The sequence below is a fragment of the Sturnus vulgaris genome, chromosome 2, assembly GCF_052056855.1.
Source record: "Sturnus vulgaris isolate bStuVul1 chromosome 2, bStuVul1.hap1, whole genome shotgun sequence".
NCBI classification, from domain to species: domain Eukaryota; kingdom Metazoa; phylum Chordata; class Aves; order Passeriformes; family Sturnidae; genus Sturnus; species Sturnus vulgaris.
Window position 1 is genome coordinate 117,622,615 of NC_142244.1, and position 286,329 is coordinate 117,908,943.

The 286,329-nt window shown below is 45.7% G+C and overlaps 2 protein-coding genes and 1 long non-coding RNA gene across 3 annotated transcripts; 1 reads left to right on the forward strand and 2 right to left on the reverse strand.

The window, feature by feature from the left end:
- Positions 1–16,308: 16,308 nt before the first annotated feature.
- Positions 16,309–24,154, reverse strand: LOC148224991 (uncharacterized). Its single transcript, XR_015802013.1, has 3 exons — positions 24,082–24,154; positions 17,041–17,100; positions 16,309–16,549 (listed from the first exon to the last, which is right to left on the reverse strand). It is a non-coding gene; the product is annotated as an uncharacterized LOC148224991 (long non-coding RNA).
- A 2,509-nt stretch (positions 24,155–26,663) lies between these two features.
- Positions 26,664–199,461, forward strand: RUNX1 (RUNX family transcription factor 1). Its single transcript, XM_088160505.1, has 8 exons — positions 26,664–26,820; positions 27,030–27,143; positions 114,526–114,779; positions 120,426–120,582; positions 140,373–140,477; positions 159,440–159,631; positions 192,919–193,080; positions 198,581–199,461. The coding sequence occupies exons 2-8, from the start codon at positions 27,089–27,091 to the stop codon at positions 199,072–199,074; spliced, it is 1,419 nt and encodes a 472-aa protein (XP_088016631.1). The 5' UTR covers positions 26,664–26,820; positions 27,030–27,088; the 3' UTR covers positions 199,075–199,461.
- Positions 199,462–227,907: 28,446 nt separating this feature from the next.
- ATP5PO (ATP synthase peripheral stalk subunit OSCP) lies at positions 227,908–230,532 on the reverse strand. Its single transcript, XM_014893007.2, has 7 exons — positions 230,453–230,532; positions 230,253–230,303; positions 229,862–229,972; positions 229,207–229,336; positions 228,975–229,087; positions 228,395–228,481; positions 227,908–228,089 (listed from the first exon to the last, which is right to left on the reverse strand). Exons 1-7 carry the CDS (start codon positions 230,480–230,482, stop codon positions 227,976–227,978), a joined length of 636 nt encoding a protein of 211 aa, XP_014748493.1. The 5' UTR covers positions 230,483–230,532; the 3' UTR covers positions 227,908–227,975.
- Positions 230,533–286,329: the final 55,797 nt, after the last annotated feature.

Sequence of the window (286,329 nt, forward strand, 5' to 3'; positions counted from 1 at the left end):
TTCCAAATTTAGCTCCCTGCACATTTTTTGGAGGGGAGGAACAAAGGTGTAGTTGTTTCTGAGTAAAATTCTGATTCCAAGCTTCCTCTCAGTGTAAGGCAGAGCAATCCCTGTGGAGCAGCTGTTCCCACAGCTCCCAGCAAGGTTTGTGATGTTCCTTACTCAGGCAGCTGCTCCTCTTGAAAGGATTTTATTTTTACAGAATTCCAGGATCATCAAGGTGAGAAGAGCCTTTCAGGATCATCCAGTGCCACTCCAGCACCAACACTTGATTTTTTTTTCCTAACAGCTTGAACTCCTTGGCAGCCAGCCCTGCTCCAGAGTGGATTATTCCTCTCTTATTTAATGGGATGGTTCATTAGCACATCCAGTCTTGGAGTTGGGGAGGAGAGCAGGAAAAACTGAAGAATTTCTGAGCTGCTCCATGCTCAGTTTACAGCTCTAAGAACCCAGACCCAGCCTTGAGACACTCAGTTAATTATTCTCTGTCTCAGACTGATTATTCCTGACCTGGCTTCCTCCTCGTGGAGGAAAGAATCACCAGCATCCCCCAAACCCTGTCCCCAAGGGCCACACCCACACTGTCACCCTAAAGCTCACCTGAACTTCATCTGATGCCTTTGATTTGTAGGAACCTGACCTTTGGCTGGGAGGGACCATCCTGGAGACTCCTCACAGCCCTCAAGGGGTTGGGGCTGGGAGCAGATGAATTGTGAGTTGGAGCAGCCTGAATATTTGCTGGATGTGCAGGTGCCTTTGGCTTTGATTTCATGGAATCCCCAGGCTGGGAAGAGCCCCTCGGGATCATCCAGTGTCACCCCAGTGCCAGCAGCATCCCCCAAACCCTGTCCCCAAGGGCCACATCCAGCCTGCTCCTGAACACTCCCACAGACAGTGACTGCAAACCTCCCTGGGCAGCTCATCCCAAGGCCTGACCACTCTGCCAGGGAAATTTTCTTTGCCAATCTCCACCCTGAGCCTGCCCTGCTGCAATTTGAGGCCATTTCCTCTCCTCCTTTGCCTGCCCCTCCTGGCAGGGACTTGTGCAGAGCCACAAGGTCCCCCCTGAGCCTCCTTTTCTCCAGATTTTCCAGGGATTCAGCTTCCAGTTTGATGGGCAGCTCAGAGATCCTGATTCTCCACAAAACTCACAGATCCAGCAGCTGAAAAGTTGAAGATGGAGCCTCCTCTTCCCTGCAGCATTTTCTGCTTTAATGCATTCTGAATAAAACCTTCTCAGATGTCTGAAACAGCAAATTCCTGCTTTAACTGATTCTGGGGGAAGTTAAAGATGTCCATGGTAACAAAATAAATAATGGATTAAAAATGGGTCATGCTTTGTTACAGTATCTCATGATAGCTCAGATTTTTTTATTTTTTTTTTTGAAGTGCTAAACTGTGGTTTTTACTTAATGGAACTCCCCAGCCAAGGCTGGCATTCGTCAATCTGCAATTTATTAGCCCTGATCCTCTTTCTGCAGTTGTTTTAAATAAAATTGAAGCTGGTTTTTATTTACTACAACTCCTGGCCTTCACTGGCAGGTGAAAGTGAGCAGCAGGAAAAGCTGTCAGGGAGTTTTCAGACAGGGAATTGCACTGGGAATGTCCCAGGATGATGTGAACACATTGGAAAGGCAGTGGGGGTATTTACTGGGGGTTCCACATTTTCCCAACATGGGCAGCAGGGAGTGAAATTTCCTTCCAGCACTGAAATTCCCAGTCCTCAAAGACCTGGAGAACCTTCCAGAGGACAACAGGGAATTCAACATTTATTTTCCTGTGACAGGTGCATGAGGGGGATCAAGATGAAGGCAAAAATTCCTGCAGGATTTTCCTGAGAAGCTGAATTCTCCTCCTGAGATGTAAAAGCTGCTGCTGGAAAAAAAAATAAATAAAAAATCAGAGGCTTAACCTTTCTGAATAAATTTTTAATTAACATCTCAACTCCTGGGAATTCAATCCCTGGGATACACCTCACCGTGAGGGCAGAAACAAGCACTCGAGGGAACAACTTAATTTTAAAAATCTTGGAAAAAAACCCTCTTTGAAAATCTTGAACTTTGAAAATCTTTATTTTTCCAGCTTTTCTGAGGCCCGTGGAAGGGGAAAATCATCCCCAGCTTGGAGCTGATCTCTCCCCACACTGATCCCAGCCTGCCAAGGATCCTCCTGAGCTTGTTACTCCTACTTTCTGATTTTTAAGTCCTCACCCTTCCTGTGTCTCTTGCAGCCCCCTCAGTGGAGCTGCAGGAAGGGTCTGAGCTCCTTTTCCAATCCCTCCCTGGGTGAATGTCACCCAAACCAAGGTGACATCACTCTGCCCCTCTCCAGCCTCCACTTATCCTCATTTTTTTATCTGGAAATGTGCTCAGCATCCCCAAAAAGTGGGAGATTTAACCCCTCCTCCAACAAGCTTTTATCTCAGTGATACAATCTGAACATGCAGCAAAGGGCTCAGGTGTTCCATGAGGGCAGGTGGGGTTTGGGTAAAGCCATGGCAGGGATTTCCAGGGATTTTTCCCCTTTTGGATTATGCCTTTTGCAGCCAGACACAGTTTTGCCCGTGCTCTGAGCTCTGCTTAGAAACCACGTGGCTGGGATTGATGGATCCCTGTGCCAAGCCAAAAAAAAAACGGGATTCAAGGCAGGATATATTCAAATATCTCCTCAAATATCTCCCTGGCATTCCTGGTACAAGATCCCAGCAAGGAATAAATTCTCTTTTCCACCAAAAAGCCTCAGAACTGCATCCTCAGATGTCTCCAAAAGCTGGGATTGGCTCTGGAGGAAGGACCTGAGGTTGATGTCCCTCAGGATGAAATTGAGAAAAGAAGGAGAAAACTCCACGGATTGTGGTCAGTTTGAAAGGAGTTGGAGGAGTTAGAAGAAGGCCCAGCAGGAGCAGCCACAGAACAGAGAAATAAGGATTTCATTTGTCCAGCTGGGGCACATTTAATGGTGGGACAGGCCCTGAACACATCCACAAGAATCCATCAGTGCCTCGGCCAGCTGGGAATGTCCTGAGCTATGGTGACTCTCCCATCATCATCCTCTTTGGTTATTATTACACAAAACCCTTTTTTTAAAAAATTATCATGACACCAAAAAGAATTTTCAGGATTTTTTTTTAATCCTCTGTTCTCCATGATCCCACCCAGAGTGGCCCCCTTTGATCACATCCCTCAGTCCTCTCAGCTCTGGTTCTGTGGTCAGAAGTGCCCCTGAGTTTTCAACCAAATCCAGCTGGAGCCTGGACAGGGAATTCTCCCCTCAATTCCCTCCAGCAAGATCTGGTGTGAAAAACCTGCCAAATGAAAAGTCAGCCCTGTTGTGTCAGATAACTCTGGAAGTGTAGGAAAAGGAAATTTGTCTGCACCACAAACCCTGTGGAAATGGAAACCACAAAGATTTTGGCCTTCCCTTCCATTCCCTCTCCCATCCTCACACTTTTATCCCATCTTGTACAAATGTTTCCCATTTTTTTTCCCCCTCCTGGTTCTCCTGAGGACCTGTCCATGACTGTGGTGTTTTATGGAGAAGGTTTGGATCCTTTCCAGGTCTGGCTGCCCTGGTGATCCAAGGAATTGCAGAGGTCGAGTATTCCCCATGCATGGCTGGAAAGCCAAGAAACCCAAGATTCTTTAGGACAAAAAAATCCTCATTTTGGGATTTAGGGAGTCCTATTAAAGCCTGTATCAAGTCGGGGATGAGGGGAAATTCAAGTTTTAGTCTCCTGTAGACAGAGGGGTCTCCTGAAATTCTGGAGCTGGGGCTCCACAGGATGGGAGGGGAAGAGGGAGCAGAAGGCAAGGGGCTCCTCTGAGAGCTGGAAGAGATTCCTGCACATCCAATTAGTGGCATGGAGAGCAGATTAAAACCAGATTATTGTCACTGTAGCCGAGCAGGAGCTCCCTTGTGCTCAAGATGTTGCTCAGATGTGAGTCAGGGTGGCCTTCACCTCCCCAAAAGTAATTCAGGGAAGCACCTGTCCCATCAGCAGGTTCAGCCTGCAAATATCCACATCGTTTTTGAAAGGAAAATTCAATTAATAAATACAATTCTATTTCTCCATTATTCTTCCTTTTCTTTCCTTTTTTCCCTTTGAATCCATACTGGAAATTTGGAATTTCCTTAAACAAAATGCTCAGGGTCATTTGCATGGTCACCATGCAAATACCTGGGCAAACATCCTGCTTTTCAACAAGGCTTTTCTTCTCTGCTTGTGAAATTCTGACCTTCGTTGGATTTGTGGTTGCAACTGGACTCGTTGGGCAGAGAAAGAGGCTGGAAAAAATCCTTTTCATACACAAAGCACAGCAGCAGGAGCAGCAACAACAAAAGGCAAGATAAGAACACATCCCATGGGAAGCTTTTCCAAAGGTGATGGAGCCAAGGGATGGATGGAGTCAAAGCTTTAGGAACAGGGAGCCAAGCAGGGAGGGTTGGAACCCTGGGCACTGAGAATTGGAGATTTTCTGTGCTGCCAGGCACTGACCCCCAGCAGAACTCTGCATTTGACCTGAGGCCGTGGAGAAGCTTCCAGAATGGAATGATAGAACTGGGATCATGGGGGTGTGGTTTGAATAGAAGTGTGTGATATCACACGGTGGGAAATTTAGAATTTAAGAGTTTAGAATATAGTAATATATAGAAAGAAAGATGGAGGTTTTAGGGTGGAGGGTTTGTCTTTCTTCTTCACCTTCTTCTTCATGGGTTTGGGTGATATTTTGTGATTGGATAAAAAAATTCTGCATTGCAGGTCATGGGTGGTTGGTTATTGGGTTAAAAGTAAAAATAATTTAGGTGTCATTTCTTAATTGGACAGTTTGGGCTTAAAAGGCCTTGTAGAGAGAGATAAATCTCCATTTTTAGTTTGTTAGCTTGAAGTGCTGTAGCACTCACTGTAATGTAGATAAGAATTAATAAACATCTGAGTCCAAACAAGAAATATCACCTCGAGCATTTCATCCTGACCCTGGCAAAAAGAAAATAAAATGTGACAGGATGGGTTCAGCCACTGCAAGAAGTCCCAGCCTTGGGAAAGCAATTTCCTCTCTTTATGCCTCCATTCCCTCTGGAAAGCGTTGGTGGGTGTTTCCTTCTTTCAATCCTGTCATTTATTCCTCATCCTGGAGATGCTGGGATGGCACCAGGTGGCACCTGAGGGTTCTGGCTCCTGTGGTTGCCCGAGCAAAGGAGATTGAAGAAAAGCTGGAGCAGGACATGAATCCTGAAAATGAACCTGGAAAAAGTCAGGACCAATAGATTTGTGCTGTAAATTGCTCCAGTTCTTTCCATGGAATCTTGGAATGGTTTGGGTTGGGAGTGACTTCAAAATCACCCAGTCCTGCCCCCCTCCATGGGCAGGGACACCTTCCACTATCCCAGGGTGCTCCAAGCCCCATCCAGCCTGGCCTTGGACACTCCCAGGGATGAAGCAGTCACAACCCTGGGGAGCTTCAGATCATCTTTGAGGTCCTTTTCAACCCAAACACAATTCTCTGTACAAATGGTATGATCCCAGACATTTGGATCAATTAACACGGATCAATTAGAACACCACAATAACATTTTCTCCTTCTCATTCACTTTTTTGGAGAAGCTGGACTAGGAGCAGGACAGGATATCCACATAGGAATGTGTATTTATTCACACACAGGAATATTCCTGGTTGCATCTTTTTGATGCACAGAACAGACCATTTCTGGGCATTTCTCCATATTTAAAAATAAAAATAATACCCAGACACTTCCACTTTGGCCCGACAGCCTCCTTTCTTCCCTCATTTTGGATGGCTCCCTGTAACAATGTGCTAAGCTGAGCCTGGGGCTTGCCAAAGCCAAGCTTCTCACCAGGGTGCCCTGCAGCCCCACAAAGGCTGGCTCTGCTGAACTCTTGGAGGAAGCAAATTCCAGAGGCAAGAGTTCACCCTTGGAGCAGGCACAGAGATGGGAATATTCCTCTGCTGCAGGGATTGCAGATTTGGGGCATCTGGCTGCTGTTTAGAAGTGATAAAATTGTGTTTGGGGTAAGATTAGCTTCCTTTTTAAATGTAAATATCTTTCAGGTTGGAAAACAGATCTTCCAAAGGCAAAATATGGAATGAGGAGGTTGCCCAGAGTTTGTGGATCATGGGAACCAAAGCCTCATGAAAGGAATAAGTTGCCCATCCTGTAATCCCTCTGCAGAGACTTTATATTTGAGGGAATACCCTCACTCACAGGGTTCTATTTGAGGGAACCCACAGAGAGAGAAATCTAAAAGTAGGACAGAGAGCAGGGGGGAAGAAGAAATGCAAACATGGTCAGAAAAGCCAAGAACAATAAGATTATTTTAACAGAAGTGACACTGAAGGAAAAATGTACACATTTGTCCTTTAATTGGGGCAGAGCCATCTCTGCCCCATCACATTGTGACACTTGGGCAGGGACACCATTGACTGTCCCAGGTGGCTCCAAGCCCCAATGTCCAACCTGGCCTGGGACACTTCCAGGGATCCAGGGGCAGCCACAGCTGCTCTGGGAATTCCATCCCAGCCCCTCATTACCATCCCAGGGAACAATTCCTAATTCCCAAGATCCCATTTAACCCTGCTCTCCTCCAGCTTAAGGCTTAAGTTGTGGAAGAGAACAATAGAGAGGGCTTTCCCTTTTGGAAAAAAAGATTTCCAAAAACATCTAAATATCCATATTGATGGTTCATTTTCATTTAGCTGGGCAATATCATGGAATCATGGAATCAAGGTTCCTTAAAGATTATCCATTCCCATCCCCTGCCATGGCAGGGACATCTTCCACTGTCCCAGGCTGCTCCAAGCCCAGTGTCCAACCTGGCCGTTCTTCTGCTTTCCAAAACCAAATAACGATCACGGAAGGATGACAAATCCCACATGAGTGTTTGGGATGGGATGTTCACCCATTTCTTCTGTCCACAGGGACAACCAAGTGTCTCCCCCTCCCTTGCCCAATGCCCAACAGCAGAGAGTCCCTAGGGCAGCGTTCCTGTCTGTGGGAGCAGCAGGAGGGAAGTTTGAGCACTTCTGCAGCCTTGAGAGAGGGGAACACAGGAATTTTCCGTCCTTTCTTTCTTTTCCACACCAAAGGAGACTCGTGCAATGGGAAAAGGAATTGTTCTTGGTGGAGCTGCCCTGCAGGGCTCCAGCCCAGAGCAGAGGCTTAGGAGATGTCAGGTGTGGTCCCACCTACAGGTTGGCACTTCAAAGCAGCGCCGGGAGTGAGAAAATCTGAGAGAAAACAGATGATCCAGAAGCACCCTTGATCTGTCTCCTCTCACTGCCCGGCCTTGGAGGAGGCTGTGGATAAATGATGCCCAGCAAGCCCATGGCATGAGCAGTAACTGTGATTTCCTCGCTGTGTGCTCCGTGCAGCCTCGGAAAGGAGCGGGGCTTCTGTGCCCGTCTGGAGCGAGCGAGCGCTCCGGGAGCTCCACACCGAGGCTGGAGCCTTGGAGCAGCCGGGCATTGCTGCCCTGATGCTGCTCGCTTTTGCTTCAGGGTTTCCAAAATACAGCAGAGCACAGCAAACACTTTCAAAAGTTGAAAAAGACAAGAGCAAAAAAATGACAAAACTGTGTAAGTTTTTTGTTGCATAGCTTTTATTTTATTAGATCGCTTGTCAGTAGAGATGCTGCTACCTGTTTATGACTTTTGACCCACATGGATTTCTAATTATACCATTTTATTATTTATTATGCCTTTTAAGACCAGTGTATAACAGAGTAATGCAATCAGGAGTGGTTTTCTATCCCGAGTAGACAAATGCACTCGTTTCTTTGTCCCAAAGAGACTAAACCCTATGAGTTTAGTGTCAGATCTCACACAGCTGGGCCCTGGGGCGATGGTGCCTCAGCCGAGCGCAGCCCTTGGGGCCGCTGTGCGAGTGCATTGGGAAGGGCACGGGCACCATTTCAGCGCCGTGTGTCTTTGTGCTTCATGTTTGTGCTGCCCGTGCGGGCGGAGCGGGGCTGGCGGGAGCCGCGCTCCCCTCAGAGCCCCTGAGGGCGGCAGCAATGGCGGCGCCGCTCCCTCAGCGCCCGGGCCCGGCCCCGGCGGGCGGGGAGCCCTCGGCAGCGCCCTGGGGGCAGCAGGGACCGAGCCCCGGCCCCGGGCTCTGTGCCCGTGGCGCCGCAGGGACACAGAGGGGACACCTGCAAGAGCGGCTGCGATGCTCGGCCATTGCCCCGAGCCGGCTGCAGCAGCCGCCCCTGGCCTGGTGGAAGCGCACGAGGCTCTCGTGGTGCCCCTGGTGCAGCTTGGCCAGGTGCCCGTGCATGGCCCCGGCCTCGCGTGGTGCCCCTGGCCCGCTCAGCTTCCCGTGCCCTGCAAAGGCGCCCAGGCTGCGCTCGCTGGCCCTGGCTGGCACTGCTAAAGGCAGGGACGAGCCCCGGTGCCCGGGCACAGCCCTGAGGGACAGCCCTGCTCCCCGGCCTCCCGCGGCACTGCAGCCGCTGCCCACAAGTCCCTGGCACGTCCCTGTGCCAATTGCTCGTGCCCTGGGCAGCGCAGCCTGCAAACGCAGGGCTCTGCAGTGTGGGGCTGGGGCTGTCGTGTGGCAGCGTGGCCAAAGCCTCTCAGGGCTCTGGGCACAGCAGGGGCCACAAGGCCACAAAGTCCGGGGGCTGCTCCGTGCCAGTTCCTGTCTGCTCCACTCTTGTTGGGGTGCCGGGGTGGCCCTTGGTAACGGTGGAGCTTCGTGTCAGGGCCGTTGGTGTTGGGGGCCGTGGTGGTGGCCGGAGACCCTTGTGACATCAGGGAGTTCCACCGTGGCCCTGGGTGTGTAAGGGGGCGCAGAGCCCTGGATCGCTCAGTTCCAGGAGAGCCACTCTCAGAGGTGGAAGCCGCTCCCTGGTTCTGTCGGCTCCGGTCACTGAGAGCAGCAGGTGACAGTGATAAGGGCCAGGGCAACTCCAACTCCCGGTCCCCCAGGCCTTGCCCAGCTGGCTGGAAGCCCCCAGCGGGCAGTGGTGCGGGCAGTGGGCAGCTCAGCCCTGTCACTGTCACTGACTGAGGAGGAGGAGGGAGCCGTTGCCAAAATGGACGGAGAGCTGTCCCAGTGGGAGAATCACAGTGACCTGGAGGACTCCCAGTGGGATGACACCAGTGAGGATTCCCAGTGGGATGATGCTGATGATGAGGATTCCCAGTGGGATGACAGCGATGAGAAGGATTCCCAGCAGGAAGATGATGGTGATGAGGAGATTTTCCAGTGGGAAGGTGACAATGATGAAGAGCTTTCCCAGTGGGAAGATGAGATCCTGAGAGAGATCTACCAGACAGGAGGAGAACTGAAAGTCCAGGTACGTGTGAGAGTTCAGGAAGTTTCCCAGTACAGGGGTGAGCACACCAAGAGCTCTGTGAATGGGAATAAACTGTCACAGTCCAGGGGCTGTACCCATGGGAAGAGAAGGGTGAGATAAGGCAAGAGGTGCTCAAATGGGAACAATGTGTCACAGCACAAGGGGTGTCCCAGTGGGAAACAGAGGTGCGAGGGTAGCAGGAGCTGGGGTGGGAAGAACACAAGGGATCCCATGAGGTGTCCTTGCAGAGATAGGAGTGTCCCAGAGGATTCCCAATGGGACGATGTGCAAGAGCTGTCCCAGAGGGAAGGTGAGAGGTACCAAGAATTCTGAGTGTGGGATGAAGATGTGCACTCCCACATGTCCCCATGGGACAGACAGCAGAGCTGGAATTGTCCCCGGTGACAGAGAGCAGGGACAAGGAAGTGTCCCAAGGACCAGGTGCCCCCAAGAGCGGCCCTGATGGGACGATGGGAGTGAGTGAGAGCTGTCCCAATGGGAGGAACGTGTGAGCAGGCAGGAGCTGTCCCAAGGGAGAAATGCCATCAGCAGCTCCAAGATCTGGGACAGACCCTTGTGAGTGACAAGGAGCCCCAGCCTTGTCCCCCTGTGGGGCCCAGCTCTGGCAGCCGTGTGGGCACAGAGGTGGCAGCAGAGGCAGCCCGTGCCCCAAGCAGTGCCTCTCCTTCCCCACAGAATTCCATGGAGGCCGAGCCGGCAGCTGCTGCCCCATCCGGAGCTGCTGAGGAGGCAGCAGCGGGGTCAGGGCAGGCAGGGCAGCAGACCACGGACGACTCCAAGGAGGAAATGAAATTCCTGCAATTCTTGGATGACCTGGAGCCTTCCCTGGTGAGTGACCCAGAGCTGTCCCAGGAAGTTTCTGACAGGGAAGAATGCACGGGGAAAGATCTGTCCCAGGGAGAAGCCAGCAGCTCCCAAGACCCCTCCAAATGGGAAGAATACATTGAACAAGGGCTGGCTGATGGAGATGTCATCAGTTGTGAGGACATTTCCGGCTGGGAATGTTATAAATGAGAGACAAAAGTCTCGATATTCAGCAAAATTTAGATTGTTTATTTGATATAGAAAGAGCAAGCAGTGCTGGGGAATGTGAGGGGTCACTGCCCACTCCAGGCTCCACCCAACCTTGGTTTGCAGCCTCTTCTTATACTGGGGTTCCTTGTTGTCCACAAATTCACAAAGCCTTTGGGTGATAATCAGTCACAGATTGCCACCCGGTCCTTGGAGATAACCACCAGAGAAGTTCTGGGAGTCTGGTTTTTGGGATAGGCAGTATTGATTAGACAAAGGCAGGAAGGGCTTTTTGGGAAATCTGATTTTGCAAGCTGGTAGCTGATACAACTTATTTGAAAAAAATAACATATTATAATGTAACATAATACAACATAATATAACATAACAAGGTGATTTTAAACAGAATTATTTAATCATATAATTTCCTTTATTTAGCGTCCATGCTTCACTTCAGAGCTTAGTATTCTGGTTTATACAAACCCCAATGCTTTTGTGATTAACACCAATCTTTTATCAATTATCACAGGAAGAACCCGTTGGCCAAATTGTAACAGGAGGGGATGGCAGCAGAACCTCAGCACGCTCCAGCTTGGAAGACAAGAACGACCAGGAGCCCCTGCAGGAGAACTGGGAAAACAAGATCAAGCCCAGCATCGAGACCAAGATCTTCTGTCCAGAGGACGACAAATTGGATGATGTGAGTGTCCTGGAGCTGCCACCAGAGGACAAAGACCAAAAATTCAAAGCTTTTGCTGCAGATGGGCTCCCAGTGCCCGTCCCTCGCGAGGCGTGGGTTGAGGAACCGGCCCTGGAGCCGTGTGTCCCCAGCAAACGGCGCTCACGCTTCAGGCGGGCGCTGCGGGCGCTGCGGGGGCTGCTCCGCTGCCCCTGCCTGAGGCCACGGGCAGAGCCCTGAAAAGGGAAGGCGGAGACCACGAAAAATACAGAGAAGACAAGACAACATCGCAGATGGAGGAGATGAAGATAAAGAAGAACAGGAAGAAGACAGACTAAGACGACAAAGAAGATGGAGAAGACTTATTTAAGAATACATAGAAGAATAGGAATAAGAATTTAGGAACACTTAGAATAAGAAGAATAGGAATTAGTATAAGAATTTAAAAGTATATTTAAGAAGAAGAAGAGTAATAAGGATTTAAAAAAATATATAAGAAGAATAAGAATAGGGATAAGAATAGGAATAAGAATAGGAATAGGAATTTAAAAATACATAGAAGAAGCAAAGAAGAAGAGTAGTAAGAAAAAGTAGGAAGAAGAAGAAGAATAACAACCAGAAGAATAATTTAAGAGTACAAGAATGAAAATAAAATTTAAGGAATAAGCAAAATTAGCAGGTTTTTTTTATTAAGTATTGTATATTTGCATTACAGTATGTTGTAGTTAAGATACATGATAAGGTCCCAACTCCCTTCCAGTTAGTGTAGAATTAGTGTATGTTCTAATAAAGTTTGTAAGACACAAGAAAAGAGTGTCCGGATTTCATTTGCTGTGTCTCAGAGGTGCTGCTGCATTTTCACTCTCAGTGCCACGGAGTCCCCTGTGAGCAGTGACTGCTCAGCCCCAGCGGCAGCGGGAGAGTTCCCGGCTGGGCCGGCAGGGCAGGGCTGTCCCTGCTCTCTGCAGGCAAACGAAAGGCGCCCGCGGAGCCCGGCTGAGAGAGAACCGTGCTGGGAACCCCTTTGCAGCAGGGCTGTGCAGCCGCCACAGCGAAGCCACCACAGCCCCGCTCTGGCGCTGCCCGTGGCCAGCGGGCCAGGCTGCCTTAGAAAGGCAGCGCCGCTCGGGCCAGGGCGAGGAGCGACGGCTGCTCCTTGCCAGCCTTGCTGTGGCTGCAGAGGAGCTGCAAAGGCTCTTCTCACCATTCCCACTTCTGCTCTGCACACAAAACATCCACCAGGAGGAACCTGCAGCTGCCCCTGTGGCTGAAGCCTTGCCCCCTCTACTCGCCTGTCCTTGCCCGGGGCCTGCTCAGCAGAAAGCAGCTGTGGAATCTTCTGGAGTCTGTCAAACTTCTACAGCGACAGAATGGCTGGGGTTGGCAGGGCCCTTCCAGCTCCTGGAGTTCCAGCTGATTGTCCCCTGCTCTGTGTCTCCCTGTCTCTGACTGGAGTTCCTCGTTCTTTGTCTGTCCCTTCCTCACACTTCTTGTGCACTCCAATCCGTGTTGTGGAGTAAAACCCCTCTGTAGCTGTCCTGTGGTCTCATTTGTCCTTTAATCAGGGCACAGCCATCTCTGCCTCATGGCATGGTGACCCGTGGGCAGGGACACCTTCCACTCTGGCAGGTGGCTCCAAGCCCCGTCCCTGTTTCTCGTTGTTTCAGGATAATTGTCACAGGATCCCAGGGCAGGGCTGGGGGCTCCTGCTGAGCTCCTGCAGCAGCTCTGTGTGTGTGACAGGAGGGCCGGCTCCTGCCCAGCCCCGTGTGTCCCCTTGGGCTCCGGGGCCGTGTCCCTGCAGCCCCCGGGCACTGGGCACACACGGGCACTCCCTGCTGGTGGCCGTGGTGGTGGCAGGAGCCACCCAGGGTGCTGCCAGCAGCTTGGGGACACCTGGCCTTGGTGGCCGTCCTGTGCCACCCTGAGTGGGGCAATGCCACCCTCGCAGATTGACCACAAGAAAGAGAGCTGGTCTGGGAAACAAAGGCCTCGTGTTGGCATAAGGTGTTTGTTGGGCTTTTAATAACTTTGAGTTATTTGTTGTGATTTTTGTTGTTCAGGGAAACAGCAGGCCCAGATAATCTGCTCTTCATTTGGATACATTGAGTACAGAGAGTGTAACTGAATACAAACCTGGAGAGGGACTTTGGACAAGGACATGGAGTGACAGGACAAGGGGGAATGGCCTTAAGCTGGAGGAGGGCAGGGCTGGATGGGATATTGGGAATTAGGAATTCTTCCCTGGGAGGGTGGGGAGGGATGGAATTCCCAGAGCAGCTGTGGCTGCCCCTGGATCCCTGGAATGTTCAGTTCCAGGTTGGACATTGGGACAGTGGGAGGTGTCCCTGCCATGGCAGGGGTGGCTCTGGGTGGGATTTAAGGTCCCTCCCAATCCAAACTGCTCTGGGATTTATGTCCCTAGTACTAACAGATTATATTCAAGTTGCAGTTTTAATTAGATACCTATAAGTGTCTGTTTTAATTAACTACTTACACTCTTCAGGATAATCATTGGACTTCCAAGTTGCAGTTAGCTCTGCCTCCAGAGCATTAAACATCCCATAGATAACATTTAAAAGGAATTATTTGACAAGTAGCACTTTCCAGGTGAATTTAAATGGATTTCCTGTCCAAAGCAGGAGCATTTTGCTGTGGAGGAACCAGGGCAGAGCAATAAAAAGATTTTCAAGTCAGCCCAGCCAGCACTGTTCTCTATCTGTGTAGTAAAAAAATGCAGAGAAGACAAAACTCCCCAGATTTAAACCATTTTTTTTTGTGGCCAAAAATCCTTTTGATTCCCCCCAAAATTTGCTGAGGGCTCCAGGGGATGGCAGCTGGTGGAGAGGAGGCCTGTGAGGAAATGCAGAACAGATCAAGCAGCAGAACCACAGCGTGCAGGGTTCTGTGATATTCAAAACAAGTCTCAGGCAGAGTTTGTGGTGGGGTTTCTGCCCCCACTCTGCTCCTGGAGTCTTCAGAACTCTGTGATGAAGTTTTTCAGCTTTCTCTTCCTTGAGTACTCACAAATAAATGTCATTTACCTCGACAGATCTCAAACTCCCAGCAGATGAGGCAATTTTTGAGCAGCACAAAACTTTGGAGCTGGGCTCTGCCTTAGCCAGGTAAGGGAATTCTTCCCAAAAATTCCTCCAGCTGAGCACGGGGAACATGGATCCAGATGTCCCTGTGCTTGAACATGTCCTGGGGAACCCTGAAATCCTGCAGGTTTGAATGCCTGACCCTGCAGAGGAGCCGTCTTTCCGCTGTCTTAATTTTTACTGCTGTGGTTTTTTTGCAACCCCTCTGTATTCAGTAAGAAAGTGGATTAAGAGGAATGTAAATAAACTGAATTTAGGTCTGTAAACATCTGAAAGAACTTGGCAATCCACTGTCAAGTGGCCTGGAAAAGGTGTTGAATGATCCTACAGGTTTAGGAGCCTGCCTAGTTTCCCACTCTTTTTTTTTTTTTTTCCTTTGTCACACGAAAAAAAAAGCTTCATCCACATTTTAAAACCTTATTAGCCAACCAAATTAAAGCTTCTTTTCTATTCTGGGCACCTTAACACAGATTATTTACCCAGATTTGCCAGTTTTTCTGTTATCTGCAGACAGCTCTGCCTTGGAAGCTGACAAGATGAAGTTCTCTGTCTCCCACAGCTTTGTCACCTTCAGGAGTTTTGGAAAGCTGTGGGAACAGTTTGGTGTCCCCCAAAATCCAGGTCTGCCAAAAGGAGTCCATCAAAAGGAAAAAAATCCCAGTCTGGAGCCTCTGGAGTGCATATTGTGCCTAATTTGTCCTTGGAGAGGACATGAAGTCAATTCTCTGTGAATGGACATCAATCCTAGAGCCAATAGTGCTGGAAAAGTCCTTCCATAGAAATGATCCTGGATTATCCATCCAGGTTTTAGGCTGGGGTGTAAATCAACAGGAGGTTTGCCACTTCCTTCAAACTTTCCCTGAGCAGCTCCCACGGAATTCCAGAATGGTTTGGTTGGAAGGGATTTTAAAGATTCCATGGGCAGGGACATCTTTCACTGTCCCAATGTCCAACCTGGCTTTGGGCACAGCTGCTCTGGGAATTCCATCCCAGCCCCTCCTCATCCTCCCAGGGAGGAATTCCTGCCCATCCATCCCATCCAGCCCTGCCCTCCTTGGTTTAAAACCACTGCCCTCAATGGTTTCCAATTTTTTGACCTCAGTGGTTGAGTTCTGGTTTGGTTTTTAATTTAGGAGAACGCTGAAATTCCAGCTCTTCCCAGCTAATCCCAAGTGCTTCAAGTGCTGCAGTCCTTGGGTTCTGCCTTTTCCTGGAGGAAGCAGGGAATGCCCTGGGAAGCTGCACATCTGCAGCCCTCTGTTGCCATGCACCAACTGGGAAAAATTGAGGGAAATTAGGAGGGAAAATGCAAAAAAAACCCAAACCCAGCATCCTTGAAATCCATCCGGCTTTGAGGAGCTGAACATAAAATGTTGGGGTGTGAGTGGTGATATCTGCACCACTGAATTGTCTTCATTTTCTTCACTCACAGTCAGGATTAAAAACACAAAGGAGATGAATTTTCTCGTGTTTGGGCTCAGTTGTTTATTAAATCTTATTTAAAATACAGAGAGTTCTGCAACACTTCTGGCCACCAGCTAAAAATGAGCAAAATGGAGCTGGATCGAGCTGGTTACAAGGTGTTTTAAAACTAAACAGTCCAATAAAGAGCTAACACTCATATTATTTATATTTTTGACCCAATAACCAAACTCCTGTGACTCACAGTGTGACACTGACTGCCCAACCAAAAACTGCTGCCTGAAATCATGGGGAAGGAGAAGACAGAGACAACTTCCAAATCCTCCATCTTGTCCCATACCTGTCACTATATTCTAAAAATCCCAATTCAAAACCCTTCACCGTGTGAAATCACACACTTCTAACTACAAAACCATGATTTTAACTTTATTACTTAAATTCTGAAGCTTTCTCCAAGGCCTCAGGTCCAAAGCAGTGTTCTCCTGAGGGTGAGTGCCAGAAAGCACAGAAAGCTCAAAAACTCCCAGGTTTGTGGCATCCAACATTGGGGTTTTAAGTGAAAAGCAGAGAAACTTGGAGGATTTCTTGTTGTTTACGAGAGGCTTTTTTATCTAAACTCCCTTGTCCAACCTCATCCTCCTCCCCTGTGCCTGCCAAAGGCTTAGAATGGAAATATTTTGCTATGGATGCAGTGGAAAAAAAAAAAAACCAAAAAAATACAACCCTCTGCAAACGGATGCTGGAGATCAGGAGGCCTGACCCAAAATCTTCACCGGGGCAGACATGAAAGCAGGGAAATCTCATTCATTGATTTTTTTTTTTTTTTCTGGGAGCAGCTCCCTCCTGCCCCGGCGGAGTCACGCACACGCCGGCTGCGACGCTCCCGCTGCAATTCCAGAGCTTTTCAAACTTCATCCTGGATGGACAGAGGCCACGAGGACTGGGAATAATTACCAGCTGGAGGAGATGTTCGTCTGCAAGGGAGAAGTTTTGGCAGCTCCTAGGAGGAGAAGCACAATCAATCCCACGCCTCCTTGTTTTCCTTGTTTTCCTTCCCTTCATCGCCGCGGTTCCGACTGATTTTGATTACTCTGGCGCCAAATAAATGAAAACATTTCATGGCCGTTTAATCATTGGGAAGGAAGGGAAAAAAAAAAAAAAAAAAAGCCTGGCTGCTGGATGTTTATAAATGTGCTGTGTGGAAAAAAAAAAAAAATGGGGATGGCTCTTCCCTGCCTGGAGATGCAGTTGGAAAAGTCAACTTCCAGCAGGACAAACCTGACTCAGCTCCCGCTGGAGCAGGGGGATTCAGCATCAGGAAAAATGAAATAGCAGTGCTGTCCTCATCTTGTCCCAGTGCTCATCCCGAGGTTTTTCTGCTTATGGGGCAATGGAATCGTGGAGGGATTTGGGTTGGGAGCAATCGTTTCTTAAAGGGTTCAAAAAGCAGCCAAAGAAATTCCCTGCACTGACATGGAAGTGAGCACAAACCTGGAAAATCCAAACCTGCATTCCCAGGAAAGCTGTTCCCACCTGTGCTCCATGTTCAGCCTAAGGATGGAAATTGAGCAGATAAAACTGATTAAAAATAAATAATAATAATTATAAATCAAGATTAAATTTTTAATTTTTTTTTTAAGAATACTGGGGTTTCTCACATATTCCTCAACTTAGACAATTCCAGGGCTGTTGTCCAGGCCCTGCTATCAAGACATAACTGGATAACTCCTACCCTCTGGAATTGCAATTTGAGGTTTTTTTTCCTCTGCTATGATGTCATTGTCCGTGGGATGATATTTCAATCCCACAGAAATTGTGTGCATTATGCATTATTACCCAACGACCCAGAAATGCACCAAGTTTTAAGTAACACAGAAGGAAATCTGGTGTTGATCACTTCTATGCAGCTTTGATGGAGGTAATTTGAATATTTGATTGAATTAGCCTTTAATGTACCTCCTGTAGCACAGCTGGATTTCTGCTGAAGGCCACAGAAATGTCTGGACAAAAGGGAAATGGAGCTAAAGGGATGGAATATCTTTTATTTTGCGTGTCTGCATAAGCTGCAGTTGTGTTCTGCGAGGGCTTTTTTCAAAAAAATGTTCAACTTCTCTGGCTTGAAAGATAATCAAGGAATTCCCTACTTTGTGCAAAGAAATCGAAGCAAATTAACAGACACAATTCCAACATTTTACAGCAATTCCTTCCTACCTGCTCAGCCACATTTGGGGAGAACCTCTGTAGTTTTTATTCTCTCTGCTGAGTGGACACCAAGGTAGATTTTTATGGAATCCCAGAATGGGTTGGGTTGGAAGAGACCTTAAAGCTCCTCCAGTTCCACCTCCTGCCAAGGGGCAGGGAACCTTCCACCAGCCCAGGTTTTACAGAGGGAACTTGAACAACAACCCCACAAATCCAGAGACTTCCCTCTCCTCCTCCTGCCTGGCTAAGAGGAAAATTTCCAATATTCCAGTGAGATTTTTCAGATTTCATTCATCAGTGGGGTTTCATTAACTGCCCAGAAGTGGCACAGGAGGAAGGAGTGGAGAAGAGCTGGTGAGCTCCTGATTTTCTGCACCTTAACCCTTGTCAGACCCTTGGCTTCAAAAAAAAAAAAAAAAAAAAGTGCCAAAGAGTTGGATTAGATGGGATTTGGGGAAGGAATTCCTCCCTGGGAGGGTGGGGAGGCCCTGGAATGGAATTTTGTCACACCTTGGGCTCAGGCTGCTGCAAGATCACAAAATCCAGATCCTTAAAAATCCAAACAAATCCCTTTGGATTCAAGAGAGGGATTGAGTTTGGGATGGGATTTTCCCTCGGTCCTGCCAGGGCCCATCATGGGGTTTGTAGCAGATGGAATCATGGATGGGATTTTGGGAATTAGGATTTGTTCCCTGGGATGGAATTCCCAGAGCAGCTGTGGCTGCCCCTGGATCCCTGGAATTGTCCAAGGCCAGCCTGGATTTGGGATTTGGGATTTGGGATTTGGGATTTGGGATTTGGGATTTGGAGCAGCCTGGCACAGTGGGAGGTGTCCCTGCCCATGGTTTGTGTTGGAATGGGATGATCCTTAAAATCCCTTCCAACCCAAACCATCCCATAATTCCACAATCCCAATATTTATAACTCAATTCCCTGCATTATTCCTCTTTCCAAAGTAAGCTTCTCACTAAAAAAAATGGATTTCAATTCTCCTTTTTCAAATTAATAGGGAAAGAATTCATTCCTTTCTAAAATATCCCAGAATACACCCTAAAAAATAAAGAAAGAATTAATTCCTTTCTAAAATATCCCAGAATATACCCTAAAAATAAAGAAAGAATTAATTCCTTTCCAAAATATCCCAGAATATACCCTAAAAAATAAACAGTGGGGTAAGAGCTCATTATAAAATCAGGATAATCCCATTGGGGTGCCTAAATCCAGGGAAAAAAAAAGAGGGAAAATCCTGTTTAATTTTATCCCACGTGTGAGCAATCCCACTGAGCCCAGTGCAGAAATGAAAAGTGGAGGCGTTGCCAATGGAAAAGCTGGAGTGGGAGAGAAATAAAAAGGGGGAAAAGGTGACAAAGGTGAGAAAATTTTGGTTTTTCCCAGCGGGAATCACCTGTGATTGTGTCTGATTCCAGGAATAATCCATCCCTGCCAGGCACTGATTTTAAATTTAAAATATTCAGAAAATTTAAAATATTCAGAAGTTTTATGAGAGCTACTACATCCAAACATATTTAGGTGTTTATCTGGATTTTTGAGGCCTTTCCTTTCCCCACAAGTTTCCTGTTATTTCTTTTTACTCCATCATTTTTCTGCCTTTTTCTCTGCTGGCCATAAAAAAAAAGAGCAGGAACCCCCCTGAAAATTTTATTACTGAAAAAAAAAAAAAAAAAACCAGTGGAAATAAAAAAATTAAATGAAAATAAATAAATAAAGAATTAAATAAAGTGGAAATAAAGAAATAAAAGGGAAATAAATGAATGAAATGGGAATAAAGAAACAAAATGGAAATGGATAAATGAAATGGGAATAAAGAAATAAAATGAAAATAAATAAATAAACAACAGAAATAAATAGAGTGGAAATAAAGAAATAAAATTGAAATAAATGAATGAAATGGGAATAAAGGAATAAAATGTAAATAAATAAATGCAATGGAAATAAAGAAATAAATAAATTTAAATGAATAAATGAAATGTAAATAAATAAGGAAATAAAATGGAAATTAATAAATACAATGGAAAAAATAAATAAATATTTTAAAAATAAATTAAGGAAATGGGAATAAAAAAATAAATAAAATGGAAATAAATAATAGAGCTTTTATATCCAGGGAGGAAAAGGACCAAATGTGGTGGAATGTTTTATCAGAACTTTCTCCTGCAGCCACTGATGCAGAATTTTTGGGATGGAGGCAAACCAGAAAGACCAGAAGGAAAAGTTCACTTAGCTCAGGCCTTTTTTTAGCTGAGTTATTTAAGCTGAGTCAATTTTTGAAACGAAAAGTCAAAACATTTTCTTTTAAAACTGCCAGAGTCAAACGCTGGGCTGTTTTTTTTTTAAATATTTCCTGTTCTTCTGTGCAGTGTTGAGTGACAGCCTCAATTCCCAGGCAGATCCAGTTCCTCTGCAATGTCATCTCTGGGTGCATTTCCTCCTCCTCATTTATTTTAATTATTATTTTTATCACCCTTCCACCTCGTTCACGAGGTTCTGAGAAGGCACCAACGGTGCAGGATGGAGGGAGACTCACACAGGTGATGAAAACCTGGAAATTTTCCTTTGGCTTCCAGAAAAGCAGCAAGAAAAGGAGAGTGGGGATGGAAAAATCCAAATTTTGTCTGGAGCAGGACACGCACTCAGCTCTGACTTTGTTGGCTCCCACAAACCTGGGGGGATTTTTGAGCTTTCTGTGCTTTTTGACAGCACAGGAGAACTCTGCTTTGGACCTGAGGCCTTGGAGAAAATTTCAGAATTTAAGTGATAAAGTTAAAATCACGGTTTTGTAGTTAGAAGTGTGTGATTTCACACGGTGAAGGGTTTTAAATGTCAGGTTTTTATAACACAGTGACAGGTGTGGGACAAGATGGAGGTTCTGGGGTGTTGCCCCATTTTCCTTTTCTTGTTCCTTCTTCTTCCTTTTTCTTCATGACTTCAAGGAGTAATTTTTGGTTGGACACTTGGTGCTGCACTGCAGGTCACAGGAGTTTGGTTATTGGGTTAAAAATATAAATAATATCAATATTAATTCTCTGTTGGACTGTTCAGCTTTAAGAGACCTTGTACAGCTGGATCTGGCTCCATTTTTTGCTCATTTTTAGCTGGTGGCCAGAAGTGTTGCAGAACTCTCTGTATTTTAAATAAGATTTAATAAAAAACTGAGCCCAAACACGAAAAAATTCATCTCCTTTGTGTTTTTAATCCTGGCTGTTTGGACCTGAAGACTTGGAGAAAACTTCTAAATTTAAGTAGTAAAGTTAAAATCAGGGGTGTGGAGTTCAATAGAAGTTTGTGATTTCACATGAAGGGTTTAAAATGTGAAGTTTTTATAATACAGTGATAGGGATGGGACAAGATGGGGGATTTGGGGTGGGGTCTCTGTGGGTGCTCATCTTCCTTCTCCTCCCTGGTTTCAGGTTGTAGTTTCTGGTTGATCACTCAGTGTCACACTGAGGGCCAGGGGAATTTGATTATTGGGTTAAAAGTATAAAAAATATCGGTGTTAATTCTCTGTTGGACTGTTCAGCTTTAAGAGACCTTGTTCAGCTGGATCTGTCTCCATTTTTTGCTCACTTTTAAATGGTAGCTGGAAGTGCTGCTGAACTCTCTGTACTTTAGATAAAATTTAATAAACAACCAAGCCCAAACACGAGAAAATTCGTTTCCTTCGTGTTTTTAATCCTGGCTCTGGGTGAAGGCAGAAGAGACCGAGACAAAGCACGAATTAAATGGTGCCAAAACTCTCAGGTTTCTCTCTCTGTGCCAAAACTCTCAGCACAGAAAACTGGGACAGGGACAACCTGTGTCGTGCTGGTTTGGTTTTGAGAATCCCCAAATCCCTGAGGTTGGAAAAGATTTCCAAAATCATTTCCAAAATCACAGAGTCCCAGCTGTGCCCCATGGCCACCTTGTCACCCTGAGTGCCACCTCCAGGTGCCACCTCCAGGGATGGGCACTCCAAAGCTCCCTGGGCAGCCCCTGCCAAAGCCTGGCTGTTGCATTTTTATTTTCTTTTTGTCATGGGTTGGGATTAATTGTGTGAGAGATATTATTTTTTTTTGTCCAGACTTAGATGCTTATTAATTTTAATCCATATTACAGCGAGTTTTACAGTACTTTAAGCTAACAAGTTAAAAATGGAGATCTAGCTCTCTCTCTATGAGGTTTTTTTTAAGGGTAAACTGTCCAATTAAGAAATGACACTTAAATTATTTTTACTTTTAATTTAATAACTAATTACTCGTGGCCTGTAATGCAAATTTTTAATTTAATTACAAAATATGACCCAAACTTATGAAGAAGAAGACAAAGAAGAAGGACAAAACTTCTGCCCTAAAACTTTCATTTTGCTTTATATATTTTACTATATCCTAAAACCCTAAATTCTAAGTTCTTTACTATGTGATATTACACACTCCTCTTTAAACTATACACCCATAATCTTAGTTTTATTACCTAATTTTGGAAGCCATCTCCACAGCCTTAGTAGTGTTTTTTAGGGGGTTTAGTGCCTGTCAGTAGAGAAATTTTCAGTGATCAGGGTTCCAAGGCCTGAGCTCCCTTTCCATGGGGAAATTCCTGCTGCAATTTGAGGCCATTTCCTCTCCTCCTTTGCCTGCCCCTCCTGGCAGGGACTTGTGCAGAGCCACAAGGTCCCCCCTGAGCCTCCTTTTCTCCAGCCTGAGTGTTGGATCCCAGCAACTTATTAATTTAATAAAGTGTTACACTGAAAATCCACACAAAAACCTCACATTAAATCAATTAACAAAAAATCCTCCCAACAATAACCCAGTAAATCAAACAACAATCCTACCTCAAAATATACTCATTAAAAAAAAAACACAAAGAAAAACCCTCAAAAATCCATCATACATCTCCAACCTACTAAAATTAAAAAAAAAATAAATTTACAGCTGAGCCCCTTTCCCAGCTCCCTCAGCCCCTCCTGGGGCTCCAGCCCCTTCCCAGCTCCCTTCCCTGCCCTGGACACCTCCAGCCCCTCCAGGGCTCTCCTGCAGGAGCCACAACTGGACACAGCCCTCGAGGGTCTCTCAGTGCCAGCACAGAGGGGACAAATCTCACTCATTACAAATCAAACACTGCCCAAATCCCAGTGAGGTGACTTTCCTAAGGACCTGTTTTGACACTGATTACGGGGGCAGCTTGTGGAAAAAAAAAAAAAAAAAATCAGATTGGCATGAACAGTGGCACAGCAAGACTTGGATGCCCTCCCTGAGGCCGGAATTGAGAACAATTCCATTTATCCCTCTCCCCCGAGCTATGCCAGCCACGCTGAGGGCACATTTTGACACAGATTTATTGGGAGGCTGCAGGAACAGCTGAGGTGAACCCAGCACTGCACAGCCCTGCGGTGGATGGAGAGTTTCCAACAACATTTCCTCGCTTTTTTGGGGATTCGTGGTGGATATTGAAGTGGCCTGGGGGAAGAGCAGCTCACGATCTTGCTTAAGAGCAGCAGAGACCCACATGGCTCAGTCCTTCCCTTGAAAATTCAGGGTGGTTCGACCTTAATCGAGCATTCCTTGGGAATTCAAGGTGCTCAGACCTTAATAAATCCCATCCCATGTGCTATTTCCAGCTGCCTGCTGGCAGATCAGAGTTCTGCAGTGACAGGAGCCACTCGAGCTTTTCCCTTGCATCATCTGCAGCCGGGAGGTGACAAAAGCTGCCCAACTGTTCCTTGTCCCTCAGCTGTGCCCTAGCCCTGGGTGTCCATCCCAACCCATCCCAATCCTGCCCCAACCTGCTGAATGCCAGGAAAAGAGAAATAAATGCAACAACACCAAGCAGAGAATCGGGGAATTGTTGAATCATGGAATGGTTTGGGTTGGAAGGGAACCTAAACATCATCTCATTCCATGGGCAGGGATGGATCAGCTTGATATTTCAGATATTTCAGGCTCTGATTTTTGTCTTCTGTGCATCCAGGGATTAGAGATCCTTCAGGAAGAGTCTCTGTCCCAAATGGCAGGTAAGAAATGAAGGAATCTGATGTCCTGTCCCAGAACACATCCCTGCAGCAGCCTTGGATACCCTGAACATTTCCTATCGGCTTCATCTCCAACCCGATGGCGTTTAAAATACTCATTAAAAAATCCTTCACCCTGAGGGCCAGCTCCAATCTCTGCCCCCTGTGACAGGGACAGGAGCCAGGGAGCAGCTGGAGCTGTATGGGGATATTCCAAGGTTCCACAATCCTTTGTCCAGCCTGTCGGGACATAGCCGGTATTTCCTCACAGGTAACTCACACATCTCCTCTGTATCCCGATTTAAAAACCCTTTCCCGTGGTGACAAACCTGAATTTTGGGTTTATCTTCCCCGAGGTGAATGTGAATTCTGCTCCCTGAATCCAACTCGCATCACCGTCGCATTTTTGGCGCGGGGACCCTGCGAAAGTGAAGCCAAAATTCGGTGCCGCCGGCCCGAGCTCCCTCTGCCGGTGCCGGTCCCGCAGCGCCCGCCCGGATCCCGCCTAAATCCTGCCCGGATCCCGCCTAAATCCTGCCTGGATCCCGCCTAAATCCTGCCTGGATCCTGCCTAAATCCTGCCTGGATCCCGCCTAAATCCTGCCTGAATCCCGCCTGGATCCCGCCTAAATCCTGCCTGGATCCCGCCTAAATCCTGCCTGGATCCTGCCTGGATCCCACCTAAATCCTGCCTGAATCCTGCCTGGATCCTGCCTGGATCCTGCCTGGATCCCGCCTAAATCCTGCCTAAATCCTGCCTGGATCCCGCCTGGATCCCGCCTAAATTCTGTCTGGATCCCGCCTAAATTCTGCCTAAATCCTGCCTGGATCCCGCGTAAATCCTGCCTGGATCCCGCCTAAATCCTGCCTGGATCCCGCCTAAATCCTGCCTAAATCCTGCCTGGATCCCGCCTGGATCCCTCCCAGATCCTGCTTGAATCCCTCCTGGATCCCACGTGGATTCTGCCTGGATCCTGCCTGGATCCCTCCCAGATCCCCCCAGATCCCTCCCGGATCCCTCCCGGAGCTGAGCCGGGACCAGGTCGCTCTTCCCGGAGCGATCCCGCGGCTCCATCCCAGCTCCAGAGCGGCCTCCCGGGCCAGGTGGGCTCCTGTGGGGTTGTTTCTGTGCCGGTGGAACACATCCAGCTCCGGAGCTGGAACAGCTTTATCCCAATCCAGACAAAAAAAAAAAAAAAAGTTGGCAGCAGGATCTGGAAGAGCCGGGAAGCAAAAAAAAAAAAAAAAAAAACAACAACAACAACAACAAAAAAAAGAAACCCAAAAAACTTGATTCAGGATTGAGCCAAGCTCAAAGCATGGGAGTGAAGAGTGAAGTGTCCTCAGTTCTCTGTTCTCACTGTTCAGAATTGCTCTGGGTTTTTTTTTTAATTTCAGGAAGCTCATTTGGGAAAATATCCCAATTTCCTAGGTAATGTGTGTTGCTGGAATTGCCAAATCCTTTTGCATCACGAGAGGCTTTTTGGGCCTGTTCAGGCTGGACAGGAGAAGGATCCAGGGAGAGCTCAGAGCCTTTTCCAGGACCTAAAGGGACTCCAGGAGAGCTGGAGAGGGACTGGGGACAAGGGACAGCACACAGGGAATGGCTCCCAAGTAGGATTTGATGGGATTTTGGGAATTAGGAATTGTTCCCTGGGAGGGGCTGGGATGGAATTCCCAGATTTGCTGTGGCTGCCCCTGGATCTCTGGAATGTTCAGTTCCAGGTTGGACACTGGGACAGTGGGAGGTGTCCCTGCCATGGGTGATCTCCAAGGTCCCTCCCAACCCAAACCATTCCAGGATTCTTTAAACCTCTGGCTGAGCAAATTGACTTTTTAAAAAGGAGAATCAAATGCACACAGCCCCAGAACTGCCACTAATCCCAGGGATGCCCTGGCAGAGTTTCCACAAGAAATTCAGGCAGTGACAGGACTCTCCTTCCATAGCTGCAATAAACAGAAAAATCCAAGTGGATTAAGCACCTATTTTTTTTCCAGGAGTTCCCATTTCATGGAGTAGTAATTGAATTTTCTCTTCTCTTCTTCATTGTCACAGCCAGAAACAACATTTTCAATTGATTATTGGTTTAGGCTTTTAATTTTTAATTTTATCTTCTTCTTTTGGGGATGGAGAAGACAAAGGAAGAAGAGGAACTGTGCTAAGGAAGGAGTGTAGGACTGGAGCTTATGGAACACCAAGATTTCCTGTGATCTTCCAGATCTTAGAGGGTGCTATCATAGAGATTCCAAATAAAATTGGGACTTTTTTAATCTCCCCATTTTTACCTATTAAAATAAAAAAAAAATGTTGAGGCTTTTAAATCTTTCCTTCTTTTTTTCCATTTTCTTAAAAAAAAAAAATAAAAATAAAGTTGAGACTTTTTAATCTCCTCTTTCCACCACCCCCTCCCCATTTTCTTGAAAAAAATAAATCTCATTAGAGTGTTCTTTCCCCAGACAGGGCTTCTTCTCTCCAGCTGACTCCCAATGTTTTACAGGATGAGTTCCACATCCTGCTGCCTTCACAGCAGCCTCAAACCCAGGTTTGAATTCCTATGGAATAAGCAGCAATGAAGTCGCTATCAAAATAAGCAGGAGCTCCAAAAAAACCTCAAACAACCAAACAAGAGGAGCTGAACTAACTCATCAAAGACTTTTTTTGGAGCATCAGGGCTGGTGAATCACCAGTTTTTCCCTCCCTCAGCAGCTCCATCCTTGCCTGGAGCCCCAGGGAGGGCAGGTGGATGGAGTGGGAAGGGCATGACTTCAGAAAGTTATAAAAAAAAAAAAAAAACCCTTCCAAAAAAAAAAAAAAAAAAAAAAAAAAAAAAGCAGAAAGTCGACATCACCCCAGTCATGTGATCCAAAAGAACCAATGGAGGCAGGTCCTGGAAAGGGGAACAGTTAAATTTGTAATTTGGGTTGTGTGAAACACTTCTTTGGGCCTCATAAACAACCACAGAACCACAAGTTGGGTACGGAGGCAGTCACCCAAGAGCGGGTCCGGGATATTGGTCAGCAGGGAGGGCGAATCGTTGTGCCTGCAAACCACAGGGTTTCGGAGGGTGGTAAGCATCATCAACCACAACCGAGCCGCTAGATATATATTTTTTTTTTTTTTTCCCCCCTCCTCTCTCCTTCTTTTTAAGAAACTATTTCAGAGTTCTTTGAGCAAAAGTAGCTCAGGATCAGCTCGCGAGGAGCCGGGATGGAGCGGAGAGGGATGGCTGGGAGGAGGGTGGTGGCAATGACCAATCTTCATTTTTCACTCCCCAAGGTGGAAGAAACCTTAAATTCCCTCCCAGTGAAGAGAGAGTGAGCTTTAAAGAGGAAACAATGGCTTCAAACAGCATATTTGAGTCACTTCCTTCTTACCAGCACTTCTTGAGAGGTAAGTGCCATTCAGGATTTCTAAATAGATGTTTTGCTTTGCCATGTTTCAGAAAAATGCATGTTTGGAGAGGATCTGGGCACTTCCTTGTAGTACATGGGGGTTTTTCCACTTCACTTTTCTTTGAGTTGATGTGTGAGCTCGCAGAAATTATCATCTCCTTGCTTATCAGTTAAAGAGATTACAACAAGGACTCATTTAAGCTGTTCAAACAACCTTTGCATGCTCGTGAATTTGCTCTTCCTAAACCCTCGTGGGCTCGGATAACTCCCGGGAATTACTGCAGGTACAAGAGTGGCAGCACAGGCTCCTTTTGGGTTCTTTTTTTTTTTTTTTTTTTTTTGAGGGGACTTTTTGAGCAGCTGCCACCACAAGTGACAGTGCAGGGAGGGAGCAGCGAGCCCAGCCAGCAGAGCAAGATTTAGGCTGGGTTTAAGGCTTAGGAAGAAAAAAAAAAAAAAAAAAAAAAAGGTTTAGGAACCCGCTTAAAGTTTTCTGCGACTCACGTGGCTCGGGGAGAGGAGTGGTGGGGATGGACTCTGAGGATGCTCCGATGGCCGAGGAGCAGCTGCAGCCCTGGAGGGGCTCTGGGGGGAACCGAAGGGTTTCACCCAGCCATCCGTGTTGTGTCACCAGTGACCAAGAGGTCTTAACGTTCTTGTCATGTTCTCACCACCCCCCTGTGGGGCTGATGCTTTAGTCACGGCTTATTCATCCAGCTCAGCCAGGCACAGGCACGGGAAACTTCTCGTCTCTCTCTCTCTCTCTCTGGGAATTACCTTCCTAAATAACTGGAGTTGAACTTTTCCCCTGGCCACTCCAGCGTGCCGGGCTGTGCCCACGTGGGTGACAAGGACACGGGGACAATGTCCCAGCCCAGGCTGGGCCAGAGAGCAGCACTTGAGAGCTGTCCCAGCCCCAGCCCGGCCGGCGTGTGCCTGTGAGTCAGGAGTTTATTCCCATTAAGAACGGGGAATGCGGAAAGCTGCTCCAGCTGCTGTGTCACCACCTCAGGGTCACAGCCTGCCCAAAAATCCTACCCAGCTCTGCTGGTCGAATCTTTTATTCCCCCTCTCCTCCTCCTCCTCCTCCTCGTTGTCGTATCCAAAGTTTTTCTCCATCTTTTTCCTGGCACTGCGGTCTGTGAGTCACCAGCACCTTCTTGCCTGGGTGGGGGAGATGCTGAAGGGTGAGCAAGAGGTGTCCAAGTGCTGACATTGCTCAGCACCACCCCAAGCAGGGAAAGGAAGCAATACTGCTAAAATAACAAGCAGGATCTTCCTGCAATTCGTCAGCTTTTTTTTTTTTTTTTTTTTTTTTTAATTTAATTATTTTTTTTATTTTTTTTTTTAAGCTCGGCAACTGCTCGGTGTTTAATCTGTAGCACGGGAAGGGTTCTTGGGGAAATTTTGTGCGTGTGATAAAGAACAGAGGGAGCCTCGTGGGGCTGTGCTTGTGCAGTGCCAGAGCACAGCCAGGCCACGGGATTGGATGGAGAGCAAGGGTCGTGTGGTTGGCAGGAACCCAAAAAATTGGGGAGCAGCTGGTTGGAAACCAAGGGCTGGCTTGTCCAGAAAAGGAGGAGTTTCATTAAAGCTGCTTAATCCAGCAAGAGATTTAGCTCAACATCCCAGAATGGGGTTTATTTTTGTCCTTACTACTCGTTTTTGGCATTGATGTTGCTCCAGCGCCGATATTTCATTTTCTGTGGGGAATGGGCTACGAGCAGTGCTAGGCTGGAAGTCAGCTGGCTCTTAGGGACACCTGGAATGTTCTGGACCAGGCTTGGAGTAACCTGGGATAGTGGGAGGTGTCCCTGCCCACAGCTGGAGGTGCAATGGGATGATCTCTAATGTCCCTTCCACCTCAAACCATCCTTTGTTTTTATATTTATAAAAAATTTTCTATTCAGTTTTGGCAGCCCGGGTGCAGATCCTGCAGAACCTTGGGCCCAGAGGTTTTCCCTGCAGAAAACCTCGGCTCAAAGCACTTGGGTTGAGTTGTAAAACAAAACTTTGATGGTTGCAAAAGAGCCCTGTGTGTGTGAACGTGGTTTTCCAGCAGTTCCTTTTTTGTTCCTTTCTCCACTCAAACGAACTCTGGGCGGTTTCAAAATCCTGGGCACAGCAAAAGGAACGTTTGGGACCAGGCTTGGAGTAACCTGGGATAGTGGGAGGTGTCCCTGCCCACAGCTGGAGGTGGAATGGGATGATCTCTAATGTCCCTTCCACCTCAAACCATCCTTTGTTTTTATATTTAAATAAAATTTTCTATTCAGTTTTGGCAGCCCGGGTGCAGATCCTGCAGAACCTTGGGCCCAGAGGTTTTCTGCAGGCTCAAACCACTTGGGTTGAGTTGTAAAACAAAACTTTGATGGTTGCAAAAGAGCCCAGTGTGTGTGAACGTGGTTTTCCAGCAGTTCCCGTTTTTGTTCCTTTCTCCACTCAAACGAACTCCGGGCTGTTTCAAAATCCTGGGCACAGCAAAAGGAACGTTTGGGCTCGGGAGTAAAAAAAAAAAAAAAAAAAAATCATCCCTAGGGTGGCTGGTTCTCATCCTATTTCTCAACAGGTTTTGCAAAGAAACGTCCCCAAAATGTCTCTTTCCTGCTTTTCCCGCCAAAATTTATTGCGCTTTCTTCCTCAACCGAAATCGCGAGGGAGAAGGAGGGGGGAGGGAAAAAAAAAAAAAAAAAAAATTTGTTTTCTCCGTGGATTTCTCTTTATCAGACCAAGCAGCTCTGTGAGAAGGAAATCCATCATCCTTGAGGAGAAAATTGGGGAAAAGAGCGGGGGAAGCAGCGGGGCTGAAGGGCGGGGTCACCGCACAGGACGTGGAGCGAGCGCCTCGCAATTCCCAACACATCCCAAGGAAATTTTCTTTTCTTTTTTTTTTTTTTTTTTTTTGGGATGGGCCGTTAAAATGAACCCTCTTGGAGTGGGGGGGTCTTGTGGTAAAAGGTCACCCCAGGGATCTTAAAGGAGGACAAAAGAATTTTGAATTTTGTCATTTCTAATTTTACAATTTCCAAATTCCAATTTTACATTTGGCTTCCGATTTCACGGTTCCTGATTTTACAATTTCTAATTTCTTAAGGTTGGCACTTTGTAACAATTTTTTGAAGTTTCCTGATCATTTTGCCCATGAAAGAAAACAGAAGTCATGTTTTGATGCAGCTCAAAATAGCACCAATATTTTCCAGGAGGGCACTTTTCCCTCATTTTTGCTGCAAGGTCTGATTCTTTCAAGATGCAAAGAAGTTTACTCCTGGTTTTGCCTTTGTGGTATTTTTTTTTTTAAATTAATTAATCACGTGGTGCAACATTTTGATGGTTTGTTATCAGTTGGGAATGAGCATCAGCACAGTGATTTTATAACGTGGAAAAACAGAAAAATACATTGTGGGTAATTTCTTCTGAGTCTTACAGTGCTAAGGAGCAGTCAGGAATTGAGGGATTCTTGCCTTTTAAATACAAAATAAAACTGTGGTGACTCCAAGGAAGGGCAACAAAGCTGGGAAGGGTCTGGAAAACAAATCCTGGGAGGAGAAGGTGGGATGGGAAAGGGGAGCAAAGGAGGCTCAGGGGGGACCTTGTGGCTCTGCACAAGTCCCTGCCAGGAGGGGCAGGCAAAGGAGGAGAGGAAATGGCCTCAAATTGCAGCAGGGCAGGCTCAGGGTGGAGATTGGCAAAGAAAATTTCCCTGGCAGAGTGGTCAGGCCTTGGGATGAGCTGCCCAGGGAGGTTTGCAGTCACTGTCTGTGGGAGTGTTCAGGAGCAGGCTGGATGTGGCCCTTGGGGACAGGGTTTGGGGGATGCTGCTGGCACTGGGGTGGCACTGGAGGATCCTGAAATGATTTGATGGGGAAGCTCTGAAGGTCCTCCCTGCCTGGATTCAGGGACACCTGGCCCTGAGCATTCTGCTAATCTTGGGAAATTTGTGCCTCTGACTTTTCCTTGTGCTGGGATTCCCATTGGAAATGTCCTCAGGTCTCTGGTGCTGGGTGGGAGTGGAGGCTGAAGTGATCAGAGGGTTCTTCCCATCAGCTCCAGAATTGTGGATTCCTCATCCCTGGAATGTTCAGTTCCAGGTTGGACATTGGGACATTGGGACAGTGGGACAGTGGGAGGTGTCCCTGCCATGGCAGGGCTGGGATGGGATGAGCTTTAAAATCCCTCCCAACCCAAACCAGTCTGGAATTCTCTTTTTGCAGCAGCATAAATTCCCTGGGCACTGTGGAGAGAGGATTTTTCAGGCTGTAGCAAAGAGTTAATTCGTGTCAGCATTTTAAACCCCTGACTGCAGCTTGTGAATAGGAAATTGAACTAAAGCTCATAAAAACCTTGGCTTACAAGTAGAAAAAAAACCTTGCACAATGTCTGATTTACACAGCCTGAGCTCTTTTTTTTTTTTTATTATTATTTTTTTTTTTAATTTTTTTTTTTTTTTATTTCACTTAAAAGCCTTGAGAAACATTGCAAGGCTTGAACACAGGAAGTAAAAAAGTCTGACAGAGCTGAACATGCTGCTCTGGTGAGATCAAGAGATTTTTATCCTGCGCCAAAATATTTCAGTGAGCGTTTGAGCAGCCACGGGATAAATTGTGCTGAGGTTAAAAAGGATTTAGGTTCTGTCTGGCCAGCACATCCCTCTGATTGTTTTGCTTTTGCTCTTTATCATTTGGCCATTAATTAGAAATTGTTGGGTGTTTAACCATGAGGGACAAACTGAGGTGGTGGAAAGTGAAATTATCTCCTCCACAAGGTAAAAATAGAAAATAAATTGCTTTTTTTTTTTTTTTTTGGTGACCAGAACATAATCAATAGTTTGACTGCTGATCCCAAAATAACAAAATGCATGAAAATGAAATGCATGTGAAAGCCTGGTGGTAGTGGCAAGTTTATGAAAGGAATTTTTTTTGAAATTTGACTCCAGAATAAAGAATGAGTGTCTCAGTCATGCTGTGGTTTGAGACCTAAACCAAGATTTCCTAGGACATCACTGCTGCTGGATTTAGAAACTCTGAGTTTGAAAAGCCAAGGAGAAATAATCCTAAAGAAATACAGAATTATTCTCTGTAGGTTATCCCCAAAACCAGGAGAAATATCTTGATTTTGACATCCTGGATTTGTCCATCCACAGAGTGCCATGGGATATTGGAAAAGCCCTTTAAGATCATCAACTATTTCATGATAAATACCAGCCAGGTTGAGCTTTAAAGTCCCTAAAAAGTTGTTTTTTGGTTTTTTTTTTTTAAAGGTAAAAAAATGTTTTTAAAGGGTTTTTTTGAGGTTAATAAAAAAAGAAAAAAATAAGAAAAAATTTTTAAAAAAAAGAAAAATAAGAAAAAATAAGAAAAAAGGAAAATAAGAAAAAATAAAGAAAAAGAAAAAATAAGAAAAAATAAGAAAAAAAAGAAAAAAATAAGAAAAAAATAAGAAAAAAGGAAAAAATAAGAAAAAAATAAGAAAAAAATAAGGAAAAATAAGAAAAAAATAAGAAAAAATAAGAAAAAAATAAGAAGAAATAAGAAAAAATAAGAAAAAATAAGGAAAAAAGGAAAAAATACGAAAAAAGAAAAAAATAAGAAAAAAATAAGAAAAAAATAAGAAAAAATAAGAAAAAAAAGGAAAAATAAGAAAAAATAAGAAAAAAATAAGAAAAAATAAGAAAAAATAAGAAAAAAAAAAGGAAAAAAAAAAAGAAAATAAAGAAGTTTTTGGAGGGATTAAATTCTCCTTTTGCCTCTCCCTGCCCTATTTCAGAGCACAAACCAAAGGCTTTTAAAGAAAGATCCCCTGGAATCAGCTCTGAAAATCTGCCAGAGCATTCGTACCTGCCCAAATTGTGCTGTGCCACCGAGATTTGTGGAGGTGACAGCACAGGTGGTGATGCCAAAAGGGAGCTGGAACAGAGGCTGAACACGGATTTAAGGAGAATAAAATGGATTTTTTTTTTTTAATTAATTTATTTTTTTTTATTGAGAGGCCTCCAAAAGGTCGCACAGCCCAGCAGTTTGAGTGTCAAGATGGAAGCAAAGGGGAGTTTGGTCACAAAAATTTCATATTTTTATAGGTTTGGGTTTGTTTGGATGAACTCACCCTCTTCTTTTCACGTTTTTTGTGCTCAGGGCATGAAATTTGAAGGAATTATTCTCAACTGGAATAGGAGTGGTTTGTCTTCATCAGCTCAGCACATCAGAAAAAAAAAAAAAAAAAACAGAATAGAAAAAAAAAAAAAAACTTAAAACCTGAAGGCATCAGGGATGGTTGGAGCAGCCAGCCAGGGTGGAGGGAGAACAAAAAACCATTTCTGAAAATATTATATATGTTATATTTGATTCAAAATTGACAGAAAATACAACATTACCTCCAGCTGCTTGTTAGAAAGAGAAAAAAAAAAATGGCCCCAGCTGAGGCTGCTCCAAGGCTTTTTAAAGCCAAACAAACCAATAAAAATTTTACACTTCTATTATTTATAATTTTAACTCAATAATAGATTCCTGTGCCCCTCAGAGCGATTTTTAACTGATCAATCTAAAAGGGAATTACCTGAGTTCTGTGAAGGAGCAGGAAGAGAAGAAAATGAACAAGAAGAAAAAGACACCACCCCCCAAATTTTCTATCTTGTAAAAAAGAACTGGGAATAAATGTAAAAAAAAAAAAAAAAAAACTTCAAATTTCAAACCCATCACTCGGTGAAAACACACATTTAACCCACTGCACATTGGGGATTTCTATCTCATTATTCATATTTTTATTTCTATTCCTATTTTTATTTCTATTTCTATTATTTCTATTTCTATTATTTCTATTTCTATTTCTATATAGATGTTTATATTTAAATTTTCATATTTCCAAGCTTGCTCCCTTGTTTTCCAGGGGGGGATCTGTGCCTGGAAGCACAGAAAATTCCAAAAAAACTCCACATTCCTGTGATCCAACAGAAAAGAATTAATTTTATTGACATTTTCTATTTATTTCTAGAGTTCCACCATTGACCATGGGTTGGGCAGTAAGGATAATCACACTTTTTAACCCCATAAATCTCACGTAGAGTCCATTAATTCTCTCTTTCCTCTAAGGAGAAATGGAAAATATTTATTATTTACATAAACAAAATATTAAAAAAAAATAAAAAATCAACTGTCAAGAATTAAAAAACGAAACACAAAAAACCAACAGGGCCCCATGGAAAACGATTCCTTAGATAAGAAATTCTTTATTTAGAGTGACCAATCCTCACCCCCCTGCAGGCCCCTGTGTGATCTTTCTGTAATTTTAATTTTTCTTAGATTATTGCTCCCTTTTTTCCCCCCCCCTAAAGTCCTTTGTGGATTGGTTAATTACAGAATTCTGTAGGGAATCGGTTCAAAATACAAAACTGTGAGGTTTGAAACTTTGGGGCACCCACACTGTTGGGTTATTAAAAAAAAAAAAAATTAAAAATTCTAAAAAAAATTAAAAAAAAAATTTAAAATTATTTAAAATTATTTTTTAAAAAGGTTAAGTGAGTTAATAGTCGTTATAAAGTTATTTCTTGTAGAAGTACATTAGGTTTTAAAGGTAAAAATAAAGTAATGGTTAAAAGTATATGGTGTAAAGTTATGGTATAGAGCACCAGCTCTCCCAAATTGATATAAATTATATCTTTATTTAAATTATTTCTATAATTTATATCAATTTTTTAATTAGTTAAGACATAACCTCGGACTATTATTTTGTAACTTAGTAGAATTTTAGTTTTTTAGTATATTTATATATTATTATTTCGTTTTTTAGCATATTATTATTTCTTGTATCTGGTTTGTTTTGTTTTAAGTGAAAAATGGGAGCAATATTTTTAATTTAACTTTATTGTGTTTGAAGCTGGCTCCTACAGAAACACGGATATGTTTTTCAGTTTTTACTAGAAAATATACTGCTTTTTAGGAATTTCAGACTTTTCACTTATTTAAAACTTATTTATTTATTTACTTATTCCTTTAACTTACTTTATTTACTCACTCCTTTAATTTAATTTAATTTAATCTTTGCACTTGAATTTTTCTCTGGAGGATTCTGAGAGATTCTTGACTTACTGACTCTTAACACGAAACCCTTTAACCCTACTTGAAGCTTTAAAGAATTTAAAATTGGAGGGAGGAAGTTAAAATGATGGGGGTGTAGTAAAATAGGAGTGGGTGCTTTTACACGGTGAAGGGTTTTAAATTTGAGGTTTTTATTATATGGTAATAGGTACAGGATAAGATAGAAGATTTTGGATTTTTTAAATTTTTTTTTAATGGGTTAAATAGTTTTTGGTTGGTTAGTGTCACACTGAGGGTTATGGGAATGATTATGTTAAAAAGATAAATAATATCAGTGTTAATTATTTATTAATCTGCTTAGCTTTGAGAGCCTTTGCAACAGCTGGATTTGGTTTTCTTTACCAATTTTCTCTAAAGATTTATTCAAAATATTGCAGTGGTTGAGAGGAGAGGGCCCAGGTGACAGCAGGGATGGAGGGAGGGCAGCTCCACCTGGGACATTCCCAATCCATGCCTGGAATTTTCTGGAACATTCCCCACTTCTGCTGGGAGGGAAACTCTGTCAAACGGGGCACTCTCACTTCGTCAAGATTTCTGAGAACACTTTCTCTGGTTTTGATCAATCTGGGAATTTCTCTTTCCAACCTGCAAGTTTTTTTGTTTTTTGTTTTTTGTTTTTTTTGGTTTTCACTTTCTGATTCCAGCGAACCCCAAATCAGTCTGAGACGAGAGCTGGAGTTTTTTTGGTTTTTTTTCTCTTTTGCCTCGTGAATATTTTGTCTCTCAGGATGTTTTCTGCCATCTTTCTTTCCTACTAACTAAAACTGTGATTTTTTTAAAAGCCCAGGAGCTGCAATTTAGGTCGGGTTGAAAGGTTTATGTGTTACAAATCTTTTCTGAGAAAGCTCTGGAAGGAAAGCTGAAAACCATCAGGTTTTTTATGAGGTTGGTTATAAACATTTCAAGCTGCTGCACTTGGGGCAAGCCCTGGCACCTTCATCAAATCAGCAGCTCAAAAAGTCTGAGCCAGCCTTTCCAGCGGTTTTTTTTTGTGGTGTTTGAAAGGGAAAGGAGAGTTTGGGAAATCCCTGGATGGCTCAGGGTGAAGCACAGCGTGGGGCTGAGTGTGCTTTGTGTCATTTATTTGTGCCATTTCTTTGTGTCATTTATTTGTGCCATTTATTTGTGTCATTTCTTTGTGTCATTTCTTTGTGTCATTTGTGTCCTTGGTGACAAACGTCTGGGACCTTCAAAGTCCCAGCACCACCTGCAGCTCTCAGAAGTTGGTTTTTTTTTTGGTTTTTTTGTTTTTATGAACGTGGTTTTCTAGAATTCACCTGTGCTCTGTGACAGCCGGACCTGAGCTCAGAGATCCACGGGATCCTGGGATAATCTGGGTGGGAGGAGATCTTCAGCATCATCCCCTGCCCCCATCAGCATCACCAACATCATCCCAAACCATCCAGAGCCCTCCTGATCATTCCCAGAGAATTCCCAGCCCCCCCATCACACATCCTGAGCCCTCCCAGAGGATTCCCAGTCCCCTCATCACACATCCAAACCCCTCCTGATCATTCCCAGGGAATTCCCAGCCCGTCCTGAGCACATCCAGACCCTTCCTGATCATTCCCAGGGAATTCCCAGCACCCCCATCACACATCCTGACCCCTCCTGAACCCTCCCAGGGAATTCCCAGCCTCTCCATCACACATCCTGATCACTCCCAGGGAATTCCCAGCCCCCCCATCACACATCCAGACCCCTCCTGAGCCCTCCCAGGGAATTCCCAGCCTCTCCATCACACATCCTGATCACTCCCAGGGAATTCCCAGCCCCCCCATCACACATCCTGACCCCTCCTGAGCCCTCCCAGGGAATTCCCAGCCCCTCCTGAGCACATCCAGACCCCTCCTGATCATTCCCAGGGAATTCCCAGCCTCTCCATCCCTCCCCTCTCCTGTCAGGGAGGTGTCCAGGGCAGTGAGATCCCCCCCAATCCTCCTTTAGTGGCCACTTTGTGCCTGTCTGGGGGTGGATCCAGGATTTTATCCCAGGAATTGGCTCTAGGTCACACTTTGTTTCCCCAGAGAAAGGGGAAGTGTGGTTGTAGGAACGTGTTTAAAGCAGAGCTGCCTTAAATCTGCCCTGGCTGTATAAAATCAGTAGTGAAAGCCCCGGGGTTCAACTCCTGCCATCACTCAGCACCACAGCTCATGCTGACATCTGCAGGGGTGCCTGCATGGGGCTCCCCTGTTCAAAAGGACATGGAGGGGCTGGAGAGTGCCCAGGGATGGGAAAAGGAGCTGGAAAACAAATCCTGGGAGGAGAAGGTGGGATGGGAAAGGGGAGAAAAGGAGGCTCAGGGGGGACCTTGTGGCTCTGCACAAGTCCCTGCCAGGAGGGGCAGGCAAAGGAGGAGAGGAAATGGCCTCAAATTGCAGCAGGGCAGGCTCAGGGTGGAGATTGGCAAAGAAAATTTCCCTGGCAGAGTGGTCAGGCCTTGGGATGAGCTGCCCAGGGAGGTTTGCAGTCACTGTCTGTGGGAGTGTTCAGGAGCAGGCTGGATGTGGCCCTTGGGGACAGGGTTTGGGGGATGCTGCTGGCACTGGGCTGGCACTGGAGGATCCTGGAGGGCTCCCCCAGCCTTGGTGATTCAGGAATTCTGTGAAATTCCAGTGCACATCACCCAGAGAGGCCCCAGATGTGAGAGCAGGGCTGCACACACTTTGTGTTTCAGAATTCAGTTACCAGATAATATCAGACTTCTGTAAAACACTTCTGGTTTTCAGGACCTCCATGTAAATGAGCTCTGGGGTTTGTGTGAGTCAGATGGAAATCGAATTCATAGCTGGAAGATTCACTCAAGGTCTGACTTCACGAAGAAAATTTTAAATTAAAAGAGAGAGGTTTGGATGAAATATTAGGGAGAAATTCTTAGAATTAAATTCTCAAGGAATTCCTGGATCCCTGGCAGTGTCCAAGGACAGCTTGGACAGGGCTTGGAGTCACCTGGGACAGTGGGAGGTGTCCCTGCCATGGCAGGGCTGGAACAAAGTGATCTTTAAGGTCCTTCCAAACCAAATCTTTCTGAGTCTGTATTTCAAATGATCAAAAAAAACCCAAAAAATTGGACTATTTGTCTGTATTCAAATGTGTTGGTGAATCATTTGCTGCAATGTGTGGTGGTTTCATTGTTCCAAACCTTTTGCAAGAAATTTTGTTGCAACTTTTTTCCATCCTTTCAGCCTCACCTGAGAGGAAAGGGACCCCTCAGTCTGCACTTTTCTCTTTATCAAACCTGTAAAAGTGATAATGGCTGGGGTCTGAACACCCACACGTTTTTTCACACCAAGCATAAAAAAAAAAAACCAACAAAACTTTGCACTTTGAAACCAAGAGAGTCAGGTCTCTTATAGGAACATGAACGACTTCTGGCTGTCCTTAAGTGGAGGAAATGATTTAATTTTCTAAATGAAGCAGGGTTTCACAGGCAGCATGCCTGAAAACTGAATGTGAATGACTTGCCAAGGTTAAAAACCAGAGACAGGATAAATTTCTGGGGTTTAGAAGTGATTTTGGAATAACAATCAGAAATTTTAATGCTGGGGTGGTTTTCTTTTCCTCTGATAGGGATTGCAATGCAAAAAGTCATTTTTGTCAGCAGTTCCCCAGGGAATGGGCACAGAGCTCCAGGAGCTGCCAGGGATGCCCAGGTTGGGATTTTGGGGGGGGTCTGGGCAGGGCAGGGTGGGACTGGGTGATCCCTGGGGGTTTATTCCCACTCAGGATATTCCATGGTTCAATAAATCCCATTTGAGACATTACCAACATGGAGAGGGATTGTTTTGGTGCCCCTGTGGGGTGAATTTGTGTCGTTAAACTGATTTCTAGGAAAAGAAGCTTTAGAGTCACATTTTCCCGGGGTAATTAAGGCAACCCAGGATTTTGTGTACATGGAATCTGATCCAAGAGTCAGGGAAACCACTGGAAATTCCTGGCTGGTGGCTTTGGCCTTTGGGTGAGACCTGGGATGACTCCTGTGCTGCAAAAAAAAAAAAAAAAAAAAAAAAAGGTGTGGCACTGCTGGCCCAGGCCAGCAATTCCTCTTCAAACATTTGGTTTTTGCTTTGGGGGAATATCATGGAATCCTGGAATGGTTGAGGTTGGGAGGGAGTTTAAAGCTCACCCAGAGCCAGCCCTGCCATGGCAGGGACCCCTCCCACTGTCCCAATGTCCAACCTGGAACTGAACATTCCAGGGATCCAGGGGCAGCCACAGCAAATCTGGGAATTCCATCTCAACCCCTCTTTACCATCCCAGGGATGAATTTCTTCCCAATATCCAAACTAAATCGATTTATGTCAGTTCAAAGCCATTCCCTGGGTGCTGTCCCTCCATTCCCTGGGTGCTGTCCCTCCATTCCCTGGGTGCTGTCCCTCCATCCCTTGGCAATTGTCTCTCTCCATGGTTCCTGCAGCTCCTTCAGGCCCTGCAAGGCCACCCTGAGCTCAGCCCAAAGCTTCTCCTCTCCAGGCTGAACAATCCCAGCTGTGCCAGCCTTTCCTCCCAGCAGAGCTGCTCCATCCCTCTGCTCATCCTGCTGCCTCCTCTGCTTTGCTCCAGCAGCTCAATCCTTGCCCTCCCTGCTCTTTTTTTTCCCCCATTCTCAGGATGTGCTGAATAAAAAACATTTCTGTGCGAGCCACAGCTCCCAATTCCAGCTGCCCACTGAGGGCTTGGCTCATTTTTCCAGGATTTTAGGGCAGCTCCCTCCCAATCCTTCCCTCCTGTGACAGCTCCAAGTTCTGGGCACATCCCTGACCCACGTGGAGAGGGACAAAGCAGCTCTTGAGGTTTTTTGGGGTGTTCCTGCTTTGATAAAACCACCCCAGCTGGAGATCAAAAGCACTTTTTAACCAGAAGCAGTTGGAGGTTTTTCATCTGTCTGAGCTCCTTTTGGTAAAGCTCATTCCAGATGTTCCAGATCCCAGAGTCTGAGGGGATCAAGTGTGGGACCAGGCTGGACACGAGGTCAACCCCTGAAGCTTCAGGTTTATAGAAATTCCTACAGAAGTTTTGTAAAAAAAAAAAAAAAAAAAAAAACAAAAACCCAAAAAAACCCAACCCCAAACATGATTTAACAGAAATTTGTGAGCAAATTTCAACTCATTTCCAAGGAAAAACCTTTCCCCTGTTCCTTGTTTTCTGGCTCAAATCCCTCACTACTTAAGGTGAAGAACTTGAATATTTTAAAGCGTTGCTGGATATTTTTAAATATTTTTTGGAGGGTTTGTTTGGTGGTTGTTTTTTTTTTTTCCTGCAGAAAATTAAGGCCTCTCTTATTTGAAACAGCAGTTCAAAGAAGAATGAGAAATTAAATAAATAACCGAGAGAAAAAAAAAAACCCCACGAGCTGTCCTATTTTAGGATGTCATTACCTGCAGTAAAATTCCCCTCACTTCTTTTTCTTCGGTGAGAAAACAAAGAACCTCGTGATTGAGGTTTGCAGGAAATGCTGCTCTTTGCAACATTTGCCACCAACCAATTCTTCACCCAAACATTTCTAGCACATGACTTAGGTTGCAAATTTTGCTGCTGCTTTGCATTTCTGCAGCTGGAGACCGACCTGTTTTGAGTTATCATAAAGTGAAGGCAAAAAAAAAAAAAAAAGAAAAAAAAAAAAAGAAAATAACCGAGTGGATTAAAGATTTGCCTGAAAAAAAAAATAAAATTAAATATTTTTTTTTTTACTAGAATTCAGTGCAGAGAAGAGGGTGAAAAAGTCAGGAAAGGGGAAGAAGTTTTTCATGGTGTGAAATAAATTATTTCAAGGGCTAAATGAATTCTGATTTAACCCAAGGATAGCAAAGCCACTTTTCCTCTGCTGACCTCTGTTTGCACTGGGGGCTGCATTTTCCAGCTGGAATGGGGAATATTCCCGAGCAGCTGGAGCTGCCAGGATTTCAGGGAATGGTTGGGTGCTGGAAATCTGAGGCCCAGCTGCTGATATTTGAGACACAGGTGTTTGGAGCTGCCTTAAAAAAAAAAAAAAAAAAGGGAATAGAGAAAACTCCCCCAGGTTGTGCTCCCAGAATAATCCACTGGCGTTTTTCCAGGGTTTTATTTTATTTTATTTTATTTTATTTTATTTTATTTTATTTTATTTTATTTTATTTTATTTTATTTTATTTTATTTTATTTTTGGAAGCTCGGTGTTTGAAGTGAATCCCCCATTTTTCACCCTACTGGGTTATTGAATTATTGTCCTTTGCTTCACTGGTGTCTTCCCTCTTTGGTTGGGATGAGAAAAATCCTGGTTCTGTGCCTGGCACCTGGAATTCCTCTCTCTGATCCTCATTCCTGGAGTTTTTGGACAAAGTCAGGAAGGGATCCACGGAATCATGGACTGGTTTGGGTTGGGAGAGACCTGAACAATTCTCTCCTTTCCCCTTGGAGCTTCCCACTGTCCCTGGCCTTGGACACTGGCAGGGATGGGGAATGGAGCTGCTGTGCAATTCTCCTCTTTAATTTCTGAGTTTACAAGTGCTGAACACACCTCCAGAGTTCCTGATTTTTTTTATTTTTTTTTTCCCAAAAATCTCAAGTTCAAGGACTCTGTGCACAGATCCCACTGGACCAACAGGTTCCTTTGGGATCTTCATTTCCTTTTTCCTCTCCTAGAAAGTTCCTGCATGAGCCTGGCCCTGTTAATTTTGGTAACACAAAACTCAAAAGTGGCGTGTGCTGGGCGTGGGAGGGAGAAAACGGCAGGGAAAAAAAAAAAAAAAAAAGAGAGAGAATTATTTCTAGACTGGTTTTCTTGGTTGTTAACTTTTTTTTTTTTTTTTCACTTGAATAGATGTGAAACTCGGCAGGCAGCTCGGGGCCAGACCCTGATGGGAGGTGTGATGTGGTGAATTAAAAGTGAGCAGGGTGTTGAGCCAATGGCTGGTTCAGGGCGAGATCAGGGCAGGAATTGTGGGGAATTGCTGAGCTCAGCCCCGGCCCGGGGCTCTGGGGACACGGCTGGGCCCTGGGACAGAGCCTGGGACTGCTCTGAGCCTGCCTGCACACAGGGACACACAGACAGGGACACACAGACAGGGACACACAGACAGGGACAGACAGACAGGGACACACAGACAGGGACACACAGACACACAGGGACACACAGACAGGGACAGACAGACAGGGACACACAGACAGGGACACACAGACACACAGGGACACACAGACAGGGACACACAGACAGGGACAGACAGACAGGGACACACAGACAGGGACACACAGACACACAGGGACACACAGACAGGGACAGACAGACAGGGACACACAGACAGGGACACACAGACACACAGGGACACACAGACAGACAGGGACACACAGACAGACAGGGACACACAGACAGGGACAGACAGGGACACACAGACAGGGACACACAGACAGACAGGGACACACAGACAGGGACAGACAGACAGGGACACACAGACAGGGACACACAGACAGGGACACACAGACAGACAGGGACAGGGACACACAGACAGGGACACACAGACAGGGACACACAGACAGACAGGGACACACAGACAGGGACAGACAGACAGGGACAGACAGACAGGGACAGGGACACACAGACAGACAGGGACACACAGACAGGGACAGACAGGGACACACAGACAGACAGGGACACACAGACAGGGACACACAGACAGACAGGGACACACAGACAGGGACAGACAGGGACACACAGACAGACAGGGACACACAGACAGGGACACACAGACAGACAGGGACACACAGACAGGGACATACAGACAGGGACACACAGACAGGGACACACAGACAGGGACAGACAGGGATACACAGGGACACATGGAGACACCCAGAGACACCCAAGGACACCCAAGGGGACACAGGGACAGACAAGGACACTCAGGGACACCCATGGACACACAGGGACAGACAGACACACTCAGGGATACCCAGGGACAGACAGACAGGGACTGACAGACAGGGGGACACCCAGGGATGCCCAGGGACAGACAGGGGTACTTAGGGACACATGGAGACACCCAGGGACATGCAGGGACACTCAGGGATGTCCAGGGATGACCTGGGACACCCAAGGACAACACCCAGGGACAGACAGACACACCCAGGGACACCCAGGACTGAGGCCCCTCTCAGCTGGGGCTCCTCTCCAGGCTGAGCATCCCCAGCTCCCTCAGCCTTTCCTGAGCCCCTGCTCAGCTCCAGGAGCTCCTGGCCCTGCTGTGCTGAGGAGCCAGAGCTGGACACAGCACCCAGGGGTGTCCCCAGAGCTGGGCACAGCACCCAGGGGTGCCCCCAGGGCTGGGCACAGCACCCAAAGGTATCCCCAGGGCTGGGCACAGCACCCAGAGGTGCCCCCAGGGCTGGGCACAGCACCCAGGGGTGTCCCCAGGGCTGGGCACAGCACCCAGAGGTGCCCCCAGGGCTGGGCACAGCACCCAGAGGTGTCCCCAGGGCTGGGCACAGCACCCAGAGGTGCCCCCAGGGCTGGGCACAGCACCCAGAGGTGTCCCCAGGGCTGGCTCACCCCTGACCTGCTCATGTTTTGAGGGAAATGTTGGAGAAGCCTTTGGGATGGGGATGGGTTGATTGCTCCAGGCAATTACTCCACGGATATTAATTCCATTAAATAAATCCAAATGTTGTCAATGGGGGCCTTGCCCACAGCCTATGGTGAAAAACCTCTCCTGCTTCTCATCCATCCTTTTCCTAGCTGAGCCTTGCTTTGGTTGGAAATTCCAAAAAAGCTTTCATTGAAAACGTGCAAAGCCACTGCAAGCCTTCTCCTTGGAGGGTCAAATTTCAGCTTGAAGCATCAGCTGAATTTAAAAAAATTCAAAAAGTCAGGGGATGCTGTCCTAGGCAGACCCAGGGAAGTTGATTTCCTACAGACCTGGATGTGCTTTGTGCCTGAGGTGTCTCAAATCCAAGAGGGATTTCATCTGATGGAAGCTTTTCCCTTTCTCCAGGAATTTATAAACCTCCCTCAGGCTGGGAGGGAGCTCTGACAGAGCCTCTCAGCCACTTTTCACCACAGCCAAAGGAACTTCAGCCCACTTCTGCTCCATCAACTTTAGTAAAGTTGGCCCACAAACCACAAAAGCTGGGGGAGGGCCAAGAGAGAGAGAGGAGAGATCACACAAACTCAGCCTCTGAGCACAGGAGCAGCCCCAGAGAGGAGTTTGCACTCGAGTTTGTGGCACCCAGAAATTGTCAGATCCACCCTGAAATGCCGCTCAGAGGAGGATATTCCTCCTCTTCATGGATGAAGAATTAGGGGAGGATGACCAGACCATGAGTGCAGCAGTTCTGACAGCATCGATTTTTCTGTTCTGAGCCCAACTATCTCCCCAAAGATCTCGTGTTTACCTCGAAATTCAGATTGAATCAAGCTGATGTTTTAATCAGAAATTTCCGGAGTGCCACACATTATTTCAGGCCTCTACCATTGTACCTCTCCAGTTGCAATCCAGTTCAAATCATAACCACAAAGAAAATCCAGGGTGGGGGGAAAAAAGTGCTCAAAAGTAACTTTTGAGCAGCAGGAGAACTTGAAAATACCAAGAGCTCTTCCTGGACATCAAACTGGGTCCCTTCCAACTCAGAATATTCTTGATAGACTCCCCAAAATCCTCCAGCAGAGCAGGAGCTTGGTGTATCACATGGAGACTTCATTCATGCATTTTAAATTATTTATTTATTTATTTTTTTCCTTGCAGAAAATAATTGGAAAGTAAAACTTAAAAAAAAAAAAAAAAATTAATTCCAGAGCTACTTTTTTTTTTTTTTTTTCCCCCTACTCTCTCTGGTGTTGATGTGGCACTGGGATGTTCCAGAAATGTTTGCAGGGTGCAGAGCTCTGCTGCAAAGCCAAAGCTGCTGGTGGAAAAGGCTCCACCTGTGGCACAGGGAATAACCTTTGCCCAGGGAATTACCAGAGCAGGGGCAGGGCTGGGTTTGTTTTTCCTGTATCTCCCTTTCCGGGTGGAATTCCAAGCTGGTGCCTGCCTTGTGTGCAGGGCAGGTTTCTCTGTAGGGACCTTGGAGAGCAGAATGTGCTCCCTGAGGAGCCTGAGCTGCAGAATTTGGGGGGGCAGAGGGGTGGAAATGGTGTTGGGATCCAGAGGTTGTGAGGATAGAATCTCAGAATATCAGAATCCCAGAATCTCAGAATCCCAGAATCCCAGAATATCAGAATATCAGAATCCCAGAATCCCTGAATTCCAGGATCCCAGAATCCCAGAATCTCAGAATTCCAGGATCCCAGATTCCCAGGATCTCAGAATATCAGAATCTCAGAATTCCAGGATCCCAGAGTCTCAGAATCCCAGAATTCCAGAATCACAGAATCCCAGAATCTCAGAATCCCAGAATCTCAGAATTCCAGAATCTCAGAATCCCAGAATATCACAATCCCAGCATCTCAGGATCCCAGAATCCCAGAGTCTCAGAATCCCAGAATTCCAGAATCCCAGAATCCCAGAATATCACAATCCCAGAGTCTCAGGATCCCAGAATTCCACAATCTTGGAATCCCCGGGGCTGGCAAAGCCCTCCCAGCCCCTGCAGTCCCAGCTGTGCCCCGTGGCCACCTTGTCACCCTGAGTGCCACCTCCAGCCCTTCCCTGGACACCTCCAGTTGCTCTTTTCACTTTTTAGTGGCATTTCCATCAATCCAGCCTTCACTCCAGTGAAGTGAGGCTGCACAGCAAAGAAATCCTGGAAATCTGCATGGAATTCTGGAATGGTTTGGGTTGGAAGGGATTTTTTTTTTAATCTCATTTCATCCCTACCCCCAGCCACTCACTCTGCCAGGAGCATCCTCAATTTTTTTCTGGGCTCACCAGAGATGATTCCTTTGCTGTTTGTAGCACAACCCTTTCCTCAACAACAAATTGGAGGCAGAATCATAAAAAAAAGGCAGCAAAAAGAGACCTTCAACCCTTCCCTTGCTGCAGCACCCAAAAAAAAAAAAAAAACAAACCAAAAAAACAAAACCACACCAATTAATTTTTTTGTTTTGTTTTGTTTTATATTGCTCAGCAGCAGAGCTGCAGGAAAGAGCTGGGAGGACACACCTGCCCCATTTTTCCTCCGGGAAAAAAAAAAAAATTCAACAAAAAAAAAAAAAAAAAAAAAAAAATTCAACAAAAAACCCCCAAACTGACACAAAACACCCCAAAAAAAAAAACAAAAAACCCTCTTTGTCCCCTCTAGTCCCGAGCCAGCTGCCGGCCTCTTTTGGGGCATCCTGTTTGTAGGAAAACAAGTGGCAGTTGCAGGAGGGGTTGCGAGAGCGAGCAAACCGCAGCCCCTGCGTGGGGCTGATAAGGCTCCAAATTTTGCAGCAGTTCCGTCCCCGCTCCCCGCGGTGCCTTCCTGTCCCCCCGAGCCTTTTCTCCCCGAGCTCTTTGCAGTTTTTTGGGGTTTTCTCACAAGGGACGGCAGCTCACGGGGTTTTTTTTCCCCCCCCCCTCCCCGCTCGATTTTTTTTTCTCGTGGGATGGGGTGTTGGGAATTGGGGAGGTGGTGAAGGAGTGGAAGTGTGGACATGGGGAGTGTTGGGTTGGCTGCTTTGAATGAGGGTGGTTTGAGGATTTGGGGTTGGGAAATGAGGATTTGGGGCTCGGAATTGAGGATTTGGGGTTGGGAAATGAGGATTTAGGGTTCGGAATTGAGGATTTGGGGTTTGGAAATGAGGATTTGGGGTTTGGAACTGAGGATTTGGGGTTTGGAGCTAAGGATTTAGGGTTTGGAAATGAGGATTTAGGGTTTGGAACTGAGAATTTAGGGTTTGGAGCTGAGGATTTGGGGTTTGGAAATGAGGATTTGGGGTTTGGAGCTGAGGATTTAGGGTTTGGAACTGAAGATTCGGGGTTTGGAAATGAGGATTTGGGGTTTGGAGCTGAGGATTTGGGGGTTTGGAGATCAGGATTTGGATTTTGGAACTAAGGATTTAGGGTTTGGAGCTGAGGATTTGGGGGTTTGGAACTGGGGATTTAGGGTTTGGAAATGAGGATTTGGGGTTTAGAACTGAGGATTTAGGGTTTGGAGCTGAGGATTTGGGGTTTGGAGCTGAGGATTTGGGGTTTGGAAATGAGGATTTAGGGTTTGGAAATGAGGATTTAGGGTTCGGAGTTGAGGATTTAGGGATTGGAAATGAGGATTTGGAGTTTCGAACTAAGGATTTGGAGTTTGGAATTGATAATTTAGGGTTTGGAAAAGAGGATTTGGGTTTTGGAGCTGAGGATTTAGGATTTGGAACTGAGGATTTGGGGTTTGGAGCTGAGGATTTGGAGTTTGGAGCTGAGGATTTGGAGTTTGGAATTGAAGATTTAGGGTTTGGAAATGAGGATTTGGAGTTTGGAACTGATAATTTAAGGTTTGGAACTGAGGATTTGGGGTTTGGAACTGAGGATTTGGGGTTCGGAATTGAGGATTTGGAGTTTGGAAATGAGGATTTGGAACTGAAGATTCGGGGTTTGGAGCTGAGGATTCTGGGTTTGGAAATGAGGATTTGGATTTTGGAACTAAGGATTTAGGGTTTGGAAATGAGGATTTGGGGTTTAGAACTGGGGATTTGGGGTTTGGAGCTGAGGATTTGGGGTTTGGAACTGAGGATTTAGGAATTGGAACTGAGGATTTGGAGTTTGGAGCAGGTCCATGGAATCTTTGGGTTTTCTAAAAGGGAAAATGGAGCAGGTCCCTGGAACTTTTGGGTTTTCCAAGGAAAAAAGGGAACAGGGCCCTGGAATCGTTGGGTTTCCCAAAAGGGAGCAGGTCTTTGGAATCTTTGGGTTTTCCAAAGGAAAAATTGAGCAGGTCCTTGGGATTTTTGGGTTTTCCAAGGAAAAGGGAGCAAGGCCCTGGAATTTTTGGGTTTTCCAAGGAAAAGGGGAGCAGGTCACTGGAATTTTATATAGTTATAGTGTTTGTTTGTTTTTTTTTTAAATTTATATTTATACTTATTTTTATTTTCATTTTTATTTCTATTTTATGGTGGTGTTATCATTACCATTATTATCATCATGATCATTATTGTAACTGTTACTCTTATTTATTTATTTCTAAATAAATAAATAAATAAATAAATAATTTATTAAAAAAAAAATCAAAATCTTCAAAATATGGAATCAAAACCACAACTGCCCCAGCCAAAATTCCATCCTCTCCCTGAAACCTGCAGTTATTTAAAGAAAACCCAGCAAGGATTTTTTTTTATTTTTATTTTTATTTTGGAAAAGGGATTTTTCTGTCCATAAAGTCGGGAAATTTTGGGGCATTCCCGGCTGATTTTTAACTTAAATTTTTCATTTTTTGGGGGGTGGAAATACGGGCTGAGGATTTTCATGGCGAGTTTGAATAAATTGGAATTTAAAGCCTGACCTGTTCAAACTCATTAATTCAGGTCCTTAATCACGGCAGGAATTAATTTGTTTAATTAATTAATGATGGAATGACTCTGTCAAGAGCTGGGACTGGGGTGGATGGAGCTGGGCTGGGCTGAGAATCCTCAGAAATTCAGGAAAATCCAGAAAGGAGGAGGAGCAGGATTGGGGGATGGGAGCTCCAGGGCTGGATTTGGGATTTGGGTGCATTTGGGATTTGGGATTTGGGTGCATTTGGGATTTGGGATTTGGGTGGATTTGGGATTTTGGTGCATTTGGGATTTGGGATTTGGGTGGATTTGGGATTTGGGATTTGGGTGGATTTGGGATTTTGGTGCATTTGGGATTTGGGATTTGGGTGCATTTGGGATTTGGGATTTGGGATTTGGGTGGATTTGGGATTTTGGTGCATTTGGGATTTGGGATTTGGGTGGATTTGGGATTTTGGTGCATTTGGGATTTGGGATTTGGGTGCATTTGGGATTTTGAATTTTGGTGCATTTGGGATTTTGGATTTTCGTGGATTTGGGTGGATTTGGGATTTGGGATTTTGGATTTTCGTGGATTTGGGATTTTTTGGTAGATTTGGGATTATGGATTTTAGTGGATTTTGGTGGATTTGGGATTTTAGATTTTAGTGGATTTGAGATTTTTGGTGGATTTTGGATTTAGCATTTTGGTGGATTTGGGTGGATTTGGGATTTTTGTGTATTTGGAATTATGGATTTTGGTGTATTTTGGATTTTGGTGCATTTGGGACTTTGGTGGATTTTGGATTTTGGACTTTGGTGGATTATGGATTTTGGTGGATTTTGGATTTGTGATTCTGGTGGATTTGGGTGGATTTTGGTAGATTTGGGATTATGGATTTTGATGGATTTTGGATTTAGGGATTTTGGTGGATTTTGGTGAATTTGGATGTTCATGGATTGTGGATTTTGGATTTTTGTGGATTTGAGATTTTTGGTGGATTTAGGATTTGGGATTCTGGTGGATTTTGGATTTAGCATTTTGGTGGATTTGGGATTTTGGATTTTGGTGGATTTTGGTGGATTTGGGATTTTGGGCACTGCCCAGGCTCCCCAGGGAATGGGCCCAGAGCTCCAGGAGCTGCCAGGGATGCCCAGGCTGGGATTTTTGGGGTTTCCATGCAGAACCAGAATTCCCTGATCCTTTTCCATCCCTTCCCACTCAGGATTTTCCATGATTCCCTGATTTCCAGTCCAAACAAGAATTTACCACGAATTCAGCTGAATTTCCTCCCCCTGGGTTGGATCCTGGCCTTAAAAAAAAAAAAAAAAAAAAAAAAAAGTAAAAAAATAAAAATAAAAATAAAAATAAAAATAAAAATAAAAATAAGGAGCAAAGCCAAGCTTTCCCTACCACAGCCTCATCCAACATCATCCTAAAAAAATAAAATAAAAAAAAAAAATTAAAAAAAAATAAAATTATGGAGCAAAGCCAAGCTTTCCCTAGCACAGCCTCCTCCAACATCAAAGGAAGGAATTTCTCTTCTTATTTTTCTGGATTGGGCAGATTTGTGCAGGAAATAAAATTAAAAAGAAAGAGAAAGTGCCACTGAGAGGTGAAAGGGAACAAATCTTGCTTAGAGCTGGTTCTAAACCTGGTTTTAGGAAAAGTTAACTGGCTAAAGTGAAAGGAAGGAGAGGAATTTTTGCTTAGAACTGGTTCTAAACCTGATTTTAGGAAAAGTTCACTGCCTGAAGTGAAAGGAAGGAGAGGAATTTTTGCTTAGAGCTGGTTCTAAACCAGGGTTTAGGAAAAGTTAACTGGCTAAAGTGAAAGGGGGGAGAGAAAATCTTGCTTAGAACTGGTTTTAAACCTGGCTTTAGGACAAGGTAACTGCCTGAAGTGAAAGGAAGGAGAGGAATTTTTGCTTAGAGCTGGTTCTAAACTTAATTTTTGGGGAAATTAACTGCCTGAAGTGAAAAGGGGGAAAGGAAATCTTGCTTAGAACTGGTTCTAAACCAGGGTTTAGGACAAGGTAACTGCCTGAAGTGGAAGGAAGGAGAGGAATTTTTGCTTAGAGCTGGTTCTAAACCTGGTTTTAGGGGGAAGTTTCCTGCAAATGGGGTGGAGGGCACTGGGATCAGGTGGAGATGACCTCAGCCAGTGGCTTTGCCACTCCAGGTTTTTAATAAGCCAGAAATAATTTGATTTTGCAGGTAACAGATGAGGGTTTGGGAGTGTGAGCTGAATTGAGATGTTGCTGTGCTGTGCTGTGGAAAACACGAAAATTAAACTCCCAGGCCTGGTTTTCACCTCTGCAAGAGCTGGGAAGGATCAGGGAGACCTCAGAACATTTCCAGTGCCTAAAGGGGCTCCAAGAGAGTGAAATCCTGGAATTGATGGGGATTTCTGGAATCTTCTTCAATCCCTGGCTGGAGAAACTGGGGTTTTTTTATATCCCTTTTTCTTTCTTTTTTTTTATTATTATTATTATTTTTGCAAGAACATGGGATTGGCCAAGGAGGGCACAGAGCATGAGAAACCACTGTGCCCTGGTGGGATAAAAAAAACCTCATTCTGGTGCCTGGGGAGAGCCTGAGGGCAGGAAAATCAGGATTTCACTCTGGACATCTCCAGTTTGAGAGCAAAGTTCTGTGTCAAGAGCTTGTGGAACTGAAAAAAAAAATAGAAAAAAAACCCAGAAAAAATTAAAGCTGCTGAGTTGTGTTCAGGGGAGGAACTTGTGAAAAGAAACCTAAAACTAATCCTAAAAAAAAGAAAAAAAACCACAAATTTTTTTCATTTTTGTGAAGTGCAGGCTGAGGAATGGCACAGTTCTGGTGGCTGAGGGAGTTTTGTGTTGTCTGGGCAAGGATTCACAGCTGAGGAGATACAGGAGCCCCATTCCAAAGGGACTTGCCTCTCACCTCGCATTTGTGGGCAGGTGAAATAAAATATTAAATAATAATTTCTCCAAATGCCCGTTGTAGGCAAGCAGTGTGAAGAGAAACCGAGACATGGGATAAACAACTCCGTGATCTCAATGTCCAGTGAGGATTTATTTCATTTTCTTCCCTTTTTTTTTTTTTGTTATTTTTGGGTTTTCTTTCGGATGTGCAGACAAATTAAATAGCTCAGAGAAGGGGAGGAATAATTCAGTTTGATTTGCCTTCGGTCTGGATCTCAGGATGTGCTGCTTTGAGGGACAGGAGCAGCAGTTTCCTGAGTCATAAATTGAATCACACAGACCCCTAATGGTGTTTCCAGCACTGCAGACAAAGCTCCCGAGTCAAAAAGTTGAAACTTTTCAAAATAAACCCGGAACTTTTGGCAGATTTTCCACATTTCCTCGTGTCCTGTAAGAGTCACTTCAAAGGCACAGCCCCTGCCCCTGGCTCTGTGCAGGAATGGGAATTACAGGATAATAATTGCATCCAGGGAATTCCAAAAGCAAATTGTTGCACCTTAAAGCTGGAAAAAATGTCATTCCCTGAGAGGGTGATGGGACTGAGCTGCCACTGCAAGGCTGCACCCATTTGTTTGTAATTTCACAGTAAATTCAAATTGTAATTTCAGTTCAACATCCCTGGGTGTTACCCTGGCTTGATCTCCTGAGGATTTCCAACAGCAGGAAGGGATTAATCCCAAATAAATAAACGGACATGGGACAAGGAGGAAAATCCCTGCCTGGACCCTGGAATTGTCCAAGGCCAGGATGGAGCAGCTGTGCTGGGAGGAAAGGCTGGCACAGCTGGGATTGTTCAGCCTGGAGAGGAGAAGCTTTGGGCTGAGCTCAGGGTGGCCTTGCAGGGCCTGAAGGAGCTGCAGGAACCATGGAGAGAGACAATTGCCAAGGGATGGAGGGACAGCACCCAGGGAATGGAGGGACAGCACCCAGGGAATGGAGGGACAGCACCCAGGGAATGGAGGGACAGCACCCAGGGAATGGAGGGACAGCACCCAGGGAATGCAGGGACAGCACCCAGGGAATGGAGGGACAGCACCCAGGGAATGGCCTCAAAGCAGGATTTGATGGGATTTTGGGAATTAGGAATTGTTCCCTGGGATGGAATTCCCAGATTTGCTGTGGCTGCCCCTGGATCCCTGGAATGTTCAGTTCCAGGTTGGACATTGGGACAGTGGGAGGTGTCCCTGCCATGGCAGGGGTGGCTCTGGGTGGGATTTCCATCCCTTCCATCCCAAATTATTCCGTGTAGGGAGAAGCTGAGGAGTTGTTGGTGTGAATGGTTTGAAGCACTTGAATCCAATCCTGCCAAAGTTTTAGGGATGATCCCAGAATATCCCGAGCTGGAATAAACCCCCAGGGATCATTGATCCCACCCTGCCCTGCCCAGACCCCCCCAAAATCCCAGCCTGGGCACCCCTGGCAGCTCCTGGAGCTCTGTGCCCATTCCCTGGGGAGCCTCTGGGGGAAGGCACAAACTGCTCCAGCAGGGACATGAGGAATGATTTGGCTCCTTCCCATCCCAGCTGTGGATTTGTGGATTTGTTTCCCGTCAAATCCCAGCAGGGTTTGGGTTCCCTGCGTGTCCTGCAGGGTCCCCTCATCCCCCTGGAGCAGCTCCTCGGGAATTCTGGGCAGTGGGAGAATCGTTTGCTCTCCTTTTTTTTTTTTTTTTTTTTTTTTTTTTTTTTTTTTTTTTTTTTTTCCGTGGATCTCAGTCTTCAGAGCTCTCCCATCTTTCAGAAGCCATAAATTCACCCAGCCACAAAAATGCTGCTTTACAGGAAAGCCCTGGTGCCATGGTTGATGTCTCCCTGTGCCAACACCACAAACATCCACAGCAGCACTGCAGCTGATGGAAAATATTTCAGATAAGAAGAAGGAAAAAAAAAATTTAAAAAATCCCAGAATGAACCCAGAGGCTCCATCTTTAATTTAGAAAAATAAATCAACCCACACCCAAACCTAAAGTAAATTTCCTGTACCTTTGGTTTATTCGTATTTTTTTGGAGCAGATTTGGCTGGAAGTTGCTGGTCATCCAAATGACAATGAAAATGAAATTCCAAAGGGAAAGGAGGGTATGGAAGTACCCCACACTTGATTGGGATTCCAGGAATGTCCCACACACTCTCCTGGAGCTGATAGCAAGAATTAAGATGATAATCCAAAGCATTTTCCTTTGTGCTCTGGGGAGGGAATCTTTAAATCCTGGAGCTGTTTTCCAAACCTGGATGGTTCCAGAGCTCCACACCAAGGTGGAACTTGCTGGGTTTTTTGTGGTTTTTTTTTCTGAGCTTTCTCTTCCATTCTCTCCTCCCTCTCAGCCCCACATCTCTCAGAGAAAAGTCAGAATATCAATTATCCACTGCAGCTTTCCTTGGTTTTGTGCCTGGAATTAGAAATCCCAACCACCCTGGAAGGTTTTTATCTTCCTTCCTTCCTCCCCTGAACACTGATTTTTTGGCAGGGGAGAACCCATTTCGAGAAAAAATGGATCCTAAAAGGGATGTGGAGCTGTCACCAAATGCGTTCGAGTTTCCAGTTGGAATTTTCCCTGCTAAAAATCTCATTTCCATGGGGGCTGACAGCAAAAAATTCCCGTAAAAAAGGCCCCCAGTGTGAGGTTTGGGGGGGTGACAAAGGATTGGAGATCAAGCACAACCTGAGGTTGCTCTGTTTTCACCAAAATCCTCCCAACAATGCTGAAAAAAAATCCCATTTAATGTCTGGAAAGCCAGCATGGAGATTTGGGACATCCCGTGGCCTTGCCCAGGGTGTTGTTGTCTCTCCAGAAGGTTTCACTCCAGTTTAGAAAAGATTTTGGGGAGAAAAAAGGACAGGAACGAGTTCCTGGGCCTGGATTTTGGGAGCTGGATTTCAGGAGGCAGAAGTGGAGGGAGAGCAGGAAAAGCAGAGCAGGGCTGAGCACTCGGGGTCACCTCCTGCCCTCTGGTGAGCCCAGCAATGGGATGGGATCCCCCACAAATTCTGCCAAAACCTGGGAATTTTCCCCCTTAGGCCACAGTGGTTGGTGGTGGCTGTGGAGAAGATCCCAGTGCACAAAGTCCCAAATTGGGAATTGGAGGCAGGGGATGAGCTGGGCTTTGCTCTGACAGCTTTGGGGCTGGCCCAGGGAGGCTGTGGAGTTCTCATCCCTGGAATGTTCAGTTCCAGGTTGGACATTGGGACAGTGGGAGGTGTCCCTGCCATGGCAGGGCTGGGATGGGTTGGGTTGGGCTTTGTGTCCCTTCCATCCCAAATTATTCCACGTGGGAAGTTGAGAAGCTGTTGGTGTGAATGGGATTGATGAACTTTAAGGTCTCTTCCAACCCAAACCATTCCATGATTCCATGATTCCATAAATCCATGATTCCATGATTCCATGACTCCATGAATCCATTATTCCATGACTCCATGATTCCATGATTCCATGAATCCATGAGTCCATGATTCCATGACTCCATGACTCCATGATTCCATGATTCCATGAATCCATGAGTCCATGAATCCAGGATTCCATGATTCCATGATTCCATGAATCCATGAATCCATGAATCCATTATTCCATGATTCCATGACTCCATGACTCCATGATTCCATGATTCCATGATTCCATGACTCCATTATTCCATGAATCCATGATCCCATGATTCCATGAATCCATGACTCCATGACTCCATGAATCCATGATTCCATAAATCCATGATTCCATGACTCCATGATTCCAACTTGGTGGCATTTAGGAAACCTAAAAATCCCTGAGGATTCTTTCTGGCTTCCAGCTCTGTTTATGAGTCTGTCCCTAAATCCTTGCTGAAGTGGGTGAGAATTGGGAGCCCAGGCTGGGAATTCTCTGGTTTGGGCAGGACAGCTCCCCTGCCCTGGCAGTTTTGAAACTCTGCTCATCTTCTCAGGAAAAACCTGGAATTTTTTTCCTTTGCAATCCTTTTCCCAAAGCACTCAGATTATTCAGAAATGTTTTCCTAAAGCTGAGGAGGGGATTCTCTGAAAAATTTAGGACATTATTGCTGAACATATCAAAAAAGACACAAAAAATAAAAAGGAAAAATTATTCTTCATCTTCTCCTTCTTCTTCTTCTTCTTCTCCTTCTTCTTCTTCTTCTTCTCCTTCTTCTTTTTCTCTTTTGTGCTAAGATCAAACCAGGCCCTGTGTAATTCCCACATCTCCCTAGATCCCATAACCAGGATATTCCCAGATTTCAGCACCCCCCATTTCCCCCCTTGGGAATTCCCAAGGAACTTTTCCATGTCTGTTCCTACCCGAGGTGATGTCATAGAGCAGAATTCTTTCACGGGGTAGGATTTTTTAATTTTAATTTTAATTTTTATTTTAATTTTTATTTTCATTTTTATTTTAATTTTAATTTTTATTTTTATTTTTTATTTTTATTTTTATTCTTATTTTTTATTTTTATGTTTTATTTTTATTTTTATATTTTTAATTTTTTTTATTTTTAATTTTTTTATTTTTAATTTTTAAATTTTTAAATTTTTTAATTTTTTAAATTCTATTTTCCTTGCATTTTCCAAGGAAAAGAATGGATGAGTGACATCTTCCAGGCAACTCCTTCCCTCGATGTTGCCTCAACATCAAAAACGCAGCTCAGGGCTCAGCTCTGTGCACTTGGGCCTGGCTTTGGCACATCTGGATCCCCAAATTTTCCCTTTGTGGGAATCTCCTGCTCCCTTTTCTCCTGCCTGACTCCCTCCCATGTGCCCCAACGATTTCACTTCCAGCTGTTTCCCTGCCATGGATGGATAAAATTCCCTAAATTAGATTTTTATCTCACTGCACTGCCTGCAAAACCCAGCAGCCACAAAAAAAAAAAAAAAATTCCCAAAGATTTGTGTGAATCCGTGCATTTCCTCTAATTGGAAATTCATATCCAAAACCTTGAGTGATTCTTTTGGAAGTTTTAAGGGAATTTATTCCTGGTGGAGAGGTTTTATTCTTGTTTTATTGGTGCTGTAATCACTGTCGTGAAGCTTTAGAAAAAAAAATGTTTTTACTCATGGCATTAATGCTGTTGGATCAGCTTGTGCAGCTCTTGGAAAGAAAAAATTCCATATAGGAAAAATAATAAATATTTTAAATTTATATCAGCCCTGCTCATCTGCAAGTTGTGCTCAGGGTCTGATTTCCAGAAAGTTCAAATTCCCAAAAAATACCCAGGAAAAGGAGACTTGTAAAGGGAGAAATATTCAGGATGAGGCTGATTTTATGGAAAAATCCAATTCCATCAATTTATTTATTTTTAATGTGGAGAAGTCATGACATTAATGTCGTTGGATTAATTTGTGTAACTCTCAGGGTGGGAAAAAAAAATCCACATAGGATAAATAATAAATATTTTAAATTTACACCAGCCCTGCTTATCTGCAAGTTGTGCTCAGGGTCTGATTGCCAGAAAGTTCAAATTCCCAAAAAATCACCCTCTGGCAGTGCCCACCCTCGAGTTTAGGCTGGCTTAGACAAGACAGGGTTAAAATTAATTCAGGTTTATCCCATCCTAAACTTTGCAGCTCGTGCAGCAGCGGGATTGGGGAATTTGAAGCCAGGATTGAGTTTTTTTGAGATTTTTTTCCAAATTCAGCCATCCTTGGGATGCCACATTCCTTCCTCATGGGGGTCTCTCCAAAAATTTAAATCCAGTATCAAAGTGGTCCTGGATTAAAAAAAAAATAAATAAAATTTTGAAAATAGAAAATATAAATAATAATTAAAATATATATATATATAAATAAAATGCAGGAAAACAGGATTGGAGAGGGATGATCCTAAGGATTTTTAGCCTGGCTGTTAAAATAAAATAAAATGAAATGAAATACAATAAAATAAAATAAAATAAAATAAAATAAAATAAAATAAAATAAAATAAAATAAAATAAAATAAAATAGAATAAATAAAATTCTTTAAAAAAAATAAAAAAAAAAAAAGGGAATTTTGGCAAGGGCACAAAGTCCTGGCAGATCTTCCAATCTTCTTTATCTCCACTCTTATTTTCCACCTCTCCCGCCCTGCAGGCGAAATTCCAGGAATTCCAGAGGCTGATGATTTGATGATTTCTCCGCAGTTCTAGGAGAGCATTTAATTATCTCAATCACCTCCTAATTGCCTCTCCCACTATTCCAAACGGGGCAGCTAATCCCGAGTTTAGCACAGCGATTTTGGAGCTGGTTTTTCCCTATTTTTTTTTGTAATTTTAAAATTTTTTTAAATTTTTTTTTAAATTATTTTTTATTTTTTTAATTTTTTTTTTTTTTTGGAGCAGCTGTCAGCACCAGGAGCATCCCGGCGGGATGAGCTGTCAGCACGTTGTCATCGAGTTTTCCAAAATTATTTTTCTCGCAAAATTTCAAACGATTTTAGGGCATTTAGGATTAGGCTGAAATTATTTAAAACTGGGATTAGCCAAGAATATTTTCAGGTGGGAAGGGATCCTTGTCCCAAAGGATTTTGGCAACTCTGCTTTCAATCCTGGCCAGAACTCCCCATCCCAATTGTGCCAAAAATAAAAATCAGCTTTATAGGATCAGGAGGAATGGCTTTAAAGGATTAATTAGGATTGGGATTGAAGGATTAATTGGAATATTGGGAAGAAATTCCTCCCCGGAATGGATTTCCCAGAGAAATTTTGGTTCCTTCATCCCCCACCCTAAAAAAAAAGCTGAATTTTGGCCGTTCCCCCTTTTCCTATCACTCCTGTGGAAAATCCCTTTCGATCCCCCTAGAGATATTAATTACCTCGCTAATTAACTCTGGGAATTAACCACCACCCCCACTGTGGAAAATCCGTGTTTTTCCCTTTTATTATTTCAATTATTCTCTTCATATTTGGCTCGTGGCTGTTCTTGGTGCTTTGGCGTTGTAATATTTTAGAGACGTGGTGGAAATCCAAATTGATTTTCGTGGTCATTTAAATTCGAATTGATTTTCGTGTTCTTTTAAACCCAAATTTATTTTCGCGGTTATTTCAGGAGCCATTTGTTCCAAACTTGAAAATATGAAATTTTCTCCTCCAATGAGCAATGCTGACCTGGAAATTCCTTATTTTTATGTTCATCCTTTTATCTTTCAGTTTTAGCCCCTTTTCATGCCAGGTCTTGTGTGCAGAGGAAAAAAAAAAAAAAAAAAAAAAAATCAGAATTAAGGGATGAATTTACAGCAAGTTTGGGAAACCATGCAAAGATCAGCGGTGCCCTGCTGTTCACTGAAGAAATTAAAATTTAAATCCAAAAAAATTTGTGCACTGTAAGCTCGTGATTGGGCTTCTCACATAAAACCTGAGCCATCTTTAAAACAGGAAGATTGTCGAGATAATTCCAAAGTTATCAATTAATTTTTTTTTTTTTGGTGCTTTCCAGTTGATATCTTGGTGCTGTGACCTCACAAACCACCCCAAAAATCTCTTTTTTTTTTTTTTTTTTGGCTTTATTAAAAACCAGGGAGTGTGGGCCACCAGCTCTGCCTGTCCATAGGAAAAAAAAAAAAGATTTTTTTGTGGCAGAAATCTGAATTATCTGCAGCTCCTCCATCCCAGTGAGTAGCACAGGGCAGATTTTACAGAGCTGATGGATTAAATCCCCCAAATTTTCTGAGAAATGATTTTAGGCTCCAGCTGATCTCAATTTTCCTCCTGTTTCTTTCTGTATTTCTTTGTTTTCTATCAAAACTCCTCAAAAATCCTTCCCTGATTAATGAAAGCAGATAAAATTTCATTAATGAAAAGCTTTGGGATGAAGATTTTTCTTCAGGAAATTCGGGTCATTTATTTAGGTTTTACCCAGATACATCAGCACGAGATTCTGGTTGGAGTTTCAGGTCAAAATTAAGATTTTTTTTTTTGTTTTTTATTTTTACTTTGGCTTCACAAAAGAAATAATTCTTTATTTACTTCTGTCATTCTGTGATATCCAAGCTGCTGGAGAGAGAGGGAAAATTCAGATTTAACCTGATTTATTTTCCTGCTTCTTTGACCAGTTTTTTCCAGGGTTTTTTTTGTTTTGTTTTTGGGGTTTTTTTTGTTGGTTTTGTTTTGTTTTGTTTTGGGGTTTTTTTGGGGGGGGTTTGGTGTTGGGGTTTTTTTTGTTGTTGTTTAGGTTTTTTAAATTTTTTTTTGTATTTGGTTGGTTGGTTGGTTTTGGGTTTTTTGGGGTTTTTTTGGGTTTTTTGGGTTTTTTTTGTTTAGTTTTTTTTTAATTTTTTTGTATTTGGTTGGTTGGTTGGTTTTGGGTTTTTGGGGGGTTTTTTTGTTTTTTTTTTTTGTTTTTTTGGTTCTTTTTGTTTAGTTTTTTTAATTTTTTTTTTATTTCTTTGGTTTTTTGGGGTTTTTTTTTGTTTTGTTTTGTATTTGTTTTTTATTTTTTGGTTTTTTTGGAGGGACAGAGGCTTGGAGGGATTGAATTTCCTCCCTGTCCCTCTTGCTCAGGGTTTGAATGTTGCTTTTAGGGACTGGGAGAAAATTCCAGAAGGTTTTTGGTGCTGGAGAATTGGGAATGAGATGTTGGCATCTGAGCCTTTGTCCTCACACACCAAGGGTCACTCAGTCCAAAATGTGAATTTTCCTTCTTCACATCCCATGGGATTGAGGAGATTTTTCCTGGAAATAAATGGGGATTTTAGGTGACTTTTCCTGGGAATAAATGGGGGATTTGAGGAGGTTTTTACTGGGAATAAATGGGGATTTGAGGAGGATTTTCATGGAAAAAAAATGGGGATTTTAGGAGGTTTTTCTTGGAAAAAGATGGGGGATTTGAAGAGGTTTTTCCTGGGAATATTTGGGGGTTTTGAGGAGGATTTTTCTGGAAATAAATGGGGATTTTAGGACGATTTTCCTGGGCATAAATGGGGATTTGAGAAGGATTTTCCTGGAAATAAATGGGGATTTTAGGACGATTTTCCTGGGCATAAATGGGGATTTGAGAAGGATTTTCCTGGAAATAAATGGGGATTTGAGGAGATTTTTCTTGGAAATAAATGGGGATTTGAGAAGGATTTTCCTGGAAATAAATGGGGATTTGAGAAGGTTTAATTGCTGCTGGAGAAGTCAGAGTTTTGTTTTTTGTGATCCTGTTTGGTTCCAAATTTTTCCCTGGAGCAGAGTGAGAATCAAACACCCAACAATTCCTTTGGTGGAAGCTCCCGTGGGATTTTCTTTCCTCTCCATCCTTCCCCTGCTCTCTCTGGGTTCCTTTGATTTCTTGGAATTTTCTCATTTATCCCTCCAAAAAAAAAAAAAAAAAGTTTATTCCCAAATAATACATTTCCCAAAAAAAAAGTTTATTCCCAAATAATACATTTCCCAAAAAACTTTATTCCCAAATAATACATTTCCCAAAAAAAACTTTATTCCCAAATAATACATTTCCCAAAAATTATTTCCAAATCCTTTGGGGGGAAAAGAAAAAAAATCCTCTTTTGGTGTGAACATTCCTGGAAGTGTCCAAGCTCAGGCTGGATGGGACCTGGAGCAACCTGGGCTGGTGGAACAGATCCTGGCCAGGGGCAGGAGGTGAAATCTGGGGGTGTTTATGGGATTTGTGGGATCAGGGGGTGTTTATGGGATTTGTGGAATCAGGTGATGTTTAGGGGATTTGTGGGATCAGGAGGTGTTTATGGGATTTGTGGGATCAGGGGGTGTTTAAGGGATTTGTGGGATCAGGGGGTGTTTAGGGGATTTGTGGGATCAGGAGGTGTTTATGGGATTTGTGGGATCAGGTGATGTTTAGGGGATTTGTGGGATCAGGGGGTGTTTAAGGGATTTGTGGGATCAGGAGGTGTTCAGGGGATTTGTGGGATCTGGGGGTGTTTATGGGATTTGTGGGATCAGGGGGTGTTTAAGGGATTTGTGGGATCAGGAGGTGTTTATGGGATTTGTGGGATCAGGGGGTGTTTATGGGATTTGTGGGATCAGGTTCTGTTAAGGTAATTTCTGGAATCAGGTGATGTTGATTTCTGGAATCAGGTGATGTTTAGGGAATTTCTGTAATCAGGAGGTGTTTAGGGGATTTGTGGAATCAGGGAGTATTTAGGGAATTTCTGTAATCAGGAGGTGTTTATGGGATTGTGGAATCAAGTTCTGTTAAGGTAATTTCTGGAATCAGGGGGTGTTTGTTTAGGGGATTTCTGGAATCAAGTGATATTTAGGTGATTTCTGGAATCAGGTGGTATTCTGGTAATTTCTGGAATCAGGGGGTGTTTATGGGATTTCTGGAATCAGGGGGTGTTTATGGGATTTCTGGAATCAGGGGGTGTTTAGGGAATTTCTGGAATTGGGGTGTTTAGGTGATTTCTGGAATCAGGGGGTGTTTGTTTAGGTAATTTCTGGAATCAGGTGATATTCTGGTAATTTGTGGAATCAGATGATGTTTAGGGGATTTCTGGAATCAGGAGGTGTTCTGGTAATTTCTGGAATCAGGGGATGTTTAGGGGATTTATGGAATCAGGAAGTATTTAGGTGATTGTGGAATCAGAGGGTGTTTAGGGAATTTCTGGAATCGGGGTATTTAGGGGATTTCTGGAATCAGATGATGTTTAGGGGATTTCTGGAATCAGGAGGTGTTTATGGGATTTCTGGAATCAGGTTCTGTCAAGGTAATTTATGGAATCAGGTGACGTTGAGGTGATTTCTGGAATCATGGGTTGTTTAGGTGATTTATGGAATCAGGTGGTGTTTAAGGGATTTGTGGAATCCGGGGATGTTTAGGGGATTTCTGGAATCAGGGTCTGTTAAGTTGATTTCTGGAATCAAGAGGTGTTTAGGGAATTTCTGTAATCGGGGTATTTAGGGGATTTATGGAATCAGGTGATGTTTAGGGGATTTGTGGAATCAGGGGGTGTTTATGGGATTTATGGACTCAGGTGGTGTTCTGGTAATTTCTGGAATCAGGGGGTGTTTAGGGAATTTCTGTAATCAGGAGGTGTTTATGGGATTATGGAATCATGTTCTGTTAAGGTAATTTCTGGAATCAGGAGGTGTTTAGGTGATTTATGGAATCAGGGGGTGTTTATGGGATTGTGGAATCAGGTTCTGTTAAGGTGATTTCTGGAATCAGGGTGTGTTTAGGTCTCTTCTTTCCCAAACCATTCCATGATTCCCTGATTTTTAACTGCTGACAGTTCAATCCCAGCTGAGCTTTTCCCTTCTCCCATCTCCGTGCAGGGCAGGGCAGCAATCCTGGGATTTAGGATCACCCCAAAGGCTTCAGGATCCTCCCCCAACCCTCCAGGGCTGCCCTGAGCAGGGAGGGACAATCGGGCTCCGTGTCCCGACCTTCCCCTCACTTATTCCAAACTAAAATAAAAATAAAATGAGTTTGGAAACAATTGAAGAGAATTTCTCCAGCAGCAGCATCTTCATCTTTTTTTTTTTTTTTTTTTTTTTTTTTTGGTTTTTTTTTTTTTGTTTTTTTTTTTTGTTTTTTTGTTTTTTTTTTGTGTTTTCCCTGACTGGAATGATTTTTCTGGCAATTCTTTGGGGGCCGGAAAAGCTGGAGACTGGAGAGTTGGATTTGCATTTTTGTTCGAGTGCCTGCACATGTCCTGCACACTGTGTTCCCTGTCAGCCTCTCCGTTCTTGTCCAAAAAAACTTTCCTTGCTCCATCCAAGCACTGGATAAAGCTGGAAACTTCGTAGGTTTGGAGAGAGCAGAAAATGAATGGTTGTGCTGCTGTAGAGAATTTATTCTTAAAATTTAATAATAATAACCTCAGAACGTCATTATTATTCAGTTATATTGCACAGACAAGCATGAAAGTTTCTGTAAAGAGTTTGGGTTTTCCTTCTTTTCTTTTGTTGGTTTTTTTTTTCTTTTTTTTTCTGTTGTTTTTCTCTGAGGGTTTTGTGTCACTCACAGGGAAATGTGGTTCTGCCCCGCTGATCCCTGAAGGAATTTTGTCCCCCCCCCTGGTACATCTGAAAGTGGAGCAAAAAGTCTGGAAAAGGAGATTTGATCAAATCAAATGCAATTGAAAAATTTAAAAAAAAAAAAAATTAAAAAATAATTCTGCAAACGGAGTGACTAGGACCAAACGGACTGAGATGAAATGAGGTGATGTGAAAAGGACTGAAAAGTGCCAAAATTATTCCCACTGAAATCCCAAAATCAGGCAAGAAAGAAAAATCTTGAGATTTCAAAAAAATCCCCTCAGGCAGCAGGGAATGATCCAATGAAATTTGGGATTAAAGCTCATCCAGTGCCGTGGACTGGGGACACCTCCCACTGTCCCAGGCTGCTCTGCAAAGAATTTTTGGTGAGAAATGACCCAGAAAAAAACCTGCAGGAAGGGCTGGAGATCCTTCCCCGGACTCTGAGAGTGATTTCAGACAAGGAAAAAATAATAAAAAAAATAAAAAGCTGGAAAATAAAAATACACAGAGTGGTGGGAAAATTCCAAAATGTAATTGGAGAGAAGTGTGGAGAGGGATTTAGGGAAAAGGGAATGGAGTGAAAAAGAAAAAAGAAAAGAGAGAGGAAAAAGGGGAAATAAATTTAAGATGGAAGAGGGCAGGGCTGGATGGGATTTTGGGAATTAGGAATTGTTCCCTGGGAGGGGCTGGGATGGAATTCCCAGAGAAGCTGAAAATCCCTGGAATGTCCAAGGTCAGGTTGGACATTGGGGCTTGGAGCAGCTTGGGACAGTGGGAATTGGATTATCTTTAAATCTTTTTTATCTTTTCTATCATAAATTTATATATTTTTTACATATTATTTTACATATTATCTTTTTTATTTTCAAATCTTTCATCTTTTATCTTCGATTTAGATTATCATGAAGGATTTTTCCACCCCAAACCATTCCACGATTTTATGATTAAATCAAGAGTAACATTCTAGGGAAAAAATAAAAAAAAATCCTGAGTTTCCATCCAACAGCAGCAGTGGTTGGGTTTGCTTTGCATTTGAGGGCAGCAGAAAATCGGATTTTTTTTTCCAATTTCATTCTGAGCCCATCAGGGCCCCCAAATCTGGTTTGGATTCCCTTGTTTCTAAAAAAAAAAAGGGCTGGGAATTCCCTGCTCCAGCCTGGGATTTTCCCAAAAGCAATCCCAGCCCAAGACTCAGGGATATTTTTATTTTTGGAAGGAGTCAGATCCCAAAGCTGAGGTGCCACATCCCAAAAGAAACATTTCTATTCTCCCCATCCAGAGCACATTCCTACAACATCCAACCCGTGCCCTGGGCCTGACAAAATTCAGAATTTCCAGCTCCTGACTGGAACATGGAGATGGGAATTGGAGTAATTGGAATTTTCTGAGCAGCCTCATCCTGCTGCAGAGAAGCTGGATGTGCTCATTTCCCAGAAAAATAACCTCAAAACCCTAAAAAAAAAAAAAAAAAAGCAGTTTTTCCTCCTTTCCTGTCTTTACAACTCCTCTATTCCCAAAAATGTAAGAGTAGTTTTAGGTGAGGGTTGGTTTTAGTGCTGCTGGTTTGGTTTTTTTGGGGTTTTTTTAATTTCCCTCTTTCCTTTGGGATATCCCAGCAGGGGCTGCTGTCCCACCCTGCCCTCTGAGAGCAGAATAAAATTATTTAATTCAGGATTTAATTTAATTTAATGGAAATCCTGGATTAAACAAATCCTGCCAGGGATGGAATTTCTGGATTAAACAAATTCTGCCAGGGATGGAATTTCTGGATTAAACAAATTCTGCCAGGGATGGAATTCCAAAATTAAACAAATCCTACCAGGGATGGAAATTCTGAATTACACAAATCCTGCCAGGGATGGAAATCCTGAATTAAACCAATCCTGCCAGGGATGGAATTCCAGGATTAAACAAATCCTGGCAGGGATGGAAATTCTGAATTTAAAAAATCCTACCAGGGATGGAATTCCAGAACTAAACAAATCCTGGCAGGGGTGGAATTTGTGCTGGGAATATCCAAAATTTAAGACTCTGCCATTCCACAATCTCCAAATTTGTTCAGGGAATATCCAAAATTTATGACTCTGCCGTTTCACAGCATCTAAATTTGTGCTGGGAATATCCAAAATTGAAAACTCTGCCATTCCACAACATCCAGACTGAATCGTGACTCCTCCCTGTCCCAGCTGCAGCCCATGTGAGCCACTTTAGGAGCAGGCAGGAGGGAAAATTCCAATGAAATCGGTGGCAGCTGATGGTGTCAGCAAAGTGCCCCATCACAGGGGAATTCCAGCCCAGCTCAGGATCCCAACCGGCTCCAAAATCAGGGAATTATGGATTGGAAGGGATGTTAATTAAAGGTGATTTTTTTTTCCCACCGAACAAACACCTTCCACTATCCCAGGTGGGTTTGATTTCTGTTGGATCTCAGGAATGGGGAGGTTTTTTGGAGCTTTTTGTGCTTCCAGGCACAGATTCCCCCCCCCCTGGAAAACACTGCTCTGGAGCTGGAACCTTGGAGAAGGCTGGGAAATAGGAATATAGGAATAGAAATATTTAAATATAGATGTGTATAGGAATAGAAATAGAAATACTAATGCAAATATAAATACAAATGCAAATACTAATGCAAATATAAATACAATTATAAATATACATACAAATATAAATATGAACATAAATACACATATACATATGAATACAAATATACATATAAATACAAATATAAATATAAATACAAATACAAATATAAATACTACTATAAATAGAAATATAGATAGAAATATAAATATAGATATAAATATAAATACAAATACAAATATAGAGATAAATATAAATCTAAATATGAATATGAATATAAATATAAATATAAATACAAATATAAATATAAATAATGATTTAGAAATCCCCAATGTGCAGTGGGTCAGGTGTGTGTGTTTTCAGTGGGTGTTGGGGTTTAAATTTGAGGTTTTTACAGTACAGGGGTGGGTATGGGACAGGATGGAGAATTTGGGGTGGTGTCTTTTTCTTTGTTCTTCTTCTTCCTCCTCACAGAACTGGGGCAGTGACCTTTGGCTGCTCAGTCAATGTCACTCTGAGGGTGCTGGGAATCCATGATTGGGTCCAAAGGATCAATAATGGAGGGGTTCAACTTTTATTGCTTTGTTTGGCTTTCAAAGGCCTCGGGGCAGCCTCAGCTGGGGCCATTTCCCCCCTTGGAGCCAGGAGCTGGAGGTGCTGTCACACTTTGTGTCACTGCTGAGCAAAGAAAGAAATAAATCAACATCCAAGCCCAGCACGGGAATCCTGTCCCAAGGGAAGGGCCCAGGATTTGGGATTGGGGTGGATTCCCATCCAGGATTTGGGGTTGGGGTGGATTCCCATCCAGGATTTGGGATATTGGGGTGGATTCCCATCCAGGATTTGGGTTTGGGGTGGATTCCCATCCAATCTTTGGGGTATTGGGGTGGATTCCCATCCAATCTTTGGGATATTGGGGTGGGTTCCCATCCAATCTCTGGGATATTGGGGTGGATTCCCATCCAATCTTTGGGATATTGAGGTGGGTTCCCATCCAATCTTTGGGGTATTGGGGTGGATTCCCATCCAATCTTTGGGGTTGGGGTGGATTCCCATCCAATCTTTGGGGTTGGGGTGGGTTCCCATCCAATCTTTGGAATATTGGGGTGGGTTCCCATCCAATCTTTGGGATATTGGGGTGGGTTCCCATCCAATCTTTGGGATATTGGGGTGGGTTCCCATCCAATCTTTGGGGTGCTCTGAGGAGCTGGAGGTGCTGTCACACTTTGTGTCATTTCTGATCAGATCCAATGAACATCCAACCCAAACACGAAATCCCCTCAGTCGTGTTCCCATTAATCCTGGCCCTGAGGGAAAACAAACAAGACCAAAACCAAAGCAGGGATGAGTGGGGCAAAGCCCAGCACTCACCCCCCACACTGTCCTGGGACATTCCCAGGGATGGAGAATTCCTGAAATGTGGATCCTGCCCTGCAGGAGCTGCTCCCTCTCCAATCCCTTCCCCACATTGGGATAAATGCCAGGGTTGGGGAGATTTCATTTGAATTTCAGATTTAACACATCCCACCATCCCAGCTGGGTGTCCTGCCGTGCTCAGGAGGGAATTTACAATTCCCAAAGGTGTGTCCCCAAGGTGCTGGTGGCACTGAGGGATTGTCCTCCCCAAAGCAGAGGGTGGATGGTGTCTGCACTAAATCAAGAAGTTGGAAAAGCTGAGTTTCCTGCCTCCTTCTCCCCCTCCCAGCACATCTGGGCCGGAAGAAATTTAATTTAAGCCCTGTGTGTCTGGCACAAACAACCAGGAGCTCCAAACCCTCTCTTCATTCCTCCATCATTCCTGATTTTCCTGCTGCTTCCAGGCCTGCATTTGAGGGAGGGCAGCACTTCTGTTAGGATATAATTTGGATTTTTTAAAATTTATTTATTTTTGTAGCCTCTGAGTGGGTTGGTTTATTCCTTTGGGGATCACAGGGATCCCTCCAGGATTGGTTTTTATTCTGTTATGAAATTATTTGGATTTTTTAATTTATTTTTGTAGTCTCTGAGTTGGGGTGGTTCCACTTGGGGTTGGTTTATTCCTTTGGGGATCACAGGGATCCCTCCAGGATTGGTTTTTATTCTGTTATGAAATAATTTGTATTTTTATTTATTTATTTTTGTAGCCTCTGAGTGGGTTGGTTTATTCCTTCGGGGATCACATGGATCCCTCCAGGATTGGCTTTTTTTCTGTTATGAAATTATTTGGATTTTTTAATTTATTTTTGTCGTCTCTGGGTAGGGCTGGTGCCACTTGGGGTTGGTTTATTCCTTCAGGGATCCCTCCAGGATTTGGTTTTATCTTGATTTAAAGTGGATTTATCTCCATTTGTGGGGTTTTGGTGACTCAAAGGGCTAAAAAATCATTAATTCAAGCACTGGTTTAACTTTCAGCACATTCTTCTGTCCCACAGTTTCAGAAAGAACTCTCTTAATTCCTCCATCATTCCTGATTTTCCTGCTGCTTCCAGGCCTGCATTTCAGGGAGGGCAGCACTTCTGTTATGAAATAATTTGGATTTTTAACGTTTTTTTTAAATTCTTGTAGTCTCTGGGTGGGGCTGGTTCCACTTGGGGTTGGTTTATTCCTTTGGGGATCTCAGGGATCCCTCCAGGATTGGTTTTTATTCTATTATGAAATAATTTGGATTTTTTATTTCTTTATTTTTGTAGTCTCTGAATGGGGCTGGTTCCACTTGGGGTTGGTTTATTCCTTCGGGGATCCCTCCAGGATTTGGTTTTATCTTGATTTAAAGTGGATTTATCTCCATTTGTGGGGTTTTGGTGACTCAATGGGGTTACAAAATCATTAATTCAAGCACTGCTTTAACTTTCAGCACATTCTTCTGGCCCACAGAGCTCAGCTTAAGAAAGTCAGGCTTGCTCTTAAGCAGGACAGTCAGAGAAGCTCAGCCTTGCAGGATAAACCCAGAATTCTTTTTTTTTTTTTTTTTCTCTCTTGCCTGCCCAAGTCACATCCCTAAAAAATCCATTCCAGAGGGGTCGTGCTGCCCTTGGGCTCACAGATAGGCTGGGTTTAATCAGGCAGGGCTTAAGTCTGAGCTGATAAGATTTCCCCTTTCCTCTAACCCCAAGCCCCATGTGCCAGCAGAGATAATGACAGCAGGCTTTGTGTGCAGAATGCTCCAAGGGAATTCACATCAGGAGAGAAAAAACTCTGAAAAACTCAGAAAATAAATCCATTTTTTACCCATTCTCCCATCAGTTAATAAGAGCTGGGAAGAAATTTTTTTGGGGGGTTTATGCAGCTCTCAGGTGAGGGAAGTCCCTGCATGAGGAGTCTGGACAGAGACAAAATAAAATTTCCTCAAATTTTTAGTCCAAGAGCAGAAATCCAAGGGAAAAATGTTTCCATTTCCCTCCAGGGAAGTTGATCTCAAGGTGCCAAGGCAGCAAAATTTAGGCTTGGTTTAAAAAAATCATCTCAGAATTGTTTAGGATGGACCTTAAAGCTCATCCCATTCCAACCCCTGCTATGGGCAGGGACATTTCCACCAAAATTAAGAAGAGAAATTATTGATGTTTCCCACTAAAACTCAATTTTCACCTCTCTAATGGCCCCCACATTTAACTTTTAGTCTCTGTTTAATCCTGAAATTTCTGCTCCTTCCCTTATTCCTGGTTTATTTTTGTGATTTCACCTATCAGCCCGTGGCTAATCCTGCATTTCCAACCCTGCACATAAAATTGACTCTTAAAAACAAATCCAGCTTCTGCATTTTCCACATCTTGGTGTTTTCTTCTCAGCACAGATTTTGCCATGTAAAACAAAGTGACTCTTCCAGCCAAATCTTTGGAAAATTCTGTTCTTTGGCACAGCTTTGTGTTGTCTGATACTTTTTTTTTTTTTTTTTTTTTTTAAAAGTTTTCATTTTCTGGAAGGGAAACCCTTCCTATGAGGAGATTTAAATTTCCATCAATCAGGAGAAAAACTCTTCCCTCTGGCACGTTAGAGGTGAGCTTGGAAGACAACATGAAGCAGAAATAAAATCCCAGATTGCTTCGTTTTCTATTTCAGCCCCGCGTTTTTTGGAAGGTTTTTTTTTTTATTTCTTTTTCAGAAAACTCCTTGTTTTTTAAATTTTCTTCGCCTTTTCAAGTTTAGGGCGTTGCCTAGAGGAACCAAAACTTTGGGATAACGCAGCAGGTGAGGGAAAATAAATAAATAAATGTCCAGGTGATGTTTTCCAGCACATAAAAGGTTGTGTGGCACCACTGGGAAGGCAAAACCGTCTGGAAATGCTTTGGTTTGGTTTGGCCAAGGCAGGATTTGGGATTCTTGTAGAAAATTGCTTTGCAGGCAGCATGGGGATAGATAGATAGATGGAGAAAAGTGAAATGGAAATTCTCTGCCGTTTTCATGGGCTGGGCCAGCCCCAGGGTGAGGGTTGTGGTGACACTGCTGAAGGATGGGGACACGCAGAGGGACAGGGACAAGGTTTCACAAGGGAAGTGGGGATCTCAGGAGGTTTAACAAGGCCAAGTGCAGCTCCTGAGTCAGGGCAAGCCCTGGGATGAATCCAGGCTGGGATGAGCAGATGGAGCAGCCCTGGGAGAGCTGGACCTGCCCCAGCCCAGAGCCCCCCGTGCCCAGTGTGGGATCAGCAAAGGGATTGGGATTGTGTCCCTGTGCCCCCTCAGGTGTGACCCCACCTGCAGAGCTGCCCCAAACCTGGATCCCAGCTTGGGGAGGAGCTGGAGCTGCTGCAGAGAGCCCAGAGGAGGCAGCAGGATGAGCAGAGGGATGGAGCAGCTCTGCTGGGAGGAAAGGCTGGCACAGCTGGGATTGTTCAGCCTGGAGAGGAGAAGCTTTGGGCTGAGCTCAGGGTGGCCTTGCAGGGCCTGAAGGAGCTGCAGGAACCATGGAGAGAGACAATTGCCAAGGGATGGAGGGACAGCACCCAGGGAATGGAGGGACAGCACCCAGGGAATGGAGGGACAGCACCCAGGGAATGGCTTCAAAGCAGGATTTGATGGGATTTTGGGAATTGGGAATTGTCCTCTGGGATGGAATTCCCAGATTTGCTGTGGCTGCCCCTGGATCCCTGGAATGTTCAGTTCCAGGTTGGACATTGGCACAGTGGGAGGTGTCCCTGCCATGGCAGGGCTGGCTCTGGGTGATTTTTAAGGTCCCTTCCAACCCAAACCATTCCATGATTCCATGAAAGAACATTCCTGTGGTCAATCACCCCAGAACAGGGGGTGTTCCAGCAAAGTTCCAGCTCTCCTCATCTCTCCAGACACCACAGGACATTTCCCTCTGGTGCACAAGAGCTTTGCTCTCTGGAAATCGCTGTGAAATCTCCACCAGCACAGAAAGGGCAGGCTCGGGCTTCCCTCATGCAACCAATTCCTAAACATTTGCTTTGGAAGAAAACAGCCTTGTTTAGTAGGAATGAAAATAGAATTTGCTTCTCCTTTGACCCAACGGCAGCAGCCACGTGGCAGGAGTGATGCACAGATCTGCCTTTGTCTGTTCCCACTCTGGATTTGTTCCCACTCTGGATTTTTCTTTGTTCCCACTCTGGACCTGCCTCTGTCTGTTCCCACTCTGGATCTTCTTTCTTGTGTTCCCATTCTGGATTTGCTTTTGTGTGTTCCCACTCTAGATCTGTGTCTTGTCTGTTCCCACTCTGGATCTTTGTCTTTTCCCATTCTGGATCTGTCTTTACTCCCACTCTGAATCTGCCTCTGTTCCCATTTGGGATCTGTCTTTGTTCCCATTCTGGGTCTCCCTTTGTCTGTTCCCACTCTGGATTTGTCTTTTCTCCCACTCTGAATCTGCCTTTGTTCCCACTTGGGATCTGCCTTATTTCCCATTCTGGACCTGTCTTTGTTCCCACTCTGGATCTGCCTCTGTTCCCATTCTGGATTTGTCTTTGTTCCCATTTGGAATCTGCCTTTGCTCCCACTCTGGATCTTCGTGTGCTCCCACTCTGGATTTGTCTTTTCTCTCACTCTGGATCTGTCTCTTGTCTGTTCCCCCTCTGGATCCTCCTTTTTGTGCTCCCAGTCCATGCTCAGGAATTGCTCCCAGTAGCTGCATCCCAGCTCTGGGATGTGTCCAGAGGAGGTTTCAGGCTCTCCTTTCCCTCAGCAGGGCCTGGCACGAGGCCCCGTCTGTTCTTTAATTACATTTCAACAGCTGCTTTTTATATATTTGTGTTTCCTTATTCCAACGTGGCTTAGGGGGGAAAAAAAAATGAGAGGAAAAGGGGAAAAAAAAAAGAGAGCAAACAATGAGCAGGATTTAACCAAGAAACACAAAACTCTGCAACACAAGGAGCTGTCATGGATGAGCCCAAACATTATTTGAATGTTTGAATAATTTGATTATTATATCCAAGAAAAATTATTTCCTTCCCAGCCCCACGTTGGTGTTGATGCTGTTATGGATGAGGTGGAAAGAAAATGGAGCAGATTGGGAGTGGATTAAGAGCAAAGGTTTTTAATTCAGAGTGTCTTGCAAAGAATCAAAATTACGAATTATTAATGATCAGCCACTCATCCTGACAGAGGAGGAACAGCCCTGTGGGGTGGGATCATGACTGGAGCTTTCCAGGCCATTCCAGGGAAGATTTTGTAGAGCTGTTCTTGATTTTAGGGGATTGATTTGTTGTACTCAGGTGCCACAGCTTCCCCCAGCAGGTGGGAAGAAAAATCCCAAAATTTCCCCTCCAGAAATATCCATCCTCCCTTCCAGATGGATCCTTGGCAGAACAAATTTCTGCCACTTGTTCAGCTCAGGGGAAGTTTTCCCTGATGATGTCTTTGTTCCAACAAAGGAAAAATCTACAGAATCCACAGAAAAGGCAGAATTTGGGATTTTCCTGAAAGGAAAACCAAGGTTTTCCCTCCCTGGCCAAGCTAAACCATATTTAATTAAAAACGGTGTGAAAAAGTCATTTCAAAAAACTTACCTGACAGGTTTTTTTTTTGCTCTTGAGTGAATAATATTCACCCTCACTTTCATCCCTGTATTTATGATTTCATAGACTTCTCTCTTTCATATTTTTCTACACATGCTGAGGCTTTTCTGGTCTCGGAGAGGAGGAGAAAATGGGATGTAAAAACATCTGGATCACAAGTGGGGCTACCTCACATCTGGAGAAAGCAGGATGGTTCATCCCTAAATATTTGTGTAAAGGGAAATTATAAAAGCAAGAAGGGTCTGTTTGTGTTTGCTGCTGAATGACGACAGAGAAAAGCAAAAATATCTTGAAGCTGCGGGGAAAATAGGTAGGAAAACAGGAGGATAAAAAAAAAAAACAAACCAAAAAAAAATCCCGGCCTCTTTATCCAAAAAAGCTCCCTGTGGAACAAGTTTAGGGCTGAGGCAGCCAAGTGTGGGCTGGATGTTTCCTCCTGAGGAATGTGGTGGATAATAATAAAGTCCATTAGAAGTGGCTTCAGCCCAAAGGGGATAATAAAGGCAGGATTGCAGTTGTCTCCTGAAAACAAGGCTGGAACTGCACTCAGGAGCACTCAGGTTGTGATGAAATGCATCAAAACCCTGAAATACTTCAGGAATAAACCCTGAAATGCTTCAGGAATAAACCCTGAAATACTTCAGGAATAAACCCTAAAATGCTTCAGGAATAAACCCTGAAATACTTCAGGAATAAACCCTAAAATACTTCAGGAATAAACCCTAAAATGCTTCAGGAATAAACCCTGAAATGCTTCAGGAATAAACCCTGAAATACTTCAGGAATAAACCCTAAAATACTTCAGGAATAAACCCTAAAATACTTCAGGAATAAACCCTAAAATACTTCAGGAATAAATGTGCCAAAAGGTCCCAACCAGCTGGGAAAATGAGTGCAGGTATTAAAATTTCTTACAGGAGGTGAGGGAGGAAGCTCTGCTTTGGAAAAGCTGGGTTTAAACTGTCCCAGGGCAAAGCTGGGTTTAAACTGTCCCAGAGTAAAGCTGGGTTTAAACTGTCCCAGGGCAAAGCTGGGTTTAAACTGTCCCAGAGTAAAGCTGGGTTTAAACTGTCCCAGAAAAGCTGGGTTTAAACTGTCCCAGAAAAGCTGGGTTTAAAGTGTCCCAGAGTAAAGCTGAGTTTAAACTGTCCCAGGGCAAAGCTGGGTTTAAACTGTCCCAGAAAAGCTGGGTTTAAAGTGTCCCAGAGTAAAGCTGGGTTTAAAGTGTCCCAGAAAGTTGGTCTCAGGTTTTGTTTAAAGGGATGTGCTCAGCTCCCGGATCTTTGCTGTTCTTTGCTTTTATTTGCTCGAGTGAAAGCAGCACCATTTCTTTTTATGGCATCGTGGCCCCCGTGGGGAAAGGCAGGGGGGGCTCCAGCGCTCCCAGTGCTGTCCAAAGATCTTGGAAGGGAAGGAAAATCCTTTCAAGGCATCTCGTTCAATCCCAAATCCCACCTCAGCCTTAAAATCCCCCCCAAGCTGGAATGCTGAGACCCAGAGAGACAAAACCTCCTGCAGAAATTCTTCTTTCCTGCCTGATTTTTTGGGGGGATTTCAGCAGGAATAATTCTGGAAAGTTTCAGTCCTGTTCACTTGGTTGTGGTCACTCCGTTTGCAGAATTTTTTTTTAATTTTTTTTTTAATTTTATTTTTCAATTGCGTTTGATTTGATCATCATTTCCAGAGTGTTTGCTCCACTTTGTTCCCTGATTTCAAGATCCAAACACTCCCAGCCTTGGGGGGGGGGGGGGTTTAGATCTCAGAAGCTGCTTTGTCTCACCTTGGAGATGTTGGTGGTGAATTTCTATCCCCAAAAAAATCCCCAAAATATCCCGAGAAAATTTGGGCTTTTTTTTTGGGCATTCTTTCCTTTTGCTGCCTTAGCACGACACCAACCTTTGGACTCTCCTGCGATTCTTTTTAACTTATTTGGGGAAACTTATAATTAAATTTTTCTCTTCCTCCTGCTTCCTCCCTTTCCCAACCCAGCTGATAAAATGCCATAAATCCTACCCTTCATCCAGCCATGAATTTGGGCTATTTTTTGCACTTTGCACCATATGTAGACAGGGAAAAAAAACCAAAAAACCAAAAAAAAAAAAAAAAAAACTTGGGGAGAGGCAGAGTTTCTTATTGCTGGCATGCAGGAGAGTCCCTGAGAGATCTCATCTGGGCTCCTGGCACGAGTACAAAGTGGCTCTCGTTGTTTGATCTGCTGTCTTAAACTTAAATGCAAAATCTGATAATTGGGTCAGGCAGGAGAAGAACCTCGCTAATAAAGCTCTTTTCATTTCCTTTCCCGAGATTTCCTCTTTTCATCTTCTCTTTTTCTCCTCCTGCCCGGGGAAGGAGCTGGAATCAGCTGTTTGCACTGGGGTTGACTTGGTGGAATTTCTATTTTTTTTATTTTTTTTTCCTCTCCTCCTCTCCTCTCAAAAAAAAAAAAAAAAATCCTGCCTTTTCTGTCATCCTGCTGTGCTTCCCTACCTGTGAATTCCTTTGCTCTCCTGGAATATTTTCCTCAGAAATGTCTCATCTCTTCCAAAACTTGGAATGTGGGGTGAACGTTTCCTCTTTCCAAATAAAAATCATCCAGGATTTTTTTTTTTTTTTTTTTTTTTTTTTTTTTTAACTCTAGGAATTCCTTTTCATGCTATTTCTAACAACACCAGAGGTTTGGAATACACAAATTATTGGAGTTTCTTTGCAAACTAAATATCTCAGTAATATAAAAAACCTGAGCACTCTCCCATCTGAGGGATTTTTTTTGGGGGGGTGGGGAGCATTTTGGTTTTCTTCTAGGAATATTCAGGAATATTCATTCCATGCTGAATGGAATGACATCCTTGATGGCTCAGTGGTCTTGCCTAAATTCCATCCCAAAAAATTCCAATTTTCCAAAAGCAGATGATGCAGTTTTAAAAAAGTCCAGAAAAATTGAAATCATCAGTTTTCCAACAAAAATCCTCTCTTGCTTTTCCTCTTCATCTCCTCTCTGGAAATTTGGGAATTTTTCTTCCCAAAAAAGAAAATGTTTGGTGAAGAATTTGAGGTTTCTCCTCACAACCACAGCTATAACCAGGAAATCCCAGTTTTTCCTATTTTCCAGGAGGGATTTTGGGGCTGGAGCTGTTCCTGCTCTCCAAATTGCATTTTAATTGTATTTATGGGAAGAGTTGCCCAACTGGAAACCATATAAACAAAACTGACTGGTTGATTAGGAATTCCTAAATAATCCCATGCTCAGAACTGAAATTTAGCTGCTAAAAAGGAAATAAATCCCACAAATCAAAGGGAAACTCTGTGGAAATCCCATCCTAAATGAAAGGTATTGGAAGGGGATATTTTTAGCAGTTGCATTTTTCTCCCTTGCATTCCAAGTTCAGCTTTAAATACTTTAATTCTGCATTTTGGGTTGGAGAAGGGACATTCCAGCAGCTGGGCAATTTCAGAGGAGAAAACATCAGAGCAGGGAACACGAGAGCAAAGAAATGAAATGAAATGAAATGAAATGAAATGAAATGAAATGAAATGAAATGAAATGAAATGAAATGAAAGAGCTGCCAGACACCCTCAAAACACTGAAAAAAAGGAACTCAGGAAGAAAGTTCAGCTTTGCAGCTGTTAAATAGGAGAGAAAAAATGAGGAGAAAAGGGCTCAGAATAATTTTTAGTCGTCAACAAAATAATTTTTTTAATGTTTTTTTGTTTGGGGAAGATTAAACAAACTCTCAGAGCGAGGTGAGAACACGAGTGAGGATTCTCAGCGGGGTTATTTGGATTTTTGGCAGGCAGGACTGGGACTTTTTTTGTGGTGATTTGGATTTTTTTTTTTTTTTTTTTGTTAGGTTTAAATATTGAGTTTAAATATTGTCATTGTCCTGCTGTGACAGCTGCGTGGCTCCACTGGCAAACCTCGGGACATGGATGGGATTTTCCTGTGTCCTGGACATTCCCTGTCCTTGCTGGAGCCTGTTTTACACCCAAAGCTGTTCCTAATCCTGCTTTTATTGTCATGATGGAAGGGAAGGAAAAAGGGAAAAGGGAAAAGGGAAAAAGGGAAGGAAAAAGGAAAGGAAAAAGGAAAAAGGAAAAAGGAAAAAGGAAAAAGGAAAGGAAAGGAAAGGAAAGGAAAGGAAAGGAAAGGAAAGGAAAGGAAAGGAAAGGAAAGGAAAGGAAAGGAAAGGAAAGGAAAGGAAAGGAAAGGAAAGGAAAGGAAAGGAGAAAAGGGAGGGGGGAAAAGGAAAAGGAAGAGGAAAAGGAAAAGGAAGAGGAAAAGGGAAAGGAAAAGGAAAAGGAAAAGGAATTCCCTCGCTGTCCAGAATCTCCCAGGAATTACATGCCTTCATTTGTAACCACTTGGTGTTGTTGGGGTTGCTTTCACAATATTTTTTTTTATACTATTATTATTATTATTATTATTATTATTATTATTATTATTATTATTATTTCTGTTATTACTCCAGATTCACTGGCTAGGGTTCAGTTCTCCCCAGAACTCTCTGCTCACTTTTCTCCTGGATTCTCTGGTTCAGAGCTCCCTTCCCTTGCCCTCCTCTCACAGATGCTCTGAGCATTTCCCACTTTTTTCCCTGCCCTACATTCACCAAAGTGACTCCAAACCCCAAACTTTTACTTGCAAGCGCAACAACAGCAACAACAACAACATCAACATCATCGTTTTACTCCAAAAAGAAAAGTGACCAAAACGATTCCTGACAGGTGACAAACCTAAAACCCACCGGGCTCCCACTCCGTGGAACGAGAGCAGCCAAATGTTCCCAGCAGTTGCTTAATGCAATTACTTGATTAGGGGAAAAGGGGTTTTGGGGTTTTTTTTTGTTTTTTTTCATTTCCTAAGCACGACAAGAAGAAGCAATAAAGCCGTCAATAATTCTCCGGGCAGGGCTGGGGCTTGGTGCTCAATCTTTGCATGGTCATTGCCATTTCTCCATCAATGAACTCAGAGAAGCTTTGAGGTTCTTCAGGGATTTCTCTCGGATGGGATTGACCTTTTCCTGCAGCAGCTGCCAGGGGTGGTTTGAATTCTTGAATTTGCAGCACATTTTAATGTTTGCCGTCCATTTAAGTCACGTCGTGTTATTTCGAGGTGCCCAACGAGCTTTGGAGTTAAAGATGGGTCAGTGGCGGGGAGTTCCTGCTCACAAAAGGGTTGGGTCTCAGGAATGGGGAGGTTTTTTGGAGCTTTTTGTGCTTCCAGGCACAGATTCCCCCCCTGGAAAACACTGCTCTGGAGCTGGAACCTTGGAGGAGGCTGGGAAATAGGAATATAGGAATAGAAATATCTGTATAGAAATAATAGAAATGGAAATGGAAATGGAAATGGAAGTGGAAGTGGAAATGGAAATGGAAGTGGAAGTGGAAATGGAAATGGAAGTGGAAGTGGAAATAGAAATGGAAATGGAAGTGGAAGTGGAAGTGGAAATGGAAGTGGAAATGGAAATAGAAATAGAAATAGAAATAGAAATAGAAATAGAAATAGAAATAGAAATAGAAATGGAAGTGGAAATGGAAATGGAAATGGAAATGGAAATAGAAATAGAAATAGAAATATATAGATATAGATAGATATAGATGATATAGATATAGATATAGATAGATATAGATATATAGATATAGATAGAAATGGAAACGGAAATAGAAATGGAAATGGAAATGGAAATGGAAGTGGAAGTGGAAATGGAAATGGAAATAGAAATAGAAATAGAAATGGAAGTGGAAGTGGAAATGGAAATGGAAATGGAAATAGAAATAGAAATAGAAATGGAAGTGGAAGTGGAAGTGGAAATGGAAATGGAAATGGAAATGGAAATAGAAATAGAAATATATAGATATAGATAGATATAGATGATATAGATATAGATATAGATAGATATAGATATAGATATAGATAGAAATGGAAATGGAAATAGAAATATATAGCTAGATGTAGATTAGAGAAATAGAAATGGAAATAGAAATATGAAAATATAGATCTAGATATATAGATATAGATAAAAATGGAAATGGAAATAGAAATATGAAGATCTAGATATAGATATATAGATAGAAATGGAAATGGAAATATATAGATAGATACAGTTGTAGATTAGATAAATAGAAATAGAAATATGGATATAGATATAGAAATATGAAGATATCGATATATAGATATAGATAGAAATGGAAATGGAAATATATAGATAGATGTAGATTATATAAATATAAATACAAATATAAATATAAATATAAATATAAATATAAATATAAATATAAATATATAGAAATGGAAATAGATATATAGATATAGATAGAAATGAAAATGGAAATGTTAAAAAGCTGCAAGGGCTGGGAATGCAGAAATTTTTAAATTTTTATAATCTTGGCTCCAAATTCCTCCTGTAAATTCCTGCAGATTTTGTTCAGTTTTGCTTCTTCCCGCATGCAAATTTGATGCAAATTTGATGCAAATTTGGTGTTGCTTGATGTCCTCCCAAAATGCAATTCGAGGAAAAATTCAGCCCCCCCCAAAAAAATGAGGTTTCCAAACCTCTTTGTGCAAAGGGAAAAATCCCTTCAGCCCCATTTTAGGAGCAATTAATTAATTCCCTAATTAATTTTTTGGAACGCCGTTCTGTTCATCCCGAGGGATTTTGTTGAGAGTTTCTGATCCTGGAGATTTTGGAGGCACCAAAAGAGGAGCAGCCACACGTGGGGGAGAATTTGGGATTTTTTTTTTTTTTTTTTTTAGGGTGAAAAAAAATTCCCTGGCAGTCAGGGGCACTGTGGGGTGTCCCAACCCTAAAATTTATTATTATTCCCAACTATAGGCTTTAATATTATTATTATTATTATTATTATTATTATTATTATTATTATTATTACTAATATTATTATTATTACTAATATTATTACTATTATTACTATTTTTATTTTTATTTCTATTTCTATTTTTATTTTTATTTTTATTTTTATTTTTATTTTTATTTTTATTTTTATTTCTATTTCTATTTTTATTTTTATTTCTATTTCTATTTTTATTTTTATTTTCATTTTCATTTTTATTTTTATTTTTTTATTATTAACATCATCATCATTATCACCATTATCATCATTATTAATATTATCATTGCTCTTATCATTATTATCATTAATATTTTAATTATTATCATTATTATCATTATCATTATCGGGTGCAGATAATTGGCAAAGGCAATCACAAGCCCTAAAATGCTTAAATTTACAAAAATATAATATAATACAAATATATAATATATAATATATAATATATAATATATAATATATAATATTTTATATGTTAGATTTTATATTTTATATTTTTTATATTTTATATTTTATATTTTATATTAGATATATGGAAATAAATGGAAAATAAATGAAATTAAAGTGCAATTGCTCCATGTGTGGTAAAACCATTTATGGAGAAATGTTAGAAATGTGATTTTCGTGCTCATTAATTCACATTTTTTCACCTTTTAAAAAGGAAATTTTCCAAACCTTCCTCACAATAATCAAACAGCAAAGGTTGGGGCAGAAATAGAAAAAAATTGAAATAGAAATATTTGAATTTCTTTGATGTAGGGACTCCAAAATTTTGATTTTTTTTTTTTCTTCTCTCTTTTTTTGGGGGGATAAAATTGAGGGTTTTACAGGTTGACATTTCAGAGAATTCTGAATTTTTACTGAAATCAACAATAAAATCACCCAGGGATTTAAAAAAGATAAAAAGTTTGGAAATATTTAGGGAAATATCCGGATTTTAATGGGAAACGTAAAGGATCATCTTAATGCAAGGGAATAAATAAAATATTTATTATAAAATTGTGCTGTGGACAGGGTAGAGGTAAGAGCAAAGGAAATAAAAATTAAAAAAAAAAAAATCAAAATTCTGTTTCAAGTCATCTGCAAGAAGCAAACTCAGAGGATTTTCCCAAACGAAATAAAAATAAAAAATTTTTAAAAATTTAAAAAGAAATAAAAATAATAACAACAATAATAATCAATAATAGCAGCAATAAGAAGAAGAAATCACAAAAACAAGAATAAGAATAGTAGTTAATAGTAATATATTTGATTATTAAAATTAAAATAAAATAAAAACGGTAAAAATAAAATAAAATAAAATAAAGTAAAATAAAATAAAATAAAGTAAAATAAAATAAAATAAATAAAATTAAAAAATAAATAAAATAAAATGAAATAAAGTAAAATAAAATAAATAAAATAAATAAAATGAAACAAAGTAAAATAAAATGAAATGAAATAAAGTAAAATAAAATAAAATAAACCAATATTTTTGCATAAAATGTGGCCCAAAAAACCCTGGAAATTGAGATTTTTAAATTTTCTGTGCTGTCAAACCCCCAGAAAAAAATGACTTTTAACCTAAGGCTTTGGAAAAAAACTTCCACCATTAAATAATAAAATTCAAATCACCAGTGTGCAATCGAAATAAAATCGTGTGATATCACACAGCAACACATTTAAAATTGGAAGTTTTCAAATGGAGCAATGTCTAAAAAGGAAAAGTTTTAAAGGAAAAGTTTCTTTTTTTTTTTTTTTTCATTTTTTTTTCTTCCGAAGTCTAAGTAATCATTTTTTTAATTGGATTTAAAAAAAATGCGGCACTGCGGGGGCGTGAGTGTGAAAATTCAAAATAATCGAAGTGTTAGTTCTTAATTGAACAATTAAGCCTTAAAAAACCTCGTAATAAAATTTTTAAAAATTAAAAAAAAAAAAAATTAAAAATTCACTTTTTTGGGGCTAAGTTCTTCCTTTTTTTGGAGGGCATCAAGCGATGCCAAATTTGCATCAAATTTGCATCACATTTGCATACGGGAAAGAAGCAAAAACGGAATAAAATCTGCGGGAATTTACAGGAGGAATTTGGAGCCGAGGTTATTATGGGATGCACTTCCAGCACTGCCAGCTAAATTAAAAAAAAATAATAATAATTAAATTTATTAATTAATTTAGGGGAGATGATGGACACGCCCACATTCATTCCAGGACGAGGAAATTCCTCAGATTAGGAAGAAATCAAGAAATTTAATTTTTTTAAATTTTTTTTTTTTTTTTTCCCCCCCCTTCCAGTCAACAAAAATCTGCTGTGGAATAGAAATGCAAAAGATGATTATTAGAATATTCTTGGAATTATTAATATTCTTGGAATTATTAATATTCTTGGAATTATTGGAATTTTTGGAATATCCTGAATGGGAAGGGTCACCCAGTCCAGCTGTACTGACACCCCAAAATCCCACCCTGGCTCTGAGAAAGTGCTAAAAATTCAATTAATTCAGCAAAATTTCTCCACTGAGGTGAAATGAAACTCATTAAAACCAAATTTTTAAATTTTACCAGATTTTAATTCAGGAGAAAAGCTGAGAACGAAGCAACAACAACAAAAAAATAAATAAAAATTAAAAAAAAAAATTAAAAATTCTTCAAGTCTGGAATCAGCTCTGAGAGATTTCCAGGTTTTTTTTGTTTTCCAGAAACAATTCCTGCTTCTTTTCCTTCACTAAAAAAAACCAAATTTCCTTCCAAAAATTCGGCAATTTTTTATTAAATTCCTGCTTTCTGGCACTATAAAATATAATAAAATAAGGAAAAAACCTCGTGGAAAATGGGCCGGGTTTGTCGTTCACAGAAAATTTTCAGGGATTTTTTTTTTTTTTTTTTTTTTTTTTTTTTTGGGAATTGTCTTTGTGGCTGATTTTATTGCAGATAAAGATATTATTAATGTGATGATTAAAATATTTTTTTTTTTGAATGTGTGTGATGGCACCGTGAAAGCTCCCTGGTCGTGGCAATAATTCAACTCAAAATCCATCCTCCATTCTAGCCAGGGAAAAATTGCTTCTCAAGGAATGTGGGAAGGATTTCTTCCTAAAATCTTATTTTAGTTCTGTCCTAGGTCAATTTAAAACCATTCCTCTCATCTTTCCCCTCTTTATCCCTATAAAAAAATCATTTTTAAAAATCATTTTCATCCTAAAATCTTATTTAGTCCCGTCCTGGGTCAATTTAAAACCATTCCTCTTGTCCTGTCCCTCTCTATCCCTATAAAAAACCATTTTTAAAAATAATTTTCATCCTAAAATCTCATCTAACCCTGTCCTGGGTCAGTTTAAAACCATTCCTCTCATCTTTCCCCTCTTTATCCCTATAAAAAAATCATTTTTAAAAATCATTTTCATCCTAAAATCTCATTTACCCCTATCCTGGCCCAGTTTAAAACCATTCCCTTTTTCCTGTCCCTCTCTATCCTTATTAAAAAATCATTTTTAAAAATAATTTTCATCCTAAAATCTCATCTACTCCTGCCCTGGCCCAGTTTAAAACCATTCCTCTCATCTTTCCCCTCTTTATCCCTATAAAAAATAATTTTCAAAAATAATTTTCTTCCTAGAATCTCATCTAGTCCTACCCTGGGTCAATTTAAAACCATTCCTCTCATCTTTCCCCTCTCTATCCCTATGAAAAAAATAATTTTTAAAAATCATTTTCATCCTAAAAATCTTATTTAGTTCTGTCCTAGGTCAATTTAAAACCATTCCTCTCATTTTACCCCTCTCTATCCCTATAAAAATAATTTTTAAAAATCACTTTCTTCCTAAAATCTCATCTACCCCTGTCCTGGGTGAGTTTTAAACCATTCCCCTCATCTTTCCCCTCTCTATCCTTATAAAAAATCATTTAAAAAAAATAATTTTCTTCCTAAAATCTCATTTACCCCAGTCCTGGCCCAGTTTAAAACCATTCCTCTCATCTTTCCCCTCTCTATCCCTATAAAAAAAATTCATTTTTAAAGTTCCTTAAAATTCTGGAAGGTTTTTGATCTTCCCTTCACAATTTCACTCTTCTTTTTGGCTTTCCCATTTTCCCGTTTTCCCGACATTTAAATCCAATTTATTGGGGTTTTGGCGGTTGGAAATAACGAAGCAGATGTGAAAAAAAAAAAAAAAATTTAAAAAAATCAGAATTGGAGTGAAAGTTGTTGTGTGCACACCCGGAGGAGGCTGGGTGGGATAAATTTGGATTTTTGGGATATTTTGGGGAGATGGGGATTGCTGGCTCAGCTCAGTGTGGGGCAGGGAGGGACGGGATCCTCTGGGGCAGCTGCAGGAAAACCCTGGGGAATTTTTATTCCATCCACATGGAAAATTCATGGAAAAGATTCCAGAGGAGTTAATTTATTTATTTATTCTGGTGGGTTTCATTCTATGGTGATTTTTTATTCCGTCGAATTGGAAAATTCATGGAGAATTCTGTCAGGGGAGTTAATTTCTTTATTTTGGTGGGTTTAATTCTGTGGTGATATTTTATTCCATCTAATTGGAAAATTCATGGAGAATTTTGTCAGAGGATTCATCTCTCTTTATTCTGGTGGATTTTGTTCTGTGGTGATTTTTTATTCCATCCACTTGGAAAATTCATGGAGAAGCTTCCAGGGGGGTGAATTTCTTTATTCTGGTGGATTTAATTCTATGGTGATATTTTATTCCATCTAATTTTAAAATTTAATGGAGAATTCTGTCAGAGGGTGCATCTCTCTTTATTCTGGTGGGTTTAGTTCTGTGGTGATTTTTTATTCCATCTAATTGGAAAATTCATGGAGAATTCTGTCAGGGGTTTGATCTCCTTGATTCTGTTGGGTTTAATTCTGTGGTGATTTCTGGTCTTGGAAAATTAAAGGAGAATTTTGTCAGAGGGAGTTAATCTCTCTTTATTCTGGTGGGTTTAATTCTATGGTGATTTTTTATTCCATCTAATTGGAAAATTCATGGAGAAAATTCCAGGGGCGTTAATTTCTTTATTCTGGTGGATTTAATTCTATGGTGATGTCTTTATTCCATAGCCTAGGAAAATTCATGGAGAATTTTGTCTGGGGAATTAATCTCTCTTTATTCTGGTGGGTTTAAATCTGTGGTGATTTTTTTATTTCATAACCTTGGAAAATTAATGGAGAAGATTCCAGGGGTGTTAATTTCTTTATTCTGGTGGATTTAATTCTGTGGTGAGTTTTTGTTCCGTCTAATTAGAAAATTAATGGAGAATTTTGTCAGAGGGTTCGTCTATCATTATTTTGGGATTAATTTTGTGGTGATGTCTTTATTCCATAACCTTGGAAAATTCATGGAGAATTCTGTCAGGGGTTTGATCTCCTTGATTCTGGTAGTTTTAAATATGTGGTGATTTTGAATTTCATCCACTTGGAAAATTCATGGAGAAGATTCCAGGGGGGTTAATTTATTTATTCTGGTGGGTTTAATTCTATGGTGATTTTTTATTCTGTTGAATTGGAAAATTCATGGAGAATTCTGTCAGGGGTTTGATCTCCTTGATTCTGGTGGGTTTCATCCTGTGGTGATTTCTGGTCTTGGAAAATTAAAGGAGAATTTTGTCAGAGGGAGTTAATCTCTCTTTATTCTGGTGGGTTTAATTCTATGGTGATTTTTTATTCCATCTAATTGGAAAATTCATGGAGAAGATTCCAGGGGCGTTAATTTCTTTATTCTGGTGGATTTAATTCTATGGTGATGTCTTTATTCCATAGCCTAGGAAAATTCATGGAGAATTTTGTCTGGGGAATTAATCTCTCTTTATTCTGGTGGGTTTAAATCTGTGGTGATTTTTTATTTCATAACCTTGGAAAATTAATGGAGAAGATTCCAGGGGAGTTAATTTCTTTATTCTGGTGGATTTAATTCTGTGGTGAGTTTTTGTTCCGTCTAATTAGAAAATTAATGGAGAATTTTGTCAGAGGGTTCGTCTATCATTATTTTGGGATTAATTTTGTGGTGATGTCTTTATTCCATAACCTTGGAAAATTCATGGAGAATTCTGTCAGGGGTTTGATCTCCTTGATTCTGGTGGGTTTCATCCTGTGGTGATTTTTTATTCCATCTAATTGGAAAATTCATGGAGAAGCTTCCAGAGGGGTTAATTTCTTTATTTTGGTGGGTTTAGTTCCGTGGTGATTTTTTTATTCCATCTACTTGGAAAATTCATGGAAATTTTTGTCAGGGGAATTAATCTCTCTTTATTCTGGTGGGTTTAATTCTATGGTGATTTTTTATTCCATCCACTTGGAAAATTCATGGAGAAGCTTCCAGGGGGGTGAATTTCTTTATTCTGGTGGATTTAATTCTATGGTGATATTTTATTCCATCTAATTTTAAAATTTAATGGAGAATTTTGTCTGGGGGTTCATCTCTCTTTATTCTGGTGGGTTTCATTCTATGGTGATTTTTTATTCCCTCTAATTGGAAAATTCATGGAGAATTCTGTCAGGGGTTTGATCTCCTTGATTCTGGTAGTTTTAAATATGTGGTGATTTTGAATTTCATCCACTTTGAAAATTCATGGGGAAGATTCCAGGGGAGTTAATTTATTTATTCTGGTGGGTTTGATTCTGTGGTGATTTTTTATTTCGTCGAATTGGAAAATTCATGGGGAATTTTGTCAGGGGAATTAATCTCTCTCTATTCTGGTGGGTTCAGTTCTGTGGTGATTTTTTATTCCATAACCTTGGAAAATTCATAGAGAATTTTGTCAGAGGGTTCATCTCTCTTTATCCTGGTGCGTTCAATTCTGTGGTGATTTTTTTATTCCATCCATTTGGAAAATTCAGGTAGAGTCTGACAGGTCTCTCTTTATTCTGTTTAATTCTGTGGTGATTTCTGATCTTGGAAAATTCATGGAGAATTTTGTCAGAGGGTTCATCTCTGTTTATTCTGGTGGGTTCAGTTCTGTGGTGATTTTTTATTCAATCTAATTGGAAAACTCGTGGAGAATTTTTTCAGGGGGGGTTAATTTCTTTATTCTGGTGGGTTTAGTTCTGGGGTGATTTTTTTATTCCATCCATTTAGAAAATTAATGGAGAATTTTGTCAGGGGTTTGATCTCCTTAAGTCTGGTGGGTTTAAATATGTGGTGATTTCTGATCTTGGAAAATTCATGGAGAATTTTGTCAGAGGGTTCATCTCTCTTTATCCTGGTGGGTTTCGTTCTGGGACAAAAAAAAATAAAACAAAAAAAGGTTTTGTCAGGGTCAGGAGTGTGTAGGAGAGCTCTCCAGTGGTGATGGTTTGGGAACCCAAAAGTGCCACATCCAGGCCTTCCTTGGGCACCTCCAGGCCAGCCCATTCCAATATTTACCCCCTTTTCCATGGAAAAATTCCTGCTCCATATCCATCCTGACCCTGCCCTCTGGTCCTGGTGACAAGAATTCAAAAATTCCCTTTTTTCAGGAGCCCACCCGTGCAGGCTGTGCACAAATATTGCTCCAGCAACCAAAGGATGCTGCTCCAGTTCAAATCCCTTTTTTTTTTTTTTCCCAGTTTGCTGTTCCCCCTGAAATCCAGGATGTGCAGACCTGGCAGAGGCTTTGCCAATTTGGAAATCAGGCCACTGAATTTCCCTTCTCCTCATAAAAAAAATGAACCCAAACCACCCCAGAGGGGTCGATTTTGGGGGTTTTTTTTGTTGTTTTTTTTTTCCTAATTTCTCCACCTTAACATCCCCAACAAACCAAGAGGGGGCAGGAGGGTAAACAAGTTTATTTGAGCAGAATTTATAGAAAGTTGTGCCCAGCTCTGCTGCAACACAGAGCTTGATGCTTCCAGGGGAATCGAGTGGCTCCAGAGCAGCTTTTTCAGCACTGCTGGCAATAATTTACCATTCAGACTGCACTAAAAACTGCCTGGAGGCGGAGAGACAGCTCTAGGTTGGGGATTTGCTTGAAAAAAAAAAAAATTAATTTAAAAATCAGTCAATAACAACTTGGCCGCTGTTTGGCTTTAATTCCATCCCGTTTTTTCACGGCTAACCTGGAAATTGGTGGTGCCCACCCAAGGTTTGTCAGGTTTTTTGTTTTTTGTTTTTTTTTTTTTTCAGGCAGCAAAGCCTTTGAGTTTTGGGTTTTGGTGTGAAAAAATCCCCAACATCTGGTGCCCAGGAGATGGGGTTGCTACCAAGCCCTGCTGGCAGATTCCTCTCCAACAAGTTCCCTGCCTTCATGTGGTTTGGGTTTTGCTCTTGAAACAGTTAAATTCTGCTTTATTCCTTGCTCCCATTAAAAAAAAAAAGCTAAATTTAGCCAGGTTCTCATCTAATCTGAACCATTTTATGGAAGTGACAGGGTTGTTAAAAAAAAAAATAAAAATAAATGACTCAAGGAAGGGAGTACAAATGTGTCAAATAAGTGAGCATGGAGTTTGTTTGTTTTTTTTTTTACATGGAATCTGTGTTCACCACTCGCTCTTGGAGGAGCAGGGGGAGAAGTTGTTGTTAAAAAAAAAAAAAAAAAAAAAAAAGATCAAGTAGGCAACTGCAGAGACACGTGTAGTGGATGGAAACACAGAGAGCCTCAAATCAGGGCTCAGACAGAGGGATCCCAGCCCAGCTCGGGGAATTTCGAGGAATATTTGGTTGAGATTTTAGGGAAATGGAGCTGCAGGGATCACTCCACCCATTCCCTGGAGCAGGCAGAGCAATCCCAAACTCCAGAGCTCGTTCCTGATGCCAGGGAAGGTGGATTTCAATGGATTTCACCAGGAAAGGAATTGAGACAAATATAAAATATTGGTTCTGTCTTCTCTGCCCCTCAGCTTTTATCAAAGCAGAAAAGAGAATTCTGTCAGGAACCCGCTGGGGAATCAGTGCTTAAAGAATCATTTTCCAAACATTCACGGAATGCTGGAATGGTTTGGGTTGGGAGGGACCCCAAAGCTCATCCCAATCCAATATAAACCATGGCAGGGACACCTCCCACTGTCCCAGTGTCCCAAACTGGAACTGAACATTCCAGGGATCCAGGGGCAGCCACAGCAAATCTGGGAATTCCATCCCAGGGAACAATTCCTAATTCCCCAAAATCCCATCAAATCCTGCTCTGAAGCCATTCCCTGGGTGCTGTCCCTCCATTCCCTGGGTGCTGTCCCTCCATTCCCTGGGTGCTGTCCCTCCATTCCCTGTTCCTGTCCCTCCTTTCCTCCCAGCAGAGCTCCTCCATCCTCCTAAAGGGTTGAAGATTTTATTTTCAAGATCTGTTCTGGCTCTACTTGGGTCAAGCAAACAGCTCCATGTTCACTTTTGCACCTTAAAAATCAAGAGATTAAATTCCCCCAAAGCTCTGGTTAAAACAAAATAACGTTGAATCCTAAAAGATCCCAGAATCCTGGAATGGTTTGGGTTGGGAGGGACCCCAAATCCCCCCCAGAGCCACCCCTGCCATGGCAGGGACACCTCCCACTGTGCCAATGTCCAACCTGGAACTGAACATTCCAGGGATCCAGGGGCAGCCACAGCAAATCTGGGAATTCACTCCAGGGCTTCCCCATCCTCCCAGGGAGGAATTTCTTCCTGGAAATCTTGAAGAGTTCAGTCGCTGGAGGCAGGAGGTGATGGAGTCACTGGACAAACCCTGGGGACAGGGTTTGGGGGATGCTGGTGGCACTGGCTGGTCCTGAAGGATCACCTTTAATAATTCTGGGATTCTGTGAAAACAGGGAAAGGTTTGTCCAACCCAAAAATCCAGCATGGATTCGTTGTCCTGTCATGCCTGGCTACCTGCTCTGGTGGCCACACATTCCTGGGCTGCTCCACCTCCCACTGATCCCAAGGGTTCCCACCAGGGAAAATAAATTAATTAATAAATAAATTCTCCCGCTGGATTTGCCTCGCTGATGTTCCAGCAGCTCCTGGCAGGGAAAGAGGTCGGGAAATTTGAATGGAATTTGCATGGAGTGGCAGGGAGGGAACAGCCCTTGGGCATGGAGAGGTGAGCATGGGCTGGAAAAAGTAAAATTGAGGAGAGGAAGGGAGAGAGAAAGGGAGAAAAAAAGAGGAAAAGAAAGAGAGAGAGAAAGATGGAAAGAAGGAAAGGAAAGGAAGAAAAAGAGAGAAAGAGAGAAAGAAAGAAAAGAAAGAAAGAGAGAGAAAGAAAGAAAGAAAGAAAGAAAGAAAGAAAGAAAGAAAGAAAGAAAGAAAGAAAGAAAGAAAGAAAGAAAGAAAGAAAGAAAGAAAGAAAGAAAGAAAGAAAGAAAGAAAGAAAGAAAGAAAGAAAGAAAGAAAGAAAGAAAGAAAGAAAGAAAGAAAGAAAGAAAGAAAGAAAGAAAGAAAGAAAGAAAGAAAGAAAGAAAGAAAGAAAGAAAGAAAGAAAGAAAGAAAGAAAGAAAGAAAAAGGAGGGAAGAGGGACTTTTATAGAGGAGAAGGGGCATGGTTTGAGCAGACAGGAGGCAGTTTTGGATTAAATTTTGGGCAGGAATTGTTCCCTGGCAGGGGCTGGGATGGAATTCCCAGATTTGCTGTGGCTGCCCCTGGATCCCTGGAATGTTCAGTTCCAGGTTGGACATTGGGACAGTGGGAGGTGTCCCTGCCATGGCAGGGGTGGCTCTGGGTGGGATTTGGGGTCCCTCCCATCCCAAACCATTCCAGGATTCCATGGAAAAGGCTCCTCATGCCTGGTTTTTAACACCATTTTTGTGACACCTTTGATACCATTATTGCTGTTCAGACAAGAAAGGATCACGTGTTGTGGGCACTGCTGGCAGCTTTTCCTTTTCCAATTCCACGGATTCCTCAGGGATCCAGCAGCTTTTACCACCTGCCCTCAACTTTGTGACCTTCACTCCAACTTTGCTCCCTGCCCAACCTCCCAGGGAACAATTCCTAATTCCCAAAATCCCATCAAATCCTACTCTGAAGCCATTCCCTGTGTGCTGTCCCTCCATTCCCTGGGTGCTGTCCCTCCATTCCCTGGGTGCTGTCCCTCCATTCCCTGGGTGCTGTCCCTCCATCCCTTGGCAATTGTCTCTCTCCATGGTTCCTGCAGCTCCTTCAGGCCCTGCAAGGCCACCCTGAGCTCAGCCCAAAGCTTCTCCTCTCCAGGCTGAACAATCCCAGCTGTGCCAGCCTTTCCTCCCAGCAGAGCTGCTCCATCCCTCTGCTCATCCTGCTGCCTCCTCTGGGCTCTCTGCAGCAGCTCCAGCTCTTTTTTTTTATTCCAAATTCTGAGGTTTCACTGCCTGTCTCCAGTGCAATTCACACTTTGATTGGGAATACTCTGGGAATGCACCCTGGATGTTCCCCAGAGTCACAAAATTACCCTCTCCTCTTCCTTCCAATCCTTTCCAGGCATTTATAAACTTCCAAACCTCCATCTTCCAAAAAATTCTGGGACACATCCTCCTGATTTTTCAGCTCAGTGCTGTTCATGCTGTAGCCTCAGAAATACCTGTCCCTTCCTGGATCTAATTATTCTGAGCTATAAAAGAGACCACCCAACTGGAGAAGGAAATCCTGTTATCTCCATCCTAATTGCTAAAGGATTTTTTTTTTTCTCTCTCTCTGGAAAGGATCCAGATGTGTGGTGGGATCCAAACCACTGAGAACTGAACAAAGACCACCAAAAACTCTCCTCCACAGGCAGCTCAAAAACAAGGAGCAGGCTGCTCTTCCCACCACGGGAAACTGGAATTCAGCCTCCCAGTTTGACACATTTTGCACCAAGCCCCTCATGTTTTGCTCAGTGCTGAGGGACCTGTCATTCCTTTGCTTTTAAACATCAGATTTCCTGGTAAAATTGGGATTAATCAATCCTCTCAATGTGGTTTAAATTTTTTTTTCCTGGCTGTTTTTTCATGTCACCTTTTAAGGCCAGGCTCTGCCTGGCTTTTATTTGGTTTCTGTGTTATAGAAAAGCAATTTTGGTGAATTTTGTGAAACCGTTCTTTTACATCTTTGTTTGTCACCCCTTCCCTGATTCCCAGCTCTGCAAATCCTTTTTGGCACAGATTCCATCACCATCCCTGCCTGAGGTTTTCCAGAAGTGATTCCCAGGGCTTGGCTGGGCTGGAAAATGCTCCCATCTCCAGCTGCCACTTGGGTTTTATCTCCCTGGTGCTGTCCAGGGCAGGGAATGGAGCTGGGAATGGGCTGGAGAATTCCAGAGGGAGCTGGGAGAGGGGAGAAAAGGAGGCTCAGGGGGGACCTTGTGGCTCTGCACAAGTCCCTGCCAGGAGGGGCAGGCAAAGGAGGAGAGGAAATGGCCTCAAATTGCAGCAGGGCAGGCTCAGGGTGGAGATTGGCAAAGAAAATTTCCCTGGCAGAGTGGTCAGGCCTTGGGATGAGCTGCCCAGGGAGGTTTGCAGTCACTGTCTGTGGGAGTGTTCAGGAGCAGGCTGGATGTGGCCCTTGGGGACAGGGTTTGGGGGATGCTGCTGGCACTGGGGTGGCACTGGAGGATCCTGGAGGTCCCTTCCCACCTGGATAAATCTGGGATTCTGTCATTTCCTCCTTTCCACCCTTTGGATGGAAGGAAAGCAGCAATCAGACCTCAGCAGAAGCAAAGTGGGGCCATTCCTGATGTAATTCAGGCCAGATCACATCCCAGTGCTCTGCACTTTTCCAGGAGTCTGAAGGCAGCCCAGATGTTTAGGGAGCAGCTGGATGAAAAAAATTCTCCCTTTCCACACTGATTTGCCTTCACAGAAACAAAATTCATGAAACAAAATTCAATGAAACATAAATAATAAAAAAAAAAAAGTGCCCAGAGCAGCTGTGGCTGCCCCTGGATCCCTGGAATGTTCAGTTCCAGGTTGGACATTGGGACAGTGGGAGGTGTCCCTGCCATGGCAGGGGTGACACTGGGTGGGATTTGGGGTCCCTCCCAACCCAAACCATTCCAGGATTCCAAATTTTTTTGATTCTAATTTGAAAACAGCCATAAATCCATGACATGTCTACTGAGCCAAAATCTCCATTATCCCAGTGAGGAAAAAAAAAATATTTTGATCCTAAAATTTTACCCAACTCTATCAAAAAAGGATTTCTTTAATTTTCAATCGTCCACCCTACAAATTGTTGCCTCTTTTCCTCACTTTTCCTGCCCTGTTTTATTGGGGGAGAGCTGAATTCCCATTTCCACCTTGGATATCTGAGCCTGCCGTGCAAGTGGCTGCTCCCACATCTTCCCCAAAGGTTGTGTCAGAAAATCAATCCGTGACTTCAGCAAATTCCTGACACTTTCTGCCCTGCACAAAGGGGGTTTTTAATAATTCATGGCCTCTCTTCCTCTTCAAAATTCTCTTTTTTTTTTTTTTTTTTCCTGAAGATAAACACCCCCCCAAAACGCTCTGTGCTGATGCTGCTGAGGATTTTTGAAGCATTTAAGTTTTTATTTAAGTTAAAAGGATGGGGTTTGAAAGGTGTTTTTCAGGAGGAAATCTCAGCGATTGGGGATAAATAAGTTGGAGGGTGGAGGTGGTTTCGCAGTGTGAGAGACTCTGCAGGCAGAAGTGAAGCCAAACTAATTCTGTAATTGCATAAACAGGATGGTCTGGGGCAAATTAATTTCCTGTAGCAGCTTCTCAGTCTGGTGACAAGGCTGAGGGTGGGGAAGAAATGTTCTGATATTGGTGACAAACAGGAGATTAAAAATGGCAGGATTTTTAGGGGTGAGGAGGGAGAAAAACGAGTGGGAAAAAGCAGCAGAAAACACAACAAAAATACAGAAAATACACCTGCAGCTTGCTACAGAGAATTTCACATAAAAATATCGATTAAAAACCACTTTTATAGGGGAGAGTCGCTCTGTTGCTCCATAATTTTTCTGTGGTGGTTCATAGAGAGGGGAGGAAGGAGGAAAAAAATCTCTTTGAGAACAGGAGCCAAGCAGTGTTGAACACATGAAGCATCCTGGAATACATAAAAGTAGGGATGTGACCCCCCCCTAAGTTATCCATGATGGGATTTCCTCTATCAAAGCAGAGATCACAGGCGAGTAAATTCATATCCTCTATAAAAAAAAAAAAAAAAAAAGGGAATTTTTCCAGGAGTTTCACTCATCTATCCCAGGGCACAGCTTTTCAAGCCTGAGCTATAAACAGGAGATTTGTGAATTTGGGATTGTGGAGTTTATAAAAGCTCCTAAATGTCATGAAAGCCAGGGAAATCTTTTCTAGTTGTGGCTATAACAGAATATTCCTGGTTGGAACTTGCAGAGCACGATAATTAATTTAATTTTAATTTTATTTATCGATTTGGGTGCTGGTCCCACCTAAGGAAGTGGTGACCTCCTGTAAAGATAAAAAGCTGTTTTTAAAAAAAAAAAAATTCTGCTTCTTTGTCCTCCTGCTTCATCCACCCAAGATCTCTGAATTTCCAACACCTTGGAGAAAAGAGATGCCCCAAACTTCTCCCATTTTCTAAACTCACAAAAATCCTCCTGCATCCTCCCCTGGCCTTTCAGCTGCACACGTGCTGCTGACAGAAATCGTGTTTTCGTTCCTCCCAGATGTTCTAAATTTAAATCCTCTCAGCCTCCTGTAAATAACAAAGAAATCCTTGCCCCTGACAGGGCATGGAGACAGCAGAGAGTGGAAAAACGTTTTTCCTTTTTTTAACGGGATAAATGGAGAGCGTTCGCAGCTCAGCCCAGCCCCAACTTCACGTCAGTGCAAGACGTCGTTAAGTGATATGTCAGAAAATCAATTAATTCCTCCTAAGTAGCAGTCCAGAGTATCCACACAATCCTGCGCTGTGAATTATTAAAGGAAAGCCAGGCTGAGTTTGCTCCACTGCAGAAAGCCCAGCTTGGCACAAAGTGCAAAATGCCCTGGAGCCTAATCAACCTTGTTGGGCAGGGAAGAGGAGCCAAAAGAGAGGAAGGGGGGGAAAAAAAAAAAAAAAAATGAGAATTTTGCATCCCAAAGCGGATCTGGGATGGATCCGTCAATTCTCCCTTTCTCTGGAGGTGTAATTTTCCACGTGGGAATAACGGAAAGAAATTTGGGAGGGGGGAAAAAAGAACCTTCCCTGCCCTTCCACGGCTTTCCCGAGGGATTCTGTGCCCAGGACAGTGGTGGCATCCCCGTCCCTGGAGGGCTTGGAAAGATGTGTGAGTGTGGAATTTTGGGACGGGGATCAGTGTGGAATTTTGGGACAGGGATCAGTGTGGAATTTTGGGACAGGGTTCAGTGTGGAATTTTGGGACAGGGATCAGTGTGGAATTTTGGGAAGAGGTTCAGTGTGGAATTTTGGGAAGGGGATCAGTGTGGAATTTTGGGACGGGGATCAGTGTGGAATTTTGGGACGGGGTTCAGTGTGGAATTTTGGGATGAGGTTCAGTGTGGAATTTTGGGACAGGGATCAGTGTGGAATTTTGGGACGGGGATCAGTGTGGAATTTTGGGACGAGGTTCAGTGTGGAATTTTGGGAAGAGGTTCAGTGTGGAATTTTGGGAAGAGGTTCAGTGTGGAATTTTGGGACGGGGATCAGTGTGGAATTTTGGGACGGGGATCAGTGTGGAATTTTGGGACAGGGATCAGTGTGGAATTTTGGGACGGGGATCAGTGTGGAATTTTGGGACGGGGTTCAGTGTGGAATTTTGGGACAGGGTTCAGTGTGGAATTTTGGGACAGGGATCAGTGTGGAATTTTGGGACAGGGATCAGTGTGGAATTTTGGGACGGGGATCAGTGTGGAATTTTGGGACAGGGATCAGTGTGGAATTTTGGGACAGGGTTCAGTGTGGAATTTTGGGACGGGGTTCAGTGTGGAATTTTGGGACGGGGTTCAGTGTGGAATTTTGGGATGAGGATCAGTGTGGAATTTTGGGACGGGGATCAGTGTGGAATTTTGGGACAGGGTTCAGTGTGGAATTTTGGGACGGGGATCAGTGTGGAATTTTGGGAAGAGGTTCAGTGTGGAATTTTGGGAAGAGGTTCAGTGTGGAATTTTGGGAAGAGGTTCAGTGGTGGCCTCGGCAGTTTTGGACCCGGTGATCTCAGAGGGCTTTTCCAACCTTGGCAATTCCATGGCTCTATGGAAATGTTTCCTTCAGATTATATTGAATTTCCGTGTCACCTACACAACAATTTCTGGAGCAGAGGCGGCAACGTGGGATTTTATTTTTATTTTTATTTTTTTTTTTCATTTCCTAATTAACATCCACCCAATTTTCCAGAGCTATCCCACCAAAATCCCCCTTGCACTGCTGCTCTCTCCTCCTTCTCCTCCTCTTTTTGGGTTTATAAAGAGAAATATCGCTGCAGTCATAGTTTTGATGCCCCAGTGTTACCAGGAGAAAAGCAGAGTTGATTTAAAGAGTTTGATTTAAATAATCTGCTGAAATCCATCCTGCAGCTTCACACCCGCCCGGGAATGCTGATGGCAATTTTGTCATCCACAAGGAAAAACAAAAAAATTCACCCCCAGGCTGTAATTATCCAAGGCACGATGACTTGAAAAGTTCCTTGGATGGGGAAAATTATTTCGTTACCATCAGGCAAAACTGCAGGGCAGCGCGAAGGGAAAGAAAACTCATTTTTGTTGCCAAATTTATGTGTAATTAGCCCTCAATTATCAATATAATCGATATTATTCATTAACTCTGGTACCTGTTGGGGGACTGATGCACCTCTGAGTTTTCATGGACAAGTTTTTTCATGGACTGAGTTTTTCTGGACAAAGTCAGGAATTATTTTATTCCCAAGATTTATTTGAGATTTTTATTTTTATTTTTTTTTCCACTTTGGATTGTTGAGGGGAGCCAGCCTGGGTGGGCATCACGTCCTGCTGCCCCCAGAGCTGATTTATTCCCCCAGTCTGTTGGAGCTGCTCCATGGGGGAATAAATCAGGGAAAGTGGCTCTGAGATGGGATTTGGGGTTTGGGGTTTGGGATTTGGGGTTTGGGATTTGGAGTTTGGGATTTGGGGTTTGGGATTTGGCGTTTGGGGGATTTGGGGTTTGGGGTTTGGGGTTTGGGGTTTGGGATTTGGGATTTGGGGTTTGGGGTTTGGGGTTTGGGGTTTGGGGGATTTGGGGTTTGGGGTTTGGGGTTTGGGGTTTGGGATTTGGGATTTGGGGTTTGGGGTTTGGGGTTTGGGGTTTGGGGGATTTGGGGTTTGGGGTTTGGGATTTGGGGTTTGGGGTTTGGGGGATTTGGGATTTGGGGTTTGGGATTTGGGGTTTGGGGTTTGGGGTTTGGGATTTGGGGTTTGGGGTTTGGGGTTTGGGATTTGGGATTTGGGGGATTTGGGGTTTGGGGTTTGGGGTTTGGGGGATTTGGGGTTTGGGGTTTGGGATTCGGGGTTTGGGATTTGGGGTTTGGGGTTTGGGATTTGGGGTTTGGGATTTGGGGTTTGGGGTTTGGGGTTTGGGGTTTGGGGTTTGGGATTTGGGATTTGGGATTTGGGATTTGGGATTTGGCATTTGCTCTCTTCTTGTGTTGGAAAACTTCTGGAGGGCACCAGGATGAGCTTGTCCCATCAGTGTCACCGAGGGGTGCGCTGGGAGAATTCAGGATTTGCTGTGGAATTCCTGTCACAGCTGGAAAATTCCATCCAAACCTTTGATGGCCAACCCTCAACCTTCTCCTTCCCCTCTTCTCCCTCTTCCCCCACCCCTGCCAGGACCTTGGGAAGGGCTGGGATGGGATTTGAGCACCCCAAAAAAAAAAAAAAAATCCCAACCCAGGGTGGGTTTAGGCTCCAGCTCCAGCACAGACACCAAATTTTGATCCTTGGCTTTGATCCTTTAAATCCTTCACCGAAATTCCAGCAGCGTTTGAGATCTGGGAAATTCCTACGTGGGGTTTTGGGAATCCAAAAATTCCTACGTGGGGTTTTGGGAATCCAAAAATTCCTACGTGGGGCTTTAGGAATCCAAAAATTCCTACGTGGGGTTTTAGGAATCCAAAAATTGATGAGTTGTGGTGGAGCTGGGATTTTTTTTTTTCCTCTTTGTGGTCAGTGGAAATTGTGGCTCTGCAGGGTTCAGAATTCCCAGAATTCCCAGAAAAATTCCCAGGTTTGGTGCTTTCCAGGCACCTCCGTGGCATTGCAGAAATCAAATTATTGGAATTCCTGATGAATATTTGTCAGGGGCTTTCTCTGATGGTGTTTTTTTTGAACCTCTCGGGTCACATGTGAGATGATAAACGGATTAATTGAGAGATCTTTGAAAATATCCAATCCTAACGTGGATCCTTCCAGAAAAAAAAACAAAAAAAACCCCAAAAAACCCCCCAAAAAACCAAAAAAAAAACCAAAAAAAAACAAACAAAAAAACCCCTCTGGATTTCAAATCTTTATCCCCTTCCAAGCGAGCAGAGAAAAATCACCTGAGGAGCTAAAAGGGAAAAAAAAATAAAAATTTTCCTACCCCGAGAATGCCCCAGGCAAGGAGAAAATTGAATCTTTTCACGAGAAAAACGAGGATTGGTTTTGACTGGAAATGTTTTTATCTCGTGGGGGTTTTTTTTTTTGGGGGGGGGGTGGAAAAAATTCGAGAATATGCGGGCTGGGGTTTGATTGGAATATTTTTATTTTTTGGGATTTTTTTTTGTTGTTGTTGGTTTTTTTGGGGTTTTTTTTTTGTTTTTTTTTCAGCTCTGTTGTGGCACAGCACCTAAAGGGAGATGAGGGAAAAAAAAAAAAAAAAAAAAGAGGGAGAGGGATTTTATTTTATTTTATTTTATTTTTAATAGGGTGACAGGAGGAGGGGAATGGATTTTAAGTGGAGGAAAGATTTTTGGGGAAGGAATTTCACGCCGGGAGGGGCTGGGATGGAAATGCCAGAGAATTCCTGAATTTTTGGCAGTGCCCGAGGCCAGGTTGGACATTGGGAGCGGCCTGGGACAGTGGGAGGTGACCCTGACATGGAATTAAATTATTATTATTATTATTATTATTATTATTATTATTATTATTATTATTATTATTATTATTATTATTATTATTATTATTATTATTATTATTAAATTAATTATTAAATTAATTATTAAATTAATTATTATTAGGATTTTTCCACCCCTAAACCATTCTGTGATTGTAAGATGAAATCAAGAGGGAAATTCCAACAACAACAACAACAACAAAACAAACCAAAAAAAACCCCAAAAATAAAACAAAACAAAAAAAACCCCAAAACAAAACCAAAAACAAACAAACAAAAAAACCAAAAAACAAAAAAACAAAACAAAACAAAACAAACAAAACCAAAAAAAAAAAAAAAAGAAAAGAAAAAAAGAAAATCTCCCAAAAATAAATTGAATTTTGAATTTGGCAGATCCTGCTCAGAAAATTTCCCAAAAATAAATTGAAATTTTGATTCTGGCAGAGCCTGATCAGAAAATCTCACCAAAAAAAAAATTGAAATTTTGATCAGAAAATCTCCCAAAAATAAATTGAAATTTTGATTCTGGCAGATCCTGCTCAGAAAAATCTCCCAATTGAAATCTCCCATCAATTGAAATTTTTTTCTAAAGCTTTCCAAGTTTTCACATTCGTTCCCAGCTTGCAAAGCTCCCACGTTTCCTAAATTTCACATCCTAAAAACATTTCCCAACCTCTCGGGCTTGATGGAAGGAGATGGTGATGGGAGGAACTGGATATGACAAAAAAACAAAAAAAAATATTAAAAAAAAATTTTAAAAAAAATTTAAAAAAAGGAAAAAAAAGGAATTGAACAAATTTTGGATCCTTTTCAAACCAATGAAATCGCAGCTGTTGTTCCCAAGTTCATTTTCAGTGTGAAAACGCACAGAAATATTAATTTTATCAAGAAAAAAAAATTAAAAAAAAAATTCTATTTCCATTTCTCTGATAGCTGCGTGGGAAATTCACCCTCATCCCTAAATTTAACAATTCCCTCAATCCCCGGCAGTGAAATTTTGCTTTCTAGAGGAAAAAAAAATTAAAAAAAAATTAAAAAAAAAATTTAAAAAAAAATTCAGAGAGGATGGGAGGCTCCAAAAATCTGCCTTGGGTCACGCACAGGGCGTGTGCTCATCCTGTTTCATTCTCACTCGCCCTTTTTGGGGTTTTTTTTTGGGTTTTTTTTTGGGGTTGAGTTCTGGTTTTTTGACAAATACGCGAGAAATTTTGGCTCAGAGAAGCCTGAGAAGGTTTGGGTGGAGGGGTGAGAGGAGATATCAGAGAAAATTCCATTTTTTTGGGAAAGCAGAGCCCCCCCCAAAAAAAAAAATCAGAATTTTATTAAAGAGCTCAAAATCCTCGTGTTTGAGAAATTTAAATGAAAAAATCTCATTTTATCCAAGCATTAAAAGAGATTTTTATGGGAACCCCAGCACTTTCCAAAGCTCCTGCCTTGAATATTCCAGGAAAAAAAATAATTTAATTTCCTTTTTTGGCTGTTTTTTGGGGACATTAGAACCCAGAGAAATCCAGAATTTTATTAAAGAGCCCAAAACCCTCGTGTTTGAGAAATTTAAATGAAAAAATCTCATTTTATCCAAACATTAAAAGAGATTTTTATGGGAACCCCATCACTTCCAACACCTCCTACCTTAAAAAAAAAAAAAAAAAAAAGTTAAATTCCCTTTTCTGGCTGGTTTTTGGGAAAGCAGATCCCAAAGAAATCCAGAATTTTATTAAGGAGCCCAAAACCCTCGCGTTTGAGAAATTTAAATTTAAAAATCTCATTTTATCCAAGCATTAAAAGAGATTTTTATGGGAACCCCAGCACTTTCCAAAGCTCCTGCCTTGAATATTCCAGGGAAAAAAATAATTTAATTTCCTTTTTTGGCTGTTTTTTGGGGACATTAGAACTCATAGAAATCTAGAATTTAATTAAGGAGCCCAAACCCTCGTGTTTGAGAAATTTAAATGAAAAAAATCTCATTTTATCCAAACATTAAAAGAGATTTTTATGGGAACCCCATCACTTCCAACACCTCCTACCTTAAATATTAAAAAAAAAAAAAAAAGTTAAATTCCCTTTTCTGGTTGTTTTTTTTGGGGAATCAGAATCCACAGAAATCCAGAATTTCATTTAGGATCTAAAGCCATTGCGTTGGAGAAATTTAAATGAAAAAAATCTCATTTTATCCAAACATTAAAAAGGATTTTTATGGGAACTCCATCACTTCCCAAAGCTCCTGCCTTGATTATTCCAGGAAAAAAAAAAATTCATTTTTCTTGGCCTGGAATGGTCGTTCAGGTGTCCTGCAGTCCAGGTGTGTTTGAGGAGTTAAAATCGGAATTTTTGATTCGAGCAGAGCTGCTTTTATTAATTTAGGAAGCTCCAATTTGACTTTTCCTGCCCAGAATTCCCAAATATTTCCACTTTTTTTTTTTTTTTTTTTTTTTTTTTTTTTTTTTTTTTTTTTTTTTTTTTTTCTCCCAGGTAAATAATTTAAAACCGGATTATAAATCTTCCAAAATTCCTGGTTTTTTTTTTTTTTTCCCAACAAGGATTGGCTCACCACTAAATTCTGGATCAATGCTGGAAAAAAAACCAAAAAAAAGTGGAAAAAAAAGACAAAAAAATAAGAATAATTCTTTTTTTTTTTTTTTTTCAGCCCTCCAAAATTTCTCTCTGTCAGCTCCAGGCTGACTTTGGAATATCGAAAAAAAAAATTGATTTGGAATATTTAAAAAATGGATCTGGACTTTGGAATATCTAAAAAAAAATTATCTGGAATTTGATTTCTAATTTGATTTCTAATTTGATTTCGAATTTGATTTCGAATTTGATTTCGAATTTTAATTTTATTTCTAATTTTATCACCTGAGCATCTTTGCACTCACAGAATGAACCAAAAGCTTTTTCCCGATCAATTTTTTTTCCCAAAAAAAAAAAAAAAAAAAAAAAAACCAAAAAAAAGCAGAATTTTTTTATTTTATTCCCATCAATTATTATTTTTTTTTTAATTGAATCAAACCACGAAATTCAAACCCTCTTGGGGCTCCAAATTTGGATTTTTCCTCGGAGATTTGATCATTCCTTTATTTCCGTGTAAGGTTTGATAACCATAGGAAAAAGGAGGTGAAAAGTGATAAAAAATTTGAAAAAAAAAACCAAAAAAAAACCAAAAAAAACCCAAAAAAAAAACCCAGGGAAGGAGGAATTTTAGAGATAACAAATCCAGGATTTATCTGCCCTGGAGCAGAGGGGATTTTACAAAACTCAGGAAATCTCTCGGCTGCACTTGTTGAAATTTCCCCCAAATTCTCCTGTGACAGTTTAAAAAAAAAAAAAAATAAAATTAAAATTAAAAAAAAAAAAAAATAAAAAAAAAAAAAAAAAAGAAAAAGTCACAACCAGGCTTGGGCAAGAAAAAACAATTTTGTTGTTGCATTTCGTGTTGTTTTTTTTTTAATTTATTTTTTTCTTTCTTTTTCCATTCTTTTCTTTATTTTTTTTTCTCATTTCTTCCATTATTTTTCCCTTCGAAACCACAAAACTCGTCCTTGTTTTCCTTTTTTTTTTCTTTTTAATTTGATTTTCTCGTGTTTTATTTGTGATATTTTGATTTTGTGTTTTCCTTTTTTATTTGATTTTCTCGTGTTTTATTTGTGACATTTTGATTTTATTCCTCTTTTCCTTTTTTTTAAATTTGATTTTATCGTGTTTTAGTTACGATATTTTAATTTTCTTCTGTTTTATCTGGGATATTCTGATTTTTATCTCTCTTTTCCTTCTTTATTGGATTTTCCTGCCCAAAGCACCGAAGAATTTTTGGATGGGCCTTTCCCAAAATTCTGGATTTTTTTTTTTTTTTTTTTTTTTGGTTGTTCCTTTTTCCACCACGGTGGAAAAATTCCTGAGATCCCCAAAAAAAAATGGAATTTCCTCCCCCACACCAACACCTTTGGTTATTCCTGGAAAAGCTGAAATTCCAAATTTTTCCTCCTGTTCCACATTTTTGTAGGGAATTGTGAGTTTTTAGCATTTTTATGTGAAATAATATTTTAAATTTAGATATATTTATAATTCATCTTTACAATTTATATTTATATTTGTCTTTTAATATATTTTCTATATTTAAATTTATATTTATATGTATATTCGTATGTATATAAATATAAATATAAATATAAATGTAAATGTAAATGTAAGTATAAATATAAATATAAATATAAATATAAATATAAATATAAATATAAATATAAATATAAATATAAATATAAATATATATATATAAATATAAATATATATAAATATAAATATAAATATAAATATAAATATAAATATAATAAAAACACATAAATATATTTTTTTATATTATATAGATTTAAAATTTATCATCTTTCCATTTCTATCACTGCAATGTGCGATTGGGAGCAAATCTCTCCAAGTTTGAGGAGGAAAAAAATAATAAATGGGAAAAAGCCAGGCAATAAATTTGATTTTTTTCCTTTATTAAATCAGGGAAAAAAAAAAAAAAGAGGGAAGGGATCACTCAGGGATGAGGAAATTGAGGATTTGCTCCGGAAATTTGGATTTAAATTGGATTTTGGTTTTCCAGCTTTTCTCACTCTTTCGGTGCCTGAAACATTTGGATAAAAAATGGGATAAAATTCAGAATTCGGTCTGGATTAATTCTTTGGGATCTGTTTTTCCTTTCCTCCATTCCTCCCTGTGTTTATTCCTCCATGAATTCCCCCCAAAATTTGCAGAATTCCATAAAATTGGAGCCAATTTTTACCCAGCAAGGAGAAATTCTCATGAAAAACCAAAGTTTTGAGAGGTGGAATCATTTTTCCTCCAGAAGAATTTCGAGTTTTTGCAGCTCCTGCCTCAAATTTAGGATTTTATTTCCTCTCTCACCATTCCCCACCAGCCCTGGAATTTTTCCTGTGGAATGATGATGGTGTGGGGGAAAAAAAAAAAAATTAAAAATTTATATTTAATATATTTTCACGATATCAATGTGCTGTCAGGGCTTATAAAATATTGTGAGCTTGGGGAAAAAAAAAAAATTTTATGGTTTTAATTAATGGAAGGAGACCTCAAAAAAAAAAAAAAAAATCAGGAGCAATCCTAAATTTTTCCCTCCAAGCCAAGGTTTGAAGTCAAATCCTCAACTGGAATCAGGCAGGGGAAAAAAAATGGAGTTAAAATGAGAATTACTCATCTAGAAATGCCTGAGGCAAAAAAAAAAAAATAAATAAATAAATAAAATAAAAAGGAAAAAGAGAGGGGGAGAAGGAGAGGAGAAAATGGGAAATCTCCTGTGAGTTTGGTTAGTGGAGGGGAAAAAAAAAAAAAAATAAAAAATAAAATAAAATAAAACCCAGCCTAAGTATGGCTGGATGTCTTTTTTTTTTTTTTTTTTTTTTTTCAATTTACTCCTGGTAAATAAAAATCTCCAGGGCAGGAGGGGAGGGGGAGGAAAAAAAAAAAAAAGGAAAAGCTGAGGCAGGGCTGGGTTCAGTCACTGCTGGGTTCCTGCAGGGTTTGGGCATCTCTGAAATCCCAAAAAAAAATAAAATAAAATAAAAATATGAACCCTGGGCACTTTGGGTTGACATCTCCTCTCTCCTGGACCTTGCAGATGATGAGGAAAAGCAGAGCAGCCTCTGGTTGGCTTGGTAAAAAAAAAATATTTCTTTCTTTCTTTTATTGAAAAAAAATCTTATTTTTCTTAGATAAAAATTCCTAATTTATTGGGGAAAAAAAAAAAAAAAGATTCTTAATTTTCTTTGCCTTGTTCGTGTAGTGGGGATTAATTAAAATTGTATTGGGAAAAAAAAACCCTCTGTAAAAGTCATATTTCAATTTTCTCCTTTGCTTTCTCGAAGTTTTTTTATTTTGCATGGATTGGGGATTATTCAGTAAGAATTTGGGGGTTCCTGCAGGGTTTGGGCATCTCTGAAACCCCAAAAAAATGAACCCTGGGCACTTTGGGTTGGCATCTCCACCCTTGATTTGAAGATTTATTTGATAAAAATTGAATTTTTTGGGGAAAGATTCTGCATTTTCTTTGGTAAAGATTCTTGATTTTCTTTAGTAAATGCCTTTCTTTTCTTTGGTAAATATTCTTTATTTTCTTCGGTACAAGTCCTTTCTTTACTTTGGGAAAAAAGATTCTTAATTTTCTTTTCCTTCTTCGTGTAGTGAGGATTAATTAAAATTGTATTGGGAAAAAAAACCCTCTGTAAAAGTCATATTTCAATTTTCTCCTTTCTCAAAGTTTTTTTTTTTAATTTTTTGGGGGATTATTCAGTAAGAATTTGGGGGATCCTGCAGGGTTTGGGCATCTCTGAACCCCCAAAAATGAACCCTGGGCACTTTGGGTTGGCATCTCCTGTCTCAGGGAGCCTGGATGGGGAAAAGCAGATTTGTTTGATAAAAATTAAATTTTTTTTTTGGTAAAGATTCTTGATTTCCTTTGGTAAATTCCTTTCTTTTCTTTGGTAAATATTCTTAATTTTCTTTTCCCAAAGTTTTCCTTTATCGTGGAGTGGGGGATTAACAGCAAAAATCGTGGTGGGGGAAAAAAAAAAACAAAACCCTGTTGTTTAGAATTCCATTATTTCAGGGCTCTCCCAAAATTTGAATATTTTAGAGGATTCCTGAGCTCAGGAATTGTCCATCAGTTAAATCAGGAATTTCCAAAACGTTCAGATCCTAAATTTTCTCATTTCCCAAAAAAATTGGAGGATCTGGAGGCACCAAAGCCCCAAAAATAACTCAGGACAATCCCAGATGAACAAATTTTGGATTTTTTTTGTCTCATTTGCCTGAGAAATTTGAGGATCTGGAAGCACCAGAGCCCCAAAAACAACTCAGGACAATCCCAGATGAACAAATTTTGGATTTTTCTCATTTTCCAGAGGAAATTTGAGGATTTGGAGGCACCAGGGCCTGGGACAGTGGAAGGTCCCTAAAAAAAAAAAAAAAAAAAGGATTTTTTTTGCAGCAGGAATTTCTCAGATTTCTGTAAATCCAAGGAGGGAATTCCTTGGTAAATTCTGGCAGGAATTTTTTTTTTTTTTTTTTTTTTTTTTTTTTTTTGTCCCATCCCTGTCTCAGGTTTTTAGTCAAGGGCTGATTTTTGGGATGTCATTCCTGAGGGATTGATGGGGATTAAAATGAAAAAAAAAAAAAAAAAAGGAAATTTCCTTTCACGTTTGGATCCGTGCCCATCCCACTCATTTCTCTGGAAACCTGCTGGAAATTTTGGAAAATCTTTCCCCAAATCCCCAAAATCGAGCCACATTCACCCCATTAAATATTGACGGTGCCAAGAGCACGGATTGTCCTGTTTGGGAAGAAAAAAAACCAAAAAAAACTGGGGAAGAAGGGATGGGGGTTTAGGATCCTAAAGGATTTGGGGTTTTGATCCTAAAGGATTTGGGGTTTTATCCACCCTGATCACCTGAGGATCCTAAAACCAATGGGATTTTAGCCATTATTACCTGAGGATCCTAAAGGATTTGGGATTTTAATCCCCGTTATCACCTGAGGGTCCTAAAGGATTTGGGGTTTTAATTCCTGTTACTGCTTGATGATCCTAAAGGATTTGGGGTTTTACCCACCCTGATCACCTGAGGGACCTAAAACCAATGGGATTTTAGCCATTATTACCTGAGGATCCTAAAGACTTTAGGGTTTTAAGCCCCATCATTGCTTGAGGGTCTTAAAGGATTTGGGATTTTAAGCCCCATTATTACCTGAGCATCCTAAAAGATTTGGGGTTTTCCCCACCGTTATCACCTGAAGATCCTAAAATCTATGGGGTTTTATCCATTATCACTTGAGGATCCTAAAACCCCATTATTGCTTGAGGGTCCTAAAGGCTTTAGGATATTAAGCCCCATTATTACCTGAGGGTCCTAAAGGATTTGGGGTTTTAATCCCTGTTATTGCTTGAGGATCCTAAAGGATTTGGGGTTTTACCCACTGTTACCACCTGAGAGTCCTAAAAGCCATGGGATTTTAGCCATTATCACCTGATGATCCTAAAGGATTTGGGGTTTTACCCACCCTGATCACCTGAGGATCCTAAAACCAATGGGGTTTTAGCCATTATTACCTGAGGATCCTAAAGACTTTAGGGTTTTAAACCCCATTATTGCTTGAGGGTCTTAAAGAATTTGGGATTTTAAGCCCCGTTATCACCTGAGGGTCCTAAAGGATTTGGGGTTTTCAACCCCATTGTTACCTGAGCATCCTAAAAGATTCGGGGTTTTCCCCACCGTTATCACCTGAAGATCCTAAAATCTATGGGGTTTTATCCATTATCACTTGAGGATCCTAAAACCCCATTATTGCTTGAGGGTCCTAAAGGCTTTAGGATATTAAGCCCCATTATTACCTGAGGGTCCTAAAGGATTTGGGGTTTTAATCCCTGTTATTGCTTGAGGATCCTAAATGATTTGGGGTTTTACCCACTGTTACCACCTGAGATTCCTACAGTCCATGGGGTTTTAGCCATTATCACCTGAAGATCCTAAAGGATTTGGGGTTTTAAACCCCGTTATCCCATGAGGGTCCTAAAGGCTTTAGGGTTTTACCCACCCTGATCACCTGAGGATCCTAAAACCAATGGGGTTTTAGCCATTATTACCTGAGGATCCTAAAGACTTTAGGGTTTTAAACCCCATTATTGCTTGAGGGTGTAAAAGAATTTGGGATTTTAAACCCCATTATCACCTGAGGGTCCTAAAGGATTTGGGGTTTTCAACCCCATTGCTACCTGAAGATCCTAAAGGATTTGGGGTTTTAGCCATAATCACCTGAGGATCCTATAGGATTTAGGATTTTAAAACCCATTGAGAATCCTAAAGGATTTGGGATTTTAAGCCCCATTATTACTTGAGGATCCTAAAGGATTTAGGGTTTTTAACCCCATTATTACCTGAGAATCCTAAAGGATTTGGGATTTTATCCACCATTATCACCTGAGGACCCTAAAGCCTTTAGGGTTTTAAGCCCCATTATTGAGAATCCTAAAGGATTTGGGATTTTAAACCCTGTTAATACTTGAGGATCCTAAAGGATTTAGGGTTTAAAACTCCATCATGACTTGAGGATCCCGATGGATTTGGGATTTTAATCCCCGTTATCACCTGAAGATCTTAAAGGATTTGGGGTTTTAGCCATAATCACCTGAGGATCCTATAGGATTTAGGATTTTAAACCCCATTATTGAGAATCCTAAAGGATTTGGGATTTTAAGCCCCCTTATTACTTGAGGATCCTAAAGGATTTAGGGTTTTAAACCTCATTATTCCTTGAGGATCCCGATGGATTTGGGATTTTAATCCCCGTTATCACCTGACGATCCTAAAGGCTTTAGGGTTTTAAGCCCCATTTTTACTTGAGAATCCTAAAGGATTTGGGATTTTAGCCATTATCACCTGAGGATCCTAAAGGATTTAGGGTTTTTAACCCCATTATTACCTGAGAATCCTAAAGGATTTGGGATTTTAAACCCTGTTAATACTTGAGGATCCTAAAGGATTTAGGGTTTAAAACTCCATCATGACTTGAGGATCCCGATGGATTTGGGATTTTAATCCCCGTTATCACCTGAAGATCCTAAAGGATTTGAGGGTTTAGCCATAATCACCTGAGGATCCTATAGGATTTAGGATTTTAAACCCCATTATTGAGAATCCTAAAGGATTTGGGATTTTAAACCCTGTTAATACTTGATGATCCTAAAGGATTTAGGGTTTTAAACTCTGATATTCCTTGAGGATCCCGATGGATTTGGGATTTTAATTCCCGTTATCACCTGAGGATCCTAAAGCCTTTAGGGTTTTAAGCTCCATTACTGAGAATCCTAAAGGATTTGGGATTTTAAACCCTTTTAATACTTGAGGATCCTAAAGGATTTAGGGTTTTAAACCTCATTATTCCTTGAGGATCCCGATGGATTTGGGATTTTAATCCCCGTTATCACCTGAGGATCCTAAAGGGGTCGCAGATCCTCGGGAAATTCTTGCAGGACCCCAAACATTCCAATCCTTTTGCTCGAATTCCCAAATGGGATTTTTTTTTTCCCTGCGCGGAGCGAGCTCCGCCGCTTTCCCCATTCCCAGAGGGATTCAAACCCAAATTCCTGCCGGGATTTCGGCAATTCCCAAACCCTGGAAATTCGGGAATTCTCCCTGTCCCTGTCCCCCACCCCATTTCCCATTGTGTGACAGGAAATAAGGACAAAAATCATCTTTTTTTTTTTTTCTTTATCTCTCCTTTTTCCCTGTGCAACTTTTCATTATTAACCCCCAAATAATTGAATTTAGATTTATAGGATTTGATTTTTTTTTTTTTTTTTGCGATTCCAATGCAGTAAATGTTTGCAGGGATAATTAAACAACGTGCTAAAAAAAAAAAAAAATATATTTATAATGGTGTTTTAAGCGTGTTTTGCTTGTAGCAATGAGCCAGCAGCTTCGTGGATGAATTTGTAAGAAATTTGAAATTAAATTTGTTGAGTCGGGGATTTTTTTGGGGTGGCATAAATTAAAGGAATTCAGGTGCAAAAGGGAAGAATTTGGCCGGGGAATTGTTCAAGCCGGTTAAAATTCACCCCAAAATTGTTGCTGCCTCTCTCTGGCATTTTCATTGGCTGCGGTATGGGGAAAAAAAAAAATATATATAAAAACCAGGGAATTTTGTGCTTGAGGAATTCCTTGGAGGATGAGGTTTAGTTCCAGCGGCCAGAAATTGGTGTCAAAATATAAATTAAGGAAATTGTAACACCCGTGGCGATTCCCCAAAAACCCGTCGGAGAACCAGTCTTTAAATTTAGGGATGCTAAAAAAAAAAAAAAAAAAAAATCCTCATTTCGGGAGGAGAAGCAGCAGCAGCATCGTTTCCTATTCCAAAAAACTTTCTTTGGAATTTTTATGCCCAAAAGTTTTTAATTCCAATTTTTCCGGAGCGCACCTGCACGCGAGGATAATAAACACCGCCGAGAGTTGCTCTCCTTAGCACGCAAAAAAATAAATTTTTTTGAATTTGAAGGTGAATAGAATTGGCTTTAAAAAATAATAATAAAAAAAACAATAAAAATCACTAAACTGAAAAAAAAAAAAATAAAACAAATAAAACCAAATCCAGGCAGGTGCGGGCGGTGCTAATGGGGCTGTAAAATAAACAGCTCGACCTGCACCAAAATTTCCTCCCTTGGCTTCTCCTCGGATTTAATTCCTCAATTTCCCTCCCTAAAGCTGGGGGGGAAAAAAAAAAATGCAGTGAAATAGAAAATTATCGCTTTTAACCCGCGTTAAAGTCCTGATTACTCCGGGAATTTATGGGGGAAAAATTGGGGAAAAAAAAGAGGATTTTCTGCGTCTCTGCTGAATCGTGGCGATTTCTGCGTCTCTCGCGTGGGGCGCGATTATTTTGTGATTATTTTGTGATTATTTGGTGTTTATTTTGTGTTCATTCCGTGTTTATTTTCTGTTTATTTCGTGTTTTACAAGGAGCTCGAATTAAGGCGAGACTCAAAGCGGGGAGTGAAAATTCAACTCAAAACAATTCCTGAATTTCAATAGAAAACTCTCCCCACGTCTTGACTAAGAAAAGACAAAACCAATTAAACACTTTTTCTTTTTTTCTTTTTTTCTTTTTTTTCTTTTTTTTTTTTCACATTTTAGCAGATGGATGCACATCAGTAAAATAACTTTTCTTATCTCTGCCGTGCCCGTAAAAAGTTATCAGCCACTAATAGAGCCCAGATGGTTTTTAAACTGTGGTTTGCAACAGCCATTCCCTTGGATATTTCTCTCTTTTTTTTTTTTTTTTTCCCCCCTTAAAATAGAAAAGTCATTTAAATTCGTGACCGTTGCATGCGAGAAAGTGGGAAAATGCTGGATTTAAAAAAAAAAAAAAAAAAAAGATTTTAAGAAATTAGGGAAAAATTTAGGAACTTGGCGTGAAATAATTCGGCTGCTTAAAAACCTGTTGCAAGCGCGGCGGGCTGGCGCTTTTTTTTGGGGAGGGGAGGAAAGGACCCGAAAATTTTGGGGGGCATCCCTCATCCGAGTTCTCCCCGCCGGTTTCATTATTATTATTATTAATTTATTTTCTGTTTAATTGCGTTCACAGAGTGCTGGGGCTCCGTCCCCGCAGTGTCCCCAAAGCATCCCCTGGGCCCGTGGGGTGCTCTGGGCGCTCACCTGGGGGGCGACAGGGACAGGAGGACCCTGCTGGGAGCAGCTCCCGAGGTTGTAGAGGCCGCTCGCCCCCAAATCCCGACCCCAAATCCCAAATCCCGACCCCAAATCCCAAATCCCGGGGGTCTGTCCCGGGATTGCGGGAGGTCTCAGCCCACGTAGGGACGGGAGGAGCCGTGATGGGCGCAGCTCCCGAGGCCGCAGCGGTTGCTCCCAAACCCGAATCCTGACCCCAAATCCCGATCCCAAATCCCAAATCCCGATCCCAAATCCCGAATCCCAAATCCCGGGGTCTCCCCGCGCCCCCCCCGCCCCCTCCCCCCGCGGTGTGGCTCGGCCGGCGGGCGGCGCGCGCCCTCCAGCGGCCACAGCGGGAACTGCACCCAGCGCGCCCCCGACGGGAGCGGCCTGGGGGTCCCTGGGACCACCTCCAATCCATTGATCCACACATTTATCCATTGATCCATCCATTGATCCACACATTTATCCGTTTATCCACACATTTATCCATTGATCCATCCCTTTATCCATCCCTTCATCTATCCGTACATTTATCCATCCATTTATCCATCTATCCATCCATACATACATCCATGGATCTATCCATTTATCCATCCCTCCATCCATTTATCCGTCCATCCATCCCTGGATCCATCCCTCCATCCATCCCCCCTGCTGTGAGTGGCCGAGGGGGGGGTGAGAGTTGAGGGAGAGAAGCGCAAAAACAGCGCCGAGAGCGCGGCGGGACCGGGTCGGGATCGCCGCGGTTCCCGGTCCGGGTTCCGGCAGGGACGGAGCTGGGTCGGGATCGCCCCGGTCGCGGTCTGGGTTCCGCTCGCGGAAAAAAAAAAAAAAAAAAGCAAAACAAAACCAGAAAAATTAAAAAGAAAGCCACCAAAACAAACAAAAAAAAACCCACAGCAGCCCGAGCCGACAGGCACGCCTCCTCCACCCAGCGTCCTCGCTACCGGCTCCGCGGGCCCGCAGCCACCGGCGGCTGGTGGCCACTGGTGGCCGCGTGGCTCTGCCCGAGCTGTCCCCGCCGCTGCTGTCCCCGCGCTGGCCTTGTAGAGCAGGAGGAGGAGGAGGAGGAGGAGGAGGAGGAGGAGGAGGAGGAGGAGGAGGAGGAGGAGGGCTGGCAGGGATGGCCCTGCCTGCGAGCGCCGCCACCGCCCCGACAAACCCAGCGGCGCCGGGCGCCCCTCGGGGCCGCGCTCCCGTCCAAAGGGGACACCGGGCTGGCGGTGACCGTGTCGGGGACCACCCCGGGTGTCCCCTCAAAAAACCCCGGGGCTGAGAGTGCCGGCAGCTCTGCGGGGAGGAGCGGGGGGCCACCGGGAGAGGAGCGGGGGGCCACCGGGAGAGGAGCGGGGGCCACCGGGAGAGGAGCGTGCATGTGGCGGGGCGGTGTCTGCGGCTCTGCGGGCACCTTGCGGGCACCGGGGGCGGGCGTTCCGTGAGCCACGGGCCAGCAGGAGCCTCAGCGGCCAGGCGGGCACGGAGCAGGGGGGGGGGGAGGGGGTGACGGTGCCCAGGCGGGCTCGGAGCCGCGGGGTAGCCCCGGGGGACACGGGGTGCGCTGTCCCCGCCGAGCCGGCGCTCGCCTCGCTCCGATTCCGGGAGCCCCCGACCCGCGGCCGCGCCCCGGTAGGGCCGTGATTGGCCGGTGCCCTCCCCGTATGCAAAGCACCGGGGGAATGACATTCCTCCGCACGCCTCCGCCGCCCCGACTCGCTCCCGGCCACCTCCAGCCAGCCCGGCGGCCGCCGGCCGGGCGCGCTCCCGCCGCGCATCCCGCCAGGAATTCTGCTCCCCCACGGGAAGCTCCAGCTCCCCGCCGTGGGAACGCGCTCGGGCTGAGCCGAGGCTGGAGCTGATCTCTAAACCCGGCTGGAACTGATCTTGATCTCTAAACCCGGCTGGAACTGATCTCTAAACCCGGCTGGAACTGATCTCTAAACCCGGCTGGAGCTCCTCTCTAAACGCGGCTGGAACTGATCTCTAAACCCGGCTGAAGCTCCTCTAAACCCGGCTGGGAGCTGATCTCTAAACCCGGCTGGAGCTGATCTTGATCTCTAAACCCGGCTGGGAGCTGATCTCTAAACCCGGCTGGAGCTCCTCTCTAAACCCGGCTGCCAACTTTGGGGGTTTGATCGCGCCCGCTGCTTTCCGCCTCTGCCGCCGCCTCCTCGTTTCGCGGAAGGAAAAGATTTCAGCCGGTCAAAAGTAGCGATTTCGCTGACTGGGTTTTAGTGGTTTTTATTTTTCGCTTTTTAATTTTTTTTTTTAATTTTTCTCATTGTCGCCGGTGGTTTTGGGTTTCTGCGTGAGCGGAGGGCTCCATCCCGCAGGACTAGAGGGAGAAAAGCCATGTTTGCCAAAGCAGGCTTCCACCTGCTGCGGTTCAAATATTGTTAAGCAGCCGGTTCCTGTGGCCGAATTAGAGGAAGAACTGTCTGAGAGTCTGAGATACTGAGAGGGAAAAAAAAAAAAAAAAAAAAAAAAAAAAAGGAGAATTGGCAGCGAGCGCCGAAGTTGTTGCAGACTGTTGGTTTGACTGCTGAGGAGGACGTGAGTGGGAGAGAGAGAGCGCTGTTGCACACACAAAACCACAGAGAGAACCCACAATTTAACCAACATCCCCAAGCCCGAGTTTGCAGCTTTTGGACCTCTCAGCTCGGCGCTTGCGATCGGCTGTGACTTTTCTTTATATTCATGAAAAGCGTTATGCCAAAGATAGAGATTTGAAGCTTGAACGCCATGCACTGAGCTTTTTTTTTCTTTTTTTTTTTTTTTTTTTTCCTTTTTGCGCAAGAATGATTGAAAGGTCATGACACAAGCGCTCTTAGAGCAACGCCAACCAAACTACTGAAACTCATTTTCAAGGCTGCTTAAAAAAAAAAAAAAGTCTCGCGGAGAACATTAATGGATTCCTGTTGTGTTTAAATTCTCCACAGATTCTATTGTAAATATTTGATGAAGTCCAGTAGATGTGCGTGTGCGTGAGTGTGTGGCCGTGAATTTACATCCAGTTGTAGCCAGCTGACCTTTGCTCAGCGAGCCGAGCTCACGATCCGCCTCCTCTGAAGAAAAACCCCCAATTTCCCTCAAAGAGCGATTTTTTGCCTCCGGAAGACTCCGGCTCATTTTGGTTTCTCTTGGGACCGGAGAGAAATCACCTGGAAGAAACCGGGAAGCGCAGGCTCCGAGCGTCTTCCCTGGCCGCGTCTCGTGCTTGCTCTCGCCTCCCTAATTTTCTTTTTTTTTTTTTATTTTCCTGGGAAGTTTGGGATGAGCTTCGGCGCCTCTCGCTTTGCGCGTCCCGGCCGCGAACTCGATGCGCGGTAAAACCGCGCCCGCACGACCCTGGCGCTTATCGGATTAACGGGATCTGTTCCGCCGGGCCAGGAAGCCAAGAGTTAAGGCTACCAGCCAAAAAAAAAAAAAAAAAAAAAAAAAACACCAAAAAAAAACCTAACTCGGGGGACTGGCTGAGGAACAACTTGGCGGGTGCTCAGCCCGCTGCCGTTTATGTTGTTCCCCAGAGAGCGGCCCGCGGAGGAGTTGCGCTCGCGTGGCCGCCGTGTAGGAACTCCGTGGAGGTGTTGTGTGGCTCTAAAGGCTCGTTGTGATGCGTATCCCCGTAGATACCAGCACCAGCCGCCGCTTCACGCCTCCCTCCACCACGCTGAGCCCGGGGAAGATGAGCGAGCCGCTGGCGCTGCCCGGAGCCGAGCACAGCGGGGCTTTGCCGGGGAAGCTGCGCGGAGCCGACCGCAGCATGGTGGAGGTCCTGGCGGATCATCCCGGGGAGTTGGTGCGCACCGACAGCCCCAACTTCCTCTGCTCCGTGCTGCCCACGCACTGGCGCTGCAACAAGACGCTGCCCATCGCCTTCAAGGTAAGTCTCGGGCGGGGGTGAGTGGGGATGGGGGGGAGAAATGGGGGTAAGGATCCTGGGAATGGGGGTTTGGATCTGAACGCGGCTCGTTCTGGGCTTCCTTCCTTTCTTCCATTCTTTCCATCCTTCCTTCCACTCTTTCCCTCCTTCCATCCTTTCCCTCCTTCCTTTCTTCTTTTCTATCCCTCCTTCCAATCTTTTCATCCTTCCTTCCTTCCACACTTTCCTTTCCCTCCTTCCTTTCATCCTTTCCTTTCCTTTCCCTTCTTCCTTACCTCCATCCCTTTTCTCCTTCCTTCCATCCTTTCCCTCCTTCCTTCCACCTTTTCCTTCCTTCCATCCTTTCCTTTCTCTCCCTCCTTCCCTCCATCCTTTCCCTCCTTCCTTCCATCCTTTCCTTTCCCTCCTTCCTTCCACCTTTTCCTTCCTTCCATCCTTTCCTTTCCCTCCATCCTTTTTCTCCTTCCTTCCACCCTTTCCCTCATCCTTCCCGTCCTTCCCACTCCCGGCCGCTCTCGGGGCAGGATCCGGGGAATGTGAAGGGCTGGGAAAAGCTCCCTGCAGCCTCTGCCTCCTTCTCCTCTCCATTCAGAACTCTGGCAGTGAGAGGCTCAAAGGGGGAAAAAATAGAAATAAATAAATTGTATTTTCAAAAGCCAGCCCCGCCGAGTTTGGCCGCTCTGGGGAGGAGATGCCGCACATGGACACGAACCGAAGGAGCCCCGGGATCCCCCAGAAGTGGCCCAGGGTGGTGGCGGGTCCCTGTGTCCCCCTGTCCCTGTGTCCCCCTGTCCCTCTGTCCCCCTGTCCCTGTGTCCCTCTGTCCCGCTGCCACCCACGGGGACACCCTCCCGCAGCCCCGGGACGTGCCGGGTTTTCCCCCTGCCAGGGACTCTGGGAAGGAGAAAACACCACAAAACAACCCAGCCACAATCCCAAAAACCACATTTCCTCTTTTATTGGCCGAGTTTAACGACAGCAAAAGTCGCGGCCTAACCCGGCCAGAGCGCTTGGAGCTCTCCTCCCTTTTCCAAACTCTCTTGCTAAATCCGAGTAAAATCCGGGAAAAGATGGGGAGAAGGGAATGGACGAGAACATCCCGGCTCCCTCCTGTCCCGAGCGGTGCGGGGGATGCTCGTGGCGCTTTTCTCCCTTCCCGTTAGCCGACTCCCAGGAAAACCATCCTCCCTTGGAGGAAAACCATCCTCCCTTGGAGGAAAATCATTCTCCATTGGAATAAAATCATTCTCCTTTGGAGTAAAATCATCCTCCTTTGGAATAAAATCATTCTCCTTTGGAGTAAAATCATCCTCCTTTGGAATAAAATCATATTCCTTTGGAATAAAATCATTCCCCTTTGGAATAAAATCCTCCTCCCCTCGCTCACGCTCTTTTTTTTGAGCCGGGATTCTCGCTGACTCCCTGAACTCTCCGCTTTTTTTTGCAGATTGGTTCCCGAGCGAGGGCAGGAAAAGGGAATTCTTGTCCTTATCCTTTTATCCGAGCCGGGAGCCGCACACACACGCAGCTCCTGGGAGCCTCGGGGCTTGATTTAGGATCGGGATTTGTCAAACCCGAGCTTTTTTTTTTTTTTCTTGCTAAACCCCGACTACCTCGGCACAACTTTTATTTCTTTTATTTTTTTTTTTTTTTTTCGTGTTGAAGGCCACCAGACTCGAGACTTTTTTTTTTAGGAGAAACGAGGGAGAAGGGAAATCAGCTCAGCTTTGGGAATTCCTGCTGACGAGGGAAAAGTTTTATTGTGTCTGCTCTTGTTTTCCCGCAGATAAGAGCGGGGCAAAGGGAGGAACCGATCACGGGGTCACTTCCTAAATTCCCACATTTCGATTAATTATTACACTCTTCCCCATTCACCGGGCTGTAATTAGCAGAGAAATTTTCCTGCTGGAAGGCACAAAAGGCCGGGAAGGGAGATAAGAGGATTCCCGGTTTTTCCTGGGGGATCCAGGAAATTTTAGGGGATTCAGGAAATTTTAGGGGATCCAGCCACATCCCGGCGTGGAGGAAAAAATATAGGAGAAATGACTTTTCCCTCTCTTGCCCCCATCCCCAACCCTGGAAGCTGGGAATGTCCCCACGCTGTGGGAAAAATAAAAAAAAAAATTAAAAAAAATAAAAATTCCAGGGGGTTTCAGTGATGCCCTCAGTCTCAGTGCTCACCCCGCGGGAGCTTCTCCAGGAGTTTGGAAAATTGGGATAATTCCACCTGGAAATAGCCAGGAGAGAGAGAGAGGAAAAAAAAAAAATTAAAAATTAATCAAAGCCACAGGAAAATTAGGAGAGCCTGGAAGGGCTGGGAGGCACCTGCTGGTTCCTCATCCCCCAAATTCTCTCTCCCTGGACTTCTGGGAAATAAATCCTGGAAGAATTTGCCACATCTCAGTGGTTTTCTGCTAAATATTAAATATTTGCACAGCAGGTTTCAAAATCGGGATTTTTTCAGATCGTTTGGCCCAGAGGGAAAAAAAAATAAAATAATTCAGTTCAGATCATTCCTCTGCTGCCAATATTTTGTTTGCATCTGACAAGAAAAGCGCTGAGTTTTATCGAGTATTTGGTATTTTTATTCATGGTAGGAATAAAAAGAGGCAGACAGAGAGTTTTCTCCTCACATTTAGAAAAATCCACCAGAAAAACCTGCAGGATTGGGATATTATTTCAAACCAAAATGATCAATTTTTCCATTGGTTTCCCCTAAATTTAAAAATGTGTCTGAAAAACTTAAAAAATAATTCGCAATAACCCATAAGGTGTCGTAGAAATTCATTGCCCAGCTGCTTCTTGTTCAGAATCCAAATCTTAATTTAAGAGGCCCAATTTGGATTAATTGATGCAGGAGAAGTAAATTTAGATATCCCACAGCACTGCGAGCCTGATGTTCTTCTTGCCCCTCTGGAAATGCAAATTTTTAGAGGTAAAAAGTACAACAAAATCCTTGATAACTCCACTAACAAGTCCCAGCTTATCTGTTTAGTCTTTTTTTTTTTCAAATGGAAATATTTGTATTTCTGTTTCTGTCGTCTGTGGCTTTCGAGTCCAGTTTCTCTGCTGGTCTGGGTCAGTTTTTAACTCGTTTTAAAAATTTTCTTCCCATTTTTTTATCGCCAAGGTTGGGATTTGAAAGCTTTAAAATATTTCTGTCGGATACAACCGGCCCTGGATCCGTGAAAAACTTTGTGAAAGCTTAAAATCCTGGCATAAATTCCCTTCAATTCAATATTTGCATGGCAGGGTAGTGCCCTGATTTTCCCTTTTCCATGGTTTTTTTTCTCTATCAGATGTGGATGCATCGAGGTTTTGCAGGAATTTTGAAGGGTTGGCTGCAGATCTGCTGATTTTGTGACCATTTCCAGCAGGGCCTCGTTTCTGCCAAAATCAGGGAAATCTGAAAAGCCCAGAGCTGAGAGCAGCAGGCCCCCCCCCAAAAAAAAAAAAAACCAAATTACAGCACAGAGAGGAGAAGAAAAACCCAAAAATCGGGGAGGAACGGGGAAAGAGGAAGTTGAAATCAAAACGTAAAGAGGGAATTTTGACCCAGAGATTTCAGCTTCGCATGTGGAAGTGAAAATCAGGGTTAGGGGTGAGCAAAAGGGAGAGGACAGAAGTGAAAAGCTCAACCTCCCGTGGAAAAAAAAAAAAAAATAAAAAAAGCTGGGAAAACCCTGAAAATGGGGAATTCTCTCATATTTTAGGAGGTGGATTTGGCTGGGGGAGTAAAAATCAGGGCTGGATGGAGTAAAGGAGCTGCTGATCCCCTTTGGAAAGAGCAAAGAGATCAGAAAAGAGGAATAAAATCAGGTTGTGACAAACTTCAGCCCATTGTAACTGCCTGGGCTGAAGTCAGAAAATGTTAAGAGGAAGGAAAATCTCGAGCTGCAATGCAGGGCTGGTTCCTCTTCCAGAGGGTGAAAGAGGAATTAAAGACAAGCTGGATTTTTATCTCTGGGTTTGTATTTTTTTTGGGGGGGGGGGGGTCTGTGGCGGCAGTGCTGTGGAATTGGAGAATTAAAAAAAAAACAGCAGTGGGCTCTAAAGAAAAAGAGACAAAATAATTCCAGCTTTGATTTTTGTCAGAGGACGTGGGAGAGAGATCCCAGATATCCAGGGAATCCCAGCAGGTGGAATTTGTTGAGGGAATTCAAGAAGATTCAGGAAATTTCAGTTTTAAACCAGCGTGAACAGCGTAAACAAATCAGAATATTTATGTTCAGAAATCTTGATATTTCTCCTCAAAAAACCTTTGTTCCCAGAGGTTTGATGGATCCTGGCACCGAGGAGCACAAATATTTTGGGATAAGGGGAAAGTCCTTAGTTCAGGTCATGATTTCCATCCATCCATCCATCCACTCGAGGGTGAGGTCTGCAAATTATTTGCTCGATGCTCCTGAAGGTAAAAGAAAAAAAAAAAAAAAAGGAATTGTTCCGTTAATTGGGATTAAATATTTGATTGAGGCCTGATTTTCCATGGCCTTGCTCTGGATTTCTGCTTGGGCAGCTCTGATATAAATCAAACCATCGAGCGCTGCTACTTGAATTTATTTACAGGCAATTACAGAGGTTTTTGGAAAGCTCCTGTTCTGTATTTTTCATCTCAGAGCATTTTTCATTTCACATCAGGCTGGGTGTTTCAGAGGTGCATCGAGGGAGAAACATTTCTGTCCAACCATTAGGAAAAATCAGGTTTAAATGGTAGAAATCCAAAAAATTTCTGTCCAACCATTAGGAAAAATCAGATTTTGAATGGTAGAAATCCACAAAATTTCTGTCTAATCATTAGGGAAAATCAGGTTTCAAATGGTAGAAATCCACAAAATTTCTGTCCAAACATTAGGAAAAATAAGGTTTTGAATGGTAGAAATCCACAAAAAATCTGTCCAACCATTAGGAAAAATCAGGTTTTAAATGGTAGAAATCCACAAAATTTCTGTCTAACCATGAGGAAAAATCAGGTTTAAATGTTAAAAATCCAGAAAATTTCTGTCCAACCATTAGGAAAAATCAGGTTTGAGTGGTGGAAATCCACAGAATTTCTGTCTAACCATGAGGAAAAATCAGGTTTTAAATGGTAGAAATCCACAAAATTTCTGTCTAACCATGAGGAAAAATCAGGTTTTGAATGGTAGAAATCCACAAAATTTCTGTCTAATCATTAGGGAAAATCAGGTTTCAAATGGTAGAAATCCCCGATGAGGAGTAAAAAAAAAAAAAGATGCATTTTAAACAATATAAGTTCTGATAATACAATTCTATTTTAAAAATTCACTATCTTAGGTCCTTTGCTTCTGCAGGAAACGGGGAGAAGAATTCCAATTATTTTATCCAGACTGGAAAACATTTTAGTGCAGCAACAAATCAACCACCACGCTCCCATTGATCGTTTCCCAACTCAAACTCCGCCAACAAATTGAAAACCCCTGAAAACCCCTAACCCTAAAAACATGATCAGAGAATAAAAAAGGGGAATCTGGGGGAAGCAGAGAATTCCCATCCCACCAAAACCCACCAACGATTCCCATCTCCTCCCACTCCCGCTCGGCCCACCCGCATTTTCACCGCGGTTTTTCCGCCGGGTTTTCCCTCTGAGAGAAACGAAGGGAGCTGAGGGTTCTGCTCTTGCTGTCGCAGGTGGTGGCCCTGGGGGACGTCCCCGACGGGACCCTGGTGACGGTGATGGCCGGGAATGACGAGAATTACTCGGCGGAGCTGCGCAACGCCACGGCCGCCATGAAGAACCAGGTGGCGCGGTTCAACGACCTGCGCTTCGTGGGCAGGAGCGGCAGAGGTACGGGGGGGTTCCTGCTCCGTGTCCTGTCCCCATGGACGTGGAAATGGGATAGTTATCCACCAGGGAATGCTGGGAAATGTAGAAGAAAATGTAGAACAGTTCCAAAAGTGCTGGGTGGGTTTCTGTGTTTTCTCCTGTTTTTCCGTGTGGGCAGCAGTGGCAGAGGTACCAGGGGGGTTCCAGCTCTGTGTCCTGTCCCCATGGACATGGAAATGGGATATTTATCCACCAGGGAATGCTGGGAAATGTAGAAGAAAATGTAGAACAGTTCCATTGCAAAGGGAATTGTGGGTTTCTGTGTTTTCTCCCAATTTTTCACATGGGCAGGAGCGGCAAAGGTACGGGGGGGTTCCAGCTCCATCTCCTGTCCCCACACATGGAAATTGGAGTTTTTATCCATCAGGGAATGTTGGGAAATGTAGAACTGTTCCAAAGGCCCAAGATGGGTTTTTGTGTTTTTCCCCAGCCTGTTTTCTGCATGAGCAGCAGAGGTATGGGGGGGTTCCAGCTCCATCTTCTGTCCCCTGGACATGGAAATGAGAATTTTTATCCAGGGAATGCTGGAAAATGTAGAACAGTTCCATTGCAAAGGGAATTGTGGGTTTCTGTGTTTTCTCCCTGTTTTCCCCATGGGCAGGAGTGGCACAGGTACAAGGGTGGTTCCAGCTCCATCTTCTCCCCATGGACATGGAAATTGGATATTTAACCACCAGGGAATGCTGGGAAATGTAGAAGAAAATGTAGAACAGTTCCAAAGGCCCAAGATGGGTTTTTGTGTTTTCTCTCAGTTTTCACTGTGGGCAGGAACAGCAGAGGTACCAGGGGGGTTCCAGCTCCATCTTCTGTCCCCTGGACATGGAATTGGGATATTTATCCATCAGGGAATGCTGGAAAATGTAGAACAGTTCCATTGCAAAGGGAATTGTGGGTTTCTGTGTTTTCTCCTGGTTTTCTGTGTGGGCAGCAGTGGCAGAGGTACGAGGGGAATTCCAGCTCCATCTTCTGCCCCTGGACATGGAAATGGGATATTTATCCATCAGGGAATGCTGGGAAATGTAGAAGAAAATGTAGAACAGTTCCATTGCAAAGGGAATTGTGGGTTTCTGTGTTTTCTCCCAATTTTTCACATGGGCAGGAGCGGCAAAGGTACGGGGGGGTTCCAGCTCCATCTTCTGTCCCCTGGACATGGAATTGGGATATTTATCCATCAGGGAATGTTGGGAAATGTAGAACAGTTCCAAAGGCCCAAGATGGGTTTCTGTGTTTTCTCCCAGCTCGTTTTCTGCATGAGCAGCAGTGGCAGAGGTACAAGGGGGGGTTCCAGTTCCATTTTCTCCCCCTGGACATGGAAATTGGATATTTAACCACCAGGGAATGCTGGGAAATGTAGAAGAAAATGTAGAACAGTTCCAAAGGCCCAAGATGGGTTTTTGTGTTTTCTCTCAGTTTTCCACATAGGCAGGAACAGCAGAGGTACAAGGGGGGTTCCAGCTCCATCTTCTGTCCCCAGACATGGAAATGGGAGTTTTTATCCATCAGGCAGTGCTGGAAAATGTAGAAGAAAATGTAGAACAGTTCCAAAAGTGCTGGGTGGGTTTCTGTGTTTTCTCCTGTTTTTCCGCGTGGGCAGCAGTGACAGAGGTACAAGGGAGGTTCCAGTTCCATCTCCTGTCCCCTGGACATGGAATTGGGATATTTATCCATCAGGGAATGCTGGAAAATGTAGAACAGTTCCATTGCAAAGGGAATTGTGGGTTTCTGTGTTTTCTCCCAATTTTCTGCGTGGGCAGGAGCAGCAGAGGTACCAGGGGGGTTCCAGCTCCATCATCTGCCCCTGGACATGGAAATGAGAGTTTTTATCCAGGGAATGCTGGAAAATGTAGAAGAAATTGTAGAACAGTTCCAAAGGCCCAGTATTAGTTTCTGTGTTTTCTCCCAGTTTTCTGTGTGGGCAGCAGTGGCAGAGGTACAAGGGAGGTTCCAGCTCCATCTCCTGTCCCCTGGACATGGAAATGGGAGTTTTTATCCATCAGGGAATGCTGGAAAATGTAGAAGAAAATGTAGAACAGTTCCATTCTAAAGTCCCAAAATGAGTTTCTGTGTTTTCTCCCAATTTTCCCCGTGGGCAGGAGTGGCACAGGTATGAGGGGGTTCCAGCTTCATCTTCTCCCCATGGACATGGAAATGGGAGTTTTTATCCATCAGGGAATGCTGGGAAATGTAGAAGAAAATGTAGAACAGTTCCAAAGTCCCAAGATGGGTTTCTGTGTTTTCTCCCAGTTTTCTGCATTGCTTTGGTTTGTAAGAGGTGAAATCTTGTTGGGAAAAAAAAAAAAAAAGAAAGAAAACCCACCCAGAGAGTGACACTTCTGGCAGCCACCCCTGGTAATTTAGGCAGCACAATATTACCCATGGTAATAGGTTTAAGTGGCAGATTTAGGTTTTAAGTGGCAGATTTAGGTTTTAAGTGGCAGATTTTCAATTTCAAATGAGGATTTTCAGCTTGTGGCCATCGTGGAGCTCCCCAGCACTCTCTGCAAAAACTGTTTTTGCAACAGAGAGAGTCAGGTTAAAAATACAAATAATTCCCACATAGATTTAAAAATTTCACCTGCTGAAGGCTCTTTCTCTGACCTTTTTTCCTCTCAAAATTCAACAGCCACGGCAATTCATGTCTCCTGCAATATGGAGAGGACAGAGGGATTTAAAATCTGATTTATCTCTGCCGTGACCAGTAGTTACTGGTGGAAATAAAAAGGCTTTTGGAGCATAAATAAGAGTTGAAGCTGACTTAGAGTGGGACTCTATAAAAATCTTAGGAAGCTGCAAGTAGCACCTGATGCCTGTGAGTGGGCAGGTGCACAAAAACTCATCCCAAAAAAATCAACAGAATACCCTTTAAAACTTCACTCCTTAATCCTAAATCCCATCAATTCCAAGAGAAGCACTTAAAATAAAGTAATAGGATGGTGAAGGGGCTTCAGGGAGGTTCAGTCAAACCCCCAAAGAGAAGCCAGTGAAAATAAAAGCTCAGGAGAAGGAGCAGCCTCTCTCTTTTAAGGCCAGGGATGAAAATCCATCAGATTTCCAGTGTGGATCCTGCTGGTATTTTATTATGTATTTTCCTTCTGTTTAATTTATCTTTAAAATTGGAATGGGGCATTACAGTGTTCTGTAATATATACATTATTCTAGATTATATAATATATTATATATATAATTATATTATATAATATATATATTATTCTGGGATAATTTAGTGCCAGGGCAGCATTTGCTGAGCTTCAGGAATTCTCATTTCGGAGCAATTTGTGCTCTGGTTTATCCCTGAAAAATCAGGGATTGCTGCCCCTTCCTCGCCACCTTCCCCTCCCTCTGTTCCCAGAGCCGTGTCCTGGTTCCACACACGGATTCCTGATTTTCAGGAGAGTTCCCAGAGCTGACCCACTTGTGGCTTTTATTCCACACTGGCCATGTGTCAGGCTGGAGAGGAGGAAGTTCTCTCCTGATTATACACAACAGCCTTTCCTCGCCTTTGAAGTGAAAAAGCACCCGTGGCCACCCTTCCAACACAAACACGGCCACAACGCTGCAAAAAAAAAAAAAAAAAAAAAAAAAAAAAAAAAAAAAAAAGCCAGCGCTAAATACATTTTAGGAATAAAATCCCCGTGCAGTTTTCCTCTGGGTCCTGCAGCGTTTTTAGCTGAGGGTACAGAGGCAGCTGCCTCTCAAATTGTGTTGTTTGGGCCGCCTTCAAATGGAAAACACCCGCAGCTGAGAACGTCGCCTTGTAATGCCAGCGAGGAATAATAATAGGGTAATGCAGGGCAAATTATATCCATTTACTGAAAACATGAGAGATGCTGTAATGTCTAAAAGTATCAGTCATTAAACGTGGTCATTTGGAATATTAAAGGTACCACCTTTTCAGTAAATGGAATTTGCATTATGATTCAGAGCTGACTGTTTAGAAGATTCAAATGAATAGCTGGCAGAGTGCTGGAGAAGCTCATAAAAACAAACCTGTCGTTCAGTTCCTGGCCATGGTAATGAGGCTGGAAATCATAACAGGCAACTGGGGGAGCCTCAAGGTCAAAATCCAGCAGCTGGGACAAACCAGGCCCCGTTTATTTGGAATGAGGAGCCCTCACCTTGCTCCTCGAGCCGCTCACGCACCGACCTGGCCATTCCAGGTGTGACACCCACGGCCAGGTGCTGAGGATCCTTTCGGTGGAAGGGATTTGGGAACGCTGCGTGCTCTTAGTCAGGCTCCCGAGGTTCAACATCCTCACCTGCCCATCTTCGGGGCCCGGTGACTAATGGATGCTTTTGTTTACTCCTCCGCCAGGGGATTGTTTTCCAAAGGCGGGGATTGTTTGCCTTTGTGCGGGATTTGGGAGCTGCTGTTCTGTGGCATTTGCACAAAGCCTGCAGCAGAAGGTGGCTGCTTCAAAGGGCACTGCTGCCTTTGATAGCTCGCTGCAGGAGAATGAACCCCGACTTTGTTTGCCCTGGAATATTTGAGCTGGGATCAGCTCAGTGCCACCGGTGATAATGCGGTGCCAGGGGCGTTGTGCGAGCTGGGACTCGGGAGTTCGTGTAGGTTCAGGCTCCTCGTGTGCATCAAATCCTTGTTTTTAATCCCCGATGGAGAATCAGGAATGGTTTTGAGTGGTGATCATCATAACAGGTTTAAAACCCCCGTTAAAATCCCCTCAGCAGCCACAGCTCTGTCCCTTCTGAGGAGGAAATTCCCATTCTCGACACACTCTTCATAAATAATTTCCGTTTCTTCCCTGAAATCCAGCAAGTCTGTATCATTTATTTTATTTTCCACGTTTTCCTCCTGGTTTTGGGTGGGTCACAGCGAATCCCCCTGATCTGGGGGTTGATTTCCCCATATCAATATTTGGCACCAAATATCACCCAAAGTTTCGGCCTCGTTCCGTGCCCAACACCCAGAGTTTGCCCCGAGTTAAAAACCCCAAAAACAAATTTGATTTTCTTCACGCCCAGAATAGGAGTGAGACTATCACAGGTCACCCAAAACTTGGAGATGTGGCAGAAAAGCAATTTGGCTTTTTTTTTTTTTAATTTTGTTTTTTTTTTTTCCTTCACCCAAAGCGATTTCCATTGGATTTGGCAGAGATCCAAGGCTCCGATCCCTCAGCCCAGTTGGAGAATGCTGCTGGGCAAACCTGCCCGTCTGGCTCACGAGTCCCAGCGACTCATTTGGGCAAGAAAAATGTCCTTTTAAAAACTCCAACCCATCTCAGGCTCCCCCCTTTGGCCTCATTACCTGCTTAAAACAAAATTCATCTTGATTTTTTTTTTTTTTTCCCTCCCTTCGTGAACATTCCAAGCTTCCAACTGCTCCTGCTGCAACGTATCCCTGTTTTTTTTGTTTTTTTTTTTTTAGTGGCTAAAGAACCGGTTTAGGTCACTCTGATGAAATGGATCTGATGCAAAAAAACCTGACACTGTAGAAGTTCATTGGCTAAAATGAAAAATAAATACTTATTTTGGAGTGGGAAAGCTCTGTGGCTTGGGGAACACGACATATTTTCCTCATGGAATCATTAATCCCAGTTCCTATCTTTAAGGAGGATGTAAGATTCCAAAAAATCCCGAGAAATAAACATGTTTTGCAGATGAAAATGATTATTAATGGGTTATCCTAAGAGTAGCTAATGGAGAAGTGTCTTGGCTTGCTGCAGGAGATCTCAATCTAAACCTGAGAGTTGGAGCTCCAGGAGAGTTTTAAAAACTGCACCTTGGAGAGGATGGAAAATTAAATATATATATATATATATATATATAAAGTACATTTCCTTAGGATCAGAGGAACTGGAGTAAGTTTTGGAGCCAAAGCAGGTGTAATTTTGTAGAACATGAGAGATTTTACCAAGCACAATTTCTTCTGTCAGGACTCTTCCCTCTGGATATCATTCCCAGGGAAAAAAAAAAATCTCCAAAATACTCAAACTCCAAAAATTACTGGCCAGGATTCCAAATCCAATTATTTTTATTGGACTTCCCAAGCCAGAATTTTGCTCCTTCTGTGCAGGCTGCGTTATTTGAGCACTTGGTTGAAATGGATTTTATTTTTTTGCCTGAAATGCATTCAAAATTATAAAAGTATGTGCAAAACAGAGGATGCTGCCCTTCAGCAGGGTCATAAAACCAGAATTAAGGAGGCGTCCAGGTTCTGATCCAAGCCTTTGGAATGCTGCAGGGGACGTGGGATCAGATCCTGGAGTCACAATAAGCACATTTTGCCAGATGGGATAAAAAAAAAAAGAGGATAAATCCATCAGCAATCAACTGGGAAAAAAAAAAAAAAAAAAAAAGGGTCAATTGATAGAGTTTAAAATAAAATCTTTATTTGGGGTTTGGATTGATAAAGGATGTGGCATTTGAAGGATGCTACAGCCAGAGGAAGGGAATGGGAATTTTCTTTGGAAATTGGGAATTAGGAATTGTTCCTTGGGAGGGGCTGGGATGGAATTCCCAGAGCAGCCCCTGGATCCCTGGCAGTGCCCAAGGCCAGGCTGGGATAGTGGAAGGTGTCCCTGCCCACAAAACTTGATAATTTTGATTGTCATCTTCCAAAACTCTTCTCCAACTCTTCTGTTCTGAATGGAGAATTTTCCCTTAAAAAAAAAACAAAAAAAAACAGAGGCCAGGAGTGCTAAATTTATTTTTAAGGGATTTTAGGGTGGCTTGGTTGCATCATTAATTTGAGCCAAGATTTCTGTGCCATCCCAGTGAGGTTGAGGAGCAAACCCAGCCCTCCAAGGGGATGGAAAACTTAGCAGGGAAATCATGGAAGGAGGAAAAGAGAGAAAAATCCTTTCCCAGTGCCCGAGGTGCCTTGGGCTTGCTCTGGGCAGCCAGGGTTGTGCAAATCTCCAATTGTGGAATGAACTCATGGATGATGCTGCTCCACACAGGGGTTGGACTCCCAAAAATCATCCTGGGGGATGAGGCTGAGCAGTAAAGGAGGGGAAAAATCTGAGGTTCCTTGGGCTTGCTCTGAGTAGCTGGATTGAGGATTTAGGAATTCCTGGTTGAGAAATTAACCCCATGGATGATGCTGCTGCTCACAGGGCTTGGACTCCCAAAAACTTTCTCAGGAATGAGGCTGAGCAGCAATCCCAGCTCTCCAAGGAAATGGGAACCCCAGCAGGGATGCAGTGCCAGGAGGAAAGGAGGGGAAAATCCTTTCCCAGTGCTCAGGGGCCTTGGGATTGCTCTGAATAGCTGGATTCAGGATTTAGGAATGATTGAGGAATTAACCCCATGGATGATTCTGCTCCTTACAGGGGTTGGATTCCCAAAAATCATCCTAGGGGATGAGGCTGAGCAGCAAAGGAGGGGAAAAATCTGAGATGCCTTGGGCTTGCTCTGAGTGGCTGGATTTAGGAATCCCAGACTGAGGAATTAATCCCATGGATGATTCTGCTCCTCACAGGGGTTGGATTCCCAAAAACTTTCTCAGGGATGAGGCTGAGCAGCAATCCCAGCTCTCCCAGGGGATGGGAACCCCAGCAGGGATGCAGTGCCAGGAGAAGAGAGGAAAATCCTTTCCCAGTGCCCGGGGTTCTTTGGGAACTTTTTCTCTGAGAAATTGGATTTGTGAATCCCTGATTGTGGAATTAAACCCACACATGATGCTGCTCCTCACAGGGGTTGAACTCCCAAAAAACCATCCTGTGGGACGAGGCTGAGCATTCCTGCAGTGGCTCTGCCAGCTCCTAAAAAACCCCCTCTTTGCCTCATTACTAAAAATTTCATCGGGGCAAATAAACTCCCGCTCCCAACGCGTCGACAGGAGAAAAATAATGGCAGAGGGCTCGGAGAACTTCCTGTCTCCGGGAGAATTCCTGCTGTAAACAGTGGCCATGCCAAGTGCTGAGCCACTGCCCTCAGCCCAATAACAATAAATCTATTTTTTTGGTTCTGCACAGCTCCACTTGGACGTTTTTGCAGCGGCGAGGATGAGGCAGACGCCACCCTGGGAGCGTTTTCCCAAATTTTTTTTTTTTTTTTTTTTTTATTCTTTTAGCCCTGATAAAAGGGCTTCCCAGAATGTTGTTTAGGGAAAACAAAGTACCTCTCTAGATGAAAAGGTTACATAGTTTCGAGAGATCTGTTTGCCCTGCAGCTTTTTTCTTGTTGGTTTTGTTGTTTTTTTATTTTTTTTTCTGATTTGCTTTGATTTTTGCTGTTTGTTTTTTTTTTTTTTATGCCACCCTTCAGAACTCCAAGACTTCTGGTCAAAATAAAACTGATTTTTGTGGGTACGTGTGTCCCCATATCCCAACTTCCATAAGAGCAGCTATTTTGTCACCAAAATTAAATCCTGCTGGGAGATAAATCAGGCTTTAGGGCTGGCCAGAGAACTTGAGCAGGACTGAGGATGCTGCAAATCAGTGGCTCACAATTGCTGTCAGGAGAGTCTTTTCCAGCACAGTCATGTGCATAAACCCTCATCCAGCTGAATCAGTCTCTGTTCCCTTCCAAAAACCCTTTAGGAGCAGGGAAAAATATTAAAAATAAACTTTTTTTTTTTTTTTTTTTTTTTTCTCTTATCTTAACACTGCATCTCTCCACCTTTTTTTCCCCCATCCTGCTCCTCGATGGTTTTTTTCCCACCGTATTCTTTCCACGGAGTTTTCTCAGCCTCCCCAAATCGTTATTCCCTTTTCCTCCCTCTCTGCATGATATTCCTGGGAATCCCCTTGGAGAGCTGCAGCCTCCGGGCACAGGGTGGGAATTCCACGGAAATCTTTAGCAGCAGGGCAGGAAAAAAAAAAAAAAAAGGATGCAAGGAACAATCCTAAATTCCTGTCGCCTTTTCCCATGGAATCTGTGTGGGGAGGAGGAAGGAGCTGCCTGGAAGGCTCGGTGCCATCAGAGCTCTGCTTGGAGCTGTGTGCCCACATCGATTCCCTGAAATTTAGGGGGAGGAACTGAAGGAAAAGCTTTGGCAAAGCCACAAATCTTCCCCCCGGGCTGGACTGGGTGCCCAAAGCCCTGCTCAGCTCGGAGCTGAGGTGAAGCTGGCAGCTTCCAGACTGGTAATGGCAGAGTTCTCCCCCTGCCTGGATTTCCATGGGGTGACCCCGGGGGCTTTTCCGAGCTCTGGGATCGATGGGAGCTGCATTAGTGGGATGACAGCACAGCCACTCCTCAGCTCCGAGGAAACAATCCCAGGGCATTGCTGTGCTCAGAGAGAGCCTCTGGAAGGGATGCTCAGCTTGGGATTGATGTGCTTGAGGAATTCCTCCCTGCTGGAATGGCCCCGCTGCTGATGGAGGTGTTCCCTGCTCACACGGGGCGTCGCTTTTCCAGGGAATTCAAACCTTCCCTGCGAGCTGCAGCTGGGCCAAAGCTCCACAGGGCATTGAGAGGGTTTGTTCCCAGCTCCTGGGCTGTGCCAGGGAATCGTGGAATGGTTTGGGAAGGAAGGGATTGTAAAGATCACCTCGTTCCAACCCCCCCCTGGGGTGGGCAGGGATATTTTTCCCATCCAGGTTGCTCAGAGTCACATCCAGCCTGGAATTGAACATTCCAGGGATCCAGGGGCAGCCACAGCAAATCTGGGATTCCTAATTCCCAAAATCCCACCCTGCCCTCTGGCAGAGCAGAACCATTCCCCCTGTCCCAGCACTGCAAAAGGGAGAGGGACTGAGGGAAAATCCAGGTCTCCAAGGGATTTTCCCAAGTTGCCAGGACAATGCACCAAGCCATGGATGTGCCTCGGAATGGGAGGTGCCAAAAGCACAACAGGCAGGACACGAGGAGTGCCTGGTGTGAGGATTGGGCAAAGGATGAGAAAAGTGCTTTGAGGGGAGAAGAAATCCCAGGATCAAACAGAAAAGCAGCCAGAGAATCCCAGAATGCCAGAATGGATTGGGTTGGGAGGGATTTTAAATATTATCCAGACACCTCCCACTGTGCCAGGCTGCTCCAGCCCCAATGTCCCAACCTGGAACTGAACATTCCAGGGATCCAGGGGCAGCCACAGCAAATCTGGGAATTCCATCCCAGGGAACAATTCCTAATTCCCAAAATCCCATCAAATCCTGCTCTGAAGCCATTCCCTGGGTGCTGTCCCTCCATTCCCTGTGTGCTGTCCCTGCATTCCCTGGGTGCTGTCCCTCCATTCCCTGGATGCTGTCCCTCCATCCTTGGGAATTTTCTCTCTCCATTCCTTGGAGAGGAGCAGCAGCTCCCAAACCAGGGCACAGAGGCTGCAGGTCCAGACCAACAAACCCCTCTGAGCTTGAGCCTCAAGGGTTTGGGGTTTTTTTTTTTCAGGGAGAAGCTCCCTGAGGAATCCCCCTGGATTGGGGGAAGGGGAGAGGTCAGAGGTGGAATTTGGGATTTAATCCCACTTCAGATGGATAAATCTCGTGAATCTGGGCCTTAACCTTTCCACGTCTCTGTCATCCCTATAAAGTCTGGGGGATAATTTCTACCTCAAAAAGCTGATGAATGGTCTGAAATTACAGCTGGGCTCAGGGCTGTCATTAGGCTTAAGGATCCCAAGGCATTTTCTGTGAGAAGGTGGCAGAAGCTTTGCACTGGAGCCATTTCATCCTGAACTGTCCTTTCCACCTGCTCTTCCTGTTTTTCCCTTTCCCTGAGCTCCTCAGCAGTGACACAGCACTCAGGACACTTTGTGGCTAGAGCTGCATGCACTTTGTAGAGGTCAGGTCATTTCTGAGCACAGCCAGCTCAAGCTCAGCTCCAGAGGAGCACTCTATATAAAACAAAAATGATTTTGCACTGAGGAGAAAAAAAAAAAAAATCCCTGATATTTATATGACAGCTTGGAAGCAAAGATTCAGATTTTGGGGAGCATCAGAAATTTCCATTAGAGCCATATCTGGAGGTGGAAATAATTCCACCCTCTCTAAATGTGTGTTCAGACATTATGTTTGTGGAAATCGAGTATCTCTGTTTCAAGCCTTGGAATATTTTAATAAGAATTTTTGTTCCTAAGGGCCCCAGCTGAGATCTGCTGGTGCTGCAAGGGCCAGGGCACCCCAAGCTCTTCATTCCTGCTGGGCTGTAATTATTGTCTCCACCCAAATTCATAAGAATTTGATGGTGGTTACTGCAGCAGCTCCATTTAGAGGTACAGGCTGCTTGGCTTTTCCATTCAAAGGTCTCATTTCCCCCCCTCCCTGCTCCATGGATTTAATGCTTTAATCCATTCTGGAAATTTGAGCTGCAGCCTTGCAGTCTCAGGTAGCATCCCCACCTCAAAAATTCAGCTCCAGCAGGTGGCTGGGGTCGTTTTTGAGGATAAAAAAAAAAAAACATTCAGCAGAGATTGGGGTAACTCTGGTGCACAGACACATCCACAGGAGCCACCTCCCCCCACAAAGCCCAAAATCCAGGATTTCCACAGGACCTGGGGATGCTGAGACACAAATGATGCTCCTGGAGCCCAATTCCTCCCCCAGCTCCAAACAGTCCCACTCTGGAATTGGCCATCAGCACACAGAGCATCCCTGGGCCTTTGAGGTTGGCAGAGGTGACTCTGGGTGTCACCCTTGGGTGCCTTTTGTGTCCCTGTGCCCCCTCAGGTGTGACCCCACCTGCAGAGCTGCCCCAAACCTGGATCCCAGCACGGGGAGGAGCTGGAGCTGCTGCAGAGAGCCCAGAGGAGGCAGCAGGATGAGCAGAGGGATGGAGCAGCTCTGCTGGGAGGAAAGGCTGGCACAGCTGGGATTGTTCAGCCTGGAGAGGAGAAGCTTTGGGCTGAGCTCAGGGTGGCCTTGCAGGGCCTGAAGGAGCTGCAGGAACCATGGAGAGAGACAATTGCCAAGGGATGGAGGGACAGCACCCAGGGAATGGAGGGACAGCACCCAGGGAATGGAGGGACAGCACCCAGGGAATGCAGGGACAGCACACAGGGAATGGCTTCAGAGCAGGATTTGATGGATTTTGGGAATTAGGAATTGTTCCCTGGCATGGAATTCCCAGATTTGCTGTGGCTGCCCCTGGATCCCTGGAATGTTCAGTTCCAGGTTGGACATTGGCACAGTGGGAGGTGTCCCTGCCGTGGCAGGGGTGGCACTGAGATGATTTTTAGGATCTTTTCCCAACCCAAACCGTTCTGGGATTCCTGGACCTCCTCTCTTTTATGTCCTCTTTTATTTCTATCCTCCCTCAGATTCTCAGCTCTTTTCCCACCTCTCTTCTGCCTCAGCTCCCTCCTGATCAATGGCCACCACCATTTCCTCCCCATGCAGCTCAGCTGCTCCATATTTTCCATTTTCTCTTTTCCATTTCCTATTTCCATTCCCTGAACACAACAATCTGTGTTTTTGTGGCATCTCTGTTCGGGCACATTCACAGCAAATACCACACGAAGGTGGCAGAAGCAGCAGCCTGAGAGAGGGAGAACAGGAATCCAGCTGAGAATCCTGATTTCCACCCAAACCGTGAACTTTTCCAAGGAATTCCCATCAAACCCAAGCTGCTGGAGGACAGAGGGGCCACCAGGTGCCCTTTTCCAGCCTTGTCATGCTGGCCAGGGATCAGCACAGCACCACAACCCACAGCCCAGGGAACTGAAACCCCTCAGAGGCACAGAAGTGAAACTGGCTGCACTCAAATTGTCAAATTCGAGTGTAAACATCTGTGTCCCCCCCCACCCTCCAAAAAAAACCAACAACAAAAAAAAAAAAAAAAAAAAAACAACAAAAAAAAAACAAAACCCACAGACAGAAAATCAGTTTTAGTGAGCTCAGTCCCTCCCTTGCAGCGTTTCCCACCCTGGTGTGCAAGAAGAGTTTTGTGAAATGCTGAAGGTGCTGCCTGCTCCAGGAAGGGACAAAAAGCAGCCCTGAAGCAGAAATGAGATTTTTAATCACATTTTTAATGGCCCACTGGCACGTTTGTGGCACGCTGGGTGTTCATCCATCAGGAAGATTTTTTTATTTTTTTTTTCTCTGAGGGGAAGGGATTTAAAAGGAAAGAGGGGAAAAGTGACTTTAGAGCCTCCCTCCCATCTCCTAGAGGGAGCTGAGATTTCATGGAGCAGCCCCAGACTCTTCCAGGGAATTTTCCCAAGATATTTGTGCACTTTTGGGATCCTGGATTCCCCCGGAGTCTTTTCAATCCTTGATTCAGGCATTTGCTATCCCAGGTAGCAGCCCCAGCCTCCTGCCCACGCTGATTTTTCTCTTTTCATGGAACCTGGGACCCCTCCCAGGCTTTTTTTTTTTTTTTTGGGGGGGGGGGGAGTTTTTTTTCACATCTCCTGCAAAAGGAACTGAGATCTCAGGTAGCAGCAAAACTCAGGGCTTGGATTGTCTCGATTTGGAAAAGAAAAAAGAGCTGGGAAATAACTTTGAGAGCAGCAGCACTTGCACATCTGCCCGGGTCGGTGTTTCACGTCTGCAGCTCTGGGGGATATTTTTGACTCCTGAGAGAAGCAAATTCTCAGGGAAAAAATTTCCCCAAGAGCAACAGGGACTTCCCTTATCAGCCAGATAAAAGCAAATTCAATTTGAGCACCCGCTGAGTTTGACAAATGTCTCCATTATTTGATCGCAGTGATGTCATTGGGGTTTGCTCAGTTTCCTGCGTCGCCTGAGGTGAAAAGTGCCAAAATAATTGGGGCATTTTGGCCGAGCACCCTCATTTTCACTTCACCAAAAAAAAAAAAAAAAAAAATAATAAAAAAAATAATAATTGAAAGGATTCCACCCCGAGACACAACCTCCCTGCTCTGGGAATCCCTCCCTGCTTTCCAGCCCAGAATTGGAATTTTTTTTTAGGCAGGAAAAAAAAAAAAAACGTGGAGAAAGGGAGGAAAAAAAAAAATAAAGTGTGAAGTGCTGGGAAGGAAAGGAAAAGGGAAAAGCCAGGATCAACCGTGTCCATGCAGGAATGAGATGATTTTGCAGATTTATTGTGGAAAAAAAAATTTAAAAATCAGGATTTGGGAGAAGGGAAGGGAAGGGAAGGGAAAGGAAGGAAAGGAAAGAAAGGAAAGGAAAGGAAAGGAAAGGAAAGGAAAGGAAAGGAAAGGAAAGGAAAGGAAAGGAAAGGAAAGGAAAGGAAAGGAAAGGAAAGGAAAGGAAAGGAAAGGAAAGGAAAGGAAAGGAAAGGAAAGGAAAGGAAAGGAAAGGAAAGGAAAGGAAAGGAAAGGAAAGGAAAGGAAAGGAAAGGAAAGGAAAGGAAAGGAAAGGAAAGGAAAGGAAAGGAAAGGAATTTTTCACCTCTATTATGAAAAAAAAATCAGGATTTGGAGCTGGGGAGTAAAGGAAAAGGGACAAGCCAGGATCAACCATGTCCAGGCAGAAATGAGCTGATTTTGCAGATTTATTGTGAAAAAAAAAAAATAAAAATCACGATTTGGGAGAAGGAAAGGAAAGGAAAAGGGAAAATCCAGCACCAGCCATGACCCTGCAGGAACGAGCCACTTTTTCACCTTTATTGTGGAAAAAAAAAAAAAAAAAAAAATCCAGTATTTCTGGGGATTCCAGTTTGCAGCAGGACCCCTTTTGGCCGTGTAGAAATCCAGAAGAAAACATTTATTGATTTAGAGCACTGGAGATTTCATTCTGGGTAAGGAGCTGCTGTGTAAATACAGAGAAAAAAAACTTCCTGGAGTGAGAAATGTTCCCAAGGTCAGGTTTAGCCGAGCCAGAAGCTTTGGCAGGAGGGAAGGGGGGGCGTGCATTTCCCAAATTTCCAGCTTGGCAACGTGCTTAAATTTGAAAAAAAACCCCAAAAAAAAAAGTTAAAAATTGGTATTTAACATTTAAAACAGCTCCATTTCCCCTGTGAGTGATTGGCACGAGCAGCTCTTGGAATCAGGGAATGGTCCCCACTGTCACAGGGAGGAATTCATTCCCCAAAAAAAAATTTAAAAAAAAAAAATATATAAAAGTAATAAATAAATAAATAAAAAATAATAATAAATAAACAATAATATATAATAGAATAATAGAATAATATATTAATAGAATAATAGAATAATAGAATAATAGAATAATAGAATAATAGAATAACAGAATAATAAATTAAAAATAATAATAGTAATTCCTTCCCATCCAACCCTTCCCTCCTCCATCTTAAACCATTCCTGCCCCTCCATCCCTTGTCCCGAGTCTCTTTTTCCCTTCCTTTAGGCTCTGGAATAAGCTCTAAGTTCTCCCCTGGCACTTTTTTTTTTTTTTTTTTTTTTTTTTTTTTGGGTCACCACCCTCATTTGGTTGTTTGGACCGTTGGTCACAATTTACAAACCATGGTGAATAACAGCTTTATTTCATATTTAAATCCAGTGGCATTTGTGGTGCTGCTGGTAAACAAATCATGTTTCTTTTTTTTTTTTTTTTTTTTTTTTCCTGATGCCTCTTGCTCCAGCTGCAGCTTTTTTTTTTTTTAATTTATTTACTGATGAAACAGCACCAGAACAAACACAAGAGGCAAAGTTTTATTCTGTGCCAAACCATCATTTTGAAAAAAAAAAAAAAAAAAAAAAGAGAAAAAAAGCCACCACCCGAATTTTGAACACCTGCAAAAAAAAAAAAAAAAAACCTTTCAGCCCCAGGATGAGTTAATTCACGAATTTCAGCCCTTCTCAACTTCTTGATCAGATTTGGAGCTCTCAGAGATGAGAACCAACAAAAATCAGCCCCAGTGCCTGCGAGGTGACATTTGGGAATGGATGTGGGACGTGTTGGGGGGGACACCCTGGGGATGCTGAAATGCAGGAGAGCCGGGGGGGGAATGCTGTGAGGAGCCAGAAAATTGGGGAAAATGGATCATTTAGTGATCCAAACCTCCAAAATAAAATCATCCTCTTTCTTCCTACAACCTGGAATTCTCTCCTTAATAGAATAGAAATGTCTGTAATGTCATTTGAGTTCCATTTGGCCCTTACATTTCATAGTTTTTCCACCTCTACCTTTTGTCCTTGTCAGTACAGACATTCTTGGCTGCTTTCCTTCTTTTTTTTCCCCCCCCGCTTCTTTTTATTTAATAATTCACTATAACAATTTTTTTAAAGAAAAAAAAACAAAAAAAACCAAACCGAACAACCAAACCAAATTTAATGGCACAAATATTTTACTTATATATTGTATTTGTTGTAATACAATATTTGGGTCAATACAATATTGTATTTATTGGAACAAAGCCCAAAACGAAAAGGCAATGATTACACCAACCCCATGTTTTTGCCTTTTTCTCCCCTCTCCACAGCCAAATTTTTAAAGGTTTCACTCCATTTTTTTTTTCCTGTTCCCACTGGGATGACCCTTTATTATCAATGGCTTTTCCAAAGGATCAGGATGAAGTGAGAAATTCAAGTTGTGGCTTCTTTTCCCAGCAGTTTTCACTCCCTTTTTTCCTCTGCCCGTGCAGCCACATTTAATTAGAAATATTTCTTTGTCCCCCCGGCCGATGGGGACACTCGGGGGTGACTCAGGCAGGACACAGCAGCTCCGTGTGACCGTGGTGTCACCCAGGATTCACGATTTGGATCCTCTGGGATATTCCCAATTCTGGAGACCTCTGGGATCCTGCTGGGGGAGGAGCTGCTCCTTCTCCAGCCCCTGGGGGGATTTCAAATTCCTGCATTTCAGTGCAGGGCAGAATCCTGGAATCGTGGAGCAGCCTGGGTGGAAGGGATAATATCAGAGAATTCCAGGAATTCCTGAGGTTGGAAAATCCCTGCCAGCCCCTGCAGTCCCAGCTGTGCCCACCTTGTCACCCTGAGTGCCACCTCCAGGTGCCACCTGCAGGGATGGGCACTGCAAAGCTCCCTGGGCACCTCTTCCAATATCTAATCCCCCTTTCCGTGAAGAATTTGGAGCTGGCAGAACAAGGCTATAACCAACATCCAGACTCGGATCTGACGTGAACCAGAGTAGCCAGAACCTGCTCCCTGACAGAGCCATCGCACTCGGGGTGATGTGAATGTTCTGGATTCATTTGAGTCAATTAATTAACTCCCAATTTCGGGAGCGCCAGGCTTTGTGCTCCCTCTCAGACATCGCAGCACAGGCAATTCCTGCCAGCGTGCTTGGGTGAGCAGGGAGCAGTGACAGAGATCCCAAACTCCTCACCAAACATCCTTTGACTCACCAGGGACACCGGTGGCACCTAAATTGGAATTGTCCCGAGTTCCTGCACAGCCTCTCCCCGCAGCAGCTTTGATTTGCTGCCTCCAAGGGGAGGCTCCGTGGATCATCCCTGCACACACAGGGTGACAGCTCAGCTCGGCTCTCAGCACTCTGGAGCTCTCCATGGCTCTCCATCCCTCCAAAATCAAGATTTATTCGAGGTCTCGGTGTCTGTGCTCTCACTGAGTGGCAATGTCATTGTCACTGACTCCTGGACACCGTGGCTCTGATGAGCGTGTGGGAAAGGAAAAGGGAATGCTGTGCTTGGGGCTTGGTGGTTTTATTTCCTTCCCGGTGTGCCAGAAGCCTTTCTCACCCAGCTCAGTGAAATCCCCAAATCCCTGAAGTGGGAAAAGCCCTCTAAGATCCAACCTGTGCCCCCATGGCCACCTTGTCACCCTGAGTGCCACCTCCAGGTGCCACCTGCAGGGATGGGCACTCCAAAGCTCCCTGGGCAGCCCCTGCCAAGGCCTGAGCTCCCTTTCCATGGGGAAATTCCTGCTGCTGTCCAAGCTGAGCCTGCCCTGGCCCAGCCTGAACTTTGTGGTTTTGTTTTTCCCTCTGAAATTCTCTCAGGTTTGCTCAGTCTCAAGGCACGTCCTGAGCAATTTTATAAATGTGGGGACAGCTCAGAGCACACCTGAGGTTTGGAGGAAAATCTCTGTCCGTTCATTTGAAAGCTGCACTGGATGATCCCTGAGTGTCCCAACCCAGAATAATTTAATAATTTGTGATTCTGTCATCAACGATAAAGGGAATTTTTATCCAACTTTGTTCTTGACTCCTCTTCTGTTGTTCTGGCAGGGAAAGAGGAGCAGAGGTGTAAATGTTGATATCAAAATTTGTTATTTAAATCAAGAGCTCAGCCATCCTTGGCTGGGGTAAATGCAGGGAGGGGAGGAATGGAATTTCCAGGAAATGTTCCTGGGGAGGGGAAAAATTTGCTGTTCCAGGCAGGCATTAATATTTCCATTTTTATTGACATTTTAATTTCAATTTAGCTTCATTTATTGAGCTATTTCTATTTCATTTTTACATTCCTGTTGAAATTTCTGTTTAAATTTAGCCTTATAGAGCTATTTCTCTTTAATTTTTTACCTTTCTCTTTAATATCCCATTCACATTTCTATCGAAATTTGGCCCTTATTTATGGACCTAACTGAAATATTCCTATTTCTGAATATTTCTATTTATTTTTTACATTTCTATTTAATATCCTATTTGCACTTCTATTAAAATTTCTGTTGAAGTTTCTGTTTAAATTTAACCTTATTTATGGACCTATTTCGATTTCATTTTTATATTTCTATTTAATATCCTATTTAAGTTTCTAGTGAAATTTCTATTGACATTTCTATTGAAATTTCTGTTTAAGTTTAGCTTTATTTATAGACCTATTTCTATTTAATTTTTATATTTCTATTTAATATCCTATTTACATTTCTACTGAAATTTCGATTTCAATTTACCTTTATTTACAGACCTAACTAAATCAAAAAATAAAAATGGGTGGAAGGGAAGAAACTCCAAGCTCAGGTTAGAACCAGGTGGTAAAAACGAGGGAAAAGGGAGGAAAAAAATCTCAATTTTCCTTCAACAATTCCTGATTTTCCCAAGGGGCCAAGGCCCAACCCCATCATTTGAGCTCTTATCAAAGATGCAGAATGCACCAAAAACACCAGGAATAAATCAAGGGGTAAATCCAAAATACACCCATGCCATGAATGGAACAACTTGGAAAAAAAAAAAAAAACCTTCATCATTTTCTTGCTGAATATTCGAGATTTATCCTCTGCTGTGGCTTTGTGAAATGTTTTCATTCTCTGTAAGGATTTATTATTATTATTTATTTTTTTATTTTATTTTATTTTTATTATTTTTATTTTTATTATTTTTTTTCCATTCCTTTTTGGCATTTTCAGAGGGCTCTGCCTCACAAGATGGAATTGATCTCGTGTTGAGTTTGGGATTTCCCACCCAGCCTGGGGGGTTCTGAGCACCCACTTTTTTTATTTTCACAAATGAAAATTCTGCTCAGAATCCCGTGGCACTTTTTGGAAAATCCAGCCTCGATTTCCCAACTTGCCTCTAGAAATCCCAGATAACACAGCAGAGTCAGGAATATCAGAATATCAGAATATCAGATAAACCCTGACTGTTAGGGGTAACCTCCCTTTTTTTTTTTTTTTTTTCTTTTCTTTTTTCTTTTTTACAAACAAAGTATAGATGATTTAAATATAAATTAATTTTCTTTCCCCGAAAGCTTTGAGCAATTGCCACGGTGGGAATGAATCCAGCACCAGAATTCTACACCCCCCAAAAAAAAAACTTTTAGTGCCTTGCAGGGTGTTTGAGCTCTATCAGAAACGAGGAGTTTGCTTTTCTCAACACTTGTTTGGGGATTTTTTAATTTTTATTTATTTGCTCAGTAGGGTGTTCTATCAGAAACGGGGAGTTTGCTTTTCTCAACACTTGTTTGGGGATTTTTAAATTTTTTCCTTTGCTCAGTAGAGTGTTCTATTAGAAACGAGGAGTTTGCTTTTCTCAACACTTGCTCAGGGGATTTTTAAATTTTTTTTTTCTTTTGCTCAGTAACATTTTCCTTTTTTTTTTTTCCTGTTGCAGGGAAAAGCTTCACTCTGACTATCACAGTCTTCACAAATCCTCCCCAGGTAGCCACGTACCACAGAGCCATCAAGATCACGGTGGATGGACCTCGGGAACCACGAAGTAAGTGAGCTCAGGAGAGAAATTCCAGAGGCATAAATCGATTTAATGATGAGCAGGGGCTCATCCCCATCCACACCAAATCCAGCAGCCTGTGGACAGCTGGTATTGTTTGTAGCTTTCCGATTTTTTAATCCTTGCCTTGCTGAAGTTTCCTTTTTCACTGGTGACTTGCATTTCTGCAATATCCAGCCAGGCCTGGCTCGGACCCAAGGGATGCTGGTAAAAGGTGGGCACTGAATTCCTTGCACATCATTTCTGGCTTTTCAAATGTTAAGAGGATTTTAAAGCATTGGAAACCAATATGGCATCGATCAAAACCTTCAGGCTGGGCTGAGCCACCCTGCAAACAGGAATAAATCCCATATTGGCTTCTGCCTGAATTCCCTGAACCTCAGCTGTGGGACAGCCTGGGAGAACACATTTATTCCTTCTTTCTTTCTTTCTTTCTTTCTTTCTTTCTTTCTTTCTTTCTTTCTTTCTTTCTTTCTTTCTTTCTTTCTTTCTTTCTTTCTTTCTTTCTTTCTTTCTTTCTTTCTTTCTTTCTTTCTTTCTTTCTTTCTTTCTTTCTTTCTTTCTTTCTTTCTTTCTTCCTTCCTTCCTTCCTTCCTTCCTTCCTTCCTTCCTTCCTTCCTTCCTTCCTTCCTTCCTTCCTTCCTTCCTTCCTTCCTTCCTCTCTCTCTTCCCTTTTTTGAAGGAATGAAGCACAGGGAGGAGCTGAAGGATGGGATATTCCAGGGAATGCCCGAGCCTTGCCCACAGGGGATTGTTTTGTTCAGGTGCTGAGGGCTGGCTGAAATGGAGTGAAGGTGGAGCAAGGAGAGATCCCAGGATCAGGAATGGTTTGGGTTGGAAGGGACATTAAAGATCATTTATTTCCACCCCCAGACACCTCCAGCCCCAATGTCCCAACCTGGAACTGAACATTCCAGGGATCCAGGGGCAGCCACAGCAAATCTGGGAATTCCATCCCAGGGAACAATTCCTAATTCCCAAAATCCCATCAAATCCTGTTCTGAAGCCATTCCCTGGGTGCTGTCCCTGCATCCCCTGGGTGCTGTCCCTCCATTCCCTGTGTGCTGTCCCTCCATTCCCTGGGTGCTGTCCCTCCATTCCCTGGGTGCTGTCCCTCCATCCCTTGGCAATTGTCTCTCTCCATGGTTCCTGCAGCTCCTTCAGGCCCTGCAAGGCCACCCTGAGCTCAGCCCAAAGCTTCTCCTCTCCAGGCTGAACAATCCCAGCTGTGCCAGCCTTTCCTCCCAGCAGAGCTGCTCCATCCCTCTGCTCATCCTGCTGCCTCCTCTGGGCTCTCTGCAGCAGCTCCAGCTCCTCCCTGTGCTGGGATCATTCTCTGCTGTCACCAGAGGCAATCCTTGGCCTCAGTCACTACCCCAGTGGAGCATTTGCATGTCGTTATCAAAATGTAAATTGAGGTTTGGGATGAGTTTCTCGCACCCCTCCCACTCTCTTGGCAGAAGTTCTGGATGTTGCTTCAGTGGAATTGTCCCGGGAGAGCAGAGCAGGGCTCAAACACCCTCCAGGGAATGAGACTCACAGCTTGGGGCTGCTTAACCAGGAAAGAAATATTTCCAACTTCAGCTAAAATAGCTTAGAAAACTCAAGTTTTCTCCTGGAGCTTTCCTTTACCTGAGGTGCATCACTATCTATATTTTTAGAGGAAAAATCTGATGTATTATTTTGGATTTGAGGACCAGCCTTAAAACAAATACTCTGCCAGCATAAAGCTCCTTATTTATTTATTCTTATTTCTTTGGCTTGTTGTTTTGTTGTTTGGGGGTTTTTTTTAAAATTCAAATTGTGGTTGAACTATCCCTGAAAAATACCCTCAGTGAACCAGGCAGCTGTGTGCATAAAAAAGAGATTTGAGTATGCAAATTCCAGATTTGCATATGCAATTACCTGGGCATGCTCAGGGTTTGCAGACAATGAATAAACTTCAGTTCTTTGAATATGCATCTGCTCGAAACAAAATCCTCCTGCTGGCAAACCTTCTGTTGGAAATCAATTCTTCAGTTGGTCGAGGAGTTAATATTTAATGAGATTCTGCATTTTAAAAAGGAAGTGGAGATACGATCCTGAGAAGGAAGCAGCACACGGGATCTGCCCGACCCAAATGCATGCAAAGGCTTCCTTGGAATTCATATTCCTTATTTTAGGCAAATCAGCTGCACTGGGAGGGAGCTTTCAGGCATGAGGAAAGGTTGGAGTCCCCCCAGCAGGAATCCCCCCCCCCCAGTAGGAATTCACAGGTTTTGTATTGCTGAGTCATTCGTGACACAGCACAAAAGGGATTGTGGGGTCATGGAATGGGCTGGGAAGGGATTAAATCCCATCAATCCCACCCCTGCCATGGCAGGGACACCTCCCACCGTCCCAGGCTGCTCCAGCCCCGATGTCCCAACCTGGAACTGAACATTCCAGGGATCCAGGGGCAGCAAATCTGGGAATTCCATCCCAGGGAACAATTCCTAATTCCCAAAATCCCATCAAATCCTGCTCTGAAGCCATTCCCTGGGTGTTGTCCCTGCATTCCCTGGGTGCTGTCCCTCCATTCCCTGTGTGCTGTCCCTCCATTCCCTGTGTGCTGTCCCTGCATTCCCTGGGTGCTGTCCCTCCATTCCCTGGGTGCTGTCCCTCCATTCCCTGGGTGCTGTCCCTCCATTCCCTGGGTGCTGTCCCTCCATCCCTTGGCAATTGTCTCTCTCCATGGTTCCTGCAGCTCCTTCAGGCCCTGCAAGGCCACCCTGAGCTCAGCCCAAAGCTTCTCCTCTCCAGGCTGAACAATCCCAGCTGTGCCAGCCTTTCCTCCCAGCAGAGCTGCTCCATCCCTCTGCTCATCCTGCTGCCTCCTCTGGGCTCTCTGCAGCAGCTCCAGCTCCTCCCCGTGCTGGGATCCAGGTTTGGGGCAGCTCTGCAGGTGGGGTCACACCTGAGGGGGCACAGGGACACAAAAGGCACCCAAGGGTGACACCCAGAGTCACCTCTGCCAACCCCAAAGGCCCAGGGATGCTCTGTGTGCTGATGGCCAATTCCAGAGTGGGACTGTTTGGAGCTGGGGGAGGAATTGGGCTCCAGGAGCATCATTTGTGTCTCAGCATCCCCAGGTCCCTCCACTGCCACAGAGATCCAGGAGCTGCTCTGGGAATTCCATCCCAGCCCTTCCCAGGGAACAATTCCTCATTCCCAATATCCCATCTAACCAACTCTTTTAAACCATTCCCTGTTTCCTGTCACTCTCTGCCTGCATGAAAAGTCCCTCTCCTTCCTTTTTAGAACCTCTGGAAGTGGCTCTGAGCTCTCCCTGGAGCCTCCTCCTCTCCAGCCTGAACACCCCCAGCTCTCCCAGCTTTTCCAATGATTATTTTTTGCTGCTTTTGCTTTCGAGTGGGCTTCAACATCCTCAAATTTGACTTCTCACCAAGATTTCCAAATCACAGCCATAGCCACGACCACTTCATGGCTAAATTCCACTTAGGGAATTTTTTTCCCTAAATTCCTTTGCTGGAGCTGTGGATTGGATCTGTGGTGAGCCCTGTCAAACCAGGCCTGCCACGGACTGAAGGGATTTAGAAGGATATCTAAATTTCCTTGAATTGGGATGGGAATCCACACAAAAACTGCTGGATTTGAGTGTTTTAGCTTCAGTAATCGATATTTGGGAGCATTCCCCCACATCCATGACTCAGTCATTTGAGCTGAAGGAATTCCAAACAGGCTGAGATGATTTTTTTTTTCCTCCTGATTCACCAGAGATCTGTGGAAGCAACGGGAAAAAAAAAAATCGATCCTGCTGTCTTCCAGAGAGTCAGAAAAACCTGCTGAGGTCCAAAACCAACCCAAACAACAATTTTTGCTTCATTTCCTCTATGGTTTGGATGGTTCTCAGACAGCCTGCATTCCAATAATCAGATTAAGGCATAGAAACAATTTTTTTTCCTTGGCAGAGTGGTCAGACCTTGGGCTGAGCTGCCCAGGGAAGTGATGGGGTCACTGTCACTGGAATTGTCCCAGATCAGTCTGGATGTGACCCCTGGGGACAGGGTTTGGGGTGATGCTGGTGTTGATCAATGGATGATCCTTGAAGGGCTCTCCCAACCTTTTTGGGGTTCTGTGACTCTCTGGGGTGTGTGGAGGTGACAATAGGTGACAATGACACTGTCACAGGGCCACCTTTGCTCTGCACAAAAATTGTGTTCCTGCACATCCCACATGGAAATTTGCACTTCAGATCGTGATAAATTCCCATCTGTGGGAATTCCACATTTTCCTTTTTTTGTTTTTTGTTTTTTTTTTTTTCCCTCCCCCATTGGATTCCTGTCTGTGCCTACCCAGACAAAACTTCTCAAATTGTCACAGCTCACAAAGAGAGCCAAGCTACTTAAAAACCTGGCTCTTCCTCCTCTGCTTTCATTATGGATTTTTAAAACCTCTTTTGAACTGAGCATTTTTATTCCCCACTTCTGAATAAATGCTTATTTTCAGAATTTTTTTTTTTTTTTTTTTTTTTTTTCTGAAAAGAAATCCTTCTGCACTGTCAGGGAGAAGGGCAGGATGACCTAAGCCATCGTTTTCTTCTCCAGCTTCTCTGATTCTATGATTCATAAAGCAATTTCTGTTTTTATGAGCAAAGTCCATGGGGAAAATCATTAGCAGAAACCAGATCAAGAGTAGAGCTCCTGATGAAAATACTTTTGGTTAGGAAACTTGGTAGAAATAGTCTGAGTCCTAAATTAAATATTTCCCTTAGGCCATTTGACCTGCTGTGTACATCTGCTGAAAAATTAGGTTTTTTTTTTTCTTCTCCTGTCTGCTTTTTTCTGCTTTTTCCTCATTGAATTGTTTTAACCTGCATAGCTCTGAACAATTCACTCATGGCCCAGGTGCCTGTAAGTGATGTGAAAGGAAAAAGCCACGTGGATTTAGCCTCGGTCTAAAGTTAAGATGGGCATTAAATGTGATTATTCCCTGTTGGATATGTAGTTTTTCCTAAATAATTTTGGGGAAAAAAAAAAAAAAAAGCCCAGAGTGGGATGGTGAGAGATGGGGAGAGAGGGAATACATTGCTGAGCAGGAGTTGAGAAAGAGCCTAAAAAGCTGCTGGGTCTGTTCTGAAGGAAATCTTACCCTGCCTGAGGTCATTTTTAGGGAAACCCCAAGAAACTTTTAATAATAATAAAAGTCAAACTTTTCTCAAAAAAAAAAAAAACCAAACAAAAAACACCAACAAAAAAACCCCAACAAACTTTTCATTATTTCAGTGGGCTGAAACCATATTAATGCCTTTAATTCTTGCTCATTTTCTACTGCAAGTTGCTAATTTTGGAAAGTGAGGCTGAATTTTACCAAATAACTTAGAAACCATAATAAAGGGTTATTTGGTTATTTGGTTATTTGGTTATTTGGTTATTGGGTTATTGGGTTATTGGGTTATTTGATTGTTTAAATGGTTACCATTTTCTGATTGGAAAATACCCAATATATAAATATCAGTGGTGGATTCTCAGATCCTTCCACTCACCTGGAATTCCAGGGACTGAGAGTTCCTGAGGAGAAAAGATTGAAGGAGATCCCAGCTTGGGGAGGAGCTGGAGCTGCTGCAGAGAGCCCAGAGGAGGCAGCAGGATGAGCAGAGGGATGGAGCAGCTCTGCTGGGAGGAAAGGCTGGCACAGCTGGGATTGTTCAGCCTGGAGAGGAGAAGCTTTGGGCTGAGCTCAGGGTGGCCTTGCAGGGCCTGAAGGAGCTGCAGGAACCATGGAGAGAGACAATTGCCAAGGGATGGAGGGACAGCACCCAGGGAATGGAGGGACAGCACCCAGGGAATGGAGGGACAGCACCCAGGGAATGCAGGGACAGCACCCAGGGAATGCAGGGACAGCACACAGGGAATGGCTCCCATGCAGGATTTGATGGGATTTTGGGAATTAGGAATTGTTCCCTGGGATGGAATTCCCAGATTTGCTGTGGCTGCCCCTGGATCCCTGGAATGTTCAGTTCCAGGTTGGGACATTGGGGCTGGAGCAGCCTGGCACAGTGGGAGGTGTCTGGATAATATTTAAAATCCCTCCCAACCCAATCCATTCTGGCATTCTGGGATTCTCTGGCTGCTTTTCTGTTTGATCCTGGGATTTCTTCTCCCCTCAAAGCACTTTTCTCACCCTTTGCCCAATCCTCACACCAGGCACTCCTCGTGTCCTGCCTGTTGTGCTTTTGGCACCTCCCATTCCGAGGCACATCCATGGCTTGGTGCATTGTCCTGGCAACTTGGGAAAATCCCTTGGAGACCTGGATTTTCCCTCAGTCCCTCTCCCTTTTGCAGTGCTGGGACAGGGGGAATGGTTCTGCTCTGCCAGAGGGCAGGGTGGGATTTTGGGAATTAGGAATCCCAGATTTGCTGTGGCTGCCCCTGGATCCCTGGAATGTTCAGTTCCAGGTTGGACATTGGCACAGTGGGAGGTGTCCCTGCCATGGCAGGGCTGGAATTAGATGATTTTTAAGGTCCTTTCCAACCCAAACCCTTCATGATATAAATCCTGTAAAAAAGCAAAGTCATCCCTTTTCCAATACATGCTTCCATTTATTTTTTTTTTTCATTTTTAATTTTGAACAAAACTTATGAATCTCTGAATCCTAACAGATAAAGGAAAGACAGGAATTGTTGTTTTCAAGGCCTTTTGTCTGGAGATAAAACTGAAATGTGATTATTTCATGGCACTCATCCAGCCAGGAAAGTCTTTTCTTAGAAGACAATTACAAGACTTAGCAGAGTTTTCTGTTTTTCTTCCTTCTCTCCCATCTCACTCTGCTCTCTGCCACTTTGAAGCCATTCCCCATTCTCCTGTCACTCGTGAAAATCCCTCCCCAGCATTTCTGTGACCCCTTTATGTATTTATGGGATTTACCTGGTTGGAAATGCAAAGGATTATGAAAATTTATCCTACTAAACGATGATAAATTCATTTATCAGAGCAGGGATGGTGAGGATCCTTTATGTGCTAGCAATAAGTTGGACCTCAGTAGGTTTTTAAGCATCCTGGAGGATTCATGGTGCAGAAACTCCTTTTCCAGATGGAATGGGATGATTTTCCCTGGAATTTATCACTGGGTGATGCGAGGCAAGGAATTTATAATTTATTTAGTTCAATTAAATGGTCAAATATGTGGAGCACAAAACCTGGTGACTTTTCTGGGACTGTAGATTCCATAGAATTGCTTCTCAAATTATTTTGATTTTTTTTTTTTTTTTTTTTATGAAACCCAGGAGTGTTGACAGGACAAGCTCCTTCCTTGAGAAATTAGGGAGCTGCTGCCTTGGGGGTTAGGAATGAAGTTAAGCCTGGCCTAGTCCTGTAGAAATTATTTCAACTCCTTTTCTTAGTCACTTCACCCCACACATCTCTTTTTTCACCCCTCTTGTACGAATATGATTTTCAATTTAATCATTTTGGTGACCCTCCTTGACCTCTCCCTGCTGAAATCAGGGGGGAACTGCTCAGAACTGGGACAAAAGCAGGGTCAGGTGAATTATTTCTGACCATGTCTCACTAGACCTTTAAAACAAAGGTTTTAAAAGCAGTGAACGAGATGAAGATCTTATGGGAAGAGAACATTTTTCCATAGGAATAGGAAAATATGAGGGAATGAAAGGTTTGCAGGAGATGCTGGGGCTGGGAAAGGATGAGCCTGGGGTTGGATCCCTCACTGGAGGTTCCTCTTGTGGCTTTTAGAGATTTTTTTTTTACCTTTTCCCCTTCCCAAAATGAGATTTTCTGGCAGAGCTGGGCTGTTGGAGCATCCATCCTGCTCTTCCCCAGGATTGGCAGATGAGAAATTTTCCTTCAGAGTTTTCCTGAGCTGATCCCTCCTTCCTCAGCTCCCAAGGCTGGGAGAAGGGAGAGGGAAATTTCCACCCCTCATGGAGAGCTCAGACACTTCTGCTTGCTAAAGAAGATTTTGGCAGTGCAGGAACTTTGTTAAAACCTCAGGTTTTGAGGAGATTCCTTATTTATGGAATCAGGAATTATTTTTATTTATTTATCCCCAAAATGTGGAAGGGAAAGGCTGGAGGAAGCTCCACAGCATTTTCAGTGATCAGCTCCAATTTTCTTCTTGAAATGCAACTGCAGAGAGTGAAAATCCAGCTGCACTGCAGCTCCTCAGTTCCAGCTTTGGATTATCAGCTGGAGCCTTCCCTCCCTGCAGACCCACACGAAACATCCCAGAATTTTGTTCCATCGTGATGAGGAATGGGGAAAAAAAATGTTTTACTTGTAGCTCTGCATCTCCCTTTGTGCCCCTGCTCTTTGGGAATCACAATGAGGAAATGCATTTTGTCCCAGCGTTCGTGAGAAATCTCGGTCAGGACGATCCTGTCTGTGCTGTGTGAGGGAGAGAATTCCTGGGAGAAAATTGTGGTTTTCCAGGGACTAGTGGAGCTCCAGGAGAGCTGGAAAGAGATTTCTCACAAGGGATGGATGGACAGGACACGGGGAATGGTTTGAAGCTGAAACAGAGAGAATTCCAGGGAGAGAATTTTATTATTTCAGTGCCTAAAGGGGCTCCAGGAAAGCTGGAGAGGGATTTCTCACAAGGGATGGAGGGACAGGACACGAGGAATGGTTTGAAGCTGAAATGGAGAGAATTCCTGGTTGAGAATTGTGTGTTTCCAGTGTCAGAGGGGCTCCAGGAGAAATTGAGAGGGATTTCTCACACGGGATTGAGTAGTAGGACATGGGGAATGGTTTGAAGCTGAAACAGGGAGAGAATTCCAGGGAGAGAATTTTATTATTTCAGTGCCTAAAGGGGCTCCAGGAGAGCTGGAGAGAGATTTCTCACAAGGGATGGATGGACAGGACATGAGGAACGGTTTGAAGCTGAAACAGAGAGAATTCCTGGTTGAGAATTTTATTATTTCAGTGCCTAAAGGGGCTCCAGGAAAGCTGGAGAGGGATTTCTCACATGGGATTGAGTGGCAGGACACAGGGAATGGTTTGAAGTTGAAATGGAGAGAATTCCTGGAAGAGAATTTTATTATTTCAGTGCCTAAAGGGGCTCCAGGAGAAATTGAGAGGGATTTCTCACAAGGGATGGAGGGACAGGGCATGAGGAACGGTTTGAAGCTGAAATGGAGAGAATTCCTGGTTGAGAATTGTGTTTTTCCAGTGTCAGAGGGGCTCCAGGAGAGCTGGAGAGAGATTTCTCACACAGGATGGATGGACAGGACACGGGGAATGGTTTGGAGCTGAAACAGAGAGAATTCCAAGGAGAGAATTTTATTCTTGCAGTGCCTAAAGGGGCTCCAGGAGAGCTGGAGAGAGATTTCTCACACAGGATGGAGAGGCAGGACACAGGGAATGGTTCAAAGCTGAAGGAGGGCAGGGCTAGGTGGGATTTTGGGAAGGAATTGTTCCCACCAGGGTGGGCAGGTGCTGGAATAGAATCTGTGGCTGCCCCTGGATCCCTGGAAGTGCCCAAGGCCAGGCTGGAATAATGTGGGATAGGGGTTGGTGTCCCTGGCCATGACAGGGATCTTTAAGGTCCCTCCCAACCCAAACCATTCCATGATTCCATCTCAGCTCTGCTTGGGAATCATCAGGGCAGGAGTTGTTTGTCCTGCAAGGACATGATGTCCTCATAAATCACTTAAAAGAGACAGAAGGATGGGAACATCTTCCCTGGAACAGATTAGGAACAGCGTGTAAAAATGGGAGGAGGAGACAGCACCAAGAGCTTCCCCAGTCATAAACAAAACATGGAGGCATTTAATTTGTATTTTTTTTTTTTAATCGTGCCTGACCCTTGTTACTTTATTCTTTTAAAATATTTTTTCTTTATTATCCTTTGAGTTTGGGAGCTTGAGTTAATAAAGCCCTACATTCACCAGGTCACCTCCTGGGGCTGAGCAGTCCAGAAAATCCAGGTTGTGTCACAACCCTCAGCACATAAAGCTGCAAGAAAAAAAAAAAAAAAAAAAAAAAAATTTATGGGACGGCGTCGATTTAATTATTAAAGATTCTGTTTGTGTGATTCCTCCCTCCAGCCAGCACCAGGGGCTGTTCCTCATTACCTGCCCCACGTATCTCCCCCAATCTCACCACAAACACTTTGGGTTGACCACACCACTTCCCTCTTGAAAGTTAATCCAGTTTGACTCACCCTGTGCTGCTCGGGCTGAGCCAAGGAAAACAAGGCAAAGAATAACCTGCTTGTATCCACTTTGGAAACTTCTCAGAGGCCCTGCTTTCAGAGTGCTCCACAGTAGCTCACTATATCTCCCTGCAGCTGCAGAGAAAAATCAGGGAAGGAAAAAAAAAAAAAAAGGAAAAAAAAAAAAAAAAAAAAAGTGGTTCCAGAAGTTAAAATAAAGCCCAGGCAGAACCACGTGAAATTTATGAGTTCACAGTGCAGCATTAGTCCAAAGGAGGAAGTGAGAGATTAAAATAGCCCAGCTCGTTTCTGTGGAAAAGAAAAAGAAACACAAACCACGAGTCTGCTTGTGGCAGCAAGGTTTGGTGAAGGCAGAGCTGCAGGGAGGTGTGGAGCCCCAGTGGAATTCTTTTCTTGGGCACGAGCAAAGCTCCAAATCGGAGCAGTCAAGCATCTAGAGGGTGTAAATTGAATTTGGTGCTGCCAGGTCGCCCTGGTTTACACAAACTTGACCTTGAAGCTGCAGGTCCTGAGGGATGGGGACCTGTCAGTGCCTCGAGATGTTGGTGGTGAAATGTTCCTGTCTGAGCAATTCCTCTGCTCTTTGTACGAACCTTGTCCTGCTTGGAGTCACTGCAGAGGTGACAAAGCTCAGAAATGAGCAGGAAAATTATCCTGGACCAGAAAAAAAATGGGATTGAGGAGCTTGAGGGAGATCTCTGTGCCCTTCTCCCAAAATCTGCTCTTGTACCTCGAGGCTTGGGGCAGTTTTGGGTGTCTCAAGACACCCAAAAATTCTTGAGGGATGTCCCAGGGAGGGGATGAAGGTGGGGAACATCTGGAGGAGCCATCCAAGGAGGGGCTGAGGGCACTGGGTTTGTTCAACTGGACATGAGGGCACAGCTCCTGCTGGGGCTGGATTTAGGATGGATTTTAGGGCAAGGCTCTTCCCCCAGAGGGTGCTGGGCACTGCCCAGGCTCCCCAGGGAATGGGCACAGAGCTCCAGGAGCTGCCAGGGATGCCCAGGCTGGGATTGTTGGGGCAGAACCTGGAATTGGATCATCCTTGTGGATCCCTCCTGACTCAGGATATTCCAGGATTCTTTGTGTTTTCAGCACATGGAGAGAGGAGTTGGTTTTTTTTTGGTTTTTTTTGTTTTTTTTGTGCCTGTATTTTTATTTTTTTTTATTATTATTATTTTTTTCTTTTCTTGCTTGCTCCCTGAGCTGGTGCTTGGCTGGTTGGGGCTCATTCTGCACCTTCTCTTTCAGACAATTCTGCAGGGGATTCCTGGGGCACTTTGGGGAAGATGCAAACCCAGAAAGAAACAAAAGAGGATTTTGGCAAAGCTTTGCTTGGCTTGGGATTCATTCAAACATTGTCGAGGGCTTGGGCTTTTAGAAGTGGAGATGGAGGAAAGGGAAAAGAAAGCCAAGGCTGTAATTTTATGAAAAAAAAAAAAAACAACCAAAAAACAAAACCTCATTTAACTTTCACGATCAACTTCTTCCCTCCAAACCCCAAACACTCCCTGACTTTTCCTTCACTGCCATGACCTAATTCCTGGGGTTAATTCCAGGGAATAATTACACTTCCACAAGAGAGAGGGCACAGATTCAGCAGAAGTTTAGGTGGATCGACACAAAACAATTGTGGGGTTTTTTTTTGTGGAAATGCACTTGTGCTCTGCTGTTTGTATCTCCCAGGCAGAGCTGAGGGAGAGAAGGAAAAAATTCCTAATTCCTGCCTCAGAAACGTGTCAGGATTGGGTTTTTTGGTTTTTTTTTTTTTTTTTTGTTGTTGTTTTGTTTGTTTGTTTGTTTGTTTTTTTATTTTCATGGATTTGGGAGCTGAGGATTTTCTGTGTTCATCAGGAGGAGGGAAAGAATGGGAGAGACCCAGCCTGGAGTCTCTGGAGAGAGGGAAAACACAACCCCAACCCCCCCCAACTTGTCCTTTTTCCTGGGAATTCTCCCCCTGGAGCTCTCCTGACACATCTGGGCACAGCAGCAGCGATGGGAAAGGCTCCCAGGCTGAAATTAGAGCAGAAAAGTTGGGAATTGGAAGGCCAAGGAAAGGTGTGGAGTCTCCATTTCCAGAGATATTCCCAATTCACCCAGCTCCAGAAATCCCTTCCCAGCCTGAAAATTCTGGAATTCTGTGAGCTGAAGTTCATTTTCTAGAATATATCAAGGCAAGAGGGTCTTGAGCTGGATTCTCTCACCTGCTCTGGTTTGTCCTGGGGCAGAATTCTTTCTTTTTATAAATTTTATTCTACCTAAATTAAGTGTTTTTAAAAAAAAAATTCTAAAATCATTGAAAATTATTGCAAAAAGAAGAGCTATGCAAAAATATCTTGCCAAAATATTCTTTAACTACTGTTAAAACACATTGGGAAAAAAAAATCCAGAACTTCCAAAGGAGGTGCAAGAAACTCCCAGGAGTGTAAATTGAATTTCTTGGTGTCACATTTGAGATCACTTGGTGAAAAATGGAAATGCTCAGCACAGGATTGTACCATAAATATCATTTTATCTGCATTTATTCCAAGGGAGGAGGAGCAGATTTTTTTTTTTTTTTCCAGCCAGGGTGAGCTTTACAAGAGAAAAAAAAATTTACCTGGAAGGGTTTCCCAATGGCCATGGAGCCAGGGCTTCATTCCCACATTTCCCATTTCCCAGCACCACAATTGCTGCTGCTGCTCATTCCAGACATTGGGATCAGCTCCTGTCTGCCACCATGTTCCTTCTGTCTGCAAATCAGGCTTGTGCTGCCCAGCATTTGAAAAAAAAAAACAACAAAAAAACCCACCAAAAACAAAACAAAAACAAACAAACAAAAAAAAACAAACAAAAAAAAAACAAAAACAAAAAAAAAACCAAAAAAAACCAACAAAAAAACCCCAAAAAAAAAAAAAAAAAAAAAAACACAAAAAAACCAAAAAAACCCACAAACAAACAAACAAAAAAACACCAAAAAAAACCAACAACAAAAAAAAAAAAGGAAAAAAAAAGGAAAAAAACCCAATTTATTGCTGATGAATCTCCTTGAAATTCTGCCTGCCTTACTTGTGCTCCCCACAGCAATCAGATTTGTCACTGAGGAAATAGAAAATATCCTCCAGGGTGTCAAATTTGGTTTTTAGAGTTGTTGTTTTGGTTTTTTTTTTTAACATTGAACAATGGAGAAGAGGTTGGTGAGCTCTGACACTGAGCTGATCCTTCTGAGGTGCAGAGAGGGGATCAGGGGGAAAAAAAGGGGTGGGCAAAGAATTTGGAACAAAGGAAAACAATGTTGAGGGATGGTGAGGAAAATAAAGAATTTTTTTTTTTTTTTGCAAAAATTATAGTTTAAAGCATTTCCCAGCGTGGTAAGAATATAGAAGCATTATAGATAATTTTTTTTTTAATTAATAGAAATACAAAATTGAGTTTAGGGATCTTAAAGCTGATTTCATTCCAGCCCTGCCCTGCAGTGACACTTTCCACTATCCCAGGTAGCCCCCAGCCCTGTCCAGCTATGGGTGAGAAATTCATTTTTTTACAAGAATATATGAATTTTTTTTTTTTGCATTAAACACGATGTATTCACTTCCCAGAACGATATGAGTGAGTACCTTTCCTCTCACCGTGATACAAAATAATCACAATAATTTTAGCCCCAAGGCACAGGACGATGTTCAGCAATTTATTAACTGGACACAACATTAAAAAAAAAAAAAAAAAACTGAATAAAACCAGCCCTGAAAGGAGGAGATGCTTGGATCAAGGTCCAAAGTGCCTCCAGAGCAAAAGGTTTAATTAATTTATTAATTAATTAATTTACTTTGGTAAAGCCTGGCCAGACTCTGCGTTTTCCTGGGAATAATCCACTTTTTGGGTGTGAAATTTCCTTTTCCACACGGGAAAAGTAGAGGAGAGAAAGGGAAGAATTCAGGGATAAAAGCTCAGCTTAATTAAATTCCCCTGTTTTGGTTTAACCCCAGGAGCAACTAAACCACACTGAGCCCCATGGTGGGATGGGGAATTGGCAAAAAAAAAAAAAAAAAAAAAAATCCCATGGATTGGGATTGAATAATAAATATTAAAAATTATATTAAATATCATATTTAACAGCAGTTTAAGAGTTGAAATTTGAAAATAAAGGAAGAAAAAAAGGAGCTAATAAAAGGAGAGAAAGAAAGAAAAGTTTTTCCTGATCCCCAGCCCAAACCTTCCCTCAAATCCCTGTGCTCTGATTTGGGGGTGGATGACAGCAAGGGACAGAAGAATGGAGTAATTAAAAGGAAAAAAAAAAAATTAAAAAAAATTAATTAGAAGAGAAAAAAAAAAAAAAATCCCCATAAAATCATGGAATGGTTTTGTTTGGAAAGGACCTTGGGCAGGGATATTTATTAATCCATTCCAGCAATGTTTGATTAGAAAATGATCCTGGTTTTTTTCCACCAGAATTCCAGCTGCAAGAAGGAGAGGAGCAATTTGGTCTTTGCTTTAGCCAATTGTGCCTCTCTGAGCCTGAAAGGATGTTTTTCAAAAAAAAGGCAAAAACCACCACCAATATTAGAGCTACATTTATAAAATCAGATCATTATTAATTATTAAAACACGATCTCATCACCCCAGAGTGTGCAAGACAAGCCTTGATTTGATGAGGAATTAGATGATGATCTCCAGATAACGAGCATCAAATTAAAAAAAAAAAAAATTAAAAATTTAAAAAATCCTTCTGACCTCACTCAGGCAGTGTTTGGAAGGGATAATGTAAAATAAAATAAAATAAAATAAAATAAAATTTTTTTAAAAAGCCAAAAAAAACCCCAGACCCTGTGGTTTAGCCAAGCTGGCTGCACGTCCTGTTTATTGCAGCATCCCAAATACCAACCCTGCAACCTGAGGGGAACAATTTTGGTTTTTTTTTCTTTTAGTTGATCCCTGTAAAAAAAAAAATTAAAAAAATAAAAATCAGGAGACACAGGGAGGGGAAGAAGGCAGTGTGTGAGCTTCTTCTTCCAACAACTGGAAGTTTGAGTGATTTCCACAAAGATTTGTGGCCAAAGTGGTGCAGAAAAAAAAAAAGCCAAAGCAGTTTCCAAACACCTCCGTGCTGGTTTTTTGGGATTTTTTGGGGGTTTTTGGGGGTTTTTTGGGGGTTTTTTTTGGTTTTTTGGGGTTTTTTTGGGTTTTTTTTTTTGTTTTTTTTTTTCACGCTGGCAAAGGGAGGTGTTGGGGTTTGTGGTCACCTCCTGGGGCTGGGAGCAATGTGGTTGTCACCTCATTTCTCTGTCATTCCATTTTCCACCTGGAAAAAAAAAAAAAGGGTTAATGCCATTAATGCCAACCCTGCCTGTCAGGGGTGAGCTGAGGAGAACTCTGCCTGCTCCTGCAAGGTGTTTAAAGGGGAACTTCAAAGCAAAGTTAATAAACACCAAAAATACAAGTCACCCTCACAAAGGCCTGCCTGTGCTCTGAGAGTGCTTTGGGAGCAGTATTTATATTTTTTTTTTATTTTTTTTTTATTTTTTTTACGTTTTCCTGACACAGTTCTTCACTTCTCTTCCCGCAGAGCTTTGGTGCCAAACAAGTTCTGTGCACTCAGAGCAGGGAGAAATAATAAATAGATTTTTCTGGCTGGGGATAGGGGAGGGTAAAGAAGAATTTTTGGAGTTGAATCTTGTGGTGACAATTGATTGAGAATATTTCTCACCCAAAATGAAAATGAGACTTTTCCTGAGGAAGAACCTCTTGGTGCTGCTCTTTCTCCCTTGTGAGTTGGCACCAATGGAATTTGCACCAGTTCAGGGGATGAGCTGGATCTTGGCTGTGCCCTTGCACTGCTGGCAATCCCATCTGATGGGAAAGGCTCCTTGCAGGAGGCTGAAACAGCCCCAAAATTCTGCTGGGTGCTCTGGGGCAGCACAGGAAAGGGTGGAGGGGGGGTCCCAAATTTCACTTGGTGGATGCAGGGCATGAAAATATCTAAAAATATATGAAAATATATGAAAATATATGAAAATATATGAAAATATTGGCAATCAGGAGGAATTTTTGGACATCAGGAGGAATTTTGTGACGGACAGGGTTGTTAAACATTGAGCTGGGCTACCCAGGGAGCTTTGGAGTGCCCATCCCTGCAGGTGGCACCTGGAGGTGGCACTCAGGGTGACAAGGTGGCCGTGGGGACACAGCTGGGACTTTTCCAACCTCAGGAATTGTGTGAGGCAGGCAGAGATCCTGGAGCCAGCCTGGCACTGCGGGGATCAGGAAAATTGGGATGGGAAGGGGAGGTCACAGGGGGTCACACTTGGCTTTCCTGCACTCCAGGAGATGTGCAAGGAGAATGTGGAATGAGCAATGAAATGCCAGCGTGGGGCTGCAGTTGGAAGGATGTGGCTCTTGGCTCTGCCAGCCCTGGGCTGAGCCTGCTGGAGCTTAAAATAATCCCCATGGATGAGGTATTTTACACATCTTGTGTGACTCCACATGTTGGCCTTCACATCCAGGGTCAGGAGCCCAAAGCTGGAGGAACTTCCAGCTTTTCTCTGCTGACAAATGCAGAGACCAACCAGAATGTCAGATAAAAGTTCTTTTCATCTGTCTTTGCTTCTCCCCTCCTTTTTTTATTTCTTTTCTTTTTTTTTTTTTTTTTTTTTTTAAAGCCCTAATGGGTCTCTTTAATGATGAAACCACTGCTATATAATATGTCTTTTTATATTTTAATTCCTCCCCTTCCCCTTGGGATAATTTACAGCACAGTGTGGAATCTGAGACAGTTCAAGCTGTGCCAAAGGGCCTGGCAAGGGGAAGAAATGCCGAGCCACTGAGATTTGGAACCATAAGACGAGTTATAAAATTTAATTTTAGAAATGCAGCTACTGGGAAACTGCTTTTAAATGCACATTTTCCTTTTAGTGCATAAAATGGGCCTGTGTGTTGATTGAGCTGTCAGGGTGGCTTTGAAAGAGTTCTCTGTGGAGGAAGGGGCCTGCAGGGCCCTGCAGAGAAATTTTTGCTGCTTATTCAGGGATATTCAACATTGAGAGAGGGATTTTTGGGAATGTTTATGGATTAAAGGTGAAGGGGAGGAGTGTGGAATAAGGACCAGTGGTTAAAAATAAAATTAAATAATGCCTATTTTTTATATAAAAACAGAATGGTTTGGATGGGAAAGACCTTAAAGATCATCTCATCCCAGTCCTGCCATGGCAGGGACACCTCCCACTGTCCCAATGTCCCAACCTGGAACTGAACATTCCAGGGATCCAGGGGCAGCCACAGCAAATCTGGGAATTCCATCCCAGGGAACAATTCCTAATTCCCAAAATCCCATCAAATCCTTCTTTCCTTTACCTTAAGGCCATTCCCCCTTTTCCTGTCACAAGTTTTCCTGTTTCTTCAAGGGAACAAGTTAAAAAAATGAAGATGTTTGAGCTCTGGGGTGGAGGTTTGAGCTGCATTTCTGGCAGGACAACAGGGTCTGATGGGAAGAAGGACAGAAAATAAAGCACAAAGATCCACGAGGCAGCTGATCCATGAGACAAATCCAATGTGCAGAAACCATGGAATCATAGAATAGAATCATGGAGTAAACTGAGCTGGAATAAACCCACAGGGATCACCCAGGCTTTGCCCAGACCCCCCAAAATCCCAGCCTGGGCATCCCTGGCAGCTCCTGGAGCTCTGGCAGCCTCAGGGATGAGAGCTTTGAAAAGGCTGGCACAGCTGGGATTGTTCAGCCTGGAGAGGAGAAGCTTTGGGCTGAGCTCAGGGTGGCCTTGCAGGGCCTGAAGGAGCTGCAGGAACCATGGAGAGAGACAATTGCCAAGGGATGGAGGGACAGCACCCAGGGAATGGAGGGACAGCACCCAGGGAATGGAGGGACAGCACCCAGGGAATGGAGGGACAGCACCCAGGGAATGGCTTCAGAGCAGGATTTGATGGGATTTTGGGAATTAGGAATTGTTCCCTGGGATGGAATTCCCAGATTTGCTGTGGCTGCCCCTGGATCCCTGGAATGTTCAGTTCCAGGTTGGAGCAGCCTGGGACAGTGGAAAGTAGAAATGTGTCACCTTAGTCCTTCCAGCTGAATCTGGATGTGTCCTGATGCTGTCCTGGCTCTCAGGGACTTTCCCTGTCCTCTCCCATGGGAATTGTGCTCCAGGGGCTGCTCTGGGAAGTGCTGGGCCCTGTAATTCCCACGTGGCCGTGCCCAAATCCCCTGTGTCCTGGCTGATGCTCTAAATTCAGCATTTCCTCTCTTAGAGCTCAGTGTCTGATGGGACCTGGCCTTCCTGAAGCTCCCAGTGCCACCAAGAGAAACCTCAACATCTCAATTTCAATTCTGCCAGTGTTTATTTCCCATTCCTGTCCATAAAACCAATGTAAAACAATCCAAAACCAGGATTTGATTCGATTCATTTTATATCCCCACAGCTCTTGTCCGATTGTGGTGCCTGGCTATAATTTGGGATTGAATTTTTAAGGAGTTATCCCAGTGCACAGGTTTAGCACAGGGGTTGTTTCCTCCTTTTAGAAACCACGGGAAAGGTAGAAAAGCCCTAAAAATTCTCAGTATCTCTGATTTTTCATCCTAGAGCCCATCTCAGGCTGCCCCCCACGCAAAGCACCAGAGGTGACTCCATTTCCATTTCATCGACATTTTCACCAGCAGACCAGGGGTTGCAAAAAAAAAAAAAACAAAAAAAAAAAAAACAAAAAAAAACCTAAAAATAAACCAAACCCAACCGACCTCATGTACCAAGTGAGCTTTTCTGCTGTTTTTCCACCTCCCCTCCCACACTAGGACATCGACAGAAAATAGATGAGCAGACAAAGCCTGGCAGTTTGTCCTTTTCCGAGCGCCTGAGCGAGCTGGAGCAGTTGCGTCGCACGGCCATGAGGGTCAGCCCACATCACCCAGCCCCCACACCCAACCCTCGAGCCTCCTTGAACCACAGCACAGCTTTTAACCCTCAGCCTCAGAGTCAGATTCAGGGTAAGTACCCAAAAATCCTCCCCCTGCTCGCCCGCCTCCGTCCCTGCAGCCTCTGGGGGTTTGCAGCCCTGCTGGGCTTCCATTTCTGCTTGGTTTTCCTTGGAGATCTTTGACTGGTGAGAGCTTTTAAGGAGTGAAAAGTGGAGCTTCCCAATGGAAGTTTGGATTTTGGGAAGCCTGGATGTTTGAATTTGGGAATTTGAGAAGCCTGACAAGTTTTAAGGGGTCCATTCTAATCCTCCCCCTGCTCGCCCACCTCCATCCCTGCAGCCTCTGGGGTTTGCAGCCCTGCTGAGCTTCCATTTCTGCTTGGTTTTCCTTGGAGATCTTTGACTTCTGAGAGCTTTTAAGGAGTGAAAAGTGGAGTTTCCCAGTGGATGTTTGGATTTTGGGAAGCCTGGATGTTTGAATTTATAAATTTGGGAAGCCTGGCAAGTTTTAATCCTCCCTCCTGCAGCCTACAGGGGCTCATGGCCTTGCTCAGCTTCCATCTCTTTGGGGCTCTCCTTGGTTTTCCTTGGATCTTTGACACATGAGAGCCTTTAAAGAGAGAAAAGTGGAGCTTCCCAGTGGATGTTTGGATTTTGGGAAGCCTGGATGTTTGATTTTGTGAATTTGAGAAGCCTGACAACTTTTAATAGGTCTATTCTAACCTTCCACTGCTTGCTCCGTGGCCTACAGGAGATTGCAGCCCTGCTGGGCTTCCATCTTTGCTCAGCTTTCCTTAGAGAATTTTGATTGTGAGAGCTTTTAAGGAGTGAAAAGTGGAGTTTCCCAATGGATGTTTGGATTTTGGGAAGCTTGGATGTTTGAATTTGTGAATTTGGGAAGCCTGGAAAGTTTTAATCCTCCCCCTGCTCGCCCACCTCCGTCCCTGCAGCCTCTGGGGGTTTGCAGCCCTGCTGGGATTCCATTTCTTCTTGGTTTTCCTTGGAGATCTTTGATTGTGAGAGCTTTTAAGGAGTGAAAAGTGGAGTTTCCCAGTGGATGTTTGGATTTTGGGAAGCCTGGATGTTTGAATTTATAAATTTGGGAAGCCTGGCAAGTTTTAATCCTCCCTCCTGCAGCCTACAGGGGCTCATGGCCTTGCTCAGCTTCCATGTCTTTGGGGCTCTCCGTGGAGATCTTTGGATCTTTGACACATGAGAGCCTTTAAAGAGAGAAAAGAGGAGCTTCCCAATGGCTGTTTGGATTTTGGGAAGCCTGACAGGTTTGAATTTGGGAATTTGGGAAGCCTGGCAAGTTTTAATAGGTCTATTCTAACCTTCCACTGCTTGCTCCCTGTGGCCTACAGGAGATTGCAGCCCTGCTGGGCTTCCATCTTTGCTCAGCTTTCCTTAGAGAATTTTGATTGTGAGAGCTTTTAAGGAGTGAAAAGTGGAGTTTCCCAATGGATGTTTGGATTTTGGGAAGCTTGGATGTTTGAATTTGTGAATTTGGGAAGCCTGGCAAGTTTTAATCCTCCCTCCTGCAGCCTACAGGGGCTCATGGCCTTGCTCAGCTTCCATCTCTTTGGGGCTCTCCTTGGTTTTCCTTGGATCTTTGACACATGAGAGCCTTTAAAGAGAGAAAAGTGGAGCTTCCCAGTGGATGTTTGGATTTTGGGAAGCCTGGATGTTTGATTTTGTGAATTTGAGAAGCCTGACAACTTTTAATAGGTCTATTCTAACCTTCCACTGCTTGCTCCCTGTGGCCTACAGGAGATTGCAGCCCTGCTGGGCTTCCATCTTTGCTCAGCTTTCCTTAGAGAATTTTGATTGTGAGAGCTTTTAAGGAGTGAAAAGTGGAGTTTCCCAGTGGATGTTTAGATTTTGGGAAGCCTGACAGGTTTGAATTTGGGAAGCTTGGAAAGTTTTAATCCTCCCCCTGCTCGCTCACCTCCGTCCCTGCAGCCTCTGGGGGTTTGTGGCCCTGCTGGGCTTCCATTTCTTCTTGGTTTTCCTTGGAGATCTTTGATTGTGAGAGCTTTTAAGGAGTGAAAAGTGGAGTTTCCCAATGGATGTTTAAATTTTGGGAAGCCTGGATGTTTGAATTTATAAATTTGGGAAGCCTGGCAAGTTTTAATCCTCCCTCCTGCAGCCTACAGGGGCTCATGGCCTTGCTCAGCTTCCATGTCTTTGGGGCTCTCCTTGGAGATCTTTGGATCTTTGACACATGAGAGCCTTTAAAGAGAGAAAAGTGGAGCTTCTCAGTGGATGTTTGGATTTTGGGCAGCCTGGATGTTTGAATTTGGGATTCTGGGGAGCCTGGCAGGTTTTAAGGGTCCCATTCTGTGTCTTCCCAGCCTCAGCACAGCTCATGGGTTTTGTTTGCCTCGTTACACCTGCAGAGCTGTTCTTGTCTTGCAAAGCCAGGCCTTGTTCCAGGTGTTTTTCCCAATGGATAGTTTGTCCATAAAAACTGGGAAATTCTGTCAAAACCTCGTTTTGTCCTCTCCCAGGAAGGCAGCAGCAAAGAGAACTTTGCAAAGTGCCACATCCCCCCCAAAATGACCTCTGAGTGCTGAGAGTTCCTTAGGACAGGCTGCTTTGGAGATATTTCTGTGGCTGGTGCTTCTCCAGGAGGTTTTTTTGGGATGAAAATCTACAAAAGAGTCACTCAGGAGTCTGATTGCCCATCCAGCTTGGAATCTTAATCTGGCATCCCCCTGGAGCTGAGTCTGTCCCTGCTAAAATCCCTGCTGAAATTTGGGCAGTGGGTCAGGTCACTGAGCTGTTCCTGTCAAAATGTAGATTCAGGGGGAGATGGACCCAAAAAAAGTGGGATAATGTTGGTTTTGGCAGGTGCTGTTCCTACCACGGGCTCAGTCCAGGTTCTCTGCTGGGGTTTTGGAGAGGAATAATTACAGGGATTTGGGATAAGTTCTTCTTTTGGGATTTATTTCTGACAGCAGGGTGCTCTTTCCTGCAGGCAGGAGAAGTTTAGCACTCACCTCAGGCAACACTTGGAACTTTTCTTTATTCCCAGGGCTTGGTAGGAATTATTGCAAATCTGCTGGGTTTGGGTATTTTTGGGAATCATAGAATCAGGGAATAGTTTGGGTTGGAAAGGACCTTAAAGATAATTTCATTTCAACCCAGACCATGGGCAGGGACACTTTTGACTATCCCAGGTTGTTCCAAGCTCGGTCCAAGCTGACCTTGGACACTTCCAGGGATGGGACAGCCACAAAATTCTGTGGGCAACCTGTGCCTTCCTCACAGAGAACATTTTCTCCCCAAAATCCCAATCTAACTGATTTTACTACTAAAAACCAACAAATTATCACAAACTTCACAAAACCAAAAAATAATCTGGAAGCATCACCCATCTCCTTCCCCTGGCTGGAGCAATTCCAGGTCAGCTCAGGTAAAGAATCCAACCCCTCACATTCCCCTCACTTCTCTCCCTGATTTGCAGAGCAAACCACCCTGGGCTTCTCCTGCTCATGGCTCTGTTCCTTTTAAAAAAAAAAAATCCAAATTTTATTATGGCAGCCTCTCATTCTTCAGCTTCTTTCTGCTTGGCAGAGTATCGGGTTTAACACCCAGGATCCCTCTTTGCTGCTTCCCTGTGGAATTCCCGATTTTTTTTTTTTTCATGCTGGGCCCTGGATCCAGCTGCTCCCTGCAGGAATTGCTGTAGGAGGTGGTTGGGCTTTGCTGTTTCAAGCAGGATTTTCTGTGTTTCACCTGCCCATGCAGCTCAGCCGTGGATATTCTCCTCTTCTCCTGGTTCCACTCTCCCTGCCAAACGTGGAATTGTTGGGGTTTGCAGTGGGTATCAGGAGGAGAAACCCCAAATCGAAGCCTCTCTCATTTTTGTCTGTTGCCATCACCTTTTAACTTTCAGGGCTCATCTTTTCAGCAGGAAAAAAAGGGATGGGGTGGGAAAAAGTTCCAGGATCATCATTTCTTCCTCAAGTGTGATTGGATTAGGGTTGATCTCCTGTGTGAGCTGGGATGTTTCATTTCTTTTTATTATTATTATTTTTGTTAATTCAGTTTCAAGGCAGAGGCCTCCAAAAGAAGGGTGGGAAGGGAGAAGGAGAAGCTGGGAGAGCTGGAATTGTTCAGCCTGGAGAGGAGAAGCTTTGGGCTGAGCTCAGGGTGGCCTTGCAGGGCCTGAAGGAGCTGCAGGAACCATGGAGAGAGACAATTGCCAAGGGATGGAGGGACAGCACCCAGGGAATGGAGGGACAGCACCCAGGGAATGGAGGGACAGCACCCAGGGAATGGAGGGACAGCACCCAGGGAATGGAGGGACAGCACACAGGGAATGCAGGGACAGCACCCAGGGAATGGAGGGACAGCACCCAGGGAATGCAGGGACAGCACCCAGGGAATGCAGGGACAGCACCCAGGGAATGGAGGGACAGCACCCAGGGAATGGCTCCCAAGCAGGATTTGATGGGATTTTGGGAATTAGGAATTGTTCCCTGGGATGGAATTCCCAGATTTGCTGTAGCTGCCCCTGGATCCCTGGAATGTTCAGTTCCAGGTTGGGACATTGGGACAGTGGGAGGTGTCCCTGCCATGGCAGGGCTGGCACTGAGATGATTTTTAAAATCCTTTCCAACCCAAACCAATCTGGGATTCTGGGATTCCATGAAAACCAAAACAATTCTGAACATCCCATGTCACACCTTCCCACCCATTTTGCATCCTGAAGCATTTCTGGTGAGATTTTCTCACTGAAGAGGGCACAAAGTGTTTTTTTTTTATAAAACCAAGCCCCCATCCCTTGCTAAACTCCAAGCAACTCTTCCCATTGTGCCATAGGTTAAAAACTGATTTATTCCCATTCCCTTTGGATATTCTGGTGTCTCCCTGTGCTTTCCCAGCACACCATCCCCTTCCCATTGGATTTAAAACCTCTCCATCCCAAAATTTTCCTTTAATTCCCACCAGCAGGAACCACAAGTTACTCTTCCACTCATCCAAACCCTCTTACCTTTTTTTTAAAAAAAGAAAAAAAAAAAAAACAAAACTGAAAGAGACATCTCAGAGCAGTTCTTGGATTGCAAGGGGCAGGTTGCCATGCCACTAAAACCACTGTTTATTTGTTGAGGTTTTCAGCCAGAAAAGGACTGAGGGTGAATTGAACTTCCTATTTTAGCAAGTTTTGAACAGGAGAGCAAAACAAAACAAAACAAAACAAAACAAAACAAAACAAAAAACAAAAAAAAACCAAAAAAAACCCAAAAACAAACAAAAAAAAAAAAAAACAAAAAACAAAAAAACAAAAAAAAAACAAAAAAAAAAAAAAAAAAAAAAACAAAAAAAAAAAAAAAAAAAAAACACTTTTGTGTCACGGATACAAATCCACGTTAAGAGTTGAATTCCAAGGCCATAAATTGCTTTAATCGAGTTTTCTGCTTCTTTCATATCACAAGGAAGGAGCCACATCCACCTGTTCCCTTGGAAGTTTTAACCATGGCCAATTCCCAGACCAAAGGGGAACAGGAGGGGAGGAAAAACTTCCAGCACATGGTTTGAGTTGAGAGATTACTCTGTGCCAGAACTGAGTGTAAAATGTCAAAGGATTTGACCTCCATGCACAGAAAAAGGAGATTTCGACCTCAACTCACCCCTTGCTTTGTGCAGAGGGGAAAATAAAAAAAAAAACCAAACAGGCAGAGCCATGTGAGCTGTGCTGAGGGGTTTAGAGCCTTGAGAAACATTTAAATTTCTATTTATCATAATTATAAATATATCTGTCTATGTATTGAGGTTGAGTTTCTCCCAATGCCAGCCTGGATCAGCCACTAAATCCACAATTGCTCATTTTACAGTGGTTCAAGTTTAACCAGAGTGGGTAATTCCAAAAAAAAATGAACCTAAGGTTCCTTTACAGCAGATTTTTTTTGAGGGGCCAACAGAAATATTTGAAAATTCAGGCCCAGAAAATTCTTGTGGAGTTAATAAATGGCATAAATAAATGGGGTTAGAAATATCATCCAAAAATGTTCAATTAAATAACTTTTTTTTTTTTTTTTTAATTAGCCCCAAAAATGTTCACAGAATCATAGAACCAAAAATGGTTTGGGTTGGAAAAGAACCTTAAAACCAACCAGGGACACCTCCCCTGGTCCAGGTTGCTCCCAGCTCCATCCAACCTGGCCTTGAATATTCTCCACTATTTTCCAACTCTTTGGATGTTTTCACCTGGGGATTTATTAATTATTTCTTGAAACATAAATTAAATCAAGCTATTTCCTTTAGGGAAAACAAATAATCACTTTCAGCTTCACCTCTGGTTCTTTTTTTTTTTTTTTTTTTAGGCTTTGATAACCCTAAAATCCCCGAGTTTGCTGTTTTTTTTTTTTTTAAAAAAAAGCAAATTTTGTAACCTTAGATGTTCAATTTCCCACTTTTATGACCAAATCGAAAATCCCTGGAAATGAGAGACTGGAATAAAAATCACTGACAGCTCTTGAAGGGAAGAATTAACCCTGAAAACAACGCAAGGGAGATCATTTTAAAGCTCAACTCTTTGAATTAACACCAAACACGAGGACTGAGGGATTATTTTGTTACAGGCCAGGCTTTTGTCTTCCTCCAGGTGCAGCACACTTTGTTGAAGAGACATTTCAAGGTCCTTTCTATCGGGATCTTGGACAAAAAAAAAAAAAAACAGCCTGGGTTTATCAGGGTTCCCAGGAACAGCAGCAGAGTCAAGGGCAGCACTGAAACCAGGGAATTACAGCAGCTTTGTTCCTTCTCCTCCTCCATCAAACCCCAAATTTTGAATATTCCTACTTTTAATTTAATTTTATAGGCTGTGCATTAATAATCAGAAGAATTTGCAGCGTTTCAGGAGGGATTTGATGGGGTTGTCCCTTTGTCTTCATATTTTGCTGCTGGAAAATGCAATTTCCAGGAGATTTTGGGGCACTGGGATTGGTGTGCTCACAGCTCCCAAACACATCCAGAGCCTCAAATTTTGAATATTTCTAATTTTAATTTAATTTTATAGGCTGTGCATGAATAGAATCAGAAGAACTTGCAGTGTTTCAGAAGGAATTTGATGGGGTTGTCCCTCTGTCCTCACATTTTGCTGCTGGAAAATGCAATTTCCAGGAGATTTTGGGGCATTGGGATTGGTGTGCTCACAGCTCCCAAACACATCCAGAGCCTCAAATTTTGAATATTTCTATTTTTAATTTCATTTCATAGGCTGTGCATTAATAGAATCAGAAGAATTTGCAGCGTTTCAAAAGGAATTTCATGGGGTTGTCCCTCTGTCCTCACATTTTGGAAATGAAATTTCCAGGAGATTTTGGGGCATTGGGATTGGTGTGCTCACAGCTCCCAAACACATCCAGAGCCTCAAATTCTGAATATTTCTACTTTTAATTTAATTTCATAGGCTGTGCATGAATAGAATCAGAAGAACTTGCAGTGTTTCAGAAGGAATTTGATGGGGTTGTCCCTTTGTCTTCATATTTTGGAAATGAAATTTCCAGGAGATTTTGGGGCACTGGGATTGGTGTGCTCACAGTTCCCAAACACATCCAGAGTGTCCCAGGATCAGGGAATTCCCAGCTCTTCCCATTGTGCCATAGGTTAAAAAACTGATTTATTCCCATTCCCTTTGGACATTCTGGTGTCTCCCTGTGTTTTCCCAGCTGATCATTCCCTTCCCACTGGATTTAAAACCTCTCCATCTCAAAAAAACACTCTCTGGAAATTCCATCCAGTGCTGCCTGAACTTGGCATTTTTTCCTCTCAGCTCTTCCCTGCCCTGGATGGGGCTGGATCCAGAACTTCTGGATGTTCTCTTCCCCCCCAGAGGGTTTTCCCCACCACAATTTGGGTCCTGTCCATCCTGATCAGGGAAAATCCTCCTTAATGGATCCTCCTCCATCTCCTGGAGCGGGAATTTCCACCAGGATCCTGCTCTGAGTGAGGAGGAGGAGGAGGAGGAGGAAAATCTCTTCCTCCTTCCCACTCCCTTCCCTGGCAGCAATCACCAAAAATTCCTGTGTGGGGAAAAGAAGGAGCTGAAGGCAACCCATGGTGTGGAGCTGGAGCTTCCACAGGAAATCTGTGGAAAGTGGGGATGCTTTCCCAAAAATCTTTTGGCAACCAAATCTGTGGAGCTGGCAGGGCTCCATCAAAAAAAAAAAAAAAAAAAAAAGGGAATTTCATGGAGAGAAATGTCTTTTTCCTGAGAGTGCAGGATGTGATTTGCAATTATTGCTCAGCAGATAACATTGATGTAGAATTCCATCAGTAGCTTCCACAGTTTTTCCTTTTTAAGGAGCACTTTTGAGGTGCCATCAGCTGCTGATTCATCCTGGTGCCCATTTGTGACACCACAAATGCTGGGTTTGCACACACAGAACAATTCCTCTGGAATCCTGGCCCATGGAAACCCACCCTGAGGAAAAATCCCTGCTTTTTCACAAATATAGATAAAAAGCTCTTGTTTTATAGAATTAAAGAATGATTTGGGTTGGAAGGGACTTTAAAGATGATTTCTGTGGCTGCCCCTGGATCTCTGGAAGTGTCCAAGTCCAGCTTGGACAGGGTTTGGAGCAGCCTGGGACAGTGGAAGTGTCCCTGCCCTGGATCTGAAAACCATTCCATGATCCTCTAAAATGTGCATAATGAACTAAATAACTGCAGTTATTATAGAATTATATATTCATATATTATCCTTTTTTTTTTTTTTTTTTTTTTGGCTCTGTCCCTCCACATCCTTTTTCACTCAATCATTTCATCCTCCTTACAGCAGGATCCACATCTTCCATTGGATTTGGGAATTCTGTCATTCCATTTGGATCCTCCCCAAAGGCTGATTTGGACAGGGATAAAATTGAGTGGCTGTCACAGATCATCTGTGCCAAACTTTTGCTTTATCAGCTGTGACCCAGCAGCAGCAGCAGCAGCCCAGGAATGGGAGCAGCTTTAGGAATTCCAGCTGTGGCATTGGGGAATCTCCTTTAGCCCTGAGGCAGAACAATTTGGGGACAGCACAGCTGGGATCCACAGAGGAATGGAGGCCTTGCTTTAAAGGAGGAGCCAGATCAGCTCAGTTTTCCAGAAGAAAGGAGGAGAGGAAAGATCATTCCAGTCATGAGCCACGGCAGAGAGGCTCAGCAGAACCATTTGGTGCTGGCTCCAGAACAATCTGTTCTCCTCTAAAATGTCAATGAATTGGGGCTGGAAATGAGGAGATGGTTCCTAAGGATCAGAGCAGCCCTGGATGTTTTCCAGACACAGAATTTCAGATGGATTTTGGCTCTGTTAGTGCAGGAGTGGCTGGGGCAGGGCCCAGGAGATGCTCTCCAGGCCCTTCTTTGCTTCTATTCAATCAATTCTCTGCACCACTGGATTCATCCCAGGGAGTTTTAATTCTCCAGGAGAACGTTTGGGATCTTCTCTCTCTGCTCTGGAGCTGGGAATGTTCACCTGGACAAGGATCCAGGGAGAGCTCAGAGCCCCTGGCAGGGCCTGAAGGGGCTCCAGGAGAGCTGGAGAGGGACTGGGGACAAGGATGGAGGGACAGCACACAGGGAATGGCTTCAAAGCAGGATTTGATGGGATTTTGGGAATTAGGAATTGTTCCCTGGGAGGGGCTGGGATAGAATTCCCATACCCTGGATCCCTGGAATGTTCAGTTCCAGGTTGGACATTGGGACAGTGGGAGGTGTCCCTGCCATGGCAGGGGGGGGATGGGATGAGCTTTAAGGTCCTTTCCAACCCAAACCATTCCACGATTCCAGGATTCCAGGATTCCATGAGTCTCAACCCTTTCCTCTGTTCTGTCTCAGTCTCAAGATAAAACCTTTCCCTGCAAACTCCCCATTCCCACGTGGACCTCCAGGTCCTCAGAAATTCCCTGGATAAATCCCCATCCTGTGCTGGAGCCTCCTTTGCCTCTCCACCACCAGGATTTGAATCCTCCAGGATTCCTCCCCTTCAGCCACTGATTTGTTCCTCCTTCATCCTCTCCCACACAGGGCAGAGCAAGGTGAGGATGCAATTCCTCAACACCTGTCCCTTGTTCCCAGCAGCATTCCCAGCTTCAGGGCCTCAGCCTTGCTCAAGAGCATCCAGCTTGGGAAAAAAAAAAAAAAATTAAAAAAAAACCCTAACAAAACAAAAAAACAAGCCTTGAAATTGTTTGGCTTTTCCATCAACTAATGGAAAGAGTTATGTCATGGTGGTTAATCCCCAAGATTTCCAAGTGTCGATATATTTGAGATACCAATCTTCATATTCCAAAAGCCTGGCACTTCCTGGGATTGAAAAAAAAAAAAAAAAAACCAAAAAAACCAGCAGATAAAGCAACAAATATGTTCTCAGTTCCCAGGCAGCACCTCCATTTCCACCAATCTTTCTTCTGCTTTTTTCCCACCACATGGAGCATCCTCAAGGATAACCCTAAATAACAAAAAGGAAATCTTGGGTTTCAAGCAGAGAAGTTGAGAGATTTGTGTTTTGTTCTAGGTTTTGGCACTAATCTCATGATTTTTCCAGCAAATAATTGAGAGTTTGATTTTGTTACAGAGTACTTAGGAAAACCCAGGGAGCAGAAAAGCGTTTCAGGAGGATTTTTGAAGGTGTCCAAGCACCTAAACCACAGAGAAACCCATCCCATCTCCGGAGCTGCCTTTTTAAAAACCCACTCCCTCGAAAATTGGGCAGCTCATGCCCGGGCACAGTTGTGTTTTCATTAATCAGTCCATGTCTTTTACCAGGGGAGAGCTGATGGATGCTGAGAGCAGGGCTGGCAGGCAGGGACAGGCATTCCCAGTTCAGTTTTGGACTTGCACAGCCATTCCTCCTGCTTTGTTTGCTTGGATCCCCTTCCACTCCCCTGAGCCCTTCTCCCTCATGGCCCTGGCAAAGTGGGGCTGGTCTCTGACCCAGGGCAGCAATTTTGTGCCAGAGAATTTCCTTGCTCCTTTATCCCTCTCACCTCTCCGTGGTGGAGCCTCTGCCTGCTCTTTCTTCTCCTCATTTTTGGGGTGGAATCTTTCAGCTCTGCCTCAGGGGACATTTCTGTCCCCCTGGGGCTCTTCTTTTTCCATGGGAACACCTCAGTTTGGATCCAGGGTTCATCTCACTCATCCTGGAGGTCTTTAAAATAAAATATCTCTGCTGCCCAAGGACAGGTTTAAACTGGATATTGGGAAGGAATTGTTCCCCTTGAGAGTGGGGAGTCCTGGAATAGAATTCCCTGGATATTGGGAAGGAATTTTTCCTCTTGAGAGTGAGAAAGCCCTGGAATAGAATTCCCTGGATATTGGGAAGAATTTTTCCTCTGAAGGTGAGGAGTGCCTGGAATACGAATTCCCTGGATATTGGAAGGAATTGTTCCCCTTGAGGCTGGGAAAGCCCTGGAATAGAATTCCAGAGAATCTGTGTCTGCCCCTGGATCCCTGGAAATGTCCAAGGGCCAGCCTGGAGCAATGTGGGACAGTGGAGGTGTCCCTGCCCATGGCAGGGGTTGGAACAAAATGATCTTAAGGTCCCTTCTGATCCAAACCACTCCACGATTCTGAAGTTTGGATGGCAAAACGTTCAGCATTTGAGGTTTCCTCATGTTTGGGTTATTCCCCACTGGCCCTCAAAGCATTTTTTTGGCCTTTGAATGTCCCAGTTATGAGGAAGATGAAAAGAACTGATTGCAAAACCCTGGTAAATCAAATCTCCTCGAGTTCTTTACAGACAAACCCAGTTTCTTTCCACAGCATTCTCCTCTTTAATCCCCTCTTGGCAGAACACACCAAGGTTTGGATAGCAGAGCTCAATTACCTTCCGTGGTAAATAAAACAAAACAAAACAAACAAAAAAAAAAAATAAAAATAAATTAGGGGCTCCTTACCCTAAAAACAAACACCCACTGAAAACAGCTTCTCCTTCAAAACACCCACTGAAAACAGCTTCTCCTTCACCTGGTGCTGCCCAGGTGCCAGAAAGATGCCACTTGGATTTTGTAATTGAAGCTGTTCTTTGCCCTCAAATTCGGAATTGAACATCTCCAAACTTGAGCTCGTGTTGGGGGCCGGGCTCTGCTCTCAGGGAACAGGGGCAGGATGAGAGGAAAAAGCCTCGAGCTGTGCCAGGGGAGGTTTAGTTGGATAATTAGGAAAAATTTCTTCCTGGAAAAGGCAGGCAGGCCTTGGAAGGGGCTGCCCGGGGAGGTTTGGGGGTGAACAGGGGAAGGTGTGGACGTGGCACTCAGTGCTGTGGGCTGGGTGGACATCAGGGACACGATCTTGGAGGCTTTTCCAACCTTCATTCTGGGATTTATCCAGACCTTTCAGGTCTTTACCAGGACTTTAACGAAGCAGGATCGTTCCTTCAGGAGTGCCAGCACTCACAGGGCTCCTTTTATGTGGCTGAGTACACACAACACCCTTAGCAAACTCCTGGCTGAGCTTTGCCCGTGTGTGTTCAGCCTATTCCGGCCCCAACAAATGGGGATTGTTCACAGGTGAGCAACAATGGGCTTGGGATGTGCTGGAGGAGGCAATCGGTGACCTGGGGAAATGCACATTAGATAATCAAATAGGCTCCATCTCATTCGCTGCCTGTTTGTACAACTCTTCTCTTAAAAGCATCGAAAAAAAACAAAAGGATATTCAAGAGGGTCATTTAAAAAAAAAAAAAAAAATCGTGGGTTTGCTCTCAGGTCGGGTTTGATTTCCAGCAAGGAATTCCCAGGTTGGTGTCAGGGGTTTCTTTGGTTTTTCTGTGTGGGCAAAATGCTCAGTTCAATATCAGGGATTGAATTCTGGGAGATTCCAGGGTTTGGTGCTGAGCTTCAGGAGCTTTCAGGGATATTTTCCCAAAGAGATGTTTGGAATGGCTTTGGTCAGGTACACAAAAATGGGATAGAAATAGAAATAATTGGAAGCAGAAACTATTGGAGGTTGCAAGGGACCTTAAACCCACCCAGTGCCACCCCTGGCATGGCAGGGACACCTCCCACTGTCCCAATGTCCAGCCTGGAACTGAACATTCCAGGGATCCAGGGGCAGCCACAGCAAATCTGGGAATTCCATCCCAGGGAACAATTCCTATTTCCCAAAATCCCATCAAATCCTCCTTTGAGGCCATTCCCTGGGTGCTGTCCCTCCATTCCCTGGGTGCTGTCCCTCCATTCCCTGGGTGCTGTCCCTCCATTCCCTGGGTGCTGTCCCTGCATTCCCTGGGTGCTGTCCCTCCATTCCCTGGGTGCTGTCCCTCCATTCCCTGGGTGCTGTCCCTCCATCCCTTGGCAATTGTCTCTCTCCATGGTTCCTGCAGCTCCTTCAGGCCCTGCAAGGCCACCCTGAGCTCAGCCCAAAGCTTCTCCTCTCCAGGCTGAACAATCCCACTTCTTCTTGGCCTTTTGCACGTTTCATTACAATTATCAATTATTTTACAAGTCACTTGGCCAATTTGGGCTCTCTCAGCTTCTTGCCAATTAAATTCAGGCAATCAACACCAACAAAACCCAATGAAACCAAAATTCCTTTGCATGGAAAAAAATTCCTGTAAATTTCTGCATCCTCTGGCCTGTAGGAAAGACAACACTGAGTGAAGAGCAACTCTTGCTTTATTTGGGTGATGATTTACAGCAAGGGGAGCACTGCTGATGCTTTCAGCTCTCATTGCATAAAGGTGGATTTCATTTTCCAAATCCCACATCCAAACAATGCTCCTCATTCTTCAACCTGTGAATAACTGCTCCAAAGCACAGTGCCTTTGATATCCCTGAGAGCTCCATAAATATGAGCAATTTTCCATGCAAAACCATTGGCAGGTTTGAATTCAGGATTAATTAATTCACGGGGGAAGGAATCCACCAGCAAACGGGAGCTGCTCTGCCACACAGCATAAAAGTGAACACTTGTGATAACTTGAAAAGGAGAAAAAAGTGGGGCTGGAAAAGCTGGAAAAGCCCTGGGGGTGCTGGTGCCAGGGGCTGGACACGAGCCCAGGGGTGCCCAGGTGGGCAAGGGGCCACTGGCAGCTGGGCTGGATGAGGAATTGTGTGTCCAGCAGGAGCAGGGCAGGGATTGTCCCTCTGTGCTGGCACTGAGAGACCCTCGAGGGCTGTGTCCAGTTGTGGCTCCTGCAGGAGAGCCCTGGAGGGGCTGGAGGTGTCCAGGGCAGGGAAGGGAACTGGGAAGGGGCTGGAGCCCCAGGAGGGGCTGAGGGAGCTGGGAAAGGGGCTGAGGCTGGAGAAAAGGAGGCTCAGGGGGGACCTTGTGGCTCTGCACAAGTCCCTGGCAGGAGGGGAGGCTCCTGTGTCCAGGGTGGTCTCCAGAATCCTCCTCCCCCTGCACAGGAAAGGAAAGGAAAGGAAAGGAAAGGAAAGGAAAGGAAAGGAAAGGAAAGGAAAGGAAAGGAAAGGAAAGGAAAGGAAAGGAAAGGAAAGGAAAGGAAAGGAAAGGAAAGGAAAGGAAAGGAAAGGAAAGGAAAGGAAAGGAAAGGAAAGGAAAGAGGAAAGGAAAGGAAAGGAAAGGAAAGGAAAAAGAGAGAGAAAGAGAGAGAAAGAGAGAAAAAGAAACAAGAAAGAAAGAAAGAAAAAAGGGAGAAAGAGAGAAAGAAAGCAGGGAGAAAGAGAAAGAAAGGGAGAAAGAAAGGGAGAAAGAAAGGGAGAAAGAAAGAAAGAAAGAAAGAAAGAAAGAAAGAAAGAAAGAAAGAAAGAAAGAAAGAAAGAAAGAAAGAAAGAAAGAAAGAAAGAAGAGAAAGAAAGAAAGAAAGAAAGAAAGAAAGAAAGAAAGAAAGAAAGAAAGAAAGAAAGAAAGAAAGAAAGAAAGAAAGAAAGAAAAGAAAGAAAGAAGAAAAGAAAGAAAAGAAAGAAAGACAAACAGCTGTGCTAATCCCTGTGCTTGTTTGATCTTGTTCAGAGGCTCCCAAGCTCCCATGGCAGGGCACGGTTTTGTTTCAGGAGGGTGGTGCCTACCGAGGGCACGTCCATGTGATTTTTGTATTTGTACATTAAACATTTCCCCAAGATGTAATTCCTTCCCTCCTGCACTCAGAATAAAGAGACTTTACGAGCCGAGCTGCCTCCAGAAATGGAGCACAGCAGGGCTGTTGGGGCAAGATAGGGCAGATGGAAATGTGTCTGAGCTGGCTGCTCCACCCAGCCTCTCATCTTTAGAGAAAAAAAATTAAAAAAAAAATTAAAAAAAAGCACCATAAATGTTTCCAATAAGCGAGAGAGGCCAGGTCTGATGAGCACAGACGGTCTGCAGGCATCTGCCCAAGGAGCTGACGCTTGGCTGGTACATCCTCCTCTGATTTATGGTGTGTGTGTGTGTGTGTGTGTGTGTGTCTAAGCCTTAAATTGTTGAGTCTCTGGCTGCTGCAGTGGCATTACAGGAGGCTTGGAGGGTGTTTGAGCTCCCTGAGCTGGCACTGATAGCAGCTCTGGCACCGAGTCAATCCCAATCTCACACCTGTCTGAGACAATGGGGGCCTTGTTGCACCCATCCCCACCAAAGGCTGTCATCCCTGCTGCTCCTTCACGTTGGAAGGAGGGGAAAAAAATAAAGGGAGGATTGAGGGAACTCTGTCTCCTCACAGGGCACGCTGGGGTGGGACATATCCCTCTTTTCTGGGTGGGAAAATATATTTACAGAAGGGAGGGATGGAGGGAGATTATTTACAAGGAATGGAGGGACAAAGGGGAACAGCTTCAGACTGAGAGTAGCTTTAAATTCAATATCAGAAATTTGCCTTGGCTCTTCATCCTTGCCCTCGTGGTCTCCCTTCAGCCACTCTTTGTCCTCCAGTTCTGCAGCACTGATGTCTCAGAGGTGCTGGAATGGTTCAGAACCTTTTCCTGCCCTTTCTGTTTTGTCATTCCTGGTGCTGAGCTGCTGGCATGGGGTGCCCACCTGTCCTGGGCAGGGTTTTCCATTGAATCTGCTCATGTAGGGACACTGGGAAGGGACTGGAGCCCCAGGAGGGGCTGAGGCAACTGGGAAAGAGGCTCAGCTGTAAATTTTTTTTTAAATTTTACTAGGTTGGATATTTATGATGAATTTTTGTTGGTTTTTTATATATATATATATTTTTGAGCGTATTTTGAGGTAGGATTGTTGTTTGATTTATTGGTTTATTGATGGAGGACTCTGTTAATTGATTTAACGTGAGGTTTTTGTGTGGATTTTTAATATAAGATTCTATTAAATTAAACCCCAGGTTTCTGGGATCCAACACTCAGCCTGGAGAAAAGGAGGCTCGGGGGACCTTGTGGCTCTGCACAAGTCCCTGCCAGGAGGGGCAGGGACAGGAGGAGAGGAAATGGCCTCAAATTGCAGCAGGGCAGGCTCAGCTTGGACAGCAGCAGGAATTTCCCCATGGAAAGGGAGCTCAGGCCTTGGCAGGGGCTGCCCAGGGAGCTTTGGAGTGCCCATCCCTGCAGGTGGCACCTGGAGGTGGCACTCAGGGTGACAAGGTCGGGCACAGCTGGGACTCGATGATTTTTGGAGATCTTTCCCAACCTCAGTGATCCTGGGATTCTCTGATTGTGCCATTCTTGCTGCAGCCTCCATTCTTTGCTCCAAAACATCTTCTTGAGCAGGAGAGCAGGGAGGGGGAAAAAGGAGAGTGAGAGGAACCTCTACCCATCAAGATGGAAAAAGGTCAGGGTTAGACCAAAACACGACTTTTTTTTTGCTCTCCTGACTGGCCCAGCTGAGGCTCTGCCCTTGCACCTTGCTGGGGTGGTCTCCAGCAGGGGAAATGAAAGCTGAATTTTTCCAGGAATGAACACAAAGACAGAATGGCAAAGCTCCCGCTGCCCGTGCCTGCACGCCTTTGTTTGAGCAGCCAGGAAAAAAACCCCCAGGTGAGAAACACAGACAGGAGCTCGATTTTATCTCCTCCAAAACTCCAGCCCAGTCCAGTGGTGGCCACTCTCCAGCAGGAATGGCTCCTTCATCCTCCACAAACAGCATTTCTGCCTCGGGGCCCAAATCCTTCCAACATTTGCCTGGGTAATTGTCTGGCTTTGTGTCTCATGCTGGGCTTATCTGGGAGTTTAGGCTGGCTCAGAGAGAGGGTGAGGATGGGGAAGAGCTGCTGGATGAACCCTTTCCTATTTAATTCTCTGGCACGAGGTGCCAGTGCAGCTCCAAAATCATTTTGGGATCGTGGTGGGGGAAAAAATGAGTAATGCAGCATTTTAATTGAAACAGATGAAAGAGCTGCACAAATAAACAAAAGGGGTTTTTTTTGTTGTTGTTGGTTTTTTTTTGGTGTTGTTTTGTTTCTCTGGAGGCCTCAAAATATCAACAACTGCAAAACAACACCAGTCAATGTATAATTCTGGATGAATTCAAACGAATTGTTTCCAAATGTTGCTGGGTTTTTTAATTGTGGAAGTGCAGATATATTAAAAAAATCTAAATTCAATAATAATAATAATTCAATTTTTGAAGTTTTTCCACTTTGACCAAATCACCAATATCATCAACACTAACCTTGGGTTTTTGTCAGTGCGTTGGAATTTTACATTAAACACAAAAACATTTGCTCTTACCCCTATTTAAATAATATTTGCTTACATATCAAGATTATGTTTAGCTTTTTAGAGATCGTTTCTGAAATGGGAAAAAGTTCCTTTTACTCAAAGTGATGACTTGGGGACACAGCTGCCCAAAACTGCTCTGCTCAGCACGTTGGGGCCAGTTCAGATGTGTTCAGCTGAGTTTCTAAAAACTTTGTGAAGTTTCAGAGGTTCAGAATTGCTAAGGGAGAACAAGAATTTTACAGGATATTTCAGGGCAGACGGGCTGGTCTGGGGTTGTGTTTGAAAAGAGATTTTTAGCAAGCTGGACTTTTCAAATCCACAAGTTTTTGGTAGCTAAAGGTCAGGGTTTGGTATCTAAAGGTCAGTTGATGGTAGCTAAAGGTCAATTTTGAAGTTGTTGAATACAGAAAGTGAAACTCCTATTTGTAAAAAACATTTCCCATTCCATAAAAGAAATCTTCCTCAGCCTGGCAAAACAACAGCACTTTGTTGGTTAATACTGGCAATTACTCTATTTCTTCCACACCGGGACATTTTGCAACATTTGACAAGTGTTGACACTTCTTTTCTCCACAGGATTACAACTTTCCTTCCACGCTGTTATTCCTCACTCCACCCTCGCTGCTCTCACCTCCCTGCACACGAACCTGGAGTGGGGAGAGGGATGGAAGGACAGAAAATTTAGGGAAGCAGGGCAGGGATTGTCCCTCTGTGCTGGGATTGTCCCCAAGGGCTGGGATTGTCCCCAAGGGCAGGGATTGTCCCTCTGTGCTGGCACTGAGACCCTCGAGGGCTGTGTCCAGTTGTGGCTCCTGCAGGAGAGCCCTGGAGGGGCTGGAGGTGTCCAGGGCAGGGAAGGGAGCTGGGAAGGGGCTGGGGAATCAGGACTTCCTGTGAGCAGGAATTTCCCCATGGAAAGGGAGCTCAGGCCTTGGCAGGGGCTGCCCAGGGAGCTTTGGAGTGCCCATCCCTGCAGGTGGCACCTGGAGGTGGCACTCAGGGTGACAAGGTGGCCATGGGGCACAGCTGGGACTGCAGGGGCTGGGAGGGCTTTGCCAACCTCAGGAATTCCAGGATTCTGTCTGGTTTTTCCAAGTCCCCCACAGGAAAAGCTCGAGGAGAAGGGTCAGGGACGTGTCCAGGATTTGGGACATCAGCAGCTGCCCCCAGGTGTCCTCCAGCATCACTCACAGGTAGCACAGGTGAATCCCCTTTTTGGGGCAGCCCCTGCCCAGAGCAATCTGATGCAGAATCTGTGTCCAGAGCATTTCTGGCTGATCCCTGAGCATCCCCAGCCCTCTGCCTGCTTCTTCAGGGCTTTTATTCCTTCAGGTCACTTTTGGCACCTTGCTTTGCAAGGACACTGAAGGGTTTCAGTGTTGGTTTTGATTTTCTTCTCCTTGTCACCTTCAGTAACACCAGAGAGAAGCACCTTGACCCTCAAAGCTCCTGCTCCTTTCCCCTTCAGATTTCGAACCACCTTGGTCTGAGCAGGGACAGCACCCAGGGAGAGGCTGGAGCTGGGCCAGGAGGGATTTAGGATGGATTTTAGGGCAAGGCTCTTCCCCCAGAGGGTGCTGGGCACTGCCCAGGCTCCCCAGGGAATGGGCACAGAGCTCCAGGAGCTGCCAGGGATGCCCAGGCTGGGATTTTGGGGAGGGGGCTGTGACTGGATGATCCCTGTGGGTTGATTCCCACTCAGAATATTCCATAATTCCATCAAATCCAGCAGAAGGACACTGCCACGTGTCCAGCAGAGCAGCTGTTCCAGCTGAGCTGGACCCAGCGTGTGTCTCAAACCCTTCTCCCACAACTGGTGCCAAAAGTTGAACGTGGAGATGAATCCTCAGCATCCTCCAGTCCTTGTCCCCTCGGCTGTGGCCCTGCAGCCTCTCTGCCCCAGGGGGGCTCAGGGGACAGGTCCTGCTGTCACCTCCCATGGTCACAGGTCAGGTGGAAGGGGCTGCTGCATTCCTGAGCTGCACTCCAAGTGCTGAGGGATTTCAGAGAGGAAGCAAAGCATTTCTGCTGTGCTATTTTAAATGGATTTCTGGCCTGAGTGCCCCTGACAGAGGCTTTCAGCACATGCTTCTGGGCTTGATCATTCTCCATCTGGGCTCTGCAGATCTCAAATCAGCCTGGAGAGTCTCCCTTAGGAGAGTTTTCAACAAGTCTGGTTTAGTTTAGGACCAGAAGGAGCAGCAACAGCTCCTCAGTTACCTTTTAAAAGAAAACCTGTGCATGGTTCTAAGTGAAGCTGTCTGTACCAATAGATGTTCATGTGAAGACCTTACCTCCCCTTAAAAATGAGGGTAAAATCAAAGCTGCACTCTGGAGAGAGGTTTCATTGAGCAGCATTTCTCTCAAGGTGACCTGAGCTGTTCAAGTATGAAGGTTGCATTTGATATGTCACTTATTTCCTCAGTCAAATGAGCCAGGGTGTCTTTAGATCATCAGAGATCTGCTCATTACCAAAAATTGTTTTTAATCCTGATCTGTGATGGGATTTAAAAGAATCCAAGCAGATTTTCGTTTGCCGTCCTGAATAAGGGTTTGGGGGGTGACTCGGTGGCCCTGGATGAATTCTCCTTTATTAGTTTATAAGCTTTCTTCTGAGCACTTGGGATGGCATCATGAAAGTGCAAATGGCTGTTATCTTCAAAGGCCTCTTTTATACTGACAAAACTTCACCTTACCCACTCGTATTAATAATCTATTGCCATCCTAATTAGTTCACATCAAGGTCAGTGTTTGGTGGGGGATAAAATGACTGTAAGCTCCAGAGAATGAGTTTTTCTTCCACTGCTTTCATGCTGGGAAAGAGGAGGGAGCAGTGAAAGTGGAAAAGAAGAGATTGATGAGGACTTTTTTGTTTATCTTCAGCCTAAAGGACTTGGATGTGGAGTAATTATTTCACATCATCAGGAGCAGCCTGTGAGATAACAGAGGCCACGTTGTATTCATCCATTTGTCACCCAGAACTGCAGAAACTCCTTCATTCCATTCTCCTTTTCTTTAAGGCATTGATTTTCCAGTGGGAATGACACATCCAAGGGGTTTTCAGCCTCTTGAAATGCAGACCCAGAGCTGGAAATGTTTGGCTGTGACAGGAACTCGTGACTGCCCAGAGCAGCTGTGGCTGCCCCTGGATCCCTGGAATGTTCAGTTCCAGGTTGGACATTGGGACACTGGGAGGTGTCCCTGCCATGGCAGGGGTGGCTCTGGGTGGGATTTGGGGTCTGGGCTGGGCTCCAGGGGATCAGAAAACCCTGACAGGAGCAGCAGGGTCGGGTCCAGCCCATGGGTGTGGAATCTTTGCCCAAAGGAGGAAGGTGCAGCTTTGGCACCACGATATAAAAGAAGGATTTAAAGCTCCTCGAGTGTCCAAAGGAGGGACATGAGGATGGGGAAGGGTCTGGAGGGGCCACACGAGGAGAGGTTGAGGGAACAACTTGGATCAGAGGGACAGCTCTGATCTCTGCTCGGGGACAGGTGCTGTCCCTGTCACCCAGGGAGAGGCTGGAGCTGGGCCAGGAGGGATTTAGGATGGATTTTAGGGCAAGGCTCTTCCCCCAAAGGGTGCTGGCACTGCCCAGGCTCCCCAGGGAATGGGCACAGAGCTCCAGGAGCTGCCAGGGATGCCCAGGCTGGGATTTTGAGGGGGCTGGGCAGGGATTGATGATCCTGGTGGGTTTATTCCAGCTCAGGATATTCCATGATTTAATCACACGTCTGCAAACAGTGACTCAGTGTGACTTCCAGGTGCTGGCTCAGGGAATATCTCTCCATTTCCTTTAGTCTTGCTTCACGCCATGAAAGAGAAACTTCTGAGGTGTATCCAGGCTGGGATTGGTTTCCCTGAGCTTCCAGCCATCTGTACATTGTGTGTCTGTGTCTGACACAGTCATCGGGTATCTGTGCCATCGAGGAGGAAAAACAGCTGTTCCTGGGCTGTGATTCACCCTCCTGGCTCGGCTGGGATGTCTCCCTTAGGGTGAAACAACTTGAACCCCACAAGCGTCTGCTCTGCCCTGCTGGCAGCAAAGTCTGCAGTCTAGACAGGTAGCTCCGAGGTCGACACCTCCGGTGTGGTGCTCTCAGGTGGGCTGGATCCTTCCCCGGGAGCTGCGACAGCAGGAGACAGCGTTATTACACCTCGTACACGATTAGCAGGAGGAGTGTCTGTGTTTGCAGGGCACGATTTCCCTGCCCAGGGCAGCCTGGGTTCATTTACCTGAGCTCTGCCCCTCACCTGAGCTCGGCACTTCAGGGGAGACAGAGCTGGAGATGGGAACTGAGCAGCACAAAGCAGATAAATCAGATTAAAACAAAGCAGATAAATCTGCCCCGAGCTGTTGTTGTGGGTGAACTTTCCCTGCCGGGGTGACACCAGGTAAATCTCACGTGCTCTGACTCAGCTGAACCCGAGCCTTGCCCTGCCCGTGCTCCAGCTAAAACCGGGATTGCAGGAATTCCTCGGGGGGCAGCGTGGGGTGCAAGGGTTGAAATGAGGGATAGAGACTCCAGGTAGCTCTTTAAAATGCTATTTATTGTATCCAGACGATACAGCCATTTATTTATTATTTTAAAATGCTGTTCATTGTATCCAAATGATCCAGCCATTTATTTATTATTTTAAATGCTGTTCATTGTATCCAGAGGATGCAGCAATTCCCAGGTAGTGACAAGAGCCCAGCCCACACCTGTCAGCCACAGCTGGGGGTTTGTGTGAAGCCTCTCCAGTTCTGGTTCCAATGCATTCTAGACTTTTCATTGCAGAGCATCTGAATACCTGACAACCAATCAATACCTTCACTATCACCTACAGCCTGTCCTAACTGCTGACATTACCAAATTCATGTTATTATTGCCAATCACAAAAGGTCAGTGTGTCACAGTTTAAGCTAGAAGTTGTTTTTCAGTTTTCTTGCAGTGGAAAATGTTGAGACCTTTCTTTCTACTTGCAACATGGCATTTTTGTTTGCCTGTAAAAATCTTTTTGCTTGGTAAAAATATATTTTGGTTGAGGTGGATTTCTCCTTTGCTCTAAGCCATAAAAGCCCCTCCAAACTCATTTACTCTTTGCCTTCTGGTTCCCCAGTCAGACTGGCCCAGCAATTCTGCTCTTCTATATCAAAACTTGCTTTCATTTTTATTCCTTCTTCAGATTCTACATTCAAGGATCTTTCTGTGACACACACACACACAACTGTGAGACCTTCCTGTCCAATCCTTATCTTTTCCAACAGTGGGGATCCAGGAATTCATCAGCCGGGAGGCATTCCCGGGGCTGGAGCAGCTCCGGAGAGGGCAGAGTGTGGGACCCGGAGCAGCTGAAGGCTGGGGAGGGGACAGGTGAGGCAGGAATTGTCACCTGGCAGGCTTTGGCACCTCCAGCTCGGAGGCTTTGGATTTGTCCCTGCGGCTTGACGGGGACAAGAAGGGAGCAGGAGGTGCCACCCCCCTGTCCCCGTGCGGGTCACCAAGGACTCTGTGTCCTGGCATAGCGCAGAGGGGTGCGGGTGTCACCTGCCAGGAGGACACAGAGGTGACACCAGCTGCCTGCCACCATCCCCGTGCTGTCCCCGAGCCCCGCTGTCCCTCTGGGCTTGGGGACAGACACACAGACAGGACAGGGCACGGCAGCTCCTCCCGGGAGGTCAAAGCTGAATTCTTTTTGTCGTTCCTCAACTCTGCGAGGAGGAAGAGGAAGATGGGGGTGGGACAGAGTCTCCCTCTCGAACAAATAAATACCCGCAGCTCTCCAGGCTGACTCACACCTGGGAGACAAAGAACAATGCATCCCTAATTCGCAAAATCCAGCTTTCCAAGCCGGGCTGTCACTGGCACCTCTGCGATTCGCCCAGAAAAGTTCAGCACGTTCAGCCCGGGAGGAGGAGAGCGATGCTTGGTTTATGTTTCACCGGAGCAGTTTTTGTACCGACCTGCTAGGGCAGCAACACGAGCTGCGATTGTGAAATTCTCCATTTTTCACACTTCGGGGCTGGCTGCTCTTCCTGCTTCTGGAGCTCAGAGGGGTTTTTAGGGCACCCCATAAAATGCTGCTCGTTTCTTTGGGGTGTTCTAAGCAGCTCTTTCAGGCAGCATTGAACTTGAGGGATAAACATTCCCAAAATATCCACAGTTGCTTTCTCCTGCTGCCTTCAATAGCATCTCCAAATATCTTGCTATCCCTTTCTTGACATGGACGTGAGGAGACCGAAGGAAATTTTTAAAAAATCACGCTTTGAAATGGACTCCTTTGGTTTTTCTCCTTCTTTTTAAGCGAAAGAAAAGCTTAAAAATTTTAAAAGCTTTTCTAAAGAAAAGCTGGCGAAAAACTCTTCACCACTACGTCTAGAACAGCCTCAGCCACCTCCTTTGGAAGGTTTATTCCTGAGGCTGATGTTTGTCTTAATTCAGGTGATGCCTCAGCGTGGAGAAACTCCCCCACTCCCCCATCCCAAAGGCTTTTTTAGAGGCTCCAAAACTCCAGGAATAATGAAATAAAACGAAAGTAAAACCGCTCAGGCGGGAGATCCCTACCAAAGATCCCTGTCCCAGGGAATAGCCGGGGATTTGGGAACATCTCCCAAATCTCTCCAGCCGCTCTGTCACGGTCATTGTCACCCAGAACGACTCCTGCCACCAGCAGCAACCTCAAAGGGGCATCAAAAACAGAGCAGGGAACTCTCCTCTCCTGGAAAACCTTTCCCGGGGGGTGACACCGAGCTGTGCCCCTGGTGCCACAAGCTGCCACCGGGTTAGAAACCACCAAAAAGGAGCCGTGGTGGAATTTTACAGTGCCCTCGGTAATTTTCCAGCTCCAGGGCTGAGAATGGCAGCCTTGTGCGGCCACTGCCCTGCCCGGGATGGACTCGGCCTTTGGAAAGTCCCCCTTATTTATGCTAATGACTAATTGCTTCGGCACTGCCACACCTTTTTCTCCGTGCTGCGTTGCGCTGGGGATTTGCTGGGTGCCGGGGGAGGGTGGTTGAGTCATTTTGGATGCCTGGCTTGTGAGCGAGAGCAGCTCAGAGTCATTCCAAACCATTTCCCCGTCTTTTTGTGTTCCCACTGCTCCACCTGGAGCTGCCGGGGCAGGAAAACGAGTGGGAAGAGAGGCAGAGACGGGAGGGAGGTGATGGCAAAAGAGAGGAAGGAGGAACTGGAATTTTTCAAGGCGGTTTTTTGGCATCTTTGCGCCGAGCACAGAAGTATTTCTGAGCATTTCTGTGCTCACAGGTCATTTCCTCGATTAGGCAAGACACTTCTGTGAATGAACAAGCCCAGTCAAGACAGCTCCTGCCTGGCACTCCGCAGGAAAGGCAGAGTGACACCAGAAGAAGTTTCCCTTTGGAAAGATTAGCAAATCACACCAGGGAAAGGGGGAGGGAGACAAATCCCGGCTTCAGAAAATCCTTCCAGGGCAGCTGAGGAGCTGGCTCTGCTCTCGTGTGTCTCGAGTTTGGCAGCACCGAGCCCATCCCAGCTCTCACCCAGCCCCTGCCCGCTGCCAGCTGCTGCTTCTCCCATTCCAGGCCGGAATTGCGGAGCCGCTTTCGGGTTTTGTTGCGTGTGACTGACAGAAATTTGTGCAACTTGCGAGGGAAAAGCCTGGCAAGCAGCAGCAGAGATTTCGCAACTCGTGCGGCCGGGCTGGGGATGGGGTGAGGGGATTTGCAGGGATATAAATAGTGATTAATTAACTGCTCTGCACTCAGGGCTCAGCCTTTCCCCGGCCTGGCTGGGTAAAAATCCCATCCAGGAGGTGCTCTGGGCAGGGAATGGGAATGGTGTAGTCTGGGAGGCAGAAAGGTGAGGGAGGGCAGCGGCCGGGCAGGAGGGGAGGTGGGAGTGAGAGGAGGATGAAGGTGGGAATGAGAGGGGGATGAAGGCAGTGAGAGGAGGATGAAGGTGGGAATGAGAGGGGGATGAAGGCAGTGAGAGGAGGATGAAGGTGGCAGTGCGAGGGGAATGAAGGGAATGAGAGGGGGAGGAAGGGAATGAGAGGAGGATGAAGGCAGTGAGAGAGTGATGAAGGCAATGAGAGGACGATGAAGGCAATGAGAGGATGATGAAGGCAGTGAGAGGATGATGAAGGCAATGAGGGGATGATAAAGGTGGCAGTGAGAGGAGGATGAAGGCAATGAGAGGATGATGAAGGCATTGAGAGGATGATTAAGGCAGCAGTGAGAGGATGATGAAGGCAGTGAGAGGATGATGAAGGCAGCAGTGAGAGGATGATGAAGGCAGCAGTGAGAGGATGATGAAGGCAGTGAGAGGATGATGAAGGCAGCAGTGAGAGGATGATGAAGGCAATGAGAGGATGATGAAGGCAGCATTGAGAGGATGATGAAGACAATGAGAAGATGATGAAGGCATTGAGAGGATGATTAAGGCAGCAGTGAGAGGATGATGAAGGCAATGAGAGGAGGATGAAGGCAGCGAGAGGATGATGAAGGCAATGAGAGGAGGATGAAGGCAGTGAGAGGATGATGAAGGCAGCAATGAGAGGATGATGAAGGCAGTGAGAGGATGATGAAGGCAATGAGAGGATGATGAAGGCAGTGAGAGGATGATGAAGGCAGCAGTGAGAGGGTGATGAGGGCAGTGAGAGGATGATGAAGGCAGCAGTGAGAGGATGATGAAGGCAGTGAGAGGATGATGAAGGCAGTGAGAGGATGATGAAGGCAGCAGTCTGGCCCGTTCCGGCTGTACCTGCTCCCCTCCATCCCCTCCGTCCCGCCCCTCTCCAGGCCTGGCTCACATCCCGGGGCGCTGGATCCCCCCGGGCCCGCAGGGGGGACCCTCGGGGACACAACCGAAATGTCCCTGTACAGCCAAAATATCCCTGCACTGCCGGGCTCAGCCACTTTCACCTTCCCTGGCAGCTCCCGGCTGCTCCTGCTTTGGATTTGGAGTTTTTAAACTCGGCATTTTCTGGTCACAATACAAAAAAAATCTGGTGGGGGTTTCCTTTTAGCCAGCGTGGTTTGTTTGTTTGTTCTATGGAATTAGGGAGGGGATTTCTGCTGTGACCTCAAGGAAAAATCTGACCTGGGGTTTATGATTCACCCACTGAAAATTGTTGATTTATGGCTTCCAGGGCCTGACAGGATGACACCGTTTTTTGGAGAGATCCTTTTTTTTTTTTTTTTTCCAAGGGAAGTTGTGGATTCCCCTGGATCCCTGGCAGTGCCCAAGGCCAGGTTGGACATTGGGACAGTGGGAGGTGTCCCTGCCATGGCAGGGGTGGCTCTGGGTGGGATTTAAGGTCCCTCCCCACCCAAACCATTCTGGAATTTTGTGATTCCATGAGAGGCACAGGTGTGCCTTACATTGTGCCCTCTCCAAAAAGGGATCACACGGAATCACCATCCCAGGACTTTCTGTCCCTATTTCCCAGTGATTTCTCCATCCTCTGAGCTTTGGGGCAGTGTTCAGACAATGCCCTGTGAGAGCTCAGGAGCTGTGCTGTGCTTTTGTCAAAATCCTTGACCCTTCACCTTGTGATGTGTGAAGGGAGTTCTTACATTCAGAGAATGGTTTGGGTTGGAAGGGACCTTAAATCTCTTTTTTCACCCCCCTGCCCTGAGCACGGGCACCATTCAGCAGATCAGGTTGCTCTGCATTTTGTCCTTGGCTATCAAAACCAATTCTGGAGCCAAACTCTTCTCGGTGTCCCAGCGAGCCCAGCCAGGTGTTTGTTTGCCCGGGGGCAGCTCCTGCTGGCCAAGGATGGCTCCAGGTGTGGGTGGATCCACCTGGGAGTGGGGCAAGGATGGGGAAGGACCTGCAGGGACCATCCAAGGAGAGGCTGAGAGAATTTGGATTGGGGAAAAGGAAAAGGCTCACTGGGATTGCAGCTCCTCAGAGGGACAGCTCTGATCTCTGCTCTGGGACAGGATCCTGCCTGGAGCTGGGCCAGGAGGGATTTAGGATGGATTTTAGGACAAAGTTCTTCCCCCAGAGGGTGCTGGGCACTGCCCAGGCTCCCCAGGGAATGGGCACAGAGCTCCAGGAGCTGCCAGGGATGCCCAGGTTGGGATTTTGGGGGGGTCTGGATGATCCCTGTGGGTTTATTCCCACTCAGGATATTCCATCACTCCATCCCCCCTCCTGTGCATCCCTCTCTTGGACACCCACAGTGCCCTGAGCTGCAGGGATGCATTTTTAGGCAATTCCCAGTTGGAAAAAAGCAGGAGCCATTCCCAGGGAGCTCCGGGAAGCCGCAGCTCGGGGGTTGGGGGAGGGTCCAGGGGGGTTTTGGGGGGTTCAGGAGAGTCCAGGGGGTTCAGGAGAGTTTAGTGGGAGTTCTGGGGGGTTTTTTGGGGGGGTTCAAGTGGGTTTTAGGGGGTTTAGGAGAGTCCAGGGGAGATTCAGGAGGGTCCAGAGGGTCTTCAGGAGAGGCCGGGGGGTTCAGGAGAGTTTAGGGGGGGTTCTGGGGGGTTTTGGGGGGGGTTCAAGTGGGTTTTAGGGGGTTCAGGAGGGTCCAGGGAGTTCGGGGGGGGGTTAGAGGGGGTTCAGAGGGTTTTTGAGAGGGTTCAGAGGGGTTTTAGGGGGGTTCAGGTGGATTTTGGGGGGTTCAGGAAAGTTCGAGGGGCTCGGGACCGGCGCTGCCCGGAGCGCCAGCGCCATCCAGCGGCCACACCGCGCAACTGCCCCCCCCACACACCCCGCGGGCACATCTGGAACAGCGAACATCTGGAAAAACATCTGGGAAAAGCAGCTGGGAAAGCAGCCGGGAGCACCCCGCCAAGGGGAGCCCCGCTCTCGGTGGTTTTTTCACCCCGTCCCTCCTCCTCCTTCTCTTCCTCCTCCTCCTCCTCTTCCTCCCTCCCTCCACCCAGAGCGCGTTTGGTTAAATCGTTAAAGGTTGCGCAACATCTGCACGGGTTAATTGCCGCCGTTAATTACACGAACGCCGCGATTTCGGGGCAATAAAACAAGACGAGGCACGAAGGATGGTTCAATAAGTCGGCGTTTAATGGGGTGTTAGGCGGGGAGGGAAGGGGGACGGCACGGAGAGGTGTGAATTATTGCACCATAATTCTGGCCCTGCAGGGGCTGGGTGCAATTAATAACTGTTTTCGTGTTGGGAACGCGTTTTCTCACACCGTAAAAAAAGCAGGAATGGAAAGTAATGGCGAGTGGGAGAAGCGCCGGGAGGATTGAGCACCAAATTCGCTGGGTTTGTGGTATTTTGAGCTGTTTTTCAATGGTTTGGGGTATCCAGATTATTTTTTGGGGGGGGGCTTGCAAACTGTGCAGACTCAAAGATCTTTAGGTTATTTCTCTGTGTTGAAGTAGCTCTCCCTGGAAATCTTTTCACAGTTATTCCGAGTTGGGAAGCAAATCCCGTTTATTTGCACCAGATTTTCACCAGATTAAATCCAACTATTTTGGTTTCCCATGCCAAGCTACCAACTCCTGAGCCCTCTTTATTTGGAAAGCAGGAAAGACTTTGTTGCTTTTTTTTTTTTTTTTTTTTTTTTTTTTTAATGTGTTCAATTCCAACCCGTTCCAGTTTAATTTTGGGAAACCTGAAAACTGAAGGAAAGCAGATATCCCCGAAATAAAATATTGTTTGAGGCCCTTGATCCAGCAGCTGGAAATGCAAACCTTGACTTTACTGGGAGCTGGGTCTGCCTCTTGGTACTGAAACTGGGCCATAAAAATGCAATTCCAGGGATAATTTTCTCCACTTCTTATTAAAAAGAATTGGGAGGGATTGATGCCTGGGGTTATCAGCACGGTCTGCTTTCATGTGTGTACATCTAAAATTCAATATATTAACATCCCTCAGCTCCTTAACCAGCCCGATGGCAAAAAGGGAATGTTTGAGGGCGAGTTCAGGGATTGGGAATGCAGGTAGGAAGACACAGAATTGATTGGTTGGCTGAAGCTTCACTGAAGGAAGATTTAATGAGGTGAGATTAATCAAGGAGGTCTCTGGGGCTGCTGGCATTGCTTTGGGACCCCAGAGGTGAAGGTAACAGGAAATGGATGAGAGGGGTCAGGAACTTCCAGGATTTTTGTGGATGTTCTTACAGAGATTTGGGATCATTATTTGATTTTTTTTTTTTTTTTTTTTTTTTTAGTCAGGATGCAGCTTTGTGGATGTTTTTCCTGCTGGGCTGCTTTGGGAAGAGCATTCCCAGCAGGTCAGGGGTGATCCTGCCCCTCTGCAATTCCTGCACGGGGGGCACAGCTCCCACCCTGGGCAGGGACTGGGCTGGGATCTCCTCCCTGGGGAAATCCCAGAATATTCCACAATCCTGAGCTCGTGTGGGGTGACCTCCCGTGGTCCCTCCCAGCTCTCCCCTCCTGGGGGCTCATCCCAGTAGCACTAAAAGCAGATTTCAATCCGCCCTTTGCTCGGGGACAGGATCCTGCTGCCTCCATCCTTACAGGCACCTTCTTCTGGGTCCGCGGGATTGGGGGATTGAGGGATTCATGGATTGTGGGATTATGGGATTCATGGATTGTGGGATTCATGGATTGTGGGATTGAGGGATTCATGGATTGTGGGATTCATGGATTGTGGGATTGAGGGATTCCAGGATTGTGGGATTCATGGATTGTGGGATTATGGGATTCATGGATTGTGGGATTGAGGGATTCCAGGATTGTGGGATTCAAGGATTGTGGGATTCATGGATTGTGGGATTGAGGGATTCCAGGATTGTGGGATTATGGGATTCATGGATTGTGGGATTGAGGGATTCATGGATTGTGGGATTCCAGGATTGTGGGATTGAGGGATTCCAGGATTGTGGGATTCATGGATTGTGGGATTATGGGATTCATGGATTGTGGGATTCTGGGTTTCTGGGACTGGGGGATTCTGGGATTTTGGGATTCTGGGGTCATAGAATTCCACAATTCTGGGATTGTGGGATTCCAGGATTCTGGGTTTCTGGGTTTTTGGGATTCCAGGGTTCTCAGATTCCAGGACTCTGGGATACTGGGATTCTGGGATTCCAAGATTCTGGGACTGTGGGATTCCGGGATTCCAGGATTCTGGGGTTTGGGGATTCTGGGAGTCTGGGCTTCCAGGAGTGTGGGATTGTGGGATTCCAGGATTCTGGGATTCTGGGGTCATAGGATTCCAGGGTTCTGGGATTTTGAGATTCTAGGATTGTGGGATTCCAGCATTGTAGGATTCCAGGATTGTGGGATTCTGGAATTGCAGGATTCTGGGATTTGGGAATTGCGGGATTCTGGGATTTTGGGATTCCAGCATTGTAGGATTCCAGGACTGTGGGATTCTGTGATTGTGGGATTGAAGGATTATGGGATCCGGGATTGTGGAATTCTGGAATTGCAGGATTCTGGGATTTGGGAACTGTGGGATTTTGGGACTGTGGGATTCTGGAAGTCTGGGCTTCCAGGAGTCTGAGATTGTGGGATTCTGGGATTGTGGGATTCCAGGATTGTAGGATTCTGGGATTCCAGGATTTTGGGGTTTGTGGGATTCTGGAATTCCAGGATGCAGCTGAGCAGAGCCCTGGGAAAGGGGTGAGTGACAGAGGGACCTGAGCAGATCCCAGGCAGGGCTCCCCGGGCAGGACTGGACAATTCCCATCCCCTGGCTGGAATTCTGTGCTGGAATTCTGTGCTGGAATTCTGTGCTGGAATCCTGTGCTGGAATTCTGTGCTGGAATCCTGTGCTGGAATCCTGTGCTGGAATCCTGTGCTGGAATTCTGTGCTGGAATCCTGTGCTGGAATTCTGTGCTGGAATTCTGTGCTGGAATTCTGGGCTGGAATTCTGTGCTGGAATTCTGGGCTGGAATTCTGTGCTGGAATTCTGGGCTGGAATTCTGGGCTGGAATTCTGGGCTGGAATTCTGTGCTGGAATTCTGGGCTGGAATTCTGTGCTGGAATTCTGGGCTGGAATCCTGTGCTGGAATTCTGGGCTGGAATCCTGTGCTGGAATCCTGTCCTGGAATCCTGTGCTGGAATTCTGTGCTGGAATTCCAGCCCTGGGGTCCCAGCACTCGGGTGAGATGCTGAAATCCACGGATTTCCTGCTGGAATTAGGGAGCAAGGAGTGAATGAACCCCAAACCTGCAGTGTCTGCTCCGGGGATGCTTTGGGGTGTTTATTTTAATGCCACCCCTGGAAATTGAATTCCCTCCTGTCCCTCCCTGTGACCTTTAATAAACTCTGACCATAAATGAATTAACAAGCAGGGGATGCTGCAGTTCAGAACACGACAGGATTTGTGCTCTTTTTGTTCCTCCTGAAGCCCATTTAATGCACTTGGATGTTGCTTTTTTTACCAACGTGACTCAACTGATTTTATTTTGAAGGAAGGCTGCCTGGGGAAAAAAAATAAAAAAATTAAATATTGATAATATCTGAATTTGAACTTGTTACTCAGCAGAAAAATCCAACTTCAATCTGCAACTTCACCAGTGAAAAGCTGGGAGTTTTGTATAAATCCTGCCTTGTAAACAGATGGAACAAACAAAATGTAAAACTCATCTCCTTAAAGAACAACAAAAGAATATTTTCCAGATGGGCTTTCTGATGGGACATCAAAGTCCTCATCTCAGACTTGGGAAATTTCCCTTCCTTGCTGGTATCAGTTTTATCTGCATGCAGATCATCCAGCATTTGTTTATTTTTTTTTTTCAGTAAAGGCAATTGTCTTAAAGGAGCTGCAGGAGAATGCTCTTAAAGCTGAAGAAAATGGAAAAGATTTGACTAAAAATAGAAAAAAAAATTGGGTGGGTAAAGGAGGGAGGAAATTCTTTGATTTATATAAAAATGAGATATTTCAAGCTTGGCCTGCAAAATGAAATAAGCAGGAAAGAGTTGAGGCAACGGATTTGCACCAATTCCTTTTGGGGTTTCTCTGATCCCAAACCTCATCCAAAGTGGTCCCCTGGCCAGAAAAGAATCCTTTGGTGGTTTTTTAGGAGCCTGCATCCCCATAGGGGTGGCACTGGATGGGTTTTGAGGTCCCCTTGATGCCTTTCGTGACAAATTTTGGCTAAGAGAGCTGTGAACACACAGCCCTAAAGACTAAGGAAGAGTTTTCCTGTTGGAAATTTAAATCTGGAAATTTTATTTTTAATTTAATTCCCTCTCTTTTTCTCTGGTGTTAGGGCATGTGTTGAAGATCTTAAAGGTCTCTTCCGACCTAGTGATTCTATGTGTGATTATTTGTGTGATTCTGTGATTATTTGTGTAACTCTGTGATTCTGTGTGTGATTATTTGTGTAACTCTGTGATTCTGTGTGTGATTATTTGTGTGATCATTTGTGTAATTCTGTGTGTGATTCTGTAATTCTGTGTGTGATTCTTTGTGAACTATTTCCTGCCTGATATTAATGGGAAACAACAACAACAACAACAAAAAATCTTAACCAGGAAAAAAAAAAAAATCTAAATTTTAAAAAATGGATAAATAAAATAAAAGGAAGTAATGTTATAGAAAGAATCTCCCTTGAAGTTCTCCTGCCGAGAGGGGTTTGCAGAACTGAGATGTGATGATCAGGGCCCTTCCAGGCCGTGTTATTGCCCAGGTGTGAATGGCCAGGTTTGAATGGCCAGGTGTGAATACCCAGGTGTGAATACCCAGGTGTGAATGCCCAGGTGTGAATGCCCAGGTGTGAATGCCCAGGTGTGAATGCCCAGGTGTGCCATCCCCAGATGTGCCATCCCCAGGTGTGAATACCCAGGTGTGAATACCCAGGTTTGAATGCCCAGGTGTGCCATCCCCCGGTGTGAATGCCCAGGTGTGCCATCCCCAGGTGTGAATACCCAGGTGTGAATTCCTGGCTGTGTTTTGTTGCAGACACCCGGCAGGTGCAGCCCTCCCCTCCCTGGTCCTACGAGCAGTCCTACCCTTACCTGGGCTCCATCGCCACGCCCGCCGTGCACCCGGCCACGCCCATCTCACCTGCCCGGCCCGCGGCCGTCACCTCCCTGACCGCAGAGATCTCCAGCCGCCTCTCGGGTGAGGACAGGGGACACGGGGACAGGGGGACACGGGGACACAGGAAAAGAAGGATAGAGGGACAGGGGACAAGGGGATAGAGGGCTAGGGGGACAGGGGACACAGGGAAAGAAGGATAGAGGGACAGGGGACAAGGGGACAAGGGGACAGAGGGACAAAGGAACAGAGGGACACTCCCCTGGTCATGAACTGGTGGCCCTGTCCTCAACCCTTGCTGCCCCCATGCCAAGGGGACACTTCCCTGGTGACAAACTGGTGGCCCAGGTGTGGCCCCAGCCCTTCAGGGGCTCTCTGGGCCAAGCTGGTTCTGAGGTTTTGGGGGAATTTGTGGGAAGAGCAGAAAAACAGAGAATTTTATCAAATGAGTTTTGATAAACCAATGACAGGATTAATTAGGCTGGGAAAGATCTCAAAGGTCATCGATTCCAAGCTGTCACCTGTCCCCACCTTGTCCCAAACCCAGAGCCCTGAGTGCCACCTCCAGGTGACACCTCCAGGGATGGGGACACCAAACCTCCCTGGTTCCAAAGCCTGACCTTTTCCATGGGGAAATTCCTGCTGCTGTCCAACCTGAATCCCAAACTGGTTTGGGGTGGGAGGGAACCTTGAATCCCATCCCATCCCCACCCCCTGCCCACTTTCACTTCCCACTATCCCAGGTTGCTCCTGGGGTTGGGAACCCAGCAGAGAATTGTCAAAAAAAGGATGAAAAGGAGGAAAAGCAGCACTTTGAAGGTGTAGGGAACTATTAAAATAATTTCGATTGCTGAGGAATTATCAGATTGCCAAGAAATGGATGGCACAAATATTCCAGCTCTGTTTCCTTCCCTCCCTCTGAATCCAGAGCAGAGCACAGCAGGTTCTGGGGGGACCATTGGCTGCACCATGGTGGGGTTGGACATTTTAAATGTTGCACTGGATTCCCTCGTTTTCCAATGCCCATCAAATCATCCTGCAGAGCTTTAGAAGCCACCAGAAAAAAAAAAATGGAAGTGAAAGCCACCGTGATTCCAGCAAATTTAACTGTCCCTGACCTGCACATCTTGAACCAATCTGTGTGTGCAGCAGCAGGAATTTTCTAGAAATGAGTGAGAGCCATATCATTCGAATTTACATACAGCCTTTGCAAAAATCCCTCCTTTAATTCCACATCTTGCTCTCATTTGAAGGCTCGGGGTTTCTGCAAAGATCAGAGGGAGCCACTTGAACGTGCTCCAGCCTGTTCTGTTGTTGTCATGTAGAGCTTGCTTTGAAAGCCTCACACCAAATCTAAATTATTTGTTAGGTCTGGGTGATAACTGCATTGTAGAGAGGACTGAAAACACAGGGAACTTTTCAGGAAAAGCTATTTCTTCTTTAAAAAAAAAATGGTAAAAATTCTCATTCTTTATTTACACAGAATTAGAAAACAAAAATTTCAAAAATTCGAATGCCCCTTCTGTTTTCCACCTCTTCTCCATAGAGCTGCTTTTTCTGCCCATGGCCACACAGGGATTTTCCTTGGAGCTGGCAGAGTTTCCTTGTGAAGGAACCAAGAAAGGTTTTGTTCCCACGTCAGCATCCTTCTCTTCCTGTTCTAATTCCTGACATTAAATGTCATTCAGCATTCCTGGGAAAATCTGTCACAGCATTTGCTGTCACCCACACTTGGTGTCTCTAAAAATTTTCTCTTTGGCAGAACAAAGAGCAAATTTGAGGAGGATTTTAAACCCTCCCAACTTAACACCCGGTGTCTCCAAGGGAAAAACAAGAATATGGGATAGATTTGAACCATCCTGATGTTAAATGTCATTACTCTGCTTTTTGCCAGGGCAGAATGAACCCTCCTGTGATTAATGATGTAGCCAGGCAATTTTAGGAAGTTTCTCAGGAATGAGGTGTGGAAGTAACATTAAAAATCTGGCAGATGCCACCTTAACCTTGGCTCCTCCAAAGCTCCTGCTGCTCCATCCCATCGTGTGTTTTCCCATGTTAAACCTAAAGGTGACAGAGTTTGGGGGAATGAATTGTGTTCCCTTTAATGGAAAAAAAAAAAAAGGGTGGCAAATTCTAAAGGAAGCAAACAGCAAGTTCAGAGCTCTTGTAAGAAATTAAGAGAAGCTCATTAATGTTGATGTGTCCTGATGAGCTTTCAGAGCTTGGCTCTGGAGAGTGTCTGCTCCAAGAATCCCAGACTCAGTCTGCTCCAGCTTGGAATGTGAGGAGAGCCAAGAGTTTTGTCTTCCCTCTGCTCCTCCTCAGGAATATTTCCTTCAGCACACGGCTCCTGTGCTGCAGACTCCACGCCTTGGCTGCCAGAAGTTTTCTTTCTTCTGGAAAGATTATTTTTTTTTTCCATGATTATTATTGTTTTTATCCTAAGCAGGCAATGCTGCCAGCTCTGAGGATGAGACCTTCCACTGACCTGAGTCACGATGAGGATCCTTCCTCAGGAGGATCCCTGCTTGGAAAATCCAGGCAGGGAAAAGAGAGGATGGGACCAGATGGAATTCCATGGATGTCAGACAAAGCAGAGCAGGATTTGACTCTAATGTGGAACATTTCAGAGTGAGAGCACATGGGCTGTGCCAGGGCAGGCTCAGCTTGGACAGCAGCAGGAATTTCCCCATGGAAAGGGAGCTCAGGCCTTGGCAGGGGCTGCCCAGGGAGCTTTGGAGTGCCCATCCCTGCAGGTGGCACCTGGAGGTGGCACTCAGGGTGCCAAGGTGGCCATGGGGCACAGCTGGGACTGCAGGGGCTGGGAGGGCTTTGCCAGCCCCGGGGATTTGGGGATTCTGTGATGAGCTGGGAAGGGGCTGGAGCCCCAGGAGGGGCTGAGGGAGCTGGGAAAGGGGCTGAGGCTGGAGAAAAGGAGGCTCAGGGGGGACCTTGTGGCTCTGCACAAGTCCCTGGCAGGAGGGGCAGGGAGGGGGGGTCGGGCTGTGCTCCAGGGAACAGGGACAGGAGGAGAGGGAACGGCCTCAGGCTGGGCCAGGGCAGGCTCAGCTTGGACAGCAGCAGGAATTTCCCCATGGAAAGGGAGCTCGGGTGTTGGAAAAAGGGAGGTTTGGAGGTGTCCAAGAAGGGCTGGATCAGCTGTATCACTCAGTGTGACACAGTGAGCACGGGGCACAGCTCGATGATCTCAGATCTCCTCCCTGATCTAATCAATTGTAAGAGTCTGACAGAGGCTTCAGGCAGCTCTGAAAATGCTGTTTGTGGCACAGCCCAGGTGACAGCAGTTGGGGGTGCTGGGGGAGCCCAGAGCTGCTGGCTGTGGCCAAGCCCTGTGTCCTGGAGCCCCTCTAGCTCTGGTTACAGTGCATTGGGAACTTTTCATTGCAGAGCATCTGAATCCATGGCTGCCAATCAGCATCACACCCAGCACCTTTTCCATGGACACACAGCCCATCCAAACTGCTGAAATCACCACATTATGTCAGGGACAGCCAATCTTTGCAGTTAGTGGTCACATGGTAAACTTTGGGATTGTTCTGCTGTGGAGATTTCTGAGATCTTTTCTCCGCTTGCAGCATTGGCTTTCTTGTTTGCCCGTGAAAATCCTTTTGTTTGGTAAAAACATCTTTTGTTTGAGGTGGGTTTATCCTTTGCTCTAAGCCATAAAAGCCCCTCCCAACTCACTTTGCTCTTTGCCTTCTCGTTCCCCAGTCAGACTGGCCCAGCAATTCTGTTCTTCTATATCAAAACTTTCATTCCTATGGAACCTTCTGTACATCTGCACAGCTCCTCTGTTAAATTCTCACCCTTCCCAACATCCAAGGAAGGGCTGGACGTGGCAGGTGACAGGTGAGGGTGACACAGGGAGCATCAGGCACGGCTTGGCCTCGCTGATCTCACATCTCCTCTGTAGGAGCTGCGGGTCTGGATGGTCAGGGCTGATGGAGAGATCTCTAAAGCCAAGTGTTGGAATTTGTGCTTTATTGAAAAGGGCCTGGGTAGAAGGGCCCTGCTTGGAACTGCCAGCTCAGAGCAGGCCTGAGAGAACAGGAGGGCAAGAGGAAAAGGAGTAAAGAGAGAGCAAGGGGTAAGAGAGTGAGGGTAAGACAGTGAGGGTAAGAGAGCGAGGTTCCCATTACAATGCAATAAATGTGTTGAATATTCTAATTTTCACTAACCAATCTAATACAAGATACAAATCCCATAGCATTTCCATACAGCCTGTAAGAATCACTACATTACCAGACTGTGTTACACTTTAAACCCTAAAAGCCACTCTTTGGACCCCCTTTACCAAGCTGGTAGGGTCTTCTCTGCCCTTTGGACCTGTCTGCAGGCAGAGGGAATTGTTCAATCAACTTTCAGCTGGCCATACTATTGTTTTCTGATTGTTCAGTAACTGAGGTTTGATATCTCAAACATGGCTTTCATTTCCATCTCGCTTATAGTTTCCACACCCTCAAAATCTTTTTTTTGCCAGGCAATCACATTTATAAGGTTTTCCATTTCCATCTTCCCCAACACTCCTCCCTGCCTGTAGGAATCTCTGCTTTGGGACGGTCGGGATAAACTCAGGTTTTTATTTATTCTGGTTTTAAAGTTTGCAGTTTATTTCGTAGGGTGTGGGTTTATATAAAGTCCTGCCAGGAACTGCAGCCACAGCTCAGAGCAGGGCAGAGAGAGGGAGAGAGCGAGAGTGAAAGAAGAGAGCTTAAGAAAGTAAGAACGAAGAGAGTTAGAGCATAAGAGAGAGATTTTCCCCTTTACAATACAATAAATCTTCTTCTATGTTGAATATTCTAATTTTCACTCACCAATCTAATACAAGATACAAATTCTCTGACATTTGCATGCAACCTATAGGAATCACTATATCACCATGTTTTACTGCTTTTCTCATCTCTAAATTTTATCTGGGACCCTTCCTGCCATGCCTGGGGAGGATGTCTGTTTGTTTTTTTGGTATTGGCAGCATCTAACATTATCTAAACCAAGGGGCCTTCAGGCATTCAGTTGCTTTCAGCCACACAGTCGAAAATTGCTCTCATTTCTATTTCCCTTATATTTTCCTGCAGGACACATATTGAGAAAGTAAGAAAATTACAGCCTTAAAAATATTCCAGGCTGGAGCTTCTCAGCTCTGTTCCCAGCCCATAAACTGGTCCAGCTCAAGGCTAGGGAGAATTTCTCCCAGGGTGATAATTTGGTCAAAATAAGAAGGAATTAATAACAAAATAAAACCCCTGTTGTGGTGTGTGCCCAGGCCCTGGCAATGGGGTGTCTTGTCTCTGAACCAATCATCTTTGCTCTGGGAGTTGCAGTCATGCTATAAAACCAAGTGTGTTTGTGAATAAACTTGGCTCTTCCTTCCTGTCATGACAGACGCCCACGTAGCTGTGCATCTGATTTAAAGGCTACATTTTCCATATTCTCCAAGTCTTTTGCTAGGCACTCATATTTATAAGGTTTCCCTAATTCATCCTTCCCAACACCTGCCCTCATCAACAACACCTTGTGACCTTCCTCTCCCTCCTCTCCCCTTCTCCCCTCACCAACCTCTCAGGAGCCTCCGACCTGACGGCGTTCAGCGACCCCCGGGTGGGAATCGACCGCTCCTTCCCGGCGCTGCCGTCCATCTCCGACCCCCGCATGCACTACCCGGGAGCCTTCACCTACACGCCGACCCCCGTCAGCTCCGCCATCGGCATCGGCATGTCCGCCATGTCCTCGGCCACCAGGTACCACACCTACCTCCCTCCGCCCTACCCCGGCTCCTCTCAGCCTCAGGGCGGCCCTTTCCAGACCGGCTCTCCTTCCTATCACCTGTACTACGGCACCTCGGCCGGTTCCTATCAGTTCTCCATGCTGTCGGGCGGCGACCGCTCTCCGCCGCGCATCCACCCGCCCTGCACCAACGCCTCCACGGGCTCCGCGCTGCTCAACCCCAACCTGCCCAACCAGAGCGACGTGGTGGAGGCCGAGGGAAGCCACAGCAACTCGCCCACCAACATGGCCAGCACGGCCAGGCTGGAGGAGGCCGTGTGGAGGCCGTACTGAGCGGGAGAGGCCGCGAGGTCGGGACTCGAGATGGATTTTGTCGTTTTCCGGAGGGGAGATTCCGGAAACTTCCCTGCGGGCCTCGCCGCCTCGGCCCGCGAGTTTCAGGAGGGAACCCCTTCCAAAAGTCAGCGCTCCCGGGAGTGGTGGAGCTCGTTGTCAGGCCCTGCTGGATTCCAGCAGAGGAATTCGAGGTTCTGGAGAAGAGTCGGCGGTGCGGGGTGGCTGGAAAGGGTGTCCAGCCTCATCCTCCCAGGCCTGTGGCTTCCCAACGTGCCTGGGCCTTGAAGGTCTCCAAAGCCCTAAAAGAGAGTTTCGGTTCTCTTCTGTTTTTAAGAACTTAAAACCTTAAAAAAAAACCAAAAACAACAAAAAAACACTCCCCCCCCGCCCCCCCCCCAAAAAAAAACAAAAAGAAAAAAACCAAAAAAGAAATCTTAGCGAGTTTACTGCATCTTATGGACATGTTAAGTGTAAGGAAGTATAGGAAGATTCCCAGAGGGGAAACTGTGAACGCTTCTGTTTTAGCAATGCTGTGAATGAGAGGTTTTATATGTTGGACTTCATTCTTTCTTTTCTTTGTTTTGTTTGTATATTCCAAAGAACATGGAATTTTTTTATTACTGGGATTTTTTTTTTGTTTTTGTTTTGGGTTTAGGTTTTTTGTGTGTTTTTTGGGTTTTTTTGATTTTTTTTTAAGGATGCAGCTCATCCTGCTTTGCATCTGACTTGTTTTATTTCTCTTGGCACCTTATAAATTGCAAAAAAAAAAAAAAGATTTTGCTTTTTTTTTTGTTTTAATCATGCTTGCTTCTTTCTTGCTTTGTCAACTGAAAGAATCAGCCCCTTTTTCAATGAGTTAATTTAACTTTTTATCTCTTGGACTTTTTTTTTTTAAACACAACGGCTACAGCCTTGGGTCATTTTCAACTACTGTATTTCTTTGATGAGTTCATTGATATTTATGCTTGATATTTAGACTTTTCTTATTTGTTGATACTATTATTATTTAAATATGCCTATATTAAAAAAAAAAAAAATCAGCAATTGCCATGTTTTGGTAGCAGCCAAAGTCAAATTTCTCACATTTTAAAAGGCTGGAATAACGATGGGCAAAAGTGACCTCCTAATTCCCTAAAAATATTGTTTACAATTATCTCACTCTCATTTTACTCAGCTTAGACCCTCAGAGTCATTGAGGTGCCCAATTCCTGCTGGAAGGCACCAAAATCCCTGGGAATTTCTGTACCTTTCCAAGTGGTGGAGTCATCTCTGCCTCCTCCTACTTTGTCACCACTGGTGACCCTCAGGATCAGGAATCAGGATGTAGATGCTTCCTAAGGCAAATTGAATATTCCCTAATTAAATACCTGCCTGCTGGAGGGACAGCACACAGGGAATGGCTTCCCACTGCCACAGGGCAGGGCTGGATGGGAACTGGGCAGGAATTGTTCCCTGGCAGGGTGAGGAGACCCTGGAATAGAATTCCCAGAGCAGCTGTGGCTGCCCCAGGATCCCTGGAAGTGCCCAAGGCCAGGTTGGAGCAGCCTGGGACAGTGGAAATTGTCCCTGCCCGTGGCAATTTTGGTGGATGAGCTTTAAGATCCCTTCCAACCCAAACCAATGCCTGGTTCTGTGATTCCCGTGGCAATCGTGGCTCTGGTGGAATCTGGGTGAGATTTGCTCGCCAGGATTTCTGTGCAGCACAAAATCCACGTCCCAGTCTGCTGGCAAACACATCCATCCCTGGACAGGGCTGCCAAGATCACCTGGAATGCTCCAAAAAAAAACCCAGGGCCTGGATAATCCTTCCATTGCCATCTTTTGGGGAGAAGAGGAGGGGTTTTTAAAGTTGATTTGCCCTGTAGTAACTCTACAAGGCTTTTTACCAGGTTCAGCAGGGAGCCATCACTGCTGCCCGTTGTCCCAGCACAAACATATCAGATGTCACTGTCACGTTTTTGGCACTATTTTCTTGAGGGTTTGCTCTGAAAGCAGCTCTTGTACTACTCCTGAACTCCAAACTGCTGATGTTGACACGTGTGCATCCCAAATGAGCTGATTGTTATTTAATGTACCTCTCAAACCAGAGAAACAATTGCAGGTCAACTCAGAGAGTATTTGAAAGCAGGACTTCAGATCAGTGTTTGATGTTTTAAAAAAAAAAAAATTAAATAAATAAAATAAAAGAAGTTAAAAGGATTCAAATTAAAAAGATCCTTGGCTGCAGGCAGCAAAACAGCTGGACTTATTTAAAACCATTTGTTTTTCAAGTTTTCTCTTTTTTTTATATATATATATATATATGATTTTGCTTCTTTGTTTGAGTTGGATGCAGTAGCACTTTGGTATTGAAAAGAATCAGAGAATTTCCATTGTCAATAAGGTCAATAAGGTTTTTGTGCAGAAAATAGGGAGTGTTTCAAGAGATCTCAGCAAAAGCCCAAAATGTTTCTGTTAAAACACATGGCCTTGTGCTTTTCATTTAATAGAATATCCTGTATACTTTTCCAGAGTTTGCTCTGAAAAAAAGACAGAAAACATCCAAATTCTATCAGAAATATATTTTGAAAGTCTGGAGACCCTGCTGAATACAGAAATACAGAGACCCCCTGGTTGTAGCATTTCCACAGTTGGACTCTCACCTCTTCAGCACCCTAAAAAAAAAAAACCAAACTCCCCCATCACTGAGCAGTAGCTCTGCTGCAGAACCCATCCAGCACATTCTGTGCAATTCAAACCCTAATTTGGTACAGCTCTCAATTAAAATCATAATTGATTACAGCCCTCACATCTGCCTTGTGACTGGACCACCAAAGTGCACAGAGCTGGGAGTGGAAATACAGCAGGGAAAGGAGCTTGGAGGAGCCAGGAAAGGCCAGGTGACCTGGAGAGGGAATTTTATCAACAGGGATAGGAAAAGGGGGATGGTGCTAAGATGAAAGAGGGCAGGGTTTGATGGGATATTTGGAGTAAATTAATCCCTGTGAAATTCGTGAGGTCCTGGCACAGGGTGCCCTGAGAGGTTGTGGATTCCCCTGGATCCCTGGCAGTGCCCAAGGCCAGGTTGGACACTGGGACAGTGGGAGGTGTCCCTGCCATGGCAGGGCTGGGATGGGATGAGTTTAAGGTCCCTTCCAACCCAAACCATTCCAGGATTTGATGATTCCATGAGTTCAGCCCAGTGGCAAAAGTGAGGTCAGTGTGGCCACCAAGGTGGGGTCAGTGTGGCCACCAAGGTGAGCTCAATGTGGCCACCAAGGTGAGGTCAGTGTGGCCACCAAGGTGAGGTCAGTGTGGCCACCAAGGTGAGGTCAGTGTGGCCACCAAGGTGAGCTCAATGTGGTCACCTAGGTGAGGTGTGAACAGGATGGGGAAATAGAGAACTGGTCACCACCACATTCCCCTGTGTCCTTATTGACACTTTGCTGGAATTTCTCAGTGTTTCCCTTGTTTTTATTGCCAGCAACCAAATTTTGTGAGCCAAACCTCTCTGGGCATGTCCAGCACTGCAAAAAGGAAAGGAAAAGCCAAGTTCATTACCCCTGGCAATTAATCTGTTTAATCACTGTGGGTTTCAGTGTATTCACTCATCAGAAACCACATTTTACTCAAATATTGGGGGTTTTAGCTATGCCTAAGGATGGCCAAGTTTTTCAAGGCTGTAAAAACGCTCTCACATCTTTCCTCTTGTATTTTAAGAGCACTTAACAGGCAGAAAAAACCACATTTGGATTTAACATTTCCCCCATCCCCATCTCCAAATTAGAGTGTATGAGTATCTATTTTTATATGGATATAAGATATATATATATTTATATAATTTTATCGTCCCAGGAGCTGATTGGAATCAGAAAAATGGAATTTTTGTGCTCCTGCTGGGGAGCTGCAGTCAGCAGAGAGCTTTAGGAACCTCCCCCTCCCAAAATCCAACTCCTGCCCTGTCCTTACTCTCAGCTTGGGTGCTCCTTTCACAAGACACGACTCCTCGTCCACATCAAATATCTCCAATGTAAATTTTGCAAGGTTTTAACTCATTTAAGAGTTCCTGCTCACTCCCAGGGCATTGGAGAGGAGCTTTAATGCAGGGACAAGAGGATGCAGAGAGCTGTGAAGGGTTTGATTTGTACAACGATGCCAAATTCTCTGCTGGGAAGGAGAGAAATCCTCTCCTCCAAACAGCCCAAAGCCTTTGCCAAAAAAAAATCCCAGATTTTCTCGAAACATTCACTGCTGCTTCCTGGGGTGACTTTTTCCATGGGTGTGTTTGAAATTCAGGGAGGAGTGGATGTGTTTTCTGTCCTCGGAGCAGAACTCTGCCTTGTTTTCCTGCCTTGTACCATTTTCCCGTTGGATTTTTGTTCACCTCGCTGGGTCAGTCCCAACCACTCAGCGTTTTTCTCCTTCTCCTCCCAAGGGTTGCATCCCCAGAGTTGTATTTATGTCTGTAAATAGATTTCCAAAGCTTCCTAGCTAAAATATTTAGTGCTTGTAATTACTCAGCATTTTTCTCTTTTTTTTTTTTTTTTATTTTTTTGTTTTTTCTGTGTTTTTAATGAACTTACCTTTGTGTTTGCTGAAATACTGTAGTGAGACTTATTTCTTTTCCCAATTAGTTATTTCTAGGCTTCAAGAGGAACTACATTTTATTCACTTTTGTAAACAGTTATAGCATGGTCTCTATACAACATCCTTCACTTTTTTTTTTTTTTTTGTGGTAGGGAAGAAACAAACGTGCAAAAAAAAAATATATATATATAAAAATCTGTGGGTTATTTGTGGTATTTTGGGTTGGACAATTCCAGCTCTTTTTAAAACCAAAATTTCAGTGTGAGAGGGACACAGCCCCATCAGAGTGGCACCAAAGGGAATTTGTTCAGCATTTTCTGGCTACGTTTACAAAACATTTTCCCTTTCACGCTGAACTTTTCCTGAAGGGGAAACCATCAGGTTGGGGATTTTTGGGGGAAAGTTGAATTCCAGGGACTTTTCTTCCTGGGGAAAGAGGGAGGGAGGGCAGGGGGTGGCTGCTGATTTTTAGAACCAGATAGGAAAAGAGAATAGAGCAGATTTTTTTTTTTCCCCCCACTCCAGGAATCTCTAAATACCACCCCAAAATAAATTCTTGCTGTCCACAGTGTCCAGCACCACAGGAAAATTCATTACAACTACCCAGAGCAGCTGGACTGCTGCAGTAGTTCTAATGAACACTTTTTCTTTCTTTTCTTCCTTTCTTTCTTCCTTTCTTTCTTTGTACCACAGTTTCCTCTGTAAATTCAATATCATAATTAGTGTGAATGACAAATAAAATGTTTGACAAGTATGCACGTGGGCCTGGTGCATTCTTTTATCTGGGAATAAAAAAAAAAAAATAAAATAAAAACCTCTCAGGGAAAAAGGAGCCAGCAGTGTGTCACTCATACCATCAAAAATAGGTTTCTATACGTTTGCTTTTTTCAATTTTTTCTTTCTTTTTTTTGTCGAGATGTTTTTTTTCCTGCTGTGGAGTGAGCTGGTGAAAGGAAATCCAACAGGACACCAACCAGGAGGGAAAGTTTACAGTGAGGTTTTGGATTCCCCTGGATCCCTGGAATGTTCAGTTCCAGATGGGACATTGGCACAGTGGGAGGTGTCCCTGCCATGCCAGGGGTGGCTCTGGGGGGGATTTGGGGTCTCTCCCAACCCAAACCATTCCAGGATTCCATGAAATGAGATTTTTACATCTACAGAAGTCCAATAAATGCATTTTATCCCCGGCTTTTCAATTAAATTTCAATATTTCAGACTCATCTACAGCTCTTCATCTTTTCCTTCTTGGATTGGGTCCTTTTTGCTATTGATGGTTTGAACCTTCCTTGAGGGGCACCAAAACAGATTTTAAAGTCACATTATTTAAAATATTTGGGGTTTTTTTTCTCTTTAAATAAATAATGAAACAGAAATGTTAATGACACATTTACTATGGGTGAAACAAGCTTTTAAAATGAGCAAAATAAAATGAAAGTTCATTTTGAAAACCTCTGTATCCAATACATCTGTAGATATAGATAAAATATATATAGATATACATAAAATACATCTGTAGGTATAGATAAAATATAGATATAGATATAGATAAAATATAGATATAGCTAGAGATATAGATAAAATTCATCTGTAGATATAGATAAAATACATCTTTAGATATAGACAAAATACCTTCTAATATCAACCCTGCACATGATTACATGATATTAAAGGAGTTTTCAGTAATATCCACAATAATCAGGGAATCACAGAATGGGTGGGGTTGGAAGGGACCTTAAAGATCCCTCAGTTCCAGACCAGGTTGTTATTTATTTTATATATAATTTTTATATTTATTTTATATGTACAAGGATTGGCTCCTCTCAGTGCAGTGAAAAAACAGCTACAAAGCAAAGTATCAAAGGTGCATTTTCCTTCTGACAGCTCGTAGAGTAACCCTCCATCTCTCAAAACATAACCCATATTTAAAATTATTATTTTAAAATCGTTATTAATTGATTTAACAATAAATAAATATTAATTAAAATTAATAATATTGTTTAGATACTATTAAATAAATATTATTTATGTAAATAAATTTAAATTTATTACTACTAATATTAGTTATTAATATAATGATATATTAATTAATAATTTAATAATTGGTAATACTTCATTCTTTAAAATTGAGGCAAAAGCCCTAAGAGAAAACAGTGACTGAATCCCAGGTGCCTCTTTAGAGGCAGAAATGTTGGCAGAAATCTCTGCCGTGGTTTTTGGTTTTCCTGCTCAGCGTGGCCCCCTGACATTTCTTTCCAGCACGACCCTCAAATATTGCATTTGTATTTCTGAAGAGATTCCCCTGCAGATTCCTCCCCTGACCCCACGAGGTGGATGAAGAGGCAGAGCAGGGGTTTATTTTGTCTCTGGTTTTGACACACAGAAAAAGGAACCACGAAGAGCCATAGTCAAAACAAACCCAGAAATAGGGCCCCAAGGGCACCTGGGCAGGAATATTTGCTGCTGGGTTCTGAGGAAGGGGCAGGGAGCAGAGCAGGCTGCTGGATTTTACACTCTGCAGAGAACAGAGCAGCAGGGCTCTGGCTGTGGGGAGGAAAGGAAGGCAATTCCATGGATCTCCATTGGAGCAGATCATGGATCCCACTTGGAGCAGATCCAGGGATCCCTCTTTGAACAGATCCATGGATCCCACTTTGAACAGATCCATGGATGCCACTTTGAACAGATCCAGGGATCCCACTTAGAGTAGATCTGTGGATCCCACAGTGAGCAGATCCATGAATCCCACTTCGAGCAGATCATGGATCTCCCACTGAGCAGATCCATGGATCTCACTTTGAACAGATCCATGGATCCCACTGAGCAGATCCATGGATCCCACTGAGCAGATCCATGAATTCCACTTGGAGCAGATCCATGGATCCCACACTGAGCAGATCCATTGAACCCACTTAGAACAGATCCATTGATCTCACTTAGAGCAGATCTTGGATCTCACTCTGAGCAGATCACAGATCCCACTGAGCAGATCATGGATCCCACTTTGACCAGATCCATTGATCTCAGAGCAGATTCATGGATCTCCCTCTGAGCAGATCATGGATCCCACTGCCTGTCCTTGTGGGTAAAGGCCATGTCCTCCCCCCTTGCCAGGCAGCAGGGCTGAGGGGAATCCCTCCTGTCCCAATTCCCCAGTTTCCAGACTGGTTGTGTCGAGTCTTTATCTTCTCTTTGCCAGGGCTGGGATTACAAGCTCGAGGTGATATTTCTTGTTTGGACTCAGATGTTTATTAATTCTTATCTATATTACAGTGAGTGCTGCAGCACTTCAAGCTAACAAACTAAAAATGGAGATTTATCTCTCTCTCTACAAGGCCTTTTAAGGGTAAATAGTCAAATTAAGAAATGCCACCAAATTATTTTTACTTTTATAACCCAATAACCAACCACTCGTGACCCACAGTGTGGATTTTTCTATCCAATCACAAAATATCACCCAAAACCATGAACAGGAAGGTGAAGAAGAAAGACAAAACCTCTGCCCTAAAACCTCCACCTTGCTTTCTATATATTCCTATGTTCTATAACCTTAAACTCAAGGTTTTCCACCATGTGATATTAAACACTTTTATTCAAACCACACCCCCATGATCCCAGTTCTGTCATTTAATTTTGGAAGCTTCTCCATGGCCTCAGGTGAATGCAGAGTTCTCCTGGGGGTCAGTGCCTGGCAGCACAGAAAATCTCCAATTCTCGGTGCCCAGAATTCTCAGTGCCACTCCAGACCTGCTCGATGCAGGAGCAGCTCCCTCTCCTTCCCCTCTGCCTTCCTCCCTGCCCAGGGCTGCAGGAAAAGAGGGAGCTGAGAGCCCATGGAAAGGCAGGGCAGCCCCCTGGGACCCAGAGGTGACCCCACCACACCAGTTTGGGCAACTGGGAACGTCCAGCTCAACCCCACACCCTCCTCTGTGTGAGATGGAGGAGGAGGAGGAGGAGGAGGAGGAGAGGACACAGAGGTGATGTAGACCAAGGCTGGAGAGTGCAGGTGGTGAGAGGAGGGGCTGCCAAGGGTGAAGGCAAAACGTTGTTGACTTCTTGTGGCACTTCACACCCAGCTTTTAATGAGCTCTAATTACAGAGGCCACTGTCTCCCTGCTCTCACACACTTTGAGGGCTCATTAAGAACCATCAGCCCTCAAAGCACCAGTCCAGATCCACAGAGATGTCCTGGAAAAATAACTCAGGTGTGTGTCCAAATACACACAAAGGTATCCTGGAAAAATAACCCAGGTGTGTGTCTGACCCCACGAGGATTTTCTGGAAAAATAACCCAGGTGTGTGTCCAGCTCCACAGGGATTTTCTGGAAAAATATCCCAGATGTTTGTCCAAATCCACAGGGATGTCCTGGAAAAATAACCCAGGTGAGTGTCCAAATCCACACAGGTGTCCTGGAAAAATAACCCAGGTGTGTTTGCAGTTGCACAGGGATTTTCTGAATAAATAACCCAGGTGTGTGTTTAAATCTACTGGGATTTTCTGGATAAATCACAGGGATGTCCTGGAGAAACAACCCAGGTGTGTGTCCAAATCCATGGAGATTTTCTGAATAAATAACCTGGGTGTGTGTCCAAATCAACAGGGATTTTCTGAACAAATAACCCAGGTGTGTGTCCAAAACCACAGAGATTTTCTGGATAAATAACCTGGGTGTGTGTCCAAATCCACAGGGATTTTCTGAATAAATAACCCAGGTGTGTGTCTAAATCCACACAAATCTCCTGGAAAAATAACCCAGATGTGTGTCTGACCCCACAGGGATTTTCTGAATAAATAACCCAGGTGTGTGTCCAAATCCACAGGGATTTTCTGGATAAATCACAGGGATGTCCTGGAGAAACAACCCAGGTGTGTGTCCAAATCCATGGAGATTTTCTGGATAAATCACAGGGATTTTCAGGATAAACCCCAGGGATTTTCAGGATAAACAACTCAGGTGTGTGTCCAAATCCACAGAGATTTTCTGGATAAATCCCAGGGATTTTCAGGATCAACCCCAGGGATTTTCAGGATAAATAACCCAGGTGAGATCCCCTGGGTGCACACAGTTTCTCCCCTTCCCAGGGTAACACGAAGCTCTTGGATCAGTGGGGCAGGAGTGAAATCCCTTTCCCTGGAATGCCGTTCCTGCCTCAGTGTGTGTGGTCACAGGGCAGACAATAAACTGCATTATCTGCTCCCAGCCACAGCTTGTTCACAACCTCCAGAGCTCAGAAATCTGCCACTGTGGACATGGCCCTGTGCTTTCCAGACATGACTAAAATCTGACTCAGCCCAGCACTGTAAAAGGGCCAAAAATATGATTTTTTTTTTTCCTTGCCCTCTCATCTTTTTGCAACACTGAATTTCTTACAGGGCTGCGAGATGATTTGGGAATATCTCAATTATTACTCCATCATCTCCCTGGAAGAACAACACCTTTGCTCCCTATTTTTATTCCAAATAACTGTGTCACCGGGATGCCCTGTGGAGCAGGACTTTGAAGTGTAGGCAGGAAAGGAATGTCCGAATTCCAGCTCATCCCAGCTCCTGCCTGCTGGGGGAGGGAGGCACAGAATAGATAAAAGCGTGTTTAACCCTGAGGAAAAGGAAAATAAAAGCCCAGAACCTCCAGGTCCCCCATTGGAATGTCTAGCTACTGAATTAGGAAGCTTGTTTGCTGGTTTTAGGTTACAGGGACACCTCGAAGTCTCCCCAGACTGGATTAGTCAGCACGAGTCACTGTCTGGGAATTGTTTGGGTTTTTCGACGGGAGGATAAAACAATTTAGAGAGAAAAATCTAATCCACAGATTTCAAAGCCAGGCTGCTTGCAGAGCAGGGAGGGGAGGCAGAGCCGTGCTGAGGGCTTTGGAAAAATCTTCCTGAAGGAAGGGAGGCTGGCAAAAGAGAGGGAACCTGCTCCCTGCTGATCCTAAATTGTTTCCTGGAGCACACAAAAAGTGCCTCGGGCCGTTCCACTTCCAAATGTCTCAAACACAGGAACAGCTGGAGCTTTTCTGGGGAAATTTGAGTGGCAAATTTACACTTGACACATCCCTTGAGCAGAGGAGATCCGGGCAGAGCTCCTGAGAAGCACAACTCAACACTTCCAGGGTTATTCCTGCTGGAATTGATGCCCCTGGTTTGGCACACCAGAATCCCTCAGTTCATAAAATCACAGAATAGTTTGGGTTGGAAGGGACCTGAAATCCCTTGAAAATCAGTGAATTTTCACTGAAGCAGCAAAATCCCTACATGAAGATAAACTTCACCCTTCCTCTCTGAAATGAGCTGTTCTGAACCAAGGCTGTTTTACACAGGAACATTTCCAGTTTCATTTTTTTGCCCCCATAAAACCGTGGCTAAATTTGTGGTGGAAGGGGGAAAGAAAATATTACCTTTTTTTTTTTTTTTTTTTTAATTCTAACCCTCATCTCTGATATTTCTCCAGCTTCCTGCAGAGCAGGAGCACAGAGATGTCAGCCCAGCACAGGTAATTTTGAGGGATGTGTGATCCCAGCCAGTGCAGTGTCAGCAAATACATCTCATGGTGTTGAGAATTTTTTGGGTGTTTTTTTTTTATTTTTGGGGTTTTTTTGCTAGGGTTGAGATTAAATCCACAAGACAGTATTTTTTGTTTGGACTCAGATTATTCACTTTTATTTATATTACAGTTTCACAAACTGTGAGTTCTACAGCAATTTAAGCCAACAAACTAAACATGGAATTTTTTTTTATAAGGCTTTTTAAGGGTAAATTGTTTAATTAAGAAATGTTACTTAAATTATGTTTATTTTTGACTTAATAACTAACTGCCTGTGGCCTGTAATGTGGATTTTTTTTACCCAATTACACAATACTGCTTAAACTTATGAAGAAGAAGGTGAAGAACTAGCCTATGTCTTAAAACCTTCATTTTATTTTAGATGTATTACTATATTCTAAAACAAACTCTAAGTTTTCCATCATGTGATATTACACACTTCTATTTAAACTATACACTCATTATTCTATTGTTTAATTCTGTAAGCTTTCTCCACGGCCTCAGGTCAAATGCAGAGTTCTCCTGGGGGTCAGTGCCTGGCAGCACAGAAAATTTAAAATTCTTGATGGCCAGGGTTCCAACACCATGGGAATTATGATTTTGGGGGCTGGATGTGTGGAAGTTGTTCTGTTTTAGAACAGAAGATCAAAACTTTCTGCACAAAAAATTAAAATATTCTGCACGTGGCACAAACCTGTCAGTGTAGCCCTGAAAAAATTGTTCATCCTTTTGAAAATGATGAAAGCTGATGTACTGGTTTGAAAGCAAAACCAGTGAGAAACTCCAAGCCAGAAATACAATTTAATAGGAAAAAAGAGAAAAAATAAAATACATGCAATAGTAGAAAAGAAAAGCAGTGTCAGAGTGAGAATCCAAGGTGCCCCCGTCAGTCACTCAGGGTTGGTGCAGTCCCATTCCATGGTGGCTGCATCCTCCTGCAGTGCCAGATGTGGTTCTGCTGGAGCAGGGCTCCTGCACAAGGTGCAGTTTTCCTCCAAAGCTGCAGGGATGATGTGCAAGGCTCTGGTTTTCCTCTGGGATGCAGTGGGAAAAGGCTGCTCTGCTGTTCCAAATCTCCCCTTTGATCTGGGTAGGAAATGCTCGGCTCCTGCCCTGGCTGGAGCATCTCCCAATGGGATGATGGAATTTGATCAGCCCTGCCCTGGGACTGCATGGCCATGAACAGGAGAGATCTCCTGGAGGGAGGATGGGCTGTGGGCAAGAGAAAGAACACTGCAACAGCTGGGTGAACAGCTGGAACATGAACAGCAGAGATCCCCACAGAGATCAGGATCACTGCCACAGCTGGGTGAACAGCTGGAACATGAACAGCAGAGATCCCCACAGAGATCAGGATCACTGCCACAGCTGGGTGAACAGCTGGAACATGAACAGCAGAGATCCCCACAGAGATCAGGATCACTGCCACAGCTGGGTGAACAGCTGGAACATGAACAGCAGAGATCCCCACAGAGATCAGGATCACTGCCACAGCTGGGTGAACAGCTGGAACATGAACAGCAGAGATCCCCACAGAGATCAGGATCACTGCCACAGCTGGGTGAACAGCTGGAACATGAACAGCAGAGATCCCCACAGAGATCAGGATCACTGCCACAGCTGGGTGAACAGCTGGAACATGAACAGCAGAGATCCCCACAGAGATCAGGATCACTGCCACAGCTGGGTGAACAGCTGGGGACAGAATCCACACTTTGGTCACATCTTTACAGTGTCACCCAGGACAGCTGAATGATGTTGCCAAAGGTTGGAGCCTGCCAAGCCTGGCCCTTCCAGGATCCTCACTTTGTGGGAAGCAGCATGCCAAGGTTGGGGTGAGCCAGCAGGTTGCATCACAGGCCATCCCAAATATTTCCAAGCAGCTTCAGATGTGAGAGGCCAAAATCCAGAGATTTTGGTGGATTTTCAGTGCTGTCCCGACCATGGCTGTGACCCCACGGGGTCACCTGGGTGACTTTGCAGCCCTAAGGCATTAAAAGTTTTTTTTTGTTTTGTTTTTAAGCTGTTTTATCTCCCAGTCCTGCCTTTCCCAGTGTGATCCCGTTAATCTGAGTTGATTTTTGGGGATCCCTTTGTGTACTGACCAACTTCCCTGTGTTTTCAGCCATATCACCTGTTGGAAAATATTTCTCTCCTTTCTCACCATCCCATGGCCAAGCTGGACATTTTCAATTTCCCAAAATCTTCCATGCACCTTAATTCTCATTAAGACACCACATAATACATTCCAGAAGTTTCCACGTGTTCAGTCAGTGTGGTTCCACTAAAGATGAGAAATGAGTCACTCATGGAATCCCCTTTTTGTGGGTGGTGCATTTTGTCATTTCTAAAGGTTTTCAGAACTTTATCATTCCTAAGGGTTTTCAGGACTACAGAGCACTCAAAAAAGAGTGAGGGGAAGAGAGACACCCCTGCAGACACTTCTGGGGATATTTTTGTGCCTGTTTGCACTAATATCAACAGGGATATTGAGATGTGCCTCCCCTGCAAAGATGGTGTCAGTGGCACAGGAGGGAAGAGGGAGTTGGGAGAGAAGAGGGCCAAGCAGGAGGTCAAATTTATCCCAAATCTTTCTTCAAATAAGCAAAATTATATTTCCAATCTCTTATCCCTCCCAGGTGGATATTGCAATTAGGAAAGAGAAAAAAGTTCTAGGAGATAAAACCCAGTTCTGTTAAGACAATGAGATTTTTTCACTGTCTGTTAAAGAGATGCAAGAAGTCTCCCAAATTGTGCTTTCTCCAGGTGAAAAAAGCTGGGGGAAAAAAATAATAAAAAAACCTCAAACCCAAAACTCCTGAATGTTTTTTTTCTACCCTTGATAAAACAAACATGTTAGAGCTAAACCATCCTAGGAATTATGTTCTCTTCTGTGATGCTGATGGAGGCAAATAACTCAGGGAGGAGAACAAACTCATTTTTTCCCAGCTGCTGCTCAGCATTTCTCGGAATTCAATTGCTCAGGTGCCTCTTTTCTCATTTGTACCATAGCTCACACACTCTGTGGATGGAGTTTTCTGACTTGTGTTTGCTGAGTGATGCATCTTAGCACAGATTGTACCTAACTCAGCGTTTATCCCTGGCTTCTCCACCTGCTGGAGCAAAATCCCTCCCTTCCCAAGGCTGAGTTTCCTCCTTGCACAAGTGACACTGATCTTTGAGGAGCCCTTTGAGCTCCGTGGATGAAAAGGTTCAACAGTTGTTGTTGTTGTTGTCTTCACTATAAAAACATCTCCATAAATCATCTTTCAGGAATAGTGAAACAGGTTTCATTGGGTCCAGAGCTGAGTGACTGAACACAGAAGAATTTCCTTCTTTGGCGTTTTCCCCTAGTTTTAATAACTTTGAACTCTTGCTTTAGATCTTGTTTACATTAGGCTGGTTCAGTAACTGTGTGTCTCCCTCCAGCAATTGTCTCCTTCTTCCCCACCTTCCTCAGGTATTTGGTTTAGGTACCAAACATCTGACTCAGGTCTTCCTGGAGAATGGCTGAGCTGGGGTGGATGGAAGAAAAAATCATTTTTCCCTGTCAGAGAGGAGAGGGACTTAACAGGGGACACAGGCAGAGGCCGACTGTCACGGACACAGGCTCTGGGAACAAAACAAACCTTGGCTGTCACCACACCCCCTGGAAATGTTAAACACCAACAGTACAGATGGCATTGCTGAAACCATTTGGGTCAGAGGGTGGGAGAGGATCCTTCAAAGCTGAACAAGCTCTGGGGTGGCAAAGGTCACAGCTCTGCTCTGGGCTAGGGCAGCCTCACCTCCAGTCCTGGGGGCAGCTTTGGGCACCACAAGGTGAGAAGGACATGAATGCTCTTAGAGAGTGTCCAGAGGAGGGATACAAAGATGGTGAAGGGTCTGGAGGGGCCACACTGAAGGATCTTGGCTTGTCCAGCTGGAGAAAAGGAGACTGAGAGGAAATTCATTGGGGTCTACAGCTCCTCCTGAGGGACAGCTCTGATCTCTGCTCCCATGACCTGACAGCACCCAGGGAGAGGCTGGAGCTGGGCCAGGAGGGATTTAGGATGGATTTTAGGGCAAAGCTCTTCCCTCAGAGGGTGCTGGGCACTGCCCAGGCTCCCCAGGGAATGGGCACAGAGCTCCAGGAGCTGCCAGGGATGCCCAGGCTGGGATTGCTGGGAGGGCTGGGCAGGGCCTGGATGATCCTGGTGGGGCCTAACTCAGGATATCCTCAGGATCCTTCTAACTCAGGATATTCTCTGACTCTTCACGTTACACCTGTGCAATTCTGCAGCACAGAAGCAGAACCCCCCAGGCTGCTCCTGCTTCAGTTTGGCTCTGCCAGGCTGTGCCAGGCTGTGCCAGGCTGTGCCAGGCTGTGCCAGGGGAAGGATTGAGGCTGCTCAGAGCCTGGCCTGGCCAGTCCTGCCTGCCAGAGCGGGGCTTCTGCTCTGCCCTATAGCCCCAGGGGAGCAGCATCCGAGGGGAATTGGGCAGGAGGGGAATAGGGCAGGAGCGGAATAGGGAAGGGAAGAAACTCCCGGGGTGGTGCCGGGGCTGCTGTGACTCGCTGAAATTCCCGGCAGATGGAGCTCGACTCCAGGAGATGCTGCCTTAGCCCTCCCTCGCTCTGTGTACCCAAGAGCCACATTCAGACTCCTCTGGGACAATTCCAGTGACTCCAAACCTCCCTGGGCAGCTCATCCCAAGGCCTGATCACTTTTGCAGGGCAATTTTTTTTCAGATCTCTTTCAATCTCTCTTGTCTCTTGTCAATCTGGATCTCCCGTGGAAAAGTTTGAGGCCATTTCCTCTCTTCCTTTCCCTCGGGACAGGGCAGGAGAGCTCGACCCCCCCTCACTGTCACGGAGTTGTGCAGAGCAACGAGGTCTCCCCTGAGTCTCCTCCAGGCTAAACAACTCAGCTGGTGGAGATTTCCCCCAAACCTGGCAGTCACTCACCTCTCTGATATTTCCCTCTCTCTCAGTGGGGCTGGAAGACAATTGAGGTTTGGGTTTATGATTTATCCTCAGGCTGCTCTTTCAAAGGGTTATCACCCTCCATGCAGAGTGATGGCTCCTCAGAGCAACAAGAAACTTGTATTAAATAGAAATAATTATCATAAGAATGCTAAAATCAAACTTTGGCTCAGAACACATCCTATATCCCATTATACAAGCTCAAGCACAGAGGCTGGGTTGTATGTCTTTAGGAAAAAGGGAGAGACACAGTGCTGTTTATTCCTGATGAGCATCCCTAAATGAAGAGCAACTTATTTGGCTCTGCTGTTTCCCTGAACAACAGAAATCACAACAAATAACTCAAAGTTATTAAAAACCCAACAAACACCTTATGCCAACACGAGGCCTTTGTTTCCCAGACCAGCTCTCTTTCTTGTGGTCAATCTGCGAGGGTGGCATTGCCCCACTCAGGGTGGCACAGGACGGCCACCAAGGCCAGGTGTCCCCAAGCTGCTGGCAGCACCCTGGGTGGCTCCTGCCACCACCACGGCCACCAGCAGGGAGTGCCCGTGTGTGCCCAGTGCCCGGGGGCTGCAGGGACACGGCCCCGGAGCCCAAGGGGACACACGGGGCTGGGCAGGAGCCGGCCCTCCTGTCACACACACAGAGCTGCTGCAGGAGCTCAGCAGGAGCCCCCAGCCCTGCCCTGGGATCCTGTGACAATTATCCTGAAACAACGAGAAACAGGGACGGGGCTTGGAGCCACCTGCGAGAGTGGAAGGTGTCCCTGCCCACGGGTCACCATGCCATGAGGCAGAGATGGCTGTGCCCTGATTAAAGGACAAATGAGACCACAGGACAGCTACAGAGGGGTTTTACTCCACAACACGGATTGGAGTGCACAAGAAGTGTGAGGAAGGGACAGACAAAGAACGAGGAACTCCAGTCAGAGACAGGGAGACACAGAGCAGGGGACAATCAGCTGGAACTCCAGGAGCTGGAAGGGCCCTGCCAACCCCAACCATTCTGTCGCTGTAGAAGTTTGACAGACTCCAGAAGATTCCACAGCTGCTTTCTGCTGAGCAGGCCCCGGGCAAGGACAGGCGAGTAGAGGGGACAAGGCTTCAGCCACAGGGGCAGCTGCAGGTTCCTCCTGGTGGATGTTTTGTGTGCAGAGCAGAAATGGGAATGGTGAGAAGAGCCTTTGCAGCTCCTCTGCAGCCACAGCAAGGCTGGCAAGGAGCAGCCGTCGCTCCTCGCCCTGGCCCGAGCGGCGCTGCCTTTCTAAGGCAGCCTGGCCCGCTGGCCACGGGCAGCGCCAGAGCGGGGCTGTGGTGGCTTCGCTGTGGCGGCTGCACAGCCCTGCTGCAAAGGGGTTCCCAGCACGGTTCTCTCTCAGCCGGGCTCCGCGGGCGCCTTTCGTTTGCCTGCAGAGAGCAGGGACAGCCCTGCCCTGCCGGCCCAGCCGGGAACTCTCCCGCTGCCGCTGGGGCTGAGCAGTCACTGCTCACAGGGGACTCCGTGGCACTGAGAGTGAAAATGCAGCAGCACCTCTGAGACACAGCAAATGGAACACGGACACTCTTTGCTTGTGTCTTACAAACTTTATTAGAAACTACACTAATTCTTCAGTAACTGGAACGGAGTTGGGATCTTATCATGTATCTTAACTACAACATACTGTAATGCAAATATACAATACTTAATAAAAAAAACCTGCTAATTTTGCTTATTCCTTAAATTTTATTTTCATTCTTGTACTCTTAAATTATTCTTCTGGTTGTTCTTCTTCTTCTTCTTACTACTTTTTCTTACTACTCTTCTTCTTTGCTTCTTCTATGTATTTTTAAATTCTTATTCCTATTCTTATTCCTATTCTTATCCCTATTCTTATTATTCTTATATATATTTTTAAATCCTTATTACTCTTCTTCTTCTTAAATATACTTTTAAATTCTTATACTAATTCCTATTCTTCTTATTCTAAGTGTTCCTAAATTCTTATTCCTATTCTTCTATGTATTCTTAAATAAGTCTTCTCCATCTTCTTTGTCGTCTTAGTCTGTCTTCTTCCTGTTCTTCTTTGTGTTCATCTCCTTCATCTACGATGTTGTCTTGTCTTCTCTGTATTCTTCGTGGTCTCCACCTTCCCTTTTCATGGCTCTGCCCGTGGCCTCAGGCAGGGGCAGCGGAGCAGCCCCCGCAGCGCCCGCAGCGCCCGCCTGAAGCGTGAGCGCCGTTTGCTGGGGACACACGGCTCCAGGGCCGGTTCCTCAACCCACGCCTCGCGAGGGACGGGCACTGGGAGCCCATCTGCAGCAAAAACTTTCAGGTTTTGCTCTTTGTCCTCTGGTGGCAGCTCCAGGACACTCACGTCATCCCACTCGTCATCCAATGGGCAGAAGAGCTTGGTCTCGATGCTGGGCTTGATCTTGTCTTCCCAGTTCTCCTGCAGGGGCTCCTGGTCGTTGTCGTCTTCCCAGTTGGAGTATGCTGAGGTTCTGCTGCCGTCCCCTCCAGTCACAATTTGGCCATTGGGTTCTTCCCAGTCAGAAACGTCCTCACAACTGATGACATCTCCATCAGCCAGGCCTTGTTCGATGTATTCTTCCCATTCGGAGATGTCTGGGGAGCGGCTGGCTTCTCCCTGGGACAGATCTTTCTCCGTGTATTCTTTCTTGCCAGAAACTTCCTGGGACAGCTCTGGGTCTCTCACCAGGAAAGGCTCCAGGTCATCCAAGAATTGCCACCATTTAACTTCCTCATTGGAGTCATCCCACCTCTGCTGCACTGCCTGCACTGACTCTGCTGCAGCCTCTTCAGCAGCTCCGGATGGGGCAGCAGCTGCTGGCTCGGCCTCTCCGTCCATTTCGGCAAGGGCTCCCTCCTCCTCCTCAGTCAGTGACAGTGACAGGGCTGAGCTGCCCACTGCCCGCACCACTGCCCGCTGGGGGCTTCCAGCCAGCTGGGTAAGGGCTGGGGGACCGGGACTTGGAGTTGTCCTTGCCCTTATAAAGATCGTCTGTCGCTCTCAGCCTCCAGAGCAGACAGAACCAGGGAGCTGCTCTCACCTCACACAGCGGCTCTCCTGGAACTGAACACTCCAGGGCTCTGCGCCCCCTTACACACCCAGGGCCACGGTGGAACTCCCTGATGTCACAAGGGTCTCTGGCCACCGCCATGGCCCCCAACACCAACGGCCCTGACACGAAGCTCCACCGTTACCAAGGGCCACCCCGGCACCCCAACAAGAGTGGAGCAGACAGGAACTGGCACGGAGCAGCCCCCGGACTTTGTGGCCTTGTGGCCCCTGCTGTGCCCAGAGCCCTGAGAGGCTTTGGCCACGCTGCCACACGACAGCCCCAGCCCCACACTGCAGAGCCCTGCGTTTGCAGGCTGCGCTGCCCAGGGCACGAGCAATTGGCACAGGGACGTGCCAGGGACTTGTGGGCAGCGGCTGCAGTGCCGCGGGGGGCCGGGGAGCAGGGCTGTCCCTCAGGGCTGTGCCCGGGCACCGGGGCTCGTCCCTGCCTTTAGCAGTGCCAGCCAGGGCCAGCGAGCGCAGCCTGGGCGCCTTTGCAGGGCACGGGAAGCTGAGCGGGCCAGGGGCACCACGCGAGGCCGGGGCCATGCACGGGCACCTGGCCAAGCTGCACCAGGGGCACCACGAGAGCCTCGTGCGCTTCCACCAGGCCAGGGGCGGCTGCTGCAGCCGGCTCGGGGCAATGGCCGAGCATCGCAGCCGCTCTTGCAGGTGTCCCCTCTGTGTCCCTGCGGCGCCACGGGCACAGAGCCCGGGGCCGGGGCTCGGTCCCTGCTGCCCCCAGGGCGCTGCCGAGGGCTCCCCGCCCGCCGGGGCCGGGCCCGGGCGCTGAGGGAGCGCCGCCGCCATTGCTGCTGGGGCTGAATTCCTGTATGCAAGGATTAAAATCAGAGTTCCTCCTGTTCTCATGCCACAAACGCCTCCTGTGCAGATTTCTGCTGCAACCAGCTTAGCGGCCATGAAACAATATTGGATTCCAGAAGCTGGGAGTTGGGGGAACCTTTCTTCTCGGCCATGTCTTCACCTTAAATTCTTATTCCTATTACTCTTCTACTTCAATCTATTTGTAATTTCTTATGTAAATTACTATTCTACTCCACTATACTCTAATCTACTCTGCTCTACTATGCTCTGCTCTGCTCTACTCAGAATTATTGAAATCCTATTCTTCTTCATCTTCACCATCTTCTTAATCTTTGCCCTCTTCATGTTCTTTCCTATCTTCATCACCTTCTCAGCGTTCATCTTCCCCGTCCTCATCTTCCCATCCCTGTGTGCTGCCCGCAGCTCCCGTGGGTGCTGGCAGCCCCGGCTGTGCCGCAGCCGTGCAGGGAGGGAGGCTGTGGCAGCAATCCCTGCTCTGGGTGCCCGCTCTGGTTCACGGCTCTGGCCGTGGCCTCAGGCAGGGACAGCGGAGCAGCCCCCGCAGCGCCCGCAGCGCCCGCCTGAAGCGGGAGGGACGTTTGCTGGGGGCAGCCGGCTGCCCGCGGAGGGCCTGGGCTCCCAGCTGGGCAGGCCAGGGCCTGGGGGGGCTGTGCGGGGCACACACTGAGCTCCCTTCCCTTGGGGCTCCTTCTTCAATGAGTCACATGAACAAAAGCTTCTTACATCACCATCTTATCGGCCAAGAAAAATATACATCACACTATTATTCTGCTACTACAAACTACTATTTCTAAGCTTTGGAAATAGCAGAACTACAAAAACTACATTTATTCGGACAATTTTCCCAATATTATACATATAGCATCCATTTTAATATTTGCAAATACCCAATAATATAATAGGTACTTATATCACTGTCATCTTCGTTGTCTTCTTCATCTTCAAATTCTTACTTGTATTCCTATTCTGATTCTTCTTATTCCTCTTCTATTTCTGTGTATTTTCAAATGTTTTACTCTCATTACTATTTTTCTTTTTTTAAAAATAATATTTCTTTTCATCTTCTCCTTCTTCTTATTTGTTTGTTTCCTCTTTTTTGCCTTTGTCTTCATTTTTTTCATTGTTTTCTTTGTCATCGTTGTTTTCTCTATCTTCTTCTTCTTCTTGCTCGGGGACACACGGGTTGTGCCCTCCTGGGCCACCCTTAGAGGGGACAACACCACCCTGGGCACGGGGATGTGTGGCTGCCGAGGACAGGGGCTGCTGCAGGGCTGCGGCCCCTTCTCCCCTGCCCTCGCCAGCTCTGTGCCCCGGCTCTGAGTGTCCCTGGGGCTCAGCAGGCACGGCCGTGCTGGCAGCCGTGGCACAGGTGCCAGCGGTGGCAGCCTGTCCCCACAGAGGGACAGGGCCTGGCTCCGGCTGCCCTGCGGCGCTGCCCGTGGCTGCCCGGGCTCCACCCGTGGGACATTGAGACACTGATGGTTTTTTGGTCCCACCTTTGGCTGCCCGAGGTGCACTGGTGGCAGCTCGATGGGCATCGCTGAGGAGCAGGATGAGGAGGAGGCGTGGGATGGAGACGGTTTGTAATGAACGAGGCCAGAGCTTTTAGCCGAAAGTCACCCGGTCTTTTAAAACAGAGTAACAACTGTCTTGTAAAAGAGGCAGTCGTTTATTAAAAGCAGCTGTAGAAAACGGAGGAGCCGAGATAAGCCCGAGTGCCCTCGCAGCAAGCCGGAAAATGATACAAATGTGTTGAACCCCCAACACACCGGGCTCTCCCTCGGAACGAACTCCTCAGGAGAGCAACCGGCAGGAGCCTGACAGCCCCTTTTATACCCCCCCTCTGGGTCCAGGATTGGTGGGGTTTGGATCCCCGGGATAATTGGTCCGGTTTGGGGGCTTTTATTGGTCTTTATCACGGTTCATTCTTGTCCAGCCATTCTCTCGGGGCGTCGAGTGATTGCACCGCTCCTTCCCCAATCTCGTCTCGTGGCGCTGATGTCACTGCGCTGGCCTCACTCTCGAGCTCAGGAACAACCCCCACGCCATCCTGGACCCCTTTAAACTTTTAACAAACATTACTTTAACTTACTGTAACATTTCAACTAACTTGAAACACAATTAACTTCTTCATAAAATCACCACAGAACAACACTTCACTTAGAAAATTAACAACATTAACTTGTAACAAACTAACTACATTTTACACATAACAGGTTCACTTGGCAGGGCAAAGATCCTCGTCCTGTCCATCCGCTGGCCTCTCCTTCCTGCACCATCCCTCACTCTTGACCTCCTCCACAGCCTCTGCACTTGGCCTTCAGTGCGCTGGGATTTGGGGTTCCCCTTCTCCTTGTTCACCCTCTCAATAATTTAGGAATCCAGGGAGCTGATTCCTCCTGACTGGCAGCAGCTCCCTGGACGCTCTTTGTCTCCCTTTGGGACAGTTCACTGCAACTCTCCTGTGCCCCTTGGCACAGCTCTGCGTCCTCATCTGTTTCCCGTGAGGACGTGTCTGGGACATTGTCAGCCCCTGGGTTTACACACAGGGATAAAAAATGTGGCATGGAGAGCTGAAATGGGATGAACACGCTTCATTTTGGAGCAGGAACTGCTGGATCTCAGTGCGTAATTAGCAGCTCCGCCATGGCACCTTCCCTCACAGCCCCGCCATGGCACCTCTCCTCACAGCTCACCATGGCACCTCTCCTCACAGCCCCGCCATGGCACCTCTCCTCACAGCTCACCATGGCACCTTCCCTCACAGCCCCGCCATGGCACCTCTCCTCACAGCCCCGCCATGGCACCTCTCCTCACAGCCCCGCCATGGCACCTCTCCTCACAGCCCCGCCATGGCACCTCCCCTCACAGCCCCGCCATGGCACCTCTCCTCACAGCCCCGCCATGGCTCCTTCCCTCACAGCCCCGCCATGGCTCCTCCCCTCACAGCTTCTTCCCGCCCCTCACCATTCCCATCCCTCCGTCTTCCTTCCCTTCCCTCCTTTCTCCTCCATTCCCTGTCCGTCCCTCCCTCCCTCCCCCTCTGTCCCCTCTCCTCTCTCCTTCCCAGCCACAAGGGACAGGACAAGAGCAAACGGCCTCAAGCCAGGCCGGGGCAAGGCTCGGCTTGGACCCCAGGGGCAGTTACTTCCTGGACAGGATGGACATTTTATATTTCTTGGGAATTATAAGATCTCGTAATTACAATATTATTACAATTTGTATTTTAGTATGACAATAGTATTACAATTTGTGCTTTTATATCATAGACTGGTGTGTAAATGCACAATATGTAATAAATACAAATTATTTGGAAATCTTTTTTATTTATTATCTCTCTTCTTCATTTATGGATTCTAACCTACTCTTCCTCTTCAATACGCCTTACTACTCTTCTTCTTCTATGTATTTTCATATTCTTATTCTTATTACTATTCTTCTTCAATATCAGTTTTTTTAAAAATTCTTCTTCCTATTCTTGTTCTTTCTCTTCTTCATCTCTGTCATGTTCTTCATCTTCTCCTTCATCTAAAAATTCTTATTCCTATTCTCATTCTTATTCCTATTCTTATTTTTCTTCTTATTCCTATTCCTATTCCTATTCCTATTCCTATTCCTATTCCTATTCTTATTCCTATTCCTATTCCTATTCTACTTCTGTGTATTTTTTGAATTCTTAATCTCATTACTATTCTTCTATGTATTTTAAAATTATTTCTCTACTCTATCTTCTTCTTGGTCTTTGTCTTCTTCATCTTTGTCATTGTCTTCTTGGTCATCTTCGTTTTCTTCATCTTCATCATCGTCCTTCTTCATATTTATGTCTTCATCATCTTTGTCTTAGTTCTCTTCTTCGTCTCCTTTGTCCTTCTTGTCGTCTTCATCTTCACCTTCTTCATTTTCTTCATCGCCTCCTTCCTCTCCTTCACCGTCACCGTCTTTGTCGTCTTTGTGGTCTGTGCTTTGTCCTCCTCTCCGTGTGTGTGCCCCAACTCCCGTGGGTGCTGGCAGCCCCGGCTGTGCCGCAGCCGTGCAGGGAGGGAGGCTGTGGCAGCAATCCCTGCTCTGGGTGCCCGCTCTGGTTCACACCTCGGTGCGGGGCCTCAGGCAGGGACTGCGGAACAGCCCCCGCAGCGCGCGCAGCGCCCGCCTGAAGCGGGAGGGACGTTTCCTGGAGGCAGGAAAACCATCTGGGAAATTGGCTTCCAGCCATTCCAGAACCTTCTCATGACTGGGCATTTCATCCAGCTCTGACAGTTCTGGTGACGAGATTGGATCTGTGTCCCTGCCACCAAGGGCCCTCCTCATCACTTCTTCCTGCTCACCTTCTGCCCAAATGGAAAGCTCTTTGTTGTCATCTGCTTCCCATGGGGACATGTCTTGGATATTGTGCTCTTCCCCCAGGCTCAGCTCTGTTTCATGCTTGACATTTTCTGGGGAAAGCCTCTCATCCTTGCAGGAATGCCCCTGGGACAGCTCTTCTTCATGCTTCAGCCCCTTGTCCCTCTTGCTGTCCCCACAGAAGAGTGCATTGACCGCATTGACGTCTTCCTCTGGGGACAGCTTCTCATCACTGCTGCTTTCCTCTGCACCAGCTTCGATGTCCTCTTCCACTGAGTAAAGCTCAACGTCACACCGGCTGTCCTCTGGAATGACCTCGATGTCCTCTTCCAATGAGGACAGCCCCTCATCAGTCGGGCTGTCCCCTGAAATGACCACAGTGGCCTCTTGCACTGAGGACAGCTCCTGGTCACTTGTGCTGTCCCCTGGAGAGAGCTCGATGCTCTCTTCTATTTGGGACACCTCTGGGTCAGTGTCGTTGTCCCCACTAAGGGCCTCGATGGCCTCTTCCATAGGGGACAGCTCCTCTTCGATTGTGCTGTCTGCTGAAATTACCTCAATGGTGTCATCCAATGGGGACAGCTCCTGGTCACTCCTACTGTCCGCTGGAATGACCTCAATGTCCTCTTCCACTGAGGACAGCTCCTCATCAGTCAGGCTGTCCCCTGACACCACCTCGATGGCCTCTTCCACTGGAGACAGCTCCTGGTCACTTCTGCTGTCCCCTGAAGTGACTTTGATGTCCTCTTCAACTTCGGACATCTCTTGGTCAGTGTTGCTGTCCCCCGGAGTGACTTCAATGGCCTCTTCTATTTGGGACAGCTGCTCCTCACTTCTGCTCTCCACTTGAAAGAGCTCGCTGTCATCTTCAACTGGGGACAGCTCCTGCTCGCTCTTGCTGTCCCCTCGAAAGAGCTCGACATCTTCTGTTACTTGGGACAACTCGCTCTCACTGCCAGTTTCCTCTTGGGACAGCTCGCTGTCACTGTCCCGTTTCTCTGGCACTGTGCCCATGCGGTTGCACTCCATAGCTCCAGCCCCCGCGGGGATGGGCGGCACAGGCAGCAGCTGCCAGCTCAGGGACACACGGGCTGTGCCCTCCTGGGCCACCCTGAGTGGGGACAACACCACCCTGGGCACGGGGGTGTGTGGCTGCCGAGGACAGGGGCTGCTGCAGGGCTGCGGCCCCTTCTCCCCTGCCCTCGCCAGCTCTGTGCCCCGGCTCTGAGTGTCCCTGGGGCTCAGCAGGCACGGCCGTGCTGGCAGCCGTGGCACAGGTGCCAGCGGTGGCAGCCTGTCCCCACAGAGGGACAGGGCCTGGCTCCGGCTGCCCTGCGGCGCTGCCTGTGGCTGCCTGAGCTTCACCTGTGGGAGCTTGAGGGGCTGAGGACTTTTGAGTCCCACCTTTGGCTGCCCGAGGTGCACTGGAGGCAGCTTGATGGGTGTCTGTGAGCAGGTACGGGATGAGGAGGAGGCGGGGAATGGAGATGGTTTCCTTGGCAGGGCAAAGATTCTCGTCCTCTCCATCCTCTGGCCTCTGCTTCCCGAGTCATCCCTCTCGCTTTGCCTCTTCCGCAGGCCCAGCAGTGAGCCTTGGGTGGCCTGGGAGTTGGGGCTCTTCTCCATATTTTCAATACTGTCCACTGTCCTCAATCCTAGACGGATTCAGGGAGCTGCTCCCTCTTCACAGAGTGGCTCTCCTGGGACTGAGCACTCCAGGGCTCTGCACCCCTTAAACACCCAGAGCCAGGGTGGGGCTCCCTGATGTCACAAGGGTCTCTGGCCACCACCATGGCCCACATCACAAAGGGCTCTGACACGAAGTGCCCGCGTCACAAAGAGCCACCCCCGGCACCCCAGCAAGAGTGGAGCAGACAGGAACTGGCACGGAGCAGCCCCCGGACTTTGTGGCCTTGTGGCCCCTGCTGTGCCCAGAGCCCTGAGAGGCTTTGGCCACGCTGCCACACGACAGCCCCAGCCCCACACTGCAGAGCCCTGCGTTTGCAGGCTGCGCTGCCCAGGGCACGAGCAATTGGCACAGGGACGTGCCAGGGACTTGTGGGCAGCGGCTGCAGTGCCGCGGGAGGCCGGGGAGCAGGGCTGTCCCTCAGGGCTGTGCCCGGGCACCGGGGCTCGTCCCTGCCTTTAGCAGTGCCAGCCAGGGGCAGCGAGCGCAGCCTGGGCGCCTTTGCAGGGCACGGGAAGCTGAGCGGGGCAGGGGCACCACGCGAGGCCGGGGCCATGCACGGGCCCCTGGCCAAGCTGCACCAGGGGCACCACGAGAGCCTCGTGCGCTTCCACCAGGCCAGGGGCGGCTGCTGCAGCCGGCTCGGGGCAATGGCCGAGCATCGCAGCCGCTCTTGCAGGTGTCCCCTCTGTGTCCCTGCGGCGCCACGGGCACAGAGCCCGGGGCCGGGGCTCGGTCCCTGCTGCCCCCAGGGCGCTGCCGAGGGCTCCCCGCCCGCCGGGGCCGGGCCCGGGCGCTGAGGGAGCGGCGCCGCCATTGCTGCCGCCCTCAGGGGCTCTGAGGGGAGCGCGGCTCCCGCCAGCCCCGCTCCGCCCGCACGGGCAGCACAAACATGAAGCACAAAGACACACGGCGCTGAAATGGTGCCCGTGCCCTTCCCAATGCACTCGCACAGCGGCCCCAAGGGCTGGGCTCGGCAGCATTGGCACACGGCTGCCCCCAGGACAAATGCCCTCGGCAGATACCGGGACCGGTGTTTTGCCATGGGACATGATACACACGAGGTTCAGTCTCTTTGGAATAAATAAAGGAGTGTTTTGGGCTGTTTGGCATATGGCAACTACTTTCAATGCCACTAGGCTGTTGTATCTGGTGTTCAAAAGGATAATAAAGAATGAAAAAAAATAATTATGGATCCTTCCATGTGGGTGAAAAGGCATATAGAGGTTATTAGAGAAACATCTCTACTGACAAAAGATTTAATTAAAAAAAAAACTTACACTTTAAAAAAATCTTTCATCTGCAATTTTGTCACTGTCTGCAGAGGGCCTGGGCTCCCAGCTGGGCAGGCCAGGGCCTGGGGGGGTGTGCGGGGCAGGCACCAGCCCTTGGCTGCAGGGCCGGGCCCTCAACCCAGGCCTCACGAGGGACGGGCACTGGGAGCCCATCTGCTGCAAAAACTTTTAGGTCTTTGTCCTCTGGGGGCAGCTCCAGGACGCTCACATCATCCTCTAGGCAGGACTTGCTCCCGATGCTGTGCTTGGTCTCATCTTCCCAGTCCTCGTGCATGAGCTCCTTGTCGCTGTCATCTTCCCAGCTGGAGCGTCCTGAGCTTCTGCTGCCATTCCCTCCTGTCACAATTTGGCCAATGGGTTCTTCCCAGTCAGAAACTTCCTCATAGCTGATGACATCTCCTTGGGACAGCCCTTGCTCGATGTGTTCTTCCCAGTCTGAGGGGTTTTGGGAGGTGCTGACTTCTCCCTGGGACAGATCTTGCTCTGTGTATTCTTCCCAGTGGGAGAGTTTGTGGTAACTGGTGACTGGTGAGTTGTTGGTACCTCTCACCTTCCCTCTGGGACAGCTCTTGGAGCTGTCTGGGGAATCCTCTGGGACACTCATATCTCTCTGCAAGGACAGCTCATGGGATCTCTTGTTCTTCCCACCCCAGCTCCTGCTACCCTCGCACCTCTGTTTCCCACTGGGACACCCCTTGTGCTGTGACACATTGCTCCCATTTGAGCACCTCTTGGTGTATCTCACTGTCCCTCTTCCCCAGGCCTCTGCTCTGGGCTGGAGCCCTGCAGGGCAGCTCCACCAAGAACAATTCCTTTTCCCATTGCACGAGTCTCCTTTGGTGTGGAAAAGAAAGAAAGGAAGGAGAATTCCTGTGTTCCCCTCTCTCAAGGCTGCAGAAGTGCTCAAACTTCCCTCCTGCTGCTCCCACAGACAGGAACGCTGCCCTAGGGACTCTCTGCTGTTGGGCATTGGGCAAGGGAGGGGGGAGACACTTGGTTGTCCTTGTGGACAGAAGAAATGGGTGAACATCCCATCCCAAACACTCATGTGCATCACAGATTCATCAAGGTTGGAAGAGACCTTCAGGATCATCCAGTGCCATCATCATCATCCCAACTCCTCCTGACCACTCCCACAGACAGTGACTCCAAACCTCCCTGGGCAGCTCATCCCAAGGCCTGACCACTCTTCTGGAGACTGATTTTCTAATCTGTGTTCTGAACTTCCCCTGGTGCCACTTCAGGCCATTTCCTGTCAGCCCTTCCCTTGGACTGGGCAGTACAGAGCAAGCGCCAGAGTTTTCTGGGGAGCCTGGCAGACCCTCCACAGGCACTGACCCTGTTTATCAGCTCACTCAGGGCTCTTTCCATGTCCTTCCCAGCAATCTTGCCCAGCAGTCAGGGTGAGCCACATTTTCAAGCCATGCCATGAATGTTCAGCCACAGCTACAGAAACTCAGGACAGCTTCAACATCTTCCTCCCTCAGGGCTGTGCTTCCCCAACCAAAAACACTCAGCAGCATCTCCACAGGAAGAAAGAATTTTATTGTTTCCACATGACAGGTCTCCCTGGGAACAACCAGGACAGCTCTCTAGACAGTCTCTCTCATGATTCTGGTGAGTTTCTGGATCTTGGACCTTGTTGACATGTCCACGTACTTCTCCCCAATATTGACAATCATGCCCCCAAGGATCGATGGATCAGTCTAAGGAAGGAAAATCGATCAGAAAGTCAATTAGGAAAAGTTTGTTACCTTGTTACCATAGATACAAGATTTACACTGTCAAAAAAAAACCCTTTCAAAGGGCCTTTTTTGAGATAACTTTGTGGTCATTGCATTCCAAAGTGAAGATTTTAGAAATTAAAACATCATCATGTCTACAAGAAATCACAGAACTATGTAACAAAGCAACTGGATTCAATAAAATCTTTTGTTTTTGTAAAAATCAGAGACACAGAAACCCTTAATATGAACGTAGTGATATTTATTTCTAAGTCAAAAATCCAGACCTTAGTCTCCAGCTTCAACACTTCTCCTTTGGCCAAGAACGCATTCAGTGCACTTTTCAGTTCAGTGAGGTTGGCCTCATCCAAGGGCTGAAAAAAAGAGCAGAAGAGAAGGAAAATGAAGGACTTAAAAATACTCAAATGATATAGTAAGAACCCAAATTTTCTCCTCAGGTCGCTTTGAAGACACATTTCCACCAGGAAGGCAGCATCCTGGAACAGGGATAACCCAAGGACAGCACAGGAACAACACCCACTTTGTGCCCTCCTGATTTTACCAAACATCCACCTGTTTGAAAGAAGAACAGGTGCATCTCTATGTGCAGACCAGCCTGACTTTTGTTAGGGCTCACACACAGGAAATCAAACTGCTGTTTGAGCTGTTGAGCTGCAGTGGGATGAAGAATTTTCATTTTGGACCAGGAACTCCTGGATGTCAACCCCTGCTCTGCAGCAATTTGTTCAGCTTGGCAGACACGTCCTCACCGCTGTCACACTTCAATCACAGAGCACAGCATTAACCAGGAGAGGTTTTTCTTTTCTCCCACTCCCACCTCTCTTGATGCAGAGCTCCCCAGCCCACCTGAGCCGTGGTGACTGTGCACACCACCTCCCCTCGGAAGGCGCTCATGATCTTCCCGAAGGCAGAGACGATGCCCGGGGTGTAACGCAGGCGCCCGTTCTCAGCCAGCAGATCTGCACAACAGCCACAATCAAAGGGTTAAAGCACACCAGAGGCACAGCCCCAGCAACCAGCAGCAATTCCAATGGATGGCACTGCTGGCATGTTCTCCTGAAGCCCAGAGGTCACTCACTCATCAGGTTGACAGTGATTGGAGACATCTTCTCTCTTGCCAGGGCATCATTCACAGCTTTTTGTTTCACTGAGTTCTTGGTGTGAGGGTTCATCACCACACTGGACAGTTTGGGGTCCTTAAGGAGGCTCTGAGGGAATACACAAGGATGTGATAAACAAAGGGATTTTTCTGGCATCACAAGACCCACCTGGAGCAGCCAAGGTGGGCAATAAGAGCATTCCTGGAATGAGAACAAAGAGCTCTGGAGTTGATGGGAAGTGAAATGGCAGCTCCAGCTAGAGAATCAGGGAATGGTTTGGGTTGGAAGGGACCTTAAAGATTGGATGGACTTAGTCCCACTCCCTACCATGGCCAGGGACACCTTCCACTATCCCAGATTGCTCCAAGTTCTATCCAACCTGGCTTTGGACACTTCCAGGGGTGGAGCAGCCACAGCTTCTCTGAGTAACCTATGCCAGGGCCTCTCCACCCTCCCAGGCAACAATTCCTTCCCAATATCCCATTTAAACACCAGGGCCACAGGCAAGCAGTACAGGTGCCAACAGGCTGGGAGTCTCACAGGTGACAGGAGCCCAGCCCCCTCCCTACTGAGGAGCAGCAGGGAACCCCCCCTGCTCCCAGCCCCAGGAGCCCTGGCTGTGGAACACCTTACCCACACCCGGGTCAGCTCCTTCTCCACCTGCTCCAGCTTCTTCTGCTTGCTGGCCGCCGAGTAGAGAGCGGTGGCATAGCGCCCTTCCAGCCCGTACACCTGGATGGGCGGCTGCGGGAGCAAGGGCGGGCGCTGAGCGGGGGATTCGGGGAGAGACCCGGGGAGAGACCCCCAGCCCCTCGCCTTGGCCAGCCGGGAGCCACCCCTGCACCCTCCCCGCACTGTGACCCTCCTTGAGCCCCTCACAACCCTCCGCCCTCTCACCCTGACCAGTCTGGACACCCCCCCTTGACCTCCTCACCCCTTCAGGCCAATCCCTGCCCCCTTATCTTCCCCAGCATGGAGACTCTCTCTCCCTCCCGTCCCTTTGACAATGCCCCTGCCCCCTCACCTTGACCAGCTTGGACACCGGTCTCGCCGCCGTCGTACTCAGCTGCCGCACCTGGGGGGGAATAAGGGGGAGAATGGCGGGGTCGGTGCAGCTCTAGAGGATCGAGAGGAAGGGGAAGACTTCCCGCGCGGGGTTGGAGGGCGGCAGACGGCGCTGCCCCCCTCAAAAGCCGCCCAGGCCCCGCCGCCCCCCAATTTCACCTTCAAGACCAGCCCTGCTGCTGCCGCCATCTTTCCCGGCTGCCCCCAGGGTCACCGCGCACTGCGCAGGCGCGTCGGGGCCACGCCCACCCCGGCGCCGTTAGAGGCCGCTCCTGCCGCGGGGCACGCTGGGAGTTGTAGTTCTGCGGGGGGCGCCTTCGAGCCGTGCGCCCCCTGCCGGGTCATTGGGGCAGCGCAGTCCCCCCGAGCTCCCTGTGCCACCAGTGTCCCTGCGGTGTCCCTGTGCCATCACTGTCCCTGTACCCACGGTGTCCTTCTGGTGTCCTTGTAGGGTCCCTGTGTCCCTATGGTGTCCCTGTGCCACCAATGTCCCTGTACTCACGATGTCCCTGTGCCACCGTTGTCCCTGTGGTGTCCCTGTGCCACCAATGTCCCTGTGGTGTCCCTGTGGTGTCCCTTCAATGTCCCTGCGGTGTCCCTGTGGTATCCCTGTGGTGCCCTTGTGCCACTAATGTCTCTATGGTGTTCCTGTACCTGGTGTCCCTGTGGTATCCCTATGGTATCCCTGTACCCACAGTGTCCCCATGCCCATGGTGTCCCTGTGTTGTCCCTGTGTCCGTCCCCAGCGTCCCCGTGCTCCTCAGTGTCCCTGTAGTGTCCCTGCAGGTCCTGCTCCTGTGTGAATCCCTTTTCCCATGGGACCCCAAGTCCTCCCAGCAAACCCGCTCTAGTGTGGGCTCCTCTCTCCACAGCGCCTCAGATCCCTGCCAGGAGCTGCTCCAGGGTGGAATTCCCACGGGATCACACCTTGGTTTGTGCATTCCCTGCTCCAGCATGGACTCCTCTGGGGCTGCAGGGGGATCTCAGCTCCAGCATAGATTTCCAGGGATTACAGGTGGATCTCAGCTCCTCCATGGATCTCCAGGGATTACAGGTGGATCTCAGCTCCTCCATGGATATCCAAGGGTTACAGGTGGATCTCAGTTCCTCCAGAGGCTGCAGGTGGATCTCAGCTCCTCCATGAATTTCCAGGGGCTGCACCTGCCTCAGCCCCACCTATCCCTCCATTCAGGAGGAGCATTGTGGAGCATCCCACGAGTTCTTCCGACTCAATATCAGCTGTGCTTCCCCCACAGAAACCTCCAAAAGGCCGGATTCATTTCCTCCCCATGGCTAAACTCCATCCCAACCCTTCCTTATCTAAAGGATCTTCCAGGTGGGACAAGGCAGGCAGATCTGTCCCTCTCCTTGCTGACCTTGAGCAGCATTCTGGGGTCCCTGAATTATCTGGAATGCTTCAAATCTTCCTATCCATAATTATTCAATTTTTTTTCCCTCACAGAGCTGGCACTGGAGTCATTCTTGCCAGCACGGTGCAGGGCTGGAGCTCTGGCTTCCATGGAGATATGGAGCCAGGAGGGGATGGATGATGGATGATTGATGGATGATGGATGGATGATGGATGGATGATGGATGGATGATTGATGGATGGATGGATGGATGATGGATGATGGATGGATGGATGGATGATGGATGGATGATGGATGGATGGATGGATGATGGATGATGGATGATGGATGATGGATGATGGATGGATGGATGGATGATGGATGGATGATGGATGATGGATGGATGATGGATGGATGATGGATGATGGATGGATGATGGATGGATGGATGATGGATGATGGATGGAGGATGGATGGATGATGGATGATGGATGGATGGATGATGGATGGATGATGGATGGATGATGGATGGATGATGGATGATGGATGGATGATGGATGGATGATGGATGGATGATGGATGGATGATGGATGGATGATGGATGGATGATGGATGGATGATGGATTGATGGATGGATGGATGATGGATGGATGGATGATGGAGGGATGATGAATGATGGATGGATGATGGATGGATGATGGATGGATGATGGATGGATGATGGATGGATGATGGATGGATGATGGATGGATGATGGATAGGTGATGGATGATGGCTGGCTGCAGGAATTCTGCAGGATCCAAACACTAGGTGCTGCTCTTGCTGCAGCATTCTGAGTGCTGGGATCGTGTCAGGACAGAGTTCGAGTGAGGCTCTTTAGAAAACGTGGCTCAGTGTCCCACTGGGAATAAGGCAGTGGCTCCAACAGGATTTATTTATTTTGGCTCTCAGGATTTAATTCCCTCCTCTCTCCCTGGCTGCATTTTGGGGTGAAATTCTAAGGCACAAGGACAGGTTTGAGCCTGACACAGCTGAGACACAACTGGACAGACTGGGAGAGCTGGGAATGTTCAGCCTGGAGAAGAGAAGATTCCAGGGAGAGCTCAAAGCCCCTTCCAGGAGAGCTGGAGAGGGACTGGGGACAAGGCATGGAGGGACAGCACACAGGGAATGGCTTCAGAGTAGGATTTGATGGGATATTGGGAAGCTGTGGCTGCCCCTGGATCCCTGGCAGTGCCCAAGGCCAGGTTGGACACTGGGACAGTGGGAGGTGTCCCTGCCATGGCAGGGGTGGCACTGGGTGGGATTTGGGGTCCCTCCCAACCCAAACCCTGCTGTGATTCTATCACTGTGCTTTTCAATAACTTTAATAACTACACTACTGAGAAAATCATGTTAAAATGTACAAAAATATTTGCCTTTCTTTAATAAAAATCAGGTTTGGCTTTTTTTTTTTTTTTTTTTGCCCTGATAATGTGCTTGCACTGAAGTTCTCAAATGGGTTTATTTCAAGTGTGATTTCATATCCCAAATTATTTTCATGTTATTCCAGAACACTCTATGATCTTGCAGCATTTTAATAGACACAAAATCCGACTGTTTGAGGCCAGGGAGTCACTGGGTGCTGAGGGCACTTTACTGAACAGGGGACTGGGTCAAAGCCTGATAATGCCTTCAAAGTTAAAATCAGAGCATCTTTCACAAGTTAATTTTGGACAAATAACATCCCCCAGATGATAAACAGTTTGTACCATGATGCCTTACACTGGAAGGAAAATTTAGGCCTGAATAAAACCTGTCCTTGTATTTAGATATCTGTCACAAGAATGGAGTCCTCCATTGTCATGGATGGGAAGTTTTAGGAGTTTTTTCCTTCTACAAAGCAATTAAATTCCCCATATTGCCCCTTTGTCACTTCCCTGTGTCCCTGGTTTCAGTTTGGTCACTTAATGGGCACTTGAACATCTGCAAGGTCAGGAGAAACACCTGGAAGAACATTCCCCTGTGGGTCTGCCCCTTTAGTAGTTGTAGGGTTGTGACCTGTTCTTTTTAGTCATGTGGGGATAGAAAAAAACATCACTTTTTGTGGCTGAGTCAGACCACAACTGAACTCATGCAAAGTGTGTTTTATTTTCCTTTCTCTGAGAAACCTCCAGAAAGAAAGTGACAATTCTCAGAGCCCTGCTTCGGGAGGTGCCCTAAAAACTGGAGCAAGGCTTATCCAACCCCACAAACGACACAGAGAGATGGAAAGAGGAGATTTTGAACAACCCACAGTGGGGACAGAGCAGCAGGTCAGTGTCACAAAAAACCCTCCACCAGGTCAGGGCTTTGGAAAAAAAACCAAAAACCACCCCCAAACCCCTCTCATGATCAAACTCCCCACCCCAGGTTGGGAAGCAGTGCTGAAAACACCGAGTGTTTCTCTCCCTCCCCTGAAACCCGAGCTCTGCTGTTCCCCATCTGTTATTCAATAATTGCACCCAGCTCTGCCTGAGCCTGGCACTGGGCACCTGCAAATCCCACAGGAGCCAGGGTGTAGCTGGAAACAACTTCCTGAGCAGCTCCCCTGGAAAAACTTCTGGTGTTTACCAGCAGTGGAGGAGTACAATACCCAAAATCCTCCATCTTGTCCCATACCTATTGCTGTTATTATAAAAACCTCAATTTTAAAACCCTTCACCGTGTGAAATCACACATTTCTATTTAACGACACCCTCGTGATTTTAACTCCATCACCCAAATTTGGAAGCTTTCTCCAAGGCCTCAAGTCAAAAGCAGTGCTCTCCTGGGGGTCAGAAAGCACAGAAAGCTCAGATATCCCAGGTTTCTGGGATCCAACAGTTTTCCTCTCCTGGTGCTCCAGTTCATCCCCAAGAACCTGGCCCCAAAAAGTCAGGGCTGAACTCACCCCCATCACAACCATGGGCTTGTTCCTGCAGCTCCTGGAGGGGTTTGTTGGGGTTTGTTGGGGTTTTTTTTCCTCTTTCCCAAGGGCTCCAGAGGCACAGCTGGTGCTGGATCCAGTCCAGGTGAGTGTTTTCCACATCTCTGCTCCACAAGCAGTTCTGCTTGGGCAGGTAAAAATCAAGAATTCCCTGGGGATGGAGCCTGTGCCCACCCTCCAAAATCTCCCTGCTCAGGCACAACTTGACTCATTTTCCCATTAAAAAAAAAAAAAAAGGGTTTTTCACTCAGTGGCAGGGGACAGAAAACATTTTTTTTTTTGTCCCCTCCAAACCGGAAAGAATGATTGAAAACCCACAAAAATGGTGAGGGGAATTCCAAACCGGGGCAATGTTAAACGAGTTGGGTGAGTGAGCTCTCTGCCCTCAGCATCACAACACTTTTCTAAAAGCCCTTGATCTGCAAAATCAAGCACCTAAAACCACATTTTCCTGTCCTAAAAGGGAGGTTTCAGGTTAGTGTTGTTTAATAGGAAAAAGATTCATCATTATTATTTTGTGATGCTTCCGGAGAGCTCGTGGTGGTTGCATTTATTTTCCATGCAACCGTTGTAAGAGGGGGAGAAACTCATAACCACGTGCTTGTAGACTTCAAAAAATAATCTAAATTCTTTTAAGGTGCTGTAGACCACCTGAAAAAAAAAAATGAATTAAAGGGTGAGCTGGGAGAATAAACACTGACTGCAAATCTTTAACTAGGAGAGGGGATGTGGGTCCACTTGGATTGTCTTAGAGATTATTTGATTGATTGATTGATTTGTCTTATGAAGCTGGCCATGAAATATCAAAGGTAAAAAGAACTGTTTTGGGAAACTCTGAGTTTGTGGGTAAGGTGGTACCAAGAGCTGAGTGTCACCATCTCCCACCTTGGCAGGGGAGCAGTCAGGACGTGGCCCTGAGGCTCAGGAGATTTGGGATCTATTTTCAACTCTGCTTTGGACCTGCTGATTGGCTTCTAATTATTCCACACCTCAGTTCCCCCATCTGCAAAAAAAAAAGCAAGATACCAGCATCCTTTATAAATAGCTCTCAATTCTGTTGATGAAACACGGTTTATTAATAGCAGTGGTACCTTCTCACACACACTGCAGGGGGAAAAAATCATTGTAAATTCAGAAATGTCACTCAAATTATGGAAATGTGCAAGTGGCTCTGGAGGAAATAAAGCAGAGGAGGAGCAGCAGGCCTGGTTAGATATTAGGGCTCCAGTTTGTTCATTGCCACAAGAGGGAAGCCAACACTAATAAAATAACTTTATTTGTGCATTAACCAGGTTATTGTGGAGAGCTTTACCCATTTCAAGGCTGTTGTTTGTCCTCTTTCCTCATAGCAAACTTGCACTTGATCATATGTCAAAACCCAAAGAACATTATTCCACATTCCCTTTGGTCAATGTCCTGTGAAATGAATTTCATGGATTTGCCTGTTTGAACAGCAAATCCATAAACGTGAAACAGAAAGCTGGGACGAAACTGAGCCAGTTGCTCTTGTAGTGAATTTTTAAAAAGGCCTCATACAAATAAGGAGAAGTTTGGTGGACGTGGGGCTTGAAAAAATAAAGATGGTGTTTCCCCTCATTTGGGTCAGCATGAGAAATTAAAGACTAACCACAGACAAAAATAGTTTTAGGAGTTCTTACCCCACAGCAATGACAAATTAACTCAGGACGTCTTCTGACTCTTGTTCACAACGTGTGTGAGCATCTTCTCTGTGGCTTCATCTTTTATGGCAAAGCTGCTCTCACTGACTGCTGCAGATTTGGGGGATTTATGGAGCAGGGAGGAACCTGTGAAAGTTCCCCTTGTTGGGGTCGATGGCATAACCCTGGTGGGTCAGCATTTATTGTTACATCCTCGAGACATTTTGAGATGCTCAGAATTTTGGGAAAGGGTTGGGAAAGTGCTGAAAGCAGTGCTGGGGCAAAGAGGGGTTTTTCAAATAGTTCCTGGCAAACTGAACAAAAAATCATCACCCGAATTCCTTTGGTGGATCTTTTCCTGGCTGTTCTCTGGAGTGTTGCAAGATAGGAATATTTGAGAGTCGCTGTTCAGGTTTCTGTAGAGCACTGGAACTTTTTTTTTCCCCCTCCCAGAGTGGTCAGGGAAGTTTGGAGTCACTGGAATTGTCCCAGAGCAGTCTGGATGTGGCCCTTGGGGACAGGGTTTGGGGGATGCTGGTGGCACTGGGGTGGCACTGGCTGATCCTGAGGGGCTCTTCCCACCCTGGTGATCCTGGATTGCTGGCACAGGCCAGTGCTCAGAGATGATAATTCCTGGTTTTTGGATTTTTGAGGAATGGCAGAAAAGGGAAGCCAAAGCAGGGCAGAAAATCACCTCTGGTGAAGTTTCCCGTGCAGAGCCCGAGGGTGATCCCTGCAAGTGCAGAGAGGGAATGAGGGCAAGGTTGGGAAAGTCACAGACAGGGATTGCAGTCCCCAAAGGACATTTGCATAACAAGCTGCTTTGTTCATTCTTTTTTTAATATCCTTTAGGAACATTTTGGGTGTTTTGTTCTCCTCCCCTTCACAGCAGGCAGACCTTAAACTGTTGCTGGGTTTAGAGACTGAAAAGGGGAAAGAACCAGAAATATTCCCATGGCCCAGGTGGGCAGACCCCTCTCACACACTGCTCAGGAATTCCCACACTCCCAGCCCTTCTCCTTCCCCTCTGATGCTGTTTCAGGCCCCAGTCCTCGTGGATCCGGGCATGTGTTTAACTCTGAGGACATGAGCAGTCACACAGAGGAGATTCACATGACTAAAATCATGCCCTTGCATAGGGACTTCCTGAATGAAGGGCACGAAAGGAAACGGCCAGGTTAAAAATAATGCCTGGGTTTTGTCCCTGATGCAATGCCTTTGACACCAGTGGAATTGTACAGGGCTGAACGGGATCCAACTCCCTCACCTGCCACTTTCCATTGCTGTGTTTATGGCGGGATAAAAGTCAAGCCTGTGCTTGGCAGGGGAGAATTCAGATTCCTTTGTGTCCTTCGGGACATGATTCTGCCTGTGGAGCTTCAGCAGAGCTGAATTGCCCCTGTCCCCATTGCCCAGACACTGCCACAGGGGTGGCTGGGGTGACAAACAGGGGTGTCCTGCCCCTTCCCTGCTCCTGGGAACATTCTGTGGTCTTGTCAGGAGCTGCTGCTCCTTGGCCAAGAGCCCCTCTTGTCTTGATTGGGGTCTTGGCTGCTTCTCTTTGTGTCCTGCACCAGCCCTGCTCTGTGTCAAACAGCTGGGAGGTGAACACTGAAATAAAAATGTTATAAGGCTTTGAAGAAATTTCTCTTAAGAATGTTTCTCCCTCTTTTCTGTGGTCAGGTGCCCACGTGGCATTTTTTGGGAGTCCCCAGACTGTGCCACAGCGAAGGTTTGGGATTTGAGTGAGGCCAAACTCACACTCACATGCGGGTCCCCACAGCGTGTGCCACACCTGCTCCCAGGAATTCCCAGACCCCAAAATTCGGGAGTGGGGAGAACGAGGGGCAGAAATCCCACCCCAAAATCACAACCCTGGATAAACAACCTCGCACACCCAGGGCTCCCGAGGGATCTTTGACAAGATCTATCTTTAGTTGGGGAGTGAGTCACATCATTGTGATCCGACTTTACGGTTTGTTGGAGGGATGAGCCAGGCCATGGGACTGCGAGCGAGAGCATCATGGGATGGAGCTGTAAAATTCCACTGCTCCCTCCTCTCCCCATCAGCCCGGGGGAGCATCAGGGAGCAGGAAACGTGTGTGGGGGGGTGCGGGGTGTTGGAAGGGTGGGCAAGCACGGCGGGGCATTTTGGGCAAGGGGATGGCACACGGGGACGGCTCCGTGTGCCCGCAGTCACGGCTGTGCCACCCCAGCAGCCGCCACAGCTTTGCGGATGCTGCTGTTGCTAAGCGACATCGCCAGGCAGGGATGCTCCATCACGCACAGCCCGGCCCTTTCTGCCACCAAAAAAAAAAAAAAAAAAAAATTCATTTTCTGCGAGGAAAGCGGTGCTGACTCTCCCGGTGGGATAGGAGTGATGGGCAGCCCCTGGGTGTGGCCGTTGTGGGTGTGATTCCCGGGATCCAAACTCCTGCCGAGCCCCTGGTGCTGGGATGAAAGGTGAATAAAGAGCCAGGGATGTGGCAGACAGAATGATCCCTGTAACACAGGGCCCCCACGTGTTGTTCTTTCAGGGATTCACGGAATCACTGAGGTTGGAAAAGCCACCCCAGACCATCGGGTTGAATTGATCCTCGCTTTGTCACTGAGTGCCACCTCCAGGGATTGGGACCCCAAACCTCCCTGGGCAGCCCCTGCCAAACGAAATCCTGCTGTGAGTCCCACGTGTTGGTGTACACAAAATCCACAGACACTGACTGGACATTCTGGGACAGTTCTGAGGCCCTCAACACCCCAGATCTTGGATGATCCCATCACAAACCAGTGGTGATTTTTTTAAAAAAAGATGAGTGCGGTTTTGGCAAAGCCTCCCTGCCGAGCCCCCTCTTTGAAATGATTCCATAGCCAGCTGTTGCACACAAAAAGAGAAGCCCAATCCTAATCTGGAAGAAGCTGAGGGGTTGTTCTAGAAGGCAAAGAGCTGCCAGCCTGGTCCCCAGGGCCACAGAGAGGGTGGCACCTGCAGCGTCCTGTCCCTCTGCAAAGGCTCTGCACAGGCCAGGCTTTGAGCACAGCTGAAACGTTCATTTTTTTTTTTTTAATTTTTTTTTTTTTTTTTTTGGGCAGATCATGGCTGGCAGCAGGTGGTGAGAGGGGAGGGATGCAGAGGAGCTGATAAAAGGCAGCAGACAGCTCCTGGCACGTGAGCCCTGCTGGGTTTTTCCGCTGCGCAGCGCCGGCCGCGCTCGGGGCGTGAGCCAAGCACAGAGAGGGAAGCAAGGGAGGAAAACCACACTGGCAGCATCCACACAACGGTCTGGGGAGAGACATCAACAGCTGCCCTGCCCTTGGCTTGCACTTGAAGACACCCCAGCACCAGCCAAAGCAGGGGCTTGTTTTGATAAAATTTTTTTGGCGGTTTCGTTGTGGCTGAGCCCATCCTGTACCCCCACACCCTCCTGCTCTGGGAGGGGGGGGGGGTGTGGAACCAGGTAAAGCAGGTACAACTCTAGAATAATCTCCTAGTTTAGGTATGGACTGGGATAAAAGAGAGCAGAAGAGATTCTGGAGGAGCTGAGCCACTGCAGTTTGAGGCACAAAGCGCTCTCGTGGCGCTCAGTGGCGCCTGGCCAAGAGCAGAACAAAGGCAGCCACAGAATTTCCATTTTTCACCAAATTGCAGCAGACTGAGGCAGATTTGGCACTCAAGGCTCAGCCCCACCCACAGGCTCCCTGATTTTTGTTTGTACAAAAGGCTAATTTAATAAATCAATCGTGGAGGAAGATGCTCAGAATTTGCACCGAGTGTAGGAAATCCACTGAACACTCTGGAGGGAAAACCATTGCTACAGCCACGGAAAACTCATCCTTCAAGCACAAGGGCCAGCTACAAGCCCTGGGTTTGCAGCTTTTTTTTTTGGTCAGGTGAGATTAAAAAAAAATATATTCTGTCTTTTAAATATTTTTATTTATCGTCTTTAGCGAGATATTTCTCCAACAAAGCACTTCAACGAAAAGCAGCCACAGTAAAACACAAGGGGTGGGAAAAACGTGCAGAATTTCACTGTGAGTTTGCAAATCTTTCTGTCACTTCATAAAGGACAGAGCTGTGAGTGCGGGGAGGTCTTGGAATCGATTATCCAGGAAAATTTTGGATTTTTTATTTTTGGAATTGTCCAAGGTCAGGTTGGTTACCCTGCTCATGGTAGGGGTGGATTGAGATGAGCTTTTAGGTCCCTTCCAACCCAAACCTTGTGTGATTCCGTGGTTAATACAAATGTTGACTTCTCCCAGCTCTTCCTGAGGGCTGAGAGTCATCACAACAAAATTTGGAGGATAAATTGCTCCTTTACCCCAAACGGTGCCAAATTCAGCACAGAAAGGAGAGCAGTGTTCAGCTAGGCAGAAGTAAAAAAAAAAAAAAAAAAAAAAACAAAAAAACCAAGATAATCTCTAATGAAATTGGAAATAAAAAATAGCCCAAGGGTATTTTCTCTCTGAGTTTCATGGTAAATACCACCCAGTTTTGGGTATCGTGAATATCTGATTATTATGGCTCCTATTCAGCAGTAGCCCCACCTACTTTTGTCTCTGTTTCACGGGCACGTCCCAGCAATTTGCCAGCTGGAGGTTGTGCTCAGAGCTGGAAATAACTGTATCATCATTTCATTAGCACCTGGCTGGGGAAGAGGATCCATTAATCTGGCTCTGGAGGCACCTACTGTGAGAAATGAGGGAGGAGGCCCACTACAAACTCTCCTGGAGTGAAAGGGAAGCTGCAATTATTTCTTGAAATTTTTCTACTTCCTCAAACAGATCACCACAGCTTCTTCTTTTTTTTAATTTTTTTTCCTTCTCTTCTATTTATTTGCAAGACATAAGGTTTGATTGTTTTGTTTCATGCTACAAGAGATGTCACAGCCTCCTTTTTTGCTCCAAGTGACTCAGGGTCAATGTAATCTAAAAAACAACTCCAACAGAACAAACTTGTCACAGATAAAATCCCCAGGGACTGAATCCACTGCTGTTCTCCCTCAAAAAAAATTATTTTGCATGTTTCCCTTTCCTTTGTATCCAGCCTGGGTGGATAAGGAAAAAATCAGCTTGTCCTTTAGCTCTGCTGCTGGGGCCTGGATGTGGGAGGTGTTCTTGGATAAAGGAATTTCTGTGCTGGGAATAAAAGGAGCTGATCATTCAAAAGCACTAAAAACTTTTCTCTAAACCTCTTTGGACCATCAGGATCATCTCCTCAGACTTTCTGCAACATTCAGGTCATTGATCCTCAAATCCAGGTCCAAATTGCTCTCCTCACCCTCTGAGAAGTGTTTGAGCTCTGAAACAGGCTGTGATCATCTGATTTTTATGCTCATTTAAAATCTGTTCCTTGGATTTTGCCTTTGGGTTTGCTGGTGCAGAGTAACCAGGCCCAGATTTGCTTACAAAGACATCCACAAAGATTTATTTTAAATATTGCCAGAAGCAGGCTCACATTTATAACTTCTATTAATATATTTATTCTGTATGTTTAGAATCACTGAATACATTTAAAATCACTGAAAATATTTAGGATCACTGAATGGTTTGGGTTGTAGGGACCTTAAAGACCCCCTAATTCCAACCCAGGGATGGCATTCACAGATCAGCTTGCTCAGGGCTCCACTTACTGTTATTTATATTTACTTTGGATTCTACTGAAACATGTATTTATGCCTATATTTCAAATTGCAGTGAATTGAAAAATGAACCAAAAAAATGAACCAAAAAAAAATGAATCCATTTTTGTGGTGTTTAAATCTTTGTTTATTTGCAGGAAGACTCCCCCTAAGCAGAGAAGAAAAAGAAATCAGGATTTGAAAAAAAAAAAAATTTAATTATTTTTTGGTAGATGTAGACATTTCAAGATGTTTTTCCTTTTTTCAAATGAGGGGAAAATGAAAACAAAAATAGTATAACTCCTTCCTTTATCCAGTCATTTTTAATAGCAGAGCCCTAAAATCTGGTTTGGAAGAGGGAAGATGCATTACAGAAATATCTCAGCAGGCATTTTTCTGCCCTGATCCTGGCCCAGTGACAGTAACACCCTCCTGAATATTTTTCCAGCACAGAGACAAGGCTGCTGATGGCTGGTTCAGAGACCCTGAGCCAATTTTTATTTGTCCCTTTGCAGTCGGATCCGTGTTGGAGCCACCTGAGAGAAGAAGAAAATCCAGGGATGGAGAACCAGCCCCGGGAAATGTCCCTGCCTGAGCCTTGTGCTGCTCGGGGCTGCCCCAGGAGCTCCAGGATGGCCAAAATTCTGGTGTTGGAGCGTGGGGGAGTGACAGGAGCCAGGTTTGGATGCTCCTCTTGTTGTGCAGGTGTAACCCGAGCCCAGGAAAGCCACGCCAAGGTGTCACTGTGCTCCCGGGGACTCCTCAGCACTGAAAATGAGGCTTTTCTCCACCTTCTGGGCTTGGGAAAAGGCAGAGTTGGAGCCTGAGCTTGGGAGGTTCCAGAGGTTGAGGTGGCCCCGAGGATCCCAGGGAATTCTGATCCATGGGAGCTGTGCTGCTCGAAAATTGGGGAAGGGTTTGAGGAATTAATCCATGGCTTCATTCACACTGGAGCTGTTGTCTTGCAGCTCTGTTCACTGTGCTGGTGTTTGGGGGACAGGACAGAATTTCCCACTCCTTGCCCAGGCTCCTGTCACACAAACAAACTAAAATTTATTTTGACTTCTTGTCACAGACTCCCCTGGATGAGTTTTGGGGACCTGTTTGCTAAATTCACTAAAATTCCTGTAAATTCTGCTTGAGGCTGGAGGGATTCTCTGCACCTCCCTGGCACAGAATTCCCCAAATCCCCGAGGCTGGCAAAGCCCTCCCAGCCCCTGCAGTCCCAGCTGTGCCCCATGGCCACCTTGGCACCCTGAGTGCCACCTCCAGGTGCCACCTGCAGGGATGGGCACTCCAAAGCTCCCTGGGCAGCCCCTGCCAAGGCCTGAGCTCCCTTTCCATGGGGAAATTCCTCCCCAACTCCTTCCTCTCAGCTGTTTTCATCTTCTCCCACAGCTTCTGTTTGTGTTTGATGAACCTTTTCAGAGGATTCTCATTTGATTTATCTTTAAACCATCTTTCCAACCGCTGCAATGGTATGAACAGCAACCAAAAAAAAAAAAATTAAATAATTAATATTTATGAGTTGCATCTTTTAATTCACTAAACAGTTCTGAAGAGCAAGTCACAGGAAATGGGGTTGGGAAAATCTATTTGCTCATCAGCCCCTGTCAGTGCTGAGCTGCTTCTCCACGGGATATTGTCAAATGCTTTTTCCAGCTCATGTTGAACTGGCCAGATGAAACATTCCCATGTGGGTTCCCGTTGAAGGGGAGGGTGGATATTGCAAGAAATGCTGAGAATCCCCCCCTTCCCTGAGCTCTGCTGCCTTGTGGGAAGGTGCCAGCAAAGGAAAACCAACACAGAGCACGTAAAATCACTGGCCAGAGGTTTGGAATAACAGCTGATGGGAAGGAGAAGGATAAAGACCCCGTTTGTGGGTGACATTTTTCCAGTCTTTATATTTAAACAGAGCTAATTTAGAAAGTTCTAGAATGGCTATATCTGTTTCCAGGGGACAAAAAAAAAAAAAATTAAAAAAAAAAATAGAAGCCTGGATTTCTCAATCAGCTCAAATGTCCCTGGCCATATGTATTGGCATTGTGACTCCTCTTTCCACACAAAACTAACCCCGGGATTAGGAACACCAGTAATTATTTGCTCAAAGTGAAGTCTAGAAATAAACCTCATCAGGATCCAAATCTTGTTAAATATTTTGTGGTGGACAGAAGGAAGACATTTCAGATTTGTAGTTATAATTAACTATTAGGAGGGAGAAAACACTCCCAAAGTTTCCTTCCCTTTTTCTCTCGTTTTTCAGGGACTTTTGTGTGGGCAAATTCTACAGCTGGAGAAATGGAGAAAATATTGGAAGAGTGATGAGAGTTAAGAAATGGAATTGTTCAAGAGCTAATTAGGTGTAAATTGATATATAGGAAAACAGGAAACACTGTCTGCTAACACAGGTCACAACAGGGAAATCCAGGTTAGACTTTTTGAGATTTAAACAGGATTTTAAGAGAATCTCTTTGTTTGCAACAGAATTAGAAGAGTTCAAGTCTGTCCCTGAAGTTGTTTAATGAAAGTCAGTGCACTGGCATGGGGATGGAATCACCACAGCACGATCCAAAGGCAATTTTCAAGGGGTACAAAGTGGAAAAGAGAGGCTGGAGTGAGCCAAGGTGGCAGAGTCTGCAGTGCCTGTCTGTACAATTTGGATTTTGGCAGAACGTTACCTTGTTTGATGGGGTTTTTCTGTTGATTCTGAAGAGAGCTACATCTATCTATGTCTGTGTCTACATCTGTCTATATCTATTTATATTTATATTTATTTATATTTATTTATATTTATTTATATTTATATTTATATTTATATTTATATTTATATTTATATTTATATTTATATTTATATTTATATTTATATTTATATTTATATTTATATCTGTATCTATATCTATATCTATATCTAATCTATATCTATCTATATCTATATCTGTATCTATGTCTGTCTACATCTATATATCAATATCTATGTATTTATATCTCTAACTATATATCTCTATATCTCCATCTATATTTATATATCTATATCTAGCTATATATTTATGAATCCATATTTATATCTCTATATCTATATCTCTGTGTATCTCTATAGCTATCTCTACATCTATATTGATATATCTGTATCTATATCTCCAGATATCTTTATATCTAGATATCTCTAAATATTTATATCTAAATAACTATCTATATCTATATCTATATCTAATCTACATCTCTCTATCTATATATCTAAATATCTATATATCTAAATATCTATATCTCTATATCTAGATCTCTCTATATCTCTCTATATATCTATATACCTCTATCTGATATCTAGCTGTATCTGTATCTCTGTATCTCTAAACCTTTATATCTCTATATCTCTAGATATCTTTATCTCTCTATATCTGTAAATCTTTATATCTAAATATCTATTGGCTTTCCAGCCTTTCCCAGGGGATCAGCTGCCCCTGGCTGGTCCCTGATTCCTGCCAGCCCCTTTTCACCTCCTCTGTCCCCTGAGCTTTCCTGGAAGATGATGGAAGAGACCTTTGGAGTTTCAAAATGGATGAGGCACTTGGAATCACACAGAAATCGGCTCTGCAGTTTTACCCTTTGCTCGTGACGTGACTGCTCTGCTCCTTTCCTCCCCTCCCTCTGTCACATTTTGTAACCTGCCTTTCACAAATGCCACGAGGAGCGGGATGACCCCTTCCAGTTCCTCCTCCGAGGCCAGCAAATCGCAGCTGACTCAAATCTCTGCTCCTCGTCCTCTCTGAGAGCAGCTCTGGCTGTGTGACAGCTCTTTAAATTATTCTGGTTGTTACCTGCCCTGCACAGCTCTCACATCAAGGCTTTCTTTTGCAGCTCTCAAACACACCTTGGAGGAGGAGGTTGGAGAATCTGTGGGAATGAGCCCAGAGGAGCTCTGGAGCCAGGCTGGGACACCTGGGGGTGCTCACCTGGACAGGTGAAGCTGCAGGGAGAGCTCAGAGCCCCTGGCAGGGCCTGAAGGGGCTCCAGGAGAGCTGGAGAGGGACTGGGGACAAGGATGGAGGGACAGCACACAGGGAATGGCTTCAAAGCAGGATTTGATGGGATTTTGGGAATTAGGAATTGTTCCCTGGGCTGGGATGGGATGGAATTCCCAGAGCAGCCCCTGGATCCCTGGCAGAAAAGATTAAATTGTCCATTCCTACAGTTCAGCTGCAGAAGTGAAAGAGGAGACAATTGGTTGGTTTGATTAAATTGATATTCCTGCTATTCCTGCTGGCAATGACAGGACTTTACCTTCACTGGGAGCAGAAAGAGGTTTTCCCTTCCCCTTTCTGCTTTTTTGTTATCATTTTATCACCTTACAATACATTGATGGTTGTTGGTGATTTTACAGCACAGCTCACAGGCATTCCCAGAGTTGTTTTCTGGCAATGAGTTTAAAAAAAAAAAACCTTTTGTTTTGGTTGGTTTGGTTTTTGTTTGTTTTTTTTTTTTTTTTTAATCTTTTAATCAAAAAAATCTCGCCGGGCACCGATGAACGCTTTTTTAAAAGAAGAATTGCTCCACATTAAACAAGAAAAGAGACCAAACCACGCAGGGTTTGCTTGTTTTGGACACTGTTCTGGCAGAGGTGTAGCTGGTGAGCATCCTGCCACTTTGATCAGTTGAACAGAGAAAACATACAGTGAGTTCACAATTTATTCTGCCAGCTGCCCAGGCAATTATTTGAAGCTCCTTAGTTCACCTGACCTTTAAAACTTACTTTAACACACAATCACATCTGATCAAGTGGAGTGTTAAGGTCAGCTCTTGCTCTCAGAGCAAAACAGAGCCAGCCTGTTGTGCAAGCAGAGCTGGACATTTAAAGGATATCATTGTTCTGCAACTGCAAGAGAAGATGACTCTAAAAAATCGAAGACTTAAAGGTGATGTGGAATTAAAGTGTGGTTTAGAGCCAAACAAACTGAGCCAAAATAGGGCCAAAGATAAAGTGCAGGCCGTGGTCACTTAAATTCAGCTGTGATTGTTTTTGTGCTCCAGTCCTGAGAAAATCAAACCTGTAGAAAACATGTGCAGGATCTGATGGAATAGTCCATGTTTCCAGACTGGAATGCTGTTGGAAAGGACACGTTTCAGCCCTAGGGAGCACCAGAAATGCTTTTCAGACATGACTGAAGTCAGGTCTAATGGCCAGGGGGGAAATGTTCCCCTTGTTCCACTCCCTGCTTCCCTCTCCCATTAAACTCCCACTGACTTCATTGACAGTTTGTCTTAATGGGGTAAGAATTGCATAAACATCAAGGTCTGACTCAAACAATGGCCCTGTGATCCACCCAGATACAGTGGCTCCAGGAAAAAAAAAAATCCTGTTTGGGGTAATATTATCTTTGATGAGAAAGACTTTGCCCTTTGGCAGCTGTTGGTGTGAGAACATTCCAGTCCTGTCCATGTTGGGATTCCAACAGGAATCATGGGATGTTCCTCTTTTTGGAGATGTGGAAGATCAAAGTGTGGCAGAGGGACATGGAAGTGCCTTTGATCTGGGTTTTGGTCCAGAGATGTTGGTTTTGACCAGAAGGGAAGCCAAAAGTCTGTTTGCTGCAAGGTCTGTGGTGGATTCCAAAGGCTGGACCAATTTTAAATCTCACCAATCCCCCTTATTCAATTCACCAGGGACAGAACAACTTGCAGGGAGTAAAAAGGGAGTAAAACATTTTCCATTGGTTTCCACTCCATGATACCCACGATACCAATTCCACCTGGGATTAAATCTCCTGAGGGATGAGAGCTGGACCTGCCCCAGCCCAGAGCCCCCCGTGCCCAGTGTGGGATCATAAAAGGGATTGGGACTGTGTCCCTGTGCCCCCTCAGGTGTGACCCCACCTGCAGAGCTGCCCCAAACCTGGATCCCAGCTTGGGGAGGAGCTGGAGCTGCTGCAGAGAGCCCAGAGGAGGGACAGCACCCAGGGAATGGAGGGACAGCACACAGGGAATGGATTCCAAGTAGGATTTGATGGGATTTTTTGGGCAGGAATTGTTCCCTGGCAGGGTGGGCAGGGCTGGCACAGGGTGCCCAGATTTGCTGTGGCTGCCCCTGGATCCCTGGAATGTTCAGTTCCAGGTTGGACATTGGGACAGTGGGAGGTGTCCCTGCCATGGCAGGGCTGGCTCTGGGTGGGTTTTAGGTCCCTTCCAGCCCAAACCAGGCTGGGATACCCAGCACTGGGGTTCCTCTTTTTCACCCTTGTGTGGAACTCGTGCCAGCATCTCCCAGACCTGGTACCTCCCTCCAGGGAGCAAAATCCCCTTGCCCTGGTTCCAGCCTGGTGTTTCCAGAGCCCTGGGCAGGTGCAGATCATGCAGATCATGGTCAGACTCTGACAGGGCCTAATTTTCACTTTGATAGCACAGGAAATTCTCTGACCTACTAACCCTCCTCTTCCCCCTTGAAACAAAGCACAGAATGCTCCACATTCTTCCTGCCTCGCTTTTCTGGAGGGATCTTTTACTCCTGGTGCCTGGGATTGTTCTGCTGCAGCTCTGGGCTCCTTCTCAGCCTCCTCCAGCTCACCTTGGTCAGCTTTTTCCCAACTTTGGACAGTCTGACCCAGCCTGGACCCCACCCAGCTGCCAGAGTGTTGTCCACATGTTTGTGCCTCTTTCGGGAGACCTGGGAATGTCCCCTCTACCCTCCTGAGCCTCAGGATTTTGTTTCCTTTCCACATCTCAGAGCATTTCCCAATCCAAACCTGGAGAAAGCTGCCTCACACAGGGCTCAAGGTGGATGGAAACCTGGGGGTGGTCTCAGGGGTGGGGATCAGTGGCAGAAAATCCCTTTGGAGGCCAGTGGCCAGTGGGCAGCAGCAGGTCCAGTCCTGCTCCTGAGGGCACAGAGGGACTGTGGATGCAGCAGGAGGGAGGAATGGGCTGACCAGGACCTCGTGCAGCTCAAAAAGGGGGAAAAAAAGAGAGAAGTGTGTCACCAGGAAAAAAAAAAGCTCATGGTCCAGCATCTGCCTGGGAAGCAGGAGAGGAGCTGGAGGTGCTGGTGGGGGCCAAGGTGGTCACGAACCACCAAAAAGGGGGTCAGGGTGTCCTGGGCTGTGCCAGGATGGTGCCAGCAGGCTGAGGGAGGGGATCCTGCCCCTCTGCACACCTGGGGCACCGTGCCCAGCTCTGGGCTCCTCCTTGGATGCTCTGGAGCAACCCAGGAGTGGCACAAAGGTGGTGAGAGGATGGTGATGTCTCCTGTGGGGAAGGACTGGCAGAGCTGGGACTGTGGGGAGGCATCTCCAGCATCTCATCCATGCCCGTGGATGCTGCAGGGATGGGCAAAGGGCCAGGGCCAGAGCTGGGGGCACACACAGGAGCAGAGGAGGTTCCCTGGAACATCTGGGAACACTTTTTCCCTGGGAGTGAAAAGCCCAGGTTGCCCAGAGGAGCTGTTGGAAGCTTCCCATCCCTGTAGATGCTCCAAAAGCACCTGGACACAATCCTGGGCAACCAGGGGGCCTGGGCCAGGTGCTCTTCCCACCTCAGCCCCTCTGATCCTGGGCCAAACTGCCAGCATTGATTTCCCAGCTCCTGTGTTGCAATAAATGTCCCAGCCCTTGCCAGCCAACAGAGAATTCCAGAGCCACACACAGCAGTGCCCAAAACCAAGCTGATATTTCCCAAATTGCCCCTGGATAAATGCCAGGGGCCATCTCACATGTATAAATATTACCACACGTGCAGGTACAATGAAACGTGAGGGAATTTATTTCTCCTCCAAACGGGGAAGGATTACTCAATGAATTAATCTGCAGTGAGTCACAAGGTAAATTTAAGTAATTGCTCACTGTTTCGTGTCATAAAAGTGGCAACCAGAGATTTATGGATAACTGAACAGGGGACAGGGAACAATCAAACAACGCCAGGTGCCACCGTTTGTGTCCCCTGGGGAAGGAGAGCCCTTGCCAAGGTGGGGATACCTGGCAGTGCCACGTGCCAAGGGACACCAGGGGCTGGAGAAGGCTGGGATAGAGATCCCCTGTCCCACTGTGACAAACAGAGGTGACATTGGTCCCCTGCTGGTCCCTGAGGTGCTGCTCTGGTGCCATCACAGACTCCTCTGCCCTTCCCAGCACTCTGGATCCTCTGATTTCAGCCACAGGGGACAGCAGGAAAGGGCTTGCAAAGATCTTGGATTCCTACCAGGATCATGAAAATTAGAAACCGGAGAGAGTGAAGGTCAACTCAGCTTCTTGTCTGGAGAGGAGAAGCTTTGGGCTGAGCTCAGGGTGGCCTTGCAGGGCCTGAAGGAGCTGCAGGAACCATGGAGAGAGACAATTGCCAAGGGATGGAGGGACAGCACCCAGGGAATGGAGGGACAGCACCCAGGGAATGGAGGGACAGCACCCAGGGAATGGAGGGACAGCACCCAGGGAATGGAGGGACAGCACCCAGGGAGTGGCTTCAGAGCAGGATTTGATGGGATTTTGGGAATTAGGAATTGTTCCCTGGGATGGAATTCCCAGATTTGCTGTGGCTGCCCCTGGATCCCTGGAATGTTCAGTTCCAGGTTGGACATTGGGACAGTGGGAGGTGTTCCTGCCATGGCAGGGGTGGCTCTGGGTGAGCTCTGAGGTCCCTTCCAACCCAAACCAGTCTGGGATTCCATGAACATCACCCTCAAGGTCAGGCAGGCAGAATTCAGAGATTTATTTGACAATGAGCATTTTAAGGCTGATCAGCCCAAAGGCAGCTCTGGATGAGCTGCATTCCAAGCTGCTTCTTGCTTGACAGGAATCTTAGGGAAAGGAGCTGGGAATTGGTTTGGATAGAGGGCAAAAAATGGCAGAAGTATTGAATGATGGAATGGTTGGGGTTGGAAGAGACCTTGAAGCTCATCCCATTCCACCCCCTGCCATGGGCAGGGACACCTTCCACTGTCCCAGGCTGCTCCATCCTGGCCTTGAACACTCCCAGGAAACCTGGATTTATTCACACCACAGCTGGACAATAACCTGTGGAGTTCCCCCCTGTGATGTTTTCCATCTCCACAGTGAATTTTTCGAAAGCAGGGATTTATTTCAGGGCTTCAAGGAGCTGAATTTAAGGTCATTCCCTGAATCTGAATTCAGTCTTTCCTGATATTCACGGGAGAAGGGTGAAGGGACTTGTAACAAAAATCTGGAGCCTTTTGAAAAGTGCTCTGGACACAGCTCCCACTTTTCTCCCAACCTGAGCGTTCCCAGATCCAGAATCCCGGTTCTGACCTCACTGGCACCATCCCTTTTTTCCCTAAAGGGAAAGTTTGCCTTCCAGGCTGGCTGTTGGGGCTTGATGGACACTCTGCCTCATCCATTGTGGCACAGCCTGTGCCTCTGCCAGCGTTCTTCTCCCAGAAATATTCCACACATCCAGCGTCAGAGCAGTGACGTGGGGAGCGACACAAACACGGCGCCCGTGGCCAAGGATGCCTTAATCACATCTTCAAAATGCACAGCTACCAACCCAGGAAATATTTTGAGGTCTATTATCTAAGCCTGCCATGAATAAAGATTTTTTTTTTTTTTTTTTCGTGTTCCACGTCGTCCTTCCCATTGGAGGGCAGAGCTCTGGGGCAGTGGAAATTTTTCGGTGGCGCAGTGGAAATTTTCTTTCTCTTTTTCTTAAGCTGTTTCAAACAAATCTGCACTTTGGGCTTTCCACACTGATTACTTCAGTAGCTGCCCTCAGGAAGCTTCTTTAAGCAGAAACTTACGTGGTGCTCATGGTTTTTTGCAAGTTCCAAGGACTTTTGGTGGTTTCCAGCAGGTCAAGGGAGATGATTCCACCCCTGTGCCTGCTCAGGTGAGACCTCACCTCACCTGCAGAGCTGCCCCAAACCTGGATCCCAGCACGGGGAGGAGCTGGAGCTGCTGCAGAGAGCCCAGAGGAGGCAGCAGGATGAGCAGAGGGATGGAGCAGCTCTGCTGGGAGGAAAGGCTGGCACAGCTGGGATTGTTCAGCCTGGAGAGGAGAAGCTTTGGGCTGAGCTCAGGGTGGCCTTGCAGGGCCTGAAGGAGCTGCAGGAACCATGGAGAGAGACAATTGCCAAGGGATGGAGGGACAGCACCCAGGGAATGGAGGGACAGCACCCAGGGAATGGAGGGACAGCACCCAGGGAATGGAGGGACAGCACACAGGGAATGGAGGGACAGCACCCAGGGAATGGAGGGACAGCACCCAGGGAATGGAGGGACAGCACACAGGGAATGGAGGGACAGCACACAGGGAATGGAGGGACAGCACCCAGGGAATGGCTTCAGAGCAGGATTTGATGGGATTTTGGGAATTAGGAATTGTTCCCTGGGATGGAATTCCCAGATTTGCTGTGGCTGCCCCTGGATCCCTGGAATGTTCAGTTCCAGGTTGGACATTGGGACAGTGGGAGGTGTCCCTGCCATGGCAGGGCTGGCACTGGGTGGGTTTTAGGTCCCTTCCATCCCAAACCAGTCTGGGATTCCACAATTCCCCACTAAAACTGAGGGAATGATTTTATTTTCGTGCCTGTTCCCAGAGAATTCGAGGAGTTGTTTGGTCCCAGCCTGTGGAATTCCCTCACTTTAAGAACTCTAATTTGCCCAGAGTGATAATTTGTAGTGCTTGAATTTAAGTGCAGAACAGCATAAAAAAACAGCTGGAGATTGAGAATTTTGGGTGCCTCATCCAGGAGTGAGGATCCAAAACCCAGAGGGGTTTGAGAAAGGAGCCCGTGGAGTGGTGACCCCAGGGAAGGGGAGGATTCATGGATCTCACTGAGGACAAGTTGGCTTTGCCAGTTAATTTCTAACAGGAGTGAATGAGCGAGTGAAAGAAAACAAAAACACAAATGTAAAGAGAGCAATATTAAAGAAATGAAATGTTCCACTTTGTGACTCCCCAAGAGAACCTCGGGGAGCTGCAGAAAAAAGCAGGGCTGAAAGGGAATGGGAGTTTATGGCAGAGTAAATACAAATCAACATTAAACTACAGGAATTCTATTTTGTATCCACATGAAAACCGGGGTAATTCATCACCTTTAATGATGTTACAACGAATCCTGGCACGGATTGAAACACTTCCCTGTTCTAAGAGTAGGAGAAAAATGCTTACCATGAGCACTAGGTATGGACATTAATCATTATGTCTTTAATGCCAGGGCAAAACTACTTTCGTGTTGTGAATATCCAGCTCACTATTGTAATATTTAGAGTGAACAGACTGACTGAGACAAGTCTAAAAATCCTAAAGATATAAAACCTCAGACCTCTTTAAATGTTTGGGCAGCTGCTGTTGCTGCTCAGTTTTTCATGAGGCTCAGGTGGAAAATGGTTGGAGGAGCAAGAAATGGAACACGGGGTGAGTTGAGAGTGAGTTCACAAAAATCTTTTGGGGCTGAGACAAGGAATGACATTCCCAGAGTCCCATTTGCTCTGTCTGGGAAGGACAACACAGCCCCTGGGTCAATGGGGGAAATTTTCCCACCTGGGAGAGCTGGGAGAGAGCTCAGAGCCCCTGGCAGGGCCTGAAGGGGCTCCAGGAGAGCTGGAGAGGGACTGGGGACAAGGATGGAGGGACAGCACACAGGGAATGGCTTCAGAGCAGGATTTGATGGGATTTTGGGAATTAGGAATTGTTCCCTGGGATGGGATGGAATTCCCTCTGGATCCCTGGCAGTGCCCAAGGCCAGGTTGGACACTGGGACAGTGGGAGGTGTCCCTGCCATGGAATTGAGCTTTAAGGTCCCTCCCAAGCCAGGGATTCCCTGATTCTGTGATCCCTGGCTGTCCCTCATTCCCAGCACGGGGCAGGTCCCCTGCTCTTCCCAGGGCTCGGCTCCCCAGGGGTTTTGGAGAGGCTCCTCTCCTGCTGGGGTGGTTTTGTTTAGGGGAAATTGCCCTGCCAGGAACATGCCCAGATCTGCTTGTTTACATTTTGAAGCTTCTGGGGCTGTGTCCAAAGTCCACTGAAATCATTGGGAGTCTTCCCATTTATTCCAGTGAGCTCGGATCGGGCTGTGCATCAACAAAAATTGAGATTTACCCAGGTTCTGCCACCTCTTCCTACTCTTTGCCCTTCCCTGGCTTCTTCTCTCCCTCCTCCTCCTCCTCCTCCCGTGACACCATCACCACATAAACCAGAAAGGCTTAACCAAGATTTGTGATATCAGTGACATTTAAAGCCTCCAGAAATCAGGAGCCTCCTCTAATGACAGGCTTTGTAATCCCCCTGATTATCCAGGTAATGGGGGGGGCTGGAGCCAATGTTATCTCAGCCTGTTCAGGGTGTTAATCCAGGGACTGGAAAATTAATGATCCTGTTACATCTGCACATTGTTTTCCTGGCTGTCTGAGGGGCTGGGATATCGTGTGTTCTTCCCTGCATTTCTTTTATCAGTCTTATTTTGTTTGGGTTTGTTGTTTTTTGGGGTTTTTTTTAAGGTCAAATTGGTGAATTTTTACCTCAGAATTAGCTGAAGTAAGAATTCCTGGGCAAAAAAATAGAAGTAGGAAAAGGGCAGGGAGATGAAACTGCATTTCCACATTTTTTAATGGTTTTTTAAAAATGTTTTTTATGTTTTTTAATGTGTCAAGTTCCAGGCTCTGAGTTTAATCCAGGCTATAGAATCGTGGAATAGTTTTGGTCAGAAAGGACTTTAAGATCATGGGCAGGGACACCTCCCACTGTCCCAGGCTGCTCCAAACCCATCCAACCTGGCCTTGGACATTTCCAAGGATGCAGGAACAGCCACAGCCACCCTGGGAAACGTGAAAGTGATGCTGGAGCCATGGAGAAGCTTTGGAGAAGGGGACCAGTGAGGCTGCCAGGGCTTCCCTTGCCTCAGCCTGGGGATTCCTCCCCTTTTTTATCCCTGGGGATCCTTTGGCATTCCCTCAGTCCTGGCTGGGATGTTTTAATGTCCTGAAACAGGAGTTTTCTCTGCCCCAAGGGGCTGCCTTCAGGCCAGAGCAGCAGAAGTGGCCCTGGCATGGGGACCAAGATGTGACAATGGCTTGGAGCCACCTTTGTCCCTGCCCTGGACTGGAGGAGCTCAGGGATTTGGGATGGAAGCCGTGAGTGGCCAAGAATCCCTGGAGAAAAAGACATTTGAGACAGTGATAATTTTGGTCAGAGCTGCATGGTTTTAATCAAATGCTCCTTACAAGGACTTGCAAAGACCAATGGCCTGCGTGGTGTGATCCTGAGCAGAGGATTTTGTTTAACTTAGGGGGGATGTTCAGGGAGCAGAGCTTTGGAAATTGGATCAAATTCAGCAGATCTGGAGGAGCTCTGTTTATGTGTGTGTGTGTAAATCCTGGAGTCTTGGGCTGAGCCAACTGGGGGCTGTAAAGGCCTCATAAACTGGAGATTATCCTGATCTTATTCCAGCACTTTTAATCCTGAGAGTGGCTGATTTCTGAGTCATTTCTAAATATTATCGAAAATGTTGGTACAAATATATCCAAATGGTTTTACTGTTCACAATCATCTCCACCCCATGGTTTCAGGCCTGGCTTTCTGGAATTAGGAACCAATGCTCCTGTGTCATCTTGATTTGCTCACAGAAAGTTCAGCAGGTTTGCAGGAACAGGCCTGGCAGGGCCCATGGAAAGGGTTAATTAGATCCTCCCTATCACCACGATGTAAAAACTTGATAAATAGGCTTGAGAATGAAAAAGAGGTTTTTCCTAATTTTAAAGCAAGAACTTGTGACTTATCACAGCTTATTTCCTAAAAAAAGCCTCGGGAAAGGCTGTTTCACTGACAGGGTGCTTCCCCCAGCACACAGCATCACCTCAAAGGAGCATTTATGTTTTCCATAAGCATCTCCCTTAAATTTTTAATCAACCTTTGGCAGCTGCTTTCATGTTCCTGAGCGTTTCATCAATGTTTCAGCCAAGTGTCACATTCTCCAAGGCACAGCTTCCACCACAGGGGCAGAGCTGGGAGCATCCCACGGCCCTGGGATGTGGCAGTGGCCTGGGATGGATTCAGGATGTGCCCAAAAGTCTGGATTCTGTCCCCAGCTGTTCACCCAGCTGTTGCAGTGATCCTGATCCCTGTGGGGATCTCTGCTGTTCATGTTCCAGCTGTTCACCCAGCTGTGGCAGTGATCCTGATCTCTGTGGGGATCTCTGCTGTTCATGTTCCAGCTGTTCACCCAGCTGTGGCAGTGATCCTGATCTCTGTGGGGATCTCTGCTGTTCATGTTCCAGCTGTTCACCCAGCTGTTGCAGTGATCCTGATCTCTGTGGGGATCTCTGCTGTTCATGTTCCAGCTGTTCACCCAGCTGTGGCAGTGATCCTGATCTCTGTGGGGATCTCTGCTGTTCATGTTCCAGCTGTTCACCCAGCTGTGGCAGTGATCCTGATCTCTGTGGGGATCTCTGCTGTTCATGTTCCAGCTGTTCACCCAGCTGTTGCAGTGATCCTGATCTCTGTGGGGGTCTCTGCTGTTCATGTTCCAGCTGTTCACCCAGCTGTTGCAGTGTTCTTTCTCTTGCCCACAGCCCATCCTCCCTCCAGGAGATCTCTCCTGTTCATGGCCATGCAGTCCCAGGGCAGGGCTGATCAAATTCCATCATCCCATGGGGAGATGCTCCAGCCAGGGCAGGAGCCGAGCATTTCCTACCCAGATCAAAGGGGAGATTTGGAACAGCAGAGCAGCCTTTTCCCACTGCATCCCAGAGGAAAACCAGAGCCTTGCACATCATCCCTGCAGCTTTGGAGGAAAACTGCACCTTGTGCAGGAGCCCTGCTCCAGCAGAACCACATCTGGCACTGCAGGAGGATGCAGCCACCATGGGATGGGACTGCACCAACCCTGACTGACTGACGGGGGCACCTTGGATTCTCACTCTGACACTGCTTTTCTTTTTTGTATTACTGTATTTTCATTTTAATTTTCCTAGTAAAGAACTGTTATTCCTATTCCCACAGCTTTGCCTGAGAGCCCCTTAATTTCAAAATGAAAATAATTTGGATGGAGGGGGTTTACATTCTCCATTAAAAAAAAAAAAAAAGAGGCTCCTGCCTTTCTTGGCAGACTTCTGTCTTTCAAACCAAGAGAGTCAGGAATGCAGGGAAAGGCTCCTTTGGGCAGCCTGGTGGAGGTGAAGCCCCTCAGAGCTGCTGCAGTGGGGTTTTGAGTTTTCCCTGCTGCAGGGGGAAAGTTTTAGGAATTTTCCGGGAGAACGCGCGTGCGCCGGCGATGTTTGTGAGGCCAGAAAAAAAACCACAGATGAGACAACAGCAGGGGCTTGAGGAGGAGGTCCTGGATGTGCTGGGAAGTGAAGGAGCAGCAGGGGTGCAGTGAAGGCACAGAACATCCCAAAAAAAAGCCCCAGGGAATCGGGGATGAGCTCGGCCTAAGGCAGAGCAGTTCCTGCAGGGCCACGGGCGGCTGAGATGATGAGGTGGGAGTGAGTGATGAAGGATTGTGCTCAGCAGGAGAGAAGCAGTTTTGCTTCCCTCATTGCTCATTCCCAAGCACTCTAATGTTTGGGTGGTATTTCAGTGGCAGGGTTTTTGTAAGGGAAGTGTGATGTTGTTTTATGGGGTGCCAGCCAGATCCCACTGAGCCACGCTCTCAAATCTCTTCAGCCCTCTTAGTCACAGTTTTTTTTCAATAGGGAATTCGTCTGCTCAGAAAGTTGCCTGTGTTTCAACATTATCACTGCTGAGGACTGGCCTGCGTTTCCATTTCTGTGCCAGAAGAGCTGTCTCAGTCAGAAATGTGGGGTTTTATGGGTTGCTACTGCTGGAATAAAGGAACAGCCCTTCGTGCTGCCCCAAAGCTTTTGTGTTTTACAAGAAGGCACAAATTTTCCGAGCAGTCCACGTATTTCATCTGTGCTCGCTGCTGAGCACTTCAGGACACACTAAGGAGGCACTTAGAACATTTTTCTTCAGCTGCACAGAAACAGCAGAGCAGAGAGTTGAATTTGAAAGGAACAATTTGTTTCCCCCTTTCCTTGCTGTCCCTCCCCCAGCTCGAGATAGCAGGAGATTGTTGAGCACCCTGTCAGCAAGGTCTTCTGGTTATTGCTTCCCCATGAGGAAAAAAAAAAAAAAATAGCTCTGAATCCTCAGAAAACAGCTTTTCCTTGATGGCCCAGCTTTTAATCCGTGATTTCGGGCTCCAGTGGTCGGCATAAGCCATAATAAAGCACATTTGGAACGAGATTGCTCAAGTTGAAGCTGCTGAAATTGAACCTGGGTGATTTAAAGCCAAAATACCTGTTCAGGACAGAGGCTTTTAGAGCAGCAATAACACACCTGTGAGAGGGAAGGAGCTGGAGGCCAAGGCTGTGCCAGCTCTGGGGCAGGATTTGATTTCATCCCCTGCTGAGAGGTTTTGGGGATGTGCTCTGCATCCCAATCCTGCCTGCAGTGGTCACTCAGGAATGGTGTTTTCCCTGGGAACATCCCTGCCCAAGGGGGTTATTTTACATTCATTGCTATTTCTGACTGCAGGAAAGGAAGGGGCTTGGATGTTAGACCTGATTCTGTCAGAGCAAACTTTAGGGCTCTGGAGGAATTGGAACGTGCAGCTCTCCTGTGTGGACACTGCCCAGCTTCCCTTTTCAGCAGCTGCACTCAGATCCTGCACTGGCAAGGTCCAAAAATAGGTCAGATTTCAGATACTTAATTGTCATTAATTTTTCAAAGGGCCCCGTGTACCAAGGGTCACGTTCCCAGAGCTGCCAGGGATGCCCAGGCTGGCATTGCTGGGGTGTCTGGGCAGGGCCAGGGGCTGGAATTTCATGATCCCTGCGGGTGCTCTGTGATTCCATGAGCAGTCAGATTCTGAGCAGACACACCTGGGAAATCTGGGAAAGAACTTTGCAGCATTCTGGAGGCTCTGATCCCTCTGCTTCGCCCTCCAGGTAAATTTTAAGCCCAAGATTTCAAAAGTTCTCTGATTTTGAGGCTAAATTGCAGTGATGGAGTGAGCAGGGTGGCTGCTTGTCAGGATTGAAGTGACTTTGTGCTCCTTCTGACTGTGTTGAAAAATGAGCTCCTAATCCTGTTTATAAAATGATGATCAGCCTCCAACTTCACTTTTGGGACAGGGACAAGACTGAGGTGAGATCGTGCAAGAAATCCAGGGAGTCACTGGCTGGAGAGAGGAAACCAAGGCCCCGAAATTTACTGCCCAGTTTAAATACAGGAGCAAAATATAACACAGCATAAAACCCCAATTCCCTGAGGGATGTGGTGAGCTGGAAACCTGGTCCTGTAGCCTGTGATATTCTGGACCCGTGTTACACAGTGAAAGAAAAGTGACTCAGCCCCAGAATTTATTTTAGAAATGCCATTAAAATGCTCTTTAAAAGCAAAATAAAACCAAGAGACACATGATCAGCATGGAGCACTTATTGGGAAAACTACACCGATCCAGCATAAAATACTTGATTAAATACAAAGCAAATCAATCTTCATTGTGAGTAAGAATTAAGTCACCAAATGAGTTCCAGCTCTAGAAGGCAGAATAGGAAGTTTTGCTCTAAATTTCATCTACATTATTGTACTGAGCATTTAAGGTTTGGGAAATGCTGGATTGTTTAATACCTGGTTCAAAGGGTTGTTTTGGGTACCCCTTGGCTTTGATGAAAATTCTGTTTATAAAACCTGTTATGGTCCCACAGGGGTCAAACAAATGGCTCTGTTTTTAATTTTATACCTTAAAAATGAAGAAAGATTGAGTTGCCCACACAATAGGCTAAAACAAAAGATCACAGAATCTTGGAATGGTTTGGATTGGAAGGGACCTTAAAGATAATCCAACCCTAAACCCCCATCCATGGCAGGGACACCTCCCACTGTCCCAATGTCCAACCTGGAACTGAACATTCCAGGGATCCAGGGGCAGCCACAGCAAATCTGGGAATTCCATCCCAGGGAACAATTCCTAATTCCCCAAAATCCCATCAAATCCTGCTCTGAAGCCATTCCCTGTGTGCTGTCCCTCCATTCCCTGGGTGCTGTCCCTCCATTCCCTGTGTGCTGTCCCTCCATTCCCTGGGTGCTGTCCCTCCTTTCCTCCCAGCAGAGCTCCTCCATCCTCCTAAAGGGTTGAAGATTTTATTTTCAAGATCTGTTCTGGCTCTACTTGGGTCAAGCAAACAGCTCCATGTTCGCTTTTGCACCTTAAAAATCAAGAGATTAAATTCCCCCAAGCTCTGGTTAAAACAAAATAACGTTGAATCCTAAAAGATCCCAGAATCCTGGAATGGTTTGGGTTGGGAGGGACCCCAAATCCCACCCAGAGCCAGCCCTGCCATGGCAGGGACACCTCCCACTGTCCCAATGTCCAACCTGGAACTGAACATTCCAGGGATCCAGGGGCAGCCACAGCTCCCACTGTGCCAGAGGTGAGAGGAGCAGCTCCATGAAGAAGAAACTTTTCCTCCCTGTGAGGTTTTTTTTCCCTTTTTTTTTTTTTTTTTTTAGGTTTTCCTAAATCCTCTTCCCATTTACCTGAGCAGATCCCGGGGGGATTTTCCCATCCCTGCTCCCATGGGATCAAACTTCTCCTGTGCCACAAAAAGGAAAACACAGAAACCTCAGCCCTTGGAACCCTCCCTGCCTGACCCAGTTTTTTTAGCAGGACTGGAGCACAGCTGGGCTCGTGGGGAAAAAACAACCGGGGATCAGCAGGGCTTGGTGCTCTCAGGAAAGCAGAGCAAGGAGGAGAAAAAGGACACTGAAAAGAAAGAAAGAAAGAAATACAAATTAAAAAAAAACAACAAAAAAAAAGGACACTGAAAAGAAAGAAATAAATACAAATTTTAAAAAAAAAGGACACTGAAAAGAAAGAAATAAATATAAATAAAAAAAAATGACACTGAAAAGAAAGAAATAAATACAAATTTTAAAAAAAAAAGGACACTGAAAATAAATACATACATACATATTTTAAAAAAAATTAAAAGGACGCTAAAAATAAATAAATAAATAAATAAATATTTTAAAAATTTAAAAGGACACTATAAATAATTTTTTTAAAAATAATGAAAAGCACACTAAAAATAAATAAATACATATTTAAAAATTCATATAAAAAGGACTTTATAAATAAATAAATAAATAAATAAATACAGATTTTTTAAAATTAAAAAGGACACTAAGAAATAAATAAATATTTAAAATTTTATTAAAATAAATACGTATTTTTTAAAATATACAAAAAGGACACTAAAAATAAATAAATAAATAAATAAATAAAATTTTAAAAGCTGAAAGGACACTAAAAATAACTAAATACATTTTTAAAATACATATATAAAAAGGACACTATACATAAATAAATAAATAAATAAATAAATAAATATTAAAAAAATAATAAAAAGGACACTAAAAGTCAATAAATAAATACATATTTTTAAAAATACATTGAAAGGACACTATAAATAAATAAAAAAATAAATATTAAAAAATGAAAAGGACACTAAAAATAAATAAATACATATTTAAAAATATATATAAAAAGGACACTAAAAATAAATAAATAAATAAATAAATATTTTAAAATTCATTAAAAGGACACGAAAAGTAAATAAATACATATTTTTAAAAATATATAAAAAGGACACTAAAAAGAAATGCATACATATTTAAAAATATATTAAAAGGACACTAAAAATAAATAAATATATTTTAAAAATACATAGAAAAAGGACACTACAAATAAAGAAATAAATAAATAAATATTAAAAAAAATCATAAAAAGGACGCTAAAAATCTGCGGGGAGCACAAACACTTCAGTCCTCAGCCTCTCCCCCCCCCTTCCCGTGCAGAGCAGGGCTGGAAGTGCAGAGCACATCTGGCCGTTTCCTGCCCAGATGTTCCAGGCTGGAGAAGGCAGGTGATTGAATATTCAGCTGCTGGAGGAGCTGTGCCTTGCTCTTCCCCAAGCACCACGGGGATCCCAGAGGAGCACGATCCCCTCGGGATTTTCTCTGACCCCCCAAAAAAAAAAAAAAAAAAGATTTTTCTGCCTCACCTTGAAATTTGGGGGCTGCTTTGCTCTGCCTCCCTCTCAGGGCCAGGCATCTGTGTCTTGAATTAGGTCACTCTTTATCCAGTGTCAACTTGGAGGAGCTTTGCTGAAGCTGGCAGTCTAAAAAAACAACAACAACAACAATTAAAAAAAAGAAAAAAAAAAAAAAAAAAAGAAAAATATTTTCCATGCCACAGAGACTATTGGTCTGTGACCCACCAAAATATCCAAAATCCAGATGCATCAAACCAGTTCTGATGAAGTTGGCTTGGTCTTATCTGGGTCAATTGTCTTAACAAGACATTATGTCACCAGTTAGGGGAAAATACAATCTAAGCCCCCTAAAAATAACTAATGGGAAAAACCTTGCACAACAAAGCCAGTGGCACACCAGGAAAATAAAAATAAATTCAGACTCATGATATATTTAATCATCTGTATTTATTCCTCTGCTAATCTAAATACAGGGGAATGTTCTTTTTCTTCTTGGAAACGAGGCAATTCTGGAAAATTTCATATTTTAGGCAGCTCTTTGAACAGCTTTTCTCTTAAAACTTCGATTTCGTTACTTGTTAGGAGAAAAGCCATTGGAATGAAAGAAATTTGCATTGTATATCAGTTATTTTACCATACCAGCTCTGTCCTCTCTGTCCTCATTTTTGTGTTTTGCCACAGAGGGAGAATTTGGATTTTATGGCAATCCCTCTGAAGAGGAAGGGAATGAAGACAAAGAAGGCCCAGGGAGAATGAAAGGCAGGAGCATCTCCAGGTGTGCTGTGCCCACACAGAGCATCCTGCACGTGGAAATATTTTACAGCAGTGCTGGACAAAGCATTCCAAAAAATCACTGATCCACTGGGGCAGGAGTCACCCAGACACCAACAGGGGTTTGGTGGAAAAAGCTGAGGTGGGAAAACTCCAAAGCAGCATCTGCAGGTTCCTCCTGAGGGACAGCTCTGATCTTTGCCAGCACCCAGGGAGAGGCTGGAGCTGTGCCAGGAGGGATTTAGGATGGATTTTAGGGCAAGGCTCTTCCCCCAGAGGGTGCTGGGCACTGCCCAGGCTCCCCAGGGAATGGGCACAGAGCTCCAGGAGCTGCCAGGGATGCCCAGGCTGGGATTTTGGGGGGGTCTGGGCAGGGCAGGGTGGGATCAATGATCCTTGGGGGTTTAATCCCACTCGGGATATTCCATCATTCCATGAAGGAGGTGTTGAATCCAACCACGTGGGGAGATTTTTCCAGCCCAATCTGAATTTGGGAGGAAGAAGGCAAAGCAGTGAGAGAGCTGCAAAGGGGGGCTCTGTGTCTGTGACACTGTGGGAACCAAAGAGATCCTGTGCTCCTTCTTCCCAGCACAACCCAGAAAACTCAGGAATTTTTCATTGAGGGAACCTTGGAGCACAGAGATAATGGAATCATGGAATGGTTTGGGTTGGGAGGGACCCCAAATCCCACCCAGAGCCAGCCCTGCCATGGCAGGGACACCTCCCACTGTGCCAATGTCCAACCTGGAACTGACCATTCCAGGGATCCAGGGGCAGCCACAGCTGCTCTGGGCACCCTGTGCCAGCCTCTCCCCACCCTGCCAGGGAACAATTCCTAATTCCCAAAATCCCATCTCAAGCTCCTGTCAGCCTAAGGCCATTCCCTGTGTCCTATCACTACAAGCCCTCCTGGAAGATAAAACATTTCAGATGTCTTGGAGCTCTTGAGACTCTTGAAAATGGTTGTTTGAAGCTTTTTTTTCTTTTGCTAAATGGATTCGAGATTTAGTTGGATTAGAGCCTTAATAAATACCTACAGTGTTTGTCTTTCATCTGGGAAATGTTTGCCTGCTTTTAAATAGGCTGTTCTTGTTTGCTCCAGTGTTGTCATGTTGATGGGAGCCTTTGGAAACAGGAATTCTGCCCTTAATTCAATAAAAGGATTTGGAAACCTGAGGCTCCAACTCTCCTCAAATATAACTGGGAGAAATCCAGAGTAGCAGGACTTTATTTCATTGCTGGGGAAGCAGCAGGGGAGCAGCTCCTTGACAATTTTTGATGCCTGGATGACTTTTTTATGTGCCTCAGGACAGTTTGTGGTAGTGTAGTTATTATTTTTAAAGCTCAGCCCTGGCCAGAGGGCAGCTGTGCTGTTCCACGTGGTGGGAAAACCCAGCAGTGCTTCCCTGGGAGGAGATGATTCCTCCTCCTGCTCCTCTGCTCCATCCTCCAGGATCCCACCTGGGGAACTTCCAGCCCTGGATCCCAGCTTGGGGAGGAGCTGGAGCTGCTGCAGAGAGCCCAGAGGAGGCAGCAGGATGAGCAGAGGGATGGAGCAGCTCTGCTGGGAGGAAAGGCTGGCACAGCTGGGATTGTTCAGCCTGGAGAGGAGAAGCTTTGGGCTGAGCTCAGGGTGGCCTTGCAGGGCCTGAAGGAGCTGCAGGAACCATGGAGAGAGACAATTGCCAAGGGATGGAGGGACAGCACCCAGGGAATGGAGGGACAGCACCCAGGGAATGGAGGGACAGCACCCAGGGAATGGAGGGACAGCACCCAGGGAATGGAGGGACAGCACCCAGGGAATGGCTTCAGAGCAGGATCTGATGGGATTTTGGGAATTAGGAATTGTTCCCTGGGATGGAATTCCCAGATTTGCTGTGGCTGCCCCTGGATCCCTGGAATGTTCAGTTCCAGGTTGGGACATTGGGGTTGGAGCAGCCTGGGACAGTGGGAGGTGTCCCTGCCATGGCAGGGGTGGCACCGGGTGATCTTTAAGTTCATTTCCAAACCAATCCAAACCCTTCCCACGAGGATTTTTGGCCTGGCTGTGCCCTGGTGTCATGGGAGAGTTTCTCACCAACAAAGCCAAGGTGGAAGCTGAGGGTGGGAATGTCAGGATGTGCTGGGGGGAATGCCAGGCCCTGCAGGTTCATGGTGGGGTGGAAGGTGGCCCAGAGAGGACCAGGGCTGGGACAGTGCCAGGCAAGGGACAGGGCTGTGCCAGCCCTGCAGGGAGATTCCTTTAGCTGGGGCATCACTGACTGTCCCTTGGCAGAGATTAGCTCAGGGAATAAATCCCTGGTGGGGCAGCTCCAGGACCTGGGGGTTTGTCCTCCTGGGCAGCTCCCAGGTGCTCAGCAGGGACAGCAGGGACAGCAGGGACAGCAGGATGTGCTTCCTCTCCCCCTGGAAAGCTCTCACAGGGCTCTGCTGCAGTTCAGGACTGTGACCTTTCTTCCCCAAGGGACATTTGGGCAGCTCTTCAGTTTTGCTCCAAGGAGCTGTGAAGGTCACAGGGCTGCTCAGGTGCCACCACCCTCCCTTCAGCACTGCTGCCTTTGTCACCTGATCCCTCAGCCCTGCAGGGATGGGACTGGGTTTCATCGAGCCCGATGAAAACAGCTGGGAGAGAAGGGTTTGTTCCTGCTCTCAAAAATCTTATCAAAGAACTCTATTGAGCTTTAAAAGAGAGAATGAGGAGGTTGTGAGACGATTTTCACACTGAACGGGGTGGGTGCTGCAGTTCTGGAGAGGTCAGTCCTGGGAGTGAAAGTGAATTTTAGATCTGGAGCGTGCAAATCTCACAGGCTGATTAATAGAAATTAATAAGATTCATTGCTTGCTTTTGAAGAACCCTCTTTTTCTGGCCACAAATAATAAAAAGAATCCCCTTTGCCCAGCTCTTATCTACTCATATGACCAAAAAACCAGATGGAAAAAGCAAGGAGAAAAGAGGGAAACAAAGGATGTGAAAGGATCCTGATCACCCAACAAGCCCAGGTGTTGATGTATTGTCCACCTGCTCCTTCTCAGGTGATTTGCAGGCACAAACAGTAGCTCAGCTCCTGTTTTTCCACAAAAATCTCTTTGGATACAGCCTTCAGTTGTCTTTTTTTCCCTTCATTTTTTTTTTCCTCCGGAGCAGGACAAGTCGGTATGAGACACACAAAGAAGGAACCAGAAGGTCCATGCCAGAGTGGGAAGTAAACAGGGAAAGTGCTCAGTGATCCTGAGAGCTGTCAGATGCCAGGCTGAGCAGTTTGGGCAAATGGAGGTGTTATTCTCCATGTCACTTTAATAGCTGATGATTAAATCAGAAGGAAAAGAGGGCAGGCAAGAAGATTTTATTATTAAAAGGGATGAGAAGGAAAAACTGTGTGATCTCCTAGGACAGATCACACACCCAGGGCTAAACTTGTCACAACAGAATCAGGTTGATTCATGAGGCCGTGGTGCTGGGTGTAATTAGACCTTAGTTAAAAATGAGGAAAAAAAAAAAAAAAACGAAAAAAAAAAAAAAAGAATGGGTTTAAGGTTGAGCCACACCAGAGCTCAATCCTGCCCAAATTAGGGAGGAAGAAACTAAACTCAGCTGAAGGGCCCCAGATTCCTCAGGATGGTCCAGGCAGAACGTTCTGGATTTTTGGGATTGCCCAGACCCTGGGCAGGGCTGGAAAAGCAGCCCCCTCCATCTGCTGAACAGCACAGGGCAGGATGGAGCCAAGAGATGACTTAATTCCTGTGAAAATAGCCCGAGCTTTTCCAGAGTGCCTGAGCATCCCCCTGAGATCAGGGCAGGGGGGAAATGTTGGTTCCCAGCCCCTCTGGGACCACGGAGGGCTGAGCTCTTCCCTGTGCTCAGGAGTTGGGAAAAGCTGCCAGAATCCATTCCCCATCCCTGCACAACTCAGCCCTGCCTGAAAGGATTCACCCAAATCCTTCCTGGAGCAGGGAAGCTCCAGCCTGAGCAGAGGGATTGCTCCTAAATGTAGGGATGGGGGGGGATAATGGGATTTAAAACCCCGGCCTTGCAGCTGGAAGTGGAATCTCTGCTGCCCCAGAGGTTTGGGAGCTGGGATCAGCAGTGGGAGAAGAATTCAGCTGGTGGTGCCTCTGTCTCAGCCCCACACCTGCAGCGTTTCTGGGCATGGAATTCCTGAGTTTTCCCCGTGGAACAGCACAAGCTCAGCCCCTTCCACACGGCTAAACCCATTGCTTTGTCCCCCTCTCTCTCTCGTCGTGGCCATCATCGACAATGTTCATTTCCTCTGGCAGCTCCCCTTCTCCCAAACCACCCCAGCTGGGTCACTCCTGCCTGCAGAGCTGCTGCTGTTCCCAATTCCAGCTGGGAATGCAGTGGAGGACACTGGCTGGGAAGGGACACAGACAGCCCGGGCTGCCAGAAGTGTTGGGAAACATCCTGATCCCATTCCACGCTCACAGATGCCTGGCACAGCCTGGCACTGATGGCACCAGCGAGTGTCTGCAATCCTGGCAGTGAAAAATGTGCAAATCAGAGCTGTTTTCTGTCCCCAAGGAACCCCCAAATCCCCGGGGCTGGCAAAGCCCTCCCAGCCCCTGCAGTCCCAGCTGTGCCCCCATGGCCACCTTGGCACCCTGAGTGCCACCTCCAGGTGCCACCTGCAGGGATGGGCACTCCAAAGCTCCCTGGGCAGCCCCTGCCAAGGCCTGAGCTCCCTTTCCATGGGGAAATTCCTGCTGATGAAGAAATTCTTCCACAGGTTGCACCACTAAACATCAAACAGCTTTTGTCACCGTTTTCTTCCAATAGAGAAGTCCAAAATTGTGTTTTGCCCAATTATTCCTCCTTCTCTCACCATTTCCCCTTCCACAGAGATTGGCTCTTGCCTTGATTTGTTTGTCTTTGCTGGTGTCATTGTCACAGCCCTGCCTGGGACACATTTTTTGCATGAACATTTTTGTCCCTCAGCCTGGTGACTTTTTGGGGGTGCTGGGCAGCAGAGCCCAGCTCTGAACAGGAATTGCTGATAATTAATGGAGTGGTTGGCCCAGTTCCAACCGATTTCTGTAAGACCAGAATGGATAAACCAGCAACAAGCTGGTGTTGGTGAGCCCAGACAGGGAGAGACCTGACAGAGAAAAGGAGGCTCAGGGGGGACCTTGTGGCTCTGCACAAGTCCCTGCCAGGAGGGGCAGGCAAAGGAGGAGAGGAAATGGCCTCAAATTGCAGCAGGGCAGGCTCAGGGTGGAGATTGGCAAAGAAAATTTCCCTGGCAGAGTGGTCAGGCCTTGGGATGAGCTGCCCAGGGAGGTTTGCAGTCACTGTCTGTGGGAGTGTTCAGGAGCAGGCTGGATGTGGCCCTTGGGGACAGGGTTTGGGGGATGCTGCTGGCACTGGGGTGGCACTGGAGGATCCTGAAGGTCTCATCCCAGCCTTGATTCTGGATTCTGAGAAGATCCAGCAGATTTTAAACTCCACTCTTCAGGCAGGTTGGATAAGTCAAAGCTCTCTGATGCTGGCCTGGCACAGGGTTATTCTGATCTCAGTCCATCAAATTCCTCCCTCCATGACCATTCCCTGCTGATTTCCTGCTCTGCCAGGGTGCCCTCGTAGTCACACCAGTGACCTTGTGGCCACACAAGCACAGGGATGACCACCAGGATGTCAGGGTGGAGGGAACATCAGTGGGAATGTGGTGTGGGGAAAGAAGAGAGGTCAGGAATGTTCCAGGGGGAAAAGTTTGACTGGGTGATGATCACAGAGCCTCTCACACGCTCCTGGTGGGGCTGATGGCATCTTGGAATCCCAGAATCCGTGGGACCTTGGCCCAGCCACCTCTGCCTCGTGTCACATCACAGCAAAGATACCCTGGGGGTTTGGTGTCAGGGACAAGGTGAATGTGAACAAGACAGGGATTTGAGCAGAGGGATGGAGCAGCTCTGCTGGGAGGAAAGGCTGGCACAGCTGGGATTGTTCAGCCTGGAGAGGAGAAGCTTTGGGCTGAGCTCAGGGTGGCCTTGCAGGGCCTGAAGGAGCTGCAGGAACCATGGAGAGAGACAATTGCCAAGGGATGGAGGGACAGCACCCAGGGAATGGAGGGACAGCACCCAGGGAATGGAGGGACAGCACACAGGGAATGGCTTCAGAGTAGGATTTGATGGGATTTTGGGAATTAGGAATTGTTCCCTGAGATGGAATTCTCAGATTTGCTGTGGCTGCCCCTGGATCCCTGGAATGTTCAGTTCCAGGTTGGACATTGGGACAGTGGGAGGTGTCCCTGCCATGGCAGGGCTGGCACTGGGTGGGATTTTAAATCCCCTTCCAATCCATGCTGTGATTCCAGGCTCCCTTCAGGTGGCTGAGGGGGATTTTCCATCCTTTTCCACCCCATAAATGCAGGCTCTGGACCGATCCCAACTCGTCTGTCCCTGCTCAGACCTTTGCAGTATCGATGTTTACACTCCACAAGAAGCAGGGAACTGAATCCTGCTTCTGCTCAGCATTGATCCTTAAATAGGAAAAGCACAAAGCAGAAACTCCATATCCATGGAAACATGGTGCTTCAGCTCCTACGAGTCAACAAACACACCAGGAATTCTTTTGCTGTCATTCTTACAACTTCATCACTTAATGGTGTTAAGAGACCCTTGGCTGCTCTGGTTGATTGTTATCTGTCATTCCTGGTTAAATAATTCTGTCACAGGAATATCATTGCCTGAAATTTCATGTTCTCGTTTTCCAAAGTAACACCTACCACACGCTGCTGGATTAAGTGTTATTTGAGGTTTAAAATTAGATGGATAGATGGATAAATAGATGGATATTTGGTCTCTTTGTTCTCTCTCAGATTTTTTTTTTCCCCCTCTCTCAGTCATTTTTTTAACAGGAGATACAAACGAGTTCTGTGGTTTTATTGTAACCCTGATAAAGCTTTTTCACTCATTTTTTTTTGTGTCGGGTTGGTCTTTCACTCTGAGGTGAAAGCAGCTTTTTGGAAATGACAAACAAAACCAGCATTTCAAAACTGAAAAGGCAGAAAGAATCCGGCTCTGGCAGGGTAGATTTATGCACAAATATGCTTTTTATTTTTTACTGGTGGAACTGGTTGGAACAGAGAGCAGAACTGGTCCTGGGAATGGTGGCTTTTCTGGTAATCTCAGACCTTTGGGGGACAAATTTGGAGAGGGACAGGACCAGGGGAATGGGTTTAAGGTGAAAGAGAGGGGATATGGGGATAATGGGATATTGGGGAGAAATTCCTCGCTGAGGGTGGGGAGGCCCTGGCAGGGAAAAGCTGTGGATTCCCCATCCCTGGAGGTGTCCAAGAGCAGCTTGGAGCAGCCTGGGACTGTGGGAGGTGTCCCTGCCATGGCAGGGCTGGCACTGGGTGGGATTTGAGGTCCCTTCCAACCCAAACCCTTCTGGGATTCCCTGCATGGAACAAACTCGGTTTATCCATCAGCTGATGGCAGCCAAAGAAGTGTTGGAAAAGCCATCCCAAATGGCAGGGAGGAGGAATGAGAAGGTCTGATCTCCTTAGCAGAGCCTGCAGGAGATTCCTGAGCACACCGAGTGGTCCCACATCTGCCACACAAAGGGCTCATAAACAAGGGAACCTTTATTGCAGAAAAATTTCCACTGCAGCCAGTCCTCCCCTGGTCCATAAAAGGGCACAAATTGGCTCTTTCATTCCAGAAAAATAAAATGCCTTCCCACTTGATAGCACCAAGGGCAGGAGCCAGCTCTGCTTTAAGGTGTTTACAGGATTAGGAGCCCAGGCTGCCCTGGATGCTGCCTCACCTGCCTGGCCCACGTAATCCATTGTCTTTATTTCTAAAAAAACCCAAACCAAACCACCTTCGTGCTTTAAAAACCACTGGCCAAAGAGCCATCCTGAGAAATACACTGGGTTTGTAGCAGCCTGACAAAAGGAGAGGAGATCCTTAATTTGAAGAGTTCCGAGGTTCTTTTTTTATTATTTTTTTCCCCCCCTTCTTCTTCTTCTTCTTCTTCTTCTTCTCCTTTTTGCTTTTTTCGCACGAGAAAATAAACTCGGCATTCCGACGACATCACTTGGCAGAAGGGGAAGCGGAGTGCTCCAGCTGGAGGTTCAATAAATCAGGGCAAGAATTGGCTGTGTCACTCCATAAACTCTTGGGCATTTGCTTTTCCTACCCCTTCTGGAAGTGTCTGGCTGCTCTGTCAGGCACGCCGCCGGTGACGCAGCCACGGCGCGCTCCGGCCAAGGGGAAAGCAGCAGCACGTTGGTGTGGCACAAAGAAAGTGGATTTTTTATTTTTTTTTTTTTTTCACAGGTTTTTGTCGCAGCCTGATGGGGAAATAAAAAAAAAAAAAAAAAAAAATGGAAGATTTGTTTCCCTTTTCCAAGGATTGCCTCGCTCCTCTTTTCGTTCTAGTTTTTAATTATTTGGAAAAATCCAAGGGCAATCTGACACCTCGCAGCAGGCGCTGCTGTGAACATGATCTCTCTGTGCTGGTGTGTGGAAAGAATGCACAACAAAGGAGCTACAAAAGCTTTGTAAATATACATTGCCTGCTCTGGCAGAGAATATTCTGTCTGATCAGCTCCCTGCTCCTGCTGTAAATGATCTTTCTCCTTTCATTGAACAGTTCAAGCCCTCCTGAACCCAATTAAAAGCTTCTCAGGTGTGCCCAGCGAGCAAAATTTGGATGCATGGGTGCATTGGGAATTTTTGTCGTTACAGCCCTTAAACCTGAGTATAATTCTGTGTCCACGAGGGCCTGTGTGCTCTCCCAGCCCCAGAGGCTCTGGCTATATGAAAGCATCATTGTTTCTCCAAATGTTATGGCAAAAGCATGATTGGAATTGCAGCGTTTTCTAAATATTTTGCCTAATTAGTCTGTTGGGAAGAATTTGAACTCCACTTGTCCTGGATGTGAATGTGAAGTCTTGACTAAACCCCAAACATGATTGCTGGCCAGCAGGGTCACTATCCCCAGACAGCTGTAAATCCCAAGGGATGCTTTTCAGGGATCCTTCCTTCCCAGCCTTTACATCTTGGGGTTTTTGGACTCTGAACCAGGAGTAAATTCCAAGCCTGGGTCGTCCTCTCTTGGCTTAGAAACAGAACTGAAGGCATTTCCATAGCCAATAGGCCAGGGAAGGATTATATCCTGAAAATTCAGCTGTTCCCCTCTGCTGGGTCTGTCAGAGGAGCATCCCCTGATGTGTTACTCTCACCTTATTCAATTCAAAATCTACTTTTTGTGTAGAAAAAGCAGCTGCTTTCCCACAGAAGAGAAGGGCTGGAGCGAGGGGCTCTCCCTGCCATTCCACAGGAATTACTGGGAGCATTGGAAACAGTGGAGCAAGGCGAGATCAAAGGGGTTTTTATGGTGCTCCAACCCAAACCATTCCCCTTCTGCCCAGGATTGTCCTGGTCAGCTGAGACAGGGGCTGCTGCCCTGTGAGATACCCACAGAGCTCTGGACACCAAAACCTTTTCCAGGCCCCCCCTTTGGATGACTTTGGAACACCTGGATCGTGGGCACCTGCAGGTGAATCTGACCCAGGCACTGATCCCTTCCAGGGCAAGGAAAGTCCAGAATTTCCCACAAATTCCAGTCCATGGGTTAAATTCCTGTGCAAGCCAGAAGTGCCAGTGCTGAGGTGTGTGATGTGCCAGCCTGCAGTGAGCACGGGATCGTGGAACCATGGGATGGTTTGGGTTGGGAGGGACCCCAAATCCCCCCCAGAGCCAGCCCTGCCATGGCAGGGACACCTCCCACTGTCCCAATGTCCAACCTGGAACTGAACATTCCAGGGATCCAGGGGCAGCCACAGCTGCTCTGGGAATTCCATCCCAGCCTCTCCCCACCCTGCCAGGGAACAATTCCTGCCCAAAATTCCATCCATCCCTGCCCTCTGGCAGTTGGAAACCGCTCCCCCTGTGCTGTCCCTGCAGCCCCATGGGCTGCTCTGCTGTCCCCTGGTGAATGAATTAACAATTTCCCAATAAATTCTGCTCCCATCACGTTCACTCCTGCCCCCCACTGCTGTTCCCTCCTCCTGACCTCCCTCTCTGTCTCCAGCCTTTCCCAGGTGAGGAGCAGAAAATCCCATCCTCCCACCTCCTGCTCCCCTTGCTGCTGGCTGTGTCCCCGTGGGGCAGCCAGGCCAGGGCAGGCTTGTGCCACTGACAGAGGGGACAAGGCCACCTGGACATCTCAGCTCCAACGTGCAGGGAAGCCAAAGGAGCTCCCTGGGCTCCAGGGACATTTTCTGCTCCCATTTTCACACCTGGGCATGGATGGACTCGCAGGACAGCCAAGATCCTTCCAAGGCAGCTTTTTATGGCTCCCTGGAAACCCTTGGGGACAGAGGAAATGGGAGCCACAACATTTGTTCCTGAACAGCCAGTTCTAATTCCAGTCCCAAAGCCCAGCACTAATTCCAGTCCCAGAGCCCAGCTCTAATTCCAGTCCCAAAGCCCAGCACTAATTCCAGTCCCAAATCCCAGCACTAATTCCAGTCCCAGTGCCCAGCTCTAATCCCAGTCCCAAACCCCAGCTCTAATCCCAGTCCCAAAGCCCAGCTCTAATCCCAGTCCCCCAGACGTGGGGAGGGAAGAGGAGACAATGGAGCTGCTGCTCCAGAGGGGACAAGGCAGAGCTCCAAGAGCAGGGATGGGCTGGTTTGCAATCCCAGCTCTGGACACCCCTCCTGCCCCCAGGGGCAAAGCAGAGCCATTCCCAACTGGTGTCAGCCCTGGTGGGCTCTGGCAGTGACCTCGGGCCACATCAGTGGCTCACAGGTTGTCACCTTGTTCTGGAAAGGTGCAGAATGCTGGGAGGGGTCAGGCTGGACAGCACAGGGCACAGGACTGTGGATATTCTGGGATATCCCCAGGGAGGAGACTCCAGCCCCTCTCTGCTCCCTGCCCAGGACAGAAGTTGTGCCTCCTGTGCAGGGGGAATTGCTGGGCTCAGCCCCTGGACAATGGGACAGTGATGGAGCAGAGCCTGGGAGTGCTCTGACCCTTCTGCACACGGGGACACACACAGGGATGGACAGACAGACAGACAGGGACAGACAGGGACACCCAGGGACCCCAGGGACACCCAGGGCTGAGGCCCCTCTCAGCTGGGGCTCCTCTCCAGGCTGAGCATCCCCAGCTCCCTCAGCCTCTCCCGTGCATTCCAAGAGCCAAAACTCCTCTAATCCATGCTGGGGGTGTTCAGAGTCCTGTACACTGTGACAACGGATTGGTCACACACAAATAAATAAATACCTCGGGAATGAGCGTGTGGAAAATCCAGCAAAATGAGTGTGAGGCATCAAAATTAGTGAGGAATTAAAACTGGGGGAAATTCCTCCTTCAGGGGGAAAAGCAGCCAAGAAATCCTGCATTAGTGCAGCTTGTTAAATCAGCAACCTGTTGTGTCTGATCTTGTAAGGCTGGGAGCAGCTTTCCCATTTCCCTGGGCTCCTCTGGGCTTGTTAACACAAGCTCTGCTATTCCTTCTCCAAGGGATTTTAATGCAGGAATTTCTTCTCCATTTCATTGTGGTCAGCGTTAATTCTCTGAGCAGAGCGTGCTGCAGGTAAAGCATCCTTTAGCCCCAGCCACCAGGTCATTTTTTTTTTTTCCATAAAACATCCCCGAGTTTTATGCTTGGAGCAGGAAATAACCACGAGATCTCTGAGTTCTCCAGGAGGTGCCACTTAACGAATGCAGGAGAATTTCTGCCTTCAGAACCTCTTCTCCTCGGGTCAACAAAGCTCTGAGCAGCCTCATTTCTGCACGTAGCCCATGCTTGTGGTCAATTATTCTTTGGTTATGTTCTCATGTGCCCCCAGGCTCCACCCAGGAGCTGCAATGTGCTCTTTGATTTCAGGGAGTTTCCAGAGAGGGTTGCAGCAAATGGCCCATGGCAACCCCTCCTGCTAATCTTTCACACGCTCCAGAACTTTGGGTTAAAGGGAGGACAAATCCCTTCCTCCTGTAATTGAAAAGATCCTCCTTTCACTTCCCCGAATCTGATTCATAAAATGCAGGATCTGAGCATCCTGCCCAGCTTTGTTACAGCTGCTGGTGGCCTTGCTGCTGCCACCAGGTGAGTGTGAGTGTCACCCTTCATGCCAGGGCTCACCAGCTCCTGCTCCTCATCTTCCTCAGGGCTCCCCGGCCTGGGATTGTCTTTCCAAGAGTGAGCTGAGGCTCAGGATGCCTCATTTCTGAGGGGGCATGTTCACATAGAGGATGGGATGGATGGAGGATGGACAATGGGATGGGAACAATTCATCCAGTGATTTCCACCACAAATCCTGGAGAAAATCTGAATGGATAAAAATCAACATCACGGAGTCAAAGAAAAATTTGGGTGGGGAGGGGCCTTAAAAATCACCCAGAGCCAGCCCTGCCATGGCAGGGACACCTCCCACTGTCCCAATGTCCAACCTGGAACTGAACATTCCAGGGATCCAGGGGCAGCCACAGCTGCTCTGGGCACCCTGTGCCAGGGCCAGAGTTTCAGCTCTTTCTGCCACACTTCAAATAAAAATTCAGAAACCTCTCTCAGGATCTCAACCTCAAAAAAAACCAACAAAAACCCAACCTCCAAAATGATACAAACAACACAGGATTGCTCAGAGCCCTGGCAGGGCCTGAAGGGGCTCCAGGAGAGCTGGAGAGGGACTGGGGACAAGGATGGAGGGACAGCACACAGGGAATGGCTTCAAAGCAGGATTTGATGGGATTTTGGGAATTAGGAATTGTTCCCTGGGAGAGGCTGGGATGGAATTCCCAGACCCTGGATCCCTGGCAGTGCCCAAGGCCAGCTTGGACACTGGGACAGTGGGAGGTGTCCCTGCCATGGCAGGGGTGGCTCTGGGTGGGATTTAAGGTCCTTCCCAACCCAAACCATTCCATGGTTCTCTGAGATCCCTGGGATCTAAATTTTGGACCAAAGGAGTCTCAGAGTGTCACCCACTGAGCAGAAATCCAGGCTGGAGTGAACCCAGCCTGAAGGGCTGCAGAGTGGCTGCTGCTCCTGAAACTTCTCACTTCTCTTCTTGGAAATCACAGCCAATATCAATACCCCTCATCAGGGAAGTGGCTCTTAGGGACAGGAATTGGGGTGATGCTGGTGGTGCTGGGGTGGGACTGGATGAGCCTGAAGGGCTCTTCCCACCCTGATGATTTTGGCATTGTGTCAGATCATTTGGCTGATCGTGGGTTTAGTCTCTCTGGGATGTCTCTGTCTGATAGGCAAGGTGACTGAAAATGGCAAACTTCAGCAAATTTAAATTTTCTTACTTCATACCAGCCTGGCTGTGAGTTCAAAGGGGCTCTTCCAACTCCTTGGATGTGCACCTGAGCTGTGGAGCACCTGCCTCTAAACAGGGAATAGGGAACACACACAGGCAGCAAGGGGAAGCATTGATTCATCTCAGTTTGTAAAAGTGAGCTTTTCACCAGTCTTTGACAGCAGAGATTCCTGGGACTGAGTCCATCTGGGAGGATGAACTCATAAATAACATTTGGGGTCTAAATTAAGAGCTGGACTGTGGTGTTGGCTGCCCCCTGAGCAAGAGGGCAGGGCAGCACAGATGGTGGAGATGCTGAGTGAGAAGTGGTGACCCTTCCTGCAGCCTCAGGGCCCAGCCAGAGCCTGCTCAGGTCCTGCTGGGAGCAGACTGTGCTCTGAGACAGCTCTTGGCACCTCAGAAAGAACCAGTGGGGCATTTCTGGTGTCAAATGTGTGTCCTCAGCAGGGCAGGGATTGTCCCCAAGGGCAGGGATTGTCCCTCTGTGCTGGCACTGAGACCCTCGAGGGCTGTGTCCAGTTGTGGCTCCTGCAGGAGAGCCCTGGAGGGGCTGGAGGTGTCCAGGGCAGGGAAGGGAGCTGGGAAGGGGCTGGAGCCCCAGGAGGGGCTGAGGGAGCTGGGAAAGGGGCTGAGGCTGGAGAAAAGGAGGCTCAGGGGGGACCTTGTGGCTCTGCACAAGTCCCTGGCAGGAGGGGCAGGGAGGGGGGGTCGGGCTGTGCTCCAGGGAACAGGGACAGGAGGAGAGGGAACGGCCTCAGGCTGGGCCAGGGCAGGCTCAGCTTGGACAGCAGCAGGAATTTCCCCATGGAAAGGGAGCTCAGGCCTTGGCAGGGGCTGCCCAGGGAGCTTTGGAGTGCCCATCCCTGCAGGTGGCACCTGGAGGTGGCACTCAGGGTGCCAAGGTGGCCATGGGGCACAGCTGGGACTGCAGGGGCTGGGAGGGCTTTGCCAGCCTCGGGGATTTGGGGATTCTGAGAATTCCAGGGGGGAGGTGGTGGAAAGGGTGCTCAGGTGTCAGGATGAGGGAGGTCTGGAGTGCCCATCCTGGAGGGATGTGCAGGTAGCTGAGTGTCCTGGCAGGGCAGGGCTTCCCCAAAGTGGCAATGAGGGAAGGAAGGTGTGACCTCCCAGCCCGGAGCTCTGGTGGGAGGCTTTACAAGACTCCAGGGCTCAGGGCTGTGGGTGTCTTTAGGAATCCTGGGGACAGAAGCCAGAGGGCCAGACTGGCACCAAACTCCACATTAACACTTCTCCAACAGCAGGGAAAATACGGGAAGTGAGGGCTGTGCAGAAATCCTGTGTGGAAGCCGGGCTGGATGTGGAGGGATTTGGGGCCATGGTGACATAAACCACGCCTTGGGTGTGCTTGAGCTCGGCTTAAATTCAAACTCCAAATCCTCTCACTCCTATTTCTGGGGGCAGGAGGAACAGAACGAGCTCGGCAGCAGCCCCAGCATGGCCTGAGCAGACCAGGCTCCCTCCCCCTGCCCTGCCGGCCATTCCTGCCCTCCCGGCAGCTCCCAGGGCTGGGGCAGAGTTTGGGAATGCAGGGACAGCGTGGGCAGGGCTTGCTTTGCACCCTCATCCCTGCTGGGGCTCCTCGGGACAGCTCCTGGGGGCTCGGATTGCCTGTGCTGGGGACGAGAAGGGTGAATTTATTGGCCGGAGGCTTTGGTCCAAGCTTAGAATTCTGGAATCTCCTGAGCTGGAAGGACGCACAGGGATCATTGATGATCATTAATCCAAACCCTGGCCCTGCACAGACACCCCAACAATTCCCCCCTGGGAGCACTGTCCAAACCAGAGCCTTCCCCATGCTCGTGTCCCTCCTTTGGACACTCCCCAGGACCTTTACACCTCTTTTATGTTGAGGTGCCCAAATCTCCAGACAGTTCTGGGCACTGAATCCAGCTGGGATCTCTCTGGGGGTGTCACAGCCCAGGTGTTCCAAGCCTGGAGATGGCAAATCCAGAGTGGAAAATCCATGTGATGCTCACCCAGCAAAGCCCCAGCTCCCCCCCCGCCCCCTCCCAGTGCCCCCATTCTTTTCCACAGACGAGCTGGTGGAGAGGAGGGAAAAAAAAAAAAAAAAATAAATATTTTGGGCTAACACTGCTGAGTCATTAACCATGTGATGGAAACAATTCTGCAGTTCTCACCCGCCAGCTCCACCTCCAGCCTCCCAGGAGCTGGGGGCTGCTGCAGTGCTGTCCCTCCTCCTCCTCCTCCTCCTCCTCCTCCTCCTCCTCCTCCTCCTCCTCCTCCCAGCCTTTTGTGTTCCAAGTGCTCTGTCCACAGGCAGCAATGGGAATCTGCTCCATGACTCATCCCCTGGGCACTGCAGTCACTCTGATAACGCTCCTTGCTCAGACCTTTCACATCTAACACGGCTGGGAGAGCCTGAAATAAGGATTTGGGGCGGGGGGGGGAAGAGATTAGTTCCCAATGGCTTGTCTTGAATACATTTAAATCTTTGAAAATATAAATATAAAATATGTATTTAAATGAGGAGCTGAAAACGAACTTTGAAAGGGACCTCAGCTTGGCCTCTACAATTGCAAATCTGTATTTTCCATCTCTCCCTGGCCTTGCACCATCCTGGATGGAGGTGTGGACATCCTGCAGAGGTGTTTTGCATAGAGAAAAGCTGTTTGTGCACTTCAGGAGGTGCAGGAAGAGCTTTTGTGCATGCAAACCACCAGCTCCATTTGGCAAATGTGTCATTAAGTGCTGGTTTGTCACAGCTTTTTTGCCTTCCTCCTTTCCAAATGCCTGTGTACACAGGATTGAAATGCTCTGTGAGCTGCTGGGTGGAACAGGATTTTCAGATTCTTCACTAATTTATATTTACTTCCATCTAACAATGAAAATTGCTTACAGTGCACAACTTCCAGCCTACTATGGATTAAAATGCATTTTGGAAATCTCCCCAGATTCCTGGCACATTTCTTACAACAGCTCCAAAGTACAGAGCGTTTGGGATCTTTAATCTTCCCATTCCTGTAATAAGAAAAGTTGAATAATCCATCTCTGAAGGACAAATCCTTATGAAAACACTGTGAGTGTGTCCTGAGAGCAGGATTTCCCCCTTTGAAACCTCTCATCCATACCCAGCCAGGAAAAGCCTCTCATTTTCTCCCATTATCACATTTGCTTGTTTGTTGAAAATGCCTCACAGAACTCAGCAGCCTCTTCCAGGCCCATTTTCCCCTTCCACGGCTCCTTTTCCTTTCAGCAGCTGCTTCAGGGTGGGCACAGATGTGGAGCTCACTGGGATGAGCAGCTGTGGCTGCCCCTGGATCCTTGGAATGTTCAGTTCCAGGTTGGACATTGGCACAGTGGGAGGTGTCCCTGCCATGGCAGGGGTGGCACTGAAATCAACTTTTAGGTCTGAGATTCCATGATTCTATGAAAATGTCGTTAAACTTTGAGAAGTTTGGGATGGAAATGACCCCTAAGGCCTCTGCCAGAGAAAGGTTCCTCCCTCCAGGAGCACAAGAAGTTCAGCAAACAGGGAAGAGGAGGAAGCTCCATTCTTCAATTCTGCCTTTCCACCTTGTCCATCCCTGGGCTTCAGCTCTCTCCCCTCTCCCAGAGGCACAGCACAGAATGCCAGAATGGTCTGGGTTAGGAAGGACCTTAAAAATCACCCAGTGCCATCCCTGCCATGGCAGGGACACCTCCCACTGTCCCAATGTCCAACCTGGAACTGAACATTCCAGGGATCCTGGGGCAGCCACAGCAAATCTGGGAATTCCATCCCAGGGAACAATTCCTAATTCCCAAAATCCCATCAAATCCTGCTCTGAAGCCATTCCCTGTGTGCTGTCCCTGCATTCCCTGGGTGCTGTCCCTCCATTCCCTGGGTGCTGTCCCTCCATCCCTTGGCAATTGTCTCTCTCCATGGTTCCTGCAGCTCCTTCAGGCCCTGCAAGGCCACCCTGAGCTCAGCCCAAAGCTTCTCCTCTCCAGGCTGAACAATCCCAGCTGTGCCAGCCTTTCCTCCCAGCAGAGCTGCTCCATCCCTCTGCTCATCCTGCTGCCTCCTCTGGGCTCTCTGCAGCAGCTCCAGCTCCTCCCCAAGCTGGGATCCAGGTTTGGGGCACGTCTCCAGGTGGGCTCTCCCAGGACAAAATCCCCTCTCTTGTCCTGACCCAGCCCAGGATTTCTTTGCCCTCCAGGGCTGTCAGATTTTATTGCCTCACCCCCAAGAACTCGACCTCTGCACATCCAACAAATACACGGAGGAAAATTCCACAGAACAAAGAGGTTTTCGCTTCCTCCTCGTTCCCAAACACCACTCTCAGAGGAGGTGGTGCCAAGTTACATAATTATAGATATTGGTTCTCCTTCTCCCACTCCTGGGTCCTGCACCAAAGGGATTTGTGGTGTGGAGGGGCAGCTGGAGAGCAAGAAATTCAAGGATCATTTTCCAGGGAGGAGAACAGCTGGAGCTGGGCTGGGGGCAAAGAGAAAAGTGTTTTCTGGACAGGTGAGTTGTTCCCAGGATCTTTGGATGTGACCCAACATAAAAAGCTCCAGTTTGGATTCTCCCAGGCTTCAAGCATTGTGTGTTACCCACTAAAAATGAGAAATCAAAGGGAATCTGCTGCAACTGCAACAGTTTCCCCTGGGTGAGGTGACATTATGGAAAGGAAAAAAAAAAAAAAACAACTGGGATTGAGCCTCTCAGGACTTCAAAACTTGGAGTGCCCTTTGGTGTGTGATATTTGTGTTTATAATTTTATCTCGAGATAGAAGCAGAGCTCTTTCTCTCCCTGCCAAAGGAAACTATTGATATAAATCATCCACCAAAAAGTGAGGCCTGGGGCCGTTGTTTATGTGATATGAAACAATTTCATTATTGTTAATTATTTATTTTGGTAGAGCTACAAAGTGGTAAAAGCCTTTTTTTTTTTTTTTTTTTTTTTTTGAGAGAGAGAGAGACAGGAAAGAAAGCAAACTTCAAGCATTCCAATTTCTTTGGCATTTTCACACTGGTCAGTGTTCAGATTTCATGTGACAAGCCAAGAAATGGAAATTAAAAAAAAGGCAAATTTTGCCTTGCCCCTCTGCTAAAGGGCATTTATTGCTTCCTGTGGATTTCTAAGGACGATTTTCCTGCTGTTTCCAGTGTGACTGTCAGAACCCATCACCAAACAGGGCAGAGCTGCTGCTTCTTACAGGAAATGAAATTCTGATTTGTTTTCTTCCTTGCTGTTGTGTCGTGTGCTCATCCCCAGCCCACACTCACCTGCAGCGTCCTGCCCACACCTTGCAGCAGGTGGAACACGGCTCCACCTCACTTAAAACCACCAAAAAAAAACCCCAAAATCCCAGTGGTGCTGCAGTCCCACAGGTGACACCCATGCTGCCACCAAAGCTGTGGTGGCTCCTGCTCTGTGCTGCTCATTCCATCTCTGCCTGGTCCTGAAAACTAAATAATTATGGAATATCCTGAGTGGGAATAAACCCCCAGGGGTCATTGATCCCACCCTGCCCTGCCCAGACCCCCCCCAAAATCCCAGCCTGGGCATCCCTGGCAGCTCCTGGAGCTCTGTGCCCATTCCCTGGGGAGCCTGGGCAGTGCCCAGCACCCTCTGGGGGAAGAGCCTTGCCCTAAAATCCATCCTAAATCCCTCCTGGCACAGCTCCAGCCTCTCCCTGGGTGCTGTCAGAGATCAGAGCTGTCCCTTTTGGGTGTCCCTTAGCCCTGGACAATCCAAGCTCCCTCAGCTGCTCCTGCTTTGCCTCTCCCAGGCCCTTCCCCATCTCCTCCAAGAGCTCTCCTGTTCCCAAAGCTCACACGTGTGCCCACACCTGCCTGGCAATGACAGCACAGGTCCCTCTGCTGCTGCAGCCCCAGGTCACACATCCACAAATCGTCTGGGCTTTGTGTCGTTGCGTGTTCCCGGAGCTGCTGGCAGGCACAGAGCTCCAGACAAACCCGGGCATTGCCATGGAAATGCTCGCAGCCAGCCCCGAGCATCGCTGGCACTCGCATCTCCCCACGCCTCCCGCATCCCCGTGCCGGGACCCGGGATGTGGGCATGTGTCAGCACCCCACGTGCGAGCACAGGAACCTCGGGACGGCTCCAGGGTGACGGGGTTGGGGCAGTAAAGACGATCCTGAGAGAGGATTGTGCCAGTGGTGGCACTGCAGGGACAGTGCCCGGTGCTGTCACTGTCCCCAGCTCAGGTTTGGTGTTGCTGCTGCTCCTAAATCAGTGAGGAAAGGCACAGTGTAGACTCTCCGTTCTGATTTTACATCTGAGGGGTTGGGGCTGCAAAGATGGAAAATTCTAAGGGGGAATTGTGCCAGTGGTGGCACTGAGGGGACATTGCATGGTGCTGTCACTGTCCCCAGCCTGGGATGGGTTTGGTGTGGCTGCCACTCCTAAAAGGGTGAGGAAAGGCACAGTGTGGGTTCTGTGATGATTTTACACCTGAGGGGTTGGGGAAGCAAAGACAATCCTTGAGATGGGATTGTGCCAGCAGTGGCACTGAGGGGACATTGCATGGTGCTGTCACTGTCCCCAGCCCAGGTTTGGTGTTGGTGCTGCTGCTCCTAAATCAGTGAGGAAAGGCACAGTGTGGGCTCTGTGTGTTGATTTTACACCTGAGGGGTTGGGGCTGCAAAGATGGCAAATTCTGAGAGGGAATTGTGCCAATGGTGGCACTGTGGGGACATTGCCTGGTGCTGTCACTGTCCCCAGCCCAGGATGGGTTTGGTGTGGCTGCCACTCCTAAAAGGGTGAGGAAAGGCACAGTGTGGGCTCTGTGATGATTTTACACCTGAGGGGTTGGTGGTGCCAAGGAAAAGGTGCCAGCTCTGTCAGCTGCTGCCTCACCAGGCTGGGGGGAGGCTCAGGGGTCAATTCTGTGCTTTGCTGCCCCAAGAACGGGATGGAGGCACTGGGGACCTTCTGCTTTATCTGGGATTGCCACGGGAACTTGGGAATGGGGCAAGTTAGGGAGGCATCAGCAGAAGTGATCCCAGGAGTTGCTGACTGTGTGGGATCCTCCAGTTTTGGACAAAGAGGGAACTGTGCAGATTCCACTGCCCCAAACCCAGCGAAGGAGTTGCTGTTACTCCCCGAGCTCTTCTGCTGAGAAAAGCACGAGTTGTTCTGCCTGGCAGCCTTGGAAAGTCTTATTACACAACACAGGGGGTTCCACATCCCATAAAACAACGCCACAGGTCATTGTTTCACTTTTTGTATCTCATTTCAACATGGGAATTACTAAAATATTCTCTTTTTTTTTTGGTGTATCAGCACTCACAACATCTTTGCAAGGGGTTCTTCAACTTCCCCCTTCCCTGCAACTGTTGCTGTATTTTCCAGAGGTTGTTTTGGAGATGTATTTGCTGCAGGAGTTGTTCTGTGTTTTACATAATCTAAAATTTGGGAGATAAATCCCCACACACACAAAGTTCTGTTCTGCTTCACCTCACTTTTGGTAGCATCGAGAAGATAATTGCACTGCATTCATTGCAAGTGCCAGTGTCAGGTGGATCAGCTTCCACTAAAAAAAAAAAGGGTTGGATGTTTTCCAGACATTGTAGCTGCTGAAACAAGTCATAAAAAATCTGTATTTTAACAGGATGCACTGCTGAGGATCGTTGTGGTACCTCAGAAATGGAATTATAGGAGCAAGGATATCATGGAAGGGACCCATAGGATCTGCACAGACACCCCAAAAATCCCAGGCTGTGCCTGCTGAGGGACAGTCCCCTTCCACTGTGCCTTGCTGGGCAGTGGAGTGGGAGTTGTTTGGACACAGGGACACACAAGGACACGCCTGGCAGAGCTGGGCTTTGCTGCCAGGCTGGGCTTGCCCTGGCTCGCCTGGCTTGGTAAGTCAGGCTCAGCACCCCCTGCTCCTGCTGGGCTGGTAAATTGGGTGTAAAATGGCACAGCACAGCCAGCAGGGCTGCAAATGGAAAGGAAATCCGGATTTTCTTGGAAGAGAAGTGAGAGGTTCTGGATATGGATTGGGGTCAATAAGAAATGATGCTGGCAATTGTTTTTATCTATTGGAATTGTACAATCATGGGATGGTTTGGGTTGGGAAGGACCTTAAATCCCACCCAGAGCCAGCCCTGCCATGGCAGGGACACCTCCCACTGTCCCAATGTCCAACCTGGAATTCAACATTCCAGGGATCCAGGGGCAGCCACAGCAAATCTGGGAATTCCATCCCATCCCAGGGAACAATTTCTAATTCCCAAAATCCCATCAAATCCTGCTTTGAAGCCATTCCCTGTGTGCTGTCCCTCCATCCTTGTCCCCAGTCCCTCTCCACCTCTCCTGGAGCCCCTTCAGGCCCTGCCAGGGGCTCTGAGCAATCCTGTGTTGTTTGTATCATTTTGGAGGTTGGGTTTTTGGGTTTTTTTTTGAGGTTGAGATCCTGAGAGAGGTTTCTGAGTTTTTATTTGAAGTGTGGCAGAAAGAGCTGAAACTCTGGCCCTGGCACAGGGTGCCCAGAGCAGCTGTGGCTGCCCCTGGATCCCTGGAATGTTCAGTTCCAGGTTGGACATTGGGACAGTGGGAGGTGTCCCTGCCATGGCAGGGGTGGCACTGGGTGATTTTTAAGGTCCCTCCCAACCCAAATTTTTCTTTGACTCCGTGATGTTGATTTTTATCCATTCAGATTTTCCTGCCTGCAGAGTTTTCTTTCAAGGCCTTTCCTTTGTTGCCTCCCAGGGAATACAAACTCCACTCTGAGCTGGAGCTTTTCTCCCTCTTCACTGCCCTGAGGAAACTTCCTGCAAATTCATGGACAAGCTCAGGTGCCATCAGGGCACTGCTCCTGCTCCCAGAGTTTGGTGATGCCTCTCTGGAGCAGCTGCAGCCCCTGGTGAGCTCTGAGAGCCCCAAAACCCCCAAATCCTTCACATCTGGGGGAGTTCAGCAAAATCTCCTGGCTTTTACTTTTGGTTTGGAAACCTGGGTGAGTGGTGGGAGGGGGTTGAAGCCCTCTAAAAAAGACATTTTACTACTGAATTCCCATCCAGGAAGGAAGAAAAAAATTCCAGAAATTTCAGAATAGTTTGAGAAAAACTGTGATTAAATTCTTCAAGCCTCCCGAATTCCCAGGTGATTTAATCCCCTAGGTTGATGCTATCAGTGACATCCAACACCTGTAAGCTCCTGATCTTTGGAAAGCAGAATAACTTTGCACAAATGTTAATTGGAGGAATTAACATCGGCGTTAATCATCAGCACAAACGGAGTTTGAGGCTTCTAATTAGATTTTATGGCATCTGAACATCCACATTAATAAATGGGTTATCCAAAAGGTTTGAAATTGTTCATTCACATTGCACCAAACAGTTTCCTTAATCTATTCTTGCAATTACTAAATTCCTTTGGAGTGTGATTCCAGCGAGCTCTGTCCACTAATTTGGGGAAAAACATGGGATCCAGTTTGTCACTTGAAATTTTAAATTTTGAGTTGTCACCATGGAATCAAGAAGCCAAGACTAAGAGCAAGGCCTTTTGTTACCCCCAGGATGATTTTTCTCTGCCTGGCAGCAACAAAGAAGGGGCTTGATGAATCCTCTTTGTGTCATTCCAAGAGAGAATTCCTGAGTTTTTTGGAATCAACGATGTGGGATCTGCAATTCTTCTCCAGGTGGGTGGTGCTGGATGATCCTGAAGGTCTCTTCCAACTTTGTGTTTCCAGGATTTCTCATTTATTGAGAATTTCCAACATCTCTACAGTGACCTATAGGAGTTTTTTTTTTGTTTTTTCCTGGCGATTTCTTGCTCAAAACCACTTGAGCATGTTCTGGCCTATGGAATCTTTAAGTGGAATTGATCTTCAAATAGAAATCCAAACATTTCCTGTTCCATCAGGAATTCCTGCACAGGGAATGAACTCTTGGAAGCACCAGGCTTGCTGTGCCTGGAGCACAGAGGGACCTGCAGGTGGGCAACAGCTCCATGAGAGCTGGAGCAAAGTCACAATTCCAGATGGATTTTCTGACACCTGAAAATGCTGAAGAAATGCCTGAAATCTGCATTTTCTGCCCAGACACACTTTTTGAATGGGAAAAGGATTTTTTAATAGAAAAAGAATGAATGTCCAGGACAATCTGGTGTAGAAATTGTCTCTGTAAAAAAAGAAGAGGCAAAGCCTGGCTGAACATTCTCCACTTTAATAAACTGGAATTTGGGAAGAGCCACCATGGTCAGGGAAGCAGAAAAACGGTGGGCTCCACTGGAACAAGGGAGAAATCATTTCTCTTGATTATTTTTTTGGTTTTCTCATCTATTTCCCAGATTCTGAGCATTTCTGCTGGGTACCAGCACTATGAACAGCAACATGATTTCTCAGGGTGAAGGGATCAAACCTCCTCATTCCTCTAAAATAATCTGGGTTAGGGATTCCTTGGAGAAAAC

Bases quoted from the DNA above. Each gene is read 5' to 3' on its own strand.
- RUNX1 (XM_088160505.1), top strand. From the start codon at position 27,089: ATGGCTTCAAACAGCATATTTGAGTCACTTCCTTCTTACCAGCACTTC. The intron at 27,144-114,525 runs GTAAGTGCCATT...GTATCCCCGTAG, and splicing joins TTACCAGCACTTCTTGAGAG to ATACCAGCACCAGCCGCCGC. The intron at 193,081-198,580 runs GTGAGGACAGGG...CCAACCTCTCAG, and splicing joins GATCTCCAGCCGCCTCTCGG to GAGCCTCCGACCTGACGGCG.
- ATP5PO (XM_014893007.2), bottom strand. From the start codon at position 230,482: ATGGCGGCAGCAGCAGGGCTGGTCTTGAAG. The intron at 230,304-230,452 runs GTGAAATTGGGG...ATTCCCCCCCAG, and splicing joins CAGCAGGGCTGGTCTTGAAG to GTGCGGCAGCTGAGTACGAC. The intron at 229,337-229,861 runs GTAAGGTGTTCC...GTATTCCCTCAG, and splicing joins AGGAGCTGACCCGGGTGTGG to AGCCTCCTTAAGGACCCCAA.